This window comes from Rana temporaria, chromosome 9 (genome assembly GCF_905171775.1).
Source record: "Rana temporaria chromosome 9, aRanTem1.1, whole genome shotgun sequence".
Classification (NCBI taxonomy): Eukaryota; Metazoa; Chordata; class Amphibia; order Anura; family Ranidae; genus Rana; species Rana temporaria.
The window spans coordinates 171,593,588-171,833,161 of record NC_053497.1 but is presented as its reverse complement, the minus strand read 5'-3'; the positions used below and the strand labels follow the sequence as shown (position 1 = coordinate 171,833,161).

The 239,574-nt window shown below is 46.1% G+C and overlaps 2 protein-coding genes and 5 non-coding genes across 7 annotated transcripts; 3 read left to right on the top strand and 4 right to left on the bottom strand.

The window, feature by feature from the left end:
* Window positions 1-9,579: 9,579 nt before the first annotated feature.
* On the bottom strand, window positions 9,580-9,653 carry TRNAN-GUU. The gene has a single exon. It is a non-coding gene; the product is annotated as a tRNA-Asn (tRNA).
* A 2,437-nt stretch (window positions 9,654-12,090) lies between these two features.
* On the top strand, window positions 12,091-113,769 carry SRPX2 (sushi repeat containing protein X-linked 2). Its single transcript, XM_040325018.1, has 11 exons — window positions 12,091-12,217; window positions 22,758-22,893; window positions 74,525-74,608; window positions 78,716-78,907; window positions 81,930-82,106; window positions 94,759-94,885; window positions 97,818-97,939; window positions 102,826-103,005; window positions 108,326-108,459; window positions 111,354-111,475; window positions 113,484-113,769. The coding sequence occupies exons 2-11, from the start codon at window positions 22,827-22,829 to the stop codon at window positions 113,662-113,664; spliced, it is 1,386 nt and encodes a 461-aa protein (XP_040180952.1). The 5' UTR covers window positions 12,091-12,217; window positions 22,758-22,826; the 3' UTR covers window positions 113,665-113,769.
* On the top strand, window positions 25,211-25,282 carry TRNAE-CUC. The gene has a single exon. It is a non-coding gene; the product is annotated as a tRNA-Glu (tRNA).
* TRNAE-CUC lies at window positions 39,377-39,448 on the bottom strand. The gene has a single exon. It is a non-coding gene; the product is annotated as a tRNA-Glu (tRNA).
* TRNAV-UAC lies at window positions 91,878-91,950 on the bottom strand. Its single transcript has one exon. It is a non-coding gene; the product is annotated as a tRNA-Val (tRNA).
* On the top strand, window positions 101,083-101,156 carry TRNAN-GUU. The gene has a single exon. It is a non-coding gene; the product is annotated as a tRNA-Asn (tRNA).
* A 12,354-nt stretch (window positions 113,770-126,123) lies between the features above and the next one.
* On the bottom strand, window positions 126,124-216,604 carry SYTL4 (synaptotagmin like 4). Its single transcript, XM_040325017.1, has 17 exons — window positions 216,471-216,604; window positions 168,949-169,123; window positions 167,166-167,381; window positions 162,103-162,218; window positions 160,387-160,498; window positions 154,252-154,368; window positions 152,211-152,325; window positions 148,553-148,643; window positions 145,108-145,211; window positions 143,031-143,117; window positions 139,380-139,558; window positions 137,120-137,222; window positions 136,849-137,010; window positions 134,280-134,379; window positions 131,974-132,073; window positions 128,839-129,047; window positions 126,124-126,452 (listed from the first exon to the last, which is right to left on the bottom strand). The coding sequence occupies exons 2-17, from the start codon at window positions 169,065-169,067 to the stop codon at window positions 126,313-126,315; spliced, it is 2,070 nt and encodes a 689-aa protein (XP_040180951.1). The 5' UTR covers window positions 169,068-169,123; window positions 216,471-216,604; the 3' UTR covers window positions 126,124-126,312.
* Between the last annotated feature and the right edge of the window lie 22,970 nt (window positions 216,605-239,574).

Genomic DNA, 239,574 nt, shown 5'->3' with positions numbered 1-239,574 from the left:
CACCCCTACCCGAGGTGGCTCAATACATCGAGTACTGGGCTCGGAGGTCGGTCGACAAGACCAACAGAAACAAACTTCGCGCGGAATGCCCCCGCCCGTGTATTACCAAAAAGGTAGTGAGCACCCCTGAGGTAGACCCCATCCTCTTGAGATACCTCACCAAGAGTGGGAAATATTCAAAAAAGGGAATAGAGAGGTCGTTCAAAATGATCCAAGACCGAGTCTTAGACCTATTTGGCCCCATCACTAAGATCCTTAATCTCAGTGAACAGGCTTCCGCCTCTGGACAACCTGTCGATTTATCTCAACTCAGGGGATGGGCCCAGAGAGCGGTGTGTCTCCTGGGTTCAGCTAATACTGCATGCTCCATGGAGCGTCGTCGCTCTATACTCATGAGACTTGATCCCCAACTCTCCCATCTGGCTGACTCCGAACCAGGACCGTCTGCCGACGGCATGCTATTCGGGGATTCCTTAATAAAGGACATAAATAAAATGGTAGGGCTCTATTCCAGCCTGGACAAGGCCCAGACGTCTCTGAAGAAGACTAACAATAGAGTTTTTCACAAGGCCGGTAGATATAGAGGCCGCTCTACCGGCCGTTTCTCTTCCTCCAGGCCATTCCAGAGAGCTCCCGTGCAGTACCAGGCTCCTCCACCCTACTCCATACCGGTTGCCCAACCAGCACCCTTTTTTCCCCCCCGGGGACGTCCATGGAGAGGCCGAGGAACTAGAGGTTACCCCCGTTCCAGACCATCTTCCGGTGAGTACGATACCTCTACATTTGTCCCAAATACCGATAGGGGGAAGATTGAAACATTTTATCCACGCCTGGTCTGCGATTACGGCAGATTCGTGGATACTCAATACAGTAGCGGGCTACCAAATAGAACTATATGCCCTTCCAATGATGGACCATACTCCTCACCCCATCCGGTTTTCTATCCCAAACGCCAATCTGATGGACACCGAGTTACAGGATCTCCAGTCCAAACTAGCTGTAACAGAGGTGGACGCAAACTCTCCCGGTTTCCTCAGCAACCTTTTTCTAGTCAGAAAGAAGGGCGGAGGTTTCCGGCCGGTCATAAACCTGAGGAACCTCAACCAACATGTCGTCTACCGACATTTCAAGATGGAAGGCATTCACTGCCTAAGAGACCTCTTACGCCCGGGGGATTGGTTGGTCAAGGTGGACTTAAAGGACGCCTATCTTACGGTTCCCATCCATCCGTCCTCTCAACACTTACTCCGTTTCCTGTGGAGGGAAAGAGTGTGGCAGTTCACTTGTCTTCCCTTCGGTCTTTCATCAGCTCCTTGGTGTTTTACCAAGTTACTAAAACCTGTAATAGCATCCCTACGGAGCAGAGGCGTGAGATTGATCGTCTACCTAGACGACATACTCATTATGAGTCGCTCGCCCCACCTAGCAAACGTCCATGCATCCTGGACAGTCACCCTACTTCAAGACCTGGGTTTCCTAGTAAACCACGAAAAATCGGTCCTTATCCCATCTCAGGAGATGGAGTTTTTAGGATTTCTGGTAGACACCAACCTAGCGGTCCTTCGTCTACCCAAATCCAAACTTTTGACCATACGCAAGGAGATCAGCCTCGTACTCAACAAACAGAGGGTGTCCTTGCGCGGACTGGCACGTCTCGTCGGCCTATTGGCAGCGTCGATCCAAGCCATTTTTCCTGCCCCCCTCCATTACCGAGCCCTTCAAAGGCTCAAAGCCCTTCACCTCCGCCAGGGACTCCGCTACGCGGACGAGGTCCGCCTGGACGCGGAAGCCTTGGGGGAGCTTCGATGGTGGCTGCGCCATGCCGTAGAATGGAACGGCAAGACCATATTCAGTTCCAATCCGGACTTCATTCTGGAGTCGGATGCCAGCCGCCATGGATGGGGCGCTCGATGCGGTTCATCCTCCACAGGAGGGACGTGGTCCGCGGAGGAATCACTACTTCACATCAATGCGTTAGAACTCTTAGCAGCCTTTTTCGCCGTCAAGAGTTTACTACCTCACGCTTCCAATTGTTGTATATTACTTCGCATGGACAACGTCTCCGCTGTCCAATACGTCAATCGACTGGGGGGCTCCAAGTCCAAGATCCTAGCGGATCTCGCGAGGGAGTTCTGGCATTTCTGCCTGGAACGCAACATCATTCCAATCGCGGAATATATTCCCGGCATCTCCAATATAGTAGCGGACTGGAACTCCCGTCACCTGTCCGATTCCAGCGATTGGCGACTGGAACAGACAGTATTCCTTGCCCTCAATCTCCTGTGGGGTCCATTTACCCTAGACCTCTTCGCGTCCCGCCTCAACCGCCAACTCCCACAGTTCTACAGCTGGAGACCGGATCCGGAGGCTCAGGCGGTAGACGCTCTTCGCCAGACCTGGCCCCGAGGGACGCACTATGCGTTTCCCCCCTTCTCCCTGATCCTCAGGGTTCTTCTCCACATTACACACCTGAGAGCGGCGGCCGTCCTGATCACTCCATGGTGGCCGACGCAACCATGGTTCCCTCTCCTCCTGGGGATGACAGTGGATCTCCCCAGACTCCTCCCTCACTCCCCTCACCTTCTCACCGGCCCCAACGGGGACCTACATCCATTGCTCATGGACAACTCACTTCCTCTCCTCGCTTGGTTGGTTTCGGGGTGCCCGACGCAGGCTGCGCTCTTTCAGGAGCAGCTAGGAATCTCCTCACCATGGCCTGGGCCCCCGGGACTAGGTCGGCATACCAATCAGCCTGGAAGCTCTGGGTTCGTTGGTGTGATCAACGACAGGTTGATCCCATTCAAGCACCTGTGACCCTAGTGGTCAATTACTTAGCGGAATCTTTTGGATCCGGGAAATCTTACAACTCCCTCAATGTGTATCGATCAGCGATCTCAGCTTACCACTCTCTCGTTGACTCGCTACCGGTAGGTAGACACCCTTTAGTGTGCCGCCTACTACGGGGCGTTAGGTTTCAACGACCCCCACGGCCCAAGTACCATCATACTTGGGACGTGACCAAAGTCCTCTCCATGTTTTCGGATTGGAACGACAATGATTCGCTGTCCTTGAAGCTACTTTCCTTTAAATTGACTGTTCTCTTATGTCTGATCTCCATCAAACGGGTGTCAGACGTCAGAGCTCTGGACATTTCCAGACGCCAGTTCTCACCTCAAGGGGTGAGGTTTACAGTCGTGCGGCGTACTAAGACTGGTCTCCAGTCGGTTTTTTACCCCTTCTTCCCATCTCATCCGCACCTTTGTGTGGTTCGCTGTCTTCAAACTTATGAGTCTAGGACGTCCCCTTTACGGTCCCTGCGTTCGTCACAACTTCTTGTTTCCTACGTTAGACCTCACCTTCCGGTTTCTTCGGCCACCTTGGCCAGGTGGGTACGCTCTGTCATGGACATGGCAGGGATCGACACGTCCCTATTTGGCGCTCATTCCGCCAGAGGGGCTATGGCTACTAAGGTCATTACTGCGGGAGGTTCTCTATCGGATCTACTACTAGCAGCAGACTGGTCTTCAGCGACCACATTCCGTCAATTTTATTTCAGACCGGAGGAACACGTATCTATGACTGTGTTATAATAAGGTGTTTACTGTATGCTTGTTATAGCTTTAAACTTGCATAAGATATGAGCCTCCTGTCTGATGTATAATTCTAGATTTTCCTAGCTTGTGACGGAAAATATTGATTATATGAAGACAGGAGGCGAGTATCTTCCCTCCCGACCCATCCCTTTCACTGTATTATGTCTCATTTATCCTAGGTTATTGAACCACGCATGTTCCAGTTTTATGGCTGACTGTTCCAGCACGTCCTGTTGATCTCCTGTTGGGATCGTTTCGTCAGGCTTTCTTCAACACTTGGACCGGTTGTCCTCACAGATCGGAGGGGGGGCTCCCTCTCCATCCAGATGCCCGACTGTCGATTGTCTACGGCTTCAGAAGTTCCAGTTCCAAGGATTAAAGGTCGGCCTGTTATCGTTATCCGGGTCTGTTTGCAGTTCGCGTCAAGAAAGAGGAGGTTTCCTAAAGTGACAGGCCTTTATATAATGACTGGACTATCTCGTGATTGGCAGACCCACCTAGAGGGCTGCCGGGGGTGTAGCTTCTGGTTGTCAGTTTAAGAAACATTTTTTCTATAACATTTTTACTAAAGTTGGTTTTCTGCTGTGAGCATGAATAAAGAAAGATCATGCATAAGATACTCGCCTCCTGTCTTCATATAATCAATATTTTCCGTCACAAGCTAGGAAAATCTAGAATTATCAAAGCTTCATGAGCTTCAATCTGCTAATGATATCAGTAAGGATAGGTTTACACTTGTTGAAGGGGGTCAGTAAAAACACTCAGTTGAACCACATTCTTACCACTCCCCCTTAGAGGGGTTGTAAATGTAAGTTTTTTCACCTTAATGCATTCTATGCATTAAGGTGAAAAAACATCTGTGGATTAGCGCCCCCCCCCCCCGTTTACTTACCTGACCCCTCGACCCCTCGCCGTGTACGCGCAGGCTTCTCAGCTCATTCATTGGTTGATTGAAAGCAGCGCAGCCATTGGCTAGCGCTGCTGTCAATCACATCCAATGACGCGGGGCGCCGGGGGGCGGGGACGAGTGATACAGTGAGCGGCTACAGCCACTGGCTGTATCGCTGGAGCGCACCCGCAAGAACTAACCACCATGCGAGCTCTCATGAAGATGGTTAGTTCTTGCGGGGAGGAGCCGAGACAGCCGCCGAGGGACCCCAGAAGAGGAGGATCGGGGCCACTCTGTGCAAAACTAGCTGCACTGTGGAGGTAAGTATAACATGTTTGTTATTTTTTCATCTGTAGTGTTTCTTTAAAGCAGTATTAAACCATAAAAGCAAAGATTTATTATATTGCAGATTACCAATTCTTAGATGTGACGGCTGCATTCGTTTTATTTTTTTTTATCTTTCTTTCTTTTATTTTCATCTGCTGATCCAGCTAGTAAGTCTGTTGTTTTTCAAAGCTGCAATATATTTCATTTTTTTGCTTAATACTGCTTTATGTTGCTTTCTCAAGAATCAACTTTTTACACTCGTTGAACTTTTATACTAAGATGCTTTTAATGGTATATTTAACATACGAAAGGAGAGCAAATAAAGAAGTCTTTATCCCCCGCAGCTATTATTACCTTTTGTACCACCTCCCCTCCCCCTCCCTATAGAATGTAAGCTCCACGAGCTCCTGTACCTTCTGTGTTGAACTCTATTGTAATTGTGCTCCCCCCCCCCCGTCTACATTGTAAAGTGCTGCGCAAACTGTTGGTGCTATATAAATCCTGTATAGTAATAATAATTGTAAATTAATAATACACATTGTCACGTGTGAGAAGGTCACTAGTAGGGGACGTATTAAACTGTGCACTGGTATTCCTCTTCTAACCCTTCCACTGTTCTGTATGACGGGGGATTAGCTCAAATGGTAGAGCGCTCGCTTAGCATGTGAGAGGTAGCGGGATCGATGCCCGCATTCTCCAAGTTTTTTTTTTTTCTTCCTTTAAATGCACAAACATTGATTTAACCCTTTTATGACTAAGCCTATTTGTGTCATTTGGGGCCGGATTCAGAAACAAGATACGCCGTCGTATCTCTGAGTGCGGTCGGTCGTATCTATGCGCCTGATTCAGAGAATCAGTTATGCATAGATTTCCCTAAGATCCGACCGGCGTAAGTGTCTTACGCCGTCGTATCTTAGGCTGCATATTCACGCTGGCCGCTAGGTGGCGCTTCCGTATAGTTACGCAAGGAATATGCAAATTAGGTATTTACGCCGATTCAGAATGAACGACCGCACAACGCTTTTTTTTTACGTCGTTTGCGTTAGGCTTTTTCCGCCGTAAAGTTACCCCTGCTATATGAGGGGTATGTGCGGCGTATCCTATGTCAAGTATGGCCGTCGTTCCCGCGTCGAATTTAGAAAATTTTACGTCGTTTGCGTAAGTCGTTCGCGAATAGGGCTGGACGTAATTTACGTTCATGTCGAAAGCAATGACGTTTTGCGGCAGATTTTCGAGCATGCGCACTGGAAAAATTTTCACGAACGGCGCATGCGCCGTTCACAAAAAACGTCAAATACGCGGGGTCAAGTCAAATTTAAATAAAACACGCCCCCAACATCCCCATTTGAATTAGGCGGGCTTACGCCGGCCCACATACGTTACGCCGCCGTAACTTAGGGCGCAAGTTCTTTCTGAATACGGAACTTGCGCCCAAAGTTACAGCGGCGTAACATATCTAAGATACGTTGTGCCGGGCGGACAGATAGACCATTCTATCTGAATCCGGCCCTTTGTGTTTACAAGTTAAAATCTTTTTTTTTTTTTTATTACTTAGAACACCCAAATATTATATATATATTTTTTTTTTTTAAGCAGAAACCCTAGAGAATAAAATGGCGATTGTTTCAATATTTTATGTCAGTCACACTGTATTTGTGCAGCGGTCTTTTAAGCGCAATTTTTTGGGGGAAAAAAACACTAAAAAAACAAACTAAACAGTGAAGTTAGCCCTATTTGTATAATGTGAAAGATGATGTTACACCGAGTAAATAGATACCCAACATGTCACGCTTTTAAATTGCGCACACTCGTGGAATGGCGACAACCTGCGGTACCTAAAAATCTCTATAGGCGACACTTTAATTTTTTTTATTTTTATAGTTACCAGGTTAGAGTTACAGAGGAGGTCTAGGGCTAGAGTTATTGCTCTCGCTCTGCCGATCGCAGCGATACCTCACATACTGTATGTGAATTGAACACCGTTTACATATGCAGGCGCGACTTACGTGTGCATTTTCTTTGCATTTTTTCTTTTTCTATTTTATTTATTTATTTATTTTTACATTGTGTTTTTAACCACTTAATCACCGCCTTATAGACAAAATACGTCTACAAGGCGGTTCCTTAGCTCTGGACGTCCTCCCAGAATCGCGCTCCCTGGGGCGCGCACACGGGAGTGTCCGTGACCGCCGGGTCCAGAAGACGCGGCACATCACGAATCGCGGTAAATAGCCGCTGATAGCGGCTGTTTACCACGTGATGGCTCCGTCCAATGACGGAGCGATCACATGTAAACAACCCGGCGTCATTTGTACCCATTGGTACAGTGTGAGAGGGGGGGGCGCGGGTGTCAGCAGCACTGTGGTCTGGATCTGTGACTATTGCAGTCACAGATCCAGCCATCCCTGCTCAGCCATCCCTGCAATACCCTGTGCAATACCCTCCTGCGCAATACTCTGCAATACCCCCTGCGCAATACTCTGCAATACCCCCCTGCGCAATACTCTGCAATACCCCCCGCGCAATACTCTGCAATACCCCCCGCGCAATACTCTGCAATACCCCCCGCGCAATACTCTGCAATACCCCCCGCGCAATACTCTGCAATACCCCCCGCGCAATACTCTGCAATCCCCCCCGCGCAATACTCTGCAATACCCCCCGCGCAATACTCTGCAATACCCCCCGCGCAATACTCTGCAATACCCCCCGCACAATACTCTGCAATACCCCCCGCACAATACTCTGCAATACTCCCCGCACAATACTCTGCAATACTCCCCACACAATACTCTGCAATACCCCCCACACAATACTCTGCAATACCCCCCACACAATACTCTGCAATACCCCCCACACAATACTCTGCAATACCCCCCACACAATACTCTGCAATACCCCCTGCACAATACTCTGCAATAACCCTGCACAATACTCTGCAATACCCCCGCACAATTTTCAGATATTGGCACCATAGCTTGTGGACGCAATAACTTTCACAAAGACCAAATAATATTCACCAATTTGTACTTATTTTTACCAAAGATATGTAGCAGTATAACATTTTGGCCAAAATGTTTGAAGAAAAATTACAAATTTGCTAAATTTTATAACAGAAAACAAGAAAAATTAATTTTTTTACAGAATTTTCAGTCTTTTTTCTCTTATAGCGCAAAAAATAAAAAACCCAACGGTGATTAAATACCACCAAAAGAAAGCTCCATTTGTGGGGGAAAAAAGGAAAAAAAATTCATTTGGGTACAGTGTTGTATGACTGAGTAATTGTCATTCAAAATGTGAGAGCACCGAAAGCTGAAAATTGGTCTGGTTATTAACCTCTTGACGACCGAGGACGTCCCTGGGATGTCCTCGGCTTTGTGCGGTGATATCTGAATGATGGGCGCAGCTAGAGGCATCATTCAGATATCGCCGTCTTCAGCCGCCGATTCTGTGCACTATAAGAACGTTCAAAACGGCGATCCTGTCGCTGGATTGTTCTTATAGGCAGCGGGAGGGGACGTCCCCCCCCTCCCGCCACCATCCGGTGCTTCTCCGGGCTCTCCCGTGCCATCGGGGGCCCGGAGAGCGAATCGGTCGGCGCTGCTGGAAAGCATAGAGATGACTGATGACCAGATGGTCACAGTCATCTCTATAACCGTCGGAGGCCTCGGCGCGACGTTATGACGTCACGCCCGGTACCCGGAAGTAAACAAAGCCGCAATCGCGGCTGTCGGCTCGTGATCTGTGATTTTTTTTCCCACCGATCTCATGCTTGCAAGCCTGGAGGAGAGATGTGGGGTCTTATTGACCCCACATCTCTCCATAAAGAGGACCTGTCACACTGATTGCTATTACAAGGGATGTTTACATTCCTTGTAATAGGAATAAAAGTGATCAAAAAGTAAAAAAAAGTGTAAAAATAAAAAAAATTAAGTAAAATAAAAATAAAATACATTTTTTATATTTTTTTCAAAACGCCCCTGTCCCCGTTATCCTGCGTGCAGAAGCGAACACGCATGCAGGTCCCGCCCACATATGTAAACGCCGTTCAAACCCCACATGTGAGGTGTCGTCGCGTGTGTTAGAGCGAGAGCAACAAATCTAGCACTAGACCTCCTCTGTAAGTAGAAAATTGTAACCTGTAAAAAATGTTAAAGCGTCACCTATGGAGATTTTTAAGTACCGAAGTTTGGCGCCATTCCATGAGTGTGTGTGCAATTTTAAAGAGTGACATGTGGGGTATCTATTTACTCGGCGTAAGATAATCTTTCACATTCTACAAAAAAAATTGGGCTAACTTTACTGGTATGTTATTTTTTAATTCATGAAAGCGTTTTTTTCCCCCCAAAAAAGGCATTTGAAAAATTATTACGCAAATACCGTGCGAGATAAAAAGTTGCAATGAATGCCATGTTATTCCCTAGGGTGTCTGCTAAAAAAAATATATATAATGTTTGGGGGTTCTGATTAATTTTATAGCAAAAACATTGTGATTTTTACATGAAGGAGAGAAGTGCCAAAATTGGCCCGGTGGTAAAGTGGTTAAAGTCCAGCATTTCATATGATGTCCACTAGGGTTAAGTAGAGCATTTTTACATGCGTACATAAAATGAAAAAAAAAGCAAGCCCTGGAAGCAAAACGGTTAAATGAAATGAAGCATTACATGAGCTTAATTGAATATGTGTCCAAAAGAATGATATTTGGGGAAATTGCATGCTTCTCAATGATTACGCAGATGGAGGGAAAACAAAAAACAGAAAAAACTTTGACGTCCCTGGGTGGGCTTGAACCACCAACCTTTCGGTTAACAGCCGAACGCGCTAACCGATTGCGCCACAGAGACTAGTGGGAGAAAGAGCAGAATTTTACCTTTATAAACATGGACTAGAAGATCGGCACTTTCCAATGGGAATTAACCATTTAAGCCCCGGACCATTTTGTAGCTAAAGGGCCCCTTTTTGCGATTCGGCACTGCGTCGCTTTAACTGACAATTGCGCGATCGTGCGACGTGGCTCCCAAACAAAATTGATGTCCTTTTTTTCCCCCCACAAATAGAGCTTTCTATTGGTGGTATTTGATCACCTCTGCGGTTTTTATTTTTTGCGCTATAAACAAAAATAGAGCGACAATTAAAAAAAAAAAATGCAGTATTTTTTACTTTTTGCTATAATAAATATCCCCAAAAAAGACATATAAAAAAAATAGTTTTACTCAGTTGAGGCCGATACATATTCTTCTACATATTTTTGGTAAAAAATTTAAAAAAAAAACACAATTTTTTTATTTTTTTTATAAAGGATTGTTAGAATACAATGTGGGCGTAGGGAGCTTTTACGCCTATCAGCTTTGTTCTCGTTGGCTTTGGCTTCTATACAAACAGTGTACAAAGCAATCTCTTGCAAAGCATTTGCACCTGGACCGATACCACTATTTTATGACTGAGTACCAATTACCAGTACTCACCGATACAGATTACCAATACTTTTGTTTATTTTTTGTCATATGGTAGTGGTACCAATATGCAGCACTAATGAGGTATGAACTGTTAGTATTTTTTTTTTTTTTTACAATTTTTTTAATATTATTTTTACAATTTATAATTTTTGTGTACAATGTTTATTTTTTTTTTATTTTTTTTTGGGGGGGGGGGGTGGATGGTGTCAGTGTTTTTTTTTTAATTATTATTACTACAATTTAACCTTTAATTATTTATCATTCTCTCTTTTTTTGTATTTATCAGCCCTGTGGGGGGGGGGGGGGCTTTTGTGAGAGATCAGAGTTCTAAACAGACCCCTAAGATCTCCCCTTTGAGACACAGATTCCCCAGTCCCTTTCTCTGCAGCCTCAGCTGTGCATTCGGAAGAGGAAGATGCCAGTAAATGACAGATTCAGTTGGGAGCATGAAATTGTCCAAAATGTCTTGGTCCTGCATTCCTGGCAATGGTGGGTCCTGCATTCCTGGCAATGATGGGTGCTGCATTCATGGCAATGGTGGGTGCTGCATTTCTGGCAATGGTGGGTGCTGCATTCCTGGCAATGGTGGGTGCTGCATTCCTGGCAATGGTGGGTGCTGTATTTCCGCCATTTACGTTAACGTCTAAACAAATGACGTCCGTGCGACGTCATTTAGCGCAATGCACGTCAGGTAATTTTCTCGACGGAGCATGCGCAGTACGTTCGGCGCGGGAACGCACCTAATTTAAATGGTGCTCGCCCCATTTGAATTAGGCGGGCTTGCAAGTTTACAGGTAAGAGCTTTGTGAATCAGGCACTTACGCTGTAAACCTGCGGCGGTGTAATGTAAATGGGATACGTTACGCCGCCGCGGAGTAACGTAATTCTACCTGAATCTGGCCCTGCATTCCTGGCAATGGTGGGTCTGCAGATGGGCATTTGTGAGGCTGCAGATGGGCACTGACCCTTATTTTGCATTCCTGGCAATGGTGAGTCTGCATTCCAGGCAATGGTGGGTGCTGTATTCCTGGCAATGGTGGGTGCTGCATTCCTGGCAATGGTGGGTGCTGCATTCCTGGCAATGGTGGGAGCTGCATTCCTGGCAATGGTGGGTGCTGCATTCCTGGCAATGGTGGGAGCTGCATTCCTGGCAATGGTGGGAGCTGCATTCATGGCAATGGTGGGTCTGCAGATGGGCATTTGTGAGGCTGCAGATGGGCACTGACCCTTATTTTGCTTCACAGTTGTTCATTTAAAATGTAAGCTTTTTTCCTGAAACTTCCCTCTTAAAGTGAAGGTGTGTGTTATACACAAATAAATACGATATATCCAAATAACACGCCTGAGCTCATCTCTTTATGCACACACAGCCACAAAGGCAGGATAATTCGTGTTGGGCCGTGTATTAGTTGCTCGGAGGAACACACTTAGTCCGAATTTTAATGGTTCGAAGGATGTCGGGCAAATGGTCGGCCCTCACGCATGTTCACATCATCAAATCTGGCCCTCTTTGAAAAAAGTTTGGACACCCCTGCCCTATATAAATCTGATACAATAGTAATAATAATAAATCAAGAACATTACCTGCTTAACAATATTAAAAATTTTAGAAAAAAACTTTCTTGCTGGGAAAACTGTAAGACATTCTTCTCCGTTGGGCTCAGTAGGAGAAGGCGGCGCCCCGTCAAAGGGGGAGTGTGGCCTTTGCCCAGGGTCTGCTCAATGATGCTTTTCCATATCACCAAAATGACAGAGCCAAGCTGCCGTTTGGCAAACATCCATCTCCTCCTCCAACCCCCCCCCCCAGTCCTCCCCACGTTTCTAGTATGACTCCATAGAAGAAGAAACTGTCTGCCGGGAATCCAGACGTCTGAACATCTGCACCGCGAGATCAGTTGTCCGGTCGCACGCAGCAATTCTATGACTGAAGTTTCTCGACTCTATAAAAGCCGGTAAGAGAAGGTGATGGCGGGTTTACATCACTATAAGGGGGTCTGTCAGACAATCCGTGTACATTTTATATCTATATCTGTAACATATCTGTGGACTGTGCTATTAACCACTTCAGCCCCGGACCACTTGGCTGGTTAAAGACCGGGCCACTTCTTGCGATTCGCCACTGCGTCGCTTTAACTGACAGTTGCGCGGTCGTGCGCCGTGGCTCCCAAACAAAATTGATGCCCTTTTTCCCCCCACAAATAGATCTTTCTTTTGGTGGTACTTGATCACCTCTGCGGTTTTTATTTTTTTGCTTGCCTTGGGGCACTGTTCCTCTGGAGACACAATTCTTCCCACTGACATCAATGATGGGGCACAATTCTTCCGACTGACTGAAACCAACAATGGGGCACTATTCTTCCTACTGGCACCAATGATGGGATTCCCCCCACTACAAATGATTGGACATTATTCCTCCCACTGACACCAGGGGCACCATTTTTCCTACTACTGACACCAATAATGGGTTACTATTCCTCCCACTACCAATGATTTGGCACTATTGCTTCCACCGACACCAATGATGAGACACGATTCCTCCCATTGACACCAATCATGGGACACTATTCCTTTCTCTGACACCAATCATGGGACACTATTCCTTTCTCTGACACCAATCATGGGACACCAATCATGGGACACTATTCTTTCTCTGACACCAATCATGGGACACTATTCCTTTCACTGACACCAATGAGGGGACACTATTCCTCCCACTGATACCAGAGATGGGACGCTATTCCTCCCACTGACACCAATGATAGGACACTATTCCTCCCACTGACACCAAGGATGGGACACTATTCCTCCCACTGATACCAAGGATGGGACACTATTCCTCCCACTGATACCAATGATGGGACACTATTCCTCCCACTGACACCAACGATGGGGCACTATTCATCCTACTCACAGCAATGATGGGGTATCATTTCTCCCACTAAGACCAACATCCGGCCCCTCTAAAATCTGAAGGACAGTAAACTGCCCCTTTGTTTAGAAAGTTTGGAGACCCCTGGACAGGTATGGACTGGCCATTGGGACTACAGGGAGTTTCCCGGTGGGCCGATGGCTCAGTGGGCTGGCTTCAGTGACAGCGGACTGCCGCCCCCCTCCGCTCCTCTGTCTCTCCCTCCTCACAGCACTCACCTGGAGGGAACAAAGAAGCAGGGGGAGGACCAGAGGAGCATGGGGGGAGGGGACAGACAGCTGACTCAACAGCTATAGCCTGGGAGTTTCTCACTTCTGCCTAATTTTGTCCCATAAGGGGGGGGAACCGGAAAAGATATCCAGCCCGTTGATGACATAAGTGAAGAAGATGGTGGCATTGGACCCATCATGTGGTGCATAGGTGTGCGCAGTCTATGGCATTAGGGTGTGCACCCCAAACCTCAAACACACACAACTGATCACTCACGATGTTCATTCAGAAAGGGAAGGGGATGGTCAATTAAATATTTACCAGCCCCTTCCTCCACTCAGTTAAAACATCCTTGCAGCAACAGCTGGCTGGAGAGGAGGGAAGCTGGTAGCACTGCAGGGGGCAGAAGGGAGCCAGGGAAGTAGGGGCAATCTATGCTGTAGAGCAGGGGTCTCCAAACATTATATACAAAGGGACTTTTTTTTGTCCTTCAGAGTCTTGGAGGGCTGAACTTTGGCAAGCGGGGTGGAAATTTTCCTGGCATCAGTGGGACTTAACATATGGTATTAGGGGGAGAAATCGTGCCCCATCGTTTGTATCATAGGGAGGAATATTGACCCATTAGTGGTGTCAGTGGGAGAAATGGCGCTCCACTGTCGGTGTCAGATGTCAGAATAGTGTCTCGTATCAGTGGGAGGGATACTGCCCCAAGGGCCGGATAAAGGCAAGCAAAGGGCCGCATCAGGCCCTCGGGTTGCAGTTTGGAGACCACTGCTGTATAGGTGTGCACACTGCTGTATAGGTGTGCACCGTCTATTGCATTAGGGTGTGCATCAGGCCCTTGGGCCGCAGTTTGGAGACCACTGCTGTAGAGGGTGATTAGGGTGTGCCTGGGCACACCTGGCACACCCTGTGCACATGCCTATGATGTGGTGGCCTTTTTGAGAATTTCAGTAGGACAATGCCGGATTTGCTGAACATGTGTGTATGTGATTTGAAGCTAACCCGGAAAGAAGAAAAGGGGGGAAAAAAAAACAATTAGGGAGGGGGCAGGGCCGCCTTAATAGCATCATGGGCCCCTGGGAAAAGTAATGCTCTGAGGCCTCTAAAAGCCTGTCCCAATTTACGCACCTACTCTCAAAAATTTAAGTATAAATAGTTGATAGAATTAAACCTAATAAAATAGATTTCAAACAATAATAAAACATGCCATAAATCAAAGACTAATCAACACAAAGGGCACAGTACAGGGGGAGAGTCAGGAGGGCAGAATACTGGGATCAGGAGGGCACAGTACAGGGGGAGAGTCAGGAGGGCAGAATACTGGGATCAGGAGGACACCGTACAGGGGGAGAGTCAGGAGGGCAGAATACTGGGATCAGGAGGGCACAGTACAGGGGGAGAGTCAGGAGGGCAGAATACTGGGATCAGGAGGACACAGTACAGGGGGGGAGAGTCAGGAGGGCAGAATACTGGGATCAGGAGGGCACAGTACAGGGGGGAGAGTCAGGAGGGCAGAATACTGGGATCAGGAGGGCACAGTACAGGGGGGAGAGTCAGGAGGGCAGAATACTGGGATCAGGAGGGCACAGTACAGGGGGGAGAGTCAGGAGGGCAGAATACTGGGATCAGGAGGGCACAGTACAGGGGGGAGAGTCAGGAGGGCAGAATACTGGGACCAGGAGGACACAGTACAGGGGGGAGAGTCAGGAGGGCAGAACACTGGGATCAGGAGGGCACAGTACAGGGGGGAGAGTCAGGAGGGCAGAATACTGGGATCAGGAGGGCACAGTACAGGGGGGAGAGTCAGGAGGGCAGAATACTGGGATCAGGAGGACACAGTACAGGGGGGAGAGTCAGGAGGGCAGAATACTGGGATCAGGAGGGCACAGTACAGGGGGGAGAGTCAGGAGGGCAGAATACTGGGATCAGGAGGGCACAGTACAGGGGGGAGAGTCAGGAGGGCAGAATACTGGGTTTAGGAGGGCACAGTACAGGGGGGAGAGTCAGGAGGGCAGAACACTGGGATCAGGAGGGCACAGTACAGGGGGGAGAGTCAGGAGGGCAGAATACTGGGATCAGGAGGGCACAGTACAGGGGGGAGAGTCAGGAGGGCAGAATACTGGGATCAGGAGGACACAGTACAGGGGGGAGAGTCAGGAGGGCAGAATACTGGGATCAGGAGGACACAGTACAGGGGGGAGAGTCAGGGGGGCAGAATACTGGGATCAGGAGGGCACAGTACAGGGGGGAGAGTCAGGAGGGCAGAATACTGGGATCAGGAGGGCACAGTACAGGGGGAGAGTCAGGAGGGCAGAATACTGGGATCAGGAGGGCACAGTACAGTTTATGGGACGTTGGCCGGGACATGGCCATCCCGGGACAGCTTAGTAGAAAGCGTGACTGTCCCAGGAAAGTATGATGTAATGCAAGATTATCATGGGGCCCCGGGCAGTGCCCAGAGGTGCCCATGCATTAAGACAGCCCTGGGAGGGGGGGTTGTTGGTGGCAAGTAGTTGCCAAGCTATTTTCAGGAAAGTGAAGTTCTATTCACCTTCACTGTATCTGAATCATAGCAGGTTTCACTATGTCCGGTGAAAACTCTGATGACAATCACTGCTTGTCTCTACTTTCCTCTACACAGCAATATTTGATGTCTGAGAATAAACCGGTGCCGCTCTTGGACCTGATCCCAGCATACAATGGCACCAGAGCCAGTAGACCATGTTATATTTATCTTTCTGCAGGAAGCTGGAAGTGGGTGTTAGCGGTTGTCAAACCACATGCTAAAAAAAAATAACAACGTGTTTTAGTAAAATAAAAGAAAAAAAAAAGTGATACAGACTTTGTAAAGCTCTACTTGTTGAAAAAACGTACGACAGTTTTCACATTTCAAATTTAACCACTTCAGCCCCGGACCATTTGGCTGGCCAAAGACCAGGCCACTTTTTTTTGCGATTCGGCACTGCGTCGTTTTGACTGACAATTGCACAGTCGTGCAACGTGGCTCCCAAACAAAATTGACGTCCTTTTTTGCCCCACAAATAGAGCTTTCTTTTGGTGGTATGTGATCACCTTTGCGTTTATTTTTTGCGCTATAAACAGAAATAGAGCAAATTTTTTTTTTTAAAAAACAATATTTTAAACTTTTTGCTATAATAAATAATAAATGTTTAAAAAAAGTATGGCATGCATTTGTATTCAGCCCCCTTTAGGCTGGGTTCACACTACTACACTACTTTTATCCTACTTTGCTCTGCTACATTGGTCCTACATTTATCCTACATTGGTCCTACATCCATCCTACTTTCATGAACAGGATACTACTTTGGTCCGACTTCAATGATATTCAATGGGCCTGAAGTAGGATCAATGTAGGACCAAAAGTAGTACAGGGAGCATTTTCAAAGTCGGACCGACTTGTGTAGGACGCTACAAGACGCTCTCATAGGGAAACATTGAACACAGAGCAAAGTAGGATGAAAGTAGTGTAGTAGTGTGAACCCAGCCTTACTCTGATAGCCCTAACGAAAATCTAGTGGAACCAATTGCCTTCAGAAGTCACATAATTGGTTAATAGAGTCCACCTGTGTGTAATGTAATCTCAGAATGGCCCAGTTTTGTGAAGCCCTCAGAGGTTTGTTAGAGAGCCTTAGTGAACAAACAGCTTCATGAAGACCAAGGAACACACCAGACAGGTCAGGGATAAAGTTGTTGAGAAGTATAAAGCAGGGTTCGGTTATAAAGAAATCTCCCAAGCTTTGAACATCTCACAGAGCTCTGTTCAATCCATCATCCAAAAATTGGAAAGAGTATGGCACAACTGCAAACCTACCAAGACATGGCCGTCCACCTAAACTGACCGGGCCGGGCAAGGAGAGCATTCATCAGAGGAGCAGCCAAGAGGTAACTCTGGAGGAGCTGCATAGATCCACAGCTCAGGTGGGAGAACTATTAGGCCCCGTACACACGGACGGATAATCCGCTGAAAACGGTCCGCCGGACCGTTTTCAGCGGACATGTCCGCCCGGAGATTTTTGTCTGATGGTTGTACACACCATCAGACAGTAAACAATACGCGGGGCGTGGCTGCGCCGTCGCCACGACGATGACGCAGCGGCGTGCGCGGCCCTGGAAGTTCAATGCTTCCACGCATGCGTCGAATCAGTACGACGCATGCAAGGCATGGCGGTCGGTCGGACGTGTCCGGTGAGTCTGTACAGACGACCGAACACGTTTCCAGCGGACAGATTTCTTAGCATGCTAAGAAATTTTTATCCGCTGGAAACTGTCCGATCCGCCAGACAATTGTACGCTCGGGCCTACACACGACCGGATCTGTCCGCTGGAACTGGTCCGGCGGACCAGTTTCAGCGGATCGATCCGGTCCTGTGTACGGGGCCTGAGTCGTGCTCTCCACAAATCTGTCCCTTATGGAAGAGTGGCAGAAGAAAGTCATTGTTGAAAGAAAGCCATAAGAAGTCCCATTTGCAGTTTGCGAGAAGCCATGTGGGGGACACAACAAACATGTAGAAGAAGGTGCTCTGGTAGGATGAGACCAAAACTTTACTTGTTGGCCTAAAAGCTATGTGTGGCCGAAACCGAACACTGCACATCACCCTGAAAACACCATCCCCACTGTGAAACATGTTGGTGGTAGCCTCATGTGGTGGGGATGCTTTTCTTCAGCAAGGACAGGGAAGCTGCTCAGAGTTGATGGGAAGATGGATGGAGACAAATACAGGGCAGTCTTAGAAAACCTGTTAGAGTCTACAAAAGACTTGACTGGGGTGGAGGTTCACCTTCCAGCAGGACGACGACCCTAAACATACAGCCAGAGCTACAATGGAATGGTTTAGATTAAAGCATATTCATGTGTTAGAATGGCCCAGTCAAAGTCCAGACCTAAATCACATTGAGAATCTGTGGTAAGACTTGAAAATTGCTGATCAAAGACGCTCTCCATCCAATCTGACAGAGCTTGAGATATTTTGCAAAGAAGAAGAATGGGCAGAAATTTCCCTCTCTAGATGTGCAAAGCTGGTAGAGACATCCCCAAAAAGACTGTCAGACAGATTCAGAGAGAGTTACGCCGGCGTATCAGTAGATACGCCGTCGTAACTCTGAATCTGCGCCGTCGTAAATTTAAGTGTATTCTCAAATTGAGATACACTTAAATCTAGCCAAGATACGACCGCGGGCGCCGTCGTATCTTAGCTGTCTATTTAGGCCGGCTGCTAGGGGCGTGTACGCTGATTTACACCTAGAATGCGTAAATCAGCGAGATACGCCTATTCACGAACGTACGCTTGCCCGTGGCAGTAAAGATACACCGTTTACGTAAGGCGTTTTCAGGCCTAAAGTTATTCCACCAAAAAGATGGAGCAGCCAATGTTAAGTATGGACGTCGGAACCGCGTCTATTTTTAAATGTTTACGTTGTTTGCGTAAGTCGTCTGTGAATGGGGCTGGGCGTAATTTACGTTCACGTCGAAAACCAATAAGTCTTTGTGGCGTAATTTGGAGCATGCGCACTAGGATATGTCCACGGACGGTGCATGTGCCGTTCGTTCAAAACGTCAATCACGTCGGGTCACGATTCATTAGCATAAAACACGCCCACCTCCTCACAATTTTAATTAGGCGCGCTTAGGCCGGCACATTTGCGCTCCCCCGCCGTAACTTAGGATGCAAGTGCTTTGTGAATACAGCACTTGCCTTTCTTACGGCCGCATAGCGTATATGAGATATGCTACGCCTGCCTAACGTTAGGCTCATCTACGTGAATCCAGCTATTTAATTGCAGTGAAAGGTGTTTCTACAAAGTATTGACTCCGGGGGGCGCCATACAAATGTACCCCCCACTTTTCACATATTTATTTGTAAAAAAAGGATCCGCTGTAGGATATAAAACTACTTTACATTGAGCATTCCCATAAAACAATGTTGCGTGCATTACATAAGTAATGACAATCTTGCTGGCAGGACGCGGTGTCCCAACCTCTTGCGCTGAGTCACAGGCCAATAGCCTTGAGTTGTTTTTTTGTTAAATGGAAACAGCTGGTAAAGCATCCAAATCAAAACATATGTTTGTTTGTATTTTTTCCGTGACTTAACCCATTCCTGCCCCTTCCCAGCGGCCTTTCTAAAGAGTTGCAGGACGGTTTTCCCGGTCATGTGATCACTGTGACTGGTTGTTATTTCGCTCACATGCCAAGCTCGCGCGCAGAAGCGAACGCATACATGAGCAGCGCCTGCATATGAAATTGGTGTTAAAACCACACATGTGAGGTATCGCCGCGATTGTTAGAGCGAGAGCAATAATTCTCGCCCTAGACCTCCTCTGTAACTCAAAACGTGCAACCTGTAGAATTATTTAAACGTCGCCTATGGAGATTTTAAAGGGTAAAAGTTTATTGCGAGCGGACGCAATTTTGAAGCGTGACATGTCTCAATTTACTCGGCGTAACATTTTCTTTCGCAATTTAAAATAACGACCTCCATTTTATTCTCTAGGGTGTTAGAATAAAAAATATATATTGGCCCGGATTCACAGACAGCGGCGCACATTTATGCCGCCGTAGCGTATCTCCTTTACGCTACGCCGACGCAGCGCAGACAGGCAAGCATGGAATTCACAAAGCACTTCCTCCCAAAACTGCGCTGGGTTTCCTAGGCGTAAGCTGGCGTAGGTGGAAGTGGGCGTGAGACATGCAAATGAGGCGTGACCCCATGCAAATGATGGGCCGAACGCCAGACAGATACGTATAACGAACGGCGCATGCGCCGTCCCATGGACGCATCTCAGTGCGCATGCTCACAATCACGTCGGAACAACTGCCTAAGATACGTCGGATCACTGGCTACGGCGTGAATGTAACCTACGCCTAGTCATATTCACGTCCTACGTAAACTACGTAAAATACTCCGGCTTGTGTTCCCTGGTGCAGCCCTTTGCATGGATGCTGCCGAGTTACACCTCCTTTATGGGGCATAACTTTACGCCCCTTACTTTACTTTACTTTACTTTACTGCGTCGGGCGCAACTACGATCGTGAATCGGCGTACCTCCCTCATTTGCATATTTGAATAGAAAATCAATGGGAGCGCCACATGCGTCCAGCGTAAATATGCGCCCACTCTACGCCGACGTAGGCAAGTTATGTCGGTGGAATGAAGCCTGTTTTTAGGCGTATCTTAGTTTTGTGGGCACGGCGCACAGATATGACGGCGCATATTTGCACTTACGCGGCGTATCTCGAGATACGTCGGCGTAAGTGCTTTGTGAATCAAGGCCATAATCTTTGGGGGTTCTAACTACTAAGTAAAGGGAAGGAGATGAAAACAGGCAGGGAAGCGACATTAACATTGCTGGTTGTCTTGTCATACCAACAGCCACCACAAGAGGGTGCCAGATTCCAGAAAGAACCATAGGACTGCAGAAGGCCGCAAAGCTGTGGCCTCAATTACCGGCCGGCGCGGCCCGACGCAATCGCGAGGGGGGGGTGCGCACAGAGACAGGGTACCCCGGCTGTGCCGCCCCAGGCGCCAGGTCGCTAATTCTAGTCGCAATTGCGACCTCGCGCCCGGGTTTTGTCGAGCCCTGGCGTAGGTCACCGCAGTGACCCGGAAGTTGGAGCAAATACCTGTATTAGACAGATGTGATACTGGAGGGGGGAGGATTCCAATAAGCAGAAGTTCCATTTTTAGATGGAACTCCACTTTAAAGTGTATTTTCTTTTTTGAAGCTGAATTGGGATAAAGTCTACTTTATATTTGTCGCATGTTCCATCAGCATTAAAGTATAACTAAAAGGCAATTAGAGGTATTAGAACATATGTCAGTTTTTATTGCTGTCTGTACCCCTGTTAAGGAGATTCAGCCCCTCTATTTGTCCTCTTTACCATTATCATTGGAAGTGAAAGTAAAAGAAAATCACAAATTTTGTGTTGTCTCCAGAAAGTAATAGAGGGGAAATTTACCAATGGGGACACTGGATGTCCCCCAAAGGATTCCCTTAATTTGTAAGGATTTCCTCAGTCCCTTTTTGGCTGTTGGATGGGAAGTAAAGGTACCGTATTTGCCGGTGTATAAGACGACGGGGCGTATAAGACGACCCCCTAATTTTCCAGCTAAAATTTTGGTTTTGGGATATACTCGCCGTATAAGACGACCCCCCTTCCTACTAGTCTGTCTGGAAGCTATGGGGTAGCCGGAACAACCGCTGACAGGAAAAAACGTTGACAGGAACAGGCTTTGTTCAGCTTTTTCAAATCTTACTGTGCCCATTACATGCCTCACAGTGCCCATTACATGCCTCACTGTGCTCATTACATGCCTCACTGTGCCCATTACATGCCTCACTGTGCCCATGACATGCCTCACTGTGCCATTACATGCCTCACTGTGCCATTACATGCCTCACTGTGCCATCAACATGTCTCACTGTGCCATCAACATGCCTTGCTGTGCCCATTACATGCCTCACAGTGCCCATTACATGCCACACTGTGCCATCCCATGCCACACTGTGCCACCCCATGCCTCACTGTGCCACCCCATGCCTCACTGTGCCACCCCAAGCCTCACTGTGCCACCCCAAGCCTCACTGTGCCACCCCATGCCTCACTGTGCCACCCCATGCCTCACTGTGCCACCCCATGCCTCACTGTGCCACCCCATGCCCCACTGTGCCATACCTTAGTCCTGTACTGCGGGCGTCCATTATTCAAAAGCCGCGCCTCCTCCTCGTGCTGTTCCGTGATAGGCACCTGTGTTCCGCCTATCACGGATGTCCTCTCGTCCGAAGCCGAGGATGAGAAGATATCCGTGATAGGCGGAACACCGAACAGAGGCTCTGCTGGGAAACCAAGTGTTCCGCCTATCATGGAACACCACAAGGAGAAGGCGCGGCTTTTGAATAATGGATCCACGAGACAGGTACCAGCGTATAGGACAACCCCCAAGGTTTTGAGACACGTTTTTAAGCCCAAAAGGTCGTCTTATACGCCTGAAAAATCTCTTCAATGGGGCACAGATGACAAAAAATAAATTGACAGGGGTTATAGCTCTCCCTTGTGCTATCTATCCAAAATAAAAAAAAAATAAAAAAGTTTGCCCTATATGAGAAAATAACTTTGCTGTAATACATCTTGCCCTTAAGACGACCCCAATATGACCAATAATTCTGTAGGATACACTCAGCCGTCTCGTAAAACTCAGTGTAATTCAGGCATACGTGTATTTCTAATAGACTTCTCTTCAGATTATCCTAGCAGAAAATGTTTCCTTTCCCTGACCGAAACACATTATTCATTGTGCTGGTTTCAGCTGTGAAAACCATTTCCTCCGTAGGTGCCGCTGTCTGCTTGGAAGATTCGGATTCTTTCTGGAAATAAAATATCAGTGTGAAGGACGGCCACGATGGAACAGTCAATACGGCTTCTAGCGCTCACACTCTTGAAAATGGTGGCAGCCATGTATAACGAAGGTAAATGATTTTCCTTTTAACTTTCCACTGTTTCAATATTTTATTGATTTTGAATCCTTTTGCAGTTTTCACACATTAAAACATTCCTTCCACCAATTTGAATTCTGGGACAAGACACAGGAAACATGCTTTTATATATTTTTTAACGAAAGGATACCTTAAAAATAGATATGGAATGTTTTGTCAGATACTGCAAGTGGCAGAGGATAGATTCCAATTAAGGGTTAGGTTTAGGGCAGGGTTAAATGTTAAGGTTTTGGGTTGGGTTGAGGTTTAAGTTCATGAGTTGGTTTAAGCTCATGAGTTTATGGGGTGGGTTGATGTCAAGGGATTAGGTTTATGAGTTGGATTAAGGTTGAGGTATACATTTACGGGATGGGTTGATTTTAAAGGGTTACATTTATGGGGTGGGTTGATGTTAAGGGATTAGGTTTATGAGTTGGATTCAGGTTGAGGTATACATTTACGGGATGGGTTGATGTTAAAGGGTTACATTTATGGGGTGGGTTGATGTTAAGGGATTAGGTTTATGAGTTTGATTGAAGTAAGGTGGTGATAAAATATGTTTGTTTATGAGTTTATGGGTTGGATTGAGGTTAAGTTTATAAAATGGGTTGATGTTAAGGGATTAGGTTTATGAGTTGGATTTAGGTTAAGGGTATAGGTTTATCATTTGGGTTGAAGTTAAACGATTAGGTTTATGGGTTGGGTTGAGGGTTAAGTTTATGGGGTGGGGTGATGTCAAGTGATTAGGTTCATGAGTTGGATTCAGGTTGAGGTATACATTTACGGGATGGGTTGATTTGAAAGGGTTACGTTTACGGGGTGGGTTGATGTTTAAAGGGTTACGTTTATGGGGTGGGTTGATGTTAAGGGATTAGGTTTATGAGTTGGATTGAAGAAAAGTGGTGATAAAATATGTTTGTTTATGGGTTTATGGGTTGGATTGAGGTTAAGTTTATAAAATGGGTTGATTTTAAGGGATTAGGTTTATGAGTTGGATTGAGGTTAATGGTATAGGTTTATCATTTGGGTTGAAGTTAAACGATTAGGTTTATGGGTTGGGTTGAGGGTTAAGTTTATGGGGTGGGTTGATGTCAAGGGATTAGGTTTATGAGTTGGATTCAGGTTGAGGTATACGTTTACGGGATAGGTTGATTTTAAAGGGTTACCTTTATGGTGTGGTTTGATGTCAAGGGATTAGGTTTATGAGTTGGATTCAGGTTGAGGTATACGTTTACGGGATGGGTTTATGTTAAAGGGTGGGTTGATGTTAAGGGGTTAGGTTTATGAGTTGGATTGAAGTAAGGTGGTGATAAAATATGTTTGTTTATGGGTTTATGGGTTGGATTGAGGTTAAGATTATAAAATGGGTTGATGAGTTGGATTGAGGTTAAGGGTATAGGTTTATCATTTGGGTTTGGGGATGGGTTGAAGTTAAACGATTAGGTTTATGGGTTGGGTTGAGGGTTAAGTTTATGGGGTGGGTTGATGTCAAGGGATTAGGTTTAAAAGTTGGATTCAGGTTGAGGTATGCGTTTACCGGATGGGTTGATGTTAAAGGGTTACGTTTATGGGGTGGGTTGATGTCAAGGGATTAGGTTTATGAGTTGGATTCAGGTTGAGGTACACATTTACGGGATAGGTTGATTTTAAAGGTTAAGTTTATGGGGTGGGTTGATGTTATGGGATTAGGTTAAGGAGTTAGATTGAGTTTATGGGGTGGATTAAGGTTAGATGGTGATATGATAGCTGCTAGCTTTTAATAAATGGACACTTACCTGTCCTGGAGTCCAGCGATGTTGGCACCCGCAGCTGATGTTTCCATCAACTGTCAGGTGCTGCCGCCACCATTGCGGGTAAGGGTACCCGGCAGTGTAGCCTTTTGGCTTCACGCCAGGAACCCTACTGCACATGCGTGAGGCCCGCTCCTCTCTCCTACTGGCCCGGAGGCCGGGGAGGAAAGAGGGAGGAGGAGGGTGCCCTGAGCTGACGTCACGGGCCGTGGCTGGGACTCCTGGAAGTGGGAAAGGATACCTGTCAAAGGTATTCTGTCCCCACGAAAGGTGCCAATTGTGGCACCGGAGGGGAGGGGGGGGGGAATCCAATGAGCAGAAGTTTTAATTTTGGGTGGAACTCTGCTTTAAGGAGGTCATGAATCGTGCAGGGGGGCAGTAGTGTGAGTGCAGGGGCCAGGTTTGTATGCTGTCCCCCCACCAAAAAAATTGACCACCAGCTGCCACTGTCAATATAAAAAGTCTAAAAGTAAACATACGGAAAGAACACTGAGTGTCACAGTATATGAGTTTTTCAGCCTTCCCTGGTGGTCTAGTGGTTAGGATTCGGCGCTCTCACCGCCGCGGCCCGGGTTCGATTCCCGGTCAGGGAAAACAGCTTATTTTTTTAGTCTTTTCCCTCATAATACAGTATATTGCTCTTTTACAATCCAAAACATTTACAGGTTGCCCTTATCGATCAAAGTAACAGTTCAATGCAGACGTACACTGAACGGAACACATTTTCCCATTGCTGTAACCCGTCAGTGCTGATCTGAAAGCTCGGTCACATGGCTCCCCAGCAGGGGGTGTGGCTTTACAGCTATGTATACGTGACTGCGGGGCGTCCAATCATAGGCTCTGTGTGACGTTTCCTGTATATTCTCTTACTACTGGCCCCCTGCAGAGATATTAGCTAATGCTTGAGTAAATTTCCATCCACTGCGCGGCCAAACAAAAGCTGGTAATCCTAAAGGAATCGGGGCCCTCTAACCCCTTTGCCTGTTCACCCCTTATGGACCAGAACAAATTCTGCTATGGACCTGTTTACTCATCAATAACTTTGTCACTACTGAGGATAACAAAGTAATACATATATTGTTTTTTAACCACGTCAGCCTCAGAAGATTTTACCCACTTAATGACTAGGCCATTTTTTGTGTCGCTTTAACTGACAATGGCGCGGTCGTGCGATGCTGTGCACAAATAACATTTAAGTATTTTTTTCCCCCACAAATGGAGCTTTCTTTTGGTGGTATTTGATCACCTCTGCAGGTTTTATTTTTTGTGCTATAAACAAAAAGAAAAACGACATTTAAAAAAAAAAAAAAATTTCTGCAATAAAACGTATCCAATAAAAAATTTTTTAAAAAATAAAATGCCTTCAGTTTAGGCCAATATGTATTCTGCTACATGTTTTTAGTAAAAAAAAAATAATAATCACAATAAGGATATATTGATTAGTTTGCGCAAAAGTTAGCGTCTACAAACTATGGATTAATAAAGGGTTAAACAGAGAAACATCTTATTAAAAAAAAAAAAAAAATTTACTTTTCAGATTGCTTTAAAGGAGTTCTCTGACCTAAAACTTTTAACCCCCGCTGTGCCCGGGCTGTAAAACTATACAAAATAAACTTTCACTTACCTGCCTACGATCCCCCGTTGTTCCGATATCGCCGTCCCGTTCTCCGGTCCCGGTCTCTTCCTCACAGTGCGCTCAGCCTATCAGCGGCCGCAGCAGTGTCCCGTCGCGGCCGCTGATAGGCTGAGCGCACTATGAGTCACCGACACGCAGGAAGCGGAAGAGACCGGGACCGGAGAACGGGATGGCGATATCGGAACAACGGGGGATCGTAGGCAGGTAAGTGAAAGTTTATTTTGTATAGTTTTACAGCCCGGGCACAGCGGGGGTTAAAAGTTTTAGGTCAGAGAACTCCTTTAACTGACATCTGCAGACTGAAATGTATCCCTTTGATCTGCAGCTAAATGAACAGAAAGATACAAAAGTGATTACATTGTATCTTTCTGTAGCCCGAGAAAACTTTATTTATAAACAAGTGTCAGAATGCTTTTTTGAGAGCTGAAATTGACAACCTTCTCTGTGTTCACATTATTCAATGGGCTGAAGTCGCATCGAAGTAGGGCAGGAACATTTTTCAAAGTCGGACTGACTTGTGTCGGAGACCAGTTAAGACGGCTCTCATAGGGAAACATTGATTTACACGCGTCATGTGACATGTGCTTCCAAAGGCTTCGAGCGTATGCGGTACCAGTGATTGGTTGCTAGAGGTTACAGCATATCATCTCTTCACCGCAGAGGGGCCTGATATACATATGAATGCCACCGGCCTCAGCTATTTACATATGAAAGCTTCCGTTATTTACATATGAAGGATGGTTATTTACATGTAAACACACGGTCTGCAGGTGAGTCATCTGTACAGAATAATAGGGCAGAGCTGGGCAGCATTAGTAGCAGCATTTCTCACTTTCACACTGAGATATCAGGACACAGCACAGGACTAAAACTTTAAGAGACAAGGGAATTTAACCACTTGCTTACTGGGCACATATACCCCCCTCCTGCCCAGGTGAAATTTCAGCTTCCGGCACTGCGTCGCTTTAACTGACAATTGCGCGGTCGTGCGACGTGGCTCCCAAACAAAATTTGATGTGCTTTTTTCCCCACAAGTAGAGCTTTCTTTTGGTGATATTTGATCACCTCTGCAGTTTTTATTTTTTGCGCTATAAACAAAGAACGACAATTTTGAAAAAAAATACAATATTTTTTACTTGTTGCTATAATAAATATCCCAATTTTTTTTTAAAAAAAAACAAACATTTTTTTCAGTCTAGGCCGATACGTATTCTACATATTTTTGGTAAAAAAAAAAAAAAACACGCAATTTTCGCAAAAGTTATAGCGCCTACAAAATAGGGGACAGAATTATTATTTATTTTTTTACTAGTAATGGCGGCGATCTGCGATTTTCATTGGGACTGCGACATTATGGCGACACATCGGACACTTTTGACACATTTTTGGCACCATTCACATTTATACTGCGATCAGTGCTATAAATATGCACTAATTACTGTATAAATGTGACTGGCATTGAAGGGGTTAACACTAGAGGGTGAGGGAGGGGTTAAATGTGTACCCTGCATAGTGTTCTAACTGTGGGGGAAGGGGACTGACTGGGGGAGGTGACCGATCTGTGTCCCTATGTACAAGAGACACAGATCGGTCTCCTCTCTCCCTGACAGCACGCTGTCTCTGTGAGAGCCGGCAATGAGAAATGATCACATATGTTTACATATGAGATCATCTCTCATTGGCCGCACAGATCGCCTACCAAACGGCCACTCCGATTGGCCGTTCACGGCGATCTGTGATTGGCTGTGTCCAAGGGACACGGCCAGCACAGAGTTTCCCTGTTGTGCACTCGGGAGCGCGCACGGGGAACGAGGAAAGGGGCAGACGTCAATTGACGTCCAGTTGGATTTTCAGGACCGCGCTGTAGCCTTCATTCGGCTATAGCGCGGGCCTCAAGTGGTTAAACTGGGATAGTTGGCAAGTATGGGGCAACTGCTTTGGGCCTCACAACAATAACAGGGCCCAGGGCAGCTGTCCATTTTGCCCTGCCTTAAAGACGGCCCCTAGTAGTGCCACTGTAAAGAAAAAAACGATGTTGAATCAGTGTCGGCATGAAAAAAAAATGCGGCTATGTTGGTGTTGGAGGAGGACTACTTTGGCATCTGTGTCAGTGAGATTAAAGAGGGTAGCTAGGAGTTTGGGCTGGGGAGGCTTTTTGGTACGTATTAAACTAGGGGGCCATGTGTGCCTCCAGGGGATGAAGGAGAGTTAAAGGGCTCTGAGGGAGGTAGGGTGGTCTTTGTTGCTTTTGAGGGGAACTCTGGAGCTGAGTTGCTCCCACACTCCATGTACTCACAGACAGATTCTTCTGAACATGGAGGTCACTTAGCATGGGTTTCCTCCGAGTCCTCTGGTTTCCTCCAACACTCCAAAGACATGCTGGTAGGTTAATTGGCTTCTGTATAAATTGGCCCTAGTATATGAATGTGTGTTAGGGACCTCAAGCGCATCAGGATCCTACGGGGTAAGTGACCGCGCTATATCAAGATGCCACGCAACTCAACTCAACTTGGGAATGAAGACAGTATCTCCTCCTTCCTGTCCGGTGATATTTCACACGACAATGAGAGACAAAAGAAGGGCAGTCCGAGGCCGCCCCCCCAGGGGGTACCCATACTGTGAAGGTATTCTGTTTTTGCCTTCTCCTCCTGCTCTCTTCCACCCACAGTAGGCTGCCACTGGAGGGAACAGAATCCTTCTCCCAAAAGCCTCTGCTCTGCTCAATGAGAGTGACATGCCATGGCTTCTGTCAATAAGCAGACAGCTGTAGGTACATTTTCAGGTATGGCATTGAGGATGATGCAGCTTGCCAAACCCAAATGAAAACATTGTTCCCACTCCTCTTCTTCCCATTCCTGATTGGACACATTTTGATATATTTTCTTGATAAGTGCTAAAAAAAGTAAAACTGTTGATCTTGTCAGAAATTCAGGGCTGTCCTGTATTCATCTCAAAGAGGCTTTTTAGTATTTGTCTTGGGACTACAGAAATTTTCCTCTATTTTTCCACTTTCTGTCCCAATTACTGGGTGTCATTGGGGGAAGGGAGTCAAGAAAACCCAAAGGAAGTCACAACAGTATGTCAATAGAAGACTCCCAATGGAGTTACAACAGTATGTCAATGGAAGACTCCCAATGGAAGTCACAACAGTATGTCAATGGAAGACCCCCAATGTATTCACAACAGTATGTCAATGGAAGACCCCCAATGTATTCACAACAGTATGTCAATGGAAAACTCCCAATGGAAGTCACAACAGTATATCAATGAAAGACCCCCAATGGAGTCACAACAGTATGTCAATGGAAGACTCCCAATGGAAGTCACAACATTTTAAGGGGCAAACTGGCAGCATTTTAAGGGGCAAACTGGTGAAATTTCATGGGGCAAACTGGTGGCAATTGATGGGCACATGTATGTCATTGAGGATGATGCAGCTAAAAAATGAAAACGGCTGATCTTGTAAGAAATTCAGGGCTGTCCTGTATTCCCCTTAAAGAGGCTTTCTAGTATTTGTCTTGGGACTACGGAATTTTTCCTCTATTTTTCCACTTTCTGTCCCAATTACTGGGTGTCAATGGGGAAAGGGAGTCAAGAAAACCCTTACCAATGGAAGTCACAACAGTATGTCAATGGAAGACCCCCCAATGGAAGTCACAACAGTATGTCAATGGAAGACCCCCAATGGAAGTCACAACAGTATGTCAATGGAAGACCCCCAATGGAAGTCACAACAGTATGTCAATGGAAGACTCCCAATGGAAGTCACAACAGTATGTCAATGGAAGACTCCCAATGGAAGTCACAACAGTATGTCAATGGAAGACTCCCAATGGAAGTCACAACAGTATGTCAATGGAAGACTCCCAATGGAAGTCACAACAGTATGTCAATGGAAGACCCCCAATGGAGTCACAACAGTATGTCAATGGAAGACTCCCAATGGAAGTCACAACAGTATGTCAATTGGAAGACCCCCAATGGAAGTCACAACAGTATGTCAATGGAAGACCCCCAATGGAGTCACAACAGTATGTCAATGAAAAACTCCCAATGGAAGTCACAACAGTATGTCAATTGGAAGACCCCCAATGGAAGTCACAACAGTATGTCAATGGAAGACTCCCAATGGAAGTCACAACATTTTAGGGGGCAAACTGGCAGCATTTTAAGGGGCAAACTGGCGAAATGTCATGGGGCAAACTGGTGGCAATTGATGGGCACAGGTATGGCATTGAGGATGATGCAGCTTGCCAAACCCAAATGAAAACATTGTTCCCACTCCTCTTCTTCCCATTCCTGATTGGACACATTTTGATATATTTGCTTGATAAGTGCTAAAAAATGAAAACTGTTGATCTTGTAAGAAATTCAGGGCTGTCCTGTATTCCCCTCAAAGAGGCTTTCTAGTATTTGTCCTGGGACTACGGAATTTTTCCACTTTCTGCCCCAATTGCTGGGTTTCAATGGGGAAAGGGAGTCAAGAAAACCCTTACCAATGGAAGTCACAACAGTATGTCAATGGAAGACCCCCCAATGGAAGTCACAACAGTATGTCAATGGAAGACTCCCAATTGAGTCACAGCAATATGTCATTGGAAGACTCCCAATGGAAGTCACAACAGTATGTCAATGGAAGACTCCCAATGGAGTCACAGCAGTATGTCAATGGAAGACCCCCAATGGAAGTCACAACAGTATGTCAATGGAAGACCCCCCAATGGAAGTCACAACAGTATGTCAATGGAAGACTGCCAATTGAGTCACAGCAATATGTCAATGGAAGACTCCCAATTGAGTCACAGCAATATGTCAATGGAAGACTCCCAATGGAGTCACAACAGTATGTCAATGGAAGACTCCCACAAGTCACAACAGTAAAAGCTATTGGAAGTTCTTATGTTTCTCCATTCTACCCAAAACTGGAAAAGTAGTGTCTGGAATCGATCTGTAAAGTGTATCCAAACCCCCCAAATGTGTAATATATTACAGATTACCAGTCATTAGACATGGTGGCTGCATTTTTTTTCCTTTATATTATTTTCTCCTGATGGTCCTGCCAGTAACACACTTTCATTCCTAGTGTGACAACGCTCACTCACCATACTGTATCTATGGAGGAGCACCCCAGGCTGCTCTCCTGATTTGGACTTAACAGACCTCCCTCTCTCCTAATCTCCATAGCATAAGGGGAACATGTTCTTTAGTCCAAATCAGGAGAGTAGAAGAGAACTTTGATGGCTAATAACCTTGTTTGAGATATTACTTTAGTTTACAGGAAATTACAAGGACACTGTATACCGTGCAAGTTCAACAGATATTTTGTGTACTCTCAGAAAATTGTATTAGCCTGAAAAAAAAAAATGAATTAAGTCTTTGGATATGTGCCAAGCTGAAATATATAAAAAATGTTGTCCTTGTAGTGAGGAGCTATGAAGGAGTTAAGACTTCTGGTTAGGTCATCTGCTCGGTTATTTGAATTGTTCTCCTATGTGTCATCCAGCCTGGGGGCCCTTCGCACAAAACACGTTTTTAAAGCGTTATTCAAAAGCTGAACATTCTTTTCAGTCCCCATAGTATGGGAGTTTTGGGTTTTATTGAATGACATCCAGCTGCACAAGACAAATGTGTTCTTTTTCCTTGTTACTTTAAAGGGGTTGTAAAGGTAATTTTTTTTCCTAAATAGCTTCCTTTACCTTAGTGCAGTCCTCCTTCACCTACCTCATCCTTCCATTTTGCTTTTAAATGTCCTTATTTCTTCTGAGAAATCCTCACTTCCTGTTCTTCTGTCTGTAACTCCACACAGTAATGCAAGACTTTCTCCCTGGTGTGGAGTGTCGTGCTCGCCCCTTCCCTTGGACTACAGGAGAGTTAGGACGCCCACTATCACACAGCTCCTTTCTCTATCTGCAACATAGAGAGCGTCCTGACTCTCCTGTAGTCCAAGGGAGGGGGCGAGCACGACACTCCACACCAGGGAGAAAGCCTTGCATTACTGTGTGGAGTTACAGACAGACAGAAGAACAGGAAGTGAGGATTTCTCAGAAGAAATAAGGACATTTAAAAGCAAAATGGAAGGATGAGGTAAGTGAAGGAGGACTGCACTAAGGGAAAGGAAGCTATTTAGAAAAAAAAAATTACCTTTACAAGCACTTTAATAAAAAAAAAAAAAAGATACCTCTAGGAACTTTTCTTTCCTCTGAGAAGAGAAGGGAGTGTGGGGGAGTATGGGTAACAAGAAGTTCTGTCACAGAGGTGATGACCAAGTTTCTATATTGCTATAAGTAAGTACAGTGAAACTTTGGATTTCGAGCATAATTCATTAAGAGGAGAGCACTCGCATATCAAAGCGATTTTCCCCATTGAAGTCAATGGAAACGAAAATAATTAGTTCCGCATTGACTTTATTGGCATGCAATACTACATGTGGCCAGAGGTGGGGGGGCACTGGAGAGCCTCGGAAACGGCCAGAAAGGCTTGAGGACAGCTCGGCTGACCTCGACAAACCTCATAAAGGCTTGGGAACGTTGTTTTTCCGAGTCTTTCTGAACGGCGCTGATCGGCTCAGGTGCCCCCCCACCTCAGGCCAAACGCAGTACTGCACATCACTTTGGCCTGAATCCTGCTCGTTTTGCGAGACGACACTCGCAAACTGAATTAGGATTTTACAAAATACAGCGCTCGTATAGCGAAACACTCGTTAACTGCGTTACTCGCAATCCGAGGTTCCACTGTACTGCTTTCTCAGGGAGATGGCGTTGCAAGTAGTCCAATCTATATGACACAAAGCATGGATTCATTCTGGCACAGCCTCTGCTAGAATCAGATATTTGATTCCAACAATATTTCTGAGATAGAGGAAGGAGGACCTGGTGGCAGCTGATGCCTGGTGTCAGTGTCCAGGATCACGCCTAGGCTGCACACATGGTCTGAGAAGATAAGATTTGTATTCCTAGGTTTTACCATAAACCACCATAAGTGACGAGTCACTCATTACACTAGAGCTGGGTAGGGCACAGTGAGAAGATAGCAAAGTGCAAAACCTCAAATTGGTCACCAACAGGAAAACAAATGCTGTTTCCCTATTCACATGCTGCATATTATAGTCAAGACGCTAATTGAAAAAAAAAAAGTTTTTACTTTCGCTCTACTTTAATTGCTTTAGGACCTCCCACCCTCATTGTACTGCAGACTGACTGACTGCTCCCACAGTCGCTGCGACATACCTTTAACCACTTGCCGACCGCCTCACGCCGATATACGTCGCCGTAATGGCACAGCTGGGCAGATCAACGTATATATACTGTATTTATCGGCGTATAACGCGCACCCCAATTTTAGGAGGGAATTTTAAGTAAAAAAACATTTTAAATAAAGAACATTGAACTTTGAAACCCCCATCATTGCAGCCTCGCCAGTTTCAGATCTCTGCTCTCTCTGAGGGAAGAGGAGGAACGAGTGCCGCTGAATTAGACCACAAGTGATATATAACCCCCCTCACTGTTATATAACCCCCCCTCAAAATCTATTATATAGTTTATTTCTATATTTTTTTTCCTGCAACAAAAACTGGTGAGGTGCTGCCCCTGGAGCCCCTATGGATGAGCCTCCACTGGATGGTGCCATCAGATGAAGTACCTTCAGAGCCGCGATCTTCTGTGTACCGGGCGCTCCATGCCGCTGAATTACAGAGCCACGATCTTCTGTGTACCGGGCACTCCATGCCGCTGAATTACAGAGCCACTATCTTCTGTGTACCGGGCACTCCATGCCGCTGAATTACAGAGCCGCGTTCTTCTGTGAACCGGGCGCTCCGTGCCGCTGAATTACTGAGCCGCGATCTTCTGTGTACCGGGCACTCCATGCCGCTGAATTACAGAGCCATGATCTTCTGTGTACTGGGCACTCCATGCCGCTGAATTACAGAGCCACGATCTTCTGTGTACCGGGCACTCCATGCCGCTGAATTACAGAGCCACGATCTTCTGTGTACTGGGCACTCCATGCCGCTGAATTACAGAGCCACGATCTTCTGTGTACCGGGCACTCCATGCCGCTGAATTACAGAGCCACTATCTTCTGTGTACCGGGCACTCCATGCCGCTGAATTACAGAGCCGCGTTCTTCTGTGAACCGGGCGCTCCGTGCCGCTGAATTACTGAGCCGCGATCTTCTGTGTACCGGGTGCACCGTCACTCACAGCCACGCCTCCTGACCCTGCTCATATGATACAGTTGCCCAATGCGGGGCCAGGAGGCGTGGCTGTGAGTGACGGAGCGCCCGGTACACAGAAGATCACAGCTCTGTAATTCAGCAGCACGGAGCGCCCGGTACACAGAAGATTGCGGGGGATCGGCGTATAACGTGCACCCGTGATTTCCCCCCTATTTTCAGGGGAAAAAAGTGTGCGTTATACGCCGATAAATACGATACGTTGCCCTTTAAGATGCAGCATTGTGAACGCCCGCCTCAAGCTCCTTGAGTGTGACTGCGGGTCCCGCGCACTCGACGTCCGCAAGGAGTCCAGCGATCGTCTCATGGAGAGTTCTGCCTAACGACAAGGACACTAATCACCACTCCCTGTAATCGGGAGCGGTGATCAGTGTCGTGTCACACACAGCCCATCCCCCCTACAGTTAGAAGCACTCCCTAGGACACACTTAACACCTTCAGCGCCCCCTAGTGGTTAACCCCTTCCCTGTCAGTGTCATTTTTACAGTAATCGGTGCATTTTTATAGCACTGATCGCTGTATAAATGACAATGGTCCCAAAATGGCATCAAAAGTGTCCGATGTGTCCGCCATAATGTTGCAGTCAGGTTAAAAATCGCAGATCGCCGCCATTACTAGTAAAAGAAAAAAAAATATTCATAAAAATGCCATAAAACTACCTCCTATTTTGTAGACGCTATAACTTTTGCGCAAACTGATCAATAAACGCTTATTACGGTTTTTTTTACCAAAAATATGTAGAAGAATACGTATCGGCCTAAACTGAGGAAAACATTTTTTATTTTTTGGGGGGATATTTATTATAGCAAAAAGTTAAAAATATTGCTTTTTTTTCAAAATTGTCGCTCTATTTTTGTTTATAGCGCAAAAAATAAAACTCACTGAATTGATCAAATATCACCAAAATAAAGCGCCAATTTTGTTTGGGAGTCACTTCGCACGACCGCGCAATTGTCAGTTAAAGCGACGCAGTGCCGAATCGCAAAAAGTGCTCTGGTCTTTGGGCAGCCAATAGGTCCTGGGCTGAAGTGGTCAAGTCGCTTCCTTCCTCCAGGTTCAGAGTGCATTCACGTCCCCGTCCCCCCCCCACTTGCTCCAGCTGTGATAAGACACAGCTGGATTTCATCAGCAGGTTCCAGCCAATGATTCATGGCCTGGACCTGCTGAATGGTTGTGTGCAGTCACAGCTCAGAGCCCTGTGTTGACAAACTACACAGGGATCTGTACAGAGGGAACAATCTTTTTGTTTCTTCTCTCTGGAAAGCAAGTAGAAGAAACAAATAGATTTTTTAATAAAACTCTAGATACTTGCCTATTGATTGAACCACAGGCAGTGGCGGTGCATCCATAGAGGGCGCAGGAGCGCCGCCTCTCTCTCCTGCACCGCCACTGAAATACAATACATAGATTCATGCATTGCATGAATCTATGTATTGTCGCCGCTGCCCACTATTCAGATGGCCGGCCCGCTGGCGAGCGCCGGCCATCTGAATAACTGCAGCTGGTTGGCTTTGGAAGTGTCTATCAGAGCCAGCGGCCTGAGGGCTGTAATCGGCTTCCAAATAGTTAACCAAGGGACGCACGGGGTGTGCGTACCCTGGTTAACACTGACAGGCGTCTCAGCCAATCAGGTTCGCCCGTAACCTTATTGGCTGAAGCGACATCGAGAGCGGGAGAAGACATCGAGGGATCGTGAAGGAGGATCTGAGGATGGCTGACCGAGAAAGGTAAGTGCCATGCTGGGGGGGGGGGGGGGGGGGGGAATCTGGCGGCATTTTAGGGGCAAACTGGCGGCAATTGATGGGCACAGTGGTGACAATGGCATGGCGCAGTGGCTGCGTTTGGCATGGCACAGTGACGACAATGGCATGGCACAGTGGCGACAATTGATGGGCACATTGGCGACAATGGCATGGCACAGTGGCGACTATTGATGGGCACAGTGGCGACAATGGCATGGCACAGTGGCGACTATTGATGGGCACAGTGGCGACAATGGCATGGCACAGTGGCGACTATTGATGGGCACAGTGGCGACAATGGCATGGCACAGTGGCGACTATTGATGGGCACAGTGGCGACAATGGCATGGCACAGTGGCTGTGTTTGGCATGACACAGTGGCGACAATTGATGGCACAGTGGCTGCGTTTGATGGCATGGAACAGTGTTGACAATTTTATGGCACAGTGGCGGCAATTTTATGGCACAGTGGCGGCAATTGATTTTTTTTTTCGTTCGTTTTGCATCCCCCCAATAAATTTGAGCACCAGCCGCCACTGACCACAGGTATTAGGTGCCACCAGGTCCTCCTCCATCAACTTGGGAATATTACAAGAATCAAACATCTGATTCCAGGTGAATCCATGGATTTGCATCATCTAGGATGGATTACTGCTCCTCTCTGATTGGCCTAAGAACTACATATTTTGTAGTTGGTATAGAATATTTTATACAAAATAGATCTTAGCTAGTTGTGACATTCAGAAAAAGGTGGAGAATGCGGGCATCGATCCCGCTACCTCTCACATGCTAAGCGAGCGCTCTACCATTTGAGCTAATCCCCCTATCCTATGGCCCATGACAAGGGGCTGAAGTGTGACACCTACTGGTCAAGTCCTCTTACATATACTGCCCTTCCCCCACTTCTCTATTCGCTAAGAAAGTTCATTTATATTGCTTTCAATGCAGCCAGCCGTAAAATATATTAATTTCCCATGCAAGATTAAATTGTTCTGTTGGGTTTACTTCCTGCAATATTTTATGCAAAATAGTATTGGAGAATGCGGGCATCGATCCCGCTACCTCTCACATGCTAAGCGAGCGCTCTACCATTTGAGCTAATCCCCCTCTGTTACATGTTCTTAAAGGATCACATGAGGGATCTAAACCGGTCCCATTTTATGCAAATTCTTATAGATGGGGAGCAGCGGCGGTGGGTCCATAAGGGGCGCAGGAGCGCCGCCCCCCCTCTCCTGCACCGTTCTAATCCCCATTGCATGACTATCTATGGTCGCTGCTGACACCCCCCTTTTCGGGTTTCGGGCACCTGAAGCGGTGGAGATGTTTTTTTGGAAGCACCTGGCTCTAATAGGCGGCCAAAAATGTGAGAAGCGGGCGCAAAGCTGCGCGTTCGCTTCTCACTCAGCTGTATGTTAGCAAAACAAAGGAATTTGCTTTGCTAACATTGAACCCCCTTTCAGCTAATCAGGTGCGCCAGGTCTGTGTTACCTGTCACCTGATTGACTGAAACGACAGGCGCTGTGATTGGTCGCCTATCAGGCGTCCAATCATAGCAGAGGATTAGAGGAGGAGCGGGTGGGAGAAGACATTGGGTCGGGGAAGAAATGGAGGGCACCGTACACCGCTCGCTGCCTGCCGCCGTCACCCACTGCCCAACTGAGACAAGGTAAGTGCCGGGCAGACGGGGGGCACAGTGGCAACACTTGGGGCACAGTGGCAACATTTCGGGCACAGTGGCAACATTTAATGGGCACAGTGGAAGCATTTAATGGGCACAGTGGTTGCGCTTAATGGGCAAAGTGGCAGCGTTTGATGAACGCAGTGGCAGCGTTTGATGAACGCAGTGGCAGCGTTTGATGGCGCAGTGGCAGCGTTTGATGGCGCAGTGGCAGCGTTTGATGGCGCAGTGGCAGCGTTTGATGGCGCAGTGGCAGCGTTTGATGGCGCAGTGGCAGCGTTTGATGGCGCAGTGGCAGCGTTTGATGGCGCAGTGGCAGCGTTTGATGGCGCAGTGGCAGCGTTTGATGGCGCAGTGGCAGCGTTTGATGGCGCAGTGGCAGCGTTTGATGGCGCAGTGGCAGCGTTTGATGGCGCAGTGGCAGCGTTTGATGGCGCAGTGGCAGCGTTTGATGGCGCAGTGGCAGCGTTTGATGGCGCAGTGGCAGCGTTTGATGGCACAGTGGCAGCGTTTGATGGGCACAGTGGCAGCGTTTGATGGGCACAGTGGCAGCGTTTGATGGGCACAGTGGCAGCGTTTTATGGGCACAGTGGCAGCGTTTGATGGCACAGTGGCTGCGTTTAATGTGCAAAGTGGCTGCGTTTGGTACAGTGGCTGCGTTTGATGGGCACAGTGAGGCTGCATTTGATGGGGGTTTTTTTTTCAGAATTTGTGCCCCCAAAAAATTTGGAGCACCAGCCACCACTGGAGGGGAGGTGTAGTGGTGGGCGGGTATTTTGTGGGTTGTAGAACTGGAAGGTGGGTAGCATCGGAAGGGTGGTGGGGATTGCTGGATGTGTGGTGTAGGCAACCAGCAAAGGGTTGATAGACTCTTTGTGACAGGTTCTCTTTTAGACTCCCGATTTCTCACCTACCTTCTATTATTATTATTATTATTCTATTGAAGCTTCTTGTGCAGTGGCCAGGAAAAGTGACAAGAGAAACCAGAAGAGATGTTATACACTGTACATGTTACTTCTGGCAAGTATCTAGGATTGCACCCAGACCTCGCACATGGTCAGAGAGTATAACATTTGAATTTCCACCACCATAAGTGACGAGTCACTTATTCCAGGAGAACTGGACTTGTCATAGTGATAAGATAATAAAGTGCGAAAACACAACTCTGTTTTTTTGTTTTTTTTTGCGCTATAAACAAAATAAAAAGAACGCAGGAGGTGATCAAATACCACCAAAAGAAATCTCTATTTGTGTCAAAAAAATGTAATCAATTTCATTTTGGTACAGTGTTGCGTTAAAGTAGCGCATTGCTGAATAGCAAAAAATTGCCTGGTCATGAAGGAGGTAAAACCTTCCACAGATTAAGTGGTTAAGGAACTTATAGGATGAAAAGTGATTTTTCCCTGACCGGGAATCGAACCCGGGCCGCGGCGGTGAGAGCGCCGAATCCTAACCACTAGACCACCAGGGAAAGCTGAGCAATGCCATTTTAGTTTTGGATAGAATGGGCAAGCATTGGAACTTCTGTCAAGTTTTTATTGCTATAAAACCACCAGTACTAAAAAAAAATAATAGGATCAAATAGCAGCCAGCAAATAAATGTTGATCACAAATATGCAAGATAAAAAAAAAAAAAGAGTAAACATGCAGCGCTATAAATCAAATGGTATTGCACATACGATATGTAAATGCATAGGCGTGCGCAGGGGGTGTGCCGGGCGTGCCTGGGCACACCCTAATCACCCCATGCGGCGCAGATTCCCCCCTGCTGATATTTCACCAAATCCCCCCAACAGAGCTCCTAAAAATCTTGTAAAAAAAATAACACAAATAAAAACGTACTGACACCATCTGAGGACACCAACCTCTGCCCTACTGACACCGTCCACTGCTCTACTGACACCGTCCACTGCTCTACTGACACCGTCCACTGCTCTACTGACACCGTCCACTGCTCTACTGACACCGTCCACTGCTCTACTGACACCGTCCACTGCTCTACTGACACCGTCCACTGCTCTACTGACACCGTCCACTGCTCTACTGACACCGTCCTCTGCTCTACTGACACCGTCCTCTGCTCTACTGACACCGTCCTCTGCTCTACTGACACCATCCACTGCCCTACTGACACCGTCCACTGCCCTACTGACACCGTCCACTGCTCTACTGACACCGTCCACTGCTCTACTGACACCGTCCACTGCTCTACTGACACCGTCCTCTGCTCTACTGACACCGTCCTCTGCTCTACTGACACCGTCCTCTGCTCTACTGACACCGTCCTCTGCTCTACTGACACCGTCCACTGCCCTACTGACACCATCCACTGCCCTACTGACACCATCCACTGCTCTACTGACACCATCCACTGCTCTACTGACACCATCCACTGCTCTACTACAATGCTACAGACCCTCCAGTTCTACAAACCACAAACACCCATCCACCCCTACACTTTCCGCCAAAGGAAATTCCATGAAAAGGTACTTCACCAGTACGGATCCATCATGTGACCCTAAGGCCCCTTTCACACTGGCACGCTTTTCAGGCGATTTAGCGCTAAAAATAGCAATGCTATACCGCCTCCAAAAATCGTGCCCTGCAGACTTCAGTGTGAAAGCCCGAAATCTTCACACTGAAGCGGTGCGCTAGCAGGACCGCTCCAAAAGACCTGCTAGCCGCATCTTTGTAGCGGTATAGGAGCCGGGTGTTTACCGCTCCTATACCGCTTCTTCCCATTAAAATCAATGGGAAACCGCGGTAATACCGCTGGCAATGCGCCTCTGCAGAGGCACATTGCGGCCGGTATTAACCCTTTTTCGGCTGTGTATCGCGGTAAATACGACGGTATAGCGGCGCTATACCACCACTGCACCTCCCCTGCCCCATGTGAAAGGGGCCTTACACATCCACCTGAGGAGGGGGATTAGCTCAAATGGTAGAGCGCTCGCTTAGCATGTGAGAGGTAGCGGGATCGATGCCCGCATTCTCCAATTTTTTGTGTGTGTGGGCAAAATATCAATTTTTCATAAAATTTTGCAGTGAGTAAACCCAACAGAACAATTTAAGCTTGCATGGGAAATTCATGTATCTTACCATTGGTTGCAATGAAAACAATATAAATTAACTTTCTTAGCAAATAGAGAAGTGGGGGAAGGGCAAAAAAAAAGGTCGGTATATGTAAGGACTTGACCAGTAGGTGTCCCACTTCAGCCCCTTGTCATGGACCATAGGTTAGGGGAATTAGCTCAAATGGTAGAGCGCTCGCTTAGCATGTAGGCAAGTAACAGCCCTTTGTTGCTTACCTTCACCACACATCCAGCAATCCCTACCCACCTTCCAGTTTAACAAGCCACAAAATACACATCCACCAGTACACCCCCCCCCCCCAAAGGAATTTGCACGAAAAGGGCGTCACAAGTTTGGATCCTTCAAGTGATCCTTTAACAGCATTCAACGGAGGGGGATTAGCTCAAATGGTAGAGCGCTCGCTTAGCATGTGAGAGGTAGCGGGATCGATGCCCGCATTCTCCAATCTCTTTTTGAATCTCACAACTAGCTAAGATCTATTTTGTAAAAAATATATTCTGTACCAACTGCAAAAGGTGTGGTTCCTTTCTCAGGCCAATCATAGTAGAGAGAGGAGCAGTAATCCATTCTAGATGCTACAAATACAAAAACTTCACTTTCACTACACTTGTTATATATCGTCGATCGCACTAGAGTGAGAGCAATAGATCTAGGACCAATATTCATTGTTAATTCTAAACGTTTTTATATATATATATATATATATATATATATATATATATATATATATATATATATATATATATATATATATATATATATATATATATATATATATATATATATATATATATATATATATATATATATATATATATATATATATATATATATAAATATAAAACTCAACGTGTGTGTGTGTGTATGTATGTTCCAGCATCACGTCCAAACGGCTAAAGATATTAACATGAAACTTGGCACACATGTTACTTATATGTCAGCAACAAACATAGGATAGGTGGTTTAACCCTTACCCACCCCCATTTGCCATGGTCGGGGTTTTCCTTTAAAGTCCCATTCAACTCTATGGGAAATACATGTTACTTCATAACTTCCAAACGGCTGTAGATATTTCCATAACACTTGGTCACATGTTACTTATATGTCCACTTAAACTATAGGATAGTTAATTTATCCCTTAACTACCCCCATTTGTGAGGGTCGGGGTTTTTGTTTAAAGTCCCATGCAAATCAATGGGAAATGTATGTTCCCACATAACTTCTGTACGCCTGGAGATATTTCAATAATACCTGGTACACATATTACTTATATGCCAAATAAAAATATATGACAGTTACATTAACCCTTACCTACACCCTTATATAAAAGATGGGTATATTTATATTACTATGATTTTCCTCCCCAAAAGGTTAAGATAGGAAGACCGGGCAACGCCGGGTATTCAGCTAGTATATATATATATATATAAAACAAAGTCACATAATCTATGATACATGCTAAAACTGAAGCTATACTACTAGATAACGTTTCTAATTTTGAATCCGGAGACCTTGGATCAAACACTATTGGGCTGTTCACTAATTTCTCCCTGAGAGATTATAATATTCACCCCGCTACTATGATTACCTTCACCTGATTCTCTAAGCATTGGTCCCCCTGGACATTTCCTATTCTATCCCCTCTGTGCCCTATCCACTCTAATAGGTTTATTCTTGTTAATCATCTGATATACCAACTGTATTAGAAGATGCTTTGAATGGTTGGGATTTTTGACCTTTCGCACCAGATAAAGCCAAGCCAAGAGAAGGAACTTGGCCCTGGCTTAGCCTAATTTATTCCCCCAGCTATTCCACAACACTTTAACATTATATTTCTTCATAGGTTCATTCAATTCTATTCTATTCATAGATAACATAATTATATTATATTGGTGCCTTAAACAAGTCACAAAAAAATGTAATCAAGACAGTAACTAAATATAAACATTTTATTGATAATACAAAAATAGTATTAAAAACATTAACAGTAGACTAGAATTGACATGGGTTGTTACAAAGTCCCGACATATCGTTGCCTTCCCTGAGGTGTATATATATATATATATATATATATATATATATATATATATATATATATATATATATATATATATATATATATATATATATATATATATATATATATATATATATATATATATATATATATATATATATATATATATATAGCCATGGCTTTTTTCCCTCAGAGAATAGGTGCAGAAACTACCCCTTCCGAGTCACACCTTGTCTCTACTCCATACTCACCTCCAAGCACCGTTCCTGGGTTCCCCACCCCACCTCCCAGTACTGCCCCCTTTAGAGAATGCAGAAGTATCATTTTGTGGTGCCAAGTAGTTTAAAATGGAGTTTGTTAAAGCGGAGTTCCACCCACAATTTCACTTTTTAAATATAAATACCCCTGTAATACACAAGCTTAATGTATTCTAGTAAAGTTAGTCTGTAAACTAAGGTCCGTTTTGTTAGGTTGTTACAGCATTTAGACACTTTATAAAATAGAAATCGACTGGGGCCATCTTAGGTGTGGGCATCATGAAGCCAGACTGTATGACTTCCTGGATTTCAGCCTTGCAGATCTCGCACATGCTCAGTGCTGCACAAGCAGTGTCAGATCAGGTTTCAGCACCTGTACTGTCCAAGTCACATGATTCTTTGAGACTGGGGAGTGCACAGACTCCTGGAAAGTTACACCCACTACATTCCCAGGAGTCTGTGCGGTGTAGGTTAGGAAGCATTAAGCACCTAGGTAGAGGAAGTGGGAAGATTAACTATTCTGCCTAGCAACAACACTTTGAAGGCATCTAAAAAAATTATGTAATGTTATATTTATGGGTGGAACTCCACTTTAATGACAACAAGAAAGACAGTAAAATAGATTCCTTGTTGCTAGCAACAATGGCCCCCCCCCCCCAGCAACGATAGAGCCACATTAGACTTCCAACAGCCAGCATCAATTGACCCCCCCCCCCCAGCAACATAAGACCCACCCCAGCAGCTAAAGATCTTCCACCAGCAACATTAGACCTCCCCAGCAACAATGGACTCTTCTCCCCGCAAAAATAGATCCCCTCCAGCAACAATTGATTCCCCAGTAGCCAGCATCAATAGAACCTCCAGCATACATTCATTGCTGGAGGTGCCGGAACTGCGTTCCTGCTGAAAAAAAGCCCTGTATATTGCCAATATTGTCACCATATTTCCAATTTTAAAACATGTGGATTCTACCTGTATTTCTGGTTTTACACCCCCCCCCCCCCCAATCACTATTAACCCTTTGTTGCTTGCCTACACCACACATCCAGCAATCCCCACCACCCTTCCAATGCTACCCACCTAGTAGTTCTACAACCCACAAAATACTTGTCCACCACTACACCTCCCCTCTAAAGGAATTTGCATGAAAAGGGACTTCACACGTTTGGATCCTTCATGTGATCCTTTAACAGCCCTCAATGAAGGGGGATTAGCTCAAATGGTAGAGCGCTCGCTTAGCATGTGAGAGGTAGCGGGATCAATGCCCGCATTCTCCAATCCTATTTTGCATAAAATATTGGAGGAAGTAAACCCAACAGAACAATTTAAAGCGGAGGTTCACACTAAAACAATTATATACCATTCCAACCAGCATACTGCCGACATGTACAGTATGCTGTTTTTTTTTGGGTTTTTTTTTGCTGTACATACTGTTTTATACTTTTTTTCTTTTCAGACTCCCGCAGGGAATAGGCGTTCCTATGAAGAGGCGTAGATGATTGACGTACGGCTAAGGCGCGTCACGCTTTCCGAAAATAGCCGGACTGGGACTCTGCTATATACGGCGCCTGCGCAGTCAGCTCCTAGTCTGTGCGCAGGCGCCGTATAGCGCCGAGTCCCAGTCCGGCTATTTTCGGAATGCGTGACGCGCCTTAGCCGCACGTCAATCATTTGGATCCTTCATGTGATCCTTTAACAGCGCTCAACGGAGGGGGATTAGCTCAAATGGTAGAGCGCTCGCTTAGCATGTGAGAGGTAGCGGGATCGATGCCCGCATTCTCCAATCTTATTTTGCATAAAATAAAACGGTATGTACCGCGAAAAACAAAAAAAAATACTGTACATATCGGCAGTATGCTGGTTGGAATGGTATACAATTGTTTTAGGGTGAACCTTCGCTTTAAGCTTGCATGGGAAATTCATATTTCTTTCTCAGACCAATCATAGTAGAGAGAGGAGCAGTAATCCATCCTAGAGGATAGAAATGCATGGATTCACCTGGAATCAGATGTTTGATTCTTGTAATATTCCCAAGATGATGGAAAGAAGGACCTGGTGGCACCCAATACCCGTGGTTCAATCAATGGGCAAGTATCTAGGATTGCTCTCAGGCTGCACACATGGTCAGAGAGTATAAAATGTGTATTCCCAGAGCTTAAACCACCTCAAGTTATCTACCGCAGCTAAAAGCACACAATTCTTTTCTATGGCCCCATTCACACACTTAGCTGCAGTTTCGTTACATGCGGTTTGGTGCAGATAGAAAAATAAAATTGACTGCGTCCAGGAACGATTTGGCGCAGCTATCTGCACATAATCGCAGTGCACTGTGTGAGTTGTGTTTGGTATGAATCATGAGGGGGAACTCCACACCAAATTTTTAAAAGAAAACGGCATGGGTTCCCCCTCCAAGAGCATACTAGGCCCTTGGGTCTGGTATGGATTTAAAGGGGAAGCCCTACATCGAAAAAATGGCATGGGAGTCCCCCCAAAAGCCATACCAGACCCTTATCCAAGTAGCAGCCCAGCCGGTCAGGAAAGGGGGTGGGGACGAGCGAGCGCCCCCCCCCTTTAACCGTACCAGGCCGCATACCTCAACATGGGGGGTGGGTGCTTTGGGGCAGTGGGGCACCCTGTCCCACTGTTGATGAGGACAAGGGCCTCTTCCCGACAACCCTGGCCGTTGGTTGTCAGGGTCTGCGGGCGGGGGGCTTATCTGAATCTGGGAGCCCCCTTTAATAAGGGGGCTCCCTTATTAACACATCGTACATTGTACACCTAACCATTCACCTGGGGGAAAAAGTGTCAAGAGAAAAACAACACACTAGACAGGTTTTTAAAGTAATTATTAGGCAGCTCCGGGGGTCTTCTTTCGACTTCTCCGCTCTCTGGTTCTTTTTGCCTTCTGCTGGGCTCCTCCGCTATCTTCTTCCAGCTCTTTTACTAGTTGTGGCCCGGTCTTCTCCCTTCTTCCGACTTTGGGGGTCTTCTTCCGACTTCTCCGCTCTCTTCTCCCGCTCTCCGGTTCTTTCTACCTTCTGCCGTGCTCCTCCGCCATCTTCTTCCAGATCTTTTACTAGCGGCGGCCCGGTCTTCTGCGTCGTCTTCTTCCCTCTTCTCTTCTTCCGATGTTGACTTGATGATCTCTCCCACTGTAATGCCGTGTGCGCAACGATTTATATAGGCCTCTTATGACGTCACAGTCCCATCATGCTCCGGGTGGTGACGACATAAGGGGCGGGGTCACCACGTGATATTACCCGGTGACCACGCCCCATGCCTATATAAATCGTTGCACACCGCGCACTCTGCATTACAGCGGGAGGAAGCGTTGTGTCAACATCGAAGAAGAGAAGAGGGAAGAAGATTACGGAGAAGACCAGGCCACCGCTAGTAAAAAGAACTGGAAGAAGATAGCGGAGGAGCCCGGCAGAAGGCAGAAAGAATCGGAGAAGGGAGAAGAGAGCAGAGAAGTCGATAGAAGACCCCCAAAGTCAGAAGAAAAGAGAAGACCGGGCCATCGCTAGTAAAAGAGCTGGAAGAAGATAGCGGGGGAGCCCGGCAGAAGGCAGAAAGATAGCGGAGGAGCCGGGATCTGGGGGCTCCCATATTCCAATAAGCCCCCCACCAGCAGACCCCGCCAACCAATGGCCAGGGTTATCGGGAAGAGGCCCTTGTCCTCATCAACATGGGGACAGGGTGCTTTGGGGTGGGGGGCGCAGGCCCCCTGTTGAGGGCATGCGGCCTGGTACAGTTCAGGAGGGGGGGCGCTCACTCGCTCCCACCCCCTTTCCTGACCGGCCGGGCTGCGTGCTTGGATAAGGGTCTGGTATGGCTTTTGGGGGGACCCCCACACCGTTTTTCTGGCATAGGGGTTCCCCTTTAAATCCATACCAGACCCAAGGGCCTGGTATGCTCTTGGAGGGCGTGGAGTTCCCCCTCATGATTCATACCAAACACAGTGCCTGGTATCGGTGGGGATACAAGTCGGATCCCCGTTCAATATCGTGCCGCAGCTAAACGCAACCGAATGTAAACGCAGCTAATTGCACTGTACAAATGCAGCTGATCCCATAACACGCTAAGCTGTGATGCAAAAGTTGTAATTACAAGAAGTCCCGCTCTTGGAGGCCAAGTGATCAGAGCGCTGGCCAATCAACCAACTGGGGGCATTGACTGCAAAGGATTGGCTGAAACAAAATGCTCTGAAATTAAGGTAAGTATGCATTTTAAGGTAGGCTTGTAAAGAACTATATCCAAAATACAATTTGGAACTGAGGTCAGAACTGCTGCATGTCAAAGCTATCACCAGGAAGGGGGATTAGCTCAAATGGTAGAGCGCTCGCTTAGCATGTGAGAGGTAGCGGGATCGATGCCCGCATTCTCCAAGTTTTTTTTTTTTTTACTACACTACACCAGTTTACCAATCACTGTCCACCCACAAGGTGGGCGACATTACCCAAAAGCAAGGTTACCAACCTGGCCCCACCCCACCACCGTGGCCTAAAAATCACTCTTCACAATCTAGCATTGAAAATGCCCTTACCAATGACGAAGACAATGTACCAAAAACATACCTCCCAAATTCCCAAAATTATAGAGAGGGGCAGCCTTCTGCACAGTAAGTAACAAAGGACATGTCCCCAGTTACAGGGACCTCGAGCATCTAATATGCAGAAAATGATTGGCTAAACAATATATGTGCTTTTTACTTACCTCTACTTTTGCTTTTATAATGATTTTTCAAAATAACAAATGCAGTAATATAGAGGCTTGATACAAAGTTTAGTGCAGCATAACACTTTTGGCAGCAAAATAGTACATTTTGCATAGAGATGTACATAGACTAAAAAGCAGGACAACTGAAGCTGCATGAGGGACAGAGGGAATTTGGTCCCAAAGGAGGGACAAATGGGCACTATGCCAAATACTGCTAGACCTCTGTTGTAACTCTGCAGATCACAGTAGGGATAAAATTAAGTCACTTATAATGAGTATACAGTAAATCAGCAGTACCATGAACTGAAGCCCAGACCTAGAAAACCACTTATTTGTAGACAGGACAGTTCCCCTTTTTTTTTAGAAGGTCTAATATTTATAATCCCTTTCAGGTGAACAAGAAGGATATCTAACGCAGCTCACACTAGCAAATAGTGAATATGATCAGCCAACTATTCCAAATACATACCCCATATACCCTGAAAGAGAACTGGATTTTTAACAGGAGGGAAATAAAATCCTCTGCATTAGACAACATATGAATCTCAACTATACATACTATTTTATTTTTTTTATATACTGTATTTATTGGGGTATAGCGCGCTCCCGCGTATAGTGCGCATCCCAAAAGTTGCCCTGAAATTCCTGTAAAAAAAAAATGTTATAAGATTTTATTACTTACAGTTTTGGTGTCTTGCCCAGCGTCCGTCTGCGGCCTCGGTGGTGTCCTCCCGGCTTCTCCAGCGCGCGCCTCAAGTCGAGTCCCCGCTTCCCGCGCTCAGTTCGAACGCCTCCGCCGACATATACCGAGTGCAGTACACTCGGGTACATTCGGCAAGGCTCGGCTTCGCTCGTGCTCACGCTCTGTGACGTTTATGCGTGAGCACGAGCGAAGCCGAGCCTAGCCGAATGTACCCGAGTGTACTGCACTCGGTATATGTCGGAGGCTCCGTTCGAACTGAGCGCGGGAAGCGGCTATCGGCGTATATCGCGCACCCACGATTTTCCCCTTAAAACAAAGTGCGCGATATACACCGATAAATACGGTATATATATATATATATATATATATATATATATATATATATATATATATATATATATATATATATATATAGTGGCGACTTACGTAACAAATGCAAAAAGCGGAATGGACATAAAGAGCAGGGCGCCCATCTACGTCCTGATGCACTCTCTATGTAGCAGCTGCATATCCTGCACCATAAACATCTTTTAGGCACAGATTTAAATTATGATTCTGATAAAGGAGAGCCATTCATATGTGACAAAAAAAACTAAAAAAATAAAAATAAAAAAATAAATAAAAAACCTTGCAAATAGTGGAAATTGCTGAATCAGCTCTATTGGGCAATGGGAATGTCCTAAGGCATTAAGCCCCCGTTCACACCTAGGCGTATATACGCCTGTAGTGCGACGCCGCTGCAGCCCCGAGACGCTGGAGGGATGATTTAACATGCAACTCTATGGAGATGGTTCACATCTCCACGCCTGCCGCCTGAAAAAAAGTCCCGGACCTTTTTTTCCAGGCGGCTTTCGGCATAGGAGATGTGAACCATCTCCATAGAGGGGGTGAGGCTTCATTCACAATCGCTGCGTTTTGTCGCCGCAAATCGCGGTACAAAACGCCACAATTTGTCGCCGCAATTCGCGGGACAAAACGCCGCGATTTTGTACGCCTAGGTGTGAATGCAGCCTTAATCATAACTGCCTATCCTTGTTTTGCTAATCTAATTCTGCAAACACCTTTGTCCAGCAAGTTAACAACTTGCCTCAACTAACCAGACTGAACTGAGTGGGAAAGCAGCTCTAATGTGTTTTATATGCAGAAGAACAGGTTGATTCCATAGCAGTAGCGAAATTACATGACATGTTGAATGCAATTTGTGACCCAATAGCAGCATTGGGTCACAACACTGCTTCTAAAATCCTTTTAAGAACTCCTGACCAAAAATGAGAATTATATGCCAAGTCATTATGTCTCAAACTCCTGCTAACAGTTTTGGTGAAAGAGTGTGGAAACAATCACTTCGATACATGTCACATGAAGGCCAAAAAAGTTCTGCAGAGTTCTCTAAAGAGAAGCAACCAGTGGCATAGATAATGCAGATTTTTGCAGCAACGGAATGGAATATTATGTGGGATATAACTGCAAGCAAAAAACTGTTTTTAACCGGTTCCCGACCGCCGCATGTACATATACGTCCACAGAATGGCACGTACAGGCACATGGGCGTACAGGTACGTCCCCGCCTTTCCGCGGGTCGGGGGTCCGATCGGGACCCCCCCCCCCGGTACATGCGGCGGTCGGAAACCCGCGGGGAGCATTGCGGGATGAGGGCGCGGCTATTCGTTTCTAGCCGCCCCCTCGCGATCACTCCCCGGAGCTGAAGAACGGGGAGAGCCGTATGTAAACACCGCTTCCCCGTGCTTCACTGTGGCGGCTGCATCGATCGTGTGATCCCTTTTATAGGGAGACTCGATCGATGACGTCAGACCTACAGCCACACCCCCCTACAGTTGTAAACACACACTAAGTGAAAACTAAATGTTACAGCGCCCCCTGTGGTTAACTCCCAAACTGCAACTGTAATTTTCACAATAAACAATGCAATTTAAATGCATTTTTTGCTGTGAAAATGACAATGGTCCCAAAAATGTGTCAAAATTGTCCGAAGTGTCCGCCATAATGTCGCAGTCACAAAAAAAAAAAAAAACGCTGATCGCCGCCATTAGTAGTAAAAAAATAATAATTAATAAAAATGCAATAAAAATATCCCCTATTGTGTAAACGCTATACATTTTGCGCAAACCAACCAATAAACTCTTATTGCGATTTTTTTTTACCAATAATATGTAGAAGAATACGTATCGGTCGTAACTGAGGGAAAAAAAATGTTATATATGTTTTTGGGGGATATTTATTACAGCAAAAAGTAAAAAATATTGCATTTTTTTCAAAATTGTCGCTCTATTTTTGTTTATAGCGCAAAAAATTAAAACCGCAGCGGTGATCAGATACCACCAAAAGAAAGCTCTATTTGTGGGGAAAAAAGGACGCCAATTTTGTTTGGGAGCCATGTCGCACGACCGCGCAATTGTCTGTTAAAGCGACGCAGTGCCGAATCGCAAAACCTGGCTTGGGCATTTAGCTGCCTAAAGGTCCGGGGCTTAAGCGGTTAAGGACGTTGTGGGCCATTGCTCACTGCTGGGGGTAACCGCTGTCCTGAAACACTGGAAACAAAACAACGCATCTGCTATTAAATGTTTGGCTACCCTGAAAATGTCTTACTTTAACCTAAACATTAAATGAAGACCAGGAAGAATTATATATCTTAGGACAATTAATTGCATAAAAACGCTATTTTAACATGCATCAATAAGAGGCAGGACCATCTTAATAGCATCATGGGCCCCTGGGCAAGGTACTGCTCTGGGGCCCCTACAATGGAGACAGTGCAGGTAAACACCCCAGATATCCCCCCAGCACTCTGACCCCTCTACACCCCAGATATCCCCCCAGCACTCTGACCCCTCTACACCCCAGATATCCCCCCAGCACTCTGACCCCTCTACATCCCAGATATCCCCCCCAGCACTCTGACCCCTCTACACCCCAGATATCCCCCCCAGCACTCTGACCCCTCTACACCCCAGATATCCCCCCAGCACTCTGACCTCTATACACCCCAGATAGCCTCCCAGCACTCTGACCCCTCTACACCCCAGATATCCCCCCAGCACTCTGACCCCTCTACATCCCAGATATCCCCCCCAGCACTCTGACCCCTCTACACCCCAGATTTCCCCCCAGCACTCTGACCCCTCTACATCCCAGATATCCCCCCAGCACTCTGACCCCTCTACATCCCAGATATCCCCCCAGCACACTGACCCCTCTACATCCCAGATATCCCCCCAGCACTCTGACCCCTCTACACCATAGCTATCCCCCAGAACTCTGATCCCTCTACACCCCAGATTTCCCCCCAGCACTCTGACCCCTCTACACCCCAGATATCCCCCCAGCACTCTGACCCCTATACACCCTGCTTTGGGGAAAGTGCAGGGGCCCCCCATGCAGCTGGGGCCCCTGGGCAGTGCCCAGGTGTGCCCTCTCATTAAGACAGCCCTGATAAGAGGCTCTGGCAGCTGAACTGCTTGTTTCAAAGTGCCACAGCCACAACAACAGGGAAGAGCCCAAGTGAACAATATTCTTAGGGATACCATGAAAAATACAATATTCTGGTAAAAACGCTGAACATTATTTACCAGACCAGAAATTACCACATTCAATATATTAATGTTGCATCTGTAGATAACTAGAAAATGTTCATCTAAAACCAATTCCACCTGCCACATAGAGCTAACATTTTAAGTTGAAATAAATTACGCCAAAACCATTAGGTACTCTTTTATCTTCTAACAAAACCAACATGCCAATAAGGGAATTTAAGGCCAGAGATGAGAATCACCCAGCCCACTAGTAAAATTCTGCTCATAGGCATAATGCCTGATACGTCGTTTGCGTAAGTCGGTCGCGAATACGGATGGCCGTAATTGACGTTAACGCCGAAAACAATGACGTCCTAGCGATGTCATTTGGAGCATGCGCACTGGGAAATTTTGCCGGCGGCGCATGCGCAGTTATATCGGCGCGGGGACGCTTCTGATTTAAATTGTACACTCCCCCTAGCCGCGGAATTTGAATTCCGCCGGGGGAGTTACGATCCGCCGGCGCAAGTTTGGAGGTAAGTGCTTTGTGAATACTGCACTAGCCTCGCAAAATTGCACCGGCGGATCGTAAATCACATAGATTACGCGGATCTAAAGATCCGCTAATCTATGTGAATCTAGCCCACTGTTTTCTTCAGGAATCACAGCTAAAGGTGATAACCTAAACACATGGAGGCGGGATCCTCACTTCATAAATGTATTTAGAAAATTTTAAAAACACTATCATGTATACATGTCATGTTCTGTGACACACTGTGAACTGTAAGTGTACGGCTCTTTAACTTTTCGGGAAAATGTATGTAGAAACACAATATCAGGCAACTCATTCACAGATGTAAAATTTACAAGCCCTAAACAGCCTAATTCCTGTGAAGAAAGTAAATAAAAACCCTCAGAAAAAAGCAATGATGATGATAAACTGACTCATCAGCCTGTTTGGCACATATGCAAGTTTTACACAATCTCCCCCAACAACCCTGACATGCTGTATACTGCACAGGAGCACTAACCATCCTAGCACAGTACTGTACCTGCAGTAACTGCAGCAAATGAAAACACAATGAAGACATTTCACAGGTCAGAAGTGTGATAAGTAAATTAGGGATTAGGGATAAGGATGGGAGTTTGGGATTATGAGGGGTGGGATAAGGATGGGAGTTTGGGATTATGAGGGGTGGGATTAGGGATAAGGATGGGAGTTTGGGATTTAGAGGGGTGGGATTAGGGATAAGGATGGGAGTTTGGGATTTAGAGGGGTGGGATTAGGGATAAGGATGGGAGTTTGGGATATAGAGGGGTGGGATTAGGGGTAGGGGTTTGGGATTATGAGGAGTGGGATTAGGGATAAGGATGGGAGTTTGGGATTATGAGGGGTGGGATAAGGATGGGATTTTGGGATTATGAGGGGTGGGATTAGGGGTAGGGGTTTGGGATTATGAGGAGTGGGATTAGGGATAAGGATGGGAGTTTGGGATTTAGAGGGGTGGGATTAGGGAGAAAGATGGGAGTTTGGGATTTAGAGGGGTGGGATTAGGGATAGGGGTAGGGGTTTGGGATTTTGAGGGGTGGGATTAGGGATAAAGATGGGAGTTTGGGATTTTGAGGGGTGGGATTAGGGATAAGGATGGGAGTTTGGGATTATGAGGGGTGGGATTAGGGATAAGGATGGGAGTTTGGGATTATGAGGGGTGGGATTAGGGATAAGGATGGGAGTTTGGGATTTTGAGGGGTGGGATTAGGGATAAAGATGGGAGTTTGGGATTTTGAGGGGTGGGATTAGGGATAAGGATGGGAGTTTGGGATTATGAGGGGTGGGATTAGGGATAAGGATGGGAGTTTGGGATTTTGAGGGGTGGGATTAGGGATAAGGATGGGAGTTTGGGATTATGAGGGGTGGGATTAGGGATAAGGATGGGAGTTTGGGATTTAGAGGGGTGGGATAGGGATAAGGATGGGATTTTGGGATTTAGAGGGGTGGGATTAGGGATAAGGATGGGAGTTTGGGATATAGAGGGGTGGGATTAGGGGTAGGGGTTTGGGATTATGAGGAGTGGGATTAGGGATAAGGATGGGAGTTTGGGATTATGAGGGGTGGGATAAGGATGGGATTTTGGGATTATGAGGGGTGGGATTAGGGGTAGGGGTTTGGGATTATGAGGAGTGGGATTAGGGATAAGGATGGGAGTTTGGGATTTAGAGGGGTGGGATTAGGGAGAAAGATGGAAGTTTGGGATTTAGAGGGGTGGGATTAGGGATAAGGGGTAGGGGTTTGGGATTTTGAGGGGTGGGATTAGGGATAAAGATGGGAGTTTGGGATTTTGAGGGGTGGGATTAGGGATAAGGATGGGAGTTTGGGATTATGAGGGGTGGGATTAGGGATAAGGATGGGAGTTTGGGATTTTGAGGGGTGGGATTAGGGATAAGGATGGGAGTTTGGGATTATGAGGGGTGGGATTAGGGATAAGGATGGGAGTTTGGGATTTAGAGGGGTGGGATAGGGATAAGGATGGGATTTTGGGATTATGAGGGGTGGGGATAGGGGTAGGGGTTTGGGATTATGAGGGGTGGTATTAGGGATAAGGATGGGAGTTTGGGAATTAGAGGGGTGGGGATAGGGATAAGGATGGGATTTTGGGATTATGAGGGGTGGGGGGTTCAAGGAGGGAATTGGAAATAGGGACTAGATTAGGATTTTAACTACTTACATTTTTCAGCTTTTCTGGAAGAAGACAACGACTTCCAATCTTCTATGTGGTGATGAGCAACATCTTCCCACCCAGCCATTTTCTTCTGACGATTTGAATATAATGTGTTTCTTTTGTCCCAGAGTTCTGGGTGCCTCCGCATGGTATCGATAAACTCCTCTGGATCTCCACTTCCAGCTCTTCCTTCTGTAGCTGATGGCTGAACAGCAGCTTGATCCTCCATTCTGCAGTGACTTGGGTTCTTCTCTCTCTCCCGCTTGTCTCCTCTCCCTTTTCCCTACAGGATTTCCTGGTTTCCCAGAATCCTTCACACTACTGCGGTCAGGTGACCTTTCCACTTCCTCCCCACAGCTTCTGGTCATTTTTTAAAGCGGTATTACCGCGGTTTTATAGCGGTACCCATTCATTTCAATGGGAATATGCGTTTTTACCGCGTTTTTACAGCGCTATTTAACCACTTAACGCCCGCCGCACGCCTATTTACGTCCACAGAATGGCACGTACAGGCAGATGGGCGTATATATACGTCCCTGCCTTCTAGCGGGTCGGGGGTCCGATCGGGACCCCCTCTGCTGCGTGCGGCGGCGGCTTACCTCGGGGAGCGATCCGGGATGACGGCGCGGCTATTCGTTTATAGCCGCTCCGTCGCGATCGCTCCCCGGAGCTGAAGAACGGGGAGAGCCGTATGTAAACACGGCTTCCCCGTGCTTCACTGTGGCGGCGTATCGATCGAGTGATCCCTTTTATAGGGAGACTCGATCGATGATGTCAGTCCTACAGCCACACCCCCCTACAGTTGTAAACACACACTAGGTGAACCCTAACTCCTACAGCGCCCCCTGTGTCTAACTCCCAAACTGCAACTGTCATTTTCACAATAAATAATGCAATTTAAATGCATTTTTTGCTGTGAAAATGACAATGGTCCCAAAAATGTGTCAAAATTGTCCGAAGTGTCCGCCATAATGTCGCAGTCACGAAAAAAATCGCTGATCGCCGCCATTAGTAGTAAAAAAAACATTTTTTTATAAAAATGCAATAAAACTATCCCCTATTTTGTAAACGCTATAAATTTTGCGCAAACCAATCGATAAACACTTATTGCGATTTTTTTTTACCAAAAATAGGTAGAAGAATACGTATCGGCCTAAACTGAGGAAAAAAATTATTTTTATATATGTTTTTGGGGGATATTTATTATAGCAAAAAGTAAAAAATATTGCATTTTTTTTTCAAAATTGTCGCTCTATTTTTGTTTATAGCGCAAAAAATAAAAACCGCAGAGGTGATCAAATACCACCAAAATAAAGCTCTATTTGTGGGGGAAAAAAGGACGCCAATTTTGTTTGGGAGCCACATCGCACGACCACGTAATTGTCTGTTAAAGCGACGCAGTGCCGAATCGCAAAACCTGGCCTGGGCATTTAGCAACAAAATGGTCCGGGGCTTAAGTGGTTAATGCGCACAAAAGTTGCTCCAAAAAAGCGGTATGCATGATTTTTTCAAACGCACAGCCAGCAAAACGCCTCAGTGTGAAAGGATAGACAGTGATACATGGGGGGCGTTTTTACTGCGGTATTTAGGCGGTAATTTTAGCGCAAAAACGCGGTAATAACGCCTCAATGTGAAAGGGGCCTAAATGAAAGCACTAGAGAGAGCTGAGAGTGAACAGGAAGGGGTGACTAAAGGCTGACAGACAGAACACACTGAGCAGGGAAGACACTGACAGAGGAGACTGAAGCAGACAGAACAGAGTGAAGTGTGTGTGCATTCCCAGCCCTCGGAGCCTTCACTCACCCCTAGTCTGTAGTGATGATGATCATGTTGGAGAGGTGTTGATCACGCTGTCGGCCCATGGTAGCAGCTTCAGAATAGGGTGACCACATTTCCAAACTGCCATTCAGGGACACCCCCCCCCCCCCCCTAAAAAATATATGTTTTTTTACATTTTTTTGGCGTATTTTGGGGGCAGGGGCGTATCATGAAATCAGCGGGCCCGTGTGCAAGATCAAAAGAGGGCCCTAGGCCCCATCAAATACAGCCACTTGTGCCCCATCAAATGCAGCCACTTGTGCCCCATCTAATGCCGCCACTTGTGCCCCATCAAATGCAGCCACTTGTGCCCCATCTAATGCCGCCACTTGTGCCCCATCTAATGCAGCCACTTGTGCCCCATCTAATGCCGCCACTTGTGCCCCATCATATGCCGCCACTGTTCCCATCATTATGCCGCCACTGTTCCCATCATATGCCGCCACTGTTCCCATCATATGCAGCCACTGTTCCCATCATATGCCGCCACTGTTCCCATCATATGCAGCCACTTGTGCCCCATCTAATGCCGCCACTGTTCCCATCATATGCCGCCACTGTTCCCATCATATGCCGCCACTGTTCCCATCAAATGCAATCACTTGTGCCCCATCAGATGCCACCACTGTGCCCTATCTAATGCCACCACTGTGCCCTATCTAATGCCACCACTGTGCCCTATCTAATGCCACCACTGTGCCCTATCTAATGCCACCACTGTGCCCCATCATATGCAATCACTTGTGCCATCGAATGCAATCACGTGTGCCATCAAATGCAGTCACTTGTGCCATCAAATGCAGCCACTGTGCCCCATCAAATGCCGCCACTGTTCCCATCAAATGCCGCCACTGTTCCCATCAAATGCCGCCACTGTTCTCATCAAATGCCGCCACTGTTCCCATCAAATGCCGCCACTGTTCCCATCAAATGCCGCCACTGTTCCCATCAAATGCCGCCACTGTTCCCATCAAATGCCGCCACTGTTCCCATCAAATGCCACTACTGTGCCCCATCAAATGCTGCCAGTGTGTCCAGCAATTGTTGCTACTGTGCCCCATCTGATGCTGCCAGTGTGCCGATCAATTGTCGCTGCTACTGTGCCCCATCAAATGCTGCCAATGTGCCCATCAATTGCTGCTACTGTGCCTATCAGATGCTGCCAGTGTGCCTATCAATTGCCGCTACTGTGCCCATCAGATCATATGCTGCCAGTGTGTTGATAAATTGTAACTACTGTGCCCCATCAACTGCTGCCAGTGTGCCCATGAATTGTCGCTACTGTGCCTCCATCAGATGCCGCAAGTGTGCCCATGAATTGTCGCTACTATGCCCCATCAAATGCCAGTGTGCCCATATTTAAATTGTCGCTACTGTGCCCCATCAGATGCTGCCAGCCAGTGTAATTTGCCCCTTTTTGCTCACCTTTTAATATGATTTGGAGATGGAGTGACCCCTCGTCTGGTGGTGGTGGAGCAGGGCAGTCTTCAGCCAGCCGGCCGGTCTTCTCTTCTGGTTCCGAACTTCCAAGTCAGACTCAGGAGGAGGCAGTGAATCGGGCCGCTCGGGCGGGAGGAGGAGGAGCCTGCCTGGGCCCTGGAGGAGGTCAGACCGTCGGAGATGTCGCGGGCGGCGGGCCTGAAATTCACTGTGCAGTGCAGGCAGCGGCGGGAGGTCGGGACGGACCGAGTCCAGCTGGTGCTGAGCAGCCAAGGTCACTCACTGTCGCTGCTGGCCTGCGCTGGGCAGTGGGCTGGAGCGGGCTGCGGGGGAGGAGGAGGTCGGAGTTCTTGGTCGTCTGCGCCGCGGTGGTAGGTGAGTGACTCACTGTGTCTGACTCTGACCGTGTCCGTGACGATGGGGATGCTGAGCTGCTCTCTCTGCTGCGCTGCAAGAACTGCGGCTGGAGGAGGAGAAGGTGGAGTCGGAGCCTCAGAGAGAGCGGAACACGGTGATGTCACTGGTTGCTACACGCCAAGCGGGGCGGCCCTAGCAACCAGTGATTTCAAACAGCGGCACTGCGGTAGTGAGTGTGGCAGGCTGGCAGTCCATGTTTGATTCCGGGACGAACTATTGTCCCGCATTGAAGGCTCCCGGGACACGGGACAAAAACTTAAATTGCGGGACGATCCCGGGCAAACCGGGACACGTGGTCACCCTACTTCAGAACCGCTGCCTATCTGGCTCATGCTGTGGGTGTCTGAGTAGGGGCTCCTTATCCTGCGTATTCTTTCACAGTGGCCTTTGTCCTGTCAGCCTGTGCACTGACACTTCCAGTCAGGCCCCGTACACACGACAGAGTTTCTCGGCAGAATTCACCGAGAAACTCGGTCAAAACCCGGATTTTGCCGAGAAACTCTGTCGTCTGTACAGTTTTGGCTCGATGGAGCCGCCGAGGAGCTCGTCGAGAAAATAGAGAACATGTTCTCTATTTTCTCGTTGTTCTATGGGAGAAGGCGGCCCGCCGAGCTCCTCGGCGGCTTCATCCCAGAACTCGACGAGGAACTCGACGTGCTTGGCACGTCGAGTTCCTCGGCCGTGTGTACGGGGCCTCAGCAGTCCTCTTCTTCTGGTCCCTGTAAAGTCCCTGTGGTGATGTGATGCTCCTATGGTTTTGCCTCAGGTCCAGGTCTGCCTACAGGTGGATGAAAAGTTCCATGTCTGGCTTCAGGTAACCTGTTACCATCAGTATTTAGAGTATACCTGGCACTTCAGGAACGAGAGGCACAATACAGGCCCAAGGCCCACAGATGTAAGTGAAGATACAGCTTTCAGATACAGGTTCAGATACAGGGGGGGGGGGGGGGGGGGTTTAAATAAAATAAATAATTGAATGACTGAGGCAAGCCTTTCTCCAGGGGAATTAGTCCTTTGAAGTAGTTCATGAAATAGAATATCCATTCTGGGCTGAGAGCGGGTCACAAGACCCAGAAGGAAGGCTGAGGAGAATCCAGAGGTGAGTCCGACTGACAGACCTGAGGTAAATACTGACTCCTCCCAGTGACAGGAGAGGATTTAAGTAAAAGGTTACACTCATTGGCTAGATGTTTCCCGCCAAAGGATTTGTCACCAATCCAGTGCTCTGCAGCTGAGGTGAATCTTCCTAACAGCAGCAGGCAGCTTGTCACCTGAACACACAAAACAGAAAGAACCAGCAAAGCAGCCATAGGGAGACATGCACTTATCAATTATCATAGCCCTCTATTAAGAGTAAAATGTATTCATTAAACAAATGGGTGTTAGGGGGCGACAATCCCATGGGGCCACTTCTCTATTTTATTCTTTCGTGGCCCTTACATTCCCAATACACTTTCTTAGCTGACCCCGTGATTTCTAACAGCAGCCCTGGTTACATGAAGGTGTCACACACAGTTTCACTAAGGGCCCTTTCACACTGGTGCGTTTTTGCCGCGTTTTGCCGTGCTTTCGCGGAAAAATAGCGCTATTAAAACGCTCCCCATGCCCCTCTTCATTGAAATGAATTAAAAGCGCGATAAAAACGCAGTAAAAACGCGGTAAAATCGCAGTGTTTTACCGCAATTTTAACGCTCCATTTTTACCGCGTTTTTACAGCGGTTTTTAATTCATTTCAATGGAGGGGGCATGGGGAGCGTTTTAAGAGCGCTATTTTTACCGCGAAAACGCGGCAAAAACGTACCAGTGTGAAAGGGCCCTAAGGGTCAATATCAGCTCAGTGTGAAACTTCCTCTCCTCTGTCAGTGCCAAATAGTGTTTCCAATCAGTGCCACCTAATATCAGTGCCAACCAATGCCACCTATCAGTGCCAGTGTTTCCAATCAGTGCCACCTACCAGTGCCGCCAATCAATGCCCAGGAGTGCCACCTATTAGTGCTGCCAATTAGTGCCAATCAGTGCCACTAAATGCTGCCAAACAGTGCTACCTGTTAGTGCCAATGAGTGCCAGTGCCGCCTGTCAGTGCCAATCATTGCTGCCAAACTGAGTGCAGGGATGGGCCGATGAACTCGGCAGCCAGGCACATTGCCCATGGGGAGCTGGCCTGGTGGGGCACAACTTATATTGATTGGTTTGTGTAAAAGTTATAGCATCTACAAAATAGGGAATCGATTTATGGAATTTTTAATCAGATTTTCTGATAAATAAAATTTTAGTTATGATATAAAATAATGAATGTGTAGGCCTTTTGGGGTGTTTTTTTTTTGGGGGGGGGGGGGCAGCATTTCATTCCTGGGCCCAGGCAGCACAATGTCTTGGGCCAGCCCTGCTGGTGAGGCTGCATTTGATGGGCGCTGGTGAGGCTGCATTTGATGGGTGCTGGTGAGGTTGCATTTGATGGGCGCTGGTGAGGCTGCATTTGATGGGCGCTGGTGAGGTTGCATTTGATGGGCGCTGGTGAGGCTGCATTTGATGGGCGCTGGTGAGGCTGCATTTGTTTACAAACGGTTTATTGGAATATAAGTCTCAATACAGTTAAAGTTCACATTGGCAAGGAGTACAAAAATACATACATATGAAGTGAACATCAGTGAAGGATATGCATAGCATTTATTCGAGAGGCAGAGGAATAGGTTATGGTTTGTATAAAAGGCTGCACGGCAGCATAGTACAGTGATGTAAGTACTATATGAATTAGTTTAATGGCAAGGAGAGGAGGGAAATATAAAAAAAAAAAAGGGGGGGGGGATAGCAGACTCATAAAATGATTCATTGGATCAACAGAGATAGGTCCCACGGCCTCCACTTCTGATCGTATATGCTCATAGTATCATATAAGGTGTGATGTATGCGTTCTGCTAGTTTGATGGACAACATACGATCCATAATTTGGGCCCATGGCACCGTGGCTGAACGCCAGTTGAGAGCTATTGCCCAGTGTATTGATGTGAGCAAGGTATGTATTAGCCTGGTATGGGCTATAGGGATGTCGGGAATAGGATAAAAAAGGAGACACATTTTTGGTGTGAGTTCTATTCTTCTACCTGTTATCTGTTCTATTTTTTTTTTTTTTTTCAAATATGTTTATTGGGTTTTTAAAACATGTAAGAGTATACAAAGCGATCTTGTTACAATGTATGCAATAAGTCGAATAAGTGACATTACATTTAAGAACATAAAACAAGGATCAATATTTAAAGTTAGTGATCCATCATAGTCACAACAAAGCAGTCAAGATAAAATTCGAGTATTTAGGGGGGAAAGGAAGGGGTAGGGGAAGGCAAGGTAGAGGGAGGGTTGAGGAAACCATCCTATTATAAGCGGTGTGATTCAAATTGACAAAGTTATAGAAAATAGGAACAACAGAGGAGATTAATCAGATTCCGGGACTCATCAGGAATCCAACAAAGTACGGTATTCAGAAGAATCCGCAAAGTGGTGCCAGCATGCCCATTTATCTCGGAAATTCCTAGAAGAATCTCTAGAATGGGATATCAATTCCTCCATATATGCAATGTGATCCACTTTGCGTATCCACTCTGAAATTTTTGGAGGGGTTGCTTGCGACCATTTAACTGGAATACACAGCTTTGCCGCGTTGATAAGAAACACAATAATAGATTTCTTGTAGACTGAATTGGGTAGAGAGGAGAGGTGTAATAGGTATTGTCCAGCTGTAAAGTCTGGGGTGTAGGTGGTAATGGACACAATGAGATCATGGACTGATTTCCAAAAAGTCGTGATAGCTGAACATTCCCACCATATATGGAGGAGAGTGCCAGCCTCTAGTCCGCATCGCCAGCACAAGGGAGAGACGTTTGGGCTAAATTTATTAATAATGTAAGGGGTTTTATACCACCTTGAGTATATTTTGTAACTGTTTTCCTGTATCAGGACGTTTAGTGAGCCCTTGTGTAGGCGATGGAAGACCGAAGTCCACTGGTCATTAGAGATTGTTATACGTAGATCCTTTTCCCATTTCTTGTTGGTGTTGTCTGATTGTGGGTCTGATGTTGAGCTCAATACACAATACATGAGGGAAATTAAATGGCCTTGGGGAGCCTTTCCTATGCAGACGGATTCAAAGGTTGTCTTAGGCCTGTGCCAAATGTTAGTGAAACCGAATTTTTTCAAAAAAAGAGTGATTAGTTCAAAGTTATGAGGAGAGACAGTAAGATTCGGGAATTTAGCGGAGAAATGAACCAGAGAAATGAGATTCCCTTTTTCAAAGAAGGCTTCAGCCCTGCAAGTCGTGTCTGAATCCAAGTCGGGGGAGGTAATGATATGGTGTTTCCGGGATATTTCAGGGTTAAAGGATATTGGGGTAATAGGTCCATATATTGAAGAGATTTTAAATTTTTTACAGAGAGACCTGAAAATTTTCAATGAAGTTCCCGTAATGGGATGTGTGTTTGCAAGGTGCGGCACCTTCCTAGGATCAATCCATGGAAGGTTTTTCAGAGGGATTGGTGGAGAGATTAAAGATTCCTCCAGTTGGATCCAGTCCTTGGAGCCACTGTGTAGGTGCCAATTAATAATTCTGGACATATGACAGGCCCAATAATAAGTTTTAAAATCTGGTAGACCAATTCCACCCAAAGATTTCGGGATAGTAAGCTTGTCCCATTTGATACGGGGTTGCCTATCATTCCAGATAAATTTCAAGCAGACACGGTTTAGAGATTTGAAGAATGTGGCAGGGATCGTAATAGGAATGGTCTGGAAGAGATACAAGACTTTAGGCAAGATACACATTTTTATGACGTTAGCCCTCCCAAACCACGAGAAAATGCCTTTGTTCCATTCAAGCAAATCTTTTTTTATGGTGTTCAGCAGGGGAACAAAGTTGATAGTGTACAGATTATCCATGTTGGACGGTAAGTGGATTCCCAAATAAGGTATAGATTCATTCTCCCAGGTAAATGGAAAATTAAGTTTGCATTGGTTTACCGTGTCAGTGGAAAGGGAAATATTTAAGGCCTTAGATTTGGAGAAGTTTATTTTGAAATTTGAGATGGTTCTAAACATGGAGAAATCTTTAAGTAGGTTCGGAATTGTAATTATTGGGTTGGTAAGAAATAGTAGAATGTCGTCTGCGAAAGCCGCTAATTTATAAGTTGTGTTATTAATCTTAACTCCACTAATATCCACATTCTCTCGTAGTCTACACAAGAAAGGCTCCAGGATAAGTATAAAAATTATGGGTGACAGAGGGCAACCCTGACGAGTGCCATTCGACAGGGAGAAGGCCTCCGACAGGACACCATTAACTTTGATTCTAGCCGTAGGGTATGAATATAAGAGGTTAATGAATCCCAACATTCGATCTTGTATGCCCAGGGATTTAAGGACATCTAACATATAGTCCCAGGCTATCCTGTCGAAGGCCTTCTCCGCATCGAGGGATAAGAAAAAACCCGGAGATTTTGATTTGATGAGCCAGTGTTGAACATGTATAGCCTTTATGGTGTTGTCCTTAGCCTCTCTTCCCGGCGTAAAGCCCGTTTGGTCGAGGGATATTATTCGAGGTAATAAGGGAAGTAAGCGATTAGCTATGATTTTAGCATATAATTTGATGTCGTTATTTAAGAGGGAAATGGGTCTGTAATTGGAAACAAGGGTTTTATCCTTGTTAGGCTTAGGAATCATGACAATGTGGGCTTCTAAGAGATCATTAGGAAGTGGGGACGGGAAAGGGCTAGAATTAAACGCGTTAAGAAATTGTGGGATCAAGACATCTTTGAAAGATCTGTAGTAATTAACCGAAAAACCGTCTGGGCCAAGACTTTTTCCAGTCTTTAATTGACCGAGTGCAGTTAAAGCTTCTCCTGCTTCCAGAGGCTTATCTATACTTTTTGCTGTGTCCGAGGATAAGGTATTAGGGCAGTAATTTTTCAAGAACTCAGAAATTAGATCTTTTCTTGAAGGCGTATTTTTAGGGCCAAATTCAGGAGTCAAGTTATAGAGTTTGGAGTAGAAGATTCGGAATTGGTCTGCGATATCTTCAGAAGAGGAATATTTTTTACCTTTAGGGTCAGTAATGGCAAATATGTTCTCAAATTTTTTAGATTTTGAGTGCAAGGTGTTAGCTAGTAATTTCCCCGTCTTATTTCCATGCTCATAGAAAAATTTTCGAGACATATCAAAACTGCGTTTGACCCTTTTGTCTAGGACTTCAGACAGTTCTAGCCTGAGTCTCGAAAGCTCCTCAAGCGTTTGTAGTGCCAAAGAATGTTTATGTATAAGTTCCAGGCTATTGATTTTATTAGTTAAATCGTTTATATGAGCCTGATGTAGTTTCTTCCTTCTCGCACCGAGCGAGATCAAACTGCCTCTAATGACACACTTGTGCGCGAGCCAAACATTTATAGGATGTACATCGCCAGTGTTGTTATGTATGAAGAATTCGGAGATCTGAACGTCCAATTTTTGCATGTTGTCAGCATATGTGAGGAGAGAATCATCTAGTCTCCAATATTTAGGAAGGATTGGTTTATTTTTGAAGGTCAAATGCAGAGTGATTGGGTTGTGGTCCGATATGAGCATGGGTTCTACTGTAGCGCTTTCAATAGTGTTTAGATCGTGGTGGGACAAGAAAAAATAGTCTATTCTAGAATAGGAGTCATGTGGGAGAGAGTAAAAAGTAAAGTCTTTTGAAGAGGGATTTAGTATTCGCCAGGTGTCGTGAATGGAAAGGTCTTTTAGCAAAGATTTAATACTACTCAGTGTTTTATATGATATTGTAGAGGAGCCAGTGGAGGTGTCTAGAAGGGGATTCAGGGCTATGTTGAAGTCTCCACCGAGTATCAATGAGCCGACGGAGAATGACTTAAGGACTTCAATAGTGTCCTTAAAGAATTGAACGTGGAGCCTGTTAGGGGCATATATGTTGGCCAAAGTCACAGGTTTATTATACAAGGATCCTTTAACAAACAGGTACCTGCCTTCATTATCAGTTTTAGTGTCCAAAATTTGAAAGGGGCAATACTTAGAAATTAGTATTGAAACTCCCTTCGATTTGGAGTTCGGGTTTGTAGTGTGGAGTATCAGAGGAAATCTCTTATCCGTAAAGGTTGGGCAATTGTTGGACTTAAAGTGGGTCTCCTGAAGGAATATTATGTCTGCTTTTGATTTCTTCAACAATAGTAAAAGCTTTGACCGTTTCTCTGGGATATTGAGGCCCTTTACATTAAGAGAGTAAAGTTTGATTGTCTTTTGAGGGTCTGTTGTAGGATTATTGGGGGTAGTCATATTAGTCAAAAGTAGGAGGGGATCCTCAAGTTGAGAAAATAGGAAAAACGAGGGTGAAGGGGTTTAAGGGAAGGTTTAGGTGTTGAGTATTAAATACTCAAAACAGATAGTACCGGTGACTATCACAAAAATAAAAATAAAAATTAACAGGAGTAAAATTTCCCCGCAGGGAAAAATATGCGGTACAAGGTGAAGTAGTATCTTATTAGAAAAAATAAAGAGATCTAACAAGAGCTACTCCGTGGGGGTTGGAGTGAACCGAGTCAGAGAACAATAAATCGGAACGACTGGATGCCCGCCGCCTACAGACTATTAAAGAAAGAAAGCAATATGCTATAGTAGAAATGATGAGGCTAACGGAATTCCCATTATAAAGGGTAATGAGAGACCGGAATCTGATAACATTCCAAATATATAAGATATAAACAATTGAAAGTAGTAAAACTGCTCAGCATCCGGACAGCATGTCAGTGTGTCAGGAGCGCTGTCCGGGTCTTAGGTACAGGTCACAACCATCAGTAATATTATCATAGGAAGAGAACTGCAGTAACAAAATGTAAGAAAGAGACAATTGCAGATCCCTTGCCCGTGTGGGTAGACCTGAAAACAGTAGTATCAATGCATAGTTAAATGATAGTGTTGATAATAGTAGAAAGAAACATTGTCTCCACCCTTCATAAATAAATCCAAAGAAAAAGAAAAAAAAAAAAAAAAAATACATTGAATGCCACAAAAGTTGCAGCATGAAGGGTAGCAATTTCGTATGTGTCTTGAAATCACCAAAACAAATACGTTTCAGGTCAAACCACAAGGGTTATATATATCAGGAGTAAGATAGAAGAAACATCAATAAACATCAATAATATATATGTGTTTTAGACAATTTTGGAAAAAAGTGTAAATAACAGAATACACTCATTTATCCCTTCTGGGTTTCCTGGAATGTGGCACGTTTGTTGATTGAAGATCAGGATCTGGAATGCCTGGAGTATCTAGGTTGCTAGGTGATTGGGATCGTTGTCTCCTGGCTCTGTAAGGGGCCGTTTCCATAGCGACAGTGTCATCCTTCCTGCAGTCTCTGGAGTTGTCTTTAAAACGAAAGTCTGCATACCAATTTGGTAGTTCCATATATGGAATGTTCATGGATTTGCAAAAGGCATGTAGATCTTCGGGTACCCTCAGCAGGGCAGTATGACCCTGATTGGTCGCTTGCAGGCCAAATGGAAACTTCCATTTGTAGATGATGCTTTTATTTCTCAGTGCATCCAATAAAGGTTTCAGATCACGTCTATTCTGGAGCGTGATTTTCGACAGATCTTGAAATATAGATAATGTAGAGCCCTCAAATTTCAGAGAAGAGCGCAGTCTTGCCTGCCTCAGAATATCCTCTTTCAGTAAGAAGTCATCTATATGGCATATGACATCTCTAGGAGGATCAGAGGGTCTGCCCTTGGGTCGGAGGGCCCTGTGCAGGCGTTCCATTTTAATGTTGGTTAAGGGTGGGCGACCCAGCAAATCATTAAAAATTGTTAGAATTGCGGGGGAGAGTCGATCAAAATCAATCGATTCGGGCAGTCCCCGTACCCTCAAATTATGTCTCCTGCTTCTGTTCTCGAGGTCTTCTGTTTGGCGGTATAAGTCTCTCAGAAGCGTAATGTGTACGTTGGTTTTGTGGTTAATATGGCGCAGAGCTGCTGTCTGTTGCGCAGTAGTTTTTTCCACATCACTGACGCGCGCTGAAACTGCGCGTATGTCCAATTTCAGATCCGCAATGGCAGCTGATAGCGTCTCTTTAATATCAGCTGCCACGGAGTGTAGATCATTTAGGCTAAGGCTCTGTCGAGCGTCCGTAGCGAGGTGGGGATTCCGGTTGTCGGTAAGGGGGTTTGTGTCAAAGTTCCCTTGAGAAGTGGCCAATGTATCTGACTGGCCTCCCGGGAATTCGGCCATCATAAGATCTGACAGGAATTTCCAAAAGATTGTAAATTGGTGAAAATTCGTCGGGTAGAATGGAAAACAGTATGGGGATGATCACCGTGACAACGGGTATCAGATTAGTCGTATTCCAGTCGGTGGGACCCCTTACCGATTCCGTTAGCCGAGAATTGCAGCCTGCAGCAGCGGGAGCTTTCCAGTTAAGCAGCCATTCCCGATCACGGCTAGACCACGCCCATCATCTGTTCTATTTTGATACTGACCTGTTGCCATGTATTTTTGAGGTGTGTACATTCCCAGAAGGTGTGGATAAGGGAACCTTGTACTGGGCAACCTCTAAAACAAAGGGGAGAAGTTGCAGGATAGAATGAATTAATTCTGTCAGGGGTAAGGTACCATCTATATTGGAGTTTAATGGCAGATTCCCTAATAGAGGCTGTCTTGGTGCATTTCCGTAGGTTGTTAGTCATGCTGTCCCATTGTTCAGTGGAGAAGGATTCATCTAGATCTGACTCCCATTGCTGCATTTGGTGTGTTTTGTCTGGTAAATTGTGTTCGTTTAGGGTTCTATAGATTCTAGATATCAAGCCCCTATCCCGGGGTGAAGTAAGACAAATTTGTTCAAAAATCGTGAAGGGGTTTTGGAGGGAGAGAGAGAAGTTTTTTTGATAGAATAGTTTGATATTATTATAGTCTGAGAATTCCATATCTTTAAGTTTATATTCTGTTTGCAAATCTAAGAATGTGCGAAAAGTATTATTTTTAGTGAAAGCTTTTAGGTTAGATAGATTGAGGAGTTTCCAAATAGAATATTGGTTGGAGTGTAGGTCGGGGGGGGTAAATAAAGGGTCCCCTATGAAGGAAGCTAGGGGAGGGATCTCTGAGGAGATGTTAAACTTATGTTTATGTCTGTGCCATAATAGTAGGTCCTGGTGTACTACTTTATTAAGTTGACCCATTCTTTGAGTTTTAATAGATTTAGACCATAGGAGGCCTTGGAGGTGGAACGGTAGGACAGATTGTTCCTCAAATTCTAGCCAGGGGATATGATTGGAAGGAGCATACCATTGTGCCAGTTGTGTATATCTGGCAGAAAGGTAGTATAGCCATAAGTTTGGCATACTCAACCCTCCCCTCGATTGAGGTCTATACATCAGTGCATATCCAAATCTAGATTTTTTATTTTGCCATATAAATTTGTTTATATCTCTTTGTATAGAATCTAGGGCACTCTTAGGGACCAGGATAGGAAGTGCTCTAAAGAAGAAAAGTAGTTTTGGAAGTATAACCATCTTGGTGGCAACTATCCTACCCATAAAGGACGTATGGAATGCTGCCCATGATTTGAGTAGATCTCTGATGTTTTGAAGTAATCTAGGGTAGTTTTTTTGGTATAGGGACTTGTAGGATGGGGTGATAAGGATGCCTAAATATCGGAAGGAATCTGAAGTCCATTGAAAGGAAAATTTCTCCTTTAGTCTGGCAGTCAGATCAGGGGGGCAGTTAACTGGGAGGGCGGAACATTTAGATAAATTTATGCCTAACCCTGAGAGGTCATGAAATGTATCTAAAGTCTTGATTAGGTTCGGTAGTGAAAGTAAAGGGTCAGAGAGAAACAGGAGGACGTCGTCTGCGTAGAGACTTAGTTTAAAATCTTTCAAACCTTTTGTGTAACCTTTGATGTTGGTATTACTGCGGATGGCGCAAGCAAGGGGCTCAATAGCAAGAGCGAACAAAAGAGGGGATAAGGGGCAGCCCTGTCTTGTGCCCCTGCTTAATGGGAAAAATTCAGAGTTATGGCCGGGGAGCTTAATACGAGTATGTGGATCGTGGTATAATGCTTTAAATCCGTGTAGAAATTCATCTCCTATACCATATCTAGGGAGTAGCGAGTCTAAGTAAGACCAACTGACGCTATCAAAAGCTTTATGAATATCTAAACTAAGTAGTAGTGTTGATCTTGCATGGAGGTTGGAGTCTTGGATGATGTTAGTAGCTAATCTTATATTATCCGTGATCTGCCTGTCAGGAATAAAACCTGTTTGGTCTGGGTGGATAAGGGGTGAGATGACTGAGGCCAATCTGTCTGCTAGTATTTTACCAAAAATTTTTAAGTCGTTGTCTATAACTGAGATCGGGCGAAAATTCTGTGGGGATGAGTGGTCTTTGTTTGGTTTAGGTAGAAGAGACATATTCGCTAGGAGCATTTCAGAGGGGAATTGATTGCCTTGTAGAACGTGGTTGAATAGTTTCATAAGATGCGGAATTAATACTGAGGCAAACTTTTTGTAGTATGTTGAAGAAAAACCGTCGGGTCCTGGGGCTGTGGAGGTCTTTAGAGAACCTATAATCTTGATTAACTCCAATTCTGTGCAGGGTGCATTCAATGCCTCCCTCTGTTGGGTTGATAAGGTGGGAAGTGGGATTTCATCTAGCCATTGCGTCGAGGATTGTTTTGGCGTGTTTTGTGGAGATGATAGAAGCTTCTTATAAAATTTCAAAAAAACCTCCATGACTCCTTTAGGATGAGTGATTAAGTGGCCAGCCGAATTTCTTAGTTTATAGGTATGGGGAGGTTTCGTGGATTGGTTCAGTTTTCTGGCAAACATAGTGGATGTAGAATTGCTATGTAATAAGAATCTTGCTTTTGACCATCTAAGTGCTTTTTCTGTATCTGAGGTTAGTAGAGTGTCTAGGGCTGCACGTTTTTCTTGGATTTGTTTAAGTATATCACTAGAGGGGGATTGATTGTGTTTATGATATAATTTGTCCAGGTCTCTAGTTAGTGTTTTTATGTCGGACAGCTTAATCCTGTTTTTAGTGGAAGCCATCTTGATTAGATGGCCCCTCATGACCGCCTTGTGTGCCATCCACAGAGACGTGGGAAGAATATCTGGGGAACAGTTAAGTGAAAAGTATTCTTCCATGTTGGAATTTAGCTGTTGGATGTTCAGATGATCAGTTAGTAGTGTATCGTTAATGCGCCATCTGTGGGGTGTGTCAGCCAGACCTATTTTTGATGTGGTGAAAGATACAATCTGATGATCTGACCAGGGGCAGGAATGGATGTCTGCTTTTGATGAATTAGCGACTAGAATCGGGGTGCAAAAGATGTAATCTAATCTAGCGGAGCAGTCGTGAGGGTGTGAATAAAAGGTGTAGTTTTTGACGCCAACATTGTGAGCCCTCCACGTGTCTATGAGTTGATGGTTTAATAGTGTGCGATTTAATGTTTTAGGGAAGGCTTTAGATGTGGGTGCTACTTTGCTTCTATCTAAGGATGAGTGAGCGGCTAAATTGAAGTCTCCGCCTATAATCAAATGGGGGGAGGAGTATTTATCTAAAGTATCGAAAAAATTTGAGAAAAATGTTGCATGAGCTTCATTGGGTGCATATACCGAGGCTATTGTAACCAGACGTCCTCCTATAGAGCCCTTTACAATTAGAAAGCGACTCTCTGGGTCTCTGAAGACACTTTGGGTGTCAAACACTACAGAGTTTTTAATAAAAATAGCTGTGCCTCTCTTTTTGGAATCGAATGTTGTGAAATAACATTGACTATATGCCTTATCAAAAAATTTGGGGTGCTTGGATGCCGCGAAGTGTGTCTCCTGTATTAATATTATGTCAGCCCCCAGTCTTTTATAGTGACGGAAGGCTTTTTTCCTTTTTTGGGGAGAGTTTATGCCATTGGCATTATGGGAGATTACTTTCAAGACCATTTAGAGTATGAGAATGAATGCTAAGGGATGGCACCCGGAGATAGCCATGGGCTGTGCTTGTGAACTGGAATACGAAAATATCATACTGTGAGAGGTAAGCAGCATACCAAGCACCCCAACAAACAATCCGAATGTATGTCAGTACAAAGTTTAAGGGAACATATGAAAGTGATGTGTTATCCCTGAGTGAGGAATCCTTACTATACCAATATCCAATCAATTTGTTTCCTATACGAGACTTGAGTATATACAGGAACAACAATATAAACCGTACGAACATTATTTCAAAGAATTTAAAGCAACTAAACATGTTACTAAATTTGCTAAAAGGCTGTAAACAGTGTGAATACCTGAGTAAGGGGTCAAACTGAAAATATCGGTTTGACTTAAAAACAGTAACTTTTGGACCTATACGTCCAAATCTCACCCTCGGAGTCTTGCCGAAAAAAGCTATAGCGAGTACGGTCAAAGGCACTAAATAGCATGCCATAAGATTCATACTTTGACTCCAAGAGTGAGAGGGGGGTCAACCAAGCGGAGGCGGAGAGACCAAGCAACACTCCGCATTTTTATTACACGTGTTATCTAGTGGTAACAAGAGGAAAAAGGGAAGGGGAGAGGGGAAAAAAAAAAAAAAATAAAAAAAATAAAAACAAATCTGTATCCATTCGGTGCAGGTTGCCTGAATTACATTGACCGCCATATTGAGAAGGGGGGGTGGTTGGGTGGGGGGGGGGGGAAGAAAGAAGAAGAGAGAGAAAAAAAAAAAAAAGGAAGAGGGGGGGGATTCAAATCAAACCTCCCAGAGAGATTGATAATGTTTGAGGTAACAACCATGGTCTGAGATGATTCAGGGCTGCGTACTAAAGTTTGTACTAGCGTCTGTTGTTCTCTCTTGGATCACTTGGGAAAATCAAAATGTAGCAGTTGGTTAAGTGCGCAAGTTCTGGGTTGTTATGTTGCTTAGAGGAGCCAATGATCGCTACTGGATTGGGGGAGAGGAAAAAAAAGAGTAAAAATAGGACCGAAGCAAAAACAGGGACCATAGGAGAGGGATTCAGAATGTGTAAGTTTACAAAGATTTGTCTTGCATGTAAGGGGGTTTGAAGATCCATCTCGATTATGAATTCCGTCCTGGTCCAGCAAAAGTGTAATTGACAAGGGAAACAGTGGACCAGAAAGGGGCTTCCACTTCCTTGGGGGGGAAGAATGCAGAAGAAGTGAAAAAAAAAACAAAAAAAACAATGGAAATTAGCTAAAAGGGGCCGTCATGGTGCAACAGTTTCTTTTGCGGGTCAGTAAAACATAGATATAAAAAGATAGAGAACCATTCCGCTTCAAGTGACTTTCATGGGTTAGCAAATCGCAATGATGATCTCATCCTTCTCTGATCTCGTCTTGAAGAGGGAGTGGCCCAAATGGGAGATGGGTGCGGAGTAGAAGGTGGTCTTGGGCCCGTTTCCGGTTCCAGCAATCCAAGTTTAATCAGGAGCTCCTTGCCTTCTGTGACATTAACAACAGAGTAGACTGTTCCATTATGGGGTACAGTTAGTTTGAAGGGAAAACCCCATCTGTATCTGATGTGGGCCGATTGTAGGATCGATGTTACTTCCTTCATCCTTCGCCTTCTTTCGAGGGTGGCCTGAGAGATGTCAGGGTATAATTGAATCCTTGTTCCCTCCAGCATGATATTGTGCGAGTTCCTTGAGGCCCTTAGTATATTCTCTTTGGTGATGAAGTCCTTCATGCAGAGGATAATGTCACGGGGAGGTTTGTCTATAGGGGGTTTAGGTCGGAGGGCCCTGTGGATCCTATCACAGGCGAAGGATAATGGCGGGGTGTCTGGCAGAAGAGATTGGAACAGTTTCGACACAGCTGGCATCAGGTCCGTCACTGACTCTGGGACCCCGCGTATTCTCAAATTGTTTCTTCGATTTCTGTTATCCAAATCTTCTACATGGGCCTGAAGATAGGAATAGTTTTCAGCCAGCAACTCAAAGTCCTTCCTTAAATCATTGGTGAGGCTGCATTTGATGGGCGCTGGTGAGGCTGCATATGATGGGTGCTGGCGAGGCTGCATTTGATGGGCGCTGGCGAGGCTGCATTGATGGGCGCTGGTGAGGCTGCATTTCATGGGCGCTTTATTAAAAAGGTGGGGTATACATGGGCAGGACAAAGGGGGTGGGGCCAAGGGGGGTGTCAAAATTAGGTTTCGCCTAGGCTGATACGTATTCTTCTACATATTTTTGGTAAAAAAATCACAATAAGCGTTTATTGATTGCTTTGCGCAAAAGTTATAGCGTCTAAAATATAGGGGATAGTTTTATGGCATTTTTATAAAAATGCACTGATTACTGTAAAAATGTGACTGGCAGGGAAGGGGTTATACACTAGGGGGCGAGGAAGGGGGTTAAGTGTGTCCTAGGGAGTGATTCTAACTGTGAGAGGCGGGGCTTACTGTGACACGACACTGATCGCTGCTCCCGATGACAGGGAGTAGTGGATCAGTGTCCTGTCACTAGGCAGAACAGGGAAGTGCCTTGTTTAGACAGGCATCCCCCCCCGTTATGCAGCTCCGTGACACGATCGCGGGACACTGGCGGACATGGAGTCTGCGGGTCCCACGGGCACGCTCACTGAGCTTGCGGCAGGGGTGCGCACGCGTGGCGCGAAATTCATAGTGGTGTAAATATACGTTACTTTGCTCCTCCGTGCTGTTCTGCCGACATATATGTACAGGCGGCGGTCGGCAAGTGGTTAAAGTGGGCGGGGAGTGAATGCTGTAAATGAATAATGATAATAATTCGTGTCTCCCCAGAGCCACAAAAAATCCCGCTGTGATTAACATTTTGGATATTTTATTGCAGGTTCGGGATACGCCTCCGATGACAGCTACAATAATGAAGTTTATGTTGAACAGCGCCCACCAGCCCGCCAGCCAGATTATCTCGGTAAGATATGGTGACTATCACATTGGCAATGTAAGATTGTCCATACACCCTGCAATATTCACCAACGCGTTTCGGCTTCCATGGATTTGTTTGCTGTTAAGTTGCTCGTGACAAGGAGCTGCTGGTTTTGTTGTTTTTCCACTTGACCGCCAAAAGGTTTTACCCCCCCCCCCCCCTTCATAATACAGGAGCATTTTTTTATATTCAACACTGTGCTACTTTAACCACTTCAGCCCCGGAAGGATTTACCCCCTTAATGACCAGGCCATTTTTTGTGACACTTTTTCCCCACAAATAAAGGTTTCTTTTATTGGTATTTGATCACTACAAGTTTCTGACCACTTATAAAATGTGTTCAATGTGCTCTCCAGTAAAGTTATGTTAAAACCAAGCACACCATTGTTTTTCTTGTGAAATTCCCAATAAGTTTGATGTGTCACATGACCCTCTTCCTATTGAAAAAAACAAAAGTTGGATTCAAAATGTCCGACTTCAAAATGGCCGCCATGGTCACCACCCATCTTGAAAAGTTTCCCCCCTCACATATACTAATGTGCCACAAACAGGAAGTTAATATCACCAACCATTCCCATTTTATTAAGGTGTATCCATATAAATGGCCCACCCTGTATATATATCTTCTAAACGTGCGCAGTTTAGGGGATATTTACTGTACATGCAGCCAGTGAAAATTACTATTTTCAAAAAAAAAATTCTAAAGGAGCGAAAGTTCGAAAGAACAAAAATTTGAAAATCTGAAAGAACGAAAATCCAAAAATAAGAACAAAAAACATTCGAATAATTTAGTTTTTTGTATTTTCTATTATAATTTAATTATTACCATTATTATAGTTTTTTATTATTAATATTTATTAATAATAATAATAATAATAATAATAATAATAATAATAAAAACGTAATAATAGTTATAAACTATTAAATTATAGGTATTGGAATTTCCTTTAAAATTTGGCTCTGTGACCGTGCACGCGGGACCCGCAGACTCGATGTCCACGATTGTGTCACGAAGTGGCAGAACGAGGATTTGCCTATGTAAACAAGGCATTTCCCTGTTCTGCCTAGTGACAGGACACAGATCTACTGCTCCCTGTGATCGGGAGCAGTGATCAATGTCATGTCACTTGTAGCCCATCCCCCCTACAGTTAGAATCACTCCCTAGGACACACTTAACCCCTTCCTCGCCCCCTAATGGTTAACCCCTTCCTTGCCAGTGTCATTTACACAGTAATCAGTGCATTTTTATAGTACTGATCGCTGTATAAATGACAATGGCCCCAACATAGTGTCAAAAGTGTCCGAAGTGTCCGCCATAATGTCGCAGTCACAATAAAAATCGCTGATCGCCGCCATTACTAATAAAAGAAAATAATTTTAAAAATGCCATAAAATGATCCCCTATTTTGTAGACTTTTGTGCAAACCAATCAATATACGCTTATTGCGATTTTTTTTTACCAAAAATATGTAGAATACACATCGGCTTAAACTGTGGAAGAAATTCGTTTTTTTATATATTTTTGGGGGATATTTATTATAGCAAAAAGTAAAAAATATTGCTTTTTTTTTCAAAATTGTCGCTCTTTTTTTTGTTTATAAAAACCGCAGAGGTGATCAAATACCACAAAAAGAAAGCTCTATTTGTGGGAAAAAATTACTTCAATTTTAATTAATAGTAAATTAATAGTAAAAAAATTTAATTATACTAAAAATGCCATAAAACTATCCCTTATTTTGTAAACGCTATAACTTTTGCGCAAACCAATCATTAAGCGCTTATTGCGTTTTTTTTTTTTTACCAAAAATATGTAGAAGAATAAGTATCGGCCTAAATTGAGGAAACAATTTTTTTTATATATTTTTGGGGAATATTTCTTATAGCAAAAATTACAAAATATTGCATTTTTTTTTCAAAATGTTGCTTTTTTTGTTTATAGTGCAAAAAATAAAAACTGCAGAGGAGGCTAAATACCACCGAAAGAAAGCTCTATTTGTGGTAAAAAAAAGGACGCCAATTTTGTTTGGGTGCCACGTCGCACGACCGCGCGTTTGTCAGTTAGAGCTACGCAGTGCCGATTCGCAAAAAATGGCCTGGTCTTTGGGCAGTCAATTCTTCCGGGGCTGAAGTGGTTATGGCACATTCCAAGTGAATAAATAAAAAAAATATTTATGGAAAATTAAAACTGACATTTTTAAAGTTGGTGTCAGGGTCTCTCTAAAAGGACTGGCAACCACAGTGATGTCACAGTGGGGGATTAGCTCAAATGGTAGAGCGCTCGCTTAGCATGTGAGAGGTAGCGGGATCGATGCCCGCATTCTCCAAGTTTTTTTCCCCCCCTATATAGAATTTTAGCTATCATTACAGCAGTGGTTCTTAAACTTATTTAAGTCTCTGACCCCTTTAAGAATCTGATTTACGCCAAATTGACCAGGCTGGATTAGTCCAAGGAAGAGAAGCATGTGACAACACAATAAAAACCTTCTTAAAGCGGAGGTTCACCCAAAAAACAAGTATCTAACATTACATTCTGTATACCTCAAACATGTACAGTATGCCGGTGGTTTTTTTTGGGGGGGGTGTACATACGGTATTATCGGTATTTTCCTCCCGGCTTCCGGGTACTCGCTCCGGCGGGAGTGGGCGTTCCTGTGCAGTGCCGCAATGTCATCTGGGACTTCGCCCATATGATTGACGTGCCTGAGAAAAACTCCCACCGGCGGATAAGGCGCGTCACGACTTTCCGAAAGTAGCCGAACCGCGAGTCGGCTCTAGACGGCGCATGCGCACCGACTAGGAGCCGTGTAGAGCTGACTGCGCAGGCGCCGTATAGAGCCGATTCGCCGTTCGGCTACTTTTGGAAAGTCGTGACGCGCCTTATGCGCCGGTGGGAGTTTTTCTCAGGCACGTCAATCATATGGGCGAAGTCCCAGAGGTCATTGCGGCACTGCACAGGAACGCCCACTCCCGCGGGAGAGAGTACCCGGAAGCTGGGAGAAAAATACCGATAATACCGTATGTACACCCCCCCCCCCAAAAAAAAACACCGGCATATTGTACATGTTTGATGTATACTGAATGTAATGTTAGATACTTGTTTTTTGGGTGAACCTCCGCTTTAATTATGGGCTATGCTTTTTATCGGGTCCGGTGGCCTTTCCTTGAGCATTCTAATCCTTGAATAGGGATGGGCTCAAATTTGCTTAACCCCTTGCCAAGCGCTGCACGCCGATATACGTTGGCACAATGGCAGCGGTGGGCAAATGGGCGTACCTGTATGTCCCCTTTAATTTACTGTGTGGCGGGCGTGCGCGTGCCCACCGCAAACTCGATGTTCGCTGGCGGCCGGCAATCGTGACATGGAGAGGCAGAACGGGGAGATGCCTATGTAAACAAGGCTGTCCCCCACATTTGTAACAGTAAAATTATGTCCCAAGGATCATCTGCACACATATGTCCGTGATCACATCTGTACATGATCATTTGTGTACAACTGTCTGTAATCACATGAATCAATTATTATTATTATTATTATTATTATTAAACTTCAGTTGAGTACAGAGTAGCATGACCGCGCAATTGTCATTGAAAATGCGAAAAGTGCTGAAAGCTGAAAATCGGTCTGGGAAGGAAGGGGGCGAAAGTGCCCGGTATTGATGTGGTTGAGCTTTGCGTATTGAGTCTCAAGTCCCACATGCGATAAAACATTCACAGTCAGGCGGACTGACAACTCATGGGGCCCCCGGGCAATAGAAGATTATGGGCCCCCCGGGCAATAGAAGATTATGGGGCCCCAGGGCAATAGAAGATTATGGGGCCCTGGGCTTACAGATGGCCACCATGCCAGGAGGCAGTGCAGAGACGGGGCAGCTAAAATTTTCACATCAAAAGCATGTCGGTTTCGGACATATCAGGGACAGATGTAAAAAAACACAGATTTTTACATACTGTCCCTGGTTTTACTGAGCCTGGCAACCCTGATGGCGCCCCCTAGTGGCAAGGGGCCCTCGGGCAGTGCCCGAGTGCCCCAATGGTCAGTCCGCCCCTGTACACAGTATTAACTTTAGCAATTCTTTTTGTCTGTTTTTAAGTTCCTCGCTGGTGTTATGACCTGAAAATCCAAGATGGAGAAGCGGCGTGTTATTCTCCCCGAGGGCCGGGCTACCGCAGCACTCTTGGAACGCGTTGCAGTCTGTCATGTGACCAGGGCTTCCGCTTTATTGGACAGAGCTCGGTGCGCTGCTTGCAAAGTCGCCGCTGGTCTGGATACGCCTACTGCAGGAGTAAGTGACCTACAATGAGATGACTAATAGGAAAGATAGGATTTATGTGGTTTTTGATTTTCTTTGAACCTTTACAATATATATATAGGGCCGAATTCAGAAAGACGATACGACGGCGTATCTCCTGATACGCCGTCGTATCTCTGAGTCCGGCCGTCGTATCTATGCGCCTGATTCATAGAGTCAGGTTATGCATAGATATGCCTAAGATCAGAAAGTTGTAAGTGACTTACACCGTCGGATCTTAGGCTGCAATTCCTGGCCGGCCGCTAGGTGGCGCTTCCGTATCTTTTACGCGTCAAATATGCAAATGAGCATTTACGCCGATTCAGAAACGAACGACCGCCCGGCGCATTTTTTTTACGTCGTTTGCGTTCGGCTTTTTCCGGCGGAAAGTTACCCCTGCTATAGGAGGGGTAAGTGCGGCGTATCCTATGTTAAGTATGGCCGTCGTTCCCGCGCCAAGTTTTGAATTTTTTACGTTGTTTGCGTAAGTCGTTCGCGAATACGGCCGGACGTAATTTACGTTAACGTCGAAACCAATGACGTCCTTGCGACGTCATTTGGAGCAATGCACGCTGGGAAAATTTGCGGACGGCGCATGCGCTGTTCGATCGGCGCGGGGACGCGCCTGATTTAAATTCTACACGCCCCCTAGCCGCGGAATTTGAATTCCGCCGGGGGATTTATGATACGCCGCCGCAACTTTAGAGGCAAGTGCTTTCTGAATAAAGCACTTGCCTCAAAAACTTGCGGCGGCGTAACGTAAATCAGATCCGCTGACCTATCTGAATCTGGCCCATAGATTGCAATTCAGCCAGATTAGCAGGGACCGGATGAGATTTGATCTATGTATGGGGAGGCTGATTGTACCCAAGCCCACTGACTGTTGATGGGGAGTCGAGTGATTTTCTTTCCTTACACCCATGGTTGAAGGCATGAAAATCAAGTCATCCATGGGCTGCTTAACCACTTCAGGACCGAGCCTGTTTTTCAGACTCAGTGTTTACACGTTAAAAACAACTTTTTTTTTTTGCTAGAAAATTACTAAGAACCCCCAAAACATTATAATTTTTTGTTCTAACACCCTAGAGAATAAAATGGCGGTCATTGCAATACTTTCTGTCACACCGTATTTGCGCAGCGGTCTTAAAGCGCACTTTTTTGGGGAAAAAAACACTTTTTTTTAATTAAAAAATAAGACAACAGTAAAGTTAGCAAAACATTTTTTTCGATTGTGAGAGATAATGTTACGCCGAGTAAATTAATACCCAACATGTCACGCTTCAAAATTGCGCCCGCTCGTGGAATGGCGTGAAACCTTTAAAAATCTCCATAGGCGACGTTTAAAAAAATTCTACAGGTTGCATGTTTTGAGTTACAGAGGAGGTCTAGGGCTAGAATTATTGCTCTCGCTCTACCGATCGCGGCGATACCACACATGTGTGGTATAAACACCGTTTTCATATGCTGGCGCTGCTCACGTATGTCTTCGCTTCTGCGCGTAAGCTCGTCGGGGGCGCTTTAAAAAAAATGGGCCAGATTCACAGTACAAGTACGCCGGAGTATCTACTGATAGTCCGGCGTACTTTCAAATTTGCCGCGTCGTATCTTTAGTTTGAATCCTCAAACCAAGATACAACGGCTTTTGGCTTTAATCCGACAGGCGTACGCCTTCGGAACGTAGGTGTAATACTTCGGCGCCCGCTGGGTGGAGTTTGCGTCGTTTTCCGCATCGGGTGTGCTAATTAGCTTTTTCCGCCGATTCACGCGCGGCCGTCGCATTCTCTTACGTCGCCGCTAGTCGGCTTTTCCCGGCGTATAGTTAAAGCTCCTATTTCATGGCGTATAGATAGACCTGCCATGTTAAAGTATGGCCGTCGTTCCCGCGTCGAATTTTTTTTTGCGTAAGTTGTCCGTGAATAGGAAAGGACGTAACTCACGTCGACGTTCAAAAAATGACGTCAGTGCGACGTCATTTCGCGCAAAGCACGGCGGGAAATTTCAAAACGGAGCATGCGCAGTACGTTCGGCGCGGGAACGCGCCTAATTTAAATGATCCACGCCCCCTAGCCGGATCATTTGAATTAGGCGGGCTTGCGCCGGAGGGATTTACGCTACGCCGCTGCAACTTTGACTTGTGAATCAAGCACTTGCCCGTAAAACTTGCGGCGGTGTAACGTAAATGCGATACGTTACACCGCCGCAAATGTACCTGAATCTGGCCCAATGTTTTTACTTATTTATTTTACTTTATTTTATTTAGTTCTACACTGTTTTAAAAAAAAAAAAATGGGGTCACTTTTATTCCTATTACAAGGAATGTAAACATCCCTTGTAATAGAAAAAAGCATGACAAGACCTCTTAAATATGAGATCTGGGCTCAAAAAGACCTCAGACCTCATATTTAGACTAAAATGCAAAAAAAAAAAAAAAAAAAAATTGTCATTTGAAATAATGACAAAAATAAAATGTCCCTTTAAGACATACAGGCGGAAGTGACGTTGTGACGTCGCTTCCGCCCTGCTATGGTATGGAGACGGGTGGGGGCCATCTTCCCCTCACTCGTCTCCATACCAAGGAAGGAAAAGGACCCGATCGCCTCCCCTGCTCCCGACGGCTCCGGTAAGTGGCGCAGGCCCTCTCCCACCGCCGATAACGGTGATCTCGCAGCGAATCCGCCGGAGAGACCACCTGCTGCTATTACCGAGATATCCATCTTCAAAGTAAGGGCGTATATAGTCGTGCAGCAGTCTTTAAGTGGTTAACTACTTCTAACTTTATTCATTTCAGTTAATAGAGTATATTTAGGTAGTCAGGTCTATTAAGGGGAAGGGGGAGGTCCACTATGGTATAGAGTTTTTTTCTATGTCCCTACAAAGAACCGCTTGTTTGGAACCACAGCCATTTAGAGAAAACATATTTTTTTATCAATATAAGGTGTTCTTTGATTTGTTGAGGTGGAGACTGTGACATCATCTGCCGTTCCATGGTCATATATGACTTCACTTTCTATTTTAGGGATCCAATGCCATGTTCTACCAGCGATACCCAATGGGTCATACCAATGTTCGGCTGGGATTAACGAAGGATCCCGCTGTGATTATACATGCTCTCTGGGCTATCAGATAGAAGGGGACCGAAATCGTGTCTGTATGGAGGATGGGCTGTGGAGCGGAGGAGAACCTGTCTGTGTAGGTAAATCTTCAGGTAGAATGTATGTTCTCGCATGTTGACTCCCCCGAGGACTCGTCTCTGGGGTTCCTCTCCCCTCTTCCCTCCATTGCTCTCTTCTCTTTCTGCTGATCTGATGATATGGTTCCGGCTATCGAGATGGTTCCTGTAAGGACTGCGCAGGCGCAATCCTTTGCCGACGGAAATCACCAAATCACCTCACATCCTTGCTTCGCTCAGACGGCTCGCTCCGCTCGCTCGGCCTCCTGGCTCTTTTTTTAACATCCTCCAATCCACTGGGATGTTAAAGGGGAGGTTCACCCTAAAAACAACTTTCTCTTATTACACTGGCCCCCCACATTACAATACGATTATGCCTATTAGTTTTTTTTTGATGCTGTACATACCTTGGTACAGCTAATTCACCCGTGGCTTCCGGGTTGCGAGTCCCGCGGGAGTGGGCGTTCCTAACATGCTGTTGATTGACGTTTTGAAAAAAAACGAGCTCCCCCCGTCGCGTAAGCTGCGTCACGATTGGCGAAAGGAGCCGAACGGCGAGTCGGCGCTATACTGCGCCTGCGCATCGCCGTTCGGCTCCTTTCGGCAATCGTGACGCGGCTTACGCGACGGGGGGGAGCTCGTTTTTTGTCAAAACGTCAATCACCAGCATGTTAGGAACGCCCACTCCCGCGGGACTCGCAACCCGGAAGCCACGGGTGAATATGCTGTATCAAGGTATGTACAGCATACAAAAAAAACTAATAGACATTATCGTATTGTAATGTGGGGGGCCAGTGTAATAAGAGAAAGTCGTTTTTAGGGTGAACCTCCCCTTTAAGGAATGAGCCTGGATGCCGGCCGAGGTTCGGAGATTTCCGTCTGCAAGGATTGCGCCTGCGCAGTCCTTACAGGAACCATCTCGATAGGGGAACCATAGGGACAAGTCAACCCCCCCCCCCCCCCCCTCACTCCATCCCTTGTACAATTCTCTCCTTTTCTAAGTTAGTTGTCCAGGTTTCTTTTTCTTGCTTCACTATACTGCCTACCTGACACCACCTAGAGGGCTTTTGGCCCACCAAACGTCTGGAGGGGGATCTCCCCGGCCATGTAGATGCTATGTGAAACTACTTTATCAGTATAGGAGGCAGTGGCGGTTCGTCCATAGAGGGCGCTGGAGCGCCGCCCCCTCTGGCTCTCACCGCCACTGAGTCTAATAACATAGATTCATGCATTGCACGAATCTATGTTATTATCGCCGCTGCCGCTGTTCTATTCAGATGGTCGGCGCTCATGTCCGGCCATCTGAATAACGGCAGCTGGTTGGCTGTACGGAAGTGCCTATCAAAGCCAATGGCTCTGATAGGCTTTTCCGAGTACAGCCCTCGGGTCCCGGAAGCTTATACAAGGAACGCACTAGGGATGCGCTCCTTGTATAAGACTGACAGGCGTCTCAGCCAATCAGGTTGGCCTATTCTGGCTACCGGTAACCTGATTGGCTGAGACGCCTGTCAGTCATCGAGGGCGGTAGAAGACATCGAGGGACGTGGATGGCTGACTCCAGTAAAGGTAAGTTCCGGGCGGGGGGGGGCACTTTACAGGGCACAGTGGCGACATCAATGGGCACAGTGGTGACAATGGGCACAGCGGGGACAATTAAAGGGCACAGCGGTGACAATTGATGGCACAGTGGCTGCGTTTGATGGCATGGCACAGTGGTGACAATTGATGGCACAGTGGCTGCGTTTGATGGCATGGCACAGTGGTGACAATTGATGGCACAGTGGCTGCGTTTGATGGCATGGCACAGTGGTGACAATTGATGGCACAGTGGTTGCATTTGATGGGCACAGTGAGGCTGCAATTTTTTTTCCCGTTTGCGCCCCCCAAAAAATTTGAGCACCAGCCGCCACTGATAGGAGGGTGGTGTTATGGTTTGTCCTTCTTGAAAACATTGTCTTCCTTCAGTTGCTACTATAATAGCAATTCCCATGAATGGGAACCTAAATTGCTCACATAACTTTCCATGTGATCGCACATTTGTGGACTGGACCTACAATGCTTGACTGTAAAACTTTAGTGTTTTTTTTTATTGTATTCAACTTGTTTTTTTAATAAAAATGTATTGGAAAATAATACATGTTCTCTAAGTGTGCTCCAATGATCAGGGAAAAAGGAGGGGAGTGTTTAGACACCCAGGGGTTGATTGCTTAAAGCGGAGTTGCACCTAAAAATTGAACTTCCCTTTTTCGGAACCCCCCTCCGGTGTCACATTTGGCACCTTTCAAGGGGGAGGGGGTAGCAGATACCTGTGTAAACCAGGTATTTTTCTCCCACTCCCCCCGCTGTCTTCTGGAAGACACACAGGTCCCTGAAGACAGCAGGGACCAGTGGGATAGAATAGTGCGAGTCGCGCATGCGCAGTAGGGAACCAGGAAGTGAAGCCGCAAGGCTTCACTTCCTGATTCCCTTACCAAAGATGGCGGTGGCAGCACCTGAGAGCCGAGCGTCTCCCTGCAAAGGTAAAGCTTATTGGGCTACTGCATCGCATATAGGGTTGCCACCTTTTCTTCAAGCCAAACTCGAACACTCGAACAAGGCCTCATTCACACTTGGCGGACTCCGTCGCTACGGAGTCCGCCTGCTCCCGTCGGCTCAGCGGGAGATCAGTCCGCAGATCTCCGCTGAGCCGACGGATGACAAGCTCCTCTCTGCTCACTGAGCGGGGAGGGGCTTGTTGGGCACCGCTGTCTCCCTATGGAGCGATCTGATGAAAACGGACAGCATGTCCGTTTTCATCAGATCTTAGCCGATCCCACTCGCATGGACGGATGGGGACGTGGCCCCCATACGTCTGTTTTTAGCGGGTCGGATCGGGTCGGATGTTAGCGGACATGTCTCCGCTGACATCCGACGCTCCATAGCGATGCATGGAGCGGCCGTTCGGGTTCGTGACAGACGGACCCGAGCGGCCCGAAGTGTGAATGAGGCCTTACTGGCACACAACATTTTTTTTTAGTATACACTATAGACAATAGGATTGTTAAAGACCTTGGAGTGGGAGTGGACAGGGGGGTAGTGAGATGGCCAAGGCTTCTAAAAAAAATCCTCTCCTTCCTCTAAGCCCAAATTCCTCCTTCTATCACAAATCCTTCCCCACCAAATTCCATCTCCCAGCACAGCCCTCTTCCCTTAGCATTGGTTTTACTACCCCTTGGCCACTAAAATGAATGGCTAAGTTCACCCTTCTGAACAAGTTACATGTTATACCTGTAACATGTTCAGCATCCCCCCCAATGACAGTGTGTGCCCACAAGGCTGCGTCATTTATTCAGAGGTTACTTATAAAATATATATATATATATTTGCACATTTTTTACCTGCAATAAAATGGGCATTTTTTTCTCCAAAAGTTGAACTTAACCTTTAACCACTTGCTTACTGGGCACATAAACCCCCTTCGTTCCCAGGCGAAATTTCAGCTTCCCGGCACTGCGTCGCTTTAACTGACATTTGCGCGGTCGTGCGATGTGGATCCCAAACAAAATTGGCATTCTTTTTTCCCCACAAATAGAGCTTTATTTTGGTGGTATTTGATCACCTCTGCGGTTTTTATTTTTTGCGCTATAAACAAAAAAAGAGCGACAATTTAAAAAAAAAATATTTTTTTTTTACTTGTTGCTATAATAAATATCCCAATTTTTTTTTTTTTTCTCAGTTAAGGGCGATACGTATTTTTCTACGTATTTTTGTAAAAAAAAAAAAAAAAAAATCGCAATAAGCGGCTGGTTTGCGCAAAAGTTATAGCGCCTACAAAATGGGGAACAGAATTATGATTTTTTTTTTTACTAGTAATGGCGGCGATCTGCGATTTTTATTGGGACTGCGATATTGCGGCGGACGTATCGGACACTTTCGACACAAATCTGGGACCATTCACATTTATACAGTAATCAGTGCTATAAAAATGCACTAATTACTGTATAAATGTGACTGGCAGTGAAGGGGTTAACACTAGGGGGTGAGGAAGGGGTTAAATGTGTAGCCTGGGTGTGTTCTAACTGTGTGGGGGGAGGGGGGTGACTGGGGGAGGTGACCGATGCTGTGTCCCTATGAACAAGGGACACAGATCGGTCTCCTCTCCTCTGACAGCACGTGGAGCTCTGTGTTTACACACAGAGCTCCACGTCCCTGCTGTGTAACCGACGATCGCGGGTGTCTGGCGGACATCGCGGCCGCCAGGTACACGCATCGGCTCCCCAGCGATGCGATGGAACAGTGTTTACCCGCTGTGCGCCCCCCAGAGGCGCGCGCGGGTAATGCTTTTAAAAAGACATCCAAAGACGTACAGTTGGCACCTGAGAGCCGCGCTGTTGACGTCTTTTGTCAATAGCGCGGGTCTCAAGTGGATAATTAACAATTCTTCCCATATATACATAAACTTAAAAACAATTAACACACTATTCCATATACTGTATATTGTATATAAAGTAAATTACATACTCAGATTTAGAAATATGTTCAGTTAGACCCCCTTTCACACTGGGGTGTTTTTCAGGCGCTTTTGGTCTAAAAAAAAATAGCACCTGAAAAACGGCTCCCCTGCAGTCTCAGTGTGAAAGTCCGAGTCACAGGCAATGCGCTGGCGGGACGTTATAAAAACTCCTGCAAGCAGCATCTTTGAAACGGTGTGTACACCGCTCCTGCCCATTGAAATGAATGGGCGGCTCGAACGAAACCGCCAAGGTTTTAACCCTTTTTTGGCAGCTACCTCTGCAAAAACGACTTTACTGCCGCCCCTGCCCCAGTGTGAAAGCAGCTTTAATAACATGCATACATACTCAAATGTATACAGATACTGAGATATATACATACACACCCAGATATATACATATGCTAAATTACATACAGTACATATTATATATATACTGAGATACATGCATACACACATACTGTAAAGAGACAGTATGTATATAAATATATATATATACCGTATTTATCCGCGTATACCGCACACTTTTTTGCCCTGAAAATCAGGGCAAAATCGTGGGTGCGCGGTATACGCCGATACCCGCTTTCCCGCGCCGAGTTTTGAATACTGCGCCGACATATACCGAGCGCAGTACACTCGGGTATAGTCGGGCAGTCTCGGCTCCTTCCGCGCTCACGTCCTGGACGTACAGGACGTCAGCGCGAGAGTTGCCGAGCATTGCCGACAATACACGAGTGTACTGCGCTCTGTATAGGTCGGAGCAGTATTCAAACTCGGCGCGTGGAGGACGCGAGGACGCCGCAGAAGGACGCCGGACCTGACGAAGAGGACACCCGAAGCCGCAGACGGACGCCAGACCCGACAAAGAGGACACCCGAAGCCGCAGAAGGACGCCGGACCCGACGAAGAGGACACCCGAAGCCGCAGACGGACGCCGGACCCGACGAAGAGGACACCCGAAGCCGCAGAAGGACGCCGGACCCGACGAAGAGGACACCCGAAGCCGCAGACGGACGCCGGACCCGATGAAGAGGACACCCGAAGCCGCAGAAGGACGCCGGACCAGACGAAGAGGACACCCAAAGCCGCAGAAGGACGCCGGACCTGACGAGGCCGCCGATGGACACCGCGCAAGACACCAAAACTGTAAGTACAAAAAAATAAAAAAATAAATACGGTACACACTAAGAAACATGCATACAATCCTATATACACACTCAGGTATATACAATCAGGTATATACACACACACACACACACACACATCTGTATACACTCAGAGATATATATATATATATATATATATACACACACACTCACATATATACAGTACATATGTTCAATTATATACATACACACACATATATACACACACTGAGATACATACATGCCCTCAGATACACAACAAACATACATAAATAGTTAAATACACTTGACACCACATAGTGTGAGAGGAATACTGAACTTACATGAATAGTTTGGTAATGGGCATCATCCATCTTCTCTCCTCCCTCTCTGTCCCCTCACACACCGTGCAGCTCCTTCCTTTTCCCGCCCATTCACACACACAGCTCTCTCCAATGCATCTCTGTCAGAGTGAACAGTCCTCTCAGGGTTCCAGTAGTCGGGACTAGAAGCAGAGCATCGGCTTATGCGGCCAGGAGGTTCTGTATCCCTCCACAGAGAGAAACAAGTCCCTTGTAATTAGGGCTGTTTCCACCCAGACAGGTGCATATATGTAAATATAAGTGACATTCTGATGCATGTTATGGATCCTAATGTCTGATTACGCTTTTATGGGGATGTTATAAGATTTTTTTAGGGTGCCCTGGTGGCTGGTGTCCGGGTGACAGGCAGTCAGAAACCCTGGCAGAGGATGTAAAAACAGGACTGTCCGGGTGAATCCGCATAGTAGCCCATTTTGTGACACTTACCTGCAGTAGAAGCTCGCGATGTCGCCGTCTTCCTCCATGGCAGCGAGCGTCCATCTTCACCCCTCTTCTTCCGGGGGCTGCGAACTGTGACTGGCTGGAGTCGCATTCGCACAGGAGTTGCCTTTAACGGCATGAAACGGCACAGCGTGCTCTTCTCAAGACGGCACATGCGCAGAAGAAGGCGTCGCTCGGGGAAATTGCAAATATCTCAGAGACCGTGTAGGTCCCGGAGATATTGCAAGCACCTACAGGTAAGCCTTAGGCCCCTTTCACACGGGGCGGATCAGTAATGATCCGCCTCCGTGTTCTCCGTAAGCTCAGCAGGGGTCGCTCCGTAGATCCCCGCTGAGCCGTCGGGTGACAGGGCGGTCTCCGCACACTGTGTAGGGACCGCCCTGACTTTTCTCCGCTCTCCCCATGGGGGGATCGGATGAACACGGACCGTATGTCCGTGTTCATCCGATCCGCAGACGGAAGAAAAAATAGGGTTTTCTTTTGTCTGCAAAATCGGATCTTTGCGGAGGCGGGTGATTACGGGTGTCAGCGGATGTTTATCATTTTTCCCCACAAATAGAGCTTTCTTTTGGTGGTATTTGATCACCTCTGCGGTTTTTATTTCTTGCGCTATAAACAAAAGAAGAGGGACAAGTTTGAAATAAAACACAATGGGGTAGATTCACATACCTTTAGGCGGGTGTAGCGTATCTCCTATACGCTACGCCGCCGTAACTTTGAGAGGCGAGTCTGGTATTCTCAAAGATTTTGCCTTCGGCGGCGTAGCGTATTAGGGCTGGCATAAGCCCGCCTAATTCAAATGTTGAAGCTGTGGGCGTGTTTTATGTATATTAAGTGTGACCCCACGTAAATGACGTTTCGATCGAACGGCACATGCGCCGTCCGTGGACGTATCCCAGTGCGCATGCTCCAAATTACGTCGGCAAATCGTCAATGCTTTCGACGTGAACGGAAATTACGGCCAGCTCCATTCACGGACGAGTTACGCAAACGACGTAAAATTTGACGCGGTTCCGACGTCCATACTTAACATTGGCTGCGCCATCTTTTTGGTGATTTATCTTTATGCCTGAAAACCCCTTACGTAAAAGGCGTATCTTTACTGCGACGGCCGGGCGTACGTTCGTGAATAGGCGTATCTAGCTTATTTACATATTCTAGGCGTAAATCAGCGTACACGCCCCTAGCGGCCAGCGTAAATATGCAGTTAAGATACGATGGCGTAGGAGACTTACGCCGGCCGTATCTTAGCAACATTTAAGCGTATCTCAGTTTGAGCATACGCTTAAAGTTGTGACGGCGCGGATTCGGACTCTACTGATACGCCCGTCGTAATTCTACCTGAATCTGGCCCACTGTTTTTTATTTTTAGCTATAATAAATATCCATTTTTTTTCAAACTGTTTTTTTCCTCAGTTTAGGCCGATACGTATTCTTCTACATATTTTTGGTAAAAAAAAAAATCGCAATAAGCGTATATTGATTGGTTTGCGCAAAAGTTATAGCGTCTACAAAATAGGCGACAGATTGATAGCATTTTTATTATTATTTTTTTTTTACTAGTAATGGCGGCGATCAGCGATTTTTATCGTGACTGCGATATTGCGGCGGACACATCGGACACTTTTGACACATTTTTGGGACCATTTACATTTATACAGCGATCCCTGCTATAAAAATGCATTGATTACTGTATAAGTGTGACTGGCAGGGAAGGGGTTAACACTAGGGGGGCGAGGAAGGGGTTAATGTATTCCCTAATTAGTGATTCTTACTGTGGGGGGAGGGGAGTGACTGGGGGAGGTGACTGATGGTTGCCCTTATATACAAGGGACACACCATCGGTCTCCTCTCCCTGACAGGACGTGGATCTCTGTGTTTACACACACAGATCCACTTTCCTGCTCAGTTCCTGAGCAATCGCGGGTGCCCGGCGGCCATCACGCGCACCAGGTCCTCGGTGACGCGCCAGGCCCCCTAGTGGTTTTTAAAGGCGAGACGTCATAGGACGTCCACCCAGGATAACGGAGTCTTCCTCCCGCCGTCTTTTGACGGCGGGTGGATGAGTAGTGGTTAAAGCGGAGTTCCACCTAAAAATGGAACTTCCGATTAATCCACTCCTTCCCCCCTTACATGCCACATTTGGCATGTAATTTTTTTGGGGGGGAGTGGGGGGTCAGGAGGAGTGGGACTTCCTGTCCCACTTCCTCCTTCCGCCGAGGGGCTGGTAAGGCGAATAGCTTAATCGCCTTATTGCAGCCCCTCCCTGTAGGCGAGCGCCTGTCCAATTGGACGGCACCGCTCGTGCATGCGCAGTGGGTGCCCGGCCGTGAAGCCGAAAGCTGTCACTGCCGGGTGCCCACACTAGGAATAAAGACGCCGGCCGGCGAGGGGGGGCGAGGAGCGGAGCCCCCGGCCGGCGCGGCGCTGGAACCGTGGAGCAGGTTAGTATCTGTTTATTAAAAGCCAGCAGCTACACTTTTTGTAGCTGCTGACTTTTAATAAACTTAAAAAAAGGCTGGAACACCCCTTTAAAGACTCTGGCCCAGATTCAAGTAGCAATTGTGCCTGTGTAACCATAGGTTACACAGCGCAATTGCTTACTTGCCCCGGCGTTGCGAATGCTCCTGATTCAAGAACATCGTAACGCCGACTGCAGCCTAAAATCTGCGTGGCATAAGGCTCTTATGCCACGCATATCTAGGCTGCATTCTTGCGATGACCGCTAGGGGGCGCTCCCATTGTGGTCCGCGTATAGTATGCAAATTGCATACTAACACCGATTCACAATGTTGCGCGAGCCCTGCGTACGCAATTTACGTTGTTTCCGTACGGCGTGTTTAGCGTAAGGCTGCCCCTTCTAATAGCAGGGGCAGCCAATGCTAAAGTATACCCGTTGTTCCCGCGTCGCGTCGTTCGAATTTTACGTAATTTGCGTAAGTGATTCGTGAATGGCGCTGGACGCCATTCACGTTCACTTTGAAGCAAATGACATCCTTGCGACGTCATTTGCCGCAATGCACGTCGGGAAAGTTTCCCGATGGAGCATGCGCTCTACGCTCGGCGCGGGAGCGCGCCTAATTTAAATGATTCCTGCCCCCTACGAGATCATTTACATTAGGCGCCCTTACGCAGGGCAAGTTTACACAGCGCACACGCAATTTACGGAGCTACTGCTCCGTGAATCGCGGGTAGCACAGTAAATTTGCGGGGGCGCAGGGCAAAAACGCTGCCCTGTGCCTCCGTAAATAAGGGGCAAATCTACCTGAATCCGGGCCTCTATTGCTTGCCTTTGTGTTGTGTGGGGCATGTTCCAACGCCTGAATTTCAGTAATTATCTGATCTCATGTTACAAAAATGGTTCCACTGGGGGTCGAACCCAGGACCTTCTGCGTGTAAAGCAGACGTGATAACCGCTACACTATGGAACCTACACAAAATCTTGAGACTTTTTTTAAATATGAAGGTTTGAAGAGTACAGAAGGCCTAGCTCCTGTAGGTCAACCTAGGACTTTTTGGTGTTTTTTGCGTATTATGGGTCGTAGATATCAGTAATGGAAACAGGGGCATCAATATGTAAAAGGACAGTAATGGCAATGATTTCCAGAAGTCTCATCCAACATTTTACCTGTCTCTTAGGCCCCCTTCACATTGGACCTGTAGCCGCGGTGGCGGTATAGCGCCGCTATACCACCGGGATTGCCACGGGAATCAGCCGCTAGCGGTGCGGTATTAACCCCCGCTAGCAGCCGATAGTGTTGCTCACGAATATTCGTATTGCGAATATTCGGCTCGAATATGGCATATTCGAGTATTCGCGAATATCTCGAATTTCGCGGCCAATATTCGCTATTCCGAATATTTGCATTTTTTCAATTTTATTTTTAAAACAGATCACATTCTATCGACGTCTAAAAGCATTGCTGGTATGATTAGAGACCCTGGGCCGAGTAGCTAAGCTGAGGCGATCCTTTTATGTTGCCTAATATTCGCAATCGCGAATATTCGATTTCCGAATATTGGCGAATACTTTCTCCGCTCTTCTTTTGCATCAGAGCCAATCAGAGTTCTCCTACCACAGTTATCAAAAATTCGCAATCATTTTCGCATTAGCGAAATTTCGCAATTTTTTTTTTTTTTTTATAAAATATCACGAATATTCGATTTTAGCGAATATTTTTACGAATATTCTTCTATATATTCGTGATATATCGCAAAATCGAATATGGCGTATTCCGCTCAACACTAGCGGTCGATAAAGGGTTAATACCGCCCGAGGCGCATTGCGGGCGGTTATGCCGCGGTTTCCCATTGTTTTCAATGGAAAGGAGCGGTATACACGCCGCACCTCTCACGGCTCCAAAGATGCTGCTGACAGGAGATTTTTTGGTCTCCCGCCAGCACATCGCCTCAGTGTGAAAGCCCTCCAGCTTTCACATTGAGGTTGCTGGGCAGGAGTTTTTCAGGCGGTATAGCAGCGCTATTTTTAGCGCTGTACCGCCTGAAAAAATCCTCAATGTGAAAGGGGTCTTATGGTCTCTTGCAGTATGTCTCCAACCACACTTGCATGTCTTTAGTCATTGCCATTGTGGGTCGACTCGTGATGTTAGGGGCTACAGATGAGATGCCATGTACCCACACCTCCCAACTTTCTGAGATGGGAATGAGGGACACCTATCAGCAAAAGTATCCAGGCAAAGGACACACCCCTTGCCACACCCCCTTAAAGGAGAATTGTACAAAAAAAAATAAGATTGGTGTGCTTTTTTTACTACTACTATTCATTTATATTGACTTTTGGAATTTACAAATGCAGCAATTTAGAAATCAGATGAAAGGTTTAGCGCTGGGAAACACGTTTTGATAGATAAAAAGTGCATTTTGTATATGGATTAAACTATATGGATTAAAACAAAATGAGGGACAAATGAGTAGGAAAGAGGGACAGAGGGACATTGCTTCAAATCAGGGACAGTTCCTTTGAAATCAGGGACAGTTGGGAGGTATGCATGTACCTAGTAAGTCATATGATGATTTGAATCCTATACAAAGCACTGCAAAACACCTGCTGAATCATATAGAAGTTTTATAAACCTCAGATGGTAACTTGAGTGGACTGAGTGCCCCAGAGGATGTCATTTGTGTGACGAAACGCGCGTCGGGAGAGGAGACATGCTGACGTGTGGCGTTACGGTCCTGAGTGGACGGGCGTTCGAGTAAGCCGGCCGGCTTTACCAATTTTTTATCCCATGCCTTTATGAAGATAACCTCTTGTAAGTGTTTTTATCCATTAAATTCACCATTGATTTTACAGTACTTCACTATTGTGAGTCTATTGCTTTTTCCGGGGTCTACATTATCGGCAACGCTGTGCCTGGAGGATTCATAGCGTAGCGGTGTTTGTTGCAGTCCCATTACAAAGACCCGGGCTGGGGTTTACAGCCGCAAGCTGGTTATGCTTGCCATCTGGTAAGCCTGCATCCCTTATGGTGATCTCTGTCGGTGGTGGTTTCTCGTTATGATTCACATTTGGAACAATTCTACTGCACTTATTGTTTGAACATTCTTGATCAATAGGACTTTTATTTGCCTATGTGGTTTATGTTCGAATTTACCCAATTTGTGATTCACATATTTGGACACTGCTATTTTTCATACAATTTTTATTTATATATGATCAATTTCTATATATGTATCAATTCATTATATCTGGTATAGTTTTATAATTAGCGCAACTATAATCCTTTCTTGTACTTCTGGTGTGTATATCACTCTTTAGTTGCAGCTTATGTAGGGTTATTTAGCGCGGTAACTCCTTTTTTTTGTAACCGCGGTGTAAACCCAGCCTGAGGCCCCGTACACACGACCGAGTTTCTCGGCAGAATTCAGCCAGAAACTCGGTCAGAGCTGGATTCTGCCGAGAAACTCGGTCGTGTGTACACTTTTCAGCGAGGAACCCGTCGGGCCGAAAAGAGAACATGTTCTCTATTTCCTCGTTGTTCAATGAGGAAAGTCGGCCCGCCGAGCTCCTCGGCGGCTTCCACACTGAACTCGCCGAGGAACTCGATGTGTTTGGCACGTCGAGTTCCTCGGTCGTGTGTACGGGGCCTAATAGTAGAAGGCTGTTTACATTTTACAGTCTAGAGCTTGTTAACTTCTACTAAGAGCTTTGTAAAGTCTGGACCTTTATCTAGGATCAGAGCTGGCTTCGAGAATCTAATTTCATTGTTTTCCATCAGATGTGGATCCACCTAAAATTCAGTGCCCGCCTTCCCGAACAAAAGTTGCAGAGCCAGGAAAGTTAACGGCCGTGGTGTACTGGGGAAGCCCATTGGTGAAGGATACGGCTGATGGTGCAATCGCAAGGTAAGAACCAACAGTCAAAACAAGAATAGAACTACATTTCGTTTTTATTTTGTTACATGGTTTTGGACCATGTTTTATAGTTTTTTCCCCTTCCTCTGGATCAACTGTGTGTGTAGGGTTTCTATATATAAAGGATATATATATACCCTGTTTCTCCGAAAATAAGACCTAGCGTGAGTTTCTGGGATGGCTGCAATATAAGCCCTACCCCAAAAATAAGCCCTAGTTAAAGTCCTTGTAAAAACATATAATCCGTTCTGTAAAAAGATGATATAATGTGCAGTGTGTCTCCCTTTTGTAACTTAATTGTGGAAAATACCTTATTTACAACAGCACTGCTGGGCGCTCATGTGACCCGCCGGAGCTCTTCTCCTCTCCTCCCGACTGATGTCAGCTGTTTTTTTTTTTCAATAAAACTTTATTAAGCCCCTACCCACTGCAGTACTCAGAGTGGGGCTGACATCATTGAGGATCTTGGCCCCTCCCTCTGCAGTATTTTGAGTAGGGAAGAAGAGCTCCAGCGGGTCACGTGAGCGGCACTGTAAATAAGGTATTTTCCACAATAATGTTACACAAGGAGACACACTGCACATGATATTATCTTTTTACAGAACAGATTACATCATTTTATAAGGTCTTTAAATGCTGACTCCAGAGCTGACAGGGGGAGAAACTTTTTTGTACATACCATAAATAAATAAGACATCCCCTGAAAATAAGCCCTATTGTGTTTTTTGTAGCCAGAATTAATATAAGACCCGGTCTTATTTTTGGGGAAACACGGTATATATTTTTTTCCCCCGCTATTCTCAACCAGGGTTCCGTGGTACCCCAGCATTCCTCCAGAGATAGCTAGTGGTTCATAGACCTTCCATCTGATGGTGCCTGCATGGTTCCAGGGCCAATGCTTTGGCAAAACTAGAAGCATGACCCAATTATATTTTTAGCGATCTGTAAAGCCTGGTACACACGATCGGATTTTCCGTACTCAAAGCGTAGGACTTTTGTCCGAAGGGTGCTGGCCATGAACTTGTCTTGCATACCAACGGCAAAGAATTGTTGGCCAACAAACACAAAACTAAGTGTTTTTTTCAGCTCTTTAGCGCCACCCTTTGGGCAACTTCTGCTAATGTTGTCTTATGGTTGGCATTGCTTCTGAGCATGCGTGTTTGTACTTTTGAATTTTTTCCCCGACGGACACACGATCAGATAATCCGACATCAAACATACGTTGTCGGAAAATTTTAAAGCATGCTATCCAACATTTGTTATCGAAAATTCTGACAACAATTTTCTGATGGAGCATACAAATGGTCAGATTATCCGACAACATCCTGCCATCCCACAATTCCCGTTGGAAAATCCGATCATGAGTATGGACCTAAATGGTGACATTCTGACCACCACTATAAGGAGAATGGTTCCTACTGACCGCCATTTTCCCCATTAACTCCCAATAAATTGGTTTTAGTAAGGGTTCCCAAAGAGCAGACATTTTTGTTTAAGGGTTCCTCTGGGGTAAAAATGTTGACAAAGGCTGAACTAGATGGACCTGTGCTTTTTTTAACCTGACAAACTATGTAACTACAGTGGGGCAAAAAAGTATTTAGTCCCCACCAATTGTGCAAGTTCTCCCACTTAAAAAGATGAGAGAGGCCTGTAATTGTCATCATAGGTATACCTCAACTATGAGAGACAAAGGGCCAGATCCACGTACAGCGGCGCATTATTCCGCCGGGTGTAGCGTATCCAAGATACACTACACCGCCGTAACTTACTTTTTTTTTTTGGAATCCTCAAAGAATTCGCGCCGTAAGTTACGGCGGCGTAGTGTATCTTTGGCGGCATAAGGGCGCGGAATTCAAATGGATGTGATGGGGGCATGTTTTATGTAAATACGTCGTGACCCGACGTAAACAACGTTTTTTTTTTACGGCGCATGCGCCGTCCGTGGGGGTATCCCAGTGCGCATGCTCGAAATTAAACCGGAACAAGCCAATGCTTACGACGGTGACGTCATTCTACGCAAATCCCTATTTGCGAACGACTTAAGCAAACAACGTAAAAAATAAAAAATGCGAGGCGGGAACGACGGCCATACTTAACATTGAGTACGCCACCATATAGCAGGGGTAACTATACGCCAGAAAAAGCCGAATGCAAACGACGTAAAAAATTGCGCCGGCCGGACGTACGTTCGTGGATCGCCGTAACTAGCTAATTTGCATACTCAACGCAGAAATCGACGGAAACGCCACCTAGCGGCCGCCGAAAAAATGCACCTAAGATCCGACGGCGTACTAAGACGTACGCCTGTCGGATCGATCCGAGATGCAGTCGTATCTTGTTTTGTGGATACAAAACAAAGATACGACGCGCAAAATTTGAAATTACGCGGCAAATCTGGTCTGAAATTCTGACCATCAAGAATGCGGTGACGTACAAGACGTACGACGAGCCGAGATCAATGACGTTCAATAGGCAGTTTGGCTCTTCTGCTGGATTCAGAGCATGCGTGTTTTTTTGCACGTTGGAATTGCATACAGACGAGCTGATTTTCCGATAGAAACTTTTTCCATCGAAATACGACTGCATCTCCTATTTCCCGGGGGCCCCATAATCTCCTTTTGCCCAGGGGGCCCCATGAGCTGTCAGTCCGCCCCTGGCTGGAGCTCTCCTATAGCTGCAGGAGAGGTGTGAGGGCCACATGAAATGGCCTTGAGGGCCGGATTCGGCCCGCGGTCCTTGTGTTTGACACCTCTCTAGCCGGTGGCATCAATTTTTTATTGTATCCGACACCATCATGTATGTATTCCGCCAACCCATAATCTTTCTGGCAGATAAGATTATTAACCATCTTATTACTGCCATACAGAAGGTAGGTGGATGTGGCTTTCCGGGACGCCTTTTAAAAATTGTTTTATAATTCCAGAGTCCTTCGCCGAGGCCAAGAACCCGGCTCTGAATTTCCAGAAGGGGAACACATCATCCGATACACCGCCTATGATCGGGCGTACAACCGGGCAAGCTGCAAATTTGTAATAAAAGTTCAAGGTAAGATTCAGCCATAGTAATGGAGAGAGAAGGAGAGAAATCCCTCGTAATTTCAATAATATGTGACAGCTACGTTCACTGATGTGGACTACAGAATTAATCATATAAAACATATATACCATTTTTATTGTCCAATTTGAACTTGCATGGATTTCTTACAGAATAAAACAGCTATTAAAGAGTATTGTAGCACCCTACTAGAAAGGCTGCTAGGTCTACAAAAGATCTGGGGCTAGAGCCCATAGCAGCGAAGTAAAGAAAGTCATACGCTTGGGCGGGCATACACATGTATATAATATATGTGTGTGTGTGTGTGTGTGTGTGTGTGTGTGTATATATATATATTTTTTTATATTTATTACAGTATATATTATCATTACATCAGGGTCCCCAGAGAGTCTCCCCCTTACATCAGGGTCCCCAGAGAGTTTCCCCCTTACATCAGGGTCCCCAGAGAGTCCCCCCCTTACATCAGGGACCCCAGAGAGCCTCCCCCTTACATCAGGGTCCCCAGAGAGCCTCCCCCTTACATCAGGGTCCCCAGAGAGCCTCCCCCTTACATCAGGGTCCCCAGAGAGCCTCCCCCTTACATCAGGGTCCCCAGAGAGCCTCCCCCTTACATCAGGGTCTCCAGAGAACCTCCCCACTTTGCATCAGGGTCCCCAGAGAGACTTCATCTTGCATCAGGGTCCCCAGAGAGCCCCCCACCTTGCATCAGGGTCCCCAGAGAGCATCCAACTTACATCAGTGTCCCCAGAGAGCCCCCCCACACTTACATCAGTGTCCCCAGAGAGCCCTCCCCTTACATCAGGGTCCCCAGAGAGCCCCCCAACTTGCATCAGGGTCCCCAGAGAGCCTTCACCTTGCATCAGGGTCCCCAGAGAGCCATAATCTTGCATTAGGGTCCCCAGAGAGCCCCCCACTTACATCAGTGTCCCCAAAGAGCCCTCCCCCTTGCATCAGGGTCCCCAGAGAGCCTCCCCCTTGCATCAGGGTCCCCAGAGAGCCCCCCCACTTACATTTGGGTCCCCAGAGAGCCTCCTTCTTACATCAGGGTCCCCAGGGAGCCCCCTATACATCAGGGTCCCTAGAGAACCTCCCTTCTTACATCAGGGTACCCAGAGAAGCTCCCCCTTACATCAGGGTCCCCAGAGAGCCCTCTATACATCAGGGTCCCCAGAGATGCTCCCCCTTACATCAGGGTCCCCAAAGAGCCCCACATTATATCAGAGTCCCCAGAGAGCCCCACATTACATCAGAGTCCCAAGAGAACCTCCTCCCTTGCATCAGGGTCCCCAGAGAGCCCCCCACGTACATCAGGGTGCCCAGAGAGCCCCTCCTTAACTCAGAGACCCCAGAGAGCCTATACCTTACATCAGGTGCCCAGAGAGCACTTCCTTACATCAGGTCCCCGGAGAGCACTTCCTTACATCAGGGTCACCAGAGAGAGGGCGGGCAGTGAGAGATGATGTCATCTCTCTGCTCTTTCACCCACCCGCTGGCCTCTTGGCCGGCTCTCCTGTGCTGCCCCCCGCACTTGTTGCCCGGCTGCAGAGAGGCCATGTCCCAGTGCAGAGACTCTGGGCTAAGGGCCCCAGATTCAGGGGAATAACCCCAGAAGCCACCCCCTAGAGATGCCACTGGCTGCTAGTTAGGTTAGGCAACAGTAGTGCACCCTCTTAAGTGTTGCAGATTAACTGGATTCCCCCACTCCTGCACAGCCATGTACACCAAATTTTTCACAGGTACTCCAGAATCCGAGAAAAGTCTGTGACTTTGTTTTTGTTATTTATTAAGGGTTAATAATTTGGATAGGGATGGGAGATTATAGGATGCCCACTTGGTTTCAGAAAAACGTAGGCAACAACTTCGGGGACATCTTCCTATATACAGTCTCCTTGACACTCCTCCTGCACTCCACTTGCTTGCAGTTTCCAGCTAGATCACTTTTGATGGATCTGACAGGCACTGTCAGATTTAGCAATGGCCCTTGGCAGGAACTCAAAGCCCCTTGTTGTGTAGCAAAATACAGTTATCAGCTTGTACTTTCCCTCCTGTGGCTACTGATTCCAGCACCACCTCTTCAGGCACCGCTAACCCACCTGGCTGCAGCTGCCCCATTCACTAGCCCTCCAGGCTAACTTTCCTCTACAGCCCTCTAGACTCAAGCCCTGTACACACGGTAAGAATCCCGTCGGATTCTGCATATCGCGGCTCCGGCGCTGTGACTGGCCGGAGCCGCAATGACGTCACTCCTGCACATGAGAGCGGGTGCCGCCACTAATGGCATGATCGCTGTTAGAAGCGGCACGCTCAGTGCACCTGCGCATCGTTGTCTACCGCGCGTGCGCCGTAGACATCGGTGCCTTTCCTTTTGCAAATATCTCCTGTAGGTTTAGGATCTATTTGTTGCACATACAGGTAAGCCTTAATCTAGGCTTACCTGTATGTTAAAGTGGTCTATAAGGGTTTACAACCATTTTAACACACCTGCTCCCCATTCACACCTGAGACCTTGTAACATTAACGAGTCACATGACACCAGGGAGGGAAAATAGCTAGTTGGGGCCAATTTGGATATTTTCACTTAGGGGTGTACTCACTTTTGTTGCCAGCGGTTTAGACATTATTGTCTGTGTGTTGAGTTATTTTGAGGGGACAGCAAATTTACACTGTTATACAAGCTGTACACTCACTACACAACATTGTAGCAAAGTGTCATTTCTTCAGTGTTGTCACATGAAAAGATAGAAGAAAATATTTACAAAAAATTTGACTTATATAGCATTAACAGTTTGCCAAGTGCTTTATTATTATAATTAATAATATTATTCTTCTTCACATTTTATATAGTACCAACGTATTGCCAAGAGATTTATTATTATTATTATTATTATTATTATTATCATTCAGGACTTTCTATAGCACCAACAGTTTGCTAAGTGCTTTACAAAATACTCTTTTAAAATATATATATAGTAAGTGTAATTTTATTCCCTGCAAAAATGTTCTTTAAAATAATGTAGGTACAGTAGATTAATAAAATTGCATTGTTAATTTTAAGTAAATATAAATACAAATAATTGCACATTCCACAGTAGCTTTGTAAACAAGACACAAAGCTCTGACTAAAGAGTAAACAAGTCTCTGTGGCGCAATCGGTTAGCGCGTTCGGCTGTTAACCGAAAGGTTGGTGGTTCAAGCCCACCCAGGGACGGGTGAATTTTTTTCCCCCCCTTGAGAGAGGTCTGATGTTTCAATTGAGGCAAGGGCATAAAATGCCACTGCTCACTTCTATCGTAACCACTTGCCGACCAGCCCACGCACTTTTACGTGGACAAAATGGCACGGACAGGCAGAAGGGCGTACAGGTACGTCCCCTTTAAATTGCCGCTGTGTGGTCACATGCGCCGCAGCGCACACAAGCTCTGTGACTGGTCTCGTGGATCCGATCGTCGCCGGTGTCCCGCGATCGGATGACAGAGCTGAAGAACGGGGAGGTGTTGTGTGTACATCTCCCCGTTCTGCCTAGTGACACGGTCACTGATCATGTTCCCTGTCATCGGGTACAGCGATCAGTGATGTGACACAGCAAGCCACGCCCGCTGACAGTAAGAGTCAATCAATAGGTCACACTTCATCCCTTCAGCGCCCCCTACAGGCTAACCCCTTCACTGCCAGTGTAATTTTTACAGTAATCAGTATAGCACTAATCGCTGTTAAAATGACAATGGTCCCAAAATGGTGTCAAAAGTGTCCGATGTGTCCGCCATAATGTCGCAGTCACAATAAAAATCGCAGATCGCCACAATTACTAGTAAAAAAAAAAAAAAAATTATTAATAAAAATACAATAAATCTATCCCGTATTTTGTAGACGTTCTAACTTTTGTCCAAACAATCAATAAACGCTTATTGCGATTTTTTTTTTTAACAAAAATAGGTAGAAGAATACGTATCTGCCTAAACTGAGAAAAAAAAAAAGTTTTTTTATATATTTTTTGGGGGATATTTATTATATCAAAAAGTAAAAAATATTGCATTTTTTTCAAAATTGTCGCTGTATTTTTGTTTGTAGCGCACAAAATAAAAAGCGCAGAGGTGATCAAATACCACCAAAAGAAAGCTCTATTTGTGGAAAAAAAAAACGACCCCAATTTTGTTTGGGAGCCACGTCGCACGACCACGCAATTGTCAGTTAAAGCGACGCAGTGCCGAATCGCATAAGGGGGCCTGGTCCTTTACCTGCATTTTGGTCCGGGTCTTAATACTTTACAGACTGTATTTTAAAAGGAAAACATTTTTGTCTTTACAACCCCTTTAACTTTCTTCATCTGCAGATCAGAGTTCATCTTTTTGATCTGTAGATGAAAAACACAAAAAGTTACAAAGGATACAATGTTTCAATGTAACTTTCTGTATTCACAGCTGAGCAACTTTGTTGATAAACATTGCCAGACTGCTTCCTTTTTTTTATTATTTTCACAGCTCCTGCTGCCCCAACCTTCTCTGTGCACTCTTCAATGCAGCTATGATTAATCAGAGCTGAATTGCATTGTACTGGGATAGGGGAAATCCTGACAGCAGAGGACTGGACGTACTAGACACGCCCTATGTACAATGACGGCATGTTTTTGGAAGTGTCCAGAGTCTGCAACTGGTTCTATACCAGGGATCCTCAAACTGCGGCCCTCCAGCTGTTGCGAAACTACATATCCCATGAGGGATGACACAGATATGACTAGGCATGATGGGAATTGTAGTTCCTGAACAACTGGAGGGCCATAGTTTGAAGACCCATGTTCTATGCAATGCAAGTAACAATAAGGTCCTAATATGAGTACAAAAAAGATAATTGTCAGCTCTGTGGTTTTCTTTGTCCCGCAGTGAAGAGATGCCCGGTACTCACTCCTCCGCTCCATGGCTACATTACCTGTAGTGGTGCAGGAAATAATTATGGATCCACCTGCGAGTATCACTGCGAAGGAAGCTATGAACGCCAGGGGCCGGCGCTCAGAGTGTGCCAGTTCAGCGGGCAATGGGCCGGAGCACCAGCTACTTGTACCCGTAAGTACTCTATGCAAGCCTTGGTTGTACACCTTCTATAACACGATTCTTCCTCCTAGAGGCACATTACTTTTCAGGAACCCAGGAATGCGTATTTGGGTGTGGACCTTTAGGCTAAATCTGCTGTAAGCAGGGCCACCGTCAGGGGGGTACAGGCATTACACCTGTAAGGGGCCCAATGGTCCCCAGGGGCCCGACTGGCCCCCTCCTGTGTTTTTTTGCATTACACCTGTAAGGGGCACGATGGTCCCCAGGGGCCCGTCTGGCCTCCCTCCTGTTTTTTTATTTAATTTTTTTTTGCATTACACCTGTAAGGAGCCTGATGGTCCCCAGGGCCCCTAACAGGCCCGGCTGGCCCCCTCCCAGTTTTTATTTATTTATCTTTTAGCTAAATCTGCTGTAAGCAGGGCCGCCGTCAGGGGGGTACAGGCATTACAACCGTAAGGGGCCTAATGGTCCCCAGGGGCCCGACTGGCCCCCCTCCTGTGTTTTTTTTTGCATTACACCTGTAAGGTGCCCGATGGTCCCCAGGGGCATGACTGGCCCCCTCCCGTTTTATTTTTTATTTTTTGCATTACACCTGTAAGGGGCCTGATGGTCCCCAGGGGCCCGACTGGCCCCCCTCCCGTTTTTTTTTGCATTACACCTGTAAGGGGCACGATGGTCCCCAGGGCCCCTAACAGGCCCGGCTGGCCCCCCTCCCAGTTTTTATTTATTTATCTTTTGCATTACACCTGTAAGGGACCCGATAGTCCCCAGGGCCTCCTACAGGCCTGGCCGGCCCCCTCCGTTTTTTTTTTTTTTTGCATTACACCTGTAAGGGGCCTGATGGTTCCCAGGTACCCCCCCCCCCCCCCCCCCACCGCTTATCTCGCATCAGGCGAGAGGAGAGAAGAGATTACACTTTTCGTCAGCACACCCCCCCCCCACCCCTGGTTCTCTGCTCCAGGGGGGCCCTGCCTAAAGCTATGTAAGGGGCCCCAAAATTTGTGATGGCTGCCCTGGCTGTAAGCACCCATACTTTGCCTGTCCTAAAGTGCCGCACAAACTGCTGGTGCTGTATAAAACCTTTATAATAAAAAAATTATAATAATAACACCTTTCTCTCCAACCATCACCTATCCCTTTCCATCTCCCTCATACTTAAAAGAGAAGAGAGGGCCGGAGTAAAATAAAGAATGAAATAGACAGAGGGCCAGCATGACAGGGGGCGGGAGCGGCCGGTGACTTTTCCTCAATGTTCCCCTAACGGGGAAGTTCCTTCACTGACTGCGCAGGCGCAAACTTCCCGACGGAAATCTCCGAATTTCGCCCGGCATCCAGGCTCATTCTTTAACATCCCCGTGAATTGGAGGATGTTAAAAAAAGAGCCAGGAGGCCGAGCGAGCGGAGCGCGCTCTGACGTGAGGCCGACTGGCCACTTACCTCGAAATCCACGTCGCCCTGGATGCCGGCCGCGGTTCGGGGATTTCCGTCAGCAAGTTTGCGCCTGCGCAGTCCTTGAAGGAACTTTCCCGATAGCTGGAACCGTCTCAGCACATCAGTTTGCGCATGCGCTTGAACTTCCACGATAGCTGGAACCAGCACGGCAGATCACCGGCACAGGCTTTCAGTGGATCGTTGGGAGGCTGTAGGCGGCCCCATGATTTTGAACAGCAGCCCCTTCTCCAGCAGGTGCTGTCATCTTCCGGGATTGCTGGGAATTACACGCTGGGCTAAAATGAGGATAGCGGTTAACAAATTGTGGTACTTCAGATCCAACAATGCAATTTATATTTGAAGTGCCCCACCAGCTGTCCACCTAATCCCCCCATGAGGCCGCAGTAATGGCATATTCACTGTATGGATGCGCTTCCATTTCTGTTATCACGGCTTAAAGCGGGATTAGCGGCAACGTTTATAGAGCAGATAAGATAAGAACATATTTTTAAGTCATGCCATTAGAGGTTTTATTAATTGTTTTGTTCCATCCAATATACGGTGTACACCACTGGGACAGGCATTTGCAATGTAAAAGGTTGTAATGCTATTACCAATTTTCTATTTTATAAAACGATTAAAATCATTTTGTAATAAATAAGTGCAAAAATACCATCAGACACCAGAGAGGCCATCCAATTTAAACTGTCTGTACTGATATAAACAGTAGAGGCTAGAAAATGGACAGCCACACTCCAAAAAAACTTTTGGTTGTCTTTATTGTAAAACAAATGGAAAATGCACTACAAAATGCAGCAAAAAATAGGGATAGCCGCCTACGCGTTTCACACTATAGATCAGTGCTTAGTCATGGCAGCCATGCCTAAGCACTGATCTATAGTGTGAAACGCGTAGGCGGCTATCCCTATTTTTTGCTGCATTTTGTAGTGCATTTTCCATTTGTTTTGCAATAAAGACAACCAAAAGTTTTTTTGGAGTGCGGCTGTCCATTTTCTAGCCTCTACGATTTGCCTTGTGCATTGCCGGCACCCTTGATTTCCTGAGAAGTTATTGATTGCTCAGCATACCCACCTGGAGCGGTGACTCCCTTCTTCTGTACTGATATAGTCCACCCTATCAGACACCAGAGAAGCCATCCATTTTGAACTGTCTGTATGTGTAGGGTCTACCCCATCAGAAAACAGAGAAGCCACCCATTTCTAACTTTCTGTACAGTAATGGTATACTTTCTAAACAAAGGGCCAGTTCACAGTCCTTTAGACCAGGGGTCTCAAACTCAAATTACCTGAGGGCCGCAAGACAAGTTTTCATATCCCATGGGGGGCCGCATGCAAACTTTCAAACTTCAAAAACAGTATTGGTGTCAGCGGACGCATTATTAACCCCTAGCACTGGTGTCAGCGGACACATTATTAACCCCCAGCACTGGGGTCAGCGGACACATTATTAACCCCCAGCACTGGTTCCAGCGGACACATTATTAACCCCCAGCACTGGTTCCAGCGGACACATTATTAACCCCTAGTATTGGTGTCAGCAAACGCATTATTAACCCTGACCACTGCACTGCACATGGACCACTGCACACGGACCACTGCACACGGACCACTACACTGCACACTGCCGACAGACCACTACACTGCCGACAGACCACTACACTACACACTGACAACTCACCATCATGGCACAGCACATCAAGGCTCAGAGACCAGCAAATCAGGGCACAGCACATCAGGGCACAGCACATTAGGGTACAGGACACAGCACATCAGGGCACAGCACATCAGGGCACAGCACATCAGGGCACAGCACATCAGGGTACAGGGCACAGCACATTAGGGTACAGCACATCAAGGCACAGAGCCCAGCAAATCAGGGCACATGGCACAGCACATCAGGGCACATGGCACAGCACATCAGGGTACAGGGCACAGCACATCAGGGTACAGGGAACAGCACATCAGGGTACAGGGCACAGTACATCAGGGTACAGGGCACAGCACATCAGGGCACAGCACATCAGGGTACAGGGCACAGCGCACATCAGGGCACATCAGGGTACAGGGCACAGCACATCAGGGTACAGGGCACAGCACATCAGGGTACAGGGCACAGCACATCAGGGTACAGGGCACAGCGCACATCAGGGCACAGAGCACAGCACATCAGGGTACAGGGCACAGCACATCAGGGTACAGGGCACAGTGCACATCAGGGTACAGGGCACAGCGCACATCAGGGCACAGCGCATCAGGGTACAGGGCACAGCACATCAGGGTACAGAGCCCAGCTCATCAGAGTACAGCACATAGGGGTACAGCACAACAGGCCACATCAGGGTACAGGGCACGGCACATCAGGACAGGACATATCAGGACAAGGCACATGGCACATCAGGGTACAGGACATGGCACATCAGGACAGGGCACATGGCACATCAGGTTACAGGGCACATGAAACAGCACATCAGGGTACAAAGCCCAGCAAATCAGGGTACATGGCACACATCAGGGTACATGGGCCACAATCAGAGCACAATCAGGGCACATGGGGCATATCAGGGCACAATCAGGGCACATGAGAGCATACCAGGGCACATCAGGCACAGCACATCAGTACAGGACACATGGCACATCAGGGTACAGGGCACAGGGTACCCTGATGTACAGAGCCCAGCACATCAGGGTACATGAGGCACATCAGGGTACATGGGGCACAATCAGAGCACATCAGGTCACATGAGAGCAAATCAGGGCAAAGGTCATCGTTTACTTGTTGTTTTCTTCAGATGCAGAGCAGTGCATGAAGCGTCTGTCAGAGGTTCACTTCTCTCTCATGTCACGCTGCTACTGCCCGGCGGCCCCTCCTCTCTTCTCGTCCATCCCAGATGATGTCACAAGCAAATAGGGATGAGAAGAGAGGAGGGGCCGCCGGGGAGTAGCAGCGTGACATGAGAGAGAAGTGAACCTCTGACAGACGTTTCCTGTGCTACTCTTCATGCACCTCGATCTACACTTCCGCGGTACCCGCCCTGCCTGCGGGCCATTTATTACCGGTCCGCGGGCCGGTACTTTGAGACCCCTGCTTTAGACTTTAGGTAGGCCAGACTAGGGCCATTGGGAGTAAAAAAATGTCCAGTGGGAGTAAATAATACCATATCTTTGGTGACAGTGGAAGGACGAGTTCCCCATTGTTGGTGTTAATGGAAAGAACTGATGGTGTCAGTTGGAGGAATAGTGCCCCATTGGTGTCAACAAGAATTATGCCCCATTTAAATTGGATGGAATAGTGCCCCCCAGGGCCGCAGTTTGGAGACCCCTGGTATTGTCCACCCCACCAGACACAAACTGCCTATAAGTGAATCCTCCATTGTGCAGTAACAAGCCGGTGCGAAGCTTGGCACAATAGCACATCCTTTTGGTTTACTGCAGGTGCATGGAGGTTGTAGAGCAGGGATATGCAATTAGCGGACCTCCAGCTGTTGCCAAACTACAAGTCCCATGAGGCATAGCAAGACTCTGACAGCATCAAGCATGACACCCAGAGGCAGAGGCATGATGGGACTTGTAGTTTGGCAACAGCTGGAGGTCCGCTAATTGCTTATCCCTGTTGTAGAGAGCCATCCACAGGGCCCATGAAATGGAAAAGACACATATTGAGGGTGAATGGCGCTGCTCGCCCCAATATATGCGATATGGGAGAGTTCGGGGGGAACTCTCCCATATCCACAGGGCCCCTTGGCTTCTGCCTGGGTTGCCTTCTGGATGATTTGACCGTGAACGTACTAAAAGATCCTACATCATCATTTTGTAGCCAACTTTTGATAAATGTGGACAGCTGTACTATGCCTGCATAATGTACAACATGTCTTCTTTTTCAGCTATGCAGATCAATGTCAATGTGAATTCACCTGGCGCATTTGTGGATCAGTTCTTTGAGAAGCAGCGACTGCTGATAATCTCTGCTCCCAGCGCCTCCGACCGATACTACCGACTCCAGAGCGCCGCTCTGCAGGTGGGTAAACTATTAATGATACAAATCATGGATTACACAGTATTACAGAAGAGAAACCAACACCGGTATGTCAATTATTGTCTTTGCTAGTGCTTTTAAACTCTCTACTACTTACCCTTACAAGGTTAGAATATGTACCAAATAAAAGAACAGTGCATTGATTCTTGGTACCATCACTAGTCCTTGTTTGTGGCAATATGTAGTGCTTTTTTTCATGCCGCAGTTCCCAGTAACTTTCCAATGGTGGATCGGTAGGTAGACCCAATCAGTATTGGTAACATTAAAGTGGACCTACTGTATTTATTGGGGTATAGCGCGCTCCCGCGTATAGCGTGCACCCCTAAAGTTGCCCCGAAATTCCTGTAAAAAAAATGTTATAAGATTGTATTACTTACAGTTTTGGTGTCTTGCCCAGCGTCCATCGTCCGGTCCGGCGTCCGTCTGTGGCCTCGGTGGTGTCCTCCCGGCTTCTCCAGCGCGTGCCTGAAGTCGAGTCTCCGCTTCCCGCGCTCAGTTTGAACGCCTCCGCCGACATATACCGAGTGCAGTACACTCGGGTACATTCGGCAAGGCTCGGCTTCACTCGTGCTCACGCTCTGTGACGTTTATGCGTGAGCACGAGTGAAGCCGAGCCTAGCCGAATGTACCCGAGTGTACTGCACTCGGTATATGTCGGCGCTCCATTCAAACTGAGCACGGGAAGCGGCTATTGGCGTATATCGCGCACCCACGATATTCCCCTTATCTTAAGGGGAAAAAAGTGCGCGATATACGCCGATAAATACGGTAATCTCAAAAAGTAAGGAGTTTCCTCCTTATACGGAACATTGAGATATGTTAATTATGTCTAAACAATACCCTAAAAATATTAACCTTTTGTCTTGAATTCCTCCTGAAAAATAGCAGAGGCACTTTTGCTTTGTAGCCTCATAACTGTATATCTGTAGTGTGAGATCATCCAAGGCACTGCTGCCTCTGACTGCAAGTCTCACCAGCAGCAGTGGCCCATCCTTTAGGGGAGCCTGGGCGCCACCCCCTCTCTTAACGCCACACCCTATATGCAATGGATAGGTTAATCGAACTGCCTGTACTGGCCATCCAATCTGAACTGTCTGTACCAGTATGGTCCACCCCATCAGACACCAGAGAAGCCATCCAATTGAACTGTCTTCAGTGCCGCTGATGGGGGGGGCACCAGTCCTCCTGTAGGGGGCCCAGCTACACAGGAGGGGCCCAAACAGCAGGAGGAATCAGTTTGGTTGGGCGGAGGGGCAATTGTCGAGAGATCCTGCTGGCTTTCATCTGCTGCAGGGAGAGACACAGACACAGGGCATCATTTCTGTAATTGCTCCCCCCGCACCAAACCCCCTTCCTGTTTTGCTTGCTTCTGATCCCCCCTTTACTGTGCCACACCCACCACCACACCCCCCCCACCCCATGGTACTGTCAACTTCCCTGTCCATGTAAAAAAAAATAAACATTGTAAAATAAGATAGTTTTTAAAAAATTTAAATACTTTTTTTATGTAAATAAAAATAAAATAAAAAAAGGGCTAATTCACACAGGCCCCCTACTACATTTGTGTCTGCTAATATTTTTTTTTGTGTATTTTTAGTGAAAATATTGTTTTGATATATTGGGGGGGGGGGGGGCTGCCTGGTAAGCTGTATGGGGCCCTGTAATTTCTAACAGCAGCCCTGACTGTCGTTACCGGTATGGTTCGCCCCATGGAGAGAAAGCTGTACCTGAGGACCTGCAGTGCAAGGATCTCCCTTGTCCTTCATTAGTTCTATGGATCCTCTTACTAATTTTTGAATATCAACTCACCAATCACTGGGGAGGGCTCCAATATGAGGAAGCAAAGCCCCGCTCCCTGACTAAAATGGTCCCTTCCACACAAAAACAGAGCATAGAGCAAGAGTTGGTAAGACAGTAACAGTAAAAGATCAGCTGCAGGGAAACCAAAGGTAATATTGGTGACTAGTCCTTTGACAGACTCTCTTATGTCTAAAATCATCCTATGTCCACTAGGGGCATAGGATGACTGAGAAATTATATATTGGACTAACTGAGATGGGATTATTAAGTAATTATTATCCACAATATATTCCAGGATATCTGTAAAGAACTATTTACTGTTTGTTGATTCTGAACTCAACGGGTTAATTGTAAGAGTGACTCATTCATACTGTTGGGACACATACTGTTAGATGCTAATGTCCTCACCTCCAGCCATCTGTCTGTTCTCTGTGCCAATTGACCCCGCTATTGTATGAAGATGTCCTGTGTTTACATTTATGATACTGTGTATTGTATAGCAGGAGACGTGATGTCTACTCTGAAAGGTCATATCTATGAGTCACCTAGTCTGGGTAAATGATTAGTTAATAAGCTCATGTTATTTATGTTCTGGTTACCACCCCTTTAACTCTATATAAGGTTTCATTCTTGGTTCTATTAAACACTCCATGTTCAGCAGACAAACAAGTCTCGTCTCGTTGTGTGCTTGTGAGCAGCTGGAATATCTGATATCTATATCCAGACTGATAGGAAGCGGTATATGACGGAAGCACTCAAGCGGAGTGTGGGACGTTCCGTTACAAGTCCTATGGACTTTATGTCTTTTAAACTTCACCAATACAGGTCCTCTTTAATTCTAACCACTGCAAGAAAACCACCAGCATAGAAGAAGCCTAGTGCTGTAATTTTAATGTTTTATAAAATGTGTTGTTTGACCCTGGTTCCCTTTTTTACGTTTTATGGTCTAAATTCTGAATAAATCTAGAAGAAGATTTTCCAAATCTGAAATCATAGCATAGCAGCTTTGTCATCAAGTGTGCAGCCAGAGAACTGAGACATTACTGAATCTTCAAATGTCATGTATTTAATCCTAGGGGGCGAGCTGCGGCCTGGATCAGAGACATGTCGTAGTGGTGGAGCTGGTTGGAGAGGAGCCAAGGGAAGTGGGACGGGTCAAGTCTCAGCAACTCTCCGTTGACCTCATTGAACAGCTAAGGTATCTCAATCTGTGTTTTAAAGTTCTATTTTATCAAATAAATTATATTTTATGTGTACAGGAGTATTTACCTAGATTTACACTGTACACTGATTGCTCCATTCCAGCCACTGCAGTGTGCGTGTAATACTTTGCACCGCATTAGATTGAGGAATAACTCCTATGGCAGCCACCAGTGCAGGGAGAAGGTCCTTTAGCACCCAAAGGCAAAAAGGTCAAAGTGTCCCCTCTTCCATGAGCTGGGAACTACATCAGCAGGATAGGTTGCACATCTGTTTTTTTTATTGAGGCACCCAAGGCAACAGCCTCTTCTGCCTACCATTGGCCTGGAACTGGTAGCCACATCTCAGTCCATGGCAAGTAATCAGACCCCATACCCAGTGGGTGAATTGGTAGCCATGGAGATGATGCCAATGACAAGAAGTTATTGTGAACAATCTTCGTTTTATGATTACAGGTATTTATACACCATATTGTCAAAAGTATTGGGACACCTACCTATACACACATGAACTTTAATGGCAATCCCAGTCTTAGACCGTAGGGTTCAATATTGAGTTGGCCCATCCATTGCAGCTATAACAGCTTCAACTCTTCTGGGAAGGCTTTCCACAAGGTTTAGGAGTGTGTCTATGGGAATGTTTGACCATTCTTCCTGAAGTGCATTTGTGAGGTCAGGCACTGATGTTGGAGAGAAGGCCTGGCTTGCAGTCTCCGCTCTAATTCATCTCAAAGGTGTTCTATCGGGTTGAAATCAGAAAAACAAACAAGGCTCCTCTAAGTGCAGAAATATAAAACTTTTAATATCCCCTAAAGGGGTTAAAACACTTACAAGATGGTGGATGAAGCAGGCATGTAGCAGGTAAGTGTGTCCAGAAGATGTTCCAGTGGCAGGGTAGTCCCAGTCTGATGGTAAAGCTTCCAGGGAAGTCCACAAGATAACAGCCAATTTGTGCTGTGAGTGTTTAGGGAACACAATGGTGATGGAGCCTGGGGATGATGTCAGAGGAAGCGAGACAAAAACCAGCATGGAACACAAACAGGAAGGGGGCAGGAAGTGTGTCATAGTGGCGGAACTCGTTTCGGAACAGCTCATTGGTTCCTTCTTCAGCCAGTGACTTGGTCACCAGGGGCAGGGGCGGACTGACAACTCATGGGGCCCCCAGGCAATAGGAGATTATGGGGCCCCCGGGCAATAGGAGATTGTGGGGCCCCCGGGCAATAGGAGATTATAGGGCCCCCAGGCAATATATTATGGGGTCACACAGTATACACACAAAGTATGCATACATAGTATACATACACATAGAATACACTTGCACACACTGAAAAGGTCCTGGAGAGGCGGGGCAGCTATAGTCTTGGGTATTTTAGACCAAAAGGATGTCGGTAAGGGACATTTCAGGGACAGATGTAAAAAGAAACAGATTTTTACATACTGTCCCTGGTTTTACTGAAGCTGGCAACACTGATGGGGCCCCCTAGTGGCATGGGGCCCCTGGGAGGGGGAGACGAGGTGGTGCTGCCACTGCACAGATTGGCACAGGATCTGTAGGAGGAGCTCTGTTCTTCTCTCTGCTGTTGACTGCCGAGACAGGGGGGGACAGGGATGAGCCCGTCTGTGGCTGCACAGGGAAGCGCAGGATCTGGTCGAGGAATTCTGTCCTCCTCTGCTGAGTCAAGGTGGGGATGAAGATTAGGCTTGTGGGCCATACTGGAACCAATTTAGACATTAGTCAATTAACCTACCATCGTGCCTTTGAAGAGTGTAAGGAAACTGGAGTACGTTGAGGATTCAAAGAAAAGCAAAGTAAGTTACAGCGGCATAGCGTATCTTACATACGCTGTGCCCTGCGCCGATGTATTTGGATCTGCCCCATAGTATTTTCAATCATTTCATAGATATTTGTATAAAAAAAAAGGTTTATTATGTGTTGTACTTCACTGATGTGCCATCACACAGTAGCTTTCATCCTTTTCCTCAAACCATTTTTTTTTCTGCATGCAGGCAGGCTCTTTATATCACAAAGTCCTATTTCAATATGGTTCTGCTGGACAAGTACGGTGTGGACCGGGAACGCTACCGGCAACCCACAACATCAGACGAGCTCTTCACTTTCATCGACACGTATTTACTAAGCTCACAGGAGATGGCACAGGTGGAGGCCAACAGAGAACACTGTGAATGATGGACTGGATGGAGCCGAGGAACAACTATCTGTTCATTAAAAAAGGATAGATTTTTTTTTATTGTTTATAGAAAAAGGGTATTTATTAAAAAAAAAAAAAAGTCTAAACTATTTTTGTGGAATTTTTTGAATGAGATTTGAGATAATATTAGTTTTGGGGACATAAAACGGTGGTTTCTTTAAAGTATAATTATTTTTTTCTTTACAAACTACAAATACGTGCCAGAAATCTTGTGAGCTGATAACTTCCTGTGCTCTCCTCCTCTGCTGATTGTTACAGCTATCCCTGAAGACTACAGAACCACTCCCCTCCATGTTATATAGAATAGGAGAGGGATGGGGTTCTATAGTCCTACATTGCTTCTGTTGTCCTGACACAGTAGTGCAAGTGAACATTGTTAGCCTAGGACAGGAAGTGTCACTTAAGATCACTGGGTGAAAAGTAATAGTAAAAATATAATTAATGCAGTGATCACATCTATGGACTGGTAAATTAGTTGTTTTTGGGCTTCAAAAACGTTCTATTTGGAAAATAAATATACACACGCATTTTATATACACGGCTCAAAAAAATTCAAGGAACACATTGAAAACATATCAGATCTCAACAGGCAAAAATGTCATGCTGGATATCTATACTGATATGGACGGGGTAATGTGTTAGGAATGAAAGAATGGCACATCATTATGAGACGACGGATGGTGTCCTGGAGTGTTTCCTCCCAGATCTGGACTAGAGCATCACTGAGCTCCCGAACAGACAGAGGTGCAACCTGGCGGCACTGGATGGACCGAAACATAATGTCCCAGAGGTGTTCTTTTGGATTTAGGTCAGGTGAGCGTGGGGGCCATTCAATGGTATCAACTTCTTCATCCTCCAGGAACTGGCTGCATGCTCTCGCCACATGAGGCCGGGCATTGTTGTGCACCAGGAGAAACCCAGGACCCACTGCACCAGCGTAGGGTCTGACAATGGGTCCAAGGATTTCATCCCGATACCTAATGGCAGTCAGGGTGCCATTGTGTAGCCTGTAGAGGTCTGTGCGTCTCTCCATGGATATGCCTCCCCAGACCATCACTGACCCACCACCAAACCGGTCACGCTGAACGATGTTACAGGCAGCATAAAGTTCTCCGTAGCTTCTCCAGACCCATTCACGTCTGTCACATATGCTCAGGGTGAACCTGCTCTCATCTGTGAAAAGCATGGGGCACCAGTGGCGGACCTGCCAATTCTGGTGTTCAATGGAAAATGCCAATCGAGCTCCACAGTGTCCGGCAGTGAGCGCAGAGTGCACTAGAGGACATCAGGCCTTTAGGCCACCCCCATGAAGTCTGTTTCTGATTGTTTGGTCAGAGACATTCACACCAGTGGCCTGCTGGAGGTCATTTTGTAGGGCTCTGGCAGTGCTCATCCTGTTCCTCCTTGCACAAAGGAGCAGATACTGGTCAAGCTGATGGGCCAAGTACCTTCTACGGCTCTGTCCAGCTCTCCTAGAGTAACTGCCTGTCTCCTGAAATCTCCTACATGCTCTTGAGACACGGCAAACCTTCTGGCAATGATACGTATTGATGTGCCATCCTGGAGGAGTTGGACTGCCTGTGCAACCTTTATAGGGTCCAAGTATCGCCTCGTGCTGCCAGCAGTGCCACTGACCCTAGCCAAATGCAAAACTAGTGAAAAACAGTCAGAAAAGATGAGTAGGGGAAAAAAATGTCTGACACCAACACCTGAAAAAACATTCCTGTTTTGGAGGTCGTCTCATTGTTGTCCATCTAGTGTACTTGTTGTTAATTTCAATTAACAGCAAAGCAGCTGAAACTGATTAACAACCCTCTCTGTATACAGCCATCCCCCTCTGCTACCTAACTGACCAGATCAATATCGCAGGTAGGGATGAGTTTCGAGTTCGAGTCGAACTCATGTTCGACTCGAACATCGTTTGGTTGTTCGTCGAATTCGTGCCAAATTCGAGTGGCGCCTCACGGCCCATAATTCACGGCAGAATTGCAGTGCATTGCTGGCTGATGATTGGCCAAGCATGCACTATGACCCGCATGCTTTGGCCAATCACAGCGCAGTAAGAACAGAGAGCCATAATTGGCCAAAGGCAGGGTCCCTGTGGAGGTTTGGATGTCCCAGACAGCAGGAAAGATCCCACTGCTGCCACCTATGTCACGGGTCCCCGTCACACACCACTTGAGTGCTTCCATCAGTACACTGCTTCCTCCAGTCTGGACCTTCAGATATAAGATATTACAGCCATATATTGTAATTAAAAACCAGGCGAGACTAGCTCAGTTACACAGCTTGAACATGGAATGTTTTATTGGACAAGTATACAGCCTTTTTTTACACTTGAATAGGTATGTCAGTTCCCACATACACAATAACCCAAATATCTACCCAAACATCACACAATGGTTTTGCTAACGAGGTAGGGCTGACCCATGGCTAATCCCATCCACCTATATTACTCAGATGTCACATTGCAGACCAGCCTTGCCGACTTCAAGCGAACTGCAGACAATACACATTATCATAAGTATAAACACAGCAAATCTTCAAAAAATAGCAGGGGCTCTCAGTAGCAGACGGACCGTCTCCTACATTGTACAGAGGCCAATGTGATCAGCTCTTTTAATTAACATGTATAGTTCAGAATCAAATCAACTAGGAATAGTCTTTGTATATTTCCTGGGAGATATTGTGGATAAATATTACTGTCCCATCTGAAGCAATCTAAACAACATTCTCAATGTCCATCATTTTCTTGGTCACCCTGTGCCCCTAATAGACACAGGGTAACTTAAACATAAGAGATGCATTGGGAGCTGAACTGAAGCAAGGGTTTCCCAACCTCACCAAGGGATTCTGGCTTCCACCAACCCCCCCCCGCCCAAAGTGACTCCAGTCTCAGTCACCAAAAAGATCAAATGTACGAATATTATAACAGCATCGAACTGGAGATGGTAGGTCACAAAGTTACAGAAGGGAAAGAAGAGGGCAAAGAAAGGGTGACAAAAGAGAGAATGGGGAGGAGAAAAAAAGGAAATAAAAAAAACCTGTAAAATCAGAGAAGTGGGATCTCTCACCCAGGGTCATAATCTAGCGAGTCCCAGTAATTCAACAGGGTTGTGAAAACCTCCAGTAGATAGGCATCAGTGTATACAAAATCTTGCCATGACCTCCAAGTGTCTCGAAAGGTCTCCTCTCACTTCTACAAGGTGGCCGTAAGATCCTCCATGTCCCAAAATTCATACATTTTGGAATACCAAAGAGACCTCAAAGGCAGAGTCACAGATCTCCAGTGCAAAGGAATACAAGCCTTTGCAACATTCAACAGCTGGATCGTGAGAGAGGCCTTATATTTTCTGATGGGCCTGTTTTGTGAGGTGCAGCAGGCACACTGCTGGGTTTCCTACTAGATCAACATTGGTCAGATATTTGATGGTACAGGCTACCCACTGCCAAAACAGTTTGATTTTTGGACAGTCCCAGAAAATGTGAAACATCGCGCCCCGGTCAGCGCCACACCGCCAACACGTATCTGGTACCTGGGGATAAATGTGGGGGAAAGTCACAGGCACCCTATACCACCTAGTTAAATAAGTTGTGCATTTTATATACAACTATATAGATCAGACCAAAATCAGGGATAAATAAAGAGGAATGAGGGACAGTCCCTCAAAACCAGGACAGTTGAAAGCTATGGTTAAACTTTGTCTCAGTCCAAGACCACCCTGTCCACAGGCTGACAACACTGCTGTGAAATTTCACTGTATTATGAAAAGGGTTACCATCTTTTACAGAAAGTAGAAAAATACCAGATCTACAGGTAATAAAACTATGTTATGGAGGACGCGGAAAACCACAACTGCCGTGTTTATGCTGGTGCCAAGCTGCGTCATATGTAATTTTTTACATTGCCCATAGTTACACTTTAAGTGAGGCAGCATTGAACATGTTAACATACCAGAACATAACATGTGGTGCCAACGCTGGGTTTTGTTTGAAGTCTTTCTTTATAGCTTGAGTTCAGGAAACCCTGTCTGGCTCGTCTTCTCCTAACGTCACTCGGTAAACCTGAAGGAGATATTTCCATGACTAATCCTTGGCATCTCTGCACATGTTCCTCCTGTGATATATCTGCAGCTTATTTCCAGGGGCTAAGCTGGGAAATATGTTTTGCAGACTGGAAAATATATGAGCAATGTGCGTGTACTTACCAGGGGGGACAAAGACCTCAGCGAGGAATGGCTCATATTTACAGATCCTACTGGCACAGGTCCAGTTACTGGATATGATGCTTCAATCGGAGCCAGGCTGCAGTAGGGATATGTTCAGTGAAATAGACACAGATAAGAGAAGGACCAGGTTGATGGCCTTTCTTTCCACCGACTGCTACCTCCATGGCTGGAGGAAACAAGGCCCCCAGCATGGGATTAGACATGTGCACAATGAAAAAAACTTGTTTTGGTTCAGATTTGTTCACTAAGTTAATAATTTTGTTGCCTCATATTCATTACGTTGGAACGATTCATTTTCGGAATTCATTTTGTATATTTGGATTTGTTTCATAAATTTGCAATTTTCAAATCAATTCAAATTTTGGAACATGGCTATATTCATTCTTATCTATTCTTTTGTTTTCTATTTTATTCTATAAAGCAGCCCAAGTAGGAATCATCATCATCTTATTTTACATTTATACCTTACTGTATTTATTTCAAGGTTTCCATTTTAAATTTGAATTCACATTAATTTTTGAATTCTAATTAATTTCCAAATTCTAATTCAGTTTCAAATTTAAACTAATTTCCAAAATTAGAATTTTAAAATTCTGAATCAGTTTCAAAATCTATTTTCTAATTCAAATTCAGTTTAAAATTCTAATTAATTTCCAACTTCTTATCAGTTTCAAATTCAAACTAATTTCCAAATGCTAATTCAATTTCAAATTAATTTTCAAAATACATTTTCAAATTCTGAATCAGTTTCAAATTCCAATTCATTTTCTAATTCAAATTCAGTTTAATATTTTAATTAATTTCCAAATTCTAATTCAGTTTCAAATTAATTTTCAAATTCTGATAAATTTTCTAATTCAAATTCAGTTTACCATTAAATTAATTAAAAAAAAATCTAATTCCACTTCAAATTCTAATTCATTGTGATTTGGAAACATCCGAATCTCTGAATAACAAAAGTTTTGTCTGAATTTGGATTTGAAATTAAACAAATCCCACATGTCTACAGGGGATACCACCCATAAATGTTGGATGGTGTTGGTTCTCCCAACTCCCCAGGAGAGATCAAAGGTTTTACCGGTTAGCCGCCAGAGACAGTACCATCTTGCTGATTTAGGGTAAAGTGACGATGTCTTTGTAAAGTGACCCTCCTGACCCACCCATACTCAACTTGCCAGCACTCCTTCCTCCATTACAGTCAATGAAAACACCCAATGCTTTCCATGCAACAATGCTTTGGCCAATTGTTGGAGCCAAACATTTTCACATGACCAAGGGATTGACGTCTAGTACCCCTACCCTCCAACACTGTGGATTTTCGTGTCAGTTTTGGCTAAGGAAGGAAAGGTTGTGGAGTGCTGGCAAGGTGGTGGAGAAGAGAGACTCCATAGACCAACATTGACTCAACAGGTGGGACAAGTTTCAAGATGGTATAGGACACCAGAAAAGTTAAGCAAAATGTTTGCAGAGGTATCAGATAAATGCTGGAGGTGCCAGAGAAGCAAAGGAACAATGCTACATATATTCTGGGAGTGCCCAATGCTAAGGAGTTTTTGGGCAGAGATTAAAAGTGCTTTACAGTTTTGCTCAGATTATGAGATTCCGGAAGATCCGGAATTCTATCTTCTGCATTTAAACCAAATACCAGAAAAAGCCTATAGGGAAATGATTATATGCCATCTATTAGATGCCGCTAAGGCCTGTATAACGAAGAGGTGGAAGTCACCAGTTCCACCAACAGCGGAGATGTGGATATGTAAAGTTAGGGAAATAAGCAAATTAGAAGAGTTAGTCCTGACAACACAATATAAAAGGGAAAAATATTTAAGAACTTGGACTCCCTGGAAGTCCTATATGGACCACAGGGGGGAAGGTTAAGAGGGATAAGGCTGAATGGTATAGAAGGAGCCCGGGAACTTGGATTGGGTATATGTGGGATTTAATGAGAAACTACAGAAATATGGAGAAGGGTCGGAGGAGAGGGAAGTAGGGTGGGTTTTTTTTTTTTTTTTTTTCTTGTTTTTTTTTTTTTCTCCCTTTCTCCTTCTTTCTCTCTCAGGGATGTTTGGGAAGGGGAGAGATACGTAAGAAGGAGATATATGTTTGATTTTGACAACAAGGTTAAAGGGGATGTAAAATAAGATGGACTGTGACTGTTGTTTTGTAATAATGTTCTGTTATGTATTTTTTTTATATATATATATATATATATATATATATATATATATATATATATATATATATATATATATATATATATATATATATATATATATATGTTGTACTGATTTGTTTTAAAATAAAAAAAGAATTATAATCTAAAAAAAAACAGGTGGGACAAGTTTAAAAGGATACAATCACCTTTTCCAAAAAATATTCTGCACAGTCAAGAGGCCCCAACAGATATTAAGGAACCACAGCTTTGTAAAGCATTTACTAATATTATTGTCATACCTATAGGCCATATAGCTGCTTTGAAGCCTTACCAAAAACAACCTGGTTAACAATCATCACATCCTGAAAAAAGTTAGACTCCCATAAACCGGCATGTAAATTGCCACCATCCCTAGAGAATCAACCAAACGTTTTACCTCCAAAAAATTGGGATTTTATGGGCAATAAAATAAATGAAAAATATATACATAAAAAATATAATTTATTACAAAATATAATAGAGAAAAAGACACAAAAAAAAACAACACACAAGTGGTGAACAATTAAAAACAATTGTACCTAGAAATGCATGAACGTATATGAATTATGATGAAAATATCTGCATATAAACCCCAAGGACAAGGTTAAAGGTTTCTGGAGATTCCAAACTGCTGAATCCAATGCATTTCGAATATATGAATTATAATATTATCTTCTTCAGGGATCGTTGGTTGACAGCTCCCACAGCAAAAAAAAAAGTAATTTGCGCCCCTAACCCACTAATATTTAGCGCTCCCTGAGTCCCCTCCACTCGTACAGTATTAGAACCCCTTATGGTACATTTTAGGATGTACCACTATTTCTCCTTGTTCTCCTTAATTTCCCTTTTATCTCTCTCTATCCTAAATTTTTTGTTCCCCCCCCCCCCCCATCTTTCTAGCCGTCTTTCTTGTTCTCTCGTTTTTTCTTTGTTCCTCCCCATCTTTTCCTCGATCTTCCATGTTTTCTCTATTTTTATTCCTTCTCTTACTTCTTGGTGGAGCATCAGGAGGATATAAAGACGTTTCTGTTCCTTAACAGATGAGCAACACAAATCGCTCAAAAAAAACGATACTCCATTATACTTACAACATGGCTAAGGTGACCAGATTTTTAAAATGAAATCCAGGGATATATTTTTTCTTTACTAGTAATGGCGGCAATCAGCGACTCTCTGCCTTTCGCTGCCCGCCTCACAGCCTCTCAAGTCTTACTCTCCGGCCCGGGCTACTACTGGATGGGGAGCGGAGGAAGATCACTCCGCCAGGGAAGGCAAGGAGATAGGCAGGAGGCTGGCCAGGATTTGAGCCAAGGCAGAAGAACATGCGAGCGGAGCTAAATGGGCATGCGCCCGAAACGAAAGAAATATTCCCTCCGCTCCGACCAGCACAGGATGATCAGAAAGGGGCACCGATAATGGGAAAAATACACCCCCATAGCTAGTAGGAGCGGCAGAGTGGAGGGAGTGTAATTCTAATTTTTTTATTTTAATTCTGCACTGATTGTCTTTGAAATTGCCCCTGCCCACTATTAAATCGAATCTGGGGACAAAACCAGGGACAGACTTGGTCCGGGGACAGTGTCCTCAATCAGGGGACTGTCCCCTGAAACTGGGGATGTCTGGTCACCCTAAACATGGCGGCACCTACTACAAGGCTTGAATGGTTTTGGAAGCTCCTGTAAGATCCTTTAAATCCAAAAAGGCCAGTGTTCAATTTCACTAAAACTACCGTGCAGATATCCCGCATCATTCTTCCAAGCTGTAGTCATCAACCACAAACTAATGTCCTAGGAGTAATACCACAAAAATGCTATTGTGACCTCATACACTTTTTTTTAGGATAGCAGAAACTGCTGAGGTTGTTAAATACTAAAATTAGCAAAACCTGAACAGGATATTATTATTACACTGGAACACAAAAGCAGCCAAGAGTAGCCAGTAGGAGAAAGTCATTATAAAGGGGTTGTAAAGACAAAAATATTTTCCTCTTAAATTAAAGTCTGACAGTAGCTGATAAAGTAAAAAGTAATGTTTTGCATTATAACTAGTTTGATACCTGTTGAAATCGAGTCATTTCATTCACCTCCAGCACTCCTGAATCGTTATTCTCACTGACTTCCTGGTTTGCGGTGCACATTCATTCTTGCTACATCACGGTCTAATGGGAACTACAGTTCCCATTAGGCTTAGCCTCCATGCCTGTGAGGGATAAGAGAGCATCTTCACGCAGGGCTGTAGTCATAGGGAGGGGGTGAGCAAATTCTGCTTTCTACCATGCAAAACGGCTCAGATGCTGGTGGAAAGCAAGAAGAGGAGAGACAGGAAATGGCATTTTCAAACCTGGATTACTTTATTTTGGAAGTCAAAAGGAAAAACGAGGTAAGTGATATTTAAATGCTCTTGCTTTTAGCAATCAATTGATCTAATAAAAAACGAACCTTTAGTGTTCCTTTAAGTCACATTCAACTGGAATGGTTGTGTAATGTTGAAGAGGTTTTGTAGCTTCTCCGAGTCACTTCTTGGGTTCCAATCAGCATCAAGAAGACACTCTATTCCCCAACACAATACATATAACTTGGTATATGCCATTGGGTGTAGCGAGGAACGCAAAGACCTGAACGTTAGAAAAACAACCGCTCAAATAAACGGTCCGATATAGGACGGCAAACTCTACAGGTCAAGACTCAGCAGTCTTCCTACCCTTAGACATGCGTGTGATCTCCCTTGCCTCCGAAGCCTGATCCACTTTGCACGTGATTGTGGGACATTAGCGACACTTCCCCATTTACTTAAATGTGTAGTGTTTGCTACATGTCGGAGAAACTTTGCTAAGCACGAAGTGAAGCATCATAGTAAAGTATATTATATTTAATAGTTTTTTTGTATTTCTTCAAATGCCTCCTGATTTCTGGCCTAGGCCCAAATGAGGTCAAACATCCCAGGAGTCTTTATTGGCCTTTTTTTCTCTTTCCGCTCGAGGAGGTGGAAGATGGACTTTCTCAGCTAAGTACACCCTACTTTTTGCATACCTAAGGTAAGGGCAGATAGATTCCAGTAAGTACCAGTGGAACCTTGGATTACGAGGCATAATCCATTCCAGGAGAATGCTTATAATCAAAAAGCACTCGCATATCAAAGCGAGTTTCCCCATAGAAGTCAATAGAAACGAAAATAATTTGTTCCACAGTGACTTATATAGCATGCAATGCCGCATCTGGCCAGAGGTTGGGGGGGGGGGGAGCCGGAGAAACTCGAAAAGATCGTTTGGCTGCACTCAGAAAAAGAGTCTTTCCGAATGGCTCAGAGTGTCACCGGAGCCCCCACACCTCTGGCCAAATGCGGTACTGCACACTGCAGAGGCTTGAATCCTGCTAGTTTTATGAGCCAACACTCGTAAACCGAGTCAGGATTTAAAAAAAAAAAATAATTGCTCGTATTGCGAAACGCTCGTTAATCGCGTTACTCGCAATCCGACGTTCCACTATAAATGCTACGGTAATCCTCTGCCCTTACTCAAGTTGGCTGCAGCTAAAAATGCTAGAGGGTAGTTTTTCAACGTGAGTTCTCAAATATATGTGAATATAATTTTTTTTTATTAAATAGCGTTTTAGGTTTGTTGTGCTTAGTTACTGTGTACTTTCACTTTAACTACTTCCCGACCACGCACTGTAAACTTTACTACTACAGTGCGGGCCGGCTGTGCAGAATCACACATATTATTATTATTATTATATATATATACATACACACACACACACAGTATCTCACAAAAGTGAGTACACCCTCACATTTTTGTAAATATTTTATTTAGGGCTGCGGAAATTAACGATTAATTCCTCGATTAAATCGTACATTTTTTTGATCGATCAAAATTATTTTGATCGGTACTCACCTCTCAATCAGCAGTGTTTATGTATGGTGCTTTCACAAAGGGTTTGTGCTGGTTTTTATTCCCTAAGCAGGGAAACAAAAACCAGCACATCCATGTTGACAGGATGTGCTGCTCTGTGTTGATTAGAGACAGAGCTCTGGCCTGTCTTCCTCCTCACTGATCAGCAAGTGCCGGAGGTCATCCATTGGCTGGCACCCACTGATTGGCTGGTACAGTGACTAATCACCGCCCAGCACAACTTGTGCACCGGTGGCACGCACCCCATACCTGGAAGAGCAGAATCACATTATATATATATATATGTGCTGGCCAATGGGTGACCACCATAAGGTGGACTGTATTACCATATTGATTTGCATAGGTTTATATATATATATATATATATATATATATATATATATATATATATATATATATATATAATTTTTTTTTTGGATATGCCATATGGACACTATTATGTATGGGCGTTTTATGTTGATCATTTCATAATGCTAATATTTAGGAGATTTGTTGATTAACTTAGTGCGCTACTGTGGAATTATTTGTCTCCCATTTTTACATTGACATTTGTTTCACCTCATTTGCTTGTACATTCATTGTTATTACAGCCTGATCTAATTGCAAAAAATTATTATATTATGGACACACCACTATATAAAAACAAATCAAAAAACAAACTGCTGATATGGCAACAATTTCAAACCCGCATTTAACGGTTGTATGTATGTATATATACATATATATATATATATATATATATATATATATATATATATATATATAATGTATTTTTTTTTAACAAAAAGAACGGTCATATATTTTAGTGGCGATTTGTGAAACAAAACAAGAACAGCTTCATCACAAGACAAGTTTGTGTATATACAGAGAGATACGTGCAGTGTTGCCAAACGTCCGTATTTTTACGGACAGTTCGTAAAAACGGGCACTTTTTTCTCCCGTTCGTAAAAATGTCCGTGGTCGCAGGAATGTGCCAGTAAAATAAGCCGAGATCGGTTCGGCTTGGAACTGCGCATGGAGATTGGAGGCAGGGGGTGATGGTGGCTGCGGTGGCACCGCAGAGGGGGATTGAGGCAGGGGGTGTTAGTGGCAGGGGGTGATTGGAGGCAGGGGGTGTTGGTGGCACCGTAGAGGGGGATGGTGGCAGGGGTTGTTGGTGGCACCGCAGAGGGGGATAGAGGCAGGGGATGATGGAGGCTGGGGGGGTTTGGAGGCAGGGGGCCTGGGGGAGATTGTGCCACCGCAGAGGGGGGTGAAGGCAGGGGGTGTTGGTGGCAGAGGGGGATGGAGGTAGGGGGTGATGTGACTAAATAATTTGCCCTTATTATAATTGAAAATAACAAAAATATGTTTTTTTTACCATAATATCTACCTTAAATCACATTGCTATTTGCCTAGCGTACTTGTTTGTCGCCTAAATACTGAAATTTGCACCCAAAAATGTAATTTAGTAACTTTTGTGAAATGCCAGTAAAAACGTGGCTGTGCCAGTAAATTTCAATCTGGTAGGTTGGCAACACTGGATACGTGTAAGGCCTCGTACACACGACGGGACATGTCCAATGAAAACGGTCCGGGGACCGTTTTCATAGGACATGTCCGCTGGCGGATTTTGGTCTGATGGCTGTACACACCATCAGACCAAATTTCCCGCAGACAGCTAACGCGGTGACGTGGGCGCGCCGTCGCCGTGACGATGACGTGGTGACGTGCGCGACCCTGGAAGGTCAATGCTTCCACACATGCGTCGAATCCCTTCGACGCATGTGAGGGCTTTCGGCCGAGTGGACATGTCCGGTGAGTCGTACAGACGACCGAACATGTCCGACGGACAGGCTTCCAGCGGACATGTTTCTTCGCATGCTAAGAAACATTTGTCCGATGGAAACCTGTCCGATCCGCCGGAAAATTGTCCGGTCGACTGTACAGACGACCGAACATGTCCGCGGAAACTGGTCCGACGGACCAGTTTCAGCAGACATGTTCGGTCATGTGTACGAGGCCTAATAGGGATAAATCTTGGGATGATAAGACGTCACAACATAGAATGAACCATTTCGGAGCTTATTCATCGAAGTTTCTATAAAACAGATCCAGTCGAGTATTCCATACACCATCATGTTTAATGAAAATTGTCCCAATATAATTTAAAACCTTATAACAAGGGAAATAAATAATCAAAAAAATTTACATTATTGGTGGACTAAAAATACTTTTCTCCTTCTTTAATGTACAGTTTATTGAACGTGAGCGGACGTCTGTCCAATCTAGACTCCTCCCCCAGTACAGTGGACTACTTTGACCTGGCCATGCTGGGACGGAGCGGCAAGGATCCTTCAGCCCAGGAGCCGGGATATTGCCCCATCTTCTTCCATAGGCTCAGCTCTTCTCCGGTGGAGTCCATCCAGTCTACCAGCTGTCCATTGAATAAGCCTAGAGCAAGACAAGCCAATGAAAATGGTATAAAATTGGTTAACGCCGGTCAGAAAACAAAAACATTTTTTCTTTCTAAGGCTGGCCATACACATGTTGAATGCTGAATGAAATCGCACCTTTGAATATTCGTTCGATTTTCGAACATTAGTGGGGCCGCAGCAATGGCCGATTTTCATGTGGCCATCGAATATGAGTAATCGGCCATGTTGGATTTTTTTTTACAAAACACAAATTTCGAATAAATGATGGGAAAATCGTGCGAGAAATATAATCGAAAAAGAAATACACATGAGCTGTGACCTGGAAAGAAGAGAGGGTTCCGGGCCATGAATATTCTTTTCTGTAACAACCTCAGGTGAAATTGAAGGCTTGGTTGGTCGAATGTCGAAATCAATGGCGACACCATCGGATTACGATTACAAAAAACGCACAAAATTTTTAATTTTGGGATTGACAAATCGCTCGCAATTCAACCCATGTATGGCCTGCGTTAGTCAATGAATATTTAGGGCCAGATCCACGTAGCGGAACGTAATTTTCGGCAGGCGTAGCGTATCGTAGTAACGCTACGCCGCCGCAACTTTGAGAGGCAAGTGCTGTATTCACAAAGCACTTGCCTCTAAAGTTACGGCGGCGTAGCGTAAATCTGCCGGCGTAAGGTCGCGCAATTCAAATGGATGAGATGGGGCGTGTTTAATGTTAATACGTCTTGACCCAATGTAAATTACGTTTTTTTTTAACAGCGCATGCGCCGTCCGTGGGGGTATCCCAGTGCGCATGCTCCAAATTAACCCGCAACACGCCAATGCTTTCGACGTAAACGTAATTCTACGCAAAGCCCTATTCGCGAACGACTTACGCAAACGACGTAAAATTTTCAAAATTCGACGCGGGAACGACGTCCATACTTAACATTGAGTACGCCTCATATAGCAGGGGTAACTTTATGCCGAAAAAAGCCTTACGGAAACGACGTAAAAAAATGCGTCGGCCGGACGTACGTTTGTGGATTCACGCATCTAGCTAATTTGCATACTCGACGCGGAAATCGATGGAAGCGCCACCTAGCGGCCAGCGTAAATATGCACCTTAGATCCGACGGCGTACTAAGACGTACGCCAGTCGGATCTAGCCCAGCTTCAGGCGTATCTTGTTTTGTGGATACAAAACAAAGATACGCCGGAGCAACCTAGCAGTTACGCGGCGTATCAATAGATACGCCAGCGTAACTGCTTTGAGGATCTGGCCCTCAATATTTAAATGTATTTTTAACCAGCTGCAACCAGCAGATGGTGCACTGAAGACCATACAACATCCCGCTGTGTCACTGTTCTACTATGCTGTGAACAAACATTCATTTGATAGGTTCTCCAGAACGCCACAACTTAAACGCTTAAGGACCAGCGCACGACGATATACGTTGACACAATTTTCCCGCCGGAGGTGCCTGCCGTGTGCCTCGTGAGTGCGCCCGCGGGTCCTGGGAACTCAATGTTCCCGGGTGGCCCGCAATTGCGGTCGGGAAAAGGCAGAACAGGGGGATCCACCTGTGATCGGAGACGGTGATCGCCGACGTGTCACTGGTAGCTCCTCCCCCTAACAGTTAGAATCACACCCTAGGACCCACTTAACCCCTTCAGCGCCCCCTAGTGGTTAACCCCTTTACCGCCAGTGTCATTTTTACAGTAATCAGTGCATTTTTATAGCACTGATCGCTGTAAAAATGATAATAATCCCAAAAATGTGTCAAAAGTGTCCGATGAGTCCGCCATAAAGTTGCAGTCATGATAAAAATCGCTGATCGCCACCAATACTTGTAAAAAAAAAAAAAATAATAATAATAAAAATGCCATAAATCTATTCCCTATTTTGTAGACGCTATAACTTTTGCGCAAACCAATCAATATACGCTTATTGCGATTTTTTGAACCAAAAATATGTATCGGCCTAAACCGAGGAAAATTTTTTTTTTTTTTTTTTTAGATAATTTTTTGGGGATATTTATTATAGCAAAAATTTAAAAATATTTCTTTTTTTGCTAAATTGTTGCTCTTTTTTTGTTTATAGTGCAAAAAATAAAAACCGCAGAGGTGATCAGATACCACCAACAGAAAGCTCTATTTGTGGGAAAAAAGCACGTCAATTGTGTTTGGGAGCCACGTCGCACGACCGCGCAATTGTCAGTGCCGAAGAGCAAAAAGTGGCCTGGTCTTTGGCCAGCCAAAGGACATTAAATTTGATCCGTTCTCCAGAAGACCACAACTTAACAAGTCAGATGAGGGACACCCTTCCCCTCCCTTTCCAGCTCATACACCCTTGGGACTCTCCAGTCATCAAGCCCCATGTAAAGCTGTTAGATGGCAAGACTGGAGACCCCACTCACCAGTTCCAGGACCCAGTCTTACTCCTCCAAGGAAATCATTACTGGACAGCGGTTCCCGATCCCAGACTGTTAGTTCCAGGCACGTATTCTGGAGATCGTCAGGCCTGACGCCATTATAGACAAACGTGTGATTGTAGTGAGGATTCAGGGTCTTCTTGACTACTGGTGTCTTCCTCTTGGTGTTCCGACCTTTGATTGGTAGCAAGTATCTGTAGGGGAACAAACGAAGGAAAGATTTTAGTTCAATTCAACATCAAAAGTCAATGGAAAATCTATTTTATAAAAGAAAGAGGACCTTGTGTATAAAAGTCAAAGGATATCTTGCCAGCACACCATGCATCTTCAAGATGATGCCCAAGCATTTATTAAAGTGATCACATCACAGCGGTAAAAAGGTAGAGTGTTTTGGGACCTCTTCACTAGACATGTGATGAAGGGGTCCTGCATCGCCCTGAAACAATTGCACTTTTACCACTGTGATGTCATCACTTTAAAGCAGTATTAAAGTGTTTGTAAAGTCTCGTTTTTTATTTAACCACATCAGCCCTGGAAGATTTGGCTGCCAAATTACCGGGCCACTTTTTGCGATTTGGCACTGCGTTGCTTTGACAATTGTCTTTTTTTACCAAAAATATGTAGAAGAATACATATCGGCCTAAACTGAGGGGAAAAAAATTATAAAAAAATGTTTTTTTAATTGGCATATTTACTATACAAATAGGTAGATTCACAAAGAGTTAGGCCGGCTTATCTACAGATAAGCCGACCTAACTCTGAATCTAAGCCGGCCTATGTTTAAATGTATTCTCAAACAGAGATACACTTAAACATACCTAAGATAGGCTGGCTTGCGCCATTCTATCTTAGGTTGCAATGTTTTTTTTGGCCGCTAGATGGCGCTGCCATTGCGGCTGGCCTAGATTATGTAAATGAGGGGATACGCCGATTCCCGACGATTTATGAGCGTACACCGGGCCTACACCGTCGAGTTACGTTGTTTCCGTACGCGATAGGCCACCTAAAGTTATTCCACCTATGAGGTGGAATAACAATGTTAAGTATGGCCGCCGTTCCCACCGCAAGGTTCAAATTTTTTACGTCGTTTTCGCAAGTCGTCAGCGAATCGGGATTTACGTCGTTTACGTACGCGTCGAAATCAATAGGCCCGTACGGCCTACTTAGCTTAGCTTAGTCGCCCGGCGCATGCGCAGTGTAAAAAACGTCACAAAACGTGAGGTCAAGCCTCATTTCAATAATACACGCCCCCTCCCAGTCATTTGAATTAGGCGCGCTTACCCCGGTCGTTTTAGGCTACGCCGCCGAAAATTTGAAGGTAAGTGGTTTGAGAATCACTTCTAACCTAAATAATTTTCGGCGGTGTAGCCTAAAAAAAGTAGGCTAGGCCGTCCTAATTTTAGGCCACTGTGTGTGAATCTACCCAATTGTATTCATTCCTAGAGCCATAGTTCATGATTTTAAAGGGGGTTGTTAAGGTAAAAAATGTTTTTCCTAAAAAGCTTCCTTTACCTCAGTGCCGTCCTCCTTCACTTACCTCATCCTTCCATTTTACTTTTAAATGTCCTTATTTCTTCTGAGAAATCCTCACTTCCTGTTCTTCTGTCTGTAACTCCACACAGTAATATGAGGCTTTCTCCCTGGTGTGGAGTGTCATGCTCACCCCCCTCCCTTGGACTACAGGGGAGTCAGGACGCTGTCTATGTTGCAGATAGAGAAAGGAACTGTGTTAGTGGGCGTCCTGACTCTCCTGTAGTCCAGGGGGGGGGAGCATGACACCACACCAGGGAGAAAGCCTCGCATTACTGTGTGGAGTTACAGACAGAAGAACAGGAAGTGAGGATTTCTCAGAAGAAATAAGGACATTTAAAAGCAAAATGGAAGGATAGGGTAAGTGAAGGAGGACGGCACTAAGGGAAAGGAAGCTATTTAAGAAAAAAATTGTACCTTTACATCCCCTTTAAATCATGAAATATGGCTCTAGGAATGATTACTTTCACAATGAGGTTTGCAGCGATACCTCACTGCTCCACTAGATGGTGCTTAGATCATACTATAGAGTACTATAAACAAAGAATACGGCAAGTTTTGGTGTAGCGGAGCAGATAAATGTCACATTCATTCAGTGCACAGTTTATACAAGACCCCTAGGAGTGAGCTGGAGGAACTACAGTAGTCAGCAAGGGGGACACCATTTGATCCGCCAGTGGTTCCGGATAGCAGGGCAGGGACAAGGGGGAGCGGGGGCAGGAGGGGCGGCTTACCTGGGCACAATGGTTTACTTTAGTTTTGGGATGAACTTCCTTCTGTTACAAGGCTTACAGGAGTAGTGATAAGGGCACAGCATCCCCTAAGCTTGCACATCATAAATGGGGGTACGGACGGACGGATAGGGGGGGGCAGTTGTGCATCTATGCCATGGGCACAGGATGACCCTGTCCCGGCATTTTGCCGAATAGTATCAGTGCACAAATCTCACGGGAATAAAGTTTCAAACTGGTCACATGGTGCTGCTATTCTTTTTTTTTTTTTGGATAATCCCCTGACCTGTCTTTGGATACCATAGCTGAAGGTACCGTATTTATCGGCGTATACCGCGCACTTTTTTGCCCTGAAAATCAGAGCAAAATCGTGGGTGTGCGGTATACGCCGATACCCGCGCCAAGTTTTGAATACTGCGCCGACATATACCGAGCGCAGTACACTCGGGTATAGTCGGGCATTCTCGGCTCCTTCCGCGCTCACGTCCTGGACGTACAGGACATCAGGGCGAGAGTTGCCGAGCATTGCCGACAATACACGAGTGTACTGCCCTCTGTATATGTCGGCGCAGTATTCAAACTCGGCGCGGGAAACGAGCGGGGAGGGCGCGAGGACGCCGTAGAAGGACGCCGGACCCGACGAAGAGGACACCCGAAACCGCAGAAGGACGCCGGACCCGACGAAGAGGACACCCGAAGCCGCAGACGAACGCCGGACCCGACAAGGCCGCCGAGCAAGACACCAAAACTGTAAGTACAAAAAATAACTTTTTTTCCACAGGATTTGGGGCAATTTTAGGGGTGCGCGGTATACGCAGGAGCGCGTTATACCGCGATAAATACGGTAATTATTTCTCACCCCTTCACAAAACTGTCGGATGTTCCTCCCGTCTTAGCTGCCGTCAGGTTTTTTGCCTCTTTGACCCAGACATGAAGTTCTCCGGCTTCGTCGGGCTTACCTTGATAAAAAAAATTAAAAAAAATAAAGATAATACACAACTTTACAATTGATAGATTGCAATTATTCTGCAAGTCTGCTGCAAGTTCTGGTTCAGTTACATTGTTCAATAGTCATCCCACCACAGGGGTCCCTGTGGCTGAATTTTCATGCTGTAGACTTGCAGAGCTCTTGCTGTAGACTCACCATTGCAACTTTACTTTCGCTAGAGACTTGCCATGCAAATTTGCTACAAATTGGAAAAGGGTCAACTGGAACTTATGCTTCACGTGCTCTGCAAATGTACAACTTGCCAGTGAAAATGTGCAGCAAATTATCAAGACCTACAATTCTACACTGACACTAATTTGTGGCAAGTTATCCTTGCTCTCTGGGATCTTGTATATGTTGTATTATAGTTAAGTGGTAAGGCATTTTGTCATTCGGTTAATTGCTCACTTATATCTTTATGTTAGCTGTTTGCTGGTGTTTGGATTCCTGTTGTTTTTCTATTAATACGTTCACTTTAATATATATATGGTTTGGACTACAGCTGCAAGTCTTTTGGTCCAGTGTGGGCATCTGAGTGGGGGCTGCGCAGATAAACAAATCAGCGCAGACCCCCTGTCAGGAGAGCCGCCGATTGGCTCTCCTCTACTCGTGTCTGTCAGACACGAGTGAGGAAAAGCCGATCAACGACTCTTCCTGTTTACATCGTGATCAACCGTGACTGGACACGGCTGATCACGTGGTAAGGAGCCTCTGTTGGAGGCTCTTTACCGAGAACGGTGTAGTGATGCGCGCCCCCACGGGCGTGCGGCAGCTATTATACTTCTGGACGTCATATGACGTAAAGCCAGGATAACTGAACCACCGCTCGGCCGTTATTTTGCTATAGGCTGAGCGTGAAGTGGTTAACATGCTAATGACATTTTAAAATAAAATCTTTCCATTTTCATTCTATAACTTTATTTTGAACCCAGCGACATCATAACTGGGTCCCCGTGCTTCTCCATGCAAATCACGCAGAACATGGAATCTGGGAGGGGCCAGCAAAGCTTATACACAGCATAGCTTATCCCTTTCACACCGACGGAACGCATATATGCGTCCTCGGCTTTCGGGGGGTTATACCGGAATGATGCCTGCAGCCGCAGGCTGCAGGCATCATTCTGTTGTTTAGACCGGGCCTCCCGTCCCACCGGGAGACCCGATCCTCGATCCGCCGCCTTCTGTGTCCAGGTGGAGACTGACACTAAGCCGTAAACGGCTTTGATTCAGTCTCCGCATTGAAAACACGGAAGCGACGTCATGACGTCACTTCCGGGTTTCTCGGCTGCCAATGGCGTCGGATTTAAAAAAGTACACAGTATTCAGAATCGCCATTTTCGGAGAGTTACACAATTTAATATTATAAAAAAATATATATATTTTTTTTATAATAATAAATATATTTTTTTTTAAAGCGCCCCCCCTCCCCGCGGGCTTGCGCAACAAAGAAAACGCATACGGAAGTCGCGCCCGCATATGAAAATGGTGTTCAAATCACACATGTGAGGTATCGCCGTGGTCGTCAGAGCGAGAGCAATAATTCTATCACTAGACCTACTCTGTAACTCTAACCTGGTAACTGTAAAAAAGTTTAAAGTGTTGCCTATGGAGATTTTTAGGTACCGTAGTTTGTCGCAATTCCACTAATGCGCGCAATTATAAAGCGTGACATGTTTGGTATCTATTTACTCGGCGTAACATCATCTTTCACATTATGCTAAAAAATTGGGCTAATTTTACTTTTTCATTTTTTTTAAATTCATAAAAGTAAATTTTTCCCAAAAAGTTGTGTTTAAAACACCGCCGCACAAATACCGTGTGACATAAAATATTGCAAAAATCGCCATTTTATTCTCTAGATTCTCTGCTAAAACTATATATATAATGTTTGGGGGTTCTAAGTAATTTTCTAGCCAAAAATATGGATTTTAACTTGTAAACACCAAATGTCATTAATAGGCTTAGGCATGAAAGGGTTATACATAGCTTCCTGAAAATATCACAACCCCCGGCCTCAGCACTCCTCTCAAGAGCCCTCAGTACTGATGCAAGCAGGGGGCTGGATCTTGGGAGGAGTTATGCCTGAATGAGTGGGTGTCAATCTTGAGGAGTAGGCGTTCCTAGGCAGGCTTCATTTGCATATAAAAAGTATTTCCAGAAATGAAAGGGTCACCCACTTTTTCTTCGCTCACTTCCAGTCGTGGACTTGGATGGTGGGACGTACTTTAAGGATACAACTAGTTCCCCTTTGTAGCTGGATGCACCGTCAGCACTGCCCTGTATAAAAAATAAAAATGACACGAGAGGTAATGAATAGATACTGCATACATACGCCATCAACACGACTTACGTATGTGGCGGCAAAGAGGGTGGGCTTTACCACTCCCACACCCCATCTACAGTGCCTTGACAAAGTATTCATACCCCTTGAAATTTTCCACAATTTGTCATGTTACAACCAAAAATGTAAATGTATTTTATTGGGATGTTATGTGATAGACCAACACAAAGTGGAAGGAAAATTAAAAATGTTTTTTTTAACATTTTTTCATTAATAAATATGTGAAAAATGTGGAGTGCATTTGTATGGCGCCCCCCAGAGTCAATACTTTGTAGAACCCCCTTTCACTGCAATTACAGTCTCTTTGGGGGATGTCTCTACCAGCTTTGCACATCTAGAGAGGGACATTTTTGCCCATTCTTCTTTGCAAAATATCTCAAGCTCTGTCAGATTGGATGGAGAGCGTCTGTGATCAGCAAATATCAAGTCTTGCCACAGATTCTCAATTGGATTTAGGTCTGGACTTTGACTGGGCCATTCTAACACATGAATATGCTTTGATGTAAATCATTCCATTCTAGCTCTGGCTGTATGTTTAGGGTCGTTGTCCTGCTGGAAGGTGAACCTCCGCTCCAGTCTCAAGTCTTTTGCAGACTCTAACAGGTTTTCTTCTAAGATTTCCCTGTATTTGGCCCCATCCATCTTCTCATCAACTCTGACCAGCTTCCTTGTCCTTGCTGAAGAAAAGCATTCCCACAACATGATGCTGCCACCACCATGTTTCACGGTGGGGATGTTCAGGGTGATGTACAGTTCGTTTTCCCCCACACATAGCTTTTAGGCCAAAAAATAAAATTTTGGTTTCATCTGACCAGAGCACATTCTTCCACGTGTTTGCCGTGTCCTCCACATGGCTTCTCACAAACTGCAAACGGGACTTTTTATGGCTTTCTTTCAATTTCTTCTGGCCACTCTTCCATAAAGGGCAGATTTGTGGAGAACACGACTAATAGTTGTCCTGTGGACAGATTCTCCCACCTGATCTGTGGATCTCTGCAGCTTCTCCAGAAATACCATGGACCTCTTGGCTGCTTCTCTGATAAATGCTCTCCTTGTCCTGCCTGTCAGTTTAGGTGGACGGACATGTCTTGATAGGCTTGCAGTTGTGCCGTACTCTTTCCCATTTTCAGATGATGGATTGAACAGAAGCTCCGTGGGATGTTCAAAGCTTGGGATATTTTTTTATAACCTAACCCTGCTTTAAACTTCTCAACAACTCTATCCCTGACCTGTCTGGTGTGTTCCTTGGTCTTCGTGATGCCATTTGTTCACCAACAAACCTCTGAGGGCTTCACAAAACAGCTGTATTTATACTGAGATGAAATTACACACAGGTGGACTCTATATACTAAATTAGGTGACTTCCGAAGGCAATTGGTCCCACTAGATTTTAGTTAGGGGTATGAGAGTAAAGGGGGCTGAATACAAATGCATGCCACACTTTTCAGATATTTTTACTTTTCCAAAGAAACTGTATTTGTCTATGGGTGGCCAAGGTTTGAGTGATGTCGCTGCATTCCCTGCCACTTTACTTAAAAGGATTACACATGACTTTGCTGGTTCCTAGGAATTCCGTGGGTGCAAGCACCTGCAGCTTCCTTAGCAACCAGTGACGCCAGAAGGGAAGCAGCCACAGCTTCCTTAGCAACCAGTGACGCCAGAAGGGAAGCAGCCGCAGCTTCCTTAGCAACCAGTGACGCCAGAAGGGAAACCCTGCTCCTTTAATGCAAAGGGATGGGGATTGCAGCCACATCACTGCTGAAATATAAGCAGTGGGAATTCCTCATGATGGGCATTCCTTTTGATGTTAGTGGTTTCTAGGGATGCCGCCAGTGCAAGTACCTGCAGCTTCTTTAGCAACCAGTGACCTCACAGGGAATTCCTTCCCTTTTAAATCAAAGTGGTGATGACAGCGGTGACATCACTTCCCAAAAATGATCGGTGGCAATTCCTCCTGGTGGGGATTCCCTATGATCTCTGTGGTTCGTAGGGATGCCACAGGTGCAGGCACTCGCAGCTTCCTTAGAAACCAGTGACATGACAGGGGAATCCCTGCTATTAAGGGGTGGAGATAGTAGTGACATTCTTTCCTAAATATGGCCAGTGGGAATTCCTTGTGATGGGGATTCCCTGAGGTCAGTGGTTCCTAGGGATCCCGCAGGTGCAAGCACTCTCGGCTTCCTTAGGGACCAGTGATGTCACAGGGGAATCCCACAATTTAAAGAAAAGGGGTAGGGATAGTAATGACATTACTGCCCAAATATGACCAGTGGGAATTCCCCATGATGAAGATTCCCTGTGATGTTGGTGGTTCCTAGGGATGCAGTGGGTGCAAGCACTCGTGGCTTCCTTAGGAACCAGTGACAGCAATAAGCCGTAGATTAAAGAAATGTGAGAAGAATCACCTTGCCATGCAGAGGAAGACACTCGTCCATCGTACTGTCAAAGTTCCAGGAGTCCAGAGGCAGATTCACCTCCCCGAGGAATGTGTTCCTCCCAAAGCGGTCATGGTGCCAGACGGAGAGCTGCAAGGTTCTGGAAAGCAGGACTGATTCCGGGACAATGTACTAGAGACAAATAAACAAAGTCTATTTTATCTTTACTTTTTTAAAGATGTCCAGAGTTCAACTTTAGTTAAAATATCGTTTTTTGTTTATATCAAATCATTCTACTTACCTGTAACGTTTCAACATACAGAGGGTTGACGGTGTTCCGTTTAATTGTGGTTTTGCGTTTTCCTTGGCGGGACTTGTCAGGCAGGAGATAGGACTTGACGTATCTAAAAGAAGGGATTGCAGATGTACAACTCAACACTTTCTAAATAACATGGCACAATATTTTCCTTCTACATCAAACATCAGTAAATATTGGCCCATGGTCCAGACCCAAATTAACAGTGCTATCTGGACGGCGAGCCAGCCCAACCAGCCAATCCCCAGCGCAGGTTCCCCCTTCTTTGTAGTGATTGGTTGTTAGAACCGCCAGCATCCTGACAACAATGATGTCAGATGCATGCCCCACACTCAGCATCACAGGATGAGAGAAGTGGACTTGTAGTCTCCGCCAGCTCCCACCCTCTGCCTTCCCATAAAAAAGGTACAGGGACACTGCTATGGGGACACCTGATGGAAGGAGGCATGGTATTGGGGACACCTGATGGAAGGGGGGCACGGTGATGGGGACACCTGATGGAAGGGGGGCACGGTGATGGGGACACCTGATGGAAGGAGGCACGGTGATGGGGACACCTCATGGAAGGGGGGCACTGTAATGGGGACACCTCATGGAAGGGGGGCACTGTAATGGGGACATTGGATGGAAGGGGGGCACTGTGATGGGGATACTTGATGGAAGAGGGAACTGTGATGGGGATACTTGATGGAAGAGGAAACTGTGATGGGAACACCTATTAGAAGGGGACACTGTGTTGGGGACATCTAATGGATAGGGACACCTGATGGAAGAGGCCACTGTGATAAGGACACCTGATGGAAGGGGGCACTGTGATGGGGACATTGGATGAAGGGCGGCACTGTAATGGGGATACTTGATGGAAGAGGAAACTGATGGGAACACCTATTGGAAGGGGACACTGTGCTGGGGACATCTAATAGAAGAGGCCACTGTGATGAGGACACCTGATGGAAGGGGGGCACTGTGATTGGTACACCTGATGAAAGGGGGACACTGTGATTGGGACACTTGATGGAAGGGGGACACTGTGATGGGGACACTTGATGGAAGGGGGACACTGTGATGGGGACACTTGATGGAAGGGGGACACTGTGATGGGGACACTTGATGGAAGGGGGACACTGTGATGGGGACACTTGATGGAAGGGGGACACTGTGATGGGGACACTTGATGGAAGGGGGACACTGTGATGGGGACACTTGATGGAAGGGGGACACTGTGATGAGGACACATGATGGAAGGGGGACACTGTGATGGGGACACATGATGGAAGGGGGACACTGTGATGGGGACACATGATGGAAGGGGGACACTGTGATGGGGACACATGATGGAAGGGGGACACTGTGATGGGGACACATGATGGAAGGGGGACACTGATGGGGACACTTGATGGAAGGGGGACACTGTGATGGGGACACTTGATGGAAGGTGGACACTTGATGGGGACATATGATGGAAGGGGGACACTGTCATGGGGATACCTGATGGAAGGGGGACACTGTCATGGGGATACCTGATGGAAGGGGGACACTGTGATGGGGGAATTACTGTTTCAGTCATGGTTCAATGGGCCTGTTTTACTGCCCCCAATCTGCAAGTGTAAACTTTACCCTGTGATTATGTTTTACTGTCCCGCTACTGTTTACAAGTAAAGTTGCACAGATACCGGAGTATTTGCATGAGTACTTGCAAATGCTTTGAATGCTTGACCCGATACTTAGGCAGCCTCAGAGGTGATCAATGCGGTGGTGGGGGAGTTACAATAAATGCACAGATCTCCCTGTATAACTTTCCCTCCTGTGGCTGTCAGGAAGATCGGTGCTTGTAACTGCCCCCACCGCCACACCTATCACCACTGGCTGTCCCCCTCTGTGCTCCCTGTGTCCTCCTCCGAGTCCCGGATCTATTTCGTCCTTTGGGTCCCCCCTTTGTGTTATCCTCCGTGTCCCCCTGCCTCCTCCCCAACTCTTTCAGGATGGAGAGAGGAGGAAGGGGCCAGTAATTCTGTCATTTACCAGCTATCGGTAATCGGAATCGGCGAGTACTGGTACTTGTACTCGGTCTTAAAAAAGTGGTATTGGTGCAACCCTAGTTACAAGTCCAGTAAGATTGGATTCCCTTGAGGCAGATATGTATGGCTCTCATCTCTGTTCAGCATACTGTAAAAACTAACAATAAAAGGAGAAGCTTTGATGCTCGATGGAAAAAACTGAACATAAAACAAAGAAAGTGAATTACGGGTTGGAGCGTCTCTTTACGTCATCTCCGTGGGCCAAGTTGCGGCACTCCTTCACCACAACGCTGAGGATCTGCGTCTTTCCGTCATATTTCATGGAGAAGACGATTTCTCCAGTTACTATGATGTTCCCAAAGTCTCCGGCCTCGCTGTAAATACTCATCATGCTCCCCAGCGTGCTCTGTAGGAAGGAAAACAGAAAGATCATCACCAGCTCCAACCAAAATTCATTTTTATCAGTTCTGGGTGGAGTGGGTAGGATTTGCACACACAAGAAGGCAAACTTGCATGCATATCCAGAGCACACACACACCCACACACAGGACATGTAGAGGAGGAGGGGCTTTCTCAGCTAAATACACCCTCCTGCCTGCGTGCCTCAGCTAAGGGCAGACAGATTCCAGGAAGTAAATACTACATGTATCATCTGCCCTTACTTAAGATGGCCACAAGAACATTTAACAACGTAACATTGTGGCTGTGGTACACATACCGCCACCCAGGGGCGGACTGACCATTGGGTCTCTCGGGCACTGCCCGAGGGCCCCATGCCACTAGGGGGCCCCATCAGGGTTGCCAGGTTCAATAAAACCAGGGACAGTATGTAAAAATCTGTCCCTGATATGTCCGAAACCGACATGCTTTTGATTTTAGCTGCCCTGCCTCCTAGCGTGGTGGCCATCTGTAAGCCCGGGGGCCCCATAATCTTCTATTGCCCGGGGGCCCCATGAGTTGTCAGTCCACTCCTGCCGCCACCTTTGATGAGTCATGTGCCAATATGGCCATATTACGTGTTGCACTCCAGATGGCCAAGCTAGCTTACTGTCTGTAGAAGACATCCTCTATATTTTCAATATCCATGGGACTTTGGTACAGCCATAATTTTGAACTGTCCCCTTTTTTCAGAATCCATACTACTTAGGGATCAAACGTAAGTTCGACTCGAACATCGCGTGTTCGTTTGTTCACAAACTAACCAAACATATGGGGCCCTCGCGGGAAATTCGAGTGCCCCGGAGTGCCCCATAATGCACTGCGAGATGGCAGTGCATTGACGGCTGCCGATTGGCCAAAGCAATGCACCTGACCTGCATGCTTTTGCCAATCACAGTGCGGTCTGCTGTGAGAGCCAATCATGGCTCAGGGGGCCACGCCCCACACTATATAAGGCTTCTTACATGGCGGCTGTATGTAGTGCGATAGTGGAGATTGAAAGTTGAACTAGATTAAGCAGGTTAGTTAGTGGCGTACACACACACACAGTGCAGTCATGGCAGAGTATATAATACAGTGCATTGAAGTGGTTAAGGGGAACCCTATAGCAGAATTAAGAAAAAAAAACGGGGTGGGGTTCCCAAAATGGGGTGGGTTTCCCAAAATCCCTACCAGACCCTTACCCAAGCAAGCAGGAATGGCCAATGGGGGACAAGGGCCTCTTCCCCACAACCCTGGCCCTGTGGTTTTAGGGGTCTGCGGGTGGGGGGGCTTATAGGGATCTGGAAGCCCCCCTTTAATAAGGGGGCCTCAAGATTCCACCCCCCCCCCCCCATGTGAATGGTTATCGGGTACATTGTACCCCTACCCATTCACCAAAAAAAGGTGTCAAAAAGTAAAATCCACAATAGACAGTTTTTGACAAATCCTTTAATAAAATAGAAAAAAAAAAAAAAAAAGTGTCCCGCAATGTCCACCCATCTTCAATCTCGCCGCCTGATGGACGTGAACATAAAAAAAAAAAAACTCTGCCTCGATGGGAGGCCTCCCAGCGACTGCTGTCTCTTGACTGTGACAGCTGTTATATAGGCAAGGGTAGGGCCACCCGGCGACATAACCGAGTGAACCCCACCCCCCTCTGACATCACGTGACGCAACGTCAATGGGCCTGGTATGGACGGGGGACCCACGCCTATTTTTTCATAGGTTTTTCATCTATATTGCTGGGAGCCGGCAATACGTTACAGTCACAAGCATGTTTATATATATTATTTTTTTCCTTTAAAAATGTAATTTTGCTGCGGCAATGTTCTATACATTGCACAGATGCGCCACTATACAGGCAGACTAAGGGGACCCCCCAGGCACGATATTTAAAGGAATATTACATTTTTATTGTTTCACTTCAAGCATTATTAAAATCACTGCTCCTAAAAAAACGATAAACATTTTTTTTTTTGCATTGATACATGTCCCCTGGGGCAGGACCCGGGCCCCCAAACCCTTTTTATGACAATAACTTGCATATTAGCCTTTAAAATGAGCACTTGTGATTTTTCATGTTCGTGTCCCATAGACTTTAATAGGGTTTGCATGTTTGCACAAGCTTTTTGCCTGTTCGCATGTTCTGATGCGAACCGAACGAGGGGGTGTTCGGCCCATCCCCAATACTAATACATGGTTTAACCACTTCCCGCCGGTCAATGGACAATTGACGTCCGGGAAGTGGTTGTGAATTGACGTCCTGCAGGATTTCATGCCGGCGCGTGCAGCGTGGCGATCGGTGATGCGGGGTGTCAATCTGACACCCTGCATCTCTGATCTTGGTAAAGAGCCTCCGCCTTACCACGTGATCAGCCATGTTCAATCACGTCTGATCACGATGTAAACAGGAAGAGCCGTTGATGGCTCTTCCTCACTCGCGTCTGAAAGACGCGAGTAGAGGAGAGCCGATCGGCGGCTCTCCTGACAGGGGGGGTTCGCGCTGATTGTTTATCAGCGCAGCCCCCCTCGGATGCCCACACTGGACCACCAGGGAAGGGCAGAAAAAAAAAAAGGGCAGTAAAAAAAAAAAAAATTTGAATAGACGCCAATCAGTGCCCACATATGGGCACTGACTGGCAACATGGACCCTTCAGTGTCCATCAGTGCCACCCCACAGTGTCCATCAGTGCCACCCCACAGTGTCCATCAGTGCCACCCCACAGTGCCCATCCATGCCCAGTGCCCACCTATCAGTGCCCATCTGTGCCACCCCACAGTGCCCATCCATGCCCAGTGCCCATCTGTGCCACCCATAAGTACCCATCAGTGCCACCCATAAGTGCCGCCCATCTGTGCCGCCTATGAGTGCCCAGTGCCACCTATGAGTGCCCATCAGTGCCACCTGAGTGCCCATCAGTGCCACCTGAGTGCCCATCAGTGCCGCATACCAGCGCTGCCTATCAGTGCCCATCAGTGCCGCCTATCAGTGTCCAATGGTGCCGCCTCACCGGTGCTGTAATCGAAGTAGAAAACGTACTTATTTACCAAAAAAATTAACAGGAAAAAATAAAAACTTAATTTTTTCAAAATGTTCTGTCTTTTTAGTGGTTGCGCAAAAAAAAAAAAAAATCGCAGAGGTGATCAAATACCACCAAAAGAAAGCTCTATTTGTGGGAACAAAATGATAAAAAAATGTGTTTGGCTACAGCGTAGCATGACCGCGCAATTGTCATTCAAAGTGTGACAGCGCTGAAAGCTGAAAATTGGCTTGGGCAGGAAGGTGCGTAAGTGCCCCCTGGTATGGAAGGGGTTAATGTTTCATAAAACACCATGGAAGCTACACAACTAATGCCGCCTACACTAAAATAAAAAACACACAATTCTGAAATAGCCATTCTACGGACGCGCACCCTTTGCTAAATGTTTATATTTAAAATAAAAAATGTGGTTCCAACCGTGGATGTCCCACTGCGCAAGCTGCCTCTTCCTGCGTTCAAACGATGGATTTCCACCAAATTATCAATATCTTCATCTTCCTCATCCTATTAAAAACAAAAATGGTGAAAATGAACAAAAAAGCAGCAGGTGGTCAACAACCATTTTTGTTGGTGAAAGGCTGTATCAAAGTACCATGGAATAAATCACTTCCTGTTCTTCTGTCTGTAACTCCACACAGTAATGCAAGGCTTTCTCCCTGGTGTGGAGTGTCGTGCTCGCCCCCTCCCTTGGGCTACAGGAGAGTCAGGACGCCCACTAACACACAGCTCCTTTCTCTATCTGCAACGTAGAGAGCGTCCCGACTCTCCCGTAGTCCAAGGGAGGGGGCGAGCACGACACTCCACACCAGGGAGAAAGCCTCGCATTACTGTGTGGAGTTACAGACAGAAGAACAGGAAGTGAGGATTTCTCAGAAGAAATAAGGACATTTAAAAGCAAAATGGAAGGATGAGGTAAGTGGAGGAGGACTGCACTAAGGTAAAGGAAGATATTTAGGGACAAAAAAAAAACAATTGTACCTTTACAACCCCTTTAACCACTTAAGGACCGCCTTCTGCACATTTACGTCGGCAGAATGGCACACGCACGTACAGGTACGTCCTGTGCTAGTGCCCAGCCGTGGGTCGCGGGAGCGCGCCTGCGACCCGGTCCGAAGCTCCATGATGGGACCTCGGGACCCGATCGCCGCTGGAGTTCCGCGATCGGTCCCCGGAGTTGAAGAACGGGGAGAGTTGTGTGTTAACACAGCTTCCCCGTTCTTCACTGTGGCGGCACAATTGTCAGTTAAAGCTACGCAGTGCCGAATCGCAAAAAGGGGCCTGGTCCTTTACCTGCATTTTGGTCCGGGCCTTAAGTGGTTAACTGCTTGCCGACCGCCCACCGTCGTTTTACGGCGGCAAGTCTGCTCCCCTGCACGAGAGCACATAATAGAACGTCGGCTCTCGCGCAGGCCACTAGGGGCACATCCCCCGCTCGCCCCCGACTCCCATGCCCGGCGGGCACGATCGCCGCCAGGCACAAGTGATCGCTCGTTACAGAGCGAGGATCGGGAGCTGTGGTTGTAAACCCACAGCTCCCGGTCCTGTCAGGGAGAGAAATGCTGATCTTCAATGTATACAATGTATGAACATAAGATCAGTAATTTCCCCTAGTGAGGCCACCCCCCCTACAGTTAGAACACACCCAGGGAACATACTTAACCCCTTCCCCGCCACCAGGGATGTTCGATCACAGACAAGGAGGAGGCGGGGCTTTGTTACAATGGACGACCCCTTCACTGCCAGTGGCATTTTTACAGTAATCAATGCATTTTTATAGCACTGATCGCTATAAAAATGCCAATGGTCCCAAAAATGTGTCAAAAGTGTCCGCCATAATGTCGCAGTACCAAAAAAAAAAAAAAAAAACGCTGTTCGCCGCCATTACTAGTAAAAAAAAAATATTACTAAAAATGCCATAAAAATACCCCCTATTTTGTAAACGCTATAACTTTTGCGCAAACCAATCAAACGCTTATTGCGATTTTTTTTTTACAAAAAATATGTAGAAGAATACGTATCGGCCTAAACTGAGGACATTTTTTTTTTATATATATGTTTTTGGGGGATATTTATTATGGTAAAAAGTAAAAATTATTCATTTTTTTCAAAATTGTCGCTCTATTTTTGTTTATAGCGCAAAAAATAAAAACCGCAGAGGTGATCAAATACCACCAAAAGAAAGCTCTATATGTAGGGAAAAAAGGACGCCAATTTTGTTTGGGAGCCACGTCGCACGACCGTGCAATTGTCTGTTAAAGCGACGCAGTGCCGAATCGCAAAACCTGGCCGGGTCCTTTAGCTGCCTAAAGGTCCGGGTCTTAAGTGGTTAAGAAACGCAGTGCCAAGACAACATACAACTGTGGAGAATGGCAAACCGAGATTGTCTTCATCCTACTGAGCCTGGGAGGAATATTGTTTTTTCTGAGATTTTATTAATTTATAGCGTGCAGAGAAATCGCACAGAGCGAGTATACAGGAAATGCACAATACAAACCATTTCCACATTCAGCCCGGGAACAGACTTGCTTCGATCCCCCATGAATCTTTCTTCTTTGACCTTCTCTTCTGGGCGCAAATCTATGGTGGACTTGCTGTAATCTAAAATGTACATAAAAAATAAATACACACCAGATTAATGTATAGTTCTAAATTGTCAATGATCTAATGAAATAGTGTTAAAAAAATAAAATAAAAAATAAAAATATGAAATTATATATACCGTATATACTCGAGTACAAGGCGACTTTTTCAGCACATTTTTTGATGAAAAAGCCCCCTCCGGCTTATAATCGAGTATCCCTGTGTCATGCTGCAGTCGGGGCCGTCCATTGTAACAAAGCCCCGCCTCCTCCTTGTCCGCGATGGACGGAACACTGAACACTGATACAATTCTGAGATCAGTGTTCCGTCTATCACGGACAAGGAGGAGGCGAGGCTTTGTTACAATGGACGACCGCCAACTGCAGCATGTCACAGCGGGATATCAAAGGTAAATGAGTGAGGCTGCAGATGGGCATGGTTAACCCTCTTTCCCACTTACAGTAGCTGCTGCATTTCCCACCCTAGGCCTATACTCGAGTCAATAAGTTTTCCCAGTTTTTTGGTGGTAAAATAAGGGGCCAGATTCACAGACTAAGTACGCCGGAGTATCTGCTCATACTCCGGCGTACTTTCAAATTTGCCGCGTCGTATCTTAATTTGTAATTCACAAACAAAGATACGACGGCATTTAGCCAAGATCCAACAGGCGTACGGCTTCGTACGCCTTCGGATCTTAGGATGCAATACTTCGGCCGCCGCTGGGTGGAGTTCGTGTAGTTTTCCAGCGTTGTATGCAAATTGGCTTTTACGGCGATCCACGAAGATACGCGCGTTCGTTACGTCGTCGCTAGTCGTCTTTTCGCGTCGCAAAAGTACGGCTGCTATTGAGGTGGTGTAACAATAGACAGCCCATGTTAAAGTATGGCCGTCGTTCCCACGTCGAATTTCAAATTTTTTTTTTTTTTTGCGCAAGTCGTCTGGGAATACGAAAGTACGTTACGCACGTCGCCATTCAAAACATTACATCGGGGCAACGTCATTTTGCGCAAAGCATGGCAGGAAATTTCAAAACGGAGCATGCGCAGTACGTTCGGCACGGGAATGCGCCTAATTTAAATGGTACACGCCCCATTTGAATTAGGCGGGCCTGCGCCGGACGGCTTTACGTTACACCGCCGTAAGTTTACACGCAAGTGCTTGGTGAATCAGGCACTTGCGCTGAAAACTTGTGGCGGTGTAACGTAAAGACGATACGTTACGCCGCCGCAGACATCTGTGAATCTGGTCCAAGGTGCCTCGGCTTATATTCGGGTCGGCTTAAACTCGAGTGTATACGGTAAATAAATCAGGTTGAGGTCAGGCCAGTCAAGTTTCCCCACCCCAAACTCGCTCATCCGTGTCTTTATGGACCTTGCTTTGTGCACTGGTGTGCAGTCATATTATTAAAAACTGGGGTTGGGACTTTAAATGAGGCGTATGAAAAACACACGCCTCCATCCCTATTGGATACAAAAAAAAAGGGGGGGGGGGTTTTGGGACTTTAAATGAGATGCGTTTCTAAACAAACAGTGGTATAAGCAAAATAGTAAACGTTTATAACCAGGCTCATACTTGCCACCCAAACAGCAAGCCAAATTCAACTGTCTAACTGTATATGTTAAAAGCAAAGGATTGGTTGCACGCATTTGCAAGTACATGAGTAAGCTGCAGAGCCCGCGCCAAGGCTCTCTGCGATCTGCAGTCCTAACTAAACTTTTGAAGTCTCCTCAATGGAGGCATGTAAAGACTGATGGGTAGATGGAGGACAGGTGACTAGGGGTGTGTCCCCGCCTCCACCTATGCTTGGTATTGTGGTGAAGAGCACTGGAAAAAAACGCATAGTAGTATAAGGGTATCAACAAAACGCATCTCCATCCCTATATGGTACAAAGAAAACTGGGGTTTTTCATACGCCTCATTTAAAGTCCCAACCCCAGTTTTCTCAGTCTTTACATGCCTCCATTGAGGAGACTTCAAAAGTTTAGTTAGGACTGCAGATCGCAGAGAGCCTTGGCGCGGGCTCTGCAGCTTACTCATGTACTTGCAAATGTGTGCAACCAATCCTTTGCTTTTAACATATACAGTTAGACAGTTGAATTTGGCTTGCTGTTTGGGTGGCAAGTATGAGCCTGGTTATAAACGTTTACTATTTTGCTTATACCACTGTTTGTTTAAAAACGCATCTCATTTAAAGTCCCAATAACCCCCCCCCCCTTTTTTTTGTAGTCATATTATTGGAACAGGAAGGGGCCGCCCCCAAACTGTTCCCACAAAGTTGGCAGCATGAAACGGTCTTGGTATGCTGTCACTTTAAGAGTTCCCTTCACTAGAACTAAAGGGCCAAGCCCAACCCCTGAAAAACAACCCCACACCATAATCCCCCCTCCACCAAATGATTTGGACCAGTGTACAAAGCAAGGTCCATAAAGACATGGGTGAACAAGCTTGGGGTGGAGGAACTTGACTTGCCTGACCTCAACCCGATAGAACACCTTTGGGATGAATTAAAGCGGAGACTGTGAGCCAGGCCTTCTCATCCAACATCAGTGCCTGACCTCACAAATTGCTCTTCTGGAAGAATGGTCAAACATTCCCATAGACGGTCTTCCCAGAAGAGTTGAAGCTGTTGTAGCTGCAAAGTGTGGGCCAACTCAATATTGAACCCTACAGACTAAGATGCCATTAAAGTTGACAAATGGTCAAAGTGCTTGTAGCCCCTTACATATACCCAGTGAAGTGACTGGCCTCACACAGAGATGGAACAAATCCTCCTACGTAAGTTGTACCTGTTAATCTGCTGTCTTCTCTTCCCTACAGCCAAAGTCAAGGATTTATACAGCTTTTCTGAGCTCTCAGAAAGCAGAGCTCAGTCAGAGCTGATTGGAGGGGAGGGGAGGGAAGAGCCCCCCTCCCTTTACACTGCACACAGAAACAGAACGGAGGCTGTCAATCACAGGCTGTGTGCTGGAGTTACCCAACGGGTCACATTTTTTCTCTTGGTGACGGGAAAACATGCAGATAGCAGACAAGCAAGGCATCAGACAGAAATGACACTTAGTACTCTGGATTGAGACAAGCACACACTATAGAGGGATGCGCTGTGCTCATATTACAGTGGAACCTCGGATTGCGAGTAACGTGGTTAACGAGCGTTTTGCAATACGAGCATCTCGTTCATTCTGTACCTTTATATCTGCTTCTCTTAGCATTCACTTTAGCTGTTATTTTACCCTGTAAAAAGGAATTCTTCCCAGTGCTCATATATACTTAATATTGACTGATAGCATAACTCTCATATTCATGGTCAGTCTGTCAACTGCCCCACACATTAGTACAGAAGACATAAAAACATTTCAGACCTGATGGCTTCATGACACTGCGAGGATTCTTCTTAAATAAAGTATCGCTCTCGTCCGCAGAGCCTGCACTCCGATTCCCAATGCGAGACTCCTAAATTAAAATGCAAAGATTATTTTATTACAAGAATATTCAGCCAAGTCCAAAAAGTAAACAGTAGAACTGACCCTTGCTTTTTCTTCTAACTTTGAAGAGAGTCCAAATCCCATCAAATTCATACAAATTCAAATCAGTAGGAAATTGAAGCTGCTCTAGTCAGGTTTGTGGCAGGTGGGCCCTGGGCTGCCCGAGACACCTACATGGGCCCTGGGCTGCCGGGGACACCTACATGGGCCCTGGGCTGCCGGAGACACCTACAAGGGCCCTGGGCTGCCCGAGACACCTACATGGGCCCTGGGCTGCCCGAGACACCTACATGGGCCCTGGGCTGCCGGGGACACCTACATGGGCCCTGGGCTGCCGGGGACACCTACATGGGCCCTGGGCTGCCGGGGACACCTACATGGGCCCTGGGCTGCCGGGGACACCTACATGGGCCCTGGGCTGCCGGGGACACCTACATGGGCCCTGGGCTGCCGGGGACACCTACATGGGCCCTGGGCTGCCGGGGACACCTACATGGGCCCTGGGCTGCCGGGGACACCTACATGGGCCCTGGGCTGCCGGGGACACCTACATGGGCCCTGGGCTGCCGGGGACACCTACATGGGCCCTGGGCTGCCGGGGACACCTACATGGGCCCTGGGCTGCCGGGGACACCTACATGGGCCCTGGGATGCCGGGGACACCTACATGGGCCCTGGGATGCCGGGGACACCTACATGGGCCCTGGGCTGCCGGGGACACCTAGATGGGCCATGGTCACCATGGGTTGTGTTAGAGACGAGTGTGAATCTAGACCTGAAGTGTCACAGCATGATATTCAAGTCCAGATACAAGTCTATTCCAATGAAAGATGTGTTTAAGTCATCACATTTCGGGAGCTGTAGCTCTGCCTTCCTTCATCAAGGCTTAAAAATGACACAATGTGAAAAAAATAATTATACAGACTCGGTAGTAAACAAAAAATGTTGACTACTTTTAAATTCTAGCCTACCAGTCTTTAGAGGAAAAAAAAAAAAGAGGAAAAGTATCTGCTCACTATAAAACCCAAAGTTGGGTGTATTGAAACGACCATTGCAAAGACTAGTCCACCTGGCACAACCAACCTTAATGTGTTTCAATCCTTCTTCTATAATAATCATAGGGGCTGAGCATTGGTCATTTCAATAAACCTATTTTTGGCTTTTATGGTAAGCAGCTACTTTTCTGAGTGGTAAGCTGGATGTGGAGCAGGTCACAACCAGGCCGTCGCTACAGGACAGGCAAAACAAACAATTGCTTGGGGCCCCGAGCTGGCCTGGGGCCCCCAACTTCCCCTTCCCAAGATGTAGCCAAGCTCCTCTTCCTTCCACCTGGAGTCCTGTCAGTCCGGCCGGGTACCACGCGTGGTACAGAAGATTCAGTTTCCTGTTCCCAGCCAGACTGACAGGAAGTGCACTATCAGATAGGGGACTGTGGAAGAGGCAGGGGGAAGAGGAGCTCGGCCACGCTACAGCGGCAGCCTACAGGGAAGAAGGGGAGGTAAGAATATAATTTTTTTTTAGTGTAGCGCCAACGTAGGCTTTGCATGCGGGGGGGGGGTGCTTGGGGGCCATTTTGCTTGGGGCCCCCAAATTCCTTCAAACGGCCCTGGCACAACCATGGGGAGCCTGCTCCTGACTCTGGTGGACTGCAGAGGAGGTTTATGCCTGAAGCTGACAACAGTTTTTAAGTACATTGTTACTAGCACGGGAATCTTAATAGCATCATGGGCCCCTGGGCAAAGAAATGCTCTGGGGCCCCTACAACGATGACAGTGCAGGTAAACAGGCATCAAGTAGGTAGGAGGCAGACTGCCTCCCCTGTGTATCCATCACTCTCAGTGCCATCATGGGGCCCCCAGTTACGGGGCAGCATGGGCTCAAGGACCAGCTTCTTTAGGGAAAGTGCAGGGGCCCCCCCGTCAGTCAGGTGACACCATCAAGGTGCTGTCAAGCCCCCCCATCAGTGCAGTGTGACTGCGGGCTCTTTTCCCTGCTCAGTCCAGCAGAGAACTCGGCAGCGCTGTGACAGAAGAAAGACGAGGCTGTCAGAGGTTTCCTCCATTCGCCCCCCCCCTTTCTCCTGTTAGGGAGAAGAGACAGCGGCTCTCACCAAGTTTGCAACCCAGCTTCCTGCCCACTCCATTCCTTCCCCATTGGCCCTCAGTTATCAATCAAAGGAGACTAGGAGAGGAGAGCATCATGGGACATGTAGTCCCGAAGACTGGTGTCTCCATTTTCCACAGGGAGGAGGCTACAGCTCGATCAAGCGAGAGATTGCAGCCTGGTAAAAAGCTGAGGGAGTGAGTGCTAGAGAAGAAAGAGGCGCATACTGGGCGGAAGAGAGAGAGAGAGAGAGAGAGAGAGAGAGAGAGAGAGAGAGAGAGAGAGAGAGAGAGAGAGAGAGAGAGAGAGCCACTGCCAGGGTACAGACTTACTACACTACTGACCAGAGTCGCCCCAGGGGGACCCAGATTGAGATATCGTCCTGGCAGAGGGATCACTGCTGTAGTTTCACTGGGTCTGGTGAGAGGGCCTATCGGCCATTACTTATCCTAGGGACTGTGCCTCACCTGCAGTCTCTGACCATGATAATGACATTGTCGAAAAGGGGCGGTGCATGGGTGACCCTAAAATTATGCTGCCCCCCCCTAAAAAAAGTTCTGCGGACACCCATGGCTGGAATAGGCAACTTTGGCACTCCAGCTGTGGTGAAACTACAAATCCAATCATGCCTCTGCCTCTGGGGGTCATTCCCATGGCTACAATGCCCCAAGGGACCCGACATCAATGATCAAGAAAGAAGTGGGATGAAAACTTTGCAATGGAGAAAGAGATGGGGTGACAACCTTCTCCGCTCTACTAGAAAGTAGGTTTTTACTGCTGCCTGCTTGCCTATAAAAAAGGGAAATTTCCAACCCCTTCTTTTCGGTTAGATATTTTAGAAGTAGTGAGAAGGGCCCAAAATGAGAAACAGATGGCAATAAAAAGTTCAGAGGTTCTAACCCATTTTATTTTTTTCAAAAACAAACATTTTGGTTGGCGTTTTACTTTTAGGCCGGAATCACACTAGTGCGGTGCGAATTTCAGCTCTCTTATCTCTGCAGAGAGATAAGAGAAGTGTTCAGTAGATTAGCAACATTTTAGATGCGAATTTGGAGACCTAGGAGAAGTTACGGGTGAGAGGGGAGTGGGGGAGAAGTCTATTGAGCTGAATGAGAGAAATTCCTGAAGAGAACTGAACACATCTGCGAATCAGCTGCGTACCCATAGAAGATAATGGGCTTGAATTCGCACCTGAGCCGCACCGCAATGCCTAAAAGATGCATACGGTTTTACTGCAATGCGCAGTGCAAATGCATCGCACATATGTGAACCAGCCTCATTGAAAACAATGTATTTAGAAATGTTCTGCGTATTGGATGCGGTTTAAGCCGCACTCAATTCGCATAGGTGTGAACCTGGCCTAAATAGAAGTCAAAATGTAAGATTTTTTTGTTGTACAGGCTGTAATAAAATATCTTGTCTAGAAACCTACTCCTTCAGAATCAGATTGGTGAAATTCTCTGGTCCGGGTGGGAATAGTGAGCGTATCCACTTTGGCACCGCTTGGACCAGAACTTCTCTTTCCATCTTTGTCCATGGAATTCTTTCTAAGGATCAAAAAGGAACACATTTTACTTTTTACTCAATCAATAGAATTTTTTACAGTGCCAAAGATAAAAAATAAAAAAAAAGAGGCATAAAATAGGAAAGGAAAAAGGTCATTCACTCTGACGAGCTAAGGAGACTAAAATAAGGAGGAGGAGGAGGTGGAGGAAGAGGAAGAGGAGGAGGAGGAGGAGGAGGAGGAGGTAGAGGTGGAGGTGTTTAAAGTGAACCTGAACTTCTCTCCAGCCACCCCCCTATCAGGTAGATTCAGAGACATTGGCCCAACTTCCGAACTCCCACTTTTTTTTCTACTTCAAGGGGTAAAAACCACCACCCACTATTCATGTTTTCTGGATACTCTTAGGAGGTAGCTAAATTATAATTATACATTTTTATGCCTGTGGCTACATAGCAGTACCTATAAAATATGACTTGTTGGTGGGACTCCAGGCACGTTTGGCAAATATTGTACCATATTTATCGACGTATACCGCACACTTTTTTGCCCTGAAAATCAGGGCAAAATCGTGGGTGCGCGGTATACGCCGATACCCGCTTTCCCGCGCCTGAATACTGCGCCGACATATACCGAGCGCAGTACACTCGTGTATTGTCGGGCAGTCTCGGGTACTCTCGCGCTGACGTCCTGGACGTACAGGACATCAGAGCGAGAGTTGCCGAGCCTGCCCGACGATACACGAGTGTATTGCGCTCTGTATATGTTGGCGCAGTATTCAAACTCGGCGCGGGAAACGAGCGGGGAGGACGCCGCAGAAGGACGCCGGACCCGACGAAGAGGACACCCAAAGCCGCAGACGGACGCCGGACCTGACGAGGCCGCCGATGGACGCCGCGCAAGACACCAAAACTGTAAGTACAAAAAAAAAAAATTCCACAGGAATTTGGGGCAACTTTAGGGGTGCGCGCTATACCCCGATAAATACGGTAATTGTTGGCTTCCCCCTCCCCATAAAGACCCTTTCAGCAGTAGGTTATGCTTTATTTTGTTTTATACCTACCTTTTTCAGTTGCAGGGCTTTTTTTCCCCCAGCAGGTACATGGCGTGGAACGCAGTTCTTGCACCTCCAGCATTTGATGGGGTGCAGGGGTGTGCTGGAGGGTCTACTGATTCCAGCTGCTGGGGGGGAATTTACATTCACTGGGGAATCATTTGTTGCTAGGGAGGTCTAGGGGGATATTTTTTGCTGGGAAGGATCGTATGTTGCTAGGGGGTCAGTTGTTGCTGAGAGGAACTTTATTGTTGCTGGCTGCTGGAGGGTCTATTGATGCCGGATGCTGGGAGATCTACTGTATTGTTACAGCGGGATCTATTATTGTTGGGGAGTATGTTGTTGTGGGTGGCGGTTGTTGCTGGGAGGTAATTTGTTGCTGGGAGCCTAGTTTTGCCAAGGGGGACCTATTGTTTCTGGGGGATCTATTGTTGCTGGCTGGGAGGATCATGCTTGGAGGTGGGTAAGGGAAGGAAAAGGGGTGACTCAGTAGGGGGGAGGACCTGAACCTATTCTCTGAGAAAAAAAAGCCCTGTTCATATGTATTCAGGCTGGTCACATGATGTACAGGGTCACGTTACTCTTCTGCCGGTCTCCTGGCGAAGGGTAGTACATGATACAAGGAGCAGTGCTCCCAACATTATGTCAGTGCCACCCTTTGCATGAGTGTATGATTGCAGGGTGCTTGGTGACACCTCCTCAGATGGGACAGGATGTCCTTCGAAAGACTGACAACATCAAGGAGTGAGGAGGGGAGTGTTGTAGCCAGATCTGATTTCTTTCCCCATTTACCAACCTCCTAGGCACCATTTAAAAAACACATTTGCCTGGAGTTAGGCTTTACGCTGTGGCATCAACAAAGACCGAAATACGAGTTTCGGGTAGAAGAACCCTTTGGGTTTTGGGTTTAAGAATCACCTTGAAACTGTTGGCGTGCTCTTCTTGGAGTCCATTTTGTAGCTGTTGATACTCATTTGCTCGGTGGATTCTGTGTCACTCCTCTGATCTCTCAGGTCCGGAGAACCAGTCCCCTGTCTGCAATACAATTTAAGTGGGTGGGTTATCCAACATGAAATACAGCATCTCACAAAAGTGAGTACCCCCCTCACATTTTTGTAAATGTTTTCTTCTATCTTTTCATGTGACAACACTGAAGAAATGACACATTTGCTACAATGTTGTGTAGTGAGTGTACAGCTTGTATAACAGTGTAAATTTGCTGTCCCCTCAAAATAACTCAACACACAGCCATTAATGTCTAAACCGCTGGCAACAAAAGTGAGTACACCCTTAAGTGAAAATGTCCAAATAGGGTCAAATTAGCCATTTTCCCTCCCCAGTGTCATGTGACTCATTAGGGTTACAAGGTCCCAGGTGTGAATGGGGAGCAGGTGTGTTAAATTTAGTGTTATCGCTCTCACTCTCTATTACTGGTCACTGGAAGTACAACATGGCACCTCATGGCAAAGAACTCTTTGAGGATCTGAACAAAAAAAATTGTTTCTCTACATAAAGATGGCCTAGGCTATAAGAAGATTGCCAAGACCCTGAAACTGAGCTGCAGCACAGTGGCCAAGACAATACAGCGGTTTAACAAGACAGGTTACAATCAGAACAGGCCTCGCCATGGTCGACCAAAGAAGTTGAGTACACGTGCTCAGCATCATATCCAGAGGTTGTCTTTGGGAAATAGACGTACGAGTGCTGCCAGCATTGCTGCAGAGGTTGAAGGGGTTGGGGTTCAGCCTGTCAGTGCTCAGACCATACGCCACACACACCATCAAATTGGTCTACATGGCTGTCGTCCCAGAAGGAAGCCTCTTCTAAAGATGATGCACAAGAAAGCCTGCAAACAGTTTGCTGAAGACAAGCAGCCTAAGAACAAGGATTACTGGAACCATGTCCTGTGGTCTGATGAGACCAAGATAAACTTATTTGGTGTCAGATGGTGACAAGCGTGAGTGGCGGAAACCAGGTGAGGAGTACAAAGACAAGTATGTCTTGTCTACAGTCAAGCATGGTGGTTGGAGTGTCATGGTCTGGGGCTGCATGAGTGCTGCCGGCACTGGGGAGATACAGTTCATTGAGGGAACCATGAATGCCAACATGTACTGTGACATACTGAAGCAGAGCAATATTCCACTCCCTTCGGATACTGGGCCGCAGGGCAGTATCCCAACATGATGACCCCAAACACACCTCCAAGACCACCACTGCCTTGCTAAAGAAGCTGAGGGTAAAGGTGATGGACTGGCCAAGCATGTCTCCAGACCCAAGCCCTATTGAGCATCTATGGGACATCCTCAAACGGAAGGTGGAGGAGCGCAAGGTCTCTAACATCCACCAGCTCTGTGATGTCATCATGGAGGAGGGGAAGAGGACTCCAGTGGCAACCTGTGAAGCTCTGGTGAACTCCATGCCCAGGAGTCAGGGGCGTTGCTTGGTGGCAAAAGTCTAACGCACCTCAGCCCCCCTCCCGGCAAGGGTTAAGACAGTGCTGGAAAATAATGGTAGCCACACAAAATATTGACACTTTGCGCCCAATTTGGACATTTTCACGTAGGGGTGTACTCACTTTTGTTGCCAGCGGTTTAGACATTAATGGCTGTGTGTCGAGTTATTTTGAGGGGGCAGAAAATGTACACTGTTATACAAGCTGTACACTCACTACTTTACATTGTAGCAAATGTGTCATTTCTACAGTGTTACATGAAAAGATATCATAAAATGTTTGCAAAAATGTGAGGGGTGTACTCACTTTTGTTAGATACTGTATATACATTTAGAGATCCCTGGTACTTCTGTCATGCCAGCCAGGCCCCTTACAGGTGTAATGTGTAATTCCTGTACCCCCATGATGGCGGCCCTGGGTGCGCTGCATATAAAAGACAGGAAAAAAACTCCCAGGGAGAGGCAATGATGACATTGCAGAACCTTTAGAATACCACACCTGTACAATGTCAATGCCGTTTAAGCATCCTTTTGCCCGTGGTCCCGCACAAAGGGCACCCCAGTTTTTAGGAGGGTTTACCATCCAACACTCAGGGTCTTCCAACTCCATGAGAGGCTGAACATGGAGGGGTAGGTTCGGTAGGGGGGGGGGGATATACTTGCAGTAAACAAAGTACTTACCACTGCAATTGACAGGTGGCTTGGAGCATGACCAAAAAAGAACAGGTGGTCCTGTGGGGCTCCAGAGGTGCTCCATCATTGGAATCTTGGGCCCCATTGTTGGTGTCATTGGTAAGAATTGCGCCCCATCAATGGTTTCATTGGGCCCCATTGTTGGTGTCATTGGGAGGAATAATGTCCCTTCATTGGCGTCAGTGGAGGGAATTATGCTCCATCCATTGTTGGTATAAGTGGATGAAATAGTGCCCCAAGGGCCAAAGTAAAGCAAGCAAAGGGCCGCATCTGGTCCCCTTCCCAGACTTACTGTCCCTGGCCTGCCCCTTTCAAATCATGGGAGGTTCAGATCACATGTAGGCGTATCCATGACAGTCTGCATGTAAATGTAACCTGCCTAGGAACACCCACTCCCCCAGACTGCCCTCCATCCATCAAGGCATTTTGAGATTGGCATAACTCCTCCCTAGAGCACACCCACTGCTTGCATTAGGGCTGAGGACTCTTGACAGGAGTACTAAGGCAGGGGGTTATGCATACCTTCCAACTTTTCGAGATGGGAACGAGGGATACGCATTAGCAAATGTATGTAGGCATAGACAGGGAGTCTAATAAGGGAGTACAGCCAGGCCGCCTGTACTGGGCCTGGGCCCCATCAGTTGTAAAGGAGCGTCCAGGTACCTGCCGAGTAGGAGGGCCGGCTGCATTGCCTTATTGCAGACACCGATCCTCTTCTGCCACCCCCTGCAGCGATGCCAGCTTCTCCTTCTCTTTCTCCCTCTGGATGCACTGCAGGGGGATTGGTTTTAGCACATGCGCCCCTTCCATCTACTGTCCGGGCCCCCCTGTGTGCCCCTTTCCCCTGCATCACTGCTGGCTTCCCTCCTCTCCTCTTTTTCCCGCAGCAGCTGCCGTCACACAGGGGGCCGTTTCATGATGGAGAGTGGGGGAAGGGGGCTGGTAAATATATCATTTATTGGTCCCTTCCTTTCTGGAAAGGAACACAGTGAGTGATCGGTACCAATCATTCCTAAAGAATAGTAAACTGCCTCAGAGCACCAATATATTCATCTGTGCAGCTAAGGCAGCAGAGAAAGGGCCTGATGAATCCCCCCAGTCACTTCTGGCTGGGGGGCCTGTAAGGGAGGCTGTATGGGGACCCATGATTTCTAACATCAGCCCTGGGCATAGGACACACCCCATGCCACGCCCCCTTAAAGAGGAATGATACAAAATAAATTATTAGTTCAACCCACAAGTGCTTTTCTTAACCACTACCAGTGGTGGCTGGCACTAGAAACTTTGTGGGGGCCGCAAACAAACCTCCCCCTCACTTGTACTAAAAGACACACCTCCCCCTGGTGATCGGGCAGGCGGCTATCCATGGCCTTATCTTATGCGGGGGAGGTGCGGGAAGGAGGTTGCAGGGAGTAGAGCTGGGCCGTTGCTTCTCCTCCCGGCTGAACAGGAAGGAAGGGTTCCAGGACCTGCGTCTTGATTAGACATGTGCACTGCCAAAAAAAATTGTTTGTTTTCGTTTCATTAATATTTTGTTTTTTTTTTCGTAAAAAAAAAAAAAAAAAAAATTATCGTAAAATAGAATAAAAGAAGATTAAAAAAAATCATAAATTCGAAAAAATAAATAAAAAATAAATTAAAAAAAATCGGAAATTAGGAATTCGTAAAATTCCACAATTTGGAAGACCAAAAATGAGAAAGAATGAAAATCCAAAATTCCAAAAGTTCTAAATAACCAACTAATAATAACTATTAAATTATAGGTATTGGAATTTCCTTTCAAGTTTGGCTGTTAGTGAACAAATACAAAATTTATCTGAAGTTATGAATTATCCAAAAGAAAGAATGCCGCATATAAACAAATGGAATGAAATCTAAATATTATTATTATTAATAATAATAATAATAATAATAATAATAATACATTTTTATTAATCTGTTACGTTCCATTCGTTTGGATATGACATTCGTTATTACGGATAATTCATAATTTTGGATAAATTCATATTTGTTATGTTCACTAACAGCCAAATTTGAAAGGAAATTACAATACCTATAATTTAATAGTCAGTAATAGTTAAGTTATTAGTTGGTTATAAATTCAGATTTTTGAGTTTTCCGGCTTTTGAATTTTCTGATTTTCGTTCTTTTGAATTTTCGAATTTCCAGATTTTTGGATTTTTGAATTCTGAATTTCCAAGTTTCCAAATTTCTGAAATTAAGAATTTTCGGAGTTCAGAATTTTCGAATTTCCGAATATTCGTAAAAATTCAGAAGTTTGAAATAAAAATTTGATATTCGGAATTAACGAATTTGCCCAATTTTGTTAAAAATAATTTTTTGGAACTAAATAAATTGCACATGTCTAGTCTTGATTGGCCGGTGGAAGAAGTAGGAAGACATATGGGCTAGGTGTAACTTGATGTCAGCTGCTGCCTTACTGTGGCCAATTGCAGGGTGTGCCAAGATGGGCGTCTGGATGTCCAAGCTGACGGCGACCAAATGTGACGGTCCGGTCACCGATCCTGATGCGGCTGCGCCCTGCACACTGCACCCTGCCAGCTTACCTAGCTCCTTCTACTACAGGTGAGGACTCGCTCTCCGGTTCGCCGACTTTGCCCCTCCGCCCAGTGGGGCCGCCCGCCCACTCCGCTTACCGACTCTGCCTGATCCGCCTACTGACGCCACCTACTGAGTCCGTCCGCAGACCAGGTATCGGTTCAGACATCGGGAGCATTTGTGCGAGTAGACGAGTACTTGCGCATAGGGTGACCACATTTCCAAACTACCATTCAGAGACACACCCCCTTTCTCACCTTCCCCCCCAAAAAAAGATGAGGGGGCGGGGGGGAATGTAGTCTCGGGGTTGTGCCACTTGCCACCAGATGCAGTGTTGCTGTCACTCCCTCTGCATGAGCCACGTGCGTAAAAGGAAAGGAGTGGCGTCACTATCCTGAGAGTAAAGATCACACCAGTCCCTGCTGCTTGCCGCTGGAGGAGGAGCCGAGGTGGGTGGGGACAGCAGCGCTGCACTAGGCGCAGGCCTCGCTTCCGGCCGCACTATCTGAGAGTAAATTGTCACTGGTTGCAAGACGCCAGGCAATCCAGGACACGTGGGCACCCTACTTGCGCAAATACTCGGTATCGGTCCCGATACTAGTATCGGTATAACCCTAGTTATAATATTTTCAGAAAGCTATGTACAGCACTGTGCCGTCTCCTCTCACCAGCCATGATCTGCACGCACTACATAGATAAGCACAGAAACCTAGTGATGATGTCATGTCTATGTATTTTTTTTACGTCGTTTGCGTAAGGCTTTTCCGGCGTAACGTTGCTCCTGCTTCTATGAGGCGCACGCAATGTTAAGTATGGACGTCGTTCCCGCGTCTAATTTTGAATTTTTTACGTAGTTTGCGTAAGTCGTTCGCGAATAGGGCTGGACGGAATTTACGTTCACGTCGAAACCACTATGTCCTTGCGGAGTACTTTGGAGCAATGCACACTGGGATATGTACACGGGCGGCATCATGTGCCGTTCGTAAAAAACGTCAATCACGTCGGGTCACCACCCATTTACATAAAAAACGCCCCCCTCATACTCATTTGAATTAGGCGCGCTTACGCCTGCCTCATTTGTGCTACGCCGCCGTAACTTAGGAGGCAAGTGCTTTGTGAATACAGCACTTGCCTCTCTGATTTACGGCGGCGTAGCGTAAATACGATACGCTGCCGTAACAATGCGCCCGGCTACCTGAATCTAGCCCGTAGTTGGTATATTTAGGGAGAGGAAGAGAAAACAAAGCAGATTATTCTTTCACTAATGAGCATCATGTGTACATCTGGACGGTGTTATCTTGTTACGGGAAGCAGAGGTTCTGCACAGTGGGAGATCTATGTTCTGCTTACCCATAATTCCTCCGCCGCTGTTGGGGGCTCTTCTGCTCTATTTTTACTCTTTGCTCATTGGTTTGCTGTGAAAGCTCGAGGAGAGCCTGCCCGGTCGTCTCTCGCTTGTTCGCTGTGGATAAGAAAGGATCTTTCATTTCAAAACAATCTTTAAAATGAAAAGATCTCCAATTACTGTACAAATCATCATCAATACACGGAATTCGCCTTATTGAAGGAAAGGACTCCTTGAAAAATAAAAGCATACAGATGACAGATCTTTAACCGCTTCAGCCCCAGGAAATGTTACCCCCTTCCTGACCAGAGCACTTAAGATTCGGCACTGCGTCGCTTTAACGGACAATTGCGCGGTCGTGCGACGTGGCTCCCAATCAAAATTTACGTCCTTTTTTTCCCACAAATAGAGCTTTCTTTTGGCGACATTTGATCACCTCTGCGGTTTTTATTTTTTGCGCTAAAAAAACAAAACAAAAGCGGCAATTTTGAAAAAAATATATATATTTCTTACTTTTTGCTATAATAATTATACCAAATTTTATTTATTTTTTATATTTTTTTCCTCAGTTTAGGTTGATGTGCTTTCTTATTTTTGGTAAAAAAAAAAAATATAATTATATATATATATATATATATATATATATATATATATATATATATATATATATATATATATATATATATATATATATATATATATATATATATATATATATATATATATATATATATATTTGCCAAAAATAAGAAAGCTTATCAACCTAAACTGAGGAAAAAAAAATATAAAAAAGAAATAAATAAAATTTGGTATAATTATTATAGCAAAAAAAAAAAAAAAAAAAATATATATATATTATCTTTTTACTAGTAATGGCGGCGATTAGGGATGAACTCCGCACGCTCCATGTGCAGAGCCCGCAAGGAAGTCGGCACGGCGCAGTGCTAATCACAGGCAGGGAGACATTGTCCCGATGCTCGGCTGCAGAGATCGAGAAATGTCTCCCTGCCTGCGATTAGCGCAGCGCCGTGCCGACTTCCTGGCGGGCTCTGCACATGAAGTGTGTGAACACACCGGAGTTCATCCCTAGCGGTTATCTGCGATTTTTAATCGGGACTGCGGCATTATGGCGGACACATTTTTGGGACTATTGAAAATTTTACAGCGATCAGCGCTATACAAATGCACTGATTTCTGTAAAGATTTCAAGGGGTTAAGTGTGTCCTAAGGAGTGATTCTAACTGTGGGGGATGGGACTTACTAGGGGAAAGGACAGATCACTGTTCATACTTTGTATGAACACATGATCCGTCATTTCTCCCCTGAAAGAACCGGGAGCTGTGTGTTTACACACGGCTCCTGGTTCTCGCTCTGTCACGAGCGATCGCGGGTGCCCGGCGGTCATCGCGCCCGCCGGGCACTCGCATAGGATCCGGGGGTGAGCAGCGGGCGCCCGCGTGGCTCCCCCAGTGGCCACAGGGTGAAGTGACGCAACATAACGTTGTTTCGCCCAGCCGGGCCATGTTGCCGCAGTAAAACTGTGTCGCGGCTGGTCGCAAAGTGGTTAAAAGGCCATATTCTGATATGCTGGACACAACAAACACGCAAAAGAAAGGAGGGTGTGTGATAACATGAAAACCTGGATTTTGCAGCCCTCTTATTTTGGAATGGTCAGTATTGTTCATGAATGGATTGGAAAAGTTTAACTTAACCACACACACCTGGCCCCGGAGGCTTGCGGCGCAGCGATATCCTCACTAAATCGCTGCCGAGTCTGTTGGCGAAACGATTCACCCTCTGGTCGTAGAACCAATCTCCGGTTGTTTTTTTCAGTTCCCTGTAAAAAGTAGGACGCCGTTTAGAATAATACCTAAAGTCATAACACTCAATAGACTTCATTTTTTTTTAAATGCAGGTCATCACACAATCTTTAAAGTGTTTCCACTTTTCAGCCAAATTGGGAGAACACCTTCTGTTACGTGTTCTCATTCATATAGGATAGCTTAAAAAAATAAAATGCTGCTTACCCCTTTTTTACCCACTTAACCACCCCTTTCCTGCCCAGGCCAATTTTCGTTGCTGCCGCACTTTGGACGACAATTGTGCGGTCATGCAACACTGTACCCAAACATTATGGGCCAGATTCACAGTGAGAGTACGCCGGCGTATCTACTGATACGCCGACGTACTTCCAAATTACCCCGCGTCGTATCTTTAGTTTGAATCCTCAAACCAAGAAACGACAGCATCTGGGTTCGATCCGACAGGCGTACGGCTTCGTACGCCTTCGGATCGTAGATGCAATACTTCGGCGTCCGCTGGGTGGAGTTTGCGTTGTTTTCCGCGTCAGGTATGCAAATGAGCTTTTTCCGACGATCCACGAACGTACGCGCGGCCGTCGCATTCTCTTACGTCATCTCTTTTCCGGCGTATAGTTAAAGCTGCTATTTTGCGGCGTATAGATAGACTTGCCATGTTAAGTATGGCCGTCGTTCCCGCGCCAAAATTAGAATTTTTTTTTTGCGCAAGTCGTCCGTGAATCGGGAAGTCACGTAAGTCACGTCTAAGTTCAAAAAATTACGTCGTTGCGACGTCATTTCGCGCAAAGCACAGTGGGAAATTTCGAAACGGAGCATGCGCAGTTCAATCGGCGCGGGGACGCGCTTCATTTAAATGAATCACGCACCCTAATCGCCGATTTGAATTCCGCCGCCAGAAATACACTGCGCCGCGGTAACTTACGGCGCGAAATCTTCCTGGATTCGACTTAAAGCCAGGTAAGATACGGCATGCGCCGTTCGTTAAAGACGTAATTTACGTGGGGTCATGTTTTTTTACAGAAAACACGCCCACCTCTTGCAAATTTGAATTTGGCGCGCTTACGCCGGCTGATTTACGCTAGGCCGCCGCAACTTACGGAGCAAGTGCCTTGTGAATACTGCACTTGCCCGCCTAAGTTGCGGCAGCGTTGCGTAAATAACATACGCTACGCCCGCACAAACTTACGGCGAGCTATGTGAATCTAGCCCATAGAGTTTTATTTTGGTGGTATATAATCACCACTGGGGGGGGGTTTATATTTTACTAAACAAAACATAAATCTGAACATTTTGGACATTTTTTCTCCTTCACTGATGTGTGCTGAGGAGGCTGCACCGATGGGCATTGATGATGTGGCACCAATAGGCGGCACTGATAGGCGGCAATAGGCGACACCGATTGGCAGCACTGGTAGGCACACATAGGACTGCCCCGATAATCAGGACATTGATAATCAGGACAGCGATTATCGGTGTCCTGGTTAGCAGTGCAGTCCAATGTCCCCTTTTCAGTCGCCGGGCACCTGAATAATAGCGCCGGAGATGGGTATTTTTGATGCACCTGATTAGGCTCGAATAGGCTTAGAAAAAAGGTGAACTGCGAGCGCAACGCACTGCACTCACAGTTCACCCAGGTGGGTTAGCAAAGAAAAGTTATATTTGCTTTGCCAACACTGAGCCACCTCTCAGCCAATCAGGAGGATGCATTTGATGGGGGCACAGTGAGGCTGCATTTGATGGGGGCACAGTGAGGCTGCATTTTTTTTTTTTAAACACTTTTTTTGAATAAAAAATAAAAATAAAGAAGACAACGGTAAAGTTAGCCTAATTTTTTTTTAGATTGTGAAATATAAATGTTACGCAGAGTAAATTGATACCCCTCACGCTTCAAAATTGCGCCCGCTCGTGGAATGAAGTTTTTTTACCCTTAAAAAATCCCAATAGGCGACGTTTAAAAAAATTCTACAGGTTGCATATTTTGCGGTTACAGTGGAGATCCAAGGCTAGAATTATTGCTCTCGCTCTAACAATCGCGGCGATACCTCACATGTGTGGTTTGAACACCGTTGGCTTCTGTGCGCGAGCTCGTCGGGATGGGGCGTTTTTTTTTTATTATTATTATTTATTTAACTTTATTTTATTTATTTTTAGACAGCTTTTTTTTTTTTTTTAAGTAATAGAAAAAAGCATGACAGGTCCTCGTAAATATGATATCTGGGGTCAAAAAGACCCCAGATTTTATATTTGGGCTAAAATCCAATTTAAAAAAAAAAAGGCAGAATAGCTTGCAGTCATGCTGTATGTCTCCTGCTCCAAACAACTAGAGAGGTAAGAATTTAAAAAATGTTCGGTATGTTGTGCAAAGGAAACCAAAAAACGAACATTGTGGCGTTTACTCAAATTTAAGTGGATCTCCACTTTAACCCACACCCTACCACGGGAACACTCCCAATACTAGAGTAAGCAGCTGCATTGTACCATTGGTGACTCCACTTTATACTGATTTATTGGGATATTCATACTGTATTTCAGCTATAGCCTACTAATTCAGTAATCATTTATTTCTTTTTTTGGGGTTACTGTATCAATTTTCAAGAGTTTTTTCCCCCTCCAAGAATAAAAAAAAAAAAAAAAAAAACTCTAGCAATACACACCAAATTGAGCATGTACAGAGTGCCTCCAAGGCTCTGTGCCCAGCCGTGGGTCGCGCGCACGACCCAGTCCGAAGCTCAGCCGTGGATCGCCGCCGCAATCGGGTCACAGGAGCTGAAGAACGGGGAAAGGCGAGTGTAAAACAAACCTTCCCCGTTCTTCTCTGTGGCTTGTCACTGATCGTCTGTTCCCTGTCATAGGGAACGATCAGTGACGTCACACGCCCAGTCACACCCCCCTACAATAAGAAACACACAATAGGACACTCTTAACCCCTTTAGCGCCCCCTAGTGGTTAACCTCTTTACTGCCATTGCAATTTTCACAGTAATCAGTGCATTTTTATAGCACTTTTCGCTGTGAAAATGACAATGGTCCCAAAAGTGTCAAAAGTGTCCGCTGTGTCCGCCATAATGTCTCCGTCACAAAAAAAACAAAAAAAAAACACGCTGATCGCCGCCATATCTAGTACATTTTCTTGGGGTGGTAGCCCGCAGCCACCAACCAACCAGCCAGCCCCCCCCCCCATCCCCAACCAGCCACCCTCGGCGCTCGATCGATGTTTCCCCCCACCCGTCGCTCGTTGATTGCTAAATCGGCTGCCAGCCCCGCACTTACCCCCCCAGTCCCTATTCTCAGCGGTCGCTTCTTCTCCCAGTCAATTAGGACTTAGGACTCCCGGCCAATCGGGTCTCAGGACCCGCTTCCGATTGGGGAGGAGCAGGGTTGGACTGGGACAGAAATTTGGCCCTGGACTTCATCCAGACTGGCCCACTTTGACAGGTCTCTCCCATGGCGGCCAGACAACTCCAGCACCCCCTCGGCCACCCGCACCCCCTCTCCTCCTTCACTAGCCATTAGCCGTTCTACTTTATTAGAGTAGAACGGCTGGTACTGGTACTCTTATAGGCTGTACCAGTGGGGAAGCTAAACATTATTTCACCCGGGCAAAGAATCAGTTCGGTGCCCCCCTTATGGGACAAGATTAGGCAGAAGTGAGAAACTCCCAGTCCATAGCTGTTGAGTCAGCTGTCTGTCCCCTCCTCCATGCTCCTCTGTCATCGTCCCTGCTCCTCTGGTCCTCCCCCTGCTTCTTTGTTCCCCCCCAGGTGAGTGCTGCGGGGAGGGAGAGACAGAGGAGCGGAGGGGGGCGGCAGTCCGCTGTCACTGAAGCCGGCCCACTGAGCCATCGGCCCACCGGCAAACTCCCTGTAGTCCCAATGGCCAGTCCATCCCTGGGGAGGAGGAGAAACAGGAAGACATTAGCAAATATTAATTAGCTAATGTTACACAACTGGGTGGACTCTGGGCACGTTGCTCCCCCCCCCCCCCAAAACCCACCCTTTTTTAAGCCAACTGGAGGCTCAAGCCTCATACACACGCACGGTTTTCTTGGCAAGAAAACTGCTGGCAGAGCTTTCTTGCCGAGTATACCGAGCGTGTGTACGAGGCTTTGAGGTTTCCCGTCAGGAAAACTGCACAGAATCTCCTTGAGAAAAAAGAGAACCTGCTCTCTATTTTCTCGTCGTGAGATTCTCGGCAGTGTTTTTCTGCCGAGAAACTCGAGCGTGTGTATACTCACCTCTCCATGGAAACCCGCGCATGCTCGAAATGACTTAGACGCATGCGAGGTAGCTTCCAAGGAATAGGTAGGGTGGAGCAAGATGGAGTCAACGACATCGAATATGACGAGAGCATGCTAGTCATACTCGATGACGTCACTGCGTTCATGCCATTCAAAAGAACGGCGGTTCTTTTGAATGGAGTGTGTGTACACTCGGCCGGCAAGAGAATCTTGCCAAGAATCTCGTCAGGAAAAACAACGTTTTTTCCTGACGAGATTCTGGGCCGTGTGTTCAGGGCTTCAGGCTCCAATCATGTGCTAAAGAAAAAAAACACCCCATTGAAATCTATGTGTCCGGCGCCCTGCATATAAATTAGGGGAGCGGCCCGCCCATATGAGCAGCTGCCACTGGACCTGGGTGTGTCCCAGAAGGCTGCAGGGGGAGGGGGGAGAGGAGCAGGGGCCGAACATCTTTGTAGATCACTGTGGCAATCTGAGCTGGAAGGTGGAGCAGGTACCCGTCAAAATCAGGTACCCGCTCCCCCCATAAGAGTGCCAGATGTGGCAGTGGAAGGGGGGGGGGGGGTGGTGCAAACAAGCAGCTCTTCCCTTTAAGTTAACCCTGACACCTGCTGCAGATCGCAAGTACAGTGCGTTTTGAATGCGGTGTGGGAAACGTGCACAGAACGTGGGTTTCCCGCACTGCGTTCTGGTGTGAACTGCCACTAACAGACAGAAGTAGAACTCACCCTTCCTTGATGCAGACTTTGCACTTCCAGCCCCCGGTAACAGTCTCCATCCTGCAGTCTTTGCACACTAGGTGGTTACAGCTCCGGCAAGTGTTGGTTCTGGGGAGCACCCGGCCCACATTCTGCTGGCAGCGGGCGCAGGCCCTGTCGCTGTAGCGCTGGCTCCCCCTTTTTGCTCCTTTCCTCCGTATTTCAAGGAGTTCATTCTTCAACCGCCTGTTAAAGAGAGAACATGAAGATGGAAATCCTGGAAGTGACTTTTCTACAAAATGACTTTTCTGATAGCGGGCAGAACGCTCCTTGTATAGTGCCTTGAAAAAGTATTCACACCCTTTGAAATTTTCTACATTTTTTCATGTTACAACCAAAAAGTAAATGTATTTTATTGGGATTTTATGTGATGGACCAACACAAAGTGGCACATAATTGTGAAGTGGAAGGAAAATGATAAATGTTTTTTATTTTTTGAGAAAGGTGCGGGGTACATTTATAAGGCGCCCCCCGGAGTCAATACTTTGTAGAGACACCTTTCACTGCAATTACAGCTGCAAGTCTTTCTGGGGATGTCTCTACCAGATTTGCACATCTAGAGAGGGATATTTCTGCTCATTCTTCTTTGCAAAATATCCCAAGTTCTGTCAGATTGGATGGAGAGCGTCTGTGAAGAGCAATTTTCAAGTCTTGTCACAGATTCTCAATGGGATTTAGGTCCACTGTGACTGGGCCATTCTAACACATGAATATGCTTTGATCTAAACCATTCCATTGTAGCTCTGGCTGTATGTTTAGGGTCGTTGGCCTGCTGGAAGGTGAACCTCCGCCCCAGTCTCAAGTATTTTGCAGATTCTAACCGGTTTTCCTCTAAGATTGCCCTGTATTTGGCTCCATTTATCTTCCCGTCAACTCTGACCAGCTTCCCTGTCCCTGCTAAAGAAAAGCATCCCCGCAACAGGATGCTGCCACCACCATGCTTCACAGTGGGGATGGTGTGTTCAGGGTGATGTGCAGTGTTAGTTTTCCGCCACACATAATTTTTTGCTTTTAGGCTGTAAAGTAAAATTTTGGTCTCATCTGACCAAAGCACCTTCTTTCACATGGCTTCTCACAATCTGCAAACAGGACTTCTTATGGGTTTCTCTCACCAATGTCTTTCTTCTTGTCACTCTTCCATAAAGGACAGATTTGTGGAGAGACGACTAATAGTTGTCCTGTGGACAGATTCTCCCACCTGAGCTGTGGATCTCTGCAGCTCCTCCAGAGTTACCATGGACCTCTTGGCTGCTTCTCTGATGATTTCTCTCCTTGCCCGGCTGGTCAGTTTAGGAGGACGGCCATGTCTTGGTAGGCTTGCAGTTGTGCCATACTCTTTCCATTTCCGGATGATGGATTTAACAGAGCTTCGTGAGATGTTCAAAGCTTGGGAGATTTTTTTATAACTTAACCCTGCTTTATACTTCTCCACAACTTTATCCCTGACCTATCTGGTGTTTTTCTTGACCTTCATGATGCGGTTTGTTTACTAATGTTCTCTAACAAACCTCCGAGGGCTTCACAGAACAGCTGTATTTAAATTTTGAAGATCATTCGTAATTTTTCTTCCACTTCACACTTAAGTGCCACTTTGTTGGTCCATCACATAAATCCCAATAAAATTGAAATTTTTGGTCGTAAAATAACAAAATGTGGAAAATTTCAAGGGCTGTAAATACTTTCAACATCCACCTACAACTGAAACCGATTCTATAAAAAAGGACAAAAAAAATATATATATTTCTTTTCCAACCTGATCCGTACGTCTTCAGTTTTCCGCAAATCCTCGTCTCGTTGTAGGACTTGAAGGATGAGGTCTCGTTCTGTCTCCGAGAGGAAAGACAAATTCACCACTTCTGTGGTTTGCGTCATGGTGGCTCTGTGGTTTGCTCTCTAGATTGTGACGCTCACCGCAGTCATGTGACAGCCTGCAACAAATGTGATAAAGAAAAAGTAAAATAGTCGAAAAAAAATTAGGAAATTAATCTTGCTTAATTTCAAGTATCCAGAACATAAATTTAAATTGATTCTGGCTGGATGCCTACTTTAGATGTATCGCTACACCCCGCTGGAACCGCTGGTAAATTTCTATTTCTCCCCTCGGAGCACACATAAGGCACATAGGGGTAGATTCAGATAGAAGATACAATGGCATATCTCCGGATACGCCGTCGTATCTCTGAGTCCAGCCGGTCGTATCTATGCGCCTGATTCATAGAATGAGTTACGCATAGATTTCCCTAAAATCTGACCGGCGTAAGTCTTTTACACCCTCGTATCTTAGGCTGCATATTTACACTGGCCGCTAGGTGGCGCTTCCATAGATTTACGCGAGGAATATGCAAATGAGATAGATACACCGATTCAGAAACGTACGTCCGGCCGGCACATTTTTTTACGTCGTTTCCGTTTTTTTCGGCATATAGTTACCCCTGCTATGTGAGGCGTATCCTATGTTAAGTATGGCCGTCGTTCCCGCGTCGAGTTTTGAAAATTTTACGTTGTTTGCGGAAGTCATTCGCTAATAGGGCTGGACGTAATTTACGTTCACGTCGAAAGCAATGACGATTTGCGGCGGAATTTCGAGCATGCGCACTGGGATTTATTCACGAACGGCGCATGCGCCGTTCGTAAAAAACGTCAAATACGCGGGTTTACTGTTAATATACATAAAACACGCCCACATCATCCACATTTGAATAAGGCGGGATTACGCCGACACAGATACGTTACGCCGCCGTAACTAAGGGCGCAAGTTGTTTCTGAATACAGAACTTGCGCCCTATATTACGGCGGCATAACGTATCTGAGATACGTTACGCCGGGCGCACAGATAGACGATTCTATCTGAATCTACCCCATAGTATTTTCTGCATTCTTCCATTTCAGTCAGGGCTGTCTTTTTTAATTCAATAGTTTTTTATTTATTTCAGCAAAGTGAAAAGTCAGGGCTGTCTTAATAGCATCATGGGCCCCTGGGCAATGTAATGCTCTGGGGCCCCTACAATGATGACAGTGCAGGTAAATAGACATTAAGTAGATAGGAGGCAGACTGCCTCCCCTTTGCATCTATCACTCTCAGTGCCATCATGGGGCCCCCAATTTCAGGGCAGTGTGGGCTCAAGGACCAGCTGCTTTTGGGAAAGTGCATGGGCCCCCCATTGCAGCTGGGGCCCCTGGGCAGTGCCCTCTCATTAAGACAGCCCTGATTTCAGTTTAAGGGTTTGTAGACTCGTACCACTTCTGGACAATGTGGGCTCTCTCCCACAGCTCCCTCCTATGAGCTATCTCAAGACCCAACTGGATCCTGGAACTAGGATTTGTAAATGGGCCACCCAAATAAGCCTAGCAGGGACCTCTGTATCTTCAGGCTGGCTTCCTCTCAGTCTTCTGCCCCAGGGGCAGAATCCATGCACAGGGGGTCTCTTCCTGCAGAACTAGACCCATAAACACCTCAGACTACTTATACGCTCTCCCTCCACCTTCTGGGCACACCTCCCCAGGGACTGGCTGGAGTTCCATAAATATTCAGGCTGCCTGTTCTGCTCTCCTCCTACTATGCTTCAATAGCCTCTAGAACAGGGTCCCCTAACGCCCAAGGCCGTGGACTAGTGCTTGAAGCTGGGCCACCAAGCTGCACTGAAGGAGGTGAGTGGTGGCGATCCAAGACCAGAGCATCACCGAATATAATATTGTTGAGACGTGACTCACAATGTAAGGTTTCATATTCCCATCGCACACATTCCTGGTATAAGCTCTCAGAAATGGGGTGCTGTAGCAACAACCAGCTGTATACTGGTTCAAGTCACAAGGTAGATATTTGCCAGCACACCAAGGTTTCAGCACAAAGTGGTGTCGAAAACCGATAGTTTATTGCATGATCACAACACAAGAAAAGTGCAACGTTTCGGAGTCACGCAGGACACCTTCGTCAGGCATGTGATGTCATCACATCCAAATATGAACCACATCCAAATATGAATACAGAGAGAAAGACCCAGGTGAATATGGACTTTGGTAGCCACCAGTAGACCCAAATGAAAAAGAGCACTCAATAGAATACAAATTTTTATTTATTATATAATCCTAGTAAAACCATTATGTAAAAACAAACATAGAAAACAAGTATTCCAAAAGGTAAGATACATAGTATTGTTCCAAATAAATGTGTCCTATATGAACACAAGGGCCCAGATTCTTAAAGGACTTACGACGGCGCAGCGCCATGTACGCCGTCGTAAGTCCTAATCTGGGCCGTCGTATCTATGCGACTGATTCTTAGAATCAGTTACGCATAGATATCCAAGTCTTACGCCGTCGAATCGTAACTGCAAATTTTTTTGCCCGCTAGGTGGCGCTTCCGTCGATTTCCGTGTCGAGTATGCAAATTAGCTAGATACGTGAATTCCCGAACGTACGCGCGGCCGACGCAGTAAAGTTACACCGTTTACGTTAGGCTTTTCCCAGCGTAATGTTGCCCCTGCTATATGGTGGCCTAAGTGCGGCGCAACAATGTTAAGTATGGCCGTCATTCCTGCGTCGAAATTTTAAAAAGTTACGACGTTTGCGTAAGTCGTCCGTGAATGGGGCTGGATGTCATTTACGTTCACGTTGAAACCAATGACGTCCTTGCGACGTCATTTGGAGCAATGCACACTGGGATATTTTAGGGGACGGCGCATGTGCAGCTCGTTCGGCGCGGGGAAGCGCTTCATTTAAATGATACACGCCCCCTACCCGCCGACTTTGAATTCCGCCGCGTGATTTATGCTACGCCGCCGCAACTTTACAGGCAAGTGCTTTGTGAATAAAGCACTTGCCTGAAAAACTTGCGGCAGCGCAACGTAAATTGGATACGTTACGCCGCATAGATACGCCATTCTACGAGAATCTGGCCCAAGCGAACCTGTAGGTATACCCATAGATATGATGGACTCTGTGGTGGGTCTATAGAGAAGGTCCTACATATCAGGGCCCCACAGGAAATCAGGGTACTGAGGGATTGCTACGCGTTTCGCTTTGCCGCTTCCTCAGGAGATCATATTGGTACCAGATTGCAGTTTAAAAAAAAACATGAAAAGCCTGGCCCAAACCCACCGGGGGGAGACGAAAGAACAGTGCATAGGTAGCCCCGATGTGAGAGTGCATCAGGCATGTTTCAGCCAGAAAAGGGAGCTTGCCATTCAGTGAGAGCAAACACCATACAAAGAGTTTGTTCAGAGCAGGGGGTCTCCAAACTGCGGCCCGAGGGCCAGATGTGGCACTTTGCTAGCTTCTATCCAGCCATTGGGGCACTACTCCTTTCACTGATATGAGGCACTATTACTCCCACTGACACCAACAATGTGGCACGGTTTCTTTCACTGCTACCAATGATGGGATACTATTCTTCCTGCTAATATGGGCACTACCCCTCCTATTGACCACCAATCCTGAGGTCATATTTATTCTCACTGATGCCAACATTTTTGCCCCTGCTGGACACAATCCGGCCCTCCTAAAGTCTAAAGGACAATAAACTGGCCCTTTGTTTAAAAAGTTTGGAGGATCAAGTTCAATAAAACAAGACTTGAAGATATGCAAGATGTCTATTTAAAGTGGATGTAAACCCAATTTTTTTTGATGTCAGAATGTAGAGTATAAGATTTCCTATCATCTGTGCCCAGTCTTGCCACACAGAGTTAATCCAGCTCTGAGCAATCCTCTTTTATTGTTCAGTGAAAATGAACAGACTTCCAGATAAAACCCTGTCTAAATAAAAAGTCTGTTCCTCTCTCCTTGCTTTGAGTGACAGGTTATTTACATATCTAGCTTGGACATGTTTATCATATGTTATGTTATGTTCATCATAATATGAGGTGATCCACAGGTCATTGTATATTACCAGGATGTGTTATGGTGGATTTCTTACTTTTTATACTGTGGATCACCTCATATTATGATAAACATAACATAACATATGATAAACATGTCCGAGCTACATATGTAAATAACCTGTCACTCAAAGCAAGGAGAGAGGAACGGACTTTTTATTTAGACAGGGTTTTATCTGGAAGTCTGTTCATTTTCACTGAACAATAAAAGAGGATTGCTCAGAGCTGGATTAACTATGTGTGTGGCAAGACTGGGCACAGAGGATAGGAAATTTTATACTCTACATTGTGACATAAAAAAAAAAAAAAAAAGAAGAAGAAGAAGGAGATCTCCAAAGACCATGGCCCGGATTCACATACATCGGCGCATATTTATGCGGGCGTAGCGTATCCAATATACGCTACGCCGACGCAGCGCACAGAGGCAAGCACTGGATTCACAAAGCACTTGCCTCCAAATCTGTGCTGGGTTTCTTAGTCGTAACTCGTCGTAAGTGGAAGTGGGCGTGAGCCATGCTAATGAGGCGTGACCCCATGTAAATGATGGATTGAGCGTCAAAGATACGAATAACGTACGGCGCCGTCCCGTGGACGCATCCCAGTGCGCATGCTCAGAATCACGTCGAAACAACTGCCTAAGATACGTCGAATCACTGCCTACGACGTGAACGTAACCTACGCCCAGCCATATTCACAAACTACGTAAACAACGTAAAATACGCCGGCTGTGTTCCCTGGTCCATACCTTTGCATGAGTTGCGCCTCCTATATGGGGAATAACTTTATCCTGGACGTAAAACTTACGCAAACCGTGTATATTATGTGCCTGGCGCAGCTACGTTCGTGAATCGCCGTATTTCACTCATTTGCATATTTGAATCGAAAATCAATGGGAGCGCCAGCGTAAATATGCGCCCACGATACGCCGGCGTAGGAAAGTTACGTCGATCGGATGTAGCCTATTTTCAGGCGTATCTTGGTTTCTGATTCGGCGCATTGATACGACGGCGCACATTTGTACTCACGACGGCGTATCTCAAGATACGTCGGCGTAAGTGCTTTGTGAATCCGGGCCCATATGTCCATTTATGTGTAATGCACCCAGCTAATATTAATGTGTTTAGGTGGTCGGTCAAGCGGGGCGGTAAAACCACAGCGCCAATCCTGGCCTTCCGTCTGTGACAAATCTCAGCCTTGTATGTCTCTTCTATGAGGAAATGCAAACATTCCGATCGGTTATTTCTGGAGATCTGCTCAGAGGTGAGGAGTGGATGCCGCCCAGACATTTGTACACTTTCCATCCCCGCCAGCTCTATGGATCAGCCCATTATCTGTGCGCAGACCTGAAGTTGAATTAGAAGGTGTGGAGCGAGCCGGGTGTGGTGACCTCACACACCCAAAAAGAGGATCAACTCTGCTTACCTCCGGCTGGACAAACACTAGATAAAAATAAAATCAGATTCAGGAAAAAAACTTCCAATCTGTGTCCGAAATTACAGATCAATTCCAGGCAGGTGGAAAGAAAAGTAATATACTCTGAAAGACAGTGGCGGCTGGTGCTCAAAATTTTTGGGGGGGCGCAAACGGAAAAAAAAAATTGCAGCCTCACTGTGCCCATCAAATGCAGCCACTGTGCCATCAATTGTCACCACTGTGCCATGCCATCAAACGCAGCCACTGTGCCATCAATTGTCACCACTGTGCCATGCCATCAAACGCAGCCACTGTGCCATCAATTATCACCACTGTGCCCTTTAATTGTCACCCTTTAATTGTCACCACTGTGCCCTTTAATTGTCACCCTTTAATTGTCACCACTGTGCCCTTTAATTGTCACCCTTTAATTGTCACCCTTTAATTGTCACCACTGTGCCCTTTAATTGTCACCCTTTAATTGTCACCCCTGTGCCCTTTAATTGTCACCCCTGTGCCCTTTAATTGTCACCCCTGTGCCCTTTAATTGTCACCCCTGTGCCCTTTAATTGTCACCCTTTAATTGTCACCACTGTGCCCTTTAATTGTCACCCTTTAATTGTCACCACTGTGCCCTTTAATTGTCACCCTTTTAATTGTCACCCTTTAATTGTCACCACTGTGCCCTTTAATTGTCACCCTTTAATTGTCACCACTGTGCCCTTTAATTGTCACCCTTTAATTGTCACCACTGTGCCCTTTAATTGTCACCCTTTAATTGTCACCACTGTGCCCTTTAATTGTCACCCTTTAATTGTCACCACTGTGCCCTTTAATTGTCACCCTTTAATTGTCACCACTGTGCCCATTGTCCCCACTGTGCCCATTGTCCCCACTGTGCCCATTGTCCCCACTGTGCCCATTGTCGATGTCTCTGTGCCCTTTAATTGTCCCCACTGTGCCCATTAATGCCGCTGTGCCAATTGTCCCCATTGTCCCCACTGTGCCCATTAATGCCGCTGTGCCAATTGTCCCCATTGTCACCACTGTGCCCATTGTCACCACTGTGCCCATTGTCACCACTGTGCCCATTGTCACCACTGTGCCCATTGTCACCACTGTGCCTTTAATTGTCCCCACTGTGCCCATTAATGCCACTGTGCCAATTGTCCCCACTGTGCCTATTGTCGCCACTGTGCCCATTGATGTCACTGACTGTGCCCTTCGTCGCCGCTGTGCCCATACCACATTTTATTAAGTCAAATTTCAGTAGCAATTGTTTTGTCCTCATCACCACATTTTCAGGAAGTAGCTGCGCTGTTATGAACACCGTGGAGACACAATACAAAGGATGCATTTACAAGTCTCTTGAAGCCTTGTAAAATAAGCCTATTTTATTTTTCTTCTATTCTATTTTATTCTCTTTGGAAATTGGAAAACGATATCAATTTCAAATAAACAAATTAAAAGAATTTAACAAAACAAATTTATGCTCACATTTTTAAAAATATTTTAGGGGGTATTGTGCATCTAAAACCCACCCCTAAGAAGAAGAAGAAGAAGAAAAAAAAAAGCAACCCCCCGTCACACACACACACACGACCACAAACACATACATATGAAAACAATTGAGCTACACATTACATATCGCCGCACACACTGGAGTGGAGTGAGAGCAATAATCCTTGGCCCGTCATTCATTAGACATGTGCAGAATGAAAAAATTTGTTTATTTCGTTTTGATTCATTATTTACATAAATTTGTTTTGTTAAATTCCTTTAACCACTTAAGACACGGACCATTATGCAGGTAAAAGGACCTGGCCAGTTTTTGCGATTCGGCACTGCGTCGCTTTAACTGACAATTGCGCGGTCGTGCGACGTGGCTCCCAAACAAAATTGGCGCCCTTTTTTCCCCACAAATAGAGCTTTCTTTTGGTGGTATTTGATCACCTCTGCAGTTTTTATTTTTTGCGCTATAAACAAAAATAGAGCAACGGTTTTGAAAAAAAAAGAATAAGATTTTTTACTATAAAAAAAATATCCACAAAAAAGATATACAACATTTTTTTTTCTCAGGTTTAGGCCGATACGTATTCTTCTACATTTTTTTTTTTTAACAAAAATATTGCAATAAGCGTTTAACGATTGTGCAAAATTTATAGCGTTTACAAAATAGGGGGTAGTTTTATGACATTTTTATTAATATTATTTTTTTTTTTTTTACTACTAATGGTGGTGATCAGCGATTTTTTTCCTGACTGACATTATGGCGGACACTTCGGACAATTTTGACACATTTTTGGGACCATTGTCATTTTCACAGCAAAAAATACTATAAAAATGCATTGTTTACTGTGAAAATGACAATTGCAGTTTAGGAGTTAACCACTAGGGGGTGCTGTAGGGGTTAAGTGTGACCTCATATGTGTTTCTAACTGTAGGGGGGCGGGGCTGGACGTGCGACATCACTAATCGCCTTTCCCTATATCAGGAAACAGACAATCATTGCCACTGTGAAGAACGGGGAAGGTGTGTTTACACATACCTCTCCCCGTTCTTCAGCTCCTGTGACCGATCGCAGGACACCGGCGGCGATTGGGTCCGCGGGTCCCGTGGCTGCGGTCACGGAGCTTCGGACCGGGTCGCGGGCACGCAACCCACGGCTGGGCACTTAAAAGGGGGTGTACAGGTACGTGGCTGTGCCCAGCCGTGCCATTCTGCCGACGGAAATGTGCAGGAGGCGGTCCTTAAGTGGTTAATTCATTTTCAGAATTAATTTAATTTATAAATCGATTTCAAATAGTTTTCGAATGAGAATAAAATAGAATAGAAAATAAAGCAATAGAATAGAAGAAAAAATAATTCTATTCTATTCATTTTCCATTCTATTTTATTCTCATTTAAAAACTATTTGAATTAGAAAACGATTTGAAATCGATATAAATGAAATTAATTCCGAAAACAAAATCAAACATTTTTTTATTCTCTTTGGAAATTGGAAAACTATTTAAATTCAAAAAGTTTTTTAATCCAAACTTGAAAACAATTCGAAAACTATTTGAATTCGAATTTCGTCCGCATTTTTTTTTTTCTATTCTATTTCTTTTGATTTATTTTTATTCCGTTTTTTAAAAACACAGATATAATTTACATTACATTAAAGCGTACACAAAAAAAAAAAAAAAAAAAAAAAATCACATTTAAGGCTCCATTCACATCTCCGCGACAAGCAACGCCGCGTACGCCGCGGATAATGTATCTTTTTTTTTTTTTCCAAATTCTTCCCATTGCTGTCAATGGGCGAACGCCAATGTCACCTGAAAAAAAGGGTCCGGGACTTTTTTTCAGGCGACAGGCGTACGGCGTCTACGAGATGTGAACCATCTCCATAGACAGCAATGGGAATTTCCCCCTCTAGCGGCAGAAGCGTCCGGCGTTTTGTCGCCTAGATGTGAATGGAGACTAAAATACAAACAGCATTTCATAAACATAAATAACAAAAATAACAACAATGACAACATTAAACAACATGGGTCTATCCTACACCTCCTGGTCTTTCATCTATTTTTCCTTTTCTTTTCCCTTTCCCCTCCCTTTTTCTATTCTATTTCTAATTCGGAGATTCAGACACTGTGGGCCAGATTCAGATAGAGATACGCCGTCGTATCTCTGAATCCGGCCTGTCGTATCCATGCGCCTGATTCATAGAATCAGGTTACGCATAGATCTCCCTAAGATCCGACAGGTGTAAGTGACTTACACCGTCGGATCTTAGGCTGCAATTCCAGGCCGGCCGCTAGGTGGCGTTTCGTTTTTTCTACGCAACGAATATGCAAATGAGGATTTCCGCCGATTCAGAAACGAACGACCGGCGCATTTTTTTTACGGCGTTTGCGTTCGGCTTTTTCCGGCGTATAGTTACCCCTGCTATATGCGGCGTATCCTATGTTAAGTATGGCCGTCGTTCCCGGGTTGAATTTTGAATTTTTTGCGCAAGTCGTTCGCGAATACGGATGGACGTAATTTACATTCACGTCGAAACCAATGATGTCCTAGCGACGTCATTTGGAGCAACGCACGCTGAGAAATTTAGCGGACGGCGCATGCGCCGTTCGTTTGGCGCGGGGACGCGCCTGATTTAAATGTTACACACCCCCTAGCCGCGGAATTTGAATTCCGCCGGGGGATTTACGATCCGCCGGCGCAACTTTAGAGGCAAGTGCGCCGGCGGATCGTAAATCAGATAGGTTACGCGGATCTAAAGATCCGCTAACCTATCTGAATCTAGCCCATAATTTCTGAAAACCGAAAATTCGTCCAAATTTTAGTACAGAATAAAAAGGTACCGCACATGTGTATCATTCATAGTCAACTCTAACCCGATGACCTGTAAGGGCATTACCTACTCGACTTCCAGAAGATTTACCCCCCTTCACGACCAGGGGGATACGGCTCTGCGTTACTTTAACTGACAATTGCACAGTTATGCAATGTATGTAACTTTTTTCCCCCCACAAATAGAATTACAGTCAAAACAAAGTTTACCAAATGCTCCGAATAACAAAATGAAATTTGTCCGTATTTTGGAAATTCAGAGTGAAGTTCAAATTGAATTTTATATCAAACTCCAGTTGAATTCTAATGTTTAACCAAACGCTTATAAAACGCAAACGCTGTAAAACGCAGCAAAATTTGCAGCAAAAACGGGCACAGGAGCTGAAGAACGGGGAGAGGCGAGTGTAAAACACACCTTCCCCATTCTTCTGTGTTGCAGTGACACTGATCGTCTGTTCCCTGATATACGGAACGACGATCAGCGACGTCACGCCTACAGCCACGCCCCCCTACAGTAAGAATCACTTCCTTAGTGTGCACACCCTCTTATAACTGAGGGATGTAGCCGTGTTCAGAATTAGGCAATCACTTTCAAACTCATGTTAACCGCTTCAGCCCCGGGCCATTTTGCTGGCCAAAGAGCAGGCCACTTTTTACGATTATGTTTTGGAATGGCCCAGCCAGAGCCCAGACCTGAATCCAATTGAAAATCTGTGGGGTGATCTGAAGAGGGCTGTGCACAGGAGAATCTGACAGATTTGGAGTGTTTCTGCAAAGAATAGCAGGCAAATATTGCCATTCTGATAGACGCGTACCCAGAAAGACTAAGTGCTGTAGTAAAATCAAAAGGTGCTTCAAAGTATTAGTGTAAGGGTGTGCACACTTATGCAAATGCAACCGTGTTTAGTTGTACCGTTTATAGGTCAATTAACCACTTGCCGACCGCGTCCTGTACATATACGTCGGCAGAATGGCATGGCTGCACAAAGCAATATATGTGTGTGTGTTTATATATATATATATATATATATACATATATATACATACATATACATACACACGTCACTTTAAATTTCGTGCCTTGCGGGCGCGTGCCCCTGCCGCGCGCTCCGTGCCCGCGGACTCGATGTCCGCCGGTGTCCCGTGATCGTGTCACAGAGCGGCAGAACGGGGGGATTCCTATGTGTACAAGGCATCTCCCAGTTCTGCCTTGTGACAGGACACCGATTGTCTGCTCCCCGTCATCAGTAGCAGTGATCAGTGTCATGTCACATGTAGCCCAGCCCCCACACAGTTAGAATCACTCCCTAGGACACACTTAACCCCTTCCTCGCCCCCTAGTGGTTAACCCTTCCCCTGCCAGTGTAATTTACACAGTAATCAGGGCATTTTTATAGCACAGATCGCTGTATAAATGACAAAGGTCCCAAAATAGTGTCAAAAGTGTCCGATGTGTCCGCCATAATGTCGCAGTCATGAAAATAATAATAATAAAAAAAAAAAAAACACCACGCATATTGCCGCTATTACTAGTAACAAAAAATAAATAAAAATGCCATGTAGGCGCTATAACTTGGACGCGAATCAATTAATAAACGCTTATTGTGATTTTTATTTACCAAAAATATGTAGAAAAATAAGTAATCGGGCTAAACTGAGGGGAAAAAAAAAAGTTTTTTATATATATTTTTTGGAGATATTTATTATAGCAAAAAGTAAAAAAAAAATATTGCTTTTTTTTTTCAAAATTGCTCTATTTTTGTTTATAGCGCAAAAAAAAATTAAAACCGCAGAGGTGATCAAATACCACCAAAAGAAAGTTTGATTTGTGAAAAAAAAAAAAGAACGTCAATTTTGTTTGGGAGTCACGTCGCACGACCGCGCAATTGTCAATTAAATCGACGCAGTGCCGAATCGCAAAAAGTGGCCTGGTCATTTGGCAGCCAAATCCTCCGGGGGGTGAAGTGGTTAAAGGTGGAAAAAATTCTAAAAAGATTTATCCATGTCTTGTTTTGTTTTTTTACATCACAGAAACCTGATATTTTAACAGGGGTGTGTAGACTTTTTTTTATATCCACTGTATGTCTCCATCAGAGGGCCAGGCATTGTGTGGCAAGTCTTTCTCATTATAGGATCCTGCTCATGAGGACAAACATGAGTGACACAGTTCTTCCATCAACACGAAGGTGATTAACCGGACTCCACCTAACCGGAGAGACTTGCCAAGGGAGGAACCTCCACACCACCCGGAGACAGGAATTTCAGAAATCAGCCGTCACATAACAGTCATACAAACACACTGAACACACAATAATAAAAGAGATTCAAGAAGAGCATTAAGAAACGGAGAATGTTCACTTGTTATGAGCTGCAAATATAGTAAAGTCTATCGTCCAAAACAAAACCAACGATTAACCACTTGCCGACCGGCTCACGCCCATATACGTCGGCAGTTGGACATATTAATGTACCCGTACGTCGCCTTTAGGCTGCATTCACACCTAAGCGACAGCCGCGTTCGCGTGTAGCGGCAGATTTGCCGCGATTACAAATGTTTCAATTTTTTTTTTTTTTCCTAAAGTATTCCCATTGCTGTCTATGGGAAAACGCGCCTGTCGTGTGAAAAAAAGGGTCGTGTGAACCATCTCCATAGACGGCAATGGGAATTCTCCCCTCTAGCGACAGAAGCGTCCCGCGTCGGGTGTTTTGTCGCTTAGGTGTGAGGCTGCATTAAGACGTGGCGTTGTGGGCGCGAGCTCCATGAGCATGACCGCGGGTCCCGTGGACTCGATGTCCGCCGGGAGTCCCGCGATCGTCTCCCGGAGAGGAAGAACGGGGAAATGCTGATGTAAACAAGGCATTTCCCCGTTCTGCCTAGTGACAGGACACTGGATCACAGCTCCCTGTGATCGGGAGCAGTGATCAGTGTCGTGTCACACGTAGCCAATCCCCCCACAGTTAGAACACATCCCTAGGACACACTTAACCCCTTCAGCGTCCCCTACCGGTTAACCCCCTTCACTGCCAGTGTAATTTTTACAGCAATACGTGCATTTTTATAGCACTGATCGCTGTATAAATGACAATAGTCCCAAAATGGCGTCAAAAGTGTCTGATGTGTCCGCCATAATGTTGCAGTCACAATAAAAAAACAAAAACAAAAAAAAAAAAACACTTATTGCTGCCATTACTAGTTAAAAAATGATTAATAAAAATGCCATAAAAAAACGATCCCCTATTTCGTAGCCGCTATAACTTTTTTCGCAAACCAATCAATAAACGCTTATTGCAATTTTTTTTACCAAAAATATGTAGAAGAATACGTATCAGGCTAAACCGAGGATTTTTTTTTTATATATAATTATTTTTTGGGGATATTTATTAAGGTACTTTTACACCAAGGCACTTGGTGCACTGGCGGTAAAGCGCCGCTGGTTTTGCGTGTTGCATTTTTGTTGTAAACCTGGCCTCAGTTTATCTTTCCCCTTCAGGTCACTTTTTGTTTCTTTCATTTGCAGTCCATTGGCCTAGGGACCAGGAATGAGAATAAACCAGCTAAACAACCGATCACAATTTCACCGGACGAGTTAAGCAAGGGCGATCACCTGACTCCCAGCAATGATGATAATCAACTACACAACAATATGCGTCAGTAAATTTAGGTTTATGTAATGTACGTCCTACCCAACAACAATTTACATCAGAACTAGAACCGTATTATTTATTATTTTTTATTGCACACGGCCGTACATTGGGGTGTACCCGTGTAGGTGGGGCACCCTGGAGATTAAGCAGCATAGTTTTGCCCATAGACATGCAGTACAAAATACTCTGTACAAGTTCACAGATGCATGGTATATTTTAAAAAACATAATTTAGCGATTAAAAAATACACCCGTACAAATAGATGGGTAAACACAAGTGTCAATATTTACATGTATATAGCTACGTACGCCATATACTGTAATGCATGTCTATTGGAAAAAATCTGCAGTACCTGTGGCTCCTGGGTGCCACACACATTTTTGATTTGTAGGACCAATTTTTCTAACATATGGCCGTGTACAAGAGCCCTTAACCGCTTGCAGAACGCCCACTGTAGATGTACTGCGGCAGGGAGGCCGCTCTGCGCCAGACCGTGTACCTAGCAAAAGATCTGAAATTTCTGGGTCTGGTGCACGCGTGTGGCGACCCACTCCCGCTGTGATTATACAGAGCGTGAGCCCAGCGGCGGGTACCGTGATTTCGGTGTCCGCCACCCATCCCCCCCCCCCGATTACACAAGACACAGGCAGAAAGCTGATCTGCCCATGTAAACAAGGCAGACCGTCGTTCTGTCAGAGGGGAATGTACTGAACTTGTGTTTCTGCAAAGCAGAATTACAGATCTTTGCCTTCCCCTAGTCAAAGCACCTCCCCCACAAAAACGCATAGATGTGAACCTAGCCCAAGGACTGTGCCATTCATGGGCATCCGCAGAACTTCATTTTCATTTTAGGGTAAGGTGACCAGATTTTTAAAATGAAATCTGGGGAATTTTTTTTTCCGTACTAGTAATGGTGGCAATCAGCGACTCTCTGCCCGTTGCGGCCCGCCTCACAGCCTGTCAAGTCTCACTCTCCAGGCCCCCGGCTACTACTGGGTGGGGAGTGGAGGAAGATCCCTCCGCCAGGGAAGGCAAGGACATAAACAGGCCGAAACGGAAGAAATATTCTCTCCGCTCCGACCAGCACATGATCATCAGAAAGGGGCACAGATAATGGAAAAAAATACACCCCCACCCCCCCCAAGCTAGTAGGAGCGGCGGACAGTCTGCAATTTTAGGGTCACCCATGCGCCACCCCTTTTCGACAATGTCATCATCACATTTTCATGGTCAGAGACTATAGGCATAGTACAGACCCTAGGATAAGTAATGGATAATCACCGACAGGCCCTCTTACCAGACCCAGCAAAACTACAGCAGTGATCCCTCTGGGTTCCCCCGGGGGCGACTCTGGTCAGTAGTGTAGCATGTCTGTACCCTGGCAGTGGCTCAGTCTCTCTCTCTGGTGGTGCTGGGCAGTGTGGCTCTCTATCTGGTAGAGCTGGGCAGCCTGGCTCTCTCTCTGGTGGAGATGGGAAGCACACGCCATCTCTTCTCCCTGAGTGGAGCAAGGGGGGGCGAGCGGGGGAAACCTTTGACAGCCCGCAGCTCTCCTTTCTCCTGACACAGCACCGTCAGGTTCTCTGCTGGACTGAGCAGGGAAAAGAGCCCGCAGTCACATGGGGTGATGGGGGGGGCTTGGCAGCACCTTGATGGTGTCACCCCGCTGGCTGCCCACACCCCCATAGCGACACCACTGTGCTGAATGTGCTAATCCGATCCCTGATTCAGGGGGGGGGACACTTGACCCCCCCTTGCCCCTACCTGCAGGCACCCATGGTCACATTAAAAAAGTGCATTAACACACTTGCATCTAGCACCTGTGAAACGTGATTCAAATGCATTTTTGATGCGTTTTCTATTTCAATGGGGAGCTGCGTTTTTGGTGCGCTTTAGAAAAGTGCAGCATGCAGGACTTTTCAAAATGCAGCAGTGTGGTGTAAAGAGTCCCATAGGAGTTAAAGGGGAATTATTTTTATTGTGCTTTTCTTGCATTTTTTTGCCAAAACCGCTGTGCATTATTTTGAAAAGCATTTGATGCGTTTTTTATTCATTTCTATGGGGTGCCGTATTTTTGGTGTGCTTTTAAAAAACATACCAACGAGACAGCATGCATGACTTAAAAAACAAGGCAGGACTGTAGTGTAAAGAGTCCCATAGAGTTTAAAAGGGGAATATTTTAATTGCATTAAAAAAAAAAGCAATATTTTTTACTGTTTGCGATAATAAATATCCCCAATTTTTTTTTCCAGTTTAAACCGATATGTATTCTTCTACATATTTTTTTTTCTACCAAAAATCGCAATACGCGTATATGGATTGGTTTGCGCAAAAGTTAAAGCATTTACAAAATAGGGGATAGTATTTTTGGCATTTTTATTAAGAATTTTTTATTGATTTTTTACTAGTCATGGCGACGATCAGCGGTTTTTATTGTGACTGACATTATGGCGACACATCGGACACTTTTCACGTCCCATAGGATTTAAAGGGGAAGATTTTTCTCGCGTTTTTTTAAAAAGGTAAAACTGCATCAGTGTAAAATGGCCCTTAGAGAAGGCCTTACATTTTTCTATTTGAATAAAAAGGAGTTCTTTAACACCACCCCCTCCCCCTATAATGCAATAGAATGGCTCCGCATAAAATGCATGAAAATCACATGCGTCAAAAACATACTGCATAAAAAAAAAAGCGAATGAGCCCCTAGGTTTTGGCATTTATGAATTACATGTGAAGCACGCTGGTGAATAGAATGTCCTGGGCTCCGGGACATCACCTTGTTTATTCTCCTTTTTTGTGCTCAGCCCGGCCCGTCCTGTTCAGGAACATTCCACACCTGTTTACTAATCCGACTGCGGCTAGTGTAAAGGGATCCGACATTCAGTACAGGACTAAAGTCACACAGACAGCTCTGCTTTCCAGAGATAATGAGCCAAAACTTCATAAAAAACAAAAACAACAAAAAAAACTAAAAACCTGGCCCAATGAGCAGCGACCTTTTTTGAGCCCATTCACACAGGGGCAACAGGACTTCCAGCACGACTTTGGGAGGCAACTTGGACAGACTTGAGTATGAATCATCAGGCAACTTACAAGGCAACTTCAAGTCGCCTCCAGGACAGGAGGCTTTCCAGAGGCCAATCAAACAAAAATCGGCTCTGTGGGAGGGAGGGGGAGGGAGGGGTTTGCCTGCGAAATGTATGTTATCTTCCTGTATTGTTGCTTCAGTTAAGACAGTGATCCCGACTTCTGAGGCGACTTCCATTGAAATCAATGGGTAGAGGTACAGGATGGGTACAGGTTGCCTAGAAGTCGGATTGAAGTAGTACAGGAACCTTTTCTGAAGTCGGAGCGACTGCAGTAGTGTGTATGAAGACGGCTCCCATTCACTTCCATTCATTTTCTCGACCGCGCGACTTGGAGCGACTTGAAGTCGGATCCCAGGTCGCCCCAGTGTGAATCGGCTAAGGACCGGCCGGGCTTCTTTTTGAGACTTGGGCCTAGATTCACGTACGGCCGCTCTAAGTTGCGCGGGCGTGGCGTATCGTATTTATGCTACGCCGCCGCAACTTAGAGAGGCAAGTGCTGTATTCACAAAGCACTTGCGTCCTAAGTTACGGCGGCGTAGCGCAAATGGACCGGCGTAAGCGCGCGTAATTCAAAGTAGGCTGGTAGGGGGCGTGTTGTATTTAAATGAGGCTTGACCCCATGTAGATGCATGGCCGAACGAACGGCGCATGCGCGCGCATGCTCAGTATCACGTCGTATTTACGCCCCAAGATACGTCGGCTCAATGCCTGTGACGTGAACGTAACTTACTCACAGCCCTATTCGCGTACGACTTACGAAAACGACATAAAAAGATACGCTTGTTCCGACGGTCCATACTTTGCATGGGCTGCTCCACCTAGAGACCTGCTTTATCTTTACGCCGGCGTATATGTCTTATGTAAACAGCATAACTAATTGCGACGGGCGTACGTACGTTCATGAATCGGCGTATCTTGCCATTTACATATTCGACGCGGAAATCAAGGAAGCGCCACCTAGCGGCCAGCGGAATTAATGCAACCCGAGATACGACGGCGTAGGAGACTTGCGCCGCTCGTATCTTGGCCAAATCTATGTGCAACTGATTCTATGAATCAGGCGCATAGATACGACAGCGGCCATTCGGACTTACGACGGCGTATCTGGAGATATGCCGTCGTAAGTCTTTGTGAATCTGGGCCTTGGTGTTTACAAGTTAAAATCTTTATTTTTCGCTTGAAAATTACTTTCTTCCTCCAAACACAACGTGTCAAGTTCATGCCAAAGCGCTTAATTTTGGCCTCATCTGACCACAACACTTTCCCCAATATTTCTCTGAATCTTTTAGATGTTCATTGGCCTGATTATACACGTGTCTTGAGGAGGTCACTCGACGTGTTTGGAGGAAGAAAAGATGCAGACTTTGACCCCAAGAACATCATCCATACAGTCAAGCACGAAAGGTGGGAACATGATGCTTTGGAGCGGTTTCTCTGCTAAAAGGTACAGGCCGACTTTGCCGCATCGAGGGGCCAAGGACGGGTCCATGTATTGTAATATCTTGGATGAGAACCTTCTTCCCTCAGCCAGAACACTGAAGATGGGTCATGGATGGGTCTTCCAGCATGACAATGACCTAAAACATACCGCCAAGGCAACAAAGGAGTGGCTCAAGAGGCACATTAAGGTCATGGAGTGGCCTAACCAGTCTCCAGACCTTAATCCTATAGAAAATTAATGGGGGGAGCTGAAACTTCGAGTTGCCAAGAAGCTTTAAGGATTTAGAGAAGATCTGTAAAGAAGAGTGGACGAAAATTCCTCCTGAGTGCAAACCTGATCACCAAATACAAGAAACGTCTCACCTCTGTGCTTGCCAACAAGGGCATCTCCACCAAGTCACGTTTTGCTTGGGGATCAAATACCTTTTTTTACTCACTGAACTATCGGAAGTCAGGTGTCTGAATTACAGCGGCGGGGGTGTATTTTTGAAGCACCCAATTAGAGCCATAGGCTGCAATTAAGCTTAAAAAAAAAGGTGAACTCGGAGTCCAAAGCATTGGGCTCGGAGTCTACCCAGGTGTATTAGAAAAACAAATGAATATTCGCTTTTCTAACACTGAACCGCCTCTCCGCCAATCAGGAAGTGCGGGTCTGTTGCCCGTCACCTGATTGGCTGAAAGGACATGCGCTGCTATTGGACACCTATCAGGAGGAGGGGAGGAGACACATGGAGGACCCACAGCTCACAGCCGTCACCAACTGCCTGACCCACCACCAAGATAGGGTAAATGCCGGTCAGACGGCAAGTGGGCAGGGGGGGGGGGGGGTCACAGTGGCAACTTTTGATGGGCGCAGTGGCTGCAATTGATGGGGCACAGCGAGGCAGCAATTGATGGGGCACAGCGAGGCAGCAATTGATGGGGCACAGCGAGGCAGCAATTGATGGGGCACAGCGAGGCAGCAATCGATGGGGCACAGCGAGGCAGCAATTGATGTTTTTTTATAGATTTTTCAGTTTGTTTGCGCCGCCCCAAAAATTCTGAGCACCAGCCGCCACTATCTTCTAGATCTAAAAAAGCATTTAACCCTTTGCAGTGCAGGGAGGTTATTAGTTTCCCTGGAGATCGGGTTTAATTACAATATTGTTTCTCATCATGGGATTCTAGAGACAAATAGTTCCCCAGAACGATAATGATAAAGTCTCAGCTGGCTGATAATATCTTTCTATGGTGTGCCTGGGTCTTTCATGTTCCGGTCGGCACACAGGTCACCGTAGACAGAAATCCTTTCCCCCGCCAGGAAGATGTTTTGCAGCGCCTTTGGCAAATGCATTTTCTTTTGAAAAGACCCGTTACCATGGAGACCTGAATATTGCAGAATAGCATTTTAATTGGATTTTTTTCCCTTAAAGGGGAAGTTCATCTGAGGCTGTGTGCACACTGGATCATTTGTTTGTGTCCATAATTCACAGCAGCGCACGCGTTGCGTCCAGGCAATACAGCAACGCAGATTCTCATTGAACATGTTGGACGCCCACCGACACATATGTTTCCATTGTGAGCTTTGCATAGACTTCCAAGCGCCACTAAAAGCTGAGGAAGAATCTCTATCCACACAAACAAGGGGGTGCAGGTGTACCGATTTACTCTTTCAGAAAGTAGTGTGCACATGAATAAAGAAGCTCTCCCGACCAGCTCACGTGACAGAGGCATAGAGCAGCCTCAGCCTACATGTCTCCGCCAAAACCACATCCCCTTATATATTTTTCCCCACCTTCCGGAGGCTTAGTCTTAGGTCCATATGACTAAGCCTATGGAGCGAAATGGGTTAGAGGGCGTGGTTTTTGGTAGAAACATGTAGATCAAGGCCGCTCCATACCCGTGTTTCGTAGGCTGGTCAGGAGAGCAGCGTTCTTCTTTATTTACATACGTTCACATTGCCAATTGCAAATTGAATTTTCCCAGCAGGACTTGGCACCTGCCCACACTGCCAAATGTACCAATACCTGGTTTAATGACCAGGGTATCACTGTGCTTGATTGGCCAGCAAACTCGCCTGACCTAAACCCCATAGAGAATCTGTGGGGTATTGTCAAGAGGAAGATGAGAGACGCCAAACCCAACAATGCAGACAAGCTGAAGGCCGCTATCAAAGTAACCCGGGTTATGGTTCAGAAAAGGAAGGGGCAAGTAAATTACATATTCACTGGCCCTTTCCCTCCTCTCCATCCAGAAACATCTGTGTGTACCTGCAGCAGCATCCGGCAGGAGAGGAGGGAAGTCAGAAGGCCTACAAGGGAGGGGGGGATACGTGGGTGGGCCCAAGCAGTGAGGGAAATCTGTGCTACACGGAATGATTAGGATGTACCCAAGCACATCCTGTGCGCACACCAGTGGCAGCTGGTGTTTTTGGGAGGGTTGGCAAACAACCATCCACCCCCCAGGGTCGGCGGCACCCCTTGTCAACTCTAGGTAGGTCAGCGGTCAGGTCATCAAGCCGACACTTACCCCATCTAGGTTGCAGGGTGGCAGCAAGCAGGTTACGGGCTCCTACAAACGGCAGGCAGTAAGCAGGTTTTCAGGTTGTGGGCTCCTACGAGCGGTGGGCAGTGGCTCCTGTGTCCTCTCCTCCTCTTCTGCATCATGGTGGCTTCCGCTGTGCGTCTCCTCCCTCCTCCTAGGCATTCAAAAGGATCACCTGTCCTTTCAGCCAATTGGGTGACAGTCTCAAGACCCGCTTCCTGATTGGCCAGGTGGAGGATCAGTGTGAGAATAGCAAATAATCATTTACTATTGTCACACAACTGGGTGAGCATGAAGCGCAGGGCTCTGTGCCCCGAGCCCACTCTTTTTTTAAACCTATTATAGCCTCTAGCGCTAATCACGATCTTCAACCCCCCCCCCCCCATTGGAATCCATGGTCCGGCGACCTGCATGTAGATCAGGGGGCTGGACACATGGATGGGGGGGGGGCGGCGCCCATGCACCCCTAATGGATGGGCCATCGCTGGCGCACACCTAAGTCCCACAATGGTATTATGTTCAGTCTACGTGTTTCAGTTGTTGCTGCTTCTTCAGGGGTGCATATGTGCTTTCATATGGACTCAACTTAAAGGGACACTAAAGATTCCCGTTAAAAAAAATTATATATATGTGTTATACTTGCCTCCACTGTGCAGCTCGTTTTGCACACAGTGGCCCCAAACATGGTCTTTTGGGGTCCCTCTACGGCTGCCTCGCTTCCTCCCCGCATCAGCTAACCCCCTTCATGGGAAGCTCTCTCTCAAGGGGGTTAGCTTGCGGGTGCGCCCCGTGATACAGACGGTGGCCATAACCGCCAACTGTATCACACAGCCACGCCCCTCGGCACGCCGCGTCATTGCATGTGATTGACAGCAGCGTGAGCCAATGGCTGCACTGCTATCAATCCAGCGAATCGACGGCCAGACTGAGGAGAAGACGACGCGGGGGGGACGCACACAGCAGATTCAGGGCTCAGGTAAGTAAAAACGGGGGGCTGGAGGGGCCGTCATTGCCAGGTTTTTTTTCATCTTCATGCATAGGATGCATGAAGGTGAAAAAACAAAACAAACTAACCTTTACAACCCCTTTAAGACCCATCTATAACAAATAAATAATAAAAATACAAAAATATCAAAACACAGAAGAAAAAAAAATTCACTATATACTTGTATAAGTCAACAGTCCACCACATAATGGCAAGAAGGAGAGGGACTAAAGTGAGAGGAAGAAGGAAAAAAATAAATAAAAAAGGGAGAAGAAAACAACCATGCGCTTACCTACAAGCCAGCCCCACCCTAAACACCCAGGACGTGGCACTGGTCACTAGGAAGCCAGGGACTTAAAGGGGATGTCTAATTAGGGCTGTGCTCAAATAGGAACATTTGATTGTAGCCATCATGATTCACAGGTGCACACGTTATGTCTAGCCCATATAGCAATGAAGATCCTCGTCAATCACAATAAATGATGCCAACCAACAAGTCTTCTCCCATTGCTACTCCTTGCCGAATGACAGATTCCTGGCAGACTGTTGGTTTGTAGACAAAGGGGCAGGGACAGTGGCCATCATTGGCGTCAATGGGAGGAATGGTGTCCCATCATTGGCGTCAATGGGAGGAATGGTGTCCCATCATTGGCGTCAATGGGGGGAATGGTGTCCCATCATTGGCGTCAATGGGAGGAATAGTGTCCCATCATTGGCGTCAATGGGAGGAATAGTGTCCCATCATTGGCGTCAATGGGAGGAATAGTGTCCCATCATTGGCGTCAATGGGAGGAATAGTGTCCCATCATTGGCGTCAATGGGAGGAATAGTGTCCCATCATTGGCGTCAATGGGAGGAATGGTGTCCCATCATTGGCGTCAATGGGAGGAATGGTGTCCCATCATTGGCGTCAATGGGAGGAATGGTGTCCCATCATTGGCGTCAATGGGAGGAATGGTGTCCCATCATTGGCGTCAATGGGAGGAATGGTGTCCCATCATTTGTGTCAATAGAAGGAATAGTGTCCCGATCAGTGGCGGCTGGGGCTCAAAATTTTTGGGGGGGCGCAAACGAAAAAAAAAAAAAATTGCAGCCTCACTGTGCCCATCACATGCAGCCACTGTGCCATCAAACGCAGCCACTGTGCCATGCCACCAAATGCAGCCACTGTGCCATCAATTGTCACCACTGTGCCATGCCATCAAACAGCAACTGTGCCATCAATTGTCACCACTGTGCCATGCCATTAAACGCAGCCACTGTGCCATCAATTGTCACCACTGTGCCATGCCATCAAACGCAACCACTGTGCCATCAATTGTCACCACTGTGCCATGCCATCAAACGCAGCCACTGTGCCATCAATTGTCACCACTGTGCCATGCAACACAGCAACTGTGCCATCAATTGTCACCACTGTGCCATGCCATCAAATGCAGCCACTGTGCCATCAATTGTCACCACTGTGCCATGCCATCAAACGCAGCCACTGTGCCCCTCAACTGTTGCCACTGTGCCAATTGTCATCACTGTGCCCCATGATGCCACTGTGCCCATTGTCACCACTGTGCCCCATGATGCCACTGTGCCCATTGTCACCACTGTGCCCCATGATGCCACTGTGCCCATTGTCACCACTGTGCCCTTTGTCACCACTGTGCCCCATGATGCCACTGTGCCAATTGTCACCTCTGTGCCCTTTGTCACCACTGTGCCCCATGATGTCACTGTGCCCCTTTCCCTGTAAAAAGCACTTACCTGAGGATTCCATGTGCTCCCTCGATGTCTTCTGCCGCTGTGGTGAAGCTTCAGCCAATCAGGTTCCTGATAACCAGAATCCGGGAACCTGATTGGCTGAAATGGCCGTTTGTCTTATACAATGAGCGCAGATTGCCTGCGCTCAGAGTATAGACAGCTGAGACCCGGAGAAAAGCCTATCGGAGCCGCTGGCTTTGATAGGCAGTTCCCCTCAGCCAACCAGCTGCCGCTATTCGGGTAACCGGCGTCCCGCATCCGGTTATCTGAATAGACCAGGCAGCGCTGGCAACCAACAATAACATACATTTGTGCATTTATGCACGAATGTGTGTTATTTGCGAGAGGGGGTGGCGCTGCAGCGCCCTCTATAGATGGCCGCCAGAACTGCGGCTAAAATGTCAAAATGACGTTTTTTTTTTTTTTTGTGACTGTGGGAGGGGGGGGCGGCGCCCGTACGTCCCTATGGACGGGCCGCCACTGGTCCCGATGCTGTTAGTGGGGGGGTGCCTTCTATCCATGGCAGGAATAGTGCCTCAAGGACTGGATAAAGACAAGAAAAGGGCCACATCTAGCCACGGGGCCATAGCAATATTTAGTAGGGGTTCCCCGAGACTGGAAAGTTATTTCAAGGGTTCCTCTGTGTTGAAAGTGTTTAAAAAGCCTGCTGTACAGAGTGTGTAGGGGTAAGCAAGGTGTCAGCATGACAACATTTGATCTTAAATCCCCACAATGGGGAGCAAACAAAACCTAGTAGAGCTCCTTATGCTTTTTTACTCTGCAAGGAAGCAAGAAAGAAATCTCTTGACACCAGTTGACCTTTCATTCAGGCTGAGAATTGTAAGGTAAAACGAATCCTAAACCTGTTACGTAGGTACACGACATTAGACAAACGGGAACCCGGTCTCTGCCAGCACCTCTGGCACCACACGATGTTACAGTTGGAAATAAAGGGAGACAGTACTGCCCAGTTGACTGAATCAATATGTGCCAAACAAACATTACTCATGCTCGAAACACAAACTTTCCTGCCAAGATACTTCCTGTATTGCATTGTTTCCTGGGAACCGATCGTGAAAACACCGGCATTGTTTTGGGCAGTCGTGTTGGGATTGGTGAAACGTTACACCAATTCATTTTAAGTGCTTTGTAGATAGGAATTATTTGGCCCCTAGGGATTGATTTTTTCCTATGCAAATTTACAGGAATGTTTGCACTTCATCAATAATTTAATCCAACAGACACTGTGCTATTTAAAGAGTTGCCTCGGGTAGGACCCAGGTTCTGATGGAAGGGGTCATTGGAACCTAATAGAATTGTATGGAACATTCATACATCTATAGGTGAACACAATGCAGTGTAGTCTTCTCGACTTCCATCCTTGGTAGAAAAGAAAAAAACAAAACAAAAAAAAAAACACACATACAAAAAAAGAAGTGTATGCATGTTTTGTTTTTTCCCCCCCTTTAACTTTTTTTTTGTTATAGTATATATATATATATATATATATATATATTTTACACACACACACACACACACACACACACACCTCCCCCCGTACAAAAAAATGTATGTATTTAAAAAAAAAAAAAAAAAAGGAGAAAAATAAAAGAAAGGAAAAAATAAAGAAAAAACAAAAAAAAACATACATACATTTTTTTTGTACGGGGTGTATTTATAAATAAAAAAAAAAAAAAAATAAAAGAAGAAAAAAAATAAGAAAAGAAAAAAAAAAAATACACCCCTTACAAAAAAAGTGTATGTATTTATTTTTAATTTTTTTTATAAAAAGGAAGAAGAAAATTGTATGGCAATTCACCCAGTGAAAGTGCAGGAAAGCAGAGTTATTTTTTTAAAGTCAGCAGCTGCAAATACTACAGCTGCTGACTTATAAATATATGGACACTTACCTGTCCAGGGCGCCTGCGATGTCCTCACCCTAAGCCAAGCTGTCCCTCGGCTCTCGGGTGCTGCCGCTGCCATCTTCGGTAAGGGAATCAGTAGATGAAGCCTTGCGGCTTCACAGCCTGGTTACCTACTGCGCGTGGCATCCTCACTGGTCCCTGCTGTCTTCTGGGACCTGTGTGTCTCCCAGAAGACAGTGCAGGGAGGGACCGGACATGGCGTAGATAGCCACTGCTACTGCGGCTATCTATGCCCGGAAGTGGGTGCAAATACCTGGATAGATATAGATATCTATCTATCTATCTATCCCCTTTTTTTCCTGACCTCTGTATACCGTTTGTGAAATCTCTTATAATTTCCTGTCCCATTGCCAAAACAGGAAGTGAGAGGAGATCCCTAGAAAGTGAGGGAATCTCTGGTTTGCACCAGAATTGCCGTCTCTATTGGAAGATGTCCTCTCTATTACTGTTATGGGGAAAACTCAAAAGTTGGGCTTTACCTTCACTTTTACTCCCGTTGAAAACACTAAACAAGACAAAATAGAGATGGGGATCGCACAGACCGAGATAAAAATTTAATACGGGTTCTAACAACTCATGGGGTCCCTGGGCAATAGGAGATTATGGGGCTCCCAGGCAATAGATTATGGGGCCACACAGTATACACACACACACACAAATACAGTATACATACACACAAAGTATACACATACAAATTATTTCAGGGTTCTAATCTCTCACACTCTATCCAAAACCTGAAAAAAAAAAAAATTCCCCCTATGAACCAGAGCAATTTCTACAGTTCTGCTATGGATCTGTTTTGTTCTGAGATATCGTTGTCATTACATAAGATAAGATAATACATGTATTGTTTTGTTAAAGTGGTTGTAAACCCCTTTACAACCACTTTATGCTACAGGTAAACCTAGATTAAGGCTTACCTATAGCATCCCAGGAAAACCTTCACGGTTTAGGAGATATCCCCTGCATGTGTCGATGTCATCAGCACATGCGCACTGGGGAAAACTGAAGCAATGGCACCTATCTGGAAAAAAAACGCAGATCGCCGCCATTACTAGTAAAAAAAATGTGTAATAATAATAAAAATGCAATAAATCTATCCCCTATTTTGTAGACGCTATAACTTTTGTGCAAACCAATCAATATACGCTTATTGCGATTTTTTTTAACCAAAAATGTAGAAGAATACATATTGGCCTAAACTGAGGAAAAAATTGGTTTTTTTGAAAAAAAAAAGTGGGCTATTTATTATAGCAAAAAGTAAAAGATAATAATAAAATCAGTAAAATAACTAAAAATAAATAAAATCAGCAAAGCTTCCCCTCATTTCAGATCTACCCCTCAGATTTACAGCGGCTGCACTTCCAAGTGCACTCGTAGTGCACAGTGGATTTGCCTTTCGTAAATAACCCCCATTGTGTTTTTTTCAAAATTGTCCCTCTTCTTTTGTTTATAGCGCAAAAAAAACACAAAAAAAACACAGCAGACGTGATCACAGTGCCGGCCCAAGACATTGTGCTGCCTGGTACCAAGAATGAAATGCTGCCACCCCCCCACCCAAAAAAAAATTACACCCACCAAAATGCCCCCACATCCATTATTTTATATCATGATAACTAAAGTGGACCTATCAAGGCTCTCTACATGTATATAGGAGTATAAAAAAGGACCTGTTATGGCTCTATTCATGCAATTAGCCCCACAGTGGAGCCGAGAGCGGAGCTGGCGGAATGGGATGGCGGGCGGGCGGCAATTTGCCGCCCCCCTGAAAGTGCCCCCTGGTACAATGGTATCATCTGATCCCATGGTAGGACCGGCCCTGGGTGATCAAATACCACCAAAGGAAAGCTCCATTTGTGGGAAAAAAAGGACGTACATTTTCTTTGGGTACAGCGTCACACGACTGCGCAATTGTCAGTTAAAGCGACGCAGTGCCGAATCGCAAAAAAATGGCCTGTCATTGAGCAGCCAAATCTTTCAGGGTTGAAGTGGTTAAGGTGAAAAACCTTGAGGGTTTAAAACCCCCTTTAAGTCATTGAACCGTCACAGCTGCTCCCTCCACATTCCCCCCCCCCCCAATTATTCCTTGCTATGGGGGAAGAGACTGGCCCAATCAGAAAGCAGCTAATAATTTGCTAATTATCTGCCTATTTTTTCCCCATCAATGTGTCGTAAAATGTATAATGCACATTCAGCAGCTGATGGCGTCACATCTGCCTGCAATCAATGTTACATTTGTCTGCGCCAAAGAGGAGCTCCTCCATCACCGATCATCTTCGTTCTATTGAGAACGTTTCGTATTTTACAAGGCAGAGATTTAGACAGATATTCACCAACGTCACCGGTGGATTTAAACCGGCATTTAAAGGCTTAGTCCACCTTTGCGACCACGTTTCAGGTTACACCCATATTAAGAGTAACTTGAAACATGGTGACATTTTATAACCCCAGTACCCATTAAACTGTCCCCTACTTACCCGATTACATTTATTATTATTATTATTATTATTATTATTATTATTATTATTATTATTATTATTATAATTATTATTATTCAGCCATGTTATTTATTCCCAGGGATCTGTAAATATAAATCTACAAGTTTATTTCTGCAACAGAGGAACTTGTAGATGTCTATGGTGTGCCTGTGTGGTGATGTCACAGCACTTGTAATCCACTGATCACTTCCTCCAGCCCTCTATAGACCTGGAGCTGGGACGGGGTTGCCAACTGCCAGTAAATATCAGGGGCTTTTCATTTCATGCCGTGTTGACTTTTTAGGAATGAAGAATTATGTATGTGTTATATGAACTTAAATCAATCGTTGATGTAATTATCATATGAATGTGTTTTTTTCAATAGAAGGCTTTGTACCTCTAAATTGGACAGCACCCCTGAAGAAGCTCAACATATGGGCGAAACATGTTGGAAACTTCATTCTATAGTGCTGTATCCACAAAAATAAAATAAAAATAACTTTGTTGATTTGTACCTGCCAATCATAGGCGTGCGCAAGGGGTGTGCCAGGTGTGCCTGGGCACACCCTAATCCTGGGGTTGGCAACCTGTCAATGGTGGACAGGTGACAGGTAAACCGCAATCTTACCTTGCCGATCCTCAGAACCTGGACAGGAGAGGCGGCAGGGGTGGAATTTAGTGGAACCGATCTGTATTTTCCTCCTGCAGCAGCTAAAAGTAGGCTTCTCCTCCTCTCCCTTTTGTCAACATTCAGCTGCCACAGGAGGAAAATATAGGGGATCGGTACTAATATATGCCAACCCTCCTTTCTCTGTTCCTCTTCCCTCTGTTGCCCGGGTCCTCCATGTGCTCCCTTGCTCTCCCTTTCCCCCATTGCTTTTAGGATGGAGAGCGGGGAGAGGCCGGTAAATATGTCAAACACATATGTGTTGGAGCTTTGGGGTGCACACCCTAATGCAATAGGCTGTGCACACCTATGCTGCCAATTGTTATGTTTAAACGATTTTTTATTTTGCCCCTTAAAGCGGAGCTCCACCCTAAAGTGGAACTCCCGCTGATCGGAACCCCCCCCCCCCCTCCGGTGTCACATTTGACACCTTTCAGGGGGAGGGGGGTGCAGATACCTGTCTAAAGACAGGTATTTGCACCCACTTCCGGCCACACAGTCTTGGGCAGACTGCGGGCATGACGTCCCCCCCCCCGTTGTGTTCTGGGAACATTCGGCTCCCAGTACACAGCAGGGGCCAATCAGAAGGGGTAGAGCGACTCGCGCATGCGCCGTAGGGAACCGGGTAGTGAAGCCGGAGCGCTTCACTTCCTTGTTCCCTCACCGAGTATGGCGGGGGGGGGCAGCAGAGTGACGAGCGATCGCTCGTCCTCTGCTGCGGACGGCGCTGAACTCCAGGACAGGTAAGTGTCCTAATATTAAAAGTCAGCAGCTGCAGTATTTGTAGCTGCTGGCTTTTATTTTTTTTCAGCGGACATCCTCTTTAACCACTTAAGACCCGGACCATTATGCAGGTAAAGGACCAGGCCTTTTTTGCGATTCGGCACTGCGTCGCTTTAACTGACAATTGCGTGGACGTGCAACGTGGCTCTCAAAAAAAAATTGGCATACTTTTGTTTTTTCCACAAATAGGGCTTTCTTTTGGTGGTATTTGATCACCTTATTTTTTGCGCTATAAACAAAAAGAGTGACAATTTTGGGAAAAAAAAGCATTATTTTTTACTTTTTGCTATAATAAATATCCCCCCCAAAAAATATATATAAAAAAAAAAAACTTTTTTTTTTCCCTCACTTTAGGCCGATACGTATTCTTCTACATTTTTTCTTTTTACCAAAAATAACGCAATAAGCGTTTATTAATGGATTTGCGCAAAAGTTATAGCTTCTACAAAATAGGGTATAGTTTTATGGCATTTTAATTAATATATTTTTTTTACTAGTAATGGCTTCGATCAGCAATTTTTCTCGTGACTGCGACATTATGGCGGACACATCGGACATATTTTTGGGACCATTGTCATTTTCACAGCAAAAAGTGCTATAAAAATGCACTGCTTACTGTGAAAATGACAATGGCAGTGATGGGGTTAACCACTAGGGGGGCGCTAAATGGGTTAAGTGTGCCCCGATTTGTGTTTTTTACTGTAGGGGGGGCGTGGCTGGACAGGGAACAGACGATCAGTGACAAGTCACAGAGAAGAACGGGAAAGGTTTGTTTACACTCCCCTCTCCCCATTCTTCAGCTCCTGTGACCCGATCGCCGGACACCGGCTGCGATTGGGTCCTCGGGTCCCGTGGGCTCGGTCATGGAGCTTTGGACCGGGTCGCGAGCGCGCCGCCGCGCACGACCCAAGGCTGTGCACTTAAAGGGCAACGTGCCTGTGCCCAGCTGTGCCATTCTGCCGACGTATATCAGCGTTAGGCGGTCCTTAAGTGGTTAAAATAAAAAAATAAAAATCTTAAAAATTGAAATAGTATCAACTATAACGTTTATTTTGCACCTTAAAATACCAATCCCTCTTCCTATATCTAATTAATGAAGGGATGCAATGCCAATATCAAGTTGATTTGTCCGTGATCATAAAGTCTCTGACTTTTTAAGTGTAAAATCAAGCAAATGACTTTGTTTATGTATTGTCAGCGTTTCCATATCATGTTTATACTGTTCAAATATTCACCACGTTCGTTTTCAATAGGAGTTCTGTAATTTTCCCAGGATGTCAGTAAATAATGTGCTCCGCCAGTAAATTTTCCATGTTTCCACATTTACTGCAGGAGGTTGGCAACCCTGGGCTGGAGGAAGAGTCTGCTGGAGCCTATGCATTGCACTAATAATGGTTCCAATGCTCTGCAGGCCTGAATGTAAACAAATTAAATAAATGCAATTTTTTATTTTATTTATCCTTAATGTAAATTATAATATTAATAATTATTAATAAAAATATATTATATATTAACATTTATTTATTCATTTTTATTTGACCACTTGCCAACCCCATGTATACTGCGGCAAGGCTGAGCAAACCGACCATCCTGTACGTCAGTCCGTGCACGTGGTCGCGCGCCGCAGAAGCACCCCCTTGGGTCCGGCGTACTCGATGTCTGCTGGCCACCCAAGACCACTCCGTTCTGACAGGGGACAACTCAGAGATCTGCTATTGATCAGGAACAGCGATCTGTGTTGTCCCAGCAAGCCCAACCCCCAGATGGTCACCAGTCATCTCTATGACCGTCGCAGGTCCGGGCACGATGTGATGACATCACGCCCGGGTACCCGTAAGTAAACAAACCGCAATTGCGGCTAGTAAGAATGAGATCTGTGAATTTTTTTTCACGATCTCATTCTTTCCAGCCTGGAAGAGAGATGTGGGGCCTTATTGACCCTGCCTCTCTCCTTAAAGAGGACCTGTCACACACATTCCTATTACAAGGGATGTTTACATTCCTTGTAATAGGAATAAAAGCAAATCGAAAAAAAAAAAAGTGTAAAAAATAAATTAAAACGCCCCTGTCCCCGGTACCTCGCGCTCATAAGAGAAAGCACACGCAAGTCCCGCCCACGTATGTAAACGTCGTTCAAACCACACATGTGAGGTGTCGCCGCGTGCGTTAGAGCGAGAGCAATAATTCTAGCACTAGACCTCCTCTGTAACTCTAAACTGGTAACCTGTAAAAAAAATTAAAGCGTTGCCTATGGAGATTTTTAAGTAACGAAGTTTGGCGCCATTCCACGAGTGTGCGCAATTTTAAAGCAGGACATGTTAGGTATCGCTTTACTCAGCGTAACATCATCTTTCATATTTTACAAAAAAATTGGGCTAACTTACCGTTTTATTTTTTAATTCATGAAACCATTTTTTTTACAAAAAAAAGGCGTTTGAAAAATTATTGCGCAAATACCGTGGAAGATAAAAAGTTGCAATGACCGCCACCTAGGGTGTTTGCTAAAAAAACATATATAATGTTTGGGGGTTCTGAGTAATTTTCTAACAAAAGAATGATGATTTGTACATGTAGGAGAGAAGTGCCAGAATAGGCCGGGTATTGAGGTGGGTATAAAAGCCCGGTATTGAAGTGGTTAAGCATCATTAAAATCACTGCTCCAGAAAAAAACGACAATTTTTAAAACTTTTTTTCCCATTGATACACGTTCCCTGGGGCAAGACCCGGGTTCTCAAACCCGTTTTACGACAATAACTTGCATATTAGGCTTTAAAATTAGCACTTTTGAATTCGAACGTTCGAGTCCCATAGACTTCAATGGGGTTCTAAATGTTCGCACGAACGGTCGGTCTGTTCGAAGGTTCTGATGCGTACCGAACGGGGGGGGGGGGGGGGTGTTCGGCTCATCCCTACACTGTAATGTGTATCAGGCTTTCATCGTGGCAAATCTCTAATGACATTGTCCTTCTCCCATGTACTTTGCTTTTGTTCTAGAAAGCTTTCATGCACACAACCCATCAAAAAGCTCTATATACACATTACAAAACTAAAACCAATAAAAAAAAGGTATAGAACTAAATCATCAGAATTAAAATATAAAAGCTGAAAAAATAAAGAGTGTTTATACTGGGAAGCACTTCTCAGGAAGCAGCGGCAGAATTAATCCCGGCTGTCATTTCAAGAAAAAACACCCAAGCAAAACATTCACACCCTGCAACTGAAATCCAGTTATTTACAGTACAGGGCTTTGTGTCAGTAAGGACCGCAGCTCAAAAAATAAAAAGCTGCTTTTACGAGCATTTAAGATTTTATTTCAACTTGAAGAAGCTTGTGCTTTTTTGTGCACATTTTTATTGAGCTTCTTCAAGCTCCTTTGTGCATAAGCATTTTTTCCCCCCCCACAAACCCTCATATATGGTATTTTCTTACCCACTGTATAAACAAAAATCTGGAACGTACGTCTGTGTGTTTTCAAGCTTCTTTGGGCACTAGCTCCTCTGAAAAACATGAGTTTGGCGAGGGGGGTTTTCTGCCTGAAAAAGTCATATTGTGCAGGGGCACATTGGGTAACATGGAGGGGAGTTTCCAGGAAAAAAAACATATGAGAGCTCAAAAGCCTTTAGGCGTCTCTTTTTTGAGCTGCAGTGTGCATGAGCCCTATTTCAGTGGCAGCTTCAAAATTATGCGTGGCGCAAACAAACTGAAAAAAAAAAAATCCATTAAAACGCAGACACTGTGCCCATCAATTGCCAACATTGTGCCCACCAATTGCCGACACTGTGCCCATCAAACGCAAAGTCTGAGAAAAAAAAACCATCAATTGTAGCCTTACTATGCCCATCAATTGTAGCCTCACTGTGCCCATCAATTGTAGCCTCACTGTGCCCATCAATTGTAGCCTCACTGTGCCCAGACGCAGACACTGTGCCCATCAATTGCCGACACTGTGCCTATCAATTGCCGACACTGTGCCCATCAAACGCAAAGTCTGAGAAAAAAAACATCAATTGTAGCCTTACTGTGGCCATCAATTGTAGCCTCACTGTGCCCATCAATTGTAGCCTGACTGTGCCCAAACACAGACACCGTGCCCATCAACTGTAGCCTCACCGTGCCCATCAACTGTAGCCTCACCGTGCCCATCAACTGTAGCCTCACTGTGCCCATCAAACGCAAAGTCTGAGAAAAAAATCATCAATTGTAGCCTCACTGTGCCCATCAATTGTAGCCTCTCTGTGCCCATCAACTGTAGCCTCACCGTGCCCATCAACTGCAGACACTGTGCCCATCAGACGCAAAGTCTGAGAAAAAAAAACCAACATCAATTGTGGCCATCATTTGTAACCTCACTGTGCCCATCAAACGCAGACACTGTGCCCATCCCTCTCCCACCCAGCACTTACCTGTCTCGGTGGGGCAGCGGGTCACGGCGACGGTGTCCTCCACTCTCCTCCATGTTTTCTCCCGTCCTCTGCCATGTTTGGATGCCTGATAGGCGTCCAATCATAGCGCCTGTCGTTTCAGCCAATCAGGTGACAGGTAAAAGACCCGAGCACCTGATTGGCTGAGAGGCTGTTCAGGGTTAGGAAAGCAAATATTAATTTCGCTTTCCTAACACAAAGCTGAGTGAACTGCGAGTGCCCAGCATGGCGCCCGCTGGTCACCTTTTTGGACGCCTATTAGAGCCCAGTAATTCAGGTGCCCGAAAAAGGGCCGGGCACCTGAATAGGGGGTGGCAGCGGCGACCATAGATAGATACATGCATTGCATCATATAGTGATAGACAGGTTGCAGGAGAGAGGGGGCGGCGCCCGTGCGCCCTTTATGGACTCACCACCACTGCCCTATCTGCTGAACACTCGAGACATTGCAGCAACAAAAATTAAAGCCGAGTTTCACCCAAAAGTGGAACTTCCCCTTGATCCACTCCTCGCCCCCTTGCCATGTAATTTTTTTTTTTTGGGGGGGGGGGGGCTTCATGAGGAGTGAGACTTCCTGTCCCACTTCCTCCTTCTGCCCAGGGACCGCTTAGGTGATATGTCATATCGCCTACGGCAGGCCGCTCCCTGTAGGCGATCGCCTGGGACACATGACAGGTCCCAGGCGATCGCCTGTCCAATCAGGTAGCGCAGCGCCGCTCGCTCATTCGCAGTGAGTGCTGGCCATGAAGCTGAAAGCTGTCACGGCCGGGTGCCCACAGTTAGGATGGAGGCGCCGGCGGAGAGGGGGGGGGGGGAAGAGGAGCGGCGCGGCGCTGGACAGGGGAGCAGGTAAGTGTATGTTTATTAAAAACCAACAGCTATGCTTTTTGTAGCTGCTGACTTTTAATAAACATAAAAAAAGTCTGGAACTCCGCTTTAAGAATATAGTAGAAATAACAATTGTAACAAAAGTAAAACCAACAATTGCAACAAAACATTGTAAATAAAAGTGTTCACAAAATCTAAATAACTTCCTTCAGATCTTTTTGTTTTCAAACAACTGAAAAGTGTGAAACTTTGTAATGTAATGTGAATGTTGTCAGGCAACTGAAGCCAAGAGGAAAACAGGTTACTCAGCATATCCTCTCGTGTCATTGGCCTCAAGCTGTCCACAGCAATGAATCTTTCTACAAGTTACAGAGAGCGGCCATACTGAAGCTGGCTATACAGGGTTTGAAGATTTGTACAAAATTCAAATTCAAAAAAAAAAAAAAAAAAAATATATCATTGGTCAGAATAATTATTAACCACTTCCATACCGGGCACTTACGCACCTTCCTGCCCAAGCCAATTTTCAGCTTTCAGCACTGTTGCAATTTGAATGACAATTGCGCGGGTGTGCTACACTGTACCCAAATGACAATTTTTATAATTTTGTTCCCACAAATAGAGCTTTCTTTTGGTGGTATTTGATCACCTCTGCGATTTTTATTTTTTGCGCAACTAAAAAAAAGACCGACATTTTTGAAAAAAAATTAAGGGCCAGATTCACGTAGGAGAGCGCATCTTTGTGCGGGCGTAACGTATCCTATTTACGTTACGCCTCCGCAACTTTGACAGGCAAGTGCAGTATTCACAAAGCAAAGTTGCGGCGGCGTTGCGTAAATAGGCCGGCGTAAGCCCGCCTAATTCAAATGTGGTAGATGTGGGCGTGTGTTGTATGTAAAATTTATTGTGATCCCACGTAAATTACGCTTTTTACGAACGGCGCATGCGCCGTCAGTGAAAGTATCCCAGTGCGCATGCTCCAAATTAACCCGCAAAAAGCCAATGCTTTCGACGTGAACGTAAATGACACCCAGCCCTATTCGCAAACGACTTGCGCAAACGACGTAAAACGTGAAAAATTTTAAGCTGTTCCGACGTCCATACCCAATATTGGTATGCCTCATCTACGCCTTATAGAACAGGGGTAACTTTACGCCGGAAAAAGCCTTATGTAAACGGTGTATCTGTACTGCGACAGCCGTGCGTACGTTCGTGAATAGGCATATCTAGCCGATTTACATATTTCTAGGCGTAAATCAGCGTACATGCCCCTAGCGGCCAGCGTAAATATGCAGTTGCGATACGACGGTGTAGGAGACTTACGCTGGTCGTATCTTATACAAATTCTGGCGTATCTGATTCTTTGAATCAGGCGCCAAGATACGACGCCTCAGACTCAGAGATACGACAGCATACCTGCATATACGCCGTCGTATCTCCTACGTGAATCTGGGCCTAAGTTTTTATTTTTTCTGTAAATAAGTATGTTTTCTTCAATTATGGGCACCGATGAGGCGGCACTGATGGGCACCGATGAGGCGGCACTGATAGTGCCCATCTATGCCCAGTGCCCACCTAAGAGGTGGCACTGATGGACACTGATGGGTGGCACTGATGGAATTGCTGGGCATCATTTCAGTCAGTGCCTGATTGGCACTGATTGGCATCGATTGTGTTAATTTTTTTTGTGACATTTGTGTGCTATATTGAGCACCGGGGGGCACTCCCTGGTGGTCCAGTGTGGGCATCCGAGGGGGGGCTGCACTGATAAACAATCAGCGCGAACGCCCCCTGTCAGGAGAGCAGCCGATCGGCTCTCCTCTACTCGCGGCTGTCAGACGCGAGTGAGGAAGAGCCGATCAACCGCTTTTCCTGTTTACATCGTGATCAGCCGTGGTTGGACACGGCTGATCACGTGGTAAAGAGCCTCCGGCGGAGGCTCTTTACCGAGATCGGAGGTGAAGGGTGTCACGCCGGCACGGGCGCGCGCCGGCATGTAATCCTGCAGGACGTCAATAGACGTCCAGTCAGGATTTCACAACCACTTCCCGGACGTCAATTGACTATTGACCGGGCGGAAAGTGGTTAATGCCATCATTGAGTCATCAGTTTCATTTCTTTCAGTTTCAGGGACCAGACATTACATTAAAGCCGCAAGCAGTTTTAAATGACTTTTTTCTTATAGTAATCTCATTTTGTGCAGGGACAAACACGTGCCACTTCACAGGCATACTATAGACACCCAGCAGGTACGATATTTAAAGGAATTTTTCTTTTTTTTTTTCACTTTAAGCATCATTAAAATCACTGCTCCAGAAAAAAAATACAGTTTTTAAAACTTTTTTTCCCCATTGATACATGTTCCCTGGGGCAAGACCCGGGTCCACAAACCTGTTTTCCGACAAGAACTTGCATATTAGGCTTTAAAATGAGCACTTTTGAATTTGAACGTTCGAGTCCCATAGACGTCAATGGGGTTAAATGTTCACGCCAGCGGTCGGTCCGTTCCAAGGTTCTGGTGCGAACCAAAGGGGGGGGGGGTGTTCGGCTCATCCCTAGTCTTTGTATCCTGATAGCGGGGAGACTTCCCTAGAGATGGCCAATGTTTGCAAGTGATACTCAAAATTGGAAGCATTGTTTGTAATTTTTGGCCCCTTCTAAATGGTTATAGCGGATTTCAGTTAGATAATACATTATCCAAGACCAAAACCCTTCTTTCACAATTCAAATATTGCTGCTGTTCCTTAACCACTTAAGATCTGGACCATTATGCAGGTAAAGGACCTGGCCAGTTTTTGCGATTCGGCACGGTGTCAATTTAACTGACAATTGCGCGGTCGTGCGATGTGGCTCCCAAACAAAATTGGCGTCCTTTTTTCCCCACAAATAGAGCTTTCTTTTGGTGGTATTTGATCACCTCTGCGGTTTTTATTTTTTGCGCTATAAACAAAAATAGAGCGACAATTTTGAAAAAAAAAAATGCATTATTTTTCACTTTTTGCTATAATAAATATCCCCCCCAAAAAAAAAAAAAAAAAAAAAAAATATATATATATATATATATATATATATATATATATATATACACACACACACACACACACACCTTTTTTTTTCCCCCTCAGTTTAGGCCGATACGTATTCTTCTACCCATTTTTGGTAAAAAAAAAAAAAAAAATATATCCCAATGAGCGTTTATCGATTGGTTTGTGCAAAAATTATAGCGTTTACAAAATAGGAGATAATTAATAAACATTCAATAAAACTATTTCTTTGTTTACTACTAATGGCGGTGATCAGCGATTTTTTTCGTGACTGCGACATTATGGCAGACACATCGGACAATTTTGACACATTTTTGGGACCATTGTCATTTTCACAGCAAAAAAAAAATGCTATAAAAATGCACTGTTTACTGTGAAAATTACAATTGCAGTTTGGGAGTTAACCACTAGGGGGCGCTAAAGGGGTTATATGTGACCCCATATGTTTTTCTAACTGTAGGGGGCGGGGCTGGATGTGTGACATCATTGATCGTGTTTCCCTATATCAGGGAACACACGATCAATGAAGCTACCACTGTGAAGAACGGGGAAGCCGTGTTTACACACAGCCAGGGATTTTTTTCAGCGGGAACGCAGTTCCGGCACCTCTAGCACTGAATGTATGTAATGGCAATGGGTACTGGGGTATGCTGGCAGGAATCTATTTTTATGTGGGGATCCATTGTTGCTGGGGGAGGGCAATTGTTGAAGGAGAGGTCTATGGTTGCTGGCTGCTGGAGGGTCTTGTGATGCTGGCTGCTGGGAAGCTTGTTGTTGTTTCTGGGGGTCTATTGTCATTGGGGTGGTATTTTGTAATGGGCTTTCTATTGTTGTGTGGGGATCTATTGTTGCTGGGGTGCTTCTAGTATTGCTGGAGGTATTTATTATTGCTGGAGGATCTATTGTTTCTGTGGTGAGGTCTATTGTTGCTGGGGGATCTATTGTTGCTGTGGTGTGTCTATTATTGCTAGGGGATCTAGTGTTGCTGGGGTGGGTCTAGTGTTGCTGGGGTGGGTCTAGTGTTGCTGGCTGCGGAGGATCTCATTTACTGCTTTTCTTGCTATTAGCAAACATACAAATTACTTGGCACCACAAAATAATACTTGGTTCTGTATTCTCTAAAAGGGCCAGTACTGGGAGGTGGGTAGGGGGTGAAACCAAGGGACGGTGCTCAGGGGTGCAGAGTCAAGGAGGGGGGGAGTTCCTGCACCTAATCTCTGAGAAAAAAAAAAAACCCTGCACACAGCTCTCCCCATTCTTCAGCTCCCCCAAATTATATATATATACACACACACACAAATAATATTTTTAGTAGAGACCATAGAAAATAAAATTGTGGTTGTTGCAATATTTTATAATCGCACTTTATTTAAAATAATAATAATAATAATAATAAAAAAATTAAAAAACACAGTAAAGTTAGCCCAAATTTTTTTGTATAATGTGAAAGATTTTACGCCGGCAGAATCGTGATCTTTATTCTAAGCAAAAAAAAAATTGCGATTCTCATTTTGGCCAGAATCGTGCAGCTCTACTAGGTAGACAAGTTGGAAGACCGGGATCTAATAACTTTGCAGGGGGTCCAGTACACAAATGATGAAAGCCAAATACAGAATCGCTTTATTCTGCAGCCTGTTCTAGAAGGCTCATCCAGAAAGGGTTAAACACATCAGCCAATCCCGACTCACTCATAATGACAACACTAAACCCCATCTGATAAGAGCAGAGCAGATGAAGGGATTTTCTGTATAATCTGTGCTTTCTATGATCAGTTTCCATTTAACTCTTTCCCTGCCATCATTTGATGAGATTTAAGTGAAAGCAGACCAAAATGGAACAAATAACAATAATAAAGAAAAAATACAGTAAAACCTTGGATTGTGAGTAATGCGGTTTACGAGTGTTTCGCAATACAAGTTTTTTTTTGTTTTTTTTAAGTCCTGACTCGGTTTGCGAGTGTTGCCTCTGGGGTGTGCAGTACTGCATTTGGCCAGAGGTGCGAGGGGCGCCGATGACACTCGGAGCCACTCAGAAACATTCCAGAGTGTCCCAGAGCGGCTCCGAGGCCCCCCCACCTCTGCATAGACAAGCGGTGCTTGTTGAACAAATTATCTGAGTTTCCATAGATACATATGGCAAAACTCGCTTTGATATACGAGTGCTTTGGATTACAAGCATTCTTCTGAAACAGATTATGCTTGTAATCCAAGGCACTACTGTATTGCAGATTACCTGGCTGCATTTGTTTTCTTTTTTCACTTTAGTTTCTCCCAGTGTTTTTGACAGTAGCAAACTTCCTGTCCTAGAATGACAATCAGGGCCGAGACGAGGGGTGGGCAGAAGGGACGGCGGCCCTGAGCCCAGTGTGTATTGCTGGGATGGGGGCACCACAAGTTCCTTCTACTATAAGGCTGACAGCAGTAGTGACAGTGGCATCACTACTGTCAGCTCAGCTCTGGTAGCAGCAATGAGAGGAAAAGAGCCGGGAAGAGGTGCGGGCTGTGCTCTCCACCCCCTCCTCCTCCTCCTCATAAGCTTTTACATATTGATGGAGGGTGCAATTGGCCATCTTTGCCCTGGCACTGGTGACAATGCTTGCTCGCTCTACTGCATCGGGGCCACAGAAAGTACAGGACTACAGAAACCTCCCCGTTTATTGTCCTCAATAAAAAAAAATAAAGAAAAAAGGAGGGAAGGATGGGGGTTCTGTAGTCTTCACAACAGTGTAACTGATAAGAATACAATTAAGGGATGTTCCCACTGAGGCATTTAAATTTCCCCAACATTATGAAGACAGCCTTTCTCCAAGTATCTGCAGAGGTCATTAACCTTCAGTGAGGCACGCTGGGGGGGGGGGGGGGCGCCGCGCTCTGCGATCACAAAGTTAATGAGGCTCGGCAGATCGCAGATCAGAGTAACGGACCGATCTCGGCCCCTTACCCCGTGATCAGCTGTCAGCCAATGACAGCTGATCATGTGATGTAAACAGAAGATCGGTAATCATTTTTTTCCCCTCATTTTTCTCTCACGCAAAAATCATTGGCTTCTGCGAAAGGGACATTAGTCCTGGAGAGGAAGAGCCACAGCCACCTCATCTGTGCCCACCAGTGCCCACTAGTGCTTGACAGTGCCACCCAATGGTGCCAGTGGCTCATCAGTGCCACCTAGCAGTGCTGCCCATCAGTGCAACCTCATCAGCATACATCAATGAAGCGGAAAAATTACCTACTTGATCATTTTGAAGAAACAAAACAAAAACAGTTTTATATTTTGTAAAAAAAAAAGGAAGATGCAAAAACAAAAAATAAAAAACCCAGCAGTGATTAAATACTACCAAAAAAAAGCTCTATTTGTTTAGGTACAGTGTTGTATGACCGCGCAAGTGTCATTCAAAGTGAGAGAGCGCTGAAAGCTGAAATTGGTCTGGGCAGGAAGGGGGTGTTTAAGTCCCCGGTAAGCAAGTGGTTAATTTCTAATTCACTTATTATCAGATGGACGGCCCATCAATCAATGCTTAAGTAGCCTTGGGGCCCATTCACACCATTTGCATTGAGCTGTGCTGGGAAGGGGCAAGCCTAGCTCCACACAGTCCCAATGCATAGACAAGGTGACTTGCCCTTTGTCCCATTAGTTTACACCACCTCCCTGCCTTGGGGTGCACTGAACCAGTAGGACATGCTGCATTTTTTCACACAGAACAGTGTGCAGTTTTTTTACTCTGCGTAACATCACATTTCACATTATACAAAACAATTGGGCCCAACTTTACTTTTTTTTCCCCCATTAAAAGTGTATTATTTCCCGGCGGCGGTCAATTATGGAATGTGGGGTTCCAGCACCCTGCACCTCTGGACCCCTTTACATTACACAGCACCCTGCACCTTTGGACCCCTTTACATTACATAGCACCTTGCACCTCTGGACCCTTTTACATTACATAGCACCCTGCACCCCTTTACATTACATAGCACCCTGCACATTACATAGCACCCTGCACCCCTTTACATTACATAGCACCCTGCACATTACATAGCACCCTGCACCCCTTTACATTACATAGCACCCTGCACCTTTGGACCCCTTTACATTACGTAGCACCCTGCACCTCTGGACCCCTTTACATTACGTAGCACTCTGGACCCCTTTACATTACGTAGCACCCTGCACCTCTGGACCCCTTTACATTACATAGCACCCTGCACCTCTGGACCCCTTTACATTACGTAGCACCCTGCACCTCTGGACACCTTTACATTACGTAGCACCCTGCACCTCTGGACACCTTTACATTACATAGCACCCTGCACCTCTGGACACCTTTACATTACGTAGCACCCTGCACCTCTGGACCCCTTTACATTACGTAGCACTCTGGACCCCTTTACATTACGTAGCACCCTGCACCTCTGGACCCCTTTACATTACATAGCACCCTGCACCTCTGGACCCCTTTACATTATGTAGCACCCTGCACCTCTGGACACCTTTACATTACGTAGCACCCTGCACCTCTGGACACCTTTACATTACACAGCACCCTGCACCTCTGGACCCCTTTACATTACACAGCACCCTGCACCTCTGGACCCCTTTACATTACATAGCACCCTGCACCTCTGGACCCCTTTACATTATGTAGCACCCTGCACCTCTGGACCCCTTTACATTACACAGCACCCTGCACCTCTGGACACCTTTACATTACATAGCACCCTGCACCTCTGGACCCCTTTACATTACACAGCACCCTGCACACCTTTACTTTACATAGCACCCTGAACCCCTTTATATTACATATCACCACACCTCTGGACCCCTTTACATTACACATCCCCCCACAGTTTGTTACACAGACACCCCCCTAACAGTTCTTGACCCCCTGCATGTTACACTGGGGGGGGGGGGGGGGGGGGAGACGTGACATGCGGGCCGCATATGCCCGGTATGCCCTATGGCCAGTCCGGGCCCGATTAGAATTGGCAATGGACGCCGTAGCGGGATCTCAGGAGCGAGCAATGCGCGAATGACCCCAGGGAAAGTGGCTTTCTGTGGGAGTGCCCAATAAAGAGGAGCAGCGTGGAGCACCAGCCGGGCACCCCAGAAGAAGAGGATCGGGGCTGCTCTGTGCAAAATGATCGCACAGATCAAGTATAGGCATGTTTTTTTTTTTTTTCTATAAAAATAGCAAACACACAACACACACACACACACACACACAGGTTTACAACTTATTTCAATTAAAAATACAAAGTTCCTTGGCAGCATAGGTGTGCGCAGACTATTGCATTAGGGTGTGCACCCCAAAGTTTACATAAGACACACTATTATAAATTAATGTAAACTTTTATCATGTATTAAAACACAGACAATGTCAGTAGAGCAGTAGACGGTATCAGTAGGGCAGTGGACGTTGTCAATAGTGTATTATTATTCTTTCAATTTTTTTAATATTTTTTGGTGACATATCAGGCGTCTAAACATCTCTGTGCTAAGCAGCTTAATTTTCCTTCACAAACACAGTTTACTATGCTTCAGTTATGAACGGACACAGAAGTGATCAGTACCGATCCATCACTGTACTCATTCAGAAAATGAAGGGGCTGGTGAATGACATATTCCTCCACTCTCCATCCTGACATCCTTTGCAGCAGCCGGCGAGAGAGAAAATAATGGAAGCCGGCCTCCCAGGGACATGGGAGGCCTGGGCTAGGGTGACCAGACATCCCCAGTTACTGGGGACAGTCACCGGATTGAGGACACTGTCTCTGGACCAAGTCTGTCCTCAGATTGGATTTGAACAGGGGATGGGGCAATTTTAAAGACAGTCAGTGCAGAATAAAAAAAAAAAAAATCTCAATTACACCCCCCCGCTCCGCCGCACCCACTAGCTTAAGGGGGGTGTATCCCCCCCCCCCTCCCATTATCTGTGTCCCTTTCTGATGATCATGTGCTGGTCGGAGAGGAGGGAATATTTCTTCAGTTTCGTGTGTATACCCATTCAGCTTCGCTCACATGTTCTTCTGCCTTGCCTGGCCAGCCGCCTGCTTATCTCCTTGCCTTCCCTGGTGGAGTGATCTTCCTCCGCTCCCCACCCAGTAGTAACCGGGGGCCTGGAGAGTAAGACTTGACAGGCTGTGAGGCGGGCGACGGGCAGAGAGTCACCGATTGCCGCCATCACTAGTAAAAAAAAAAAAAAAAAAAAAAAAGATTTTTAAAATTTAATTTTAAAAATCTGGTAACCTTAGCCTGGGCAGCAGAGGGAATTGGTGCTGCACAAAGTGATTAGGGTGTGCCCAGGCACACCTCCTGCGCACGCCTATGCTTGGCAGGTTAACCACTCAAGGACCCCTTCACGCCGATATACGTTGGCAGAATGGCACGGCTGGGCACATCCACGTACCTGTACGTGGCCCTTTAAGCCCAGCCGTGGGGTCGCCGGCGCGTGCACGCGACCCGGTCCGAAGCTCCGCGGCCGCGGGATCTGATCGCCGCCGGTGTCCCGCGATCGGTCCTCCGGAGCTGAAGAACGGGGAGAGCTGTGTGTAAACACACCTTCCCCGTTCTTCACTGTGACGCTGTCATTGATCGTGTGTTCCCTAATATAGGGAAACACGATCAATGACGTCACATGTCCAGCCCCGCCCCCTACAGTTAGAAACACATATGAGGTCACACTTAACCCCTTCAGCGCCCCCTAGTGGTTAACTCCCAAACTGCAATTGTCATTTTCACAGTAATCAATGCATTTTTAATGCATTTTTTGCTGTGAAAATGACAATGGTCCCAAAAATGTGTCAAAATTGTCCGATGTGTCCGCTATAATGTCGCGGTCACGAAAAAAAAAAAAACGCTGATCGCCGCCATTATTAGTAAAAAAAAAATATATTATTAAAAATGCAATAAAACTATCTCCTATTTTGTAAACGCTATAAATTTTGGCAGACCAATTGATAAACGCTTATTCCGATTTTTTTTACCAAAAATAGGAAGAAGAACACGTATCGGCCTAAACTGAGAAAAAAAAATATGTTTTTTTTTATATATTTTTGGGGGATATTTATTACAGCAAAAAAATATAGATTTTTTTTCAAAATTGTCACTCTATTTTTGTTTATAGCGCAAAAAATAAAAACCGCAGAGGTGATCAAATACCACCAAAAGAATGCTCTATTTGTGGGGAAAAAAGGACGCCAATTTTGTTTGTGAGCCACGTCGCACAAACGCGCAATTGTCAGTTAAAGTGACGCAGTGCCGAATCGCAAAAACTGGCCAGGTCCTTTACCTGCATAAAAGTGTTTTTTTTTTTCAGTGGTGCATTTACCAGTTTATGTGGAGCAAATATACATGATCAGAGAATGTGTGAAAGGTCTTACTATCTATACATAAAGTGCAAGCTTGAATCATCCAAGGATATCATATACTGTAATTGCTACAGACGCCGGAGTGAAATTTGGGAGAAGACAACTCCAGTGCTGACTTTTCTCGGGGTGGAACTATAACGGGCGTATTTCAGATTAGTCCAGCTGATCTCCCATTACTCCACCCTGAGATCCATCATCAGCCAAGCTTGTCTACTGATAAAGAAGTATGGTGGATGCTTTGCAAAGTTAACCCCCCAGAGACATTGAGAACTATGTACAGGTAGATATCCTACAACAAGTCCTTCCAGGAACCAACGACCCAATTCCCAAGTATGGCTTCCATAAACCAAAATCCAAAATTCTCCTCCTATTGATTAGGGATCACGGTAATGTAGAATATTTTGGGTTCAGTACACCTTTCCACAAGAACTCAAAGAACGGAGATCCTACCGCGTTTCCCCGAAAATAAGATCTAGCATGATTCTCGGGGAGGGGTGCAATATAAGCCCTTCTCCAAAAATAAGCCCTAGTAAAATTTGTTAAAAAATGTTTTATGCCACCTTGCAGAATGATTGCCGGAGGTCTTCTCCTCTCCTCCTGGCTGACGCCCGTGGCCCCCCCTCCCCAGTGCACGGAGTGCACCAACGCCAGCGGGACACCGCCTCATCCGTTCTCCTTCCGCCCGATGCCCGCGGCCCCCCTTCCCAGTGCACGGAGCGCACCAACGCCAGCGGGACACCGGCTCCCCCCTCCTCCATTCTCCTTCCGCCCGACGCTCGCGGCCCCCCTTCCCAGTGCACGGAGCGGGCCAATGCCAGTGAGACAGCGGCTCCCCCCTCCTCCATTCTCCTTCCACCCGACGCCCGCGGCCCCCCTCCCAGTGCACAGAGCTTGCCAACGCCAGTGAGACAGCGGCTCCCCCCTCCGCTCTCCTCCTGCCTGATGCCCTGCAGCCCCTCCCTCCTCAGCGCACGGAGTGGACAGATGCCAGCGGGACACCGGCTCCCCCCTCCTCCCACCCGACGCCCGCAGCCCCCCCTTTCCAGCAGAGAAGAAGAGCCCAAGGAGACCAATGCAACTGCCAGGTCAGCTGCAAGAAAGGTATTGCCCACAAAGGGAGACACACGGCACCCCACATTGGCACAATTCCTAAAAATGTATTGCATAATTCTATAAGGATGGATTTTAACCGCCTGGGTCCCGCGCTATAGCCGAATGACGGCTAAAGTGCGGACCTGAAAATCCAAGTGGACGTCAATTGACGTCCGCCCCTTTTGGCGTTCCGAGCGCGCAGCGGGGAAACTCTGTGTTGGCCATGTCCCTTGGACACAGCCAATCACATATCGCGGCGAACGGCCAATCAGAGTGGCCGTTTGCTATGCGATCTGTGCGGCCAATGAGAGATGATCTCAAATGTAAACATATGAGATCATCTCTCATTGCCGGCTCACACAGAGACAGCGTCCTGTCTCTGGAGAGGAGACCGATCTGTGTCTCTTGTACATAGGGACACAGATCGGTCACCTCCCCCCCACCTACAGTTAGAACACTATATAGGGAACATATTTGACCTCTTCCTCACCCCCTAGTGTTAACCCCTTCAATGCCAGTCACATTTATACAGTAATTAGTGCATATTTATAGCACTGATCGCAGTAAAAATGTGAATGGTGCCAAAAATGTGTCCGATGTGTCCGCCATAACGTCGCAGTCCCAATAAAAAAAAAAAAAAAAAAAAAAAACAATTCTGTCCCCTATTTTGTAGGTGCTATAACTTTTGCGTAAACCAGTCGCTTATTGCGATTTTTTTTACCAAAAATATGTAGAATACGTATCGACCTAAACTGAGAATTTTTTTTTAAATTTTTTTTTTTAATTGGACTATTTATTATAGCAACAAGTAAAAAATATTGTATTTTTTTTCAAAATAGTCGCTCTTTTTTGTTTATAGCGCAAAAAATAAAAACCGCACAGGCGATCAAATACCACCGAAAGAAAGCTCTACTTGTGGGGAAAAAAGGACGTCAATTTTGTTTGGGAGCCACGTCGCACGGCCGCGCAATTGTCAGTTAAAGCGACGCAGTGCCGGAAGCTGAAATTTCACCTGGGCAAGAGGGGGGTATATGTGCCCAGAAAGCAAGTGGTTAAGATTCTTTTTAGGTCCTGACCTGACAGGGAGGGGGAGAAGACAGGGGACACAGGAGATGGATAAATGACACAGCATAAGCACTATGCAATCTATTATGCTTTAAAGGATTTTTTTTTCTAGGGTTACAACCACTTTAAGATCATTGTACATACCGTAAAAAAATAAGACATCCCCCGAAAATAAGCCCTAGTGTGTTCTAAGTTGCCAAAATTAATATAAGACCCGGGCTTATTTTTGGGGAAACACAGTAAATGCACACACATTTTCTCATCATCAACGTCCATGAATAGAATAATTCCTAGAATATTCCATTCTATATATGGAACTGCCCCTCTAGTTGTAGTATATTTAGGGGGCCCAATGGTGTGATAGGTGTGCCACCAAAAAGGTGACCAGCCTGCCCATGACATAAACAAGGCTTGGCTTAGACAGACCCAGACGGATCTAGACTCTCATGGGAATGAACTGACCAGGAAGCAGGTGGATGACCGGGAAAGTTTTGCATCCTGTTGCCCCGTGAAGGTGACACAGATCAAGGGGGGGTGGTGGTGGCACTTACCTGGCCTGGGTGGTGGACACCTGGCGGCGAAGGAGCAGGTGAAATCCAGCTTGCTGCCTCCACAATGCGGAAAAGTGAGAATGACAGGAGGAGGGAGAGATCAGAAACTTTCACAGGAGCAGCTGCAGCAGGCTGGAGGGGAGAGGCAACGAGCACTTAAAGGGACAGCGCTCCCAATCCACCCAACAAAGACCTGAGCGGCCCAAGTGTCATATTACAGGTGCAACAGGATAAAAGGGAAGAATGCTGAAATGCATTTCAGGAACAATGGGGGAAAATATGATCAGAATTTCAGGAGGAAATAGAGATAATTCACATGTGTGTCAATACACGTGTTTTTATGTATTAAGACATGTTGTGATAACAGGGAACTTCCACCAATTCTTGAAAAGTCCAAAAAATAAAAATGTTATTATATGCAGTGGCGGCTGGTGCTCAAAATTTTTGTGGGGGTGTAAACAAACTGAAAAATTCTGAAAAAAAAAACATCAAATGCAGCCACTGTACCCATCAATTGCTGCCACTGTGCCATCAAACACAGCCACCGTGCCCATCAATTGCTGCCACTGTGCAATTAAACGCAGCCACTGTGCCCATCAATTGCTGCCACTGTGCCATGAAACACAGCCACTGGGCCCATCAAACGCAGCCACTGTGCCATCAAACGCAGCCACTGTGCCATCAAATGCAGCCACTGTCCCCATCAATTGCCGCCACTGTGCCCATCAAATGCAGCCACTGTGCCCATCAAACGCAGCCACTGTACCCGTCAATTGCCGCCACTGTGCCCATTAAACGCAGCCACTGTGACATCAAGCGCAGCCACTGTGTTCATCAATTGCCGCCACTGTGCCCATCAAATGCAGACACTGTGCCATCAAACGCAGCCACTGTGCCAATCAATAGCTGCCACTGTGCCATCAAACGCAGCCACTGTGTCCATCAAGTCCCGCCACTGTGCCCATCAAATGCCGACACTGTGCCATCAAACGCAACCACTGTGCCCATCAATAGTTGCCACTGTGCCATCAAACGCAGCCACTGTGCCCATCAATCGCCGCCACTGTGCCATCAAACGCAGCCACTGTGCCTATCAATTGCTGCCATTGTGCCCATCGATTGCTGCCACTGTGCTATCAAATGCAGCCACTGTGCTGATCAATTGCCGCCACTGTGCCCATCAAACGCAGCCACTGCGTCATCAATTGCCGCCACTGTGCCCATCAATAGCTACCACTGTGCCATCAAACGCAGCCACTGTGCCCATCAATTGCCGCCACTTTGCCATCAAACACAGCCATTGTGCCAATCAATCGCCACCACTGTGCCCATCAAACGCAGCCACTATGCCATCAAACGCTGCCACTGTGCCCATCAAATGCAGCCATTGTGCCAAATCAAATGCTCCCACTGTGCCCCATCAAATGCTCCCACTGTGCCTTCAGTGCATATCTCCAGTATACATTACTTTTAAATGGTCCAAGTGGCCCCTGGGGTCTACTTCCTTCCCCCCTCCTAGGGCTCACGGTCCCCCCCCCCCCCCTTATAGCAAGCATACTATCTCTCAGCCATGGCTGGCCCAACGGTGCCCCAAAGTCCAGGTTGTCAGAGTTTCGGGTAACTGAATTGTTACATTTTGCTCATGGTTTTATATTTATGTTTTGTTTCTTTTGTTGTTACTTCTTAATCAAATAATTCAATCCCCCAGTGTGGGCAATTCTGCTGTTATACTTATCTCTGAAATTTCAATACAAATATTGAATGAGAAAGACGGATACTGAAGGCCAGTGGCGGCTCGTGGTTTTTTGTTTGGGGTGGTAGCAAACAATACCCCCCCCCCTGCTCGCTGTCTGCTGGTCAGTGCAATTACCCTATCTAGGCAGTGGTGGGGATCGTGGCATCAGCGGACATCAGGCTGCGGCGGGCATCGGGGTATCGGGTAGCGGCTCCTGTGTCTTCTCCTCCCACGCTTCTGCCGTGTGTCTCCTCCCTCCTCCTAGGCATCCAATAGGGTGACAGGTATCAGACCTGCTTCCCGATTGGCTGGGAGGAGAATCGGTGTTGCAACAGAAAATGTTAATTTGCTGTTGTAACACCTGGGTGGGCTCTGCGCCAAGATCCCACCCTATTTTGAAGCCTATTAGAGCCTCTGGCTCTAATCAGGTGCTTCAAAAAAAATATCCCCACCACTGTAATTCAGGCGCCTCTATCCACGGCCGCCACCCCCTATATATGCTCTATCTATCCCTGCCGCCACCACCTATTTATGTGTCCGAACCTTTTCAGGGCGTCGTGCTTCATCCATCGCTGTCGCTACCCCCTATTCATGTGTCCGGACCTTTTCAGGGCGTCCTGCTCTATCCATCGCTTTCGCTACCCCCTATTCATGTGTCCGGACCTTTTCAGGGCGTCATGCTCTATCCATCGCCGCCGCTACCCCCTATTCATGTGTCCGGACCTTTTCAGGGCGTCCTGCTCTATCCATCGCCACCACTACCCCCTATTCATGCGTACGGACCTTTTCAGGGCGTCGTGCTCTATCCATCGCCGCCGCTACCCCCTATTCATGTGTCCGGACCTTTTCAGGGCGTCCTGCTCTATCCATCGCCACCACTACCCCCTATTCATGCGTACGGACCTTTTCAGGGCGTCGTGCTCTATCCATCGCCGCCGCTACCCCCTATTCATGTGTCCGGACCTTTTCAGGGCGTCGTGCTCTATCCATCGCCACCACTACCCCCTATTCATGCGTCCGGACCTTTTCAGGGCGTCGTGCTCTATCCATCGCCGCCGCTACCCCCTATTCGTGTGTCCGGACCTTTTCAGGGCGTCGTGCTCTATCCATCGCCGCCGCTACCCCCTATTCATGTGTTCGGACCTTTTCAGGACGTCCTGCTCTATCCATCGCCCCGGCTACCCCCTATTCATGTGTCCGGACCTTTTCAGGGCATTCTGTTCTATCCATCGCCGCCGCTACCCCCTATTCATGTGTCCGGACCTTTTCAGGACGTCCTGCTCTATCCATCGCCCCGGCTACCCCCTATTCATGTGTCCGGACCTTTTCAGGTCGTTTTGTTCTATCCATCGCTGCTGCTACCCCCTTTTCATGTGTCTGGACCCTTTCTGAGCGTCCTGCTCTATCCATCGCCGCCGATACCCCCTATTCATGTGTCCGGACCTTTTCAGGGCATCGTGCTCTATCCATCGCGGCTGCTACCCCCTTTTCATGTGCCCGGACCCTTTCCGAGCGTCCTGCTCTATCCATCGCCGCCGATACCCCCTATTCATGCCTCCGCCCCTTTCAGGGCGTCCTGCTCTATCCATCGCCGTCGCTACCCCCTATTTATGTGTCCAGCCCCTTTCAGGGGCTCGTGCTCTAGTCATCGCCGCCGCTACCCCTTATTCATGTGTCCGGACCTTTTCAGGGCGTCATGCTCTATCCATCGCCCCTGCTACCCCCTTTTCATGTGTCCAGACCCTTTCAGGGCGTCATGCTCTATCCATCGCCACCACTACCCCCTATTCATGCATTTGCCCCTTTCAGGGCATTGTGATCTATCCATCTCCACTGCTACCCCCTATTCATGTGTCTGGACCCTTTCAGGGCGTCATGCTCTATCCATCACCACCACTACCCCCTATTCATGCATTTGCCCCTTTCAGGGCGTCGTGCTCTATCCATCTCCACTGCTACCCCCTATTCATGTGCCCTTTTTAGGGCGTCCTGCTCTATCCATCGCCACCACTACCCCCTATTCATGCATTTGCCCCTTTCAGGGCGTCGTGCTCTATCCATCTCCGCTGCTACCCCCTATTCATGTGTCCGGACCCTTTCAGGGCATCCTGCTCTATCCATCGCCGCCGATACCCCCTATGCATGTGTCCACACCTTTCAGGGCATCCTGCTCTATCCATCGCCACCGCTACCCCCTATTTATGGGTCCGCCCCTTTTTAGGGCATCCTGCTTTATCCATCGCCGCCGCTACCCCTATTCATGTGTCCGGACCCTTTCAGGGCATCCTGCTCTATCCATCGCCGCCGATACCCCCTATTCGTGTGTCCGGACCCTTTCCGAGCGTCCTGCTCTATCCATCGCCGCCGCTACCCCTATTCATGTGTCCGGACCCTTTCATGGCGTTCTGTTCTATCCATCGCCGCTGCTACTCCCGTTTCATGTGTCCGGACCCTTTCAGGGCATCTGTAACGGCTACCCACTGGTAGTGAGGGGTATCGGCCGTTGGAGACGTCCTTTTTGCTGACAAGTTATGATATGCAGGTACCGCCGGTATATCCCATCGAACGCCCTTCCAAGAAACGAGACAGGCTACGTTTGCAGAGTCAAGCAGACTGACTTTATTTGGCATATTTCACCTGCTTATATCTGCTTACAACTGTTACAAGAACAATGACAGTTTCCGCCCTCCCCTTTTCCCAGTAGGGGGCTTCAACACAGACCCCCTGAAACAATGACATCTCCTTGAATTAATCACTTGGCCAGTTTCTAGCCGCTTCGGCACCTCACTCCACTTAACATTTCCTGGCCAGGCACATAGAATTCAATTAACCTTTAAAACAATTATCACTCACACATAATCCCCATCAGCATACACCTCACAGGGGGGCTGTTTACCTGCACACAAAAGAGAGTTCATTATCTATGCGAAGGGAACATTAGCATTCAACAATGAAAAGATACTTGTCCAATTAACCCTTTGTGCTCAGAATACAATGTGGTAAATCCAACTGTAACAAGTCCTGCAGTTATTATCAATGTCCAGGCAGAATAGTCCATTATCCGTTACACTGCCCCCCTTTTGTGGAACACTTCGGCAGACCCGGATTGATCCTTTTCGGATCAACTTGGGGATGTCCGGTCTGCTGTTAGGGTAAAAGTTCCGTTTGCCTGGACAGTCCGTCGGCCTTCCCATTGGCTTACCAGGTCGGTAGCTGATGGTGACGGTGAATAATAGAATTCAGTTCTGGAACAGTCACTTGCTTTGCTCTCTCAATGGCTCCCAAAACCTGTTGCTGATGCTCTTGGGACAGATACGGCACCACCTGGATGCAAATCCCATTTAATCTTTTGACAATTTCCGCCTGTTTGTGCATTTCAATGTTCAAGCCACGGGACATCTCATAATACATGACATAGTGTTGTTGCATCTCTGATTTCTCACTGGCCAACTTGTCACATTCCCATTTTAGACTGTGATATTGTGCCGGATCTACAGTACATGTCGGGGAAGGTAGTCTTACCCGGTTCTCAGCAGCAAGCGGGTTGATTCCAGCAACGCGGGTGGTCCCGGGACAAGCAGCAGCAGGTGTAGGTAAATAAGCCGAAGTCAGAGGGCCAATGTCGTTGCCCAGCACCACCTCGGCAGGTAGGTTGTCCATGATACCAACTGTGGTCTTTCCTGACCCGGCTCCCCAGTCTAAGTGCACACGGGTGGTGGGTACGCGAAATACAGCACCCCCTGCGACCCGGACGGCAACTGTGCGAGTGGACACGTTCTCTGGCTTTACCAGATGTTTTTGAATCAGAGTGATAGTAGTCCCGGAATCTCTTAAGCCTTGTGCTACTTGTCCATTCACTCGTACCTCCTGACGGTGATGCTGACGGTTATCCGGAGAGGCCGCTTGTATTGGGTCTGCCTCATACCAAATTCCCAGACATTCCTCAGGGCCCCCCTCGGTCTCCAGGCAGTGGGCCGCAGAGGGACGTGATGGAGTGCCCTCTGTGTTGGGTGTTGTGCGTCTCCAATTGTTATTTGTAGCTCTCAAAGGGCAATAACGAGCAATATGTCCCGTGTCGCTGCAGTGATGGCACGTCACCCTAGGCAAATCCCGGGGGTAGTTGCTAGGCCCCTGAGGACGTGGTGGGACTGGAGCCCGAAACTCTAGGCGTGGGGTGACGGTTGGAGTACGCGGTTCTACCTTATGAGCCAGCCGTGTAGTACCCTGGCTTACTTTCCTTGTTTCCGCGTACTCATCTGCTAGCCGAGCCGCCTTGTTTAAGTTAGCGGGACGGCGATCTCGTACCCAGTCTTGTATGTCTGCGGCCAGGTCTTGGAAGAAATGTTCCATTAGGAACAGCTGCAATACTTCCTCCCCGGTGTTGGCCTTGCACCCTTGGACCCAAAGGGATGCCACCCTTTGTAACTGGTTGGCCCATTCCATGTGGGAGTCCACAGCCATCTTCTTGGACTCCCGGAAGCGCCGGCGGTAGGCTTCTGGCGTTACGGCATATCGGGTTAGCAGCGCCTTTTTAACTTGCTGATATTGTAAAATATCCTCTGGAGCGAGAGCCCGAAAGGCTTCGTTGGCTTTGCCCGACAATTTCCCCGACAAAATAGTTACCCATTGGTCTGGTGGTACCTGGTGTAGTGAGCACTGCCTCTCAAAGTCCGCCAAATATCCATCGATTTCCTCCTCACTTTCTACAAAAGCTTTAAATGCAGTGAATGGTATTTTCTTTCCTGTAGCAGCGGGTGGGGGGGTAGGAACTGCAGGTGTAATGGGTTGTCTCGCTCTTACCAGTTCCAGTTCTTGTCCCCTCTTCGTTTGTATTTCTTCCCTTGCTTCCCGGAACAGCTGGTTGATTAGTTCCACGGACGTTTCTGGATACAAGGATAATCTCCGCTGTACAATCCCAGTAATTACATCTTCTTCGCTGACCGGTGCAAGGGGCTCCGTTCCTTCCATGGATCCATCCATTTCGTCCAGCTCCAGCAGTTCAGCTATCAGCTCCCTCCGTGGTCTGTTGCTGGCGCTCCTACCACGAATCTCCAATAGATCTTTCAGTGTGGATCTTTTCAGCCTGGCGTACTGCGACTCCATTCAGAACTTGCTCTTTGGATAAAAGGACCATCCCACTACTGCCAACCAATGTAACGGCTACCCACTGGTAGTGAGGGGTATCGGCCGTTGGAGACGTCCTTTTTGCTGACAAGTTATGATATGCAGGTACCGCCGGTATATCCCATCGAACGCCCTTCCAAGAAACGAGACAGGCTACGTTTGCAGAGTCAAGCAGACTGACTTTATTTGGCATATTTCACCTGCTTATATCTGCTTACAACTGTTACAAGAACAATGACAGTTTCCGCCCTCCCCTTTTCCCAGTAGGGGGCTTCAACACAGACCCCCTGAAACAATGACATCTCCTTGAATTAATCACTTGGCCAGTTTCTAGCCGCTTCGGCACCTCACCCCACTTAACATTTCCTGGCCAGGCACATAGAATTCAATTAACCTTTAAAACAATTATCACTCACACATAATCCCCATCAGCATACACCTCACAGGGGGGCTGTTTACCTGCACACAAAAGAGAGTTCATTATCTATGCAAAGGGAACATTAGCATTCAACAATGAAAAGATACTTGTCCAATTAACCCTTTGTGCTCAGAATACAATGTGGTAAATCCAACTGTAACAAGTCCTGCAGTTATTATCAATGTCCAGGCAGAATAGTCCATTATCCGTTACAGCATCCTGCTCTATCCATCACTGCCGCTACCCCCTATTCATGTGTCCGGACCCTTTCATGGCGTTCTGTTCTATCCATCGCCGCCGCTACCCCCTATTCATGTGTCCGGACCCTTTCAGGGCATCCTGCTCTATCCATCGTCACCACTACCCCCTATTCATGCATTTGCCCCTTTCAGGGCGTCATGCTCTATCCATCTCCGCTTCTACCCCCTATTCAGGAGTCCGGACCCTTTTAGCGCATCCTGCTCTATCCATCGTCACCACTACCCCCTATTCATGCATTTGCCCCTTTTAGGGCATCCTGCTTTATCCATCACCGCCGCTAGCCCCTATTCATGTGTCCGAACTCTTTCAGAGCATCCTGCTCTATCCATCGTCACCACTACCCCTTATTCATGCATTTGCCCCTTTTAGGGCATCCTGCTTTATCCATCACCGCCGCTACCCCCTATTCATGTGTCCGAACTCTTTCAGAGCATCCTGCTCTATCCATCGCCACTGCTTCCTTCTATTCATGGGTCCGCCCCTTTCAGGGCGTCCTGCTCCATCCATTGCCACCGCTACCCCCTACTTATGTGTCCGGCCCCTTTCAGGGGCTCGTGCTCTAATCATCGCTGCCGCTACCCCCTATTCATGTGTCAGGCCCATTTTAGGGCATCCTGAAAGGGGTCGGATACATGAATAGGGGATGGTGGCGGTGATGGATGGAGCATGAATAGGGGGTGGCTGCCATGGATAGAGGAGGTGGTGCTCAGGCGCCCCTAATGGACGGGCTGCCACTGCTGAGGACACCGATGGGTAGGGAGGGGTGAACTGACAATTGTGATGTTAAAGGATGGAACTGAAGACTCTAATGTGAAGGGGGTGGGAGATCTAAGAACCCCGATGTGAAAGGAGGGGACTGAGGACTTTGATGTTAAAGGGAGGACTTCTGACGTGAAGAAGGGATCCCATTTTAGACTGGGGTGCCTCAAGATTTTGCATAATTTCTAAAGGCGTCATGATTTAAAAAAAGGTTGAGAAACACTTGTCTACAATATATTATTCAGCTCTGAGCTCACACTTCAGTGACCTTTCCTACCAATTATGTGAAATAATATACCATAACGAAGCCATGTGATGCCTGTAGAAAGACCATTGAGCAGCAAAAATCATAACAAAATCTTTTAGGCTCTATGCACAAAGGACGTTATAAAAACGCCAGCAGCTTTGCGGAGCCTTTCAATGTTTTTTAATGTTTTTGCAATAGTGGGCTAGATTCAGGTAGAATCGCGCATTGTTACGGCGGCGTAGCGTATCGTATTTACGCTACGCCGCCGTAAGTAAGTGAGGCAAGTGCTGTATTCACAAAGCACTTGCCTCCTAAGTTACGGTGGCGTAGCGTAAATGGGGCCGGCGTAAGCGCACCTAATTCAAATGAGGATGAGGGGAGCGTGTTTTATGTAAATGGGTGGTGACCCAAAGTGATTGGCGTTTTTTACGAACGGCGCATGCGCCGTCCGTGTACATATCCCATTGTGCATTGCTCCAAAGTACGCCGCAAGGACGTATTGGTTTCGACGTGAACGTAAATTACGTCCAGCCCTATTCGCGAACGACTTACGGAAACGACGTAAAAAATGTAAAATTTGACACGGGAACGACGTCCATACTTAACATTGCGTACGCCTCATAGAAGCAGGAGCAACGTTACGCCGGAAAAGCCTTACGCAAACGACGTAAAAAAATCCTGCCGGGCGCACGTATGTTTGTGAATCGGTGTATCTAGGTAATTTGCATATTCTACGCCGAAAACCACAGAAGCACCACCTAGCGGCCAGCGTAAATATGCATCCTAAGGCCCCGTACACACGAGAGGATCGATCCGCTGGAATTGATCCGCAGACTGGCTCCAGCGGATAGATCCCCTGGTGTGTATGATCCAGCGGATCTGTTTCCGCGGATTTTTGTCCCCGGGGATGGATTTCCAGCGGATCAAAATTTCTTGACATGCTAAGAAATCGATCCGCTGGAATCCAGTCCAACGGATTGATCCGCTGGTCTGTACAGACTCACCGGATCAATCCGTCCGAATCCATCCCCCGCATGCGTCGTAATGATTCGACGCATGCGTAGAATTCCTTATATGACAGCGTCGCGCACGTCGCCGCGTCATCATCGCGGCGACGGAGCGACACGTCACCGCGGACGGAATTCCGCTGGGATTTTGATCTCATGGTTAGTACAACCATGAGATCAAAATCCGCCAGAGGATTTATCCGCGGAAACGGTCCCCCGGACCGTTTCCGCGGATAAATCCTCTTGTGTGTACCCGGCCTATGATACGACGGTGTAAGAGACTTACGCCAGTCGAATCTTAGCCTAATTTCGGCGTATCTTGCTTTCTGAATACAGAAAGAAGATACGCCGGCGCAGCTTTGAATTTACGCCGGCGTATCTATAGATATGCCAGCGTAAACTGGCAACATGGGACAACATGGGACTGGCACTGGGATAAACAAGTGATGCCCAGCAATGCCATCAGTGCCACCCCTCAGTGTCCATCAGTGCCACCCCTCAGTGTCCATCAGTACCACCCCTCAGTGCCCATCCATGCCCAGTGCCCACCTATCAGTGCCCATCTGTGCCACCCATAAGTGCCGCTCATGAGTGCCCATCAGTGTCGCCTATGAGTGCCCAGTGCTGCCTATGAGTGCCCATCAGTGGCACCTATGAGTGCCCATCAGTGCCGCCTATGAGTGCCCATTAGTGCCGCATACCAGCGCCACCTATCAGTGCCGCCTGTCAGTGTCTGACAGTGCTGCCTCACCGGTGCCCATCAGTGCCGCCTCATCGGTGCCCATAATCGAAGTAGACAACTTACTTATTTACCCCAAAAATTTACAGAAAAAAACAAAAACTTTATTTTTTTCAAAATTTTCATTTTTTTTAGTTGCGCAAAAAATAAAAATCGCAGAGGTAATCAAATACCACCAAAAGAAAGCTCTATTTGTTGGAACAAAATGATAACAAAATTGTTTGGGTACAGAGTAGCATGACCGCGCAATTGTCATTCAAAGTGCGACAGCGCTGAAAGCTGAAAATTGGCTTGGGCAGGAAGGTGCGTAAGTGCCTGGTATGGAAGTGGTTAAAATTGGGGTGGACCTCCGCTTTAAGCGTTTTTCGTGGTCCGAAAAACAACTCCTGAATGCGATTTTAGGGCATTTCAGACAACAGCCCATAAACTCCACTGCTGATAAACGTACAAAAACGTCCATGTGCGCACGGACACATAGGACAACATAGAGGGGAGTTTACGGGCTGTTAAAAAAAAAATGCCCAAACTCCAAAAAGCAGCCGTTTATGAGCTCCGGTGTGCATGGGGCACTATGGTTTCTCCTCGGCAGAACCATTCTGGGCGACCATAATTTTGTATATTCCCACAAAACAAAAAGATCTTTATTGCGAGCGTGCGTCAGCGGACAATTCTATTACGGTGTAATAATTTACCAGCCCATCTTGTTGGTCGCATGGATGGGTGCATTTATCTCCTGGTTACGGGCAATTCTGCTCCCAGACACTAATGAAAAGATGGAAGCATGGGCTGTAATGAGACTTGGATTTGCAGGTGCTGCTGCTAATTGTCACTCTAGGTTTCTTCCTGTTTAATTAATTTGACTGCGGGCACTGAGAGGAGAGATAAATACGTGCAGTACTACCCATAATTGCATCAAAGGGGACTCGGCTGGGGCGCGGGTTAACTAATCTGTGCTATCTACATCGAAAAAGACTGGGGAAGTCTTAAAGCACACTTGTCATTTTGGGTGAAAGGAACAAATGAGCTCCTGACTGATACTCCAAAACTCTGGCAGGGCAGCCATCACAAATGGGGCCCCTTACACAGCTTTAGGCAAGGCCCCCCTGGAGCAGAGATGGGGGGGCAGCCAGGTCTGTAAAGGGCCCTGGGGACCATCGGGCCCCTTACATGTGTAATGCAAAAAAAAAAATGGGAGGGAGGCTGGTCAGGCCTGTAAGGGGTCCTGAGGACCATTGAGTCCCTTACAGGTGTGATGCAAAAAAAAAAACGGAGGGGGCCTGGCCGGACCTGTAATGGGCCCTGGGGACCATTGAGCCTCTTACAGGTGTAATGCAAAAAATAAATAAATAAAAAAAAGAATAAAAAAAAAAACAAGAGGGGGACAGCCAGGCCTGTAAGGGGCCCTGGGGACCATCATGGCCCTTACAGGTGTAGTGCAAAAAAAAACAGGAGGGGGGCCAGCCGGGCCCCTGGGGACCATCATGGCCCTTACAGGTGTAGTGCAAAAAAAAACAGGAGGGGGGCCAGCCGGGCCCCTGGGGACCATCGGGCCCCTTACAGGTGTAATGCAAAAAATAAATAAATAATAAAAAAACGGGAGGGGGGGCAGCCAGGTCTGTAAAGGGCCCTGGGGACCATTGAGCCCCTTACAGGTGTAATGCAAAAAATAAATAAATAAAATAAAAAAATTTGGAGGAGGGCTGGCCGGGCCTGTAAGGGGCCCTGGGGAACATTGAGTTCCTCACAGGTGTAATGCAAAAAAAAAAAAATGGGAGGGGTGCTGGCCGGCCTGTAGGGGGCCCTGAGGACCATTGAGCCCCTTACAGGTGTAATGCAAAAAAAAAAAAAAGAATACATTTAAAAAAAATTGGGAGGGGGGCTGGCCTGGCCTGTAAGGGGCCCTGGGGACCATCATGCCCCTTACAGGTGTAGTGGAAAAAAAAAACAGGAGGGGGGCCAGCCAGGCCCCTTGGGACCATCGGACCCCTTACAGGTGTAATGCCTGTACCCCCCCCGATGGCGGCCCTGGACTGAACTATCTATAGAAAAAAAATTAAGTGTGCTGCCTCTTTAACCACTTAAGGACCAAGCCTCTTTCTGAGATTTGGTGTTTACAAGTTAACCACTTGCTGACCTGCCGCCGTCAATTTACTGGCAGCATTTGATGGGCACAGTAGCAGCAATTGATGGGCACACTGGCAGCAATTGATGGGCACAATGTCAGCAATTGATGGGCACAATGTCAGCAATTGATGGGCATTGATGGGCAATTGATGGGCACACTGGCAGCAATTGATGGACACAGTAGTAGCAATTAATGAGCACACTGGTAGCATATGATGGGCACAGTAGCGGCAATTGATAGGCACACTGGCAGCAATTAATGGATACACTGGCAGAAATTGATGGGCACAGTAGTGGCAATTGATGAGCACACTGGCAGCAATTGATGGGCACAGTAGCGGCAATTAATGGGCACAATGGCAGCAATTGATGGGCACACTGGCAGCAATTGATGGGCACAGTAGTGGCAATTGATGGACACACTGGCAGCAATTGATAGGCACAGTGGAGGTAATTGATGGGCACACTGGCAGCAATTGATGGGCACAGTGGCAGCAATTGATGGGCACAGTGGCTGCATTTGATGGCACAGATACAGCAATTTATTGGTACAGTGGCTGCGTTTTATGGGCACAGTGGCTGCGTTTGATGGGCACAGTGGCGGAAATTGATGGCACAGTGGCTGCATTTGATGGGCACAGTGCCTGAGTTTGATGGGCACAGTGGCTACGATTGATGGGCACAGTGGCTGCGTTTAATGAACATAGTGCCTGCATTTTCTGTTTGTTTGCACCCAACCCAAACATTTTGAGCACCAGCTGCCACTGCCAAAGTGTATATTATTTGCCTTGCGTGAAAATTATAGCGTCCGCAAACTATGGTATATACTATTATTCATTTTATAGTGTGGCAGACAATCTGACGATAGCTGGTGCTGGCTGGGGGGCACACTAACTGACACTGACATCAATAATGACACTAATACAGTAATCAGTGCTAATACTATGCATTGTAGTAATGGCTCTAGTTGGGAAGGGGTTAATATCTAGGGCCAATTAAGGGGTTAACTGTGTGCCTAACAATGTGTAATGTGTGTGTTATGTGGTGCTTTTACTAAGTGATCCTGTTTTTTCCCCCTGCTTTGCAGGGAATAAAAAAACAGCATGGTCACCTGTCAGTGTACAGAGCTCTGTGTTGTTCATGACACTGAGCTCTTTCTGTGGATGGCGGAGCCGATCAATAGGTCCTGGTGATCAGTCGTTGGCCGGCACCCGCTGATCGGCTTGCCTGCTAAGTTAGGGCGGCGTAGCCTAAAGCAGGCGGGCGTAAGGGCGCCTAATTCAAATTTGTCTAAGGGGGCGTGTTTTATGATAATGAGGCTTGACCCGACGTGATTGCCGTTTTTTTTCAACTGCGCATGCGCCTACATTTCCCAGTGTGCATTGCGGCTACGTCCGCCGCATGGGCCTATTGATTTCGACGTGAACGTAAACAACGTAAATCCCTATTCACGGACGACTTACGCAAACAACGTAAACATTTCGAATTTCGACGCGGGAACGGCGGCCATACTTAACATTACTATTCCATCTATTTGATGGAATAACTTTAGGCCTGTAATGCGTTACGTAAACGGCGTAAATGTACTGCGGCGGCCGGGCGTACGTTCGTGAATAGGCGTATCTACTGATTTACATATTCTACGCCGACCGCAATGGAAGCGCCACCTAGCGGCCAGCCTCAATATTGCAACCTAACATAGGACGGCGCAAGCCGCCGTATCTTAGATATGTTTAAGCGTATCTCTGTTTGAGAATACACTTAAACATAGGTCGGCGCAGATTCTGAGTTAGGTCGGCGTATCTACTGATAAGCCGGCCTAACTCTACCTGAATCTAGCTAAATGATCATTAATTTTTGCTTTTTTAATGCTATGAAAATGCCTTTTTGAACACCATTCTATCGTTAGGTCTCTTCTAGTTCCTTGGGAGTTAAAAAAAAAAGGTAGAATTTCAGTTTGAAAGCAGTCCGTGAATATTAATGGATGATTCCCGAGATGGAGCAGGGGGCTCCTGTCCCCGGAGCGTGCACAGGAAAGGTTGACATTTATGACAATGAGTTGCACGGTGGGGAGGACGGTATAGGTCGCTGTGGGTGGGGATCATGGAAAAAAGACGATACTGAAATTAGCAGGAGCTCAGGCACCCTACAACGGGCTTTATATAGGAGTGGATACTTCCTTCTGTTCATCTTCTAATCCCTCCCAAAACACCATTATCCTGACCAATTAAGTGATGTCAATGGAAATTATGTTAGCAGGAGAATTCTTTTCTTATTAGCTTTTTTTTTTATTAAAGTGAAACTAAATTGTATCTAAGAACCAGAAACTAAAAAAAATAATGATATATACCGTATTTATCGGCGTATACCGCGCACTTTTTTGCCCTGAAAATCAGGGCAAAATCGATACCGATACCTGCTTCCCGCGCCGAGTTTGAACCACTACGCCGGCATATACCGAGCGCAGTACATTCGTGTATAGTCGGACAGGCTCGGCTCCTCTCGCGCTCACGTCCTGGACGTACAGAACGTGAGCGCGAGAGGAGCCGAACCTGCCCGACTATACACGAGTGTACTGCGCTCGGTATATGCCGGCGCAGTATTCAAACTCGGCGCGGGAAACCGGGAAGAATGCCGCAGAAGGACGCCGGACCCGACGAAGAGGACACCCGAAGCGCATCTTTCGTCCGTAACGTATCTCCGATACAATACGCCGCTGTAACTTTGGGCGCAAGTTCTGTATTCAGAAAGAACTTGCGCCTTTATATATGGCGGCGTAACGTATGTGTGGCGGCGTAAGCCCGCCTAATTCAAATGGGGATGTTGGGGGCGTGTTTTATTTAAATTTTACTTGACCCCGCGTTATTGACTTTTTTTTTGAACGGTGCATGCGCCGTCCGTAAAATATCCCAGTGTGCATTGCTCCAAATTACGCTGCAAGGACGTATTGGATTCGACGTGAACGTAAATGACGTACAGCCGTATTCGCGAACGACTTACGCAAACGACGTAAAAATTTCAAAACTCGGCGCGGGAACGACGGCCATACTTAACATTAGCTACGCCTCATATAGCAGGGGTAACTATACGCCGAAAAAAGCCTAACGTAAACGACGTAAAAAAATGCGCCGGCTGGACGCACGTTTCTGAATCGGCGTATCTACCTAATTAGCATATTCAACGCGTAACTATACGGAAGCGCCACCTAGCGGCCAGCGTAAATATGCAGCCTAAGATACGACGGTGTAAGACACTTACGCCGGTCGGATCTTAGGGAAATCTATGAATCTCTGAATCAGGCACATAGATACGACGGCCCGCACTCGGAGATACGACCCAGCGCCACCCATCAGTGCCCACAGTGCTACCCATCAGTGCCCACAGTGCTACCCATCAGTGCCCACAGTGCTACCCATCAGAGCCCACAGTGCCACCTATCAGTGTCACTAATCAGTGTCACCTATCAGTGCCGCCCATCAGTGTCCACTACCAGTGCTCATCAGTGTCACCTACCAGTGCCCATCAGTGCCACCTGTCAGTGCCCATCAGTGCCCCCCACCAGTGCCACCCATCAGGGCCCATCAGTGCCATCTTATCAGTGGCTATCATTCTCGCCTTATCTGTGCCCATCAGTGCCGCCTAAAGCCTTGTACAAACAATAGGTTAACCAGAGGACAACGGTCTGAAGGACCGTTGTCCTAGGTTAACCTAAGAAGCTGACTGATGGTCCGTCGTGCCTACACACCATCAGTTAAAAAAATGATCGTGTCAGAACGCGGTGACGTAAAACACAACGACGTGCTGAAAAAAACAAAGTTCAATGCTTCCAAGCATGCGTCGACTTGATTCTGAGCATGCGCAGATTTTTAACCGATGGTTGTGCCTACTAACTATCGGTTAGCAATCCATCAGTTACATTTTACATAGGTTAACCTATGGGGCCCACACACGATCGGTTTGGACCGATGAAAACGGTCCTTTAGACCGTTGTCCTCTGGTTAACCTATCGTGTGTACGAGGCTTCATCTGTGCCTATCAGTGCCCACCGGTGCAGCCTATTAGTCCCCACCAGTGCTGCCTCATCAGCGCATTGCAAAATTTATAACAAACTATGAAACATGATTTTTTTTTTCAACATTTTTTTTGTTTAGCAAACAAATAAAAACCACAGAGGTGATCAAATACCACCAAAAGAGCTCTATTCGTGTGAAAAAAATTATAAAAATTTCATTTGGGTACAGCGTTGTGTGACCGCGTAATTGTCGTTAAAAGCTCCCCGCTAGCGGCCGAAAAGCGACGCAAATGCGCTAAAACAAGCAGCACTTTGGCGCCAACGGCCGGCGCTTTCAGCGTGAATGGAGCCTAAAATGAATTACAAAATAAAATGCTGTAAGCTGTCAGAAGCCTCCCACTGGGAAAGTTCTCACAATGATGCACTTGGATTTGCTAATTTATTTGCTTAGCTGAGATCTTTCAGGCTCTGCATGACAGCCAGCGGGCCACACCCACAATACTGCGTCAGACGTCTCTGTTTGTGTAACTCGGGACTAATTGTATTTGCCTGGTGTCTCTGACTTCGTATACACACATATCGTATCGATCCAAATGCTGTACACCGATAACAATATCATTTTATCTTAAATCCCAGTTACAGTCTCACGCCTTTTTTTCTTTTTATAGCCCTGTACTGCTGTATATCATGATTTTAGCACTTGGAAATGACTTTAAATACTTGCACCTCTTAACCACTTAACAACCGGAAGTATTTTCCCCCTTAATGACCAGCCCTATTTTTGCGATTCGGCACTGCGTCGCTTAAACTGACAACTGCGCGGTCGTGCGGCGTTGTACCCAAACAAAATTGACGTCCTTTTTTTCCCACAAATGGAGCTTTCTTTTGGTGGTACTTGATCACCTCTGCGGTTTTTATTTTGTGCTATAAACAAAAATAGAGAGACAATTTTGCAATATTTTTTACTTTTTGCTATAATAAATATCCCCCAAAAAATCTAAAAAAATATTTATTTTTCATCAGTTTAGGCCAATACGTATTCGTCTACATATTCTTGGTAAAAAAAAATCGCAATAATCGTATATTTATTGGTTTGCGCCGCCGTAGAGCACACACCGTACGCCACGCCAACATAGCGGCAAGCATTACATTCAGCAAGCCAGTGCTCTCAACGCTGCGCCAGAGTGGCGTAGGTTTGGAAGGCGCACGCCGCCGTAGGTGGAAGTGGGCGTGACCCCATGCAAATGATGGGCCGAGCGCCAGACAGGTACGTATCACGAACTGCGCATGCGCCGTGATGTGGACGCATACACAGAACCCCCCTGCGCCTGCTCACAACCACGCCGGCACAACTGCCTAAGCTACGTCGGATCACCACGTACGCCATGCACATAATGTATGCCCAGTCAGACACACGTCCAACGCACAATACGCCGGCTTGTGTTTCCTGGTGCAGACCTGTGCATGTCTGTTGCCGGGTTGCACCTCATTTATGGGGAATACATTTACGCCGGACGTACAACTTACGCGAATCTCGCGTAGCATGCGCCGGGCACACGCGCGTTCGTGAATTGGCGTATTTCCCTCATTTGCATGTTTGAATGGCTAATCAATGGGAGCAGCCACATGCGTCCAGCCCATATGTGCGTCCACTCTACGCCGGCGTGTGCAAGCTACGTCGGCGGGGGGTAGTCTGTTTTTAGGCGCATGTTGGTTTTGGGGTCTGCCGCACACATACGCTGGCGCATATTAGCAATTACGTCAGTGTAAGGTGTTATAGGTCGGCGTAAGTGCTTTGTGAATCTGGGCCATATAATCTACAAAATAGGGGATAGTTTTATTGCATTTTAATTTTTTTACTAGTAATGGCGGCGATCTGTGATTTTTATTGTGACCGTGACATTGCGACGGACACATCGGACACTTTTGACACATTTTTGGGACCATTCACATTTATACAGCAAATAGTGCTATAAAACTGGACTGATTACTGTGTAAATGTGACTGGCAGGGAAGGGGTTAACACTAGGGGGCGCTGAAGGGGTTTAATTTGTTCCCTAATGTGTGATTCTAACTGTAGGGGGAGGGGATTCACAAGGGGAGGAGACCAATGTGTGTTCCTCTGTACTGAGAACCCACATCGGTCTCCTCACCTGACAGGTCCGTGGATCTGTGTGTTTACACACCCACCGGGTCCCATGCGATGCCAGAAAGCCCAGGACATCATATGTCTATGGGCGGTAGGGAAGTGGTTAATGACCAGCCCTTTATTACCCACAAATAGAGGTTTTCTTTTGGTGGTATTTGATCACCTCTGCGGTTTTTATTGTTTGCGCAAGAAACAAAAAAGAGCGTACATTTTTGAAAAAAAAATATATTTTTTACTATTTGCTATAATAAATATCCCCAAAAAGTAAAAAAACAAAATGCTTCATCAGTTTAGGCCAATATATATTCTTCTACATATTTTTGGTAAACAAAAAGTCACAATAAGCGTACATTTATTCGTTTTGCGCAAAAGTTATAGCGTCTACAAAATAGGGGATAGATTTATGTCATTTTTATTATTATTATTTTTTTTTACTAGTAATGGCGGTGGTCAGCGATTTTTAGCGGGATTGCGACATTGTGGCAGACACATCGGTCACTTTTGACACTTTTTTGGGACCATTGACATTAATACAGCGATCAGTGCTGAAAAAATGTACTGATTACTGTATAAATGACACTGGCAGGGAAGGGGTTAACACTAGGGGGTGATCAAGGGGTTAAATGTGTTCCCTGGGAGGTGTTTCTAACTGTGGGGGGATGGGACTGACTGGAGGAGAGAGGTCGTTGTTCCTGATCACTAGGAACAGCAGCTCTCTCTACTCCCCTGTCAGAACGGGGATCTGTTTGGTTACATTGACAGATCCCCATTCTGGCTCTCTGTGGAGCGATTACGGGTGGACATCACGTGCACGGCTCCCCCGCCGTGCAGCGGGCACACGTGCGCACCTGCTATAGCTCTTAAAAAAGCTGACATGAAGCTATGGTGATTGGTGGGAATGAGTGGTTAAAGCGGTAATAAGCGGTTGTGTTGTTTTTTTTTTTGGAACTTGCAAGGTAAAGCTATAATGTGCTAGTATCCATCGTATACAAGCACATTATGTGAAACTTACCTTCGAACAAAGCCCTTCCAGCGGCGAGCTGTCACCGGTGACAAGGCTTTCCGTCTTCACTCGTCTTTCTTCCAGGTTCGCAGGCTCCGGCTGTTTGACTGGCTGGAGTTGCGATGACATTACTTCCAAGCATGTACACGGGAGCCGCCATTTACTGCACAGGACTATGGAGGAACGTTCCTTCAGAGCGCATGCGCCAGTGACTTAGCTGCCAGCATGGACAGTAAATATCTCCCAAACGGTGCCGGTTACACAGAATTACACAGAACCCCCAAACATTATATATGTTTTTTAGCAGAGATAGATAATAAAATAGCGGTCGTTACAAAAACTTTTTTCTCAGCCAATCAGGTATCGGGTCTGTTATCTGTCACCTGATTGGCTGAAACGACAGGCGATGTGATTGGACGCCTATCAGGCATCTAATCATAGCAGAGGACGGGAAGAGAAGACATAGAGGAGCGTGGAGGACACAGTCGCCATGACCCGCTGCCCCACCGAGACAGGTAAGTGCCGGGCGGCCGGGGATGCACACTGGCAGCATTTGATTGGCACAGTTTCAGCAATTAATGGGCACACTGGCAGCAATTGATTAGCACAGTAGTGGCAATTGATGAGCGTGTGCCAGTGTTGGCAGCAATTGATGGGCACAGTAGCGGCAATTGATAGGCACACTGGAAGCAATTGATGAGCACAGTGTCAGCAATTGATGGGCACACTGGCAGCAATTGATGGGCACAGTAGCAGCAATTGATGGGCACAGTAGCAGCAATTGATGGGCACAGCCGTGGCAATTGATGAGCACACTGGCAGCAATTGATGGGCATAGTAGTGGCAATTGATAGGCACACTGGCAGCAATTGATGGGCACAGAAGCGGCAATTGATGAGCACACTGGCAGCAATTGATGTGGCACAGTAGCGGCAATTGATGGGCACAGTGGCAGCAATTGATGGGTACAGTAGAGGCAATTGATGGACACACTGGCAGAAATTGATGGGCACAGTGGCAGCAATTGATGGGTACAGTAGCTGCGTTTGATGCCACAGTGGCAGCAATTTATGGGCACAGTGGCTGCGTTTGATGGGCACAGTAGCTGCGTTTGATGGGCACAGTGGCGGCAATTTATGGCATAGTGGCTGCGTTTGATGGCCACTGGTGCTGCAGCTTAGTCCACTAATATAAATAGCAAATGTACCAAAATGTTTGGCTAACTGAGTTGTGTTGGGGAACAATTAAAAATCTACACTTTTCTAAAAAAAAGTCTGTTTTTTTAGGTGTAGTTAGAGTATACTGTATTAGCTGGATTCAGAAAGCTTTACGCCGGCGTATCAGTAGATACGCCGACGTAACTCTGAATCTATGCCGTCCTAAATTTAAGCGTATTCTGGAAACCAGATACGCTTAAATTAGGCTAAGATACGAGCGGCGTAAGTCTCCTACGCCGTCATATCTTAGGGTGCAATTTTCCCGCTGGCCGCTAGGTGGCGCTTCTGTTGAGTTCGGCGTAGAATATGTAAATAACTAGATACGCAGATTCACGAACGTACATGCGCCCGGCGCATTTTTTTTTTACGTTGTTTACGTATGGCTTTTTCCAGCGTAAAGTTAATCGAACAAATATCTGGCCTAGTCAATGTTAAGTATGGCCGTCGTTCCCGCGTCGAAATTTGAAATTTTTACGTCGTTTGTGAATGGGGCTGGATGTTATTTACATTCACGTCGAAACCAATACGTCCTTGCGGCATACTTTGGAGCAATGCACACTGGGATATGTACACGGACGGCGCATGCGCTATTCGTAAAAAACGTCAATCACGTCGGATCACCATCCCTTTACATAAAACACGCCCCCTCATCCTCATTTGAATTAGGCGCGCTTACGCCGGCCCCATTTACGCTACGCCGCCGTAACTTAGGAGGCAAGTGCTTTGTGAATACAGCACTTGCCTCTCTGACTTACAGCAGCGTAGCGTAAATACGATACGCTACGCCGCCGCAAAGATACACACATGTACCTGAATCTAGCTATAAATATTTTGTCATGCCATCTGCATTTGTGTGTTTTCCTGTTTTTTTTGGAGTATTTTTTATTTTGCTTTTGTCTTTAAATAATTATTATGAGGTTAATGATGGGCCATTTATAATAAGGCTGGGACTAATGAGAGTCCATTTATAATAACGCTAATGAGGGACCCTTTAAATGAGGCTAATGAGTGGCCATGAATAGTAAGGCAAAGGAAGGACCACTTTATTATTATTCACAATAGTTGCAAAGAGCTTTTATAATCCTCAGAAGCAATTAAGGCTCTGTTTCCACTACTGCGAGTTGTTGTGCGACTTGACACATGTGAAGTTGCATGATCAGTAAAAATGCATGTAATTCAATGGTCCCCGTTCTAATTGGTGCTTGATTGGGTCTATAAATCCAGAGATTGGTGTAAAGCAGTGTAAACCACACAGCTGCTGTTGCTGCCGAGTCGGTGAATGGAAAAACAAACAGAATCATGAACAAGCAAAGGATATAAAGTGTGTTACTAGTTTATCTGAAAGTGCTAAAAACAGAGCGGAGATTATCTTTTCTCCTTGATCGGGTTGTGGGGTTATGTACAACAGTTACTGGAACTGAGAGCAGATGTATAACATTGGGTGCTTCCCACCTCCAATCACCTTGAATTAATAGTACTTGACGGTGCTCAGTTCACACTTGTGCGACTTGTCATGCGACTTTAGACCAGTGGCGTCACTAGGGTTGGTGTCACCCGGTGCGTTAAAACATGGTGTCACCCCCCTCTGTCTAGGCTGCCCAGCACCAAGCAGGCAGCGCACGGGCACGGGGGCGCACCCCAAACCAGCCCCTGTAAATGATAGTATAGGGCAGTATAGTGGCAGGTTAGGGTAGTATAGAGTGGTATAGTGGCAGGTTGGTGTAGTGGGGTGGTATAGGACAGGTTAAGGTGGTATAGGGCATGTTGGGGTGATATAGGGTAGTTTGGGGTGGTATAGGGCAAGTTAGGGTTGCATAGGGCAGGTTGGGGTGGTATAGGGTAAGTTAGGGTGGTACAGGGCAGGTTGGGGTGGTATAGTGCAAGTTAGGGTGGCATAGGGCAAGTTGGGATGGCATGGAAAAGATTGGGGTGGTACAGGGCAAATTAGGGTGGCATTGAGCATTGGGCAGGTTGGGGTGGTATAGGGCAAGTTATGGTGGCATAGGGCAGATTGGGGTGGTACAGGGCAATTTAGGGTGGCACAGGGCAAGTTGGGGTGGCATGGGAAAGTTTGGGGTGGTACAGGGCATGCTGGGGTGGTACAGGGCAGGCTGTGGTGGCACAGGGCAGGCTGGGGTGGTACAGGGCTGTTTGGGGGGGTACAGTGCAGGCTGGGGTGGTCTAGGGCTGTTTGGGGTGGTACAGGGCAGGCAGGGTGATACAGGGCAGGCTGGGGTGGTACAGGGCAGGCTGGGGTGGCACAGAGCAGGCTGGGGTGGTACAGGGCAGGCTGGGATTGCACAGGGCAG

Bases quoted from the DNA above. Each gene is read 5' to 3' on its own strand.
- SRPX2 (XM_040325018.1), top strand. From the start codon at position 22,827: ATGGAACAGTCAATACGGCTTCTAGCGCTCACACTCTTGAAAATGGTG. The intron at 78,908-81,929 runs GTAAGTGACCTA...TTTCTATTTTAG, and splicing joins TGGATACGCCTACTGCAGGA to GGATCCAATGCCATGTTCTA. The intron at 108,460-111,353 runs GTGGGTAAACTA...ATTTAATCCTAG, and splicing joins TCCAGAGCGCCGCTCTGCAG to GGGGCGAGCTGCGGCCTGGA.
- SYTL4 (XM_040325017.1), bottom strand. From the start codon at position 169,067: ATGACGCAAACCACAGAAGTGGTGAATTTGTCTTTCCTCTCGGAGACA. The intron at 154,369-160,386 runs GTAAGCAGAACA...ATTGTATTGCAG, and splicing joins CAGCGGCGGAGGAATTATGG to ACAGGGGACTGGTTCTCCGG. The intron at 137,223-139,379 runs GTAATTCACTTT...CCCTTCTTTTAG, and splicing joins GTAAAGAGACGCTCCAACCC to ATACGTCAAGTCCTATCTCC.